The following is a 288,358-nucleotide window of genomic DNA, read 5'->3' as shown; positions in this document are numbered from 1 at the left end:
TATATCGATATATAATGCGGATATCTGCCACGGATTTCATCCTTTCATCTGCAGTAAATCGTAGTGTTTCTGCAAGTAAATCTGCTGCAAAATCCCTAGATAAGTGCTGCCCAGGTTATCATAGATCAAGTATGGACAGGAGGACGATGTAAGGGTCCATTCACACGTCCGTTTTTTCTTTCCTGATCTGTTCCGTTTTTTGCGAAACAGATCAGGACCAGATCAGGACCCATTTATTTTCAATGGGTCCTGGAAAAAATCGGACAGCACAATGTGTGCTGTCCGTTTCCGTTGTTCCGTTCCGCATGTCCGTTTAAATATAAAACATGTCCTATTATGTTCCTGAAAAATCGGATCCTGGTACAATGCAAAGTCAATGGTTCCGCAAAAAACGGAAGACATTCGGATATTTTTTTTATTTTTTTTCAAATAAATCCAAACAACTTTATTTGATTATTGAAATGTATACATGTTTCCGTTTTTTGAGGATCTGCAAAAAACGGATGACATACGGAAACATTTTCAGGAACAACGGATCCGCAAAAAACGGACCGAAATTCGGATTATAGAAAAATACTGACGTGTGAATGTAGCCTTACATGGAGACTTCACTGATGGGTTTGGTGCGACTAATCCAACGACGTGATCCGAAGGCTGGTAAATGTCTGGGTCGGGGCGCCAATAAAACGGCCTAATTAGCTGCAGAGGGGATTAGATGGCGAGCTGAAAAAAAGCCCCCCATATGTAACAATCAGAGCAGGTATTCGAGGATCCGTCAGGAGTCTCCATTGCAGATTCCGTCAAAAAGTAAAAGTACAGGTTTTTCTAATGGGAACCAGATCCCATTAGGTCCGTGGAGACCGTCCGGTGACATTTGATTTCATCATTTGATGGAAACGCCGTACTTTGTTTGGCTCCTTTAAAACAACAACGCGGCGAAGTGTCGCATGTAAGGCTGTCAACCAGAATTTTTCATTTTATTGGACAATTTAACCCAAAATCACGGACAACCAATATTTTAAATGATAAAGATTAAGAGTAATCCGAGTCTATATCTCTAAGATAAGAACTCATTACTAGCATTTAGCGCTCACAGCACACAAGCGTATTTTTGGTCCGCATCCAATCCGCATTTTTTGCAGGTCAGATGCGGACCCATTCATTTCAATGGGGCTACAAAAGATGTGCGTGTGCCGTCCGCATCCGTATGCCTGCTGACCCACAAAAAAGTAGAACATGTCCTGTACGTGTCTGTTTTACGGACAAGGATAGGACAGTTCTATGGAGGGCAGGACGTTCCCTTCCGCAAAATGCAGAACACGTGTTTTGCAAACCGCAATTTGCAGACCGCAAAACAGGCAACGGCCGTGTGTACGAGCCCTTACTGTGAGCTGTAAAATGCTAATTACTACCAAAATAATCTAGTCAAGTGCCACCAGCCTCAAAAAGGTTCCTGGACAAGTCAATTTTTTTTCCCAGGAAAAAAAAGTTGTCTATTTTTACGGACTGTCGAGAAATTTCTGGACAGTTGGAAACCCTGGTCGCATGTGGCACGGTGTAAAAGTCATGTGTGAATTGCGACCTGCAACAGAATCCATCAGGTCTGGATGAAATCTTACAATGTACCAGCGTATAGGGACGTGTCTGTAAAAAACAGGATATTACGTCTGTAAAGAATATTACTGAGACATTGGCCTCCCACCGCCTCGGTGGCAGCCCTGCTTTTAGGCCCCTTTCACACGAGCGAGTTTTCCGCGCGGGTGCAATGCGTGATGCGAACTGAATCTGGACCCATTCGTTTCAATAGGTATGTGAACATGAGCGATGTTTTTCACGCATCACCTGTGCGTTGCGTGAAAATCGCAGCCTGTTCTATATTCTGCGTTTTTCACTCAGCCCTGGCCCCATAGAAGTGAATGGGGCTGCGTGAAAAACGCATCGCATCCGCAAGCAAGTGCGGATGCAATGTGTTTTTTACTGATGGTTGCTAAGAGATGTTGTTTGTAAAGATTCCGTTTTTTATCACGCGCTTGAAAAACGCATCATTGTGCATTTCACCCGCGCAATAAAAACTGAACTGAATGCAATCGCACACAAAACTGACTGCAATTGCTTGCAAAATGGTGCGAGTTTTCCTGAACGCACACGGATCTAATCCGGATCGTTCGTGTGCAAGGGGCCTTAGGGCACCACATAAGGCGGTCCGCAGGCCGAAATCTGCGGGAACAAAATCCACACCAAACACTGGATTTCAGTGCAATAATGGCTGCAGATTGGCCTCGGATTTCTCCCTCTCTATTGCAAAGGGTGAAATCTGTGACAGAAATGCGCTGAGTACGTTGACGGGATGCACATATGCAATCCACACTTTATTCCTTGGGGGGGGGGGGGACTTTCCTGTGTGGTAGACAAGTCAGTTTAAATTGTGTTTTTGGGGTTCACTGCCATCAATAACAATGCAGCCCTCACAGACGAGTCGTTGGGGTCTGTCAGAGCTCACCGGTATCTGTCTGACCACAGATCTGGCATCGCGTTTGGCACCGTAAAAAGAAGCCATGACTCTCATGTGAAAAGAGCTCTGGAATCAGAAAATATCTTGGGGGCTGATGACCTATATGACTTTTTTTTTATTTTAATTTCCCTCAGAATTGTGTGAGAAACATAGTTTTTTTAATCAAGTCACAATTTGTGTATTTAGCCAAAATGGCGGCCCCTGTCCAATACTCGGTAACCCACTGCTAAGAATCACTTCAGTCTGAGATTTCCGGACATCGCTAACAATAAGAGATGCCATTTTAGTTGTCCTCCCATATATCAGTGATTAATTTAACATTTTTACTCAGAATTAGTGGTAAGTGGTCAATTTTATTTAATTTCTCTCTATTTGCTGTACGGTTGAATACACCCGATTATCCGCTGTGAGGAGAGGTTGACTCATTTTCTGTAAAGGGATTACTGTCCCCCTGTTTTCTTCAGAACATTTTCAACACTTATTTCTGTGAACTTTGGAAGACATTTACATTCACTGTGACTGACATTAGACTATTTTGTTCTATATGTTTTATACTTTGGGTTATAACCGCTCTATGCCACATTACACAAGGTGTTTTTGCTAATGGGTCGCATCAGAATTCTGAGGTAACAGCACTGACTTCCCGCCCAAAGTTCAAGTGACTTTCTCCGGCGCGCGCGTTTATTTTGAATCCAGCACGTCCCGTCCCGCCCCGCCGTCACGTGACCTCCCTCCCTCGTTTGAAGCCTGGGCGTGTCGCCTCGACGACTGCGCCTGCGTCTAAGGCAGTCTCTGCCGGGCAACAGCGCAGGCGCCAGTGGGCGGAGCCGGCACCGGCTCATTCGAGTGACTCGGAAGCGGCCCCTCCTAGTCAGTGGCGGCCGCCGGGATTCAGGCCCCTCCTTTTACCCGCCGCCCGTCCTCCTCCACCTCCTCAGTCCAGCACCGGAAGCTAGTGACTGGCGATATCCGGCCGGAGTGAGAGCGCTGCTGGACCGGCCTGCTCGTCCCGGGCACCTTCTCATGTGGTAACTGCCCCTCCCCCAGAGCGGTGCTGTAAGTCTCAGCATTACCTCAGCGCCCGCCTAACGGACTGTCCGGTGTGGTGACACTGAGGAAACTTGGGACTGAGGCGGCGCAGAGGGATATCCTGACTTTCCAGGACCCCCAACCTGACAGAGGAGTAACCAGAGGTCTCCAGCACCCTCACCTCACACAGGGGTCCGACACCATTCAGGAGCAACTCATACAGGACTGCGCCTCACCCTCTGGAATCGAGGACCTCACCCGGGGCACCCAACATATTCTGGGACATCCAGGGTTCACTCACAAATCTGTGTGACTGGGACCATCTGCAAGAGGCACCCATCATCTCAAACAAGGGGCACCCTCTAAGCCCCAGAATCTTCTACAAGGGGCACCCTCTAAGCCCCAGAATCTTCTACAAGGGGCACCCTCTGCACCTTTACCAGAGGGCATTTACCAGTTATTTTTTTTAGGATTTCCTTAAAGGGTTAATTACGAGCCCAACCCTGATCCCCCTCTAGAAGCTGCTGTTGCTGAGCCTTCTGTGCCCACCACCCGATCCAGAGTCCATCCAGACAAGTGACCTTCGTTACCTCCGGGACGATCTGCCCGGCACCCCTGGTATATCTGCCTGTGATAATGGACTTTTTGGGCTGCAGAACATAACATCTGGGACTTGTACCTCTAATAAAGCAGAAGGACCGCGCACCTTGTGTTTTATTCTTTGCGCGGATATATCTTTTCCAGAGGACACTTGACAATCCAAGGATCTCGTTCCGATATCGGATACACCCAGTTCCTTATTTCCATACAGCCGTATTTAATGCTCCACCATGGGCAAGGTGCTTTCCAAGATTTTCGGCAACAAGGAGATGCGGATTCTGATGCTGGGACTGGACGCGGCCGGTAAAACCACCATTCTGTACAAACTAAAGCTGGGCCAGTCGGTCACCACCATCCCCACCGTGGGGTTCAACGTGGAGACGGTCACTTACAAGAATGTTAAATTCAACGTGTGGGATGTTGGAGGCCAGGACAAGATCCGACCTCTATGGAGGCACTATTACACCGGGACCCAAGGGCTCATCTTCGTGGTGGATTGTGCCGACCGGGACCGCATTGACGAGGCTAGACAGGAACTTCATCGTATTATTAATGACAGGGAAATGAGGGACGCCATCATCCTAATATTTGCCAATAAGCAAGACCTCCCGGATGCCATGAAACCACACGAGATCCAGGAGAAACTTGGCTTGACCCGGATCAGGGATAGAAATTGGTATGTGCAGCCGTCCTGTGCGACCAGCGGGGACGGTCTCTACGAAGGACTCACGTGGTTAACCTCCAACTACAAATCCTAATGACTAGTAGAAGATCTATTACAGTTTTACGATATTGCTTCTCCGAAGAGTATATTGGAAGAAAGTGATGTCCCAGGATTATGCTGATCTAAGCGATCATCACCTTAAATTACAAAGAATGGGCTGGAATATGTTATATATGAATATATACTTTTTTTTTTTTCCCCTCTCCTTGCTTTGCTTTAGGTTTCCAACCTCAAAATTTTTTCCAAATATGAAATTCAATGTGACTTCAAAAATCGAGCTGCAAAGAAGTGGGAAATTTCTTCTCCGCTGAGCCCCAAAGTTGAGGGTTAAACGTGAAATTCTCTGCTCTTTCCTTTCTCCATTTTATGTTGTCGTTTCTGCATTCATACACAGGGTATGTCGCTAGGTTTCTCTCCACTAGTAAACTTTGCAAATTCTTCTTTAAAAATCACCCAGCGTTTTTGTCTTTTCTACCGAGACAATTATTATTTTTTTTTATAGTTCTGCTAGCTAGCATTTAACAAATTACCTCTAAATTGTTTTTCTTGAAAATATATCCTCAAATATTTAATTAACACTTAAGTGATTATGAGACCTGCAAAATCGGTTGCTGATTATCGGCAGAAAATTAAGTATTTAGTGTTAAATTTGCGGTGATGAAATGCAGGTGTTGGTGATGAGAATGTCACGACGCATGCATGAGTAAGCCGAATGCAAAAAAAAATTCTCCTAATTGATTTTGAGCAAGACCTAGCAGGAAGACTGTGGCGTTGACAAGTATTGGCGTACGACGTCTCCTTTACCTATTGTGTACTTTAATCGACAAAATGTCTGGGTTTTGTACATAGAGCTCCATTCACATGTAGCAATACTTTCAAATTATGCAAAGCACAAGTTTGTAATTCGATGCAAATTGCAAAGCTTAGACGCTTGATAATCAGCCTCCTGCCTGATTTCTGTGTTATAAGGTACTTTACTCCAAAGCGTCTGAATCTATATGCATTTATTAATAAATACACATATTATTTCTCTACCTCCTTAGTGTACAGTACACTTCTTTCCATGTCCGAGTCATGTATGGTGGGAACAGCACAGGTGTTAGAAGTCCTCAACGTGGACATTTCGATAGTTGCCTTGTCAATATCGGCCTGTGTAAAAGGGCCTCAGCTCATGAGAAATTATACAGAAAAATGGACAAGGCCCAGAGGTACTAATATCTGTGCCAAAAATCTGTTTAAATAGTGGCAATTTAGGGCAGTGGTAGGCAACCTCCGGCACTCCAGCTGTTGTGAAACTAACCCTAAGTTCACACCTGAGCGTTTTACAGCGCGTTCAAATGCGCTGTAAAACGCTCAACACATGAAAACCAATGCTTCCCTATGGGAATGGTTCTCACCTGGGCGTTTTACAGCGCGTAAGATCGCGCTGTAAAACGCCCGACGCATAATCAAGTACTTGAGCTTCTTTGGGGCGTTTTGACGCGCGTTTGTGGCCATAGGACACTGCAGTCAATCACACAAACGCGCGTTTACTAATACAAAAAACGCGCATAAAATCGCGCGTTTGAGAAACGCTCAGGTGTGAAAGCAGGGTAAAGGTTGATTTAGATGGGCCGACTAAGCGTTCCTTCCCAACGGAGACCGCGCATTTCCACGTAGCGATCTCCTTCACTGTAGAGCGATCCCTCTTCCTCATACAGAATCAAGGCTTCTCTGCACAGATGTGCTACTCAGAATCCATGATCGGTGGTGCCTGCGCAAGCGATAGGAACACTCGTTCATCGGGTGATTGGTAGCACATTTAGACAGCAAGATCGGGTCGTTTCTGATAATCCAGACTATTATTGGTGCGTCTAAATACACCCTAAAATTCCCACCATTAAGAACTCTCATAGAAATGATTGGAGCATGCTGGGAACTGTAGTTTCACAACAGGTGGAGTACCGGAGGCTGCTGATCCCCCGATCTAGGGTCTTTACAGATTGTTGTCTCTGACACGTTATTAAGTCTGGGCCACGGTGTTACCACTGATCTAGGATATTCTGGTGTCCAGGACTCATCGTCTTGAATCTGTATTTAGCGCCTTTTACTTTATTGCAGGTATCTTTATTGCATGTTCCTTTAACCCCATACTCTTACTATTAAATCATACCATGTTTCAGTGCCGCACTATAACGTGAACGTCACTGTAATGGCTGAAAAAGTTCTGTATGTCATAATGAGGGCTAACTGGCAAAAAAGCAAAACTTGATGCACTTGCTTAAGGGTACATCCACATGTTCAAGATTTTTATGCAGGTTTTTAAATGCAAAACTAGGAGTGGATAAAAACAAAAAAGCGGAGTAATTATACCTAATGTCTCCTCCTGATGATGGCTTCAATAACTGCATAAAAACCTGCCTGTGTGGCCGTCCGTCAAAGCTTTATATGGAGAGGAATCGGCCCTTTAATACGATTCCCTATTCGATGTGCATTTGTCGCCAGCACTCCTCCCCGTGTAAAAGATGTGATCAGTCAGGTGATCGTCAGGATGTTGACACGGGGCAGTGATCATGAACATATGTTAGTAGGAATGTTTTTTTTTCACCCGATCATTGGCCGATGTAACAGGTCCCTTAAAGGGGTTTTCCAGTAATAATAATATTTGATGTGATTCCTCCAGCCTGCCTCCTGCAAAAGAAGATTCATACTTACCTGCTCCACTCCGGTCCTCCGCTGTCTCCATCTTCCGGTCCCCACACTGTTTACTTCCGGCCATTGGTATGGTCACATGCACCGCCCCAGTCATGACGTGCTGCATGTGGACACATCACTGCTAAAGCCAGTCATTGGCTGGAGCGGTGCATGTGACCATGTCCATGGAAGATGGAGACAGCGGAGGATCGGAGCGGTGTGGAGCAGGTATGAATCTTCAGGAGGCAGGCTGCTTCCTGCATTACATAAAATATAATTATTGCTGGAAACCCCTTTTTTAAGGTTAACCTCTGTGAAATTTCATTGCTGCAGCTTTTCTTTGTACTGTATTTAGGTAATGGGGCGGACATCCATAGACCTTTAGAGGGTTCACCATTGTGGGAGGTTCCTACTTGTCGGAAGAGGCCCTTGACCCTAATCTAATTGCAAAGTATCTCTTTGGTGGTACCCCCAACAATCATCTGTAATTGATGGGGAAACCTGGCAGTGGGTGTTTAAATTGTCTTTTACGCCCCTACAGGAGGAATAAAGTATTACACCATGTCCATTCACATCAGTGGGTAATAGCGAGAGACACTCTTTATAATCACGGTCCTCCCTGGCCAAGAGATGAGTATTCTGAACAGCGGACCCCCTCTTATTAACTCTGAGTTCATTAATGGGGTATACGGAAATGGGTTTTCTGAACTGGACAATCATTTCGCAGCCAGGACTCGAGACAAGCGGGTTCTTGATTACCATTTATAAGCCAGGTTGGATGATGTGAGCCGGTGGACAAGGAACTGCCAGCTGTGGAAAAGCAATGGTAAAAACTGTGCATGCGCTTTATAAAGCATCATAGGCCAATATGTTTTTTGGGGATGTAGACTGCTCTAGAAACCCCTCGAATATCTAGGACTTGCAGTTTAGCTGCTCTGGTCCTGTATAACATGGAGCTGCGCTTGTATTGAGTCTCTTAGTGCGGAGATATAACGTCTTGCTTTGTCTTATTCGGGCCGGTGACCTCTCTGCGTGTCTCCCACCGTCCTGCTTGGTCTTATTGATCGGTCTTGTGTGAATTCTCAAGCTGCATGAATCAGTTTGCCTATGAACATCCTGACCCGAGATTGCTGCATGAATAGAGGAGGGCGAGGACTTTTTTTTTTTTTTGTTCCTATGTACAGTTCGTCACGCGTGACAATTCTGACTCCCTAATACCTCTCCTGCCCTCTGATGCTGAGAGCTGCTGTCAGGGCCGAGCTGTCACACCCTCCTAATGTCAGTTACGGAGAGGCCTCTGTAGTTTCCTGCTGAACTAGATGACTAATAAGAGGAGCTGCACACGCCGGTCACATTACAGACTGCATTTGGTTCTGCTTGAACCTTAATTCTTCTTAATCCAGAAGGGAAGATGACTGCCCTCGTGGGCAAACTTTAATGTTGAGGCTTTTTTTTTTTTTTTTTTTTTTTTAGTGATTTTGCTTAATGCTGTTAATGCATATTTTAATTGAGAACTAGAAACTATACTATTCTGTATGTTCATGAGAGCAAGGCCTCCTTTGCTCACATAGAATTTGAATCCCAAGAGACTGTATGGATAGTTTAGGGCAGGGTGGATTTGACTTAAATCAAACTGATTTAAATCACTAGTCAGTAAGGCTTGATTTACATCATAGTTTTCTACATAAAAACAAATTCTTGCTGGTATAAAACTTATAATTTGCAAGTAGATGAAGATTTTTAGAATAACAACTTTTCATGTTAGTTTGATTAGGTTGATTCTGTATTCATAGGTTTGTAGAAGTTAGGATTAAGGTATTTTTCTCAACTCTGTTCATGTTATAACATTTTTGCTGTGAAGAAGAGGCATGTTCAGTTTTGAGAACTGCAAAATTAAACCAAGCATCTGTGATAATATCTTGTAGGCAGAGAAACTGCCCAATAATCTTACAAAAACCTCTGGAAGAGCATGACCTTGTGAACAGTGATGGCCAGTTCGCATTGTTAGCCTGCGAACACATGCGGGCTGCCATCTTTTTTCACAAGTCCGGCGATGCACAGGTAAGCCCTTACCTGTGCCTGTGCGCGAGCCGGTCTGAAATCAAATGCGGTCAGCGGGAGCAGGCAGTTCCAAGAACAGCCCGATGAAGGCCCCCGTGGGCTGTTCTCGGAACTGCCTGCTCCCGGTGACCACATTTGATTTCAGACCGGCTCGCGCACAGGTATGGGCTTACCTGTGCATCGCCGGACTTGTGAAAAAAGAGGGCAGCCCGCATGTGTTCGCAGGCGAACAATGCGAACTGGCCATCACTGTTCACAATGTCATGCTCTTCCAGAGGTTTTTGTAAGATTATTGGGAATCGCTGATTGTGAATGAATTAATGGAATTAATTTACCCCCAAAAAAATAAACATATACAGCCTTATTCTACATGATTAAAAAACGAATCTTTATTTCATGATGGAATAACCTTTAGATGGTAATATATTTTCCTCAAAAAGCATTTTATATTAAAAAAATCAGATTTTAAATTTAAAAAAATCTGATTTTTATTTTATTTTTTTAAAATCATTGATTCTTTTTTTTATCCACCCTGGTTTAGGGTACAATCCCAAGAAGACTGTATGTATAGTTTAGTTAGACCTGCTTGTGTTGGAGCTCAAATCCTGCAGTTTTAGCTGGCAGATGCTTAGACCTCCAGCTTGTGCATCTGATTGGTCCCTGTCTGATACCTGCATGCTATTTCATGAACCTGCACTAAACGGGTCCCTGTACGAGCATCTCTGGGCCAGTTCAGTGCTAGCCTGCTGATCGGGAAGCACACAGTTACTGGCATACAAGTCATTCCTCATCTGAACTGCCATCTTTTACAAGCAGCTGCATTTAGACATGCTGATGTGTAGTTACTTTACCCCCGAGTGTCTCTGGTGCTTATAAGCAAAGTAAAAGCAGAGCAGAGATTTAAAGGGGTTGTCTCATCTGAGACACTAGGGGCATATCACAGGAAATGTGCCCATTGTCTGATAGGTGTGGGTCCCACAACTGGGACCCGCACCTATATCGAGAACGGAGTGGGCCAAAGTGATGGCTGGAGGACTCTGGTCTGGCCACGTCCAAGCGCTCTGCCCATAGAAGTGAATAGGAGCGCACAGCGCGTGACTGGCCACCGTTCCTATTCACTTCTATGGGCCTGACAGAAATAGCCAAGCCAGTGCTCTGCTATTTTTGGGGGCCCCATACAAATAAATAGAGGGTGGCTGCTAGGGCTGCAGCTAACAATTATTTGAATAATCGATTAGTTGTCGATAAGTTCATCGATTAATCGGGAAAAATGACAAAAAAAGGGGTTTATATGATTTTACTTTAAAAATTATGTTGAAAGGCCATATTAAAACAAATTGTGTAATGACACTTATGGGGGATCTGTGGATGACACACTATTATGGGGGATCTGTGGATGACACACTATTATAGGGGATCTGTGGATGGCACTGTTACGGGAAGGGGGATCTGTGGATGACACTATATATAGCATCTTATGCTATATGTGTCATCCACAGATCCCCCTCCCCATAACCGTGCACAGATCCCCCTCCCCATAACAGCCCTGGCCCCGCCGCTCACAGCAGTAGACTCAGAGTATTCCTTTGACCGGCAGTAACTTTAAATCAGCACATCTTTATTACCTTACAATGAAGCTCCAGTAACAGGCAGAGCGGGTGGCGGCGTAACGTCACTCATTCACATGATGTGCCTGCTCCGCCCACTTTATGAATGAAGAAGGTGCGTCACGTGAGTAAGTGACGTTACGCCGCAGCCCGCTCTGCCTGTTACTGGAGCTTCATTGTAAGGTAATAAAGATGTGCTGATTTAAAGTTAGTGAAAGTTACAGCCGGTTAAGGACCCCAGACATAGCGCCTGACCGCCCGGTCCCGCCCGCATGGCAACGAATCGGCCGATTATTCAATAACTGGATTCGTCAACGAATCCCGTTATCAAATATTATCGATAACTTTGATTAATCGTTGCAGCCCTAGTGGCTGCACATGCGCAGTGCGCCCTCCACCACTTTCAGGGCTCCATTTAGACTATATACAGTTGCAAGAAAAAGTATGTGAACCCTTTGGAATTATATGGATTTCTGCACAAATTGGTCATAAAATGTGATCTGATCTTCATCTAAGTCACAGCAATAGACAATGACAGTCGGCTTAAACTAATAACACACAAAGAGTTAAATGTTACCATGTTTTTATTGAACACACCATGTAAACATTCACAGTGCAGGTGGGAAAAGTATGTGAACCCTTGGATTTAATAACTGGTTGAACCTCCTTTGGCAGCAATAACTTCAACCAAACGTTCCCTGTAGTTGCAGATCAGACGTGCACAACAGTCAGGAGTAATTCTTCACCATTCCTCCTTACAGAACTGTTTCAGTTCAGAAATATTCTTGGGATGTCTGGTGGGAATCGCTTTCTTGAGGTCAGGCCACAGCATCTCCATCGGGTTGAGGTCAGGACTCTGACTGGGCCGCTCCAGAAGGCGGATTTCTTCTGTTTAAGCCTTTCTGTTGTTGATTTACTTCTAGATATGGTTTTATGTTCTTCATGTTTACTTGGTGAAATAATTATTCTTTAATGACAATTTCCTATTGCAATTTACTGTTATATATATTATTGCAGGGGGCAGTTATCTGTGTCATGTCCAAAAAGATGAGGCAGTACGATCTCTTCACATCATTACAGGGGGACATCATGAGGAGGCAGTACGATCTCTGCACATCATTACAGGGGGACATCACCATGAGGAGGCAGTACGATCTCTGCGCATCATTACAGGGGGACATCACCATGAGGAGGCAGTACGATCTCTGCGCATCATTACAGGGGACATCACCATGAGGAGGCAGTACGATCTCTTCACATCATTACAGGGGACATCACCATGAGGAGGCAGTACGATCTCTGCGCATCATTACAGGGGACATCACCATGAGGAGGCAGTACGATCTCTGCGCATCATTACAGGGGACATCACCATGAGGAGGCAGTACAATATCTGCACATCATTACAGGGGACATCACCATGAGGAGGCAGTACGATCTCTGCGCATCATTACAGGGGGACATCACCATGAGGAGGCAGTACGATCTCTTCACATCATTACAGGGGGACATCATGAGGAGGCAGTACGATCTCTGCACATCATTACAGGGGGACATCACCATGAGGAGGCAGTACGATCTCTGCGCATCATTACAGGGGGACATCACCATGAGGAGGCAGTACGATCTCTGCGCATCATTACAGGGGGACATCACCATGAGGAGGCAGTACGATCTCTGCGCATCATTACAGGGGGGCATCACCATGAGGAGGCGGTACGATCTCTGCGCATCATTACAGGGGGACATCACCATGAGGAGGCAGTACGATCTCTTCACATCATTACAGGGGGACATCATGAGGAGGCAGTACGATCTCTGCACATCATTACAGGGGACATCACCATGAGGAGGCAGTACGATCTCTGCACATCATTACAGAGGACATCACCATGAGGAGGCAGTACGATCTCTGCGCATCATTACAGGGGACATCACCATGAGGAGGCAGTATGATCTCTGCGCATCATTACAGGGGGACATCATGAGGAGGCAGTACAATCTCTGCACATCATTACAGGGGACATCACCATGAGGAGGCAGTACGATCTCTGCGCATCATTACAGGGGACATCACCATGAGGAGGCAGTACGATCTCTGCACATCATTACAGAGGACATCACCATGAGGAGGCAGTACGATCTCTGCGCATCATTACAGGGGACATCACCATGAGGAGGCAGTACGATCTCTGCACATCATTACAGGGGGACATCATGAGGAGGAAGTACGATCTCTGCACATCATTACAGGGGGACATCACCATGAGGAGGCAGTACGATCTCTTCACATCATTACAGGGGGACATCATGAGGAGGCAGTACGATCTCTGCACATCATTACAGGGAACATCACCATGAGGAGGCAGTACGATCTCTGCACATCATTACAGAGGACATCACCATGAGGAGGCAGTACGATCTCTGCGCTTCATTACAGGGGACATCACCATGAGGAGGCAGTACGATCTCTGCGCATCATTACAGGGGGACATCACCATGAGGAGGCAGTACGATCTCTGCACATCATTACAGGGGACATCACCATGAGGAGGCAGTACGATCTTTGCACATCATTACAGGGGGACATCACCATGAGGAGGCAGTACAATATCTGCACATCATTACAGGGGGACATCACCATGAGGAGGCAGTACGATCTCTGCACATCATTACAGGGGACATCACCATGAGGAGGCAGTACGATCTTTGCACATCATTACAGGGGGACATCACCATGAGGAGGCAGTACAATATCTGCACATCATTACAGGGGGACATCACCATGAGGAGGCAGTACGATCTCTGCGCATCATTACAGGGGACATCACCATGAGGAGGCAGTACGATCTCTGCGCATCATTACAGGGGGACATCACCATGAGGAGGCAGTACAATATCTGCACATCATTACAGGGGGACATCACCATGAGGAGGCAGTACAATATCTGCACATCATTACAGGGGGGCATCACCATGAGGAGGCGGTACGATCTCTGCGCATCATTACAGGGGGACATCACCATGAGGAAGCGGTACAATATCTGCACATCATTACAGGGGGACATCACCATGAGGAGGCAGTACGATCTCTGCGCATCATTACAGGGGGGCATCACCATGAGGAGGCGGTACGATCTCTGCGCATCATTACAGGGGGACATCACCATGAGGAAGCGGTACAATATCTGCACATCATTACAGGGGGACATCACCATGAGGAGGCAGTACGATCTCTGCGCATCATTACAGGGGGGCATCACCATGAGGAGGCGGTACGATCTCTGCGCATCATTACAGGGGGACATCACCATGAGGAGGCAGTACAATCTCTGCACATCATTACAGGGGGACATCACCATGAGGAGGCAGTACGATCTCTTCACATCATTACAGGGGGACATCACCATGAGGAGGCAGTACAATATCTGCACATCATTACAGGGGGACATCACCATGAGGAGGCAGTACAATATCTGCACATCATTACAGGGGGGCATCACCATGAGGAGGCGGTACGATCTCTGCGCATCATTACAGGGGGACATCACCATGAGGAAGCAGTACAATCTCTGCGCATCATTACAGGGGGACATCACCATGAGGAGGCGGTACGATCTCTGCGCATCATTACAGGGGGACATCACCATGAGGAAGCGGTACAATATCTGCACATCATTACAGGGGGACATCACCATGAGGAGGCAGTACGATCTCTGCGCATCATTACAGGGGGGCATCACCATGAGGAGGCGGTACGATCTCTGCGCATCATTACAGGGGGACATCACCATGAGGAGGCAGTACAATCTCTGCGCATCATTACAGGGGGACATCACCATGAGGAAGCGGTACAATATCTGCACATCATTACAGGGGGACATCACCATGAGGAGGCAGTACGATCTCTGCGCATCATTACAGGGGGACATCATCATGAGGAGGCAGTACGATCTCTGCGCATCATTACAGGGGGACATCACCATGAGGAGGCAGTACGATCTCTGCGCATCATTACAGGGGGACATCACCATGAGGAGGCAGTACGATCTCTGCGCATCATTACAGGGGGACATCACCATGAGGAGGCAGTACGATCTCTGCGCATCATTACAGGGGGACGTGTTTTAACATCACTTAGGCTACTTTCACACTCGCGTTTGGTGCGGATCCGCACCGATAATACAACCGCATGCATCCGTTCAGAACGTTTGTATTATCTTTAACATTGCCAAAACTGATCCGCCTTGAGCACCATTGAAAGTCAATGGGAGACAGATCCGTTTTCTGTTGTGCCATATTGTGTCAGTGAAAATGGATCCGTCCCCATTGACTTACATTGGGGGCTTGCCTCCGCATCGCCAGGCGGACACCAAAACGCTGCAAGCAGCCTCCAGAGCGGAATGGAGACAGAACGGAGGCAAACTGATGCATTCTGAGCCGATCCTTTTCCATTCAGAAGGCATTAGGGCAAAACTGATCCGTTTTGGACCGCTGAGCCCTGAACGGATCTCACAAATGGAAAGCCAAAACGCCCGTGTGAAAGTAGCCTTACACATCTAATTATCTATAATGCTGCAGGAGGATTTGGGTGTTTTCCAGATTGCGTCACCCATGTGAAATGATATCATGTTTTCTTAGACGAGAATGGGTTAAAGCACAACTACTCCAAATGTATGTAAATGTCAGATGTGGTTAATGAAATAGAGGAAGTGTTAAGTTTCTGCCTGAATGACATTCGTCACACTGTGAATTTCTCATGCATTCATTATCCTCTCCTGATATTGCTGGGGGGGGGGGGGATACATTTCCCATAATTCATACCGCGGCCTCTTCAAGCAGCTGATCTGCAGGGGTGCATGTAGTGATGTATCCTTAGGATAGGTCATCATTATAAAACACTCAGACAACCCCTTTAATATACAAATGTCTGCCTACATGTTAATAAGCAGGTAAGCCCTTGTGGCCCCTCTCTGTGGCATCTTCCTTTATCAGAATTCAAGGCATAGAAGAATTTGGGCATCAGACAGTTTAGGGTGGTTCCTCTTTGTTGGTATTTGACCTTCATAGACCTTACCCATGGAAGGAGATCAGGGCCCCATAGCCGGTCGTTAACTAGAGGCCATCGTCCATGCCATCAATGTGCACCTTCTGCAGCTCTACAGAATAATTGGTAGCCTCTAAAAAAAGCATGGAGAATGCGCTGGGCTTTTAGTTATGAGGCTTGTTGTCCTTTAAGGACTATCTACACGTCACTGGTTTTTGGAAAGTAATGGTTGTGGGTGATTTAGAGAGGGATGGAAAAGCGCTGGAGCCTTGGTCTGCTGCTGGGGCCCATAGCTGCCCTGAATGAATTTATAGACAGGGGTGCAGCACCAGGAAGGGGCAAGAGGGGGGCATCAGAAGGGTCATGAGCTCTTTTATTGTGGCAAAGGGGCTAGGTTAAGAAATTGGCATTGGGGGGGGGGGGGGCGCCGTTTCAGTTTTCACCTCAGGCAGCAGAAAGGCTAGGTGCACCCCTGTCTATATACAGCAGGCATGTCCAAAGTGCGGCCCTCCAGCTGTTGCAAAACTACAACTCCCAGCATGCCTGGATAGCTTACAGCTATTAGGGCATGCTGGGAGTTGTAGTTTTGCAACAGCTGGAGGGCCGCACTTTGGACATGCCTGATATACAGTAATAGTCTTGTACTATAACACCTTTATATCTCCCTACCTAAACCGCCTCCATATTTCATGGCCCCAAGTGATCCCACATTTAGATTTTTCACTTGATAAAGCGTCTCATAGACAACAATGACGCCAGTACTTTTCCATCTTGTCTCCGCTCTCTGAAATTCCTCCAGCTCCTGTTGTCACTCCCCTGGTTTCCAACAGCAAACAAATCCTGACCCTTCCTGTAAAACGAGTCTGGTTAAGGCGCACGTCAAGGCTGGGAAGCCGGGAATGAATCAGTGGAATCAGTGTGTGACGCCCGCTGTGGAGAAGGAGATGAATGAATGGACAGCGGACGTGATGGGAGGATGCTACAATCACAGCTACAATCACAGCTTCTTATCAGTAAATGAGGGTTATGTGGCCGTGCACAGCAGGTAATCAGACTGCAGCAAGATGGAGAATATTCCTCCAAAACCTGACAGTATGAACCTGCGTAATGCCAGGTGCCCACAGCAATCTGGCTCCCCTCCCCGGCTCCGAGTGTATTCACATGTGGCATATATTCGTTACAGAGATTTCTGCAGCTGAAAATCACTCCCTTTCATCAGAACAGAGATGCTTCGGTGCTATGCATATTTTTGCAAGCCTTCTTCAGATTAGACGTTTCAGCAAGAAATCTGCGCATATGTGAATTGTCCCCTTAGGCCTGTTTCACATGACCGATACGGATTCTCTCAGGCAGGGCCGGTGCAAGGATTTTTGCCAACACAAGCAAAGCTACATTTTGGCGCCCCCCTCACAGCTCACCTGGCCCTGGTCCCGTCTGCAGCAGCTGGCTTCTCCTCTGTGTGGTCCTGGTATCTTCTCTCTGCTTCAGACAATCGCTGGTTTGAGGACCGTATTTTTCGCCTTCTAAGAGCGCACCTAGGTTTTAGAGGAGGATAATAAGAAAAAAATATTTTCCATTACACCTCAGGTCAGACCAGCAATCAGACCCCCAATGTTAATCAGACCTCAGCTCACAGCCCCCCAATCAGACCCCCAATGTTAATCAGACCTCAGATCAGCCCCCATGTCACACTTCCCCCCTAATGTCACATTTCTTCCCCTCCTTTTTACATAATCCCCCTTGTCACATCACCCCCATGTCAGATTTCTCCCCATGTCAAATTTCACCCCCTCAATGTCACATTTCTCCCCCTCCATCCATGTCACATTTCTCCCCCTCCAAACCATGTCACATGACCCCCTTTGTGTCACACCATGATCACATCATTACCCCCAATTGTGTCACATTTCAGTCTCCCCCACATGGCACATCATCTACCCCCCCAACCGGCCCTGGCCTCATCCCCATGTCACAGACTACAGACATTGTCCCCCCTCCAATCATGTCACGGTCACCCCCCCCCCCCTTCCTCCATTTATGATTGTTGTTTGTGTAATATTTTTTTAAAAACACATTTATGCCGTGCACTCTGGCGCTAGTGCGCTCATCAGTGATCACCTACCCACCTGCCCTGCTGCTACGGCAATCTGGCTGTGTGTGAGTCAGACTCACAGACACAGTCAGTCGCCAGTCATACCCCCTGGCCTGACCCTGTGACCGTATTGCCGTGCTGCCGGGCCCGTGCCGCTCTGTGAGTGATGGCTGGGGCCGCACGGTGCACGCAGGCTGGGGCGGGCGGCCGGCGGCGCTGCGGTGCAACTCACAAGTAAGTGATTAAAAAAAATTATTTTCATTTTTCCGCCCTCCCTCAGGGTGCGCCCTAAGGCAGCCGCTTGGTCTGCCTTATGGTAACACCGGCCCTGCTCTCAGGATGCGTTCAATGCAACTCACACCATTTCTCAAGCAAGTTCGGTCAGTTTTGTCTGCGATTGCGTTCAGTGTTTCAGTTTTTTCCGCGCGGGTGCAATCAGTTTTGATGCGTTTATTAATGCGCGTGAAAAAAATGTGAAGTTTTACAAGTAACATCTCCTATCTTCCAAATGCAATATGTTTTTCATGGGAGCCCCATTCACTTCTATGGGGCCAGGGCTGCGTGAAAAATGCTGCGATTCTCGTGCAACGCAGAAATGATGTGTGAAAAAACAACTCTCATGTGCACAGACCCACTGAAATAAATGGGTCAGGATTCAGTGCGGGTGCTATGCGTTCAGTTCACGCATCGCACCCGTGCAGAAAACTCGCTCGTGTGAAAGATGCCTTATCCTCCTTTTGTAACAGCTAGTCCTCCATGACGGCTTAGGCTTCTTTCAGACCTGCAGCCGTGTGTTCCGGTCGGCACGTCCAGCAGACAATGCCAGGAATCAGCCATATTTGCGAGGAAGCAGCCAGATCTCCGTGGACCCAGTTTATATTTAATAGGACCGACGGGCATTCTAGTACCATCCGGCAGGGCCGAATCCAGAGAGCTCTAGCCTTAGTCTGTAGACCTACTCTGTTGTCTAGGCCACTTGGACAAGTAACAGATCAGGATTGCCACCCAGCTATAGGTTCCCAGTGGGTATAATGCCACTTCGTGTGGCACTAGGGATAAACAGAAGTACAGTGTGGGTCCATAGAATGGGGGTGGGTGCAACATTATAGACCGTGCCATGAAGGGAGTACTTGTCTATACAATGGTTAGATAGCTGGTACGTGTCACATCCACATGATGCCAGGAGCCAAGGTTTCCGGCAGAACATGACACTGCCACTGCCAGCTAGTGCACCTGGTGCCATGTCTTCTCCAGCTCGGTACCCATGGCTGTCCACGTGGTGTAACGTGATTCATCGGACCAGGCCGTCTTCTTCCATGGCTCCAGTTCTTATGCTCATGTGTCCATATGTCACTTTCGGCAGTAGACGGTGGTCAGCGTGGGCGCTTTGAGTGGTCTGTGGCTCCACATCCCCATACATAGAGAGTTGCAATGTCCTCTGTGTCCTGTCTCTTTTCTATCCTCACCAGCAGGAACATTTTCAGCAATTTGCTCTACAGTAGCTCCTGTGTGGGATCAGACCAGATTGGCTAGCCTTCGCTCCCAACACATAGCAATGACGCCCATGACCCTGTTGCAAAACTTTTCGGAAGAACACCCCACAAGACCGCCCATTGTGGAGATGCTCAAACCCACATCACTGCTTGTCCCTTGACACTCGGATCCTTACCCCAGCCCATTCCTCCTGCTTTATACACATCACCTTTAAGAGCGGGCTGCTCACTTACCGCCTAATATCTCTCGTGACAGGCGCCATAGTCATGGTCTCTGCGCTGCATGGACCTCTGTGAAGGCAGAGACAGTCGGTTATTACTTATGACCTCCTCTGTACATAAAGCTCCATGTGCGGCTGCAGTTTATGGGCCTCTTGGAATAGCTCTTAACCGGTAGCAGGGACATCGCTCGTACGCGGCCTCTCTGCTAAACACTTATAACTCAAGTCTCGTCTACATTGAAAGAATGCATTATTTCACCGACATAGGCCTCTTGGAAGAATGCAGCCGCTTCCTATAATGAGATACAGCTTAGTAAGTAAACATTACCTTTAAAAGGGAGGAAAATGAGCGCTGGAAGACGTATAACGTCCAGGACCAGGATGCATCTCACTCCCAGTCTCGGTATTATGAACGTATAGTCTACAGCCTCATATTATTCTTATAATATCCATATTTTTCCTAATCAGAGCTATGGCTTAAATGTGCACTTTATGATAAAATCATAGGAAACATATCAGTATTAGGGGTCATGCACACGACCGTTGGCTGCTTTGCTGGATACCAGAGGTGTACATTCCGCGTTTTGTGGAACGGAAGGGCCGGCCCCGAATAGAACCGTCCTATCCTTGTCAGTATTGCGGACAATAATAGGACATGTTCTATTTTTTTCACAGAGTCATTTCCGTTTTTTTTGCAGCCCCATTGAAGTGAATGGTTTGTCATACGCGCTGCAAAAAAATTTTACGAACACAGAAAGAAAATATGTTTCGGCAGATATTGCCCGTCTTTTATACGGGCGGACTTTATCACCACATATTTGCAGTGAGTCCACAGCAAAATTGTGGTTAAATTCACAGTTGACATGCCGTGGATTAAAAAATCTGCAACCTCAGGTCACTTTCCATGCAGATAAATAATACAGTTAAAATCTCGTCCACGTATCGCACGGTATTCCATTGCAGATTTTACCTGTGCAAAACTGCAGGTGGAATCGGCCACATTCCTGTCCAATGTGGATGGAAATCTGATTGACATCTCTGCTGCAGTTTTGCAGAAGGCACAGAAATGTTGCTTCCATGCAGGAACCACTTCAACAGCTGACGTGTCAGTTCTGTGCAGGAATGAGCGAATTGATTCCAACACATAAATTTGTCTCATTAGCAAGAGCTCTTCACCGGCGCGAAGCTGTCCCTACAGTTGAGAAAGCGCCCATCTGCCTGTTGATTGACAAGGCGACATCTTGCCCAGCCCCGACAATCTTGCGCCTGCGCCATTGTTTTCAATAGCGTTGAAAGTGCAGCGGCCCTGCTTTCGGGAGCAGCAACAGTTCATGCACCGCTACCCGGGAGTGTAGCAGCTCATGCGCAGTAGCGGAAGCAGACTATGTGCACTTGCGCAGCTGCTCAAAGCTACTCAAGATTGTCAGGGCCGGCCTGCAGAATGTAGAAGTGCATGTCAAGGGCATGCACTTCTACATTCTTAGGTACTGGCACATGAACTTGTCACGGAAGGTGTACAGGAAACTAGAAGACACAAAATGAATATACGACTCACTGGATCCAAAACTAAGGAACAAAAAGGGAGACCCCTGCATCAGACCTGGCACTCTCCCTGACTGCTCAGCCTATGCGAAAATCCCAATGGTAGATGATCGTATATCCTCGTACCTCGACTGTATAACACCTGAACACCCTATAATAGTGAGGGGACACGACCACCGGCTCCCTACACTAGATACGGAGGGAGTCAGGGTCACCTGGGATCCAGCAAACAGAAAAACACAAATGAATGCACAACACTTATCTTGTAGAAGACTGGGAAGTAGGATCAGCATGCACACACACTCCAGGAAGAAATATAAACCGCACACTGATGCACTATGTACAACTAAAGGGATGCAATCAGTACAACTACATGACAGCTGAGAGAGGCTAACGAGATGAGGAACTGAAAGCAAAACAAAGGAAGCTCAAGGAGGAGGTTCTGAAAGGCATCTGTCAGAGCTTCTCAGATGTCTGGTGGTGACAGAACTATTGCTGCTCACAAAATGGAAGCAGAGCCTCTGCGCTTGCACTGCTACTCCGAGCGGTGGCACAGGTGCGAGGTTGTCAGGGCTGGAGAGATGTCCAGCCCTGTTAACCAACAGGCAGGTGGGCGCTTCTTGACCTGTAGGGACAGCATCTTACGGGTGAAGAACTCTTGCTAATGTGACAAATCGATCCTAACGAATCCCTGGTGCCTTGTGCAGGATCCTGCTGCCGCATAGCACCGCATATGGGAAAACTAAAAGGGGTTTTGTTGAGTCACCAGTGATCGGCTGAGCAGGTGTCATCTCCCCCTGGAAACCCCTTTAAGCTCTGGTCTTTACAGTATGGGGTTTCCCTTTTCTTCATTCTTCTCCAGGTTACAGCCGATGAATCCACGATGGCTGATATACCTCTACTTCCAAAATACCGCCCCGCCACTGTTGAACAGCTATGGCGATTTTGTCGACATGCTGCAAATAAAAGGATTTCTATGACTTCACCTTATTTATTCTCTTGCCGATGAAGTGATTGTGAAAGGATTGTGAGGCAGCCAAGCTGTACCTGCCGGCAGCATTGACGAGCAGTGGTGAGTTACGATGGGTGTGTACCGCTAAAGAGCTGGAGCTGAACAATCAAGACTTTGACTATAATGACCCCATTCAGCGTAACACACCTCGACATGCCCTGCGGTGTGCTAACGCTCGGCTCTCTGGGAAGCGAAGAAGAGGCTGATCCCAGCAGACCACAGATTACAGGACAAGGGCATGACTCAGTGCAACTTATTAGCACGCCTTTGTTAAACTGCAGGCGTACAAAGGGCGTGATTACACGACTAGTCACTGTAACTTCAGCAGATTTAGAGGAATGTGACCGGTTACCCATTAACTTCAAAGCTAATATTGATTTAGGTTTTTGGGGACAGCGGTTGTATCCCTGAACCCTGGCGGTGCGCGCACGCTGGTGTATCGATTTGTTTCCCTATTGGGATATCATACTCTGCAGCTATAGGGCAGTTTTTTAAGAGAGCATTGCCTTAACTTCTTAGGCACATAGGGGTCAATTAAGAAGGTCATCTGACATAAAAATAGTTGCAAAGGGCAATTTTTAAACTATAATAACGTCTGTGCGACAATATTTTGCTGCTTAGGTGTTTTTACGCCAAGTACGATAGATGGGTGGGATGCGGGCAGAGTACGTCAAGGCTGGGGTCAAAACTCTGGCCCTGGAAAATTGATTTGTTTTTAACCTGAAAAAAAAAATTCTAAGATGGGCACACAGACTGCCATACATGCACATCATTTATGACAAGGGGCACGCCTATAGGCATATACAATGGCAGTGCAGGGAGGACAACTAAGATTGGCGTAAAAAGTTGTCTTAGTAAGTGTCCCCCATTATATAGATTCAAGTCACCATCTACATCAATGCCCACAGCCTAACTACGGAATAGCAGTGGACATTGATGTAGACAGTGTTTTTCATGCATGCAGTGTCCCTATGACAACACTGCAGCAGCATAGGATAGGAAGTGTTGTCATAGGGTAACTTCAGTGTACAGGCCCGTAAAGGTTGGCCACTTTCCTCAAATGTCTAGTGCATGGACCATTTCATCCCCCAATAGGCCAGGTACAGTAGACACACCTTTAAAGAGCACCCATAGCCAGGATCAACCGTATTCAACCAGACATGCTACATGGTAGGGTTGATCCTGCTGGTTACAACGATACCTGTCTTGTGGAAATCGGTTGCAGCGTTCCCAAGATAAAAGACTTTTTAATCTTTGTGCAAATAATGTCTTCAGTGCACTGAGGGGCGGGGCCAGCACTGGAAAGCTGAGGGTCTGGGCCCCGCCCCTCAGTGCACTGAAGATCAACCCTACTGGACACTATTGCTGATGTAATAGGGTGGATCCTGCTGCCAGGTGCTCTTTAAATACATAGTAACAACAAAAAAACAATGCATAAAGTTCTGGCCTTGTGCCCTTATTTTTAGCACAGAAGGCCTGCTTTGTTTGGTAACGCTCCCTCCTGCACTTGTGTCATTTGAGTCATCCTTGCAGAAATGAAAGATGATTTACAGGGCAAGAGCCTTTTACATGGGCCGAGTATCGGGGCAATTATGGGGAGGGCGAATGTTCTTACAAAAGCTCATTCCTCATAATTGCCCCCATGTTAAATGGGTTCTCCTGGAATTAGGAAAATGAAAATACTTAAATATTACTTTATTGTAAATATATTCCCAAATACCTTTCATTAGTTATAATGGCTCGTTTTGTCTCAGGAGTAATCATCAGGAGGAATAAAATGGCCGCCGTCCTGTTAGTACACACAAAACCTGTCCTAATCACACAGGAGGACAAGTGACTTCACAACACTGAACTAAGGAGCTGCCTCATCCTCCTTTCTGCTCTGTTTGTCAGGGATTATGATCCTGAATACAGCTGATAAGTTCTTCAGCTGAATCTCTGTATGAATGGAGTTCATGAGAAGACATGAAGTACAGAGAGGATGGACAGGCCAGACTGTGGAAATGGAGGCTGCATACAAGAGCTGCTGCTCATTACCCCCATCATCCTCTCTGTACTTCATGTCTCCTCATGCACTCCATTCATACAGAGATTCAGCTGAAGATCTTATCAACTGTGTTCAGGATCATATTCCCTGACAAGCAGAGCAGAGAGGAGGATGAGGCAGCTCTTTAGCTCAGTGCTCTGAAGTAACTTGTGTGATTAGGACAGGTTTTGTGTGTACTAATAGGACGGTGGCCATTTTATTTCTTCTAATGATCGCTCCCTAGACAAAACAAGTCATAACTAATGAAAGGTATTGGAATACATTTATAATAAATTTATATTTAAGTATTTTCAGTGATTTTATTTTCTCAATTCCCAGAGAACCCCTTTAAGGTGGCACCAATCACCCGACAAATAGGCAAACGCTTATTCGTCAGGTGATCGCATCTTTCCTTTGTAGGCAGCACGTCGCCCTGTGTAAACACGGATGTGCTGTTGACCAAAAATCTGTATAGAGATGAACAATCATAGTAGCGATCATTCATCTCCATACGGAGGAGATCATTGCTGCATGTAAATGCAGCTGAAGGAAATGGCACTGATTGGGAATAAGCAGTTTGTTCCCAATCATTGCCCTGCACATCAACCATGTAAATGGGCCCTAATGCAATCTATTGTTCCCTGTATCGGCCTGACTGCAGATATGCAGATTGCATAAATTGGGTGCACCTAGATTCTTTACCTCCGTGCTTCAGTGCATTCGTCGTCCAATGATTGTCCCGATCCTCAGCCCATGTAAAAGGGCCCTAAAAGTTTAGAACCCACCATGGTCCTCGGTGCTGTACTCTGCTTGTGTGAATCCATTAGAATAAATACAGGGTTTGGTGTAAGGGAAGGGATTAGCTGGAGACACAGGCCATCGGGTCACCCTCTCAGGTCTCCAACAGACAACTGCAGAGCAAAAAGTAGTCCCCATTGTCCCCAGAGCCAGTCAGCTGTCACTCAGCTTTTTATATAGTGCAGGGGTCTGGTGCAGCCCAGGCCTTGTGACAGGTTTACGAAGCTGAATAAACAACTTATACATTATTCCATGGCGTCCACGCTGACAGTCTTCTCCCTAGAGACGCAGACGACCCGGGGATCTCCTTCCAAGGATGGAAATGTCAGAGACCTGTCTATGATTAGGCATCAAACACCCTAATGATGCTGATTTATGGACTGTTGCCTGTTCACCGGATGGGATATACCACATGTAATACAGATACAGCCCCCCGCCGTCTGATGGTCATTACAAGTAATATGTCCGCCATATGCAGAGAAGTATGGAGCAGACAGGTACTGTCTGCAATTATCTGCCAAATTCAGGGTAAAAATGTGTGGGGCTTATGTAAGTATGGGACCCTGCAAGAGAAACAAAATGGGGCCCGGGTGCGTAATCTCACCCCCCCACCCCCCACCACCACCCCAGCGAAATGGGGCCCTGGTGCGTGATCTCACCCCCCCCAGCCTTGATTGGAGGAGTCAATGATTGTATAATGACATCGAAAAAATAAAATGCTGCAGCCCCACTTTTCCATGGGCTGTGTCTGGTATGGCAGCTTTTAAAGGGGGTTTCCGAGGTATTGAGGGTCTGTCCATAGGATAGGTCAGGTGTCGGCAACCCACGGCTCCGGAGCCGCATGCGGCTCTTTTGAACCTTTGCCGTGGCTCCGGCATGGGCGTAGGAAGCAGGGGGGACAGGTTTGGTGTTTCTGTCCGTGCCTCCGCAGGGCCAAAAAAATAGAACTTCAAGTTGAATGGGTCTCGATCCGTCCCGGCTGCCGCATGGACGTTGCCCGTGCTTTGGGGATCGCAAAATGCAGATGCACAACGTTCATGTGCAAGAGGCCTAAAAGTGGAGCTGTCTTTGCGGTGTGTAGCAACCAATCAGAGCTCAGCTTTCATTTCTTTAACAGCTCTAGATAAATGATAGCTGCGCTGTGATTGGTTGCTATGGGTGACAAAGGAAATGAGGCCTAGTGTGTGGCCCGACTGAGGGCAATGTGAGTGGAGCAGAGTATTTACAGGGTTACTAAGTTTTTTCTGCAGGTTTTCTCTCTGGTAGACAATAGAACAATGGTAGAATAATGCCCCTATTACTTTCCATTGTCCTTTCCTTTCTCATATGTGCAGGAGGTGCCTAAGAGGATAGAGGAGGAATGACTGCCAGGGTATTTCTATAGATTTCTGAGCGGTGTAATCTGGTGGAATTATCTGTAACCTTTCTCCTGTATTTGTACAGTACAGGCCTCAGGAGCTCTGATATCGGCCGCCGTGCGTCAGGGAAGGAGTTTCTCCTTGAATTTATTACATTTGTGCATGGAAGTTATAATCCAGGAATTTGTCTGTCGTGTTCCCGGAGCCTGAGGCTTCCGCACCGCTGCTGTACATATGTCGCCCACCTGGCGTTGTCCATCTCTTGCAAGAATTTGCATTTCTCTGTCGGAAAGTTGAGCAATAGATCAATAACCTCCAAATGTGCACAGTCCCCGATAAGCTGTACTGCAACCCGACCCCGGACTGGGGTGGGTGTAATACCTGGGCGACCCAGGTCAACTGGGCCCACGAATATAGTGTCTGGCGTTTTTAAAGGGATTTTGCCGTTTTTGGTTTTGTTTGCTGCTGTATTTTGCTGAATTTTTGAGGGAAAAAACTCCAGCTCCAGATGTTGCACGGAGGTGTATGGGAAATAATAAAGGGAAACGGTCTCCGGACATGTCTCTTTTAGGGCTCATGCACACAACCATTGGGTGTTTTGCGGTCTGCAAATTGCGGATCAGCAAAACACGGATACTGGCTGTGTGCATTCCACATTTTGCGGAATAGAATGGCTGGCCCCTAATAGAACAGTCCTATCTTTGTCTGTTATTCGGACAATAATAGGAAATGTTCTATTTTGTTTGCGGAGAGGCCATGCGGACATACGGACACAGAATGCACACAGAGTCAGTTTCGATTTTTTGCGGCCCCATTGAAGTGAATGGTTCCGCATACAGGCCGCAAAAAATAGAACGGAGACCAAAAAAAAATAATAACGAGCATGAGCAGCCCTTAGTAAGAACTTGCTTTCCCCATGTAAGAACAGTCCTGGAGCATATAATATGATTTTGTGCCATTCCTCTATTATTCCTTCTAGAGCAGGCATGTCCAAACTGCAGCCCTCCAGCTGTTGCAAAACTACAACTCCCAGCATTTGTAATTTTGTTGTAATTTTGTAATTTTGCAGCAGCTGGAGGGCCGCAGTTTGGAAATGCCTGTTCTAGAGGTTAGGAATGAACTGCAAGCAGTTTGGTCTAGACCAGGGATCAGGACCGTCTGGCACTCCAGCTGTTCAGAAACTACAACTCCCAGAATGCTTCATTCACTTCTGTAGGAGTTAGGCAACATGCACACAAACGTATTTTGTTTCCGTGTCCGTTCCGGTTTTTTTGTGGATAGGATGCGGACCCATTCATTTCAATGGGTCTGCAAAAAATGTGGACAGCACACCGTGTCCTGTCCGCATCAGTATGTCCGTTCCGTAGCCTGGCCCAAAAAAAAATAGAACATGTCCTATTCTTGTCCATTTTGGGCATTGTTACAATGGATCCGCAAAAATATGGCATACGGATGTCATCTTTTTTTTTTTTTATGGATCCACAATTTGCAGACCGCAAAACACATACGGTCGTGTACATTTAGCCTTAGAAGAACAGCCGAGCATGTTTGCATGCTGGGAGTTGTAGTTTCACAGCAGCTGGCGTGCTGAAGGTTGCCGATCCCTGGTCTATAGGGATGTTTCCAGTTAGGGCTGTGTCCCTGCACAAACTGACACTATCTAATCAGTGCTGCCAGTATCAGGGACTCACCCACAACCAGCAACACCCAGACTTGGAAACTGCTGGCAATTCATTCATAAACTTTTTGTAGGAATAATAGAGGAACAGCTCAACACAAAGTCATAAGAATAGATGCACCAGAACTGTTATTACATGGGGAATGCAAGTAATTACTAAAACAGGACATTTCAGGAGAGGGGAGAGCTCCTTTTTAAAAAGTGACATTTTTGTCACCCTTGAGATGCGTTTTTTGGGACAGTGACATTTCTTCACATCGCAGCATGTACTTTTTTTCCCTTCATTGCCTGGTGTTTTTCCGCCATTGACTTTCAATAGTTTTTTTCCCCATCTTTGTTTTTAATAGTGTTTTTTTTTCATACAGATAATTTTTTCCATACAGAGGAAGAAACATATAACTTATTAAAATAAATACCAGATGGTAAATTTTCCCATATTCTTCTGTACGGGACAGAAAAAGGGGCACGTTGCAAATGTAACCAAATAAAACACACGAAAACGTAATGAAAAACTTTTGAAATTCATGATGTTTTTACAAGCAAAAAAAAAATAAATGCTGAAAACATTGTGTGTGAAGGATGCTTTAAAAAGGGTTGCCCAGCGCTGGTCCCGGCTCTGTTCACTGCCAGGCAGCGGGCAGATGCTCTGTAAGCACGTGACTGCTGCAGCCCATATCCCGTATCGTGGGTGAGGCCGCCACAGTGGTCACATGACTAGTCGATGCGCCATCGCTGCCCACAAGTAACCAGAGACTGGTGGGGACGGAAGTGTCGCCGGGTGAATTTATTGTTTGATTATTTCAAAACACTTTATCTCCTCTGTTATCGCTGTATTATAAAAAGTTCTGCAGCTTTCAAATTCCTCGCCATTTAAGAGCCCTGCTTCTTGTCAGTGAATGGAAGCATTTTTATTTACTCCCAGTGGCTTGTAACATAGCATAACCATGTCCAACTTACACAGGTGCAGGGCTCGTTACAAGAGCATGTATGTTCACCTCGAGGTCAAACCGCTGCGGTTTCGTCAAAATGGTGCGGTTTTACCGAAATGCTGCCAAAGTCGCCACAAAAAACAGGATTTAATCTTGACAAATGAACAGATCCTGTCACACTGTAACGAGACGCTGTGGCATTACAAGCGACAGTTCATTGGGAAATTCAGCAATCCCGAGCAAATTCCCTGCCGTGTGAAGAGACGTCTTTCAACTCGTCAAGTCTTGGCGCTCCTATAGCAGAGGGAGTGCTGTAGCCGGGGTTATACTTTATATTTACGGTTGAATCTGTATATGATAAAAGGTTTCATGAAAGGTACCGGGTATAATACTTCACGCTAGTAAACCGTGTCTGTATAAAGCAGGATTAGGGCCGCCTGTAATAAGTGTCATTCACAGATCCTTCTTTAGCTCCTACAAGATTTAAGATCTTAAAGGGGTTGTCCCATTATAACACAGGATAGGTGATACTGTAAGGCCTCGTGTCAGTGTCACGTCCATGAAATAAGTCTACATGTTCCATCCATGAAGATGTCTGTGAAGGATCCGTGGTTGGTCCGCGTGTCCATTTTTACCATCCATAATTCACGGAAGTTGCTCAGTTGAAAATTAATTTCCAAAGAATCTTCTATTAGGTTAAATGCACAAGTTCAGGATTTATATGCTGACAATCCGCACTGAAATCCGCATGTGTTCGCAGGGAAATCCGTGCGGTCAATCCGCATCAATTGGTGCGGATTTTCGTGCGGATCTGGTGCGGAGAAGTGAATGGAGAAAATCCATTCAGAAAAAATAAAATAAATTGACATGCTGCGGATTTTAAAATCTGCAGAAAAGGTCAAAATCCGCCCCAAAAAAATCTATATCGTGTACATGAGAATTTCTAATTCTCATAGAATACAATGTACATGACCTACGGTGCGGATTTTCCGCACACAGCACCCCAGCGGTAAATCCGCACGCAATCCTGATCGTGTGCATTTACACTTAGTCTTCAGTGCAAAACAGCCGCGAGACGGCCACAGTGATTTTCATGGACCCATAGACTTCAAAGGGTGTGCTTGGTCCGCATCACGGATCTGTTGAAAAATCCATTCCAAATCCACACAAGTCATGCGGATTTTGCCGCGGTTTTGTTGTGGATTGCCACTGAGGATATGGCCACACTCGGTCGAGTTTCCAATGAAGATTTTGTCGCTGGGCATTTGTTTAATTTCAGGCCTCATGCACACGACTCCGTGTCTGATCCGCATTTTTTGGGATTGCATACGGACCAATTCATTTCTATGGATCTGTAAAAAAACGGAGAGCCCATGGATGTCATCTCTGTGCTGTCCGCGTCCGTCTGTCCGTTCCACAATGGACAATGGAAACATGTCCTATTCTTGTCCACAAAATGTGGACTATGGACCCCAAAAAAAAGAAAAAAAGAAGGATGCAGCATAGACGTCAGACGTACGTCATCTATCTTTTGCAGACCGCAAAACAGATACGGTCATGTGCGTGAGGCCTGGGCGGGGATGTGGTCTGGAATCCCGTATTCTAATGAAAGGCAGGTAGTCCCATTGATTGATCGCACCCCAATGGCTGGAGTAACCCTTTAATTATACCTCTGCAACTAAGGCCTCTTTCCCCCGTTGCCATATTGCGGAACGCATTTGCAAATCCACAACACACGGGCACTGTTCTGTGTGCATTTCGCATCACGGATGCGGACCTCTTCACTTCAATGGGTCCGCAAATCCGGAGATGCGGAATGGTGCGGAACAGAACCACGGAACGGAACCCTACGGAAGCACTACGGAGTGCTTCCGTGGGGTTTCGTCCCGTACTTCCGTTCCGCAAAAAGATAGAACATGTCCTATCTTTTTGCGGAACGGCTGGATCGCGGACCCATTCAAGTGAATGGGTCCGCGATCTGCTGCGGCTGCCCCACGGACTGTGCACACGCACATGCCCGTGGGAAAGAGGCCTTACACTACCTATCTATGTGACAGCACAGATGTGTCTGGCTTAATGCAGTCTTTTTTTTTGGTGACCTGAAACATTGAGAAATATGATATTCGCTTCTCATACGACTTTTATCTGCTTATTCTGTGGTTCGTGTGGTCGGACACATGATTCAGAGCCTGCCGACTGAGTCACGGATGTAATTACATATTCCATCTTATAGATACACCTATATCCTCCTGTCTAACCTGCGGACTAGTGGCCTGTGATGACGGCACATACAGCATTGCAGAAGAGTAAGGGTGGGTTCACATCAGCGTTATGTATTCCGTTATGGCTTTCCGTTATATCATGGTTATAACGGAAAATAACGGAAAAAAAGGGGGGTTAGTCAGCACATCCCAATGCGCAGGTGCACGCTGCCATGGCTATAAACATAGAGAAAAAAGACAAAGCAGCAGCACTATGCAAACCAGATAAAGTGCAATAATGCCATAGTCACAAAAACATTCAAGTGCACTATGGCATTATTGCACTTTATCTGGTTTGCATAGTGCTGCTGCTTTGTCTTATTTCTCGTGGAAAATAACGGAATCCATAAGACGGAAGTCAAAATGGAAGCCTTTAAGAGGCATTCCGTTTTGAGCTGTCATAATAGAAGTCTATGGGAATCATAACGGATCCGTCTGGTTCCCGTTATGCAAGACGGAAAACAGAGTCCTGTCGACAGGAAACCAGACGGATCCGTTATGATTCCCATAGACTTCTATTATGACGGAAAGCAAAACGGAATGACTTTTAAAGGCTTGCATTCCGTCATAATACGAGTCTGTGGACGGCATAATGGATCCGTTATGCTGCCTTATAAAGAATCAAAACAGAATGCCTCCTAAAGGCTTCCTTCTTTACTTCCGTCTTATGGATTCCGTTATTTTCCTAACAGGATACATAACGCTGATGTGAACCCAGCCTAAATTACACAGTGAACGCTCCCCGCTCAAGAGGTCTGCTCCTTAATTGGCAAATGCAATCTGACTAAGGGCTCGTTCACACGAACGTATTTTGCGTTCCGTATACTGTCCGTTTTCTGCGTTCTGCATACGGTCCATATACGGAATCATTCATTTCAATGGGTCCGCAAAAGATGCGGACAGCACTCTGTGTGCTGCCCGTTGCCGTATTCCGGAGATGCGGAATTGAAGCACGGAACGGAACACTACGGAAGCACTATGGAGTGCTTTCTGGGGTTCCGTGCCTCCGCACCGCAAAAAGATAGAACTTGCTCTATCTTTTTGCAGAACGGACGGATCACGGCCCCATTCAAGTGAATGGGTCTGCGATCCCCATGCGGCTGCCCCACGGACAGTGCCCGTGCATTGCAGACACGGTCGTGTGAACAAGACCTTAGAGTGGTATTCCAGATGGACCATTATAATTAAAACTGAGGTGGAAGAGGGTTACAACAACAAACCATCAGTACTCGCCAATGCCCCCTACCCTCCTCTTTACTTCCTGGACACTCCGCAAATGGCTTGGACCGCCGTACAGCCAATCACCATGCGTTCTTATCCAACCTGAAAGTGTAAAATATATAAAAATATAATAATTTGCATGTTATTTCCTGATCAGGGCGATCAGAGGATGAACAATATCCTTTTTCTTAAGCTCAATGGGTTTTCCAGTGTTTAAATACTGATACCCTTTCCTCAGGATCGGTTCAATGTCAGATCTGTGAGCGTCCAACTCCCAGAACCCCGCCGATCCAGGATTTGAAGGGTTTGGGGCCTTTTCTTAGTATTCCAGGCACACTGCCATACATTGTATAGTGGCGGTGCTTGGTACTGAAGCTCAATCGTATTCACATGGATCTGACTGAGCTGCAGAAAGGTGATATTACCGACGGAGTGGACATCAAAGACTGAGGAAGGGGCTGCAGCACCCCCCTGACTGCTGTGGTGCATTCATAAAGCTGATCAGGGGGTGATGGGAGCCAATCTCTACAAATCTGCTATTGATAACCTACCCTAGCAATGCATAGCAACTTTCTTGCTGGTGGTCCTGTGAGATTAGGGTGTGTGGCACAAGCAAAGCGTCACCGCAAATTTGTAGGGGCTGGCCCCACGCCTTTCCACTAATGTACACTCCATTCTTTCTGATCACCAGCCACATGGCACCACCACCACCCCTCCTTTTTTTGGGCTGCCATGGCTGTGTCTGACGGTGCATCCGGGGCACTGTACACAACTAGTGGCTCAGCTATTTTCAGAAGTCCCATAGTGGTGACCGGAGCGTGGCTGTACATGCACTGCTTGCTCTCCATTGACTTCAGGGTCCGTTCTGGCGATAGGAGAGGGGCCCATAATTGTCCCAGATGAGGATAACCCAAAAAAGGGGAAGGCATCGAAAAAAAGGAATCTGCTATTGCTTCCGAACTGTGGTAGAAAAGCACCAAAAGGTAAAAAAAACTTAAATAAAAATAAATACCGTAAATAAATACAAATTTAAATGAAAATAAATAAAAAAGAGAAAAAACACAAATTGTATACATTTAAAGGAAAAACATTTATAATCGGATGTTTGAAAACAAACAAAAAAATTGAAGGCTATTAATATTTTCTTCTTAACTTTCCTCCTTTGTGTTCCTTTATATTACGAAGCTGAGCTGATCTCACAATTAATTAATTTCCAAGTCTCCCGTCTCCCTCAAGGGTTCACCGAGAGAGTCTCCAGGGCCCATTATTATTAATTTACCAATTGAAGGAAATTCTTCCAGGGAATGCTGGTATTCTGGTTTTAGGCTAAGCCGGTCTTGTCGTGTATCCCAAGGCTGAGGGAGAAGAGAACGTGTCCAGCTGTCCACATTTCAGGGGGAGTTTACATGATTAAAATACTGTCATTCAGACGCTGAGCGACTGTTTAGTCTGAAAACTCCCAGAAATCAGGAATTCTAATTAGACCCCGTGAGGGTCATGTGGAAAATTTCAATCATAGGCTGAAGCTGACATGGGAAATTGTCTGATGAGCTGCTGGTGCCCTCTCAGATCCTAGTAAGCACCAGTAGAAAAAGATCACATGATCAGTCATGTAACTGGGGACATACATTGAGTGGGTTGTCTCCTCCGTGCGTGTAATTGCTCTTAATATTGGGCTACCCCCTCGCACTTTTGTCCTGCAGTTACTTCAGTTGGAACTTCATGTGACTTGTAGGCAACTTTTTCACTCCTCTTCTTGAGATTTTACCAGTCAGCAGCTGCAGGAACGACACAGGGAGCTCGCACGCGTACGTTTGCCGTCTGACCTGTGAAACCCTATGCAATGCAGAAGTCTGTGAGGAGCTCAGATCACGTAGAGAAAGACATTCTGCGTCACTCCCTGGAATATGTTGGTGCTTAGTAAGGAAAAAGCACAATGGTTCTGGTTTATTGAGTGGTTTGCACCAGTTTTCAGCATAAACTGTTCCAGAAATACAAGAAAATCGTGCCATGTACCAACACTGGGAAAAAGTTAAGGTTTCATGTGCAGCGGCCCACTGCAGAGCAGTTGTACACTGCAAAATGCAAAAAAGGGGTTAACCTTGTGTGGTATATGCATTTACTGTATTTTGCATGCATATGGTATTAATAGGCCAAATCTATGGGGCTGTATCACCCTAGCTATATAGATAGTAGGACCATTCTAGAGACAGGTTAGTTTAGTCTTGAGACAGTGTAGGAAGCACATGTCTAGTGTGAGAGCAGATAGCTTAGTCTGTCCTGGAACGGATAGCAGCCATAGCAAAGCCAGAAAGAACCAGAAAAAAACTACAAAAGCAGGCCAGAAGAAAGAGAGAGGTGCAGAGTAGAGGTTCTGTAGAGGTGAATTGCATTGCAAAAAGCTTATACTCTGCTCTACAGCCATATTGTCCAGTAGTATAAGAGCTTCTGGCCCTGGACATACTTACCCAGCAGCTTAATCACCGGCTTACAAGAAGCTACATCCCGCAGAGGACATTGGGGAGGCAAGTGCGTACCCCGTACCTGTTTGCTTCAGTACAAGTCAGCTAGAGAAGTGAAGTCTAAAGAAAATTGCTCTAAACAGACACTTTGGCCTAGTAACTACCTGTGCAGCTGTGTCACCTGGAAGACTGTGCAAAAGTGCATTTGTGTAACACCTACCAGTCCATCCATGCTGGGAACTATACTGATGTGCTTCTACTTTATCCTTCAGTGATGAACAGTTCTGCTGGTAACCTGGCCTTATTTCGTCTTGCACCTCAAAACCTTCAACATCAAGGACACCTTAACCAACACCAGGCAGGAGGACACTGAAACCAGGTGCGAGCTTCCCATCAGTGCAGGGCCCGGGGGAGGGACAGAGCGAGTGAGTACTATGAACACCATTCTTGCTACTATCACTCCTATCCTCTGCTCTCCTCTTCCTGGGTCGCTGCACATGCATTACTAGGTAAAATTTGAGAATGATGTATAAAGTGGGCCCAGTCACCATGTTTAAGACAGATTAATTATGCTGAAAGACAGAAAATGGTGCCATAGCAGGGATAGATTTCCTTTTCTGACTTTCAGACACCCCCAAGTGCATGAACTTTTCAATGAATTTGGCACAAACCACTCGAGTTGTCTCCTTTCTTGCTCAGTAGTCTTTATTCTATAGATATTCTTGTATATTTCTAACAAGAGGGCAAGTCCCCCTGCCCGAAATCCATGTGCCAGACTGTGCCAGGAAAAAGACCTTCTTCAAACTGATCCTGTCAAGATTGGGTAAAGATTGAGGGAGCTCAGTTCTTCAGGTTTTCTTTAAAAGTCTGCAACTTGCCTTCATATAAGTGAATGGGCTTCAGTACCAGACACAGCCTTACCTTCCAACCACTTTGGATCATGTGGGTCAGTCCCAGATTTCAGGCATTGTCCCCGAAAGCGCTCCACATGTCCGGATTTTACCGTATCTGCATCCTTAGGACCTACAGTTGTATACAATGGTGATGCAAGGAGCCGCTCTGCTCCACCATTCACCCTGTAACCTCTGCCGTCCGTAGGTCATTGATCCTGCGGTGCCATTAGTGATCTACTCCACAACTAGGCGATAATTTGTTGTGAAGACACTAAAAGGAAGAATTTGTGTAGGTGCAGCGACTCCGCAAGGGGCATAGCTGGGAAGAGGGGAGTGGTAGTTGTGGCACAGATAGGAGTGGTTGTCCTCCCTGGTGCAGTGAATGGAAGGTGCACCCTTTATTTCCTCTGGGCACACCCTGGTATTGAGGCTTCAGCCTGGTGTTAGGCGAGGTACCCTTGATGTTAGGTAGATGGATGCAAGGCAGATGTAGAGGCTAACCGACGGTGGAGTCAATCACCAGGCCTGTTTGGTTGCAATAAATAAAGTTTTTCTTTACTGAATAGATAATGGGAGTTGTAGTTTATATAGCAGCAATAGGAACAGTTCTGGAGTATGTTACAGAGTAGAATAGTTCTGCATAGGCAGTAGCAATGATGGTAGTAGTAGTCCTCCCTGAGTCTCACTCTAAGTTCACTTTGTAATCTTAGATTCACTTATAAATGATAAATAAATTTGCGTTGTCATCAACTAGAGTAATTTACTGCCTGAAAAAACATTTTATTTAGATAAATTCACTTAAAAATGTGGCTAACCGCCAATATACTTAGATCAGGCTGAGTGTAGGGGGGAAGGGGGGGTATAATTTCTTAATTTGTTTATACCACAGTTCCCTCCTATCACCCTGAGAATACTGCTATCCCAGGTGGGGATATGTGGAGACATACATTACCTAAGAATGTTGTATAAATAAATACCATGTATCACCACATCTCATATTTCTCCCCATCTATCATATGGGTAACAGATCAAATTTGTAGATCTAGCCTGGAGATGATTTAGAGCAGGCATGCTCAACCTGCGGCCCTCCAGCTGTTGCAAAACTACAACTCCCAGCATTCCCAGACAGTCTACAGCTATCAGCCTGCAGCAGGGCATGGTGGGAGTTGTTGTTTTACAACAGCTAGAGGGCCACAGGTTGAGCATGGCTGATTTAGAGGCTCAGTGGGTGCTATTGTCTCTGTGGCTCTTATTCAGCCTACTGCACCTCTTCCCTTATACCCCCAACACCTCCAGACAAGCACTCATGTATCCTTGTAACCCTATTGCGTCTGCTCGACGCGTTTCTATGCCCCCTGAGTTGCTACTGGCATGTCCTCAGGAGCAGAAGACAAAGTACAAGGCTATTTCCATCTGCCGCATAGAAATGAATGGGAGCAGGGGCCGCGCGTGCGCAGTGCGCTCCCATTCACTTGTATGGGAGCAGCGGGGAGCAGCACTTGGTGGTGGACCTCCAGCCACCGCTCCGTTCTCCTTGTAGGCGCGGGTCCCAGAGGTGGGACATGCACCTATCAGACAATATGCCCCCATTGTATGTGATGGGAATACCCCTTTACCTCTCTCTGCAGTTTCCAAGGCTGAGGGTTGCAGGTCCTATATCCAGATGGCCATTCTGTCTCAAAGTGTGGTGGGTGCCAAATAGTGTTTCTTGGATGAGGCTTCTCTTTGGGCCTACTTGGCAGGAGCTCACAGATGTTGGTCTTGCTTCTAGCTCTGCTCACTAGCCAGGGGGCGGGAACAGTCAATCACCCTGGAATCTCTGCTAACACTGCCAGTGATAACTGTTTGTTGCCCACACATAACCATGCGGGATACACAATGAAATGAGTCCTTTCAACATTAAATCACAGCATATAACTGTTAAAAAAAAAACTACTTTTAGCAGTGATCCGCTGGGTCATTGCATAGGGAGGCACTAAGGGGGCAATTGTACTGTATGCGGGGCAGGCATTTTTACTGTAGGGGGGCACTAAGGAAGCCTTACTACTGTGAAGGGCCACTTAGGGGCCCTGTCTGCGGGCAACATATGTGGCATCATGGAGTGGAAGGCAAATGAGGGCACTAAGGGTGTATCTACTGTGTGGAGGGCACTGAGGAGGCATCACTCATGTGAGGGGGCACTAGGATGCCTTTACTGTGTGGAGGGCACTAGGGGCATTACTCATGTGAGGGGGCACTAGGACACCTTTACTGTGTGGAGGGCACTGAGGGGGCATCACTCATGTGAGGGGCCACTAGGACACCTTTACTGTGTGGAGGGCACTAGGGGCATCACTCATGTGAGGGGGCACTAGGACACCTTTACTGTGTGGAGGGCACTGAGGGGGCATCACTCATGTGAGGGGCCACTAGGACACCTTTACTGTGTGGAGGGCACTAAGGGGGCATCACTCATGTGAGGGGGCACTAGGACACCTTTACTGTGTGGAGGGCACTAAGGGGGCATCACTCATGTGAGGGGGCACTAGGACACCTTTACTGTGTGGAGGGCACTGAGGGGACATCACTCATGTGAGGGGGCACTAGGACACTTTTACTGTGTGGAGGGCACTAAGGGGACATCACTCATGTGAGGGGCACTAGGACACCTTTACTGTGTGGAGGGCACTAAGGGGGCATCACTCATGTGAGGGGGCACTAGGACACCTTTACTGTGTGGAGGGCACTAAGGGGGCATCGCTCATGTGAGGGGGCACTAGGACACTTTTACTGTGTGAAGGGCACTGAGGGGACATCACTCATGTGAGGGGGCACTAGGACACCTTTACAGTGTGGAGGGCACTAAGGGGGCATCACTCATGTGAGGGGCCACTAGGACACCTTTACTGTGTGGAGGGCACTAGGGGCATCACTCATGTGAGGGGGCACTAGGACACCTTTACTGTGTGGAGGGCACTGAGGGGGCATCACTCATGTGAGGGGGCACTAGGACACCTTTACTGTGTGGAGGGCACTGAGGGGGCATCGCTAATGTGAGGGGGCACTAGGACACCTTTACTGTGTGGAGGGCACTAAGGGGGCATCGCTCATGTGAGGGGGCACTAGGACACTTTTACTGTGTGAAGGGCACTGAGGGGACATCACTCATGTGAGGGGGCACTAGGACACCTTTACAGTGTGGAGGGCACTGAGGGGGCATCACTCATGTGAGGGGGCACTAGGACACCTTTACAGTGTGGAGGGCACTAAGGGGGCATCGCTCATGTGAGGGGGCACTAGGACACTTTTACTGTGTGAAGGGCACTGAGGGGACATCACTCATGTGAGGGGGCACTAGGACACCTTTACAGTGTGGAGGGCACTAAGGGGGCATCACTCATGTGAGGGGGCACTAGGACACCTTTACAGTGTGGAGGGCACTAAGGGGGCATCACTCATGTGAGGGGGCACTAGGACACCTTTGCTGTGTGAAGGGCACTGAGGGGGCATCCTTGACATTGTCACTGTGGGGACACTATTACTGTGTGCCTTACAGAGGACACTATGAAAGTGTGTGGGGCACAAAGTGGCACCGTTACTGTGTATAACAGGGCTCTGGCGGTAGTGGGTATGTATGGGCAGTTATTAGGCGGGTCTAGAGAAATAACAGAAAACATCATGCTGCGCCACAAGGGTCGTCCATCCCTCTATTATTTTAAAGTTGGAAGGTGTGGACACAGCGCATGGACACAAGTGCCACTATTTCTAAAAAACATAACTGCGCCATGCTTGTCTCAGCAGGCCCCATAACAATTAATCAGCCAGTTACATCTACTACAGGGCTACAGACATACAACCGCCACATGAGGCTCGTTACTTGTAGACATTGAATTTGTCATCAGAAACGAGTCTTTGTTGCACTTCTTTGGCAGAAAATGAAGCGAGGATTTCTCCGGGAGCCGCCACACTTTGGACTCTTATCCCAGAGAACTTTGATATGGTGAAGATGAGTTCAGTCTCGTCTTAGCTGAATCACTAGATCCGGGCCAAGCGCAGAATTGTGCTGAGCTTGCGTATAAAGTCACGAGGAACGCTTCAGCTCTGCAGGGAGGCGGCCATGCCGGGGCCCAAACTACATGAGTAATCGCCAGCAGCAGCAGATCACACAGCAAATCCGCCCAGCGATGCACGAGACGGGGGAGTCGGTGACGAGTCCGACAGGAGCGGCAGTGGCAGCCATTAGTCACTTTCACTTATATATAAATATTACTTAAAGGGGTATTCCAAGGGGTGGATGGCCTAGATCTGTGGAGGTGCGACCAGTGGGACCCCCCGCTGGGACCACTGGAGATTGGCAAGTACAATGCTCAGCTAGCTTCACGTAGTCCCATTGAGTTTTGATGGAGGTGCAGTGTTCGACCACCTATCCATTCAAATGGGGGAACCGATCCCGAGGATAGATCCTCAAATGGAAGTCCCGGAAAACCCCTTTAACTGTATGTGACGTGTCACTGACATATGGTAAATGTGCTTCTTGGGAAAACCCCTTTAAAAAACCCCCAAGAGTCCCTATCTGCCATTCAGTTCAGATCCTTGGTATTATTAATGCAGAAGACGGCTATAGTTAACCCTTCAGATACCAGAGAAGATTAGCAGTCACGTTAGCGGCTGCTCATGCGCTCGGTGTCAGCCGGATAGTCCTGTCCCCCGGGGTCTAATTATAAGACGCTTATTTTAGAACCTGTTTACAACGAAGAGCCGGTGTCAGAAGCGCAGCGCAGGCTGTAATCCTGAGACGTACACGAAGAATCGTCTTTTCGCAGCCTCTCGTCATGTGGATATTACCTCAGCGGCCGTCATCATGGCGCAGTGACTGGGAAGAACGGACTGGGATTGTCTGGGATTACTGCCTATAGGCCACGCTAAGCCTCGTGTTAGCCGGTCAGCACATAGAATACAGGCTGCCAAAAACAGCAGCCGCATTCACTGCAAGGCAATAGCAGGAGCCAGCGCCGTAAAGTCGGAACTGCTGATATCACATGAGGGAATTGCCAGTTATTTATCTGTACGCTCCAGTAACCGCCATACATTTCTATATAAACGTCTCCCGTGGTATTCGGGATGGACAGGCCTTAAAACTAGGTGAAAACCAATTTAAAGAGGAGCTCTACCCTCTCCTGCCCTGTCTCTTTTAGTGACTACTTACATTCCCCATGTGATAATAATTCGGAAGCATCTATTCCTGTGACTCTTTGTCGCGTCATTTCTCTATTATTCCTACTAGAACAGGGATCAGCAACCTCCGGCTGTTCTGAAACCACAACTCCCAGTATGCTCCATTCACCTTTATAGGAGTTAGGCAGAACAGAACAGCCGAGGATGTTTGTATGCTGGGAGTTGTAGTTTCACAGCAGCTGGAGTGCCGAAGTTGGTGATCCCTGTACTAGAAGTTAAAGGGGTTATCCGACACTAAGAAATGCCCCTCCATATGCAGGGCTTATGCACTCGAACGTATTTTCTTTCCGTGTCCTTCCTGTTTTTTTTGCGGACCGTATACAGAACCATTCATTTCAATAGGTCCCCCAAAAAAACGGAAGTTACTCCCCGTGCATTCCGTTTATGTATATCCGTATTTCCATTCCGCAAAAAATTTGAACATGTCCTATTATTGTCTGCATTACGGACATAGATAGTACTGTTCTATTAGGGCTCAGCTGTTCCATTCCGCAAAATACAGAATGCACATGGACGTCATCCATATTTTTTTCGGATCCAGTTTTTGCAGACCACAAAATACATACGGTCGTGTGCATGAGCCCTAATTCTACTTACCTGGCTCCCGGCGTCGCTCCAGGTCCCCGCACTGCCGCTGCTTGTCCCCGTGCGCGGATGAAAACATCCTGTGTCGGGGGTGAGCAGCCAATGGCAGACGAGGACGAGCCTCACTGGTGTCACCCGCGATGTTAGGAAGGCTCGTCCCCATCCCCGCTTACTATTGGCTGCCCCCAAACCCCCCCGATACCAGACGTTTTCAGCCACACATGGGGAGAAGCAGCAGCGGCGGTGCAGGGATCAGGAATGGCGTAGGGAGCGGGGAGCCAAGTAAGTAGAATTAGGCCTCTTGCACACGAATGTGTGCGCCCTGCGGCCGTGCTGCGGCCCGCAATGCACGAATACCACAGATCGCTGACCCATTCACTTTAATGGGTCCGCGATCAGGCCATTCCGCAAAAAGATAGGACATGTTCTGTCTTTTTGCGGAACGGAAGTACGGGACGAAACCCCACGAAAGCACTCCGTAGTGTTCCCGTGCTTCCGTTCCGCATCTACGGATTTACGGACCCATTGAAGTGAATGGGTCCGCATCCGTGATGCGGAATGCACTCAGAACGTTGCCCGTGTATTGTGGATCTGCAAATGCGGTCCGCAATACGGCCACGGAGTGCACCCTAAGGCCTCATGCACATGACCGTTGTTCGGGTCCGCATCCGAGCCGCATTATTTGCGGCTCGGGTGCGGACCAATTCACTTCAATGGGGCCGCAAAAGATGCTGACAGCACTTCGTGTGCTGTCCGCATCCGCTGCCCTGTTCCGTGGCCCCACAAAAAAAATATAGCATGTCCTATTCTTGTCCGTTTTGCGGACAAGAATAGGCATTTCTACAATGGGCCGCCCGTTACGTTCCTCAAATTGTGGAAGGCACACTGGTGGCTTCCGTTTTTTACGGATCCGCGTGTGCATGAGGCCTTAGTGTGAAGGGCCCAGCATATGGGGGGGGGGGGCATTTGTTAGTGTTGGATAACCCCTTTAAGAATGACTTGCCGGCAGTCTGCAATAAAGGTCTATCTGGGTGTTACCACTTGGGGAGGGGGGGGGGGGGGTGTCCCTGCTCAGTCTTACATGGCAGCTCTGATTGCATAGTGAGACTGTGCAGGGACCCCCCCCCCCCCCCCATCCAAACTGGTAACACCCAGATGGACCTTTATTGCAGACTGTTGGCAATTCATTCTTAGCTTCTAATAGAGGAATAATAGAGGAATGACACAACAGAATAGTTGCTCCTGAATTGTTATCACATGGGGAATGCGAGTAGTCACTAAAACGGACATTTCAGGAGGGGGGGGGGGGGGGGGCGCTACTCTTTAAAAATGGTTGCAAACTCAATGTCACTTTAAGAAGGCTCAAAGACCTTGTGTCCCAAAAGCTTTTGTACGAGCACATCAATAATATATTGGAGAATACAGAAGAGATGGCAGGAGGAGGATGTGGTGTAACCGTTTCACTGCAGAGGATGCGTTATGGGATGCAGGTGTCAGCGATAGAGAGGAGGTTGTGTTCGTGCGGCCAGATGCAGCATCAGAGTCTTTGAAGGGATGGGGAGATAAGGGAGAATGACCCTTCATGCAAAACATGGCGGCATTCATCCAATAACAGCACCACACCTGTCCACAGGTCGTGTTTGGTATTGCAACTCAGCCCCATTCACTACAATAGAGCCAAGCTGCCATTCCTGATGCAACCCACGGACAGGTGGGGGTCATGTACAATCCTGTACACGTCCTTCGAAGGGGTACTCCGATTATACAAAGATATGATCGGGGAGGTCTGACCTCTGGGATCCCCATGAACCCGAGAATGAAGGGGACACATTGCTTACGTAGCACTACATGCCGCCACATCTGTCCACCCATCACTTACCCCAAAAAGTCTACATGCTTCTACACGTGATGTTTCTCAAACATATACCTCCATGTTTAAAGAGCAACTGTCAGCAGCATCAACCCTATTAAACCAGGTCTTCTGCCTGGTGGGGCTGATACTGCTGATTATAATGATTGTGAAAATTACTGTGAAAAAATACTTTTATTCCTAATGCAAATGAGGCCTTCAGTGCGACGAGGGGAGGGGCCAATATTGGAAAGTAGAGGAGCCGTGGTGAACTGAGAAGTTAGGCCCCACCCCTTGGTGCGCTAAAGCCCTCATTTGCATAAAGGGTAACAGGTATCATATTGATCAGTAAAATCAACCCTACCATACTACATATCAGGTTTACTGGGGTTGATCCTGCTGTCAGGCACTTTTTAATCTGTGCATGTTTTAGACAATGCACTAACTCCAATTTTGCACACCCTTTGGTTCTATCTGTTATATTCTGTAGGGTTTTTGGACTGTCATAGGTTAGATTTATAGAGTTTTGCAGTTCGACGAATAAGAACTTGTCGATTCTGTATCTAAAGTCAAATAACCTCTCACGTCTGGAATCCCTCTCGTTTCTTCCCCTTCATACTGAATCCTGATAAAGTCTGGGATAAATGATGCCGCAGTCATATTTACAGACGACGTCTCCGCTCCTCAAGACGTCATGTCTGGCCGAGGATAAATGTTCTTCATGGGCCAAACCCTTTAAATTGTATCTGCACCTTTCAACATCATAGTCTTTTTAGGTTCGATAACTTGTGCTTTCATTTTTTAGATATATCTTTATCCGTTTTTCTTATACAGAGCTCCAAACCTGCTGCAGAGAGATAGAGAAAAAATCCTGAATACTTACAGCCACCACTAGAGGGAGCTCCCGAGTATACTGTATAAAGAGCATGCAGAGGGCTCCCTCTGGTGGATACCAGTGGCAACCAGAATTTGATTGTGTCTATGCAGGGGATTCAGAGCAGGTATGGAAGCTCTAATAGGAGTTTCAACAATTCAAGGACATGCAGTGATTTATATTTTCTAGTGGACAGAATGTTAAACCTGCAATAATCCATACTGCGGCCTAGTCTTTGCACAGTTGTGTTTATTTTCAGTTTTATAGTGCACTATCTCCTTTTGCAGTGAATGAAAATGCCTTTTTCCAGTGGTAGATCAGCGCTGGTTCTCGATGCCCTTGTTCTCGGAGTCACATTCTCCAGTGTGTAATCTTCTTTGTGTGCAGATGAGTAATATTTCCTTCCTGAGGCCACATCTGGACAACTAACCACGTGGTCGCTTCAAGGCTTAATAACCTTGTGTTATGAAAAAAAAAAAGATGCAAGAAATCCTCATTGTTCCTGTAGCCTTTTGAATAATTCAATATTACATTTATGTTGTTACATTCTGTAACTATGTAGCAGTTTTACCCTTTGCAATGCAGCAGAATTGACGTCAGAATCTGCCTGCGGATTTTCACATGGGTTTGTCACCGATTTTGATATGGATCTTAGGTGGATTTTCTGTGTCCACACGGAGGATTTCAGTGTGTTTTTAGCACTGAAATCCACGTAAAAAAATGCAACAGAAGCCTCCCATTGTTTATTTATTTATTTTACGCACTTATATAGCGCTGCTATATTCCGCAGCGCTTTACAGACATTAGCGTCATACGGCGCAGATTTGTACTCCGCATTGGCGTAGGTTCACATGGAGCATGTTCTCTGCAACAAAGTCCTCCTCGTATCCCATGGCAGAGATTGTGATTTCTTTCGTGGGTTTTCACGCGGACCCGCTGTTAGTTTAGCGAAGGGTCTGTGCGGTAACTGCACCAAGAATGGACCATAGTTGAAAACAATGAGAGGTGGTTTCAGCACAGATTCTGCACAGTTTTCGGAACCTAAGAAGAGCTGAAACTTGTCTCAAACTGCACCACAGAACCGGATTTCACGGCAGCGCAAACTGCAAACCATGGCAGAAGCACAAGGGTCAGCCTCAGATCCCTGGCATGTTCCAAAAAAAAAGTATGCACAGATTTGAAATCTGCTGATGGAAAATTCTGCATAGTATGAACTATGTCTCAAATGCACATAACAAAAGAGTGGGAAACGAATGCACTTTGTGATGAGGATTTTGGCCTGGAGATCCTATTGCCTTGCAACCTTGCAAAATCTGCCATGTCTTTGCCCTTAAAATGCAATAGACTTATGTGCCCATGCAGTAAATAAAGTCCATTGTATGACTTTGTTGTCATTTATCATGTAGCAGCTAATACAAGGCACCTACTAATGTATTGTTATTGGCCATATTGCTTCCTTTGCTGGCTTCATTCATTTTTCCATCACATTATACATGGCTCATATCCAGGGGTTACGGCCACCGCTGCAGCACAGATATGAGGTGGCTGGGATGTGAGCTGCTGCGCATGAGTGCCTATGTGTACTCCCATGGTCCAGGCCACCATAGAGGCCGGTGCTTTTTCCTATAGTGTGTAAGCACGACCACCGCTGGTGAATTGCAGGATGGTCGCAACCCCCTTTCTTTCCTTTTATGAACCATTTCTGATTTTGGCTTCCAAACCTGCATGCAGAGATCTGACCGCGTGGCCGTACCCTTAATCTCCCTATGACAAGGGTCAACCTTCAAAATACAGGACATGGTGAGGACCTCAGAGCAGAGGAGCTGCAGGTACAGATACTATGACCAACTGTAAGAAGTGAGGCTGAAGGTCAGGACGATTTTGGATGAGGTGTGGTTGTGTACAGTGTCTGGACTCGGATAGTACTCCACAGGACTTTTATGCAGAAGACGAGCGGCTGTAAACCCTGGAAGCTCCGATGACTGACACAAGTCACGTTATTTCACGCGGGCCAATGCCTGGCGATAACAAACCGATCGGGGCTCACTTAAAGGGCTTTTTACACTGCTCGGTGCAGACTGTATGGGGATGAATGAGATCGAGCACCCACGTGCCGTATATTATCGGCAGGACATCCTCTGTATGCACAGTGATGATTATTGACCTTTGTAAGGGCGCCTTCACACGTGGCAGATTTTGTGGCGGAAAATTCTGTAATTGAAAATCAGTTCCATTCACCTTAAAGGGGCTTTGCAGAAATCCATGTGCTTGCTGCCCCATTTCAAATAAATGGAACTGATTTTCAGTCGCTGAATTTTCTGACACAAAATCTACCTTCATAAAAGGTCAATAAGGGCCTTGTCAGGGCCACGTGCCCGATCCTCATCTCCCAGTCCGGAGGCCCCATTAGATGGTCAGCTAGTCCCGCCATAATCAGCGTGTATGACCGTGTTACTGCCGGCGGCAGGCATCAGCCCTCTAGGAACGCGTCTGGACCCTTTTCTTTTCCTTAGGTTGAAAGATTCTGGACCCAGGAGCTTGTAGGGAAAAAATAGGAAAGGAAAAGAGAATTCAGGCCGTTTCCTTGAAGAAACAATCGGGAAAAGATAACCTATTGGCACCGCTTAAAGATCCCGTCGTGGTGAACGGCACCGGATACAAAGGACCTATATTGGTGACATGTTGCGGGTCCTCAAGCATCACCGATAGGAGTTGTCCTTCTACATTTCTGTCCATAGACCGGAATATTCAAACGATTGTAGTGGATCAATAGTCGCACGTGCACAGATTTTGGGTCATCTAACCCGTCGTTATTGTGACATGCGCCTTTGGGACATTACGCAGCAGGGGCATCGCGTTTCGTGCAGGATGTAAATGTGGTTATAATATTCATGGCAGATTGAATTTCCGTCTTGGGGGGGTTTTATTGGCACAAACTGCAGAGATTGTAAAAATAAAACTTCTCCGTCCACGATGGGAGTAGTCATGGTGAATCACGCTGTGTCTTTACTAGGAACCCGCTACTATCATCCCCAACCAGCAGATCTTTATTTAAAGGGCAAGGTGCACATTTTTTGCCCAGCTGTATGGTTCCCTTTATTCTGCAGCATGGTAAATTAGTGGGCACTTGTGTAGGTAAGTACCGAAAAAGCTGTAAGTGAGAGCATTTACAACCCACTACTTTGGGAGACAGTTTGGGGTTCTGTAAGCACCGAGGCGACCTGTCCTGATTGTATATCATGGCAACTTCATAGAGCATCCAAAGCAGATGTGGATCCCACCTTATGGATAGTTGCAGCAGGTAACCTTGTGAACATTTACAGGTGACAATGTGAAAAAGCAGAGATGCAGTGTAAAACATGGGGGAAAAGAGCAGGAACTTGATCTGGTAAGACACAGATGGATTTTAGACCACCTTACTTCCACCGGACAATGTGGCTAAGCTGGAGTGGCTGACCCCCAGACCGCAGGTCTACATCACCCGTAGTTTACATCTCATTTGTGGATTACAAGTGCGTTTTCTTTTAATTGTTAAATGTCTGGACCCGGGATCTGCAGGTAAAGCGTGCGGACTGTAGTATTCCTCCGCGGCATTATGTTTCCTGGCCACTTGACAGGTTATAATTAGGCCCATCCCTATGTTCCCCGGAGCCAGTTCAGAACATACAGTCATCGCTTATTCACACACTGGGGATAGCCAGCCAAGAGCTTCACCGGCGGCAGAACAAATATTCACAAATTTACATATAAGACCTGGCGCATTTCCCCCCCAAAATGCATCAGCTCCAACAGCCATCAGTCTAGGTACAGCGCCGTGCGTCAGGTCCGGTTATCTGCAGCGAGCAGAGCGGCGTCCAGTGACCATAATGTTACCTGTAAAGGTTTCTCTGCTGCTTGTTTTGTGACAACAGTAAAAATCATATAAAACCGCACAGTAACATTTTATGCTTTCCTGGCAGTGACAGAACCAGATGACACCACCTGGTACCAGCCATTGCCGGAATATCTCAGACCTGAACACACGTTCTTAGGGATGTTTTTATTTTAGCAAAAGTTTAGGAAGTTACAGATACTGGCCCCATCAATACCAGGTCGATCAGCTGTATGCAGAGGCCGCAGCGTTCCAAAGGCTGTGCCTGGGACTAAGCTGCAGTGATCTGCAATACTAAGCACCGCCACTAGAGCGCTGTGGCGCCTTTAGGGTCCATTCACACATCCGCAAAATGGGTCCGCATCCGTTCCGCAATTTTGCAGAACAGGTGTGGACCCATTCATTTTGGTAATGGGTCATGTGATGAGCGCAGTGGCGTCTCCCAAGTCCTCAAAGAAGAAGAAAGAAGACGAGCCGGGCTGCGCGAACAAGTGGATGAGGTGAGTTTAATTTTAAATTTACTTAGCATTTAGTAGTAAGAATGCTAATATTTTCCCTTATTACCATGTTATAAGGGGAAAAAATAATGATTGGGTCTCCATCCCGATCGTCTCCTAGCAACCGTGCGTGAAAATCGCACCGCATCCGCACTTGCATGCGAATGCTTGCGATTTTCACGCAGCCCCATTCACTTCTATGGGGCCTGCGTTAGGTGAAAAACGCACAATATAGAGCATGCTGCGATTTTCACGCAACGCACAAGTGATGCGTGAAAATCACCGCTCATGTGCACAGCCCCATAGAAATGAATGGGTCCGGATTCAGTGCGGGTGCAATGCGTTCACCTCACGCATTGCACCCGCGCGGAAAACTCGCCCGTGTGAAAGAAGCCTTAGTCAGCTGATCAGCGAGAAAGCCAGGAGCCGGACCCTGGCTGACATCGATCTGAAATTGAAGGGATCAATATTGTAAACCCGAATAACTGCTGCTCGCTTCTCCCACAGATGGCAGTTTACACGCTGTGCAGACAAAGTAAGGTTATTGCTGTGATTCTCACAAAAATTGCTGCAAAACTCTGCGGTTCTCGCCAAGTGCTTCCAAATCCTCATACACCTGCATGCTTGGCCAAGCTTGCATGTGTTCTTAATAGGGAGAGGGGGATAAGACACCAGAGACACATCAGGCAGCAGCTTATCTCCCTACTAACAAAAGGATCGGACATGTTGAACTCCAGCTGCCCGATCTTCTTTCTGCCATCAGAGAAGAGTCAGGACGTCCCCATACACATTAGACGGGGGGCTGGTCGACCATCATCTAATATGTCTGGGGGCATTACTGGGGGCAGTGAAAGGACATTACTGGGGGCAGTGAAAGGACATTACTGGGGGCAGTGGAAGGATATTACTGGGGGCAGTGGAAGGATATTACTGGGGGCAGTGGAAGGATTTTACTGGGGGCAGTGGAAGGATATTACTGGGGGCAGTGCAGGGACATCACTGGGGGAAGTGGGGGATATTACTGGGGGCAGTGGAAGGACATTACTGGAGACAGTGGAAGGACATTACTGGGGGTAGTGGAAGTACATTACTAGGGGCAGTGGAAGGACATTACTGGGGGCAGTGGGGGACATTACTGAGGGCAGTAGAAGGACATTACTGGGGCAGTGGAAGGACATTACTGGGGGCAGTGGAAGGACATTACTGAGGGCAGTAGAAGGACATTACTGGGGGCAGTGGAAGGATATTACTGGGGGCAGTGGAAGGATATTACTGGGGGCAGTGGAAGGATATTACTGGGGGCAGTGCAGGGACATCACTGGGGGAAGTGGGGGATATTACTGGGGGCAGTGGAAGGACATTACTGGAGACAGTGGAAGGACATTACTGGAGACAGTGGAAGGACATTACTGGAGACAGTGGAAGGACATTACTGGGGGCAGTGGAAGGACATTACTGAGGGCAGTAGAAGGACATTACTGGGGGCAGTGGAAGGATATTACTGGGGGCAGTGAAAGGATATTACTGGGGGCAGTGCAGGGACATCACTGGGGGAAGTGGGGGATATTACTGGGGGCAGTGGAAGGACATTACTGGAGACAGTGGAAGGACATTACTGGGGGTAGTGGAAGTACATTACTAGGGGCAGTGGAAGGACATTACTGGGGGCAGTGGGGGACATTACTGTGGACGCTATAGGGACTGGGCAGTACGGGAGTAGGGAGGGGGGGGGGCGCGATCCAAGGTTTTCCCTGGGGCCCATAGAACTCTAATTCTGGCTGGGGGCCCCACTGATCATGAGAGCTAGAGCCCTGTACCCCCTGCAGCCCTCCTGAAATTAACGGAGCAGCTGGTGGCACAAGCGTGTGGCTGCTCCATTCATTTCTATGGGAGTTCTGGAAACAGCCCAGTACAGCGCTCACCTATCTCTGGGATTCCTATAGAAATGAATGGAGCAGCCGCACACATGTGGGGGCGGCAGGGGGTACTGGGCCCCATTCTTGTGATCGGTGAGGCTCCCAGCAGTAGGACCCCCGCGGATCTAATACTTATTCCCTATCCTGTGAATAGGGGATAACGTCTAACAACCGGAGTCCCAAGCCTGTAGCTGCTCCTCTCTTCTGACCCCATGATGACACTTCCTGCCTGGGCTCCAGCTTCAGCAAGGTGCAGTTACTCCCAGGGCAGTACTGGCTGTTTACAGGCTCGAATGCAAACACTGCACATGTTTATCATGTCAGGCTGGATTACTGGTTGAACTGGTTTATAATTTCACATTCACATGTATGTATTGCAAAATTAATTGGTCACACTGTAATTCCTACCCTGCCGATCCTGAGCACGTGACATGAGTGTCCACTGAAATGAATGGGGGATGTGGAAAAAGCTGTGAACCCAGGACTGGGATCTGAGGGGGTCCGCGGTCAGCCCCCTACCGATCACACTTCTATTGTGGAAATACCACTTCAAATAACTGACTGAACTACAATACACTTCCAGCTATTTCTCTTTATAATCCATGTGTTTTGTGTTTAGCCGCTGGATTTCTATGGTTAGGGGGTAATTATTAGATCAGTGGGGGTCCTACCGCTCGGAGCAGGGTGTAACGATCGCGGTGGCAGGGGGTAAGGGGCCCGCTTCCCTCACATGTACCAGGGCCCGACACTGTCACTGTACTTCATGCAGGGCCCCGTCAGTGCGCTCTCTACAGCAGCGGTCGGTCCGGCATCTATTGGCCCCAGCGCTGCCCTACTAGTAGTATTCACAAACCAAGCGGGTGGCTGGTGCCTGAATAACAGCGGTCAGGCTCTGCCTACCCGAGTCATACGTGAATATTACTAGTAGGGCCTCGATGAGGCCTGATAGATGCCGGACAGACGCATGTGATGCTGCTGTGGCGAGCGCTCTGATGGGGCCCGGCATGAAGTACAGTGACTGTGTCGGGCCCTGTTACATGTGAATGAAGACTGGGGGAAATTACTGGGGCCAGTGTGAGAATGAACATTACTGGGGGCGGTGAGGGACATTACTGGGGGCGGTGAGGGACATTACTGGGGGCGGTGAGGGACATTACTGGGGGCCGTGAGGGACATTACTGGGGGAAGTGAGGGACATTACTGGGGGCAGTGAGGGACATTACTGGGGGAAGTGAGGGACATTACTGGGGGCCGTGAGGGACATTACTGGGGGCCGTGAGGGACATTACTGGGGGCCGTGAGGGACATTACTGGGGGCCGTGAGGGACATTACTGGGGGCCGTGAGGGACATTACTGGGGGAAGTGAGGGACATTACTGGGGGCAGTGAGGGACATTACTGGGGGCCGTGAGGGACATTACTGGGGGCCGTGAGGGACATTACTGGGGGAAGTGAGGGACATTACTGGGGGCAGTGAGGGACATTATTGTGGGCTGTGAGGGACATTACTGGGGGCCGTGAGAGACATTACTGGGGGCAGTGAGGGACATTACTGGGGGCCGTGAGGGACATTACTGGGGGAATTGAGGGACATTACTGGGGAAAGTGAGGGACATTACTGGGGGCAGTGAGGGACATTACTGGGGGAAGTGAGGGGCATTACTGGGGACCGTGAGGGACATTACTGGGGGCCGTGAGGGACATTACTGGGGGCAGTGAGGGACATTACTGGGGGCCGTGGGAGACATTACTGGGGGCAGTGAGGGACATTACTGGGGGCCGTGAGGGACATTACTGGGGGAAGTGAGGGACATTACTGGGGGCCGTGAGAGACATTACTGGGGGCAGTGAGGGACATTACTGGGGGCAGTGAGGGACATTACTGGGGGCAGTGAGGGACATTACTGGGGGAAGTGAGGGACATTACTGGGGGCCGTGAGGGACATTACTGGGGGCCGTGAGGGACATTACTGGGGGCCATGAGGGACATCACTGGGGGCAGTGAGGGACATTACTGGGGGAAGTGAGGGACATTACTGGGGGCAGTGGGGGGACTTTACTTAGGGAGTGGAAGGACATTACTGGGGGCCGTGAGGGACATTACTGGGGGCCGTGAGGGACATTACTGGGGGGCGTGAGGGACATTACTGGGGGCCGTGAGGGACATTACTGGGGGCCGTGAGGGACATTACTGGGGGCAGTGGGGGGACTTTACTTAGGCAGTGGAAGGACATCACTGGGGGAAGTGGCAGTGGGGGGACTACTGGGGCAGTGGAAGGACATTACTGAGGGCAGTGAGGGACATTACTGAGGGCAGTGGAAGGACATTACTGGGGGCAGTGGGGGGACTACTTGGAGCAGTGGAGAGACATCAATGGGGGAAGTGGGGGATATTACTGGGGGTAGTGGAAGGACATTACTGGGGGCAGTGGAAGGACATTACTGGGGGCAGTGGAAGGATATTACTGGGGGCAGTGGGGACATTACTGTGGGCGCTATAGGGACTGGGCAGTGGGGGGGGGGGCGCTATCCAAAGTTTTCCCTGGGGCCCATAGAACTCTAGTTCTGGCTGGGAGCCCCACTGATCATGAGAGCAAGAGCCCTGTACCCCCTGCAGCCCTCCTGAAATTAACGGAGCAGCTGGTGGCACAAGCGTGTGGCTGCTCCATTCATTTCTATGGGAGTTCTGGAAACAGCCCAGTACAGCGCTCACCTATCTCTGGGATTCTTATAGAAATGAATGGAGCAGCCGCACACATGTGGGGGCGGCAGGGGGTACTGGGCCCCATTCTTGTGATCGGTGAGGCTCCCAGCAGTAGGACCCCCACGGATCTAATACTTATTCCCTATCCTGTGAATAGGGGATAACGTCTAACAACCGGAGTCCAAAGCCTGTAGCTGCTCCTCTCTTCTGACCCCATGATGACACTTCCTGCCTGGGCTCAGAATGACATCTGGTGGATCTGCATCACCATGTACATCAACACAAATATACTAAGTAGTTATATACTGTATATGTGGACACATATATAATATTATATACAATTTTGTTGTCAGAGCTCATAACAGGAAGTGTTGTCATGGGGACACAGGAGCTGAGGGACGTTGAGAATGCAGAAAATAATTTATGAGGCAGAGCCTTTGATTGGGGGCTCCTGGTTTTTCTCCTTTAAGGGCATTTCTGAATTTGATATTAAAACAAAGAAACAAAGAACTGAAGTGAGAAAACATCTGCGTGACATTACATGGGATCGCTTTGGTTTATATGTTGTATGTTCCATAAACAACTCAAACTATGAGCTAAAGGTTGTAACACAGTAACACAGTAACATAGTAACACAGTAACATTCATCCATCCAGTTCTGACTATTAGGGCTCATGCACATGAAAGTTTTTTGCGTTCAGTATACTGGCCGTTTTTTTAGTTCCGTATGCGTTACTTAGGGTACTTTCACACTTGCGGCAGAGGATTCCGGCAGGCAGTTCGGTCGCCTGAACTGCCTGCCGGATCCGTCAAAATGTATGCAAATGGCATTTGTCAGACAGATCAGGATCCTGATCCGTATGACAAATGCATTGAAATGCCGGATCCGTCTCTCCGGTGTCATCCGGAAAAACGGATCCAGCATTTATTATTTTTTACTTTTTTTGCGGTCTGAGCATGCGCAGACCGCAATGCCGGATCCGTTTTGCCGGCACACTTGGAAAAAATGCCAAGTGTTCCAGAATTTTGGATGGAGATAAAACCGCAGCATGCTGCGGTATTATCTCCGTCCTGTAAAGTCAAAAAGACTGAACTGAAGACGTCCTGATGCATCCTGAGCGGATCGCTCTCCATTCAGAATGCATTAGGATAAAACTGATCAGTTCTTTTCCGGTATTGAGCCCCTAGGACGGAACTCAGTGCCGGAAAAGAATAGCGCTAGTGTGAAAGTGCCCTTATACTGAACCATTCATTTTAATGGGTCAGCAAAAGAAACTGAAGTGTCTCCGTGTGCATTCTGTTTCCGTATTTCCGTTTTTCCGTTCAAAGATAGCACATGTCCTGTTATTGCCCACAAATCATGTTCCGTGGCTCCATTCAAGTCAATGGGTCCACAAAAAAACAGAACACATACAGAATGTACTCTGTATGGCTTATGTATCCGTTCCGTTTTTGCGGAACCATCTATTGGAAATGTTATGCCCAGCCCAATTTTTTTCTATGTAATTACTGTATACTGTATATGCCATACGGAAAAACGGTACAGAAAATTAAAACGGAACCGGAAACACTACTGAAACAAAAAACGGAAAAACTGATCCGTTAAAAACGGCCCGCAAAACACTGAAAAAGCCATACGGTCGTGTGAACGAGCCTTTATCCTGCAAGGTTGATCCAGAAGAAGGTGGAAAAAAACTCATGAGGTAGAAGCCACTCTAGTAACTACAATGTGTAATATCATTACACTCCAGGCCCCTCGTCTTTTAGCAGCACAACCTCCTCTCTAAGGGCTCATGCACACAAACGTTTTTTGCGTTCCGTATACGGGCCGTATTTTGAGTCCGTATACGGTCCGTATACGGAAACATTCATTTCAATGGGTCCGCAAAACATGCGGACAGCACTCTATGTGCTGTCCGCATCCGTTGCTCCGTTCTGTGGCCCCGCAAAAAATATGAGGCATGTCCTATTCTTGTCCGTTTTGTGGACAAGAATAGGCATTTCTATAATGGGCCTCCTGTTCCGTTCCGCAAATTGCGGAAGGCACGCGGGCGGCATCCATTTTTTGCAGATTCGCAATTTGTGGACCGCAAAAAACCGCACGGTCGTGTGCATGAGCCCCTAGAGAGTTTCATAGTCTCACTGCTGTTACAGTAAAGAGTCCCACAGTCTCTCTGCTCCTACAGTAAACAATCCCATAATCTGACTGCTCTAGTAGTAAAGTCTATAGACTCACTGCTTTTACAGTAAAGAATACAATAGTTTTGTTGCTTTTTCAATAGAGTCCCAAAGTCTTAGGTCTCCTATAGTGAAGAATCCCATAGTCTCATTGCTCTTACAGTAAAGAGTCGTATTGCTTTTACAGTAGAGAGTTCCATTGTCTCTCTGGTCTTAGGCTAGTTTCTAGCGGCAGACATGTCGTAATTTTATTCTGGCCGCCTCTCGGTATGTTTGCCGTGCTTTCGATGTAACTCCGGCCCGCCCCCATTATAGTCAATGGGGCCGGAGTGTACCTCCGGCGGCATGCGTGCACTAGCGGCAGCATGGATCTGGCAGGCTGTTCACCCGCTGGAGCAGCCTGCCAGAGAAGTCTGCCGCTAGTGTGAAACTAGCCTAACAGTAGAGTCCCATAGTATCACTGCTCTTACAGTAAGGAGTACATAGTATTACTGCTCTTACAGCAAGGAGTACATAGTATCACTGCTCTTACAGCAAGGAGTACATAGTCTCACTGCTCTTACAGTAAAGAGTCCATAGTCTCACTGCTCTTACAGTACAGAGTCCATAGTCTCACCGCTCTTACAGTAAAGAGTCCATAGTCTCACTGCTCTTACAGTAAGGAGTCCATAGTCTCACTGCTCTTACAGTAAAGAGTCCATAGTCTCACTGCTCTTACAGTAAAGAGTCCATAGTCTCACTGCTCTTACAGTAAAGAGTCCATAGTCTCACCGCTCTGACAGTAAAGAGTCCATAGTCTCACCGCTCTTACAGTAAGAGTCCATAGTCTCACTGCTCTTACAGTAAAGAGTCCATAGTCTCACTGCTCTTACAGTAAAGAGTCCATAGTCTCACTGCTCTTACAGTAAAGAGTCCATAGTCTCACTGCTCTTACAGTATAGAGTCCATAGTCTCACTGCTCTTACAGTAAAGAGGTCCACAGTCTCACTGCTCTTACAGTAAAGAGTCCATAGTCTCACTGCTCTTACAGTAAAGAGTCCATAGTCTCACTGCTCTTACAGTAAAGAGTCCAATAGTCTCACTGCTCTTACAGTAAGAGGTCCATAGTCTCACTGCTCTTACAGTAAAGAGTCCATAGTCTCACTGCTCTTACAGTAAAGAGTCCATAGTCTCACTGCTCTTACAGTAAAGAGTCCAATAGTCTCACTGCTCTTACAGTAAAGAGTCCATAGTCTCACTGCTCTTACAGTAAAGAGTCCATAGTCTCACTGCTCTTACAGTAAAGAGTCCATAGTCTCACTGCTCTTACAGTAAAGAGTCCATAGTCTCACTGCTCTTACAGTAAAGAGTCAATAGTCTCACTGCTCTTACAGTAAAGAGTCCATAGTCTCACTGCTCTTACAGTAAAGAGTCCATAGTCTCACTGCTCTTACAGTAAAGAGTCCATCGTCTCACTGCTCTTACAGTAAGAGTCCAATAGTCTCACTGCTCTTACAGTAAAGAGTCCATAGTCTCACTGCTCTTACAGTAAAGAGTCCATAGTCTCACTGCTCTTACAGTAAAGAGTCCATAGTCTCCATGCTCTTACAGTAAAGAGTCCATAGTCTCACTGCTCTTACAGTAAAGAGTCCATAGTCTCACTGCTCTTACAGTAAAGAGTCCATAGTCTCACTGCTCTTACAGTACAGAGTCCATAGTCTCACTGCTCTTACAGTACAGAGTCCATAGTCCCACTGCTTTACAGTATAGAGTCCATAGTCTCACTGCTCTTACAGTAAGAGTCCATAGTCTCACTGCTCTTACAGTAAGAGTCCATAGTCTCATCTGCTCTTACAGTACAAGAGTCCATAGTCTCACTGCTCTTACAGTAAAGAGTCCATAGTCTCACTGCTCTTACAGTAAGAGTCCATAGTCTCACTGCTCTTACAGTAAAGAGTCCATAGTCTCACTGCTCTTACAGTAAGAGTCCATAGTCTCACTGCTCTTACAGTAAGAGTCCATAGTCTCACTGCTCTTACAGTATAGAGTCCATAGTCTCACTGCTCTTACAGTAAAGAGTCCATAGTCTCACTGCTCTTACAGTAAAGAGTCCATAGTCTCACTGCTCTTACAGTACAGAGTCCATAGTCTCACTGCTCTTACAGTACAGAGTCCATAGTCTCACTGCTCTTACAGTAAAGAGTCCATAGTCTCACTGCTCTTACAGTAAAGAGTCCATAGTCTCACTGCTCTTACAGTATAGAGTCCATAGTCTCACTGCTCTTACAGTAAAGAGTCCATAGTCTCACTGCTCTTACAGTAAAGAGTCCATAGTCTCACTGCTCTTACAGTATAGAGTCCATAGTCTCACTGCTCTTACAGTAAAGAGTCCATAGTCTCACTGCTCTTACAGTATAGAGTCCATAGTCTCACTGCTCTTACAGTAAAGAGTCCATAGTCTCACTGCTCTTACAGTATAGAGTCCATAGTCTCACTGCTCTTACAGTATAGAGTCCATAGTCTCACTGCTCTTACAGTAAAGAGTCCATAGTCTCACTGCTCTTACAGTATAGAGTCCATAGTCTCACTGCTCTTACAGTAAAGAGTCCATAGTCTCACTGCTCTTACAGTACAGAGTCCATAGTCTCACTGCTCTTACAGTATAGAGTCCATAGTCTCACTGCTCTTACAGTAAAGAGTCCATAGTCTCACTGCTCTTACAGTATAGAGTCCATAGTCTCACTGCTCTTACAGTATAGAGTCCATAGTCTCACTGCTCTTACAGTATAGAGTCCATAGTCTCACTGCTCTTACAGTAAAGAGTCCATAGTCTCACTGCTCTTACAGTAATAGAGTCCATAGTCTCACTGCTCTTACAGTAAAGAGTCCATAGTCTCACTGCTCTTACAGTATAGAGTCCATAGTCTCACTGCTCTTACAGTAAAGAGTCCATAGTCTCACTGCTCTTACAGTAAAGAGTCCATAGTCCTCACTGCTCTTACAGTAAGAGTCCATAGTCTCACTGCTCTTACAGTATAGAGTCCATAGTCTCACTGCTCTTACAGTAAAGAGTCCATAGTCTCACTGCTCTTACAGTATAGAGTCCATAGTCTCACTGCTCTTACAGTATAGAGTCCATAGTCTCACTGCTCTTACAGTATAGAGTCCATAGTCTCACTGCTCTTACAGTAAAGAGTCCATAGTCTCACTGCTCTTACAGTATAGAGTCCATAGTCTCACTGCTCTTACAGTATAGAGTCCATAGTCTCACTGCTCTTACAGTATAGAGTCCATAGTCTCACTGCTCTTACAGTAAGAGTCCATAGTCTCACTGCTCTTACAGTAAAGATCCATAGTCTCACTGCTCTTACAGTACAGAGTCCATAGTCTCACTGCTCTTACAGTAAAGAGTCCATAGTCTCACTGCTCTTACAGTAAAGAGTCCATAGTCTCACCTGCTCTTACAGTAAAGAGTCCATAGTCTCACTGCTCTTACAGTAAAGAGTCCATAGTCTCACTGCTCTTACAGTAAAGAGTCCATAGTCTCACTGCTCTTACAGTATAGAGTCCATAGTCTCACTGCTCTTACAGTATAGAGTCCATAGTCTCACTGCTCTTACAGTATAGAGTCCATAGTCTCACTGCTCTTACAGTAAAGAGTCCATAGTCTCACTGCTCTTACAGTACAGAGTCCATAGTCTCACTGCTCTTACAGTAAAGAGTCCATAGTCTCACCGCTCTTACAGTAAAGAGTCCAATAGTCTCACTGCTCTTACAGTATAGAGTCCATAGTCTCACTGCTCTTACAGTAAAGAGTCCATAGTCTCACGCTCTTACAGTACAGAGTCCATAGTCTCACTGCTCTTACAGTAAAGAGTCCATAGTCTCACTGCTCTTACAGTAAAGAGTCCAATAGTCTCACTGCTCTTACAGTATAGAGTCCATAGTCTCACTGCTCTTACAGTATAGAGTCCATAGTCTCACTGCTCTTACAGTAAAGAGTCCATAGTCTCACAGCTCTTACAGTACAGAGTCCATAGTCTCACTGCTCTTACAGTAAAGAGTCCATAGTCTCACTGCTCTTACAGTAAAGAGTCCATAGTCTCACTGCTCTTACAGTATAGAGTCCATAGTCTCACTGCTCTTACAGTATAGAGTCCATAGTCTCACTGCTCTTACAGTATAGAGTCCATAGTCTCACTGCTCTTACAGTATAGAGTCCATAGTCTCACTGCTCTTACAGTAAAGAATCCATAGTCTCACTGCTCTTACAGTACAGAGTCCATAGTCTCACTGCTCTTACAGTAAAGAGTCCATAGTCTCACTGCTCTTACAGTAAAGAGTCCATACTCTCACCGCTCTTACAGTACAGAGTCCATAGTCTCACTGCTCTTACAGTAAAGAGTCCATAGTCTCACTGCTCTTACAGTAAAGAGTCCATAGTCTCACTGCTCTTACAGTAAAGAGTCCAATAGTCTCACTGCTCTTACAGTAAAGAATCCTATAATCTTGCTGCCCTTATAGTAAGGCTACTTTCACACTAGCGTTTTTGCTGGATCCGGCATGGTTCAGCAAAAACACTTCCGTTACTGATAATACAACAATCTGCATCCATTATGAACAGATCCGTTTCTATTATCTGTAACATTGCCAAGACGTCATGAACACATTCGAAAGTCAATGGGAGACGGATTCGTTTTCTATTGTGGCAGAGAAAACGGATCCGTCCCCATTGACTTGCATTGGAGGTGATGCCGGATCCATCTTGCTCTACATCCCAGGACGGAACGCAAACTACAACATATTGCGGTTTGCTCTCCGGTCTGGGAACACAACTAAACGGAATGCATGTGGTCACTGAGCTTTCCTTGACTCCTGAATGTAATGTATTCCGAGCCCTGGTCAGGAGTCCGGCAGAGCTGTGGAAGATCTCATGGTGGCCATAGTGGTTGTCACACAGCTAAGGGCTAAATACTTGGGAGACTATACTGGGAATTCCTCTATAACCTGCAATGATGATGAGAGTAGTTGGTAAAATGTAATCAGTCTCATGAGCTGTCATCAGGTTTATTAACTCTTCACAGATATGAAAAGCTGCGGGTCAGAGGTTAAGTGGAGAGCTCATTCCGCTTTTATTGCGGGCGCACAGACGACTCCGCCCCCCCCCCCCCCCCCCCGCACACTTGCCCTTTGCCTCCTGTGATAAAACTCAGACATGTCCGCCCCTTTAACCTCTGGGTAACTGACTCCGCTCCCTGCCCCCCTGCTTTAGTCCAGTTTGGAGAACCTCTTCAGATATGTTCTATGGAAGTGTTCCCCAACCTGTGACTCCCAAGCTGTTGCAAAACTACAACTCCCAGCATGCCCTGACAGCCACACGCTCTTAAGATATTCTGGGAGCTGTGGTTTTGTAACAGCTGGAAGGCCAGAAATTGGGGACCATTGCCCTATGGGGTCTGAGGGGTTCAGGCCCCAATCACCTATTAACAGGAGCCACAGGAAACGGTCGTCACATTTGGTCATTGATTCCATTGGGCTTTGCGAGAAAATAATTCATTGGACGGATTCCTCGGGATCACTGGGCACCTGCAGACCATCCTTTGCGATCAGTTGATCATGAAGGGGTCTTTCAGTAAGGGTGCGTTCACATCTGCGTTCTGGTTTCCTTATGGCTTTCCGTTATAACTTACGGAATCCATAAGATGGAAGGACGGATCCGTTATGCTGCCCGTAGACTTGTATTATGACGGAATGTAAAACGGATTCCGTTTTCTTTCCGTCCTAATAGAAGTCTATCTGGAAGCATAACGGATCCGTCTGGTTTCCGTTATGCAAAACGGAGAAAAAAGTCCTGTCGACGGGACTTTGTTTTCCATCTTGCATAACGGGACCCAGACGGATCCGTTATGATTTCCCATAGACTTCTAGTAAGTCTGATCAAAACGGAATGCCTCTGAAGGCTTCCGTTTTTACTTCCATCTTATGGATTCCGTTATTTTCCGTTATAAAATGGTTAGCCATAACGGAATCCAGAACGCAGATGTGAACGCACCCTAACCTGTAAAGGAAAAGGGTGTAGACGTCTTGCAGAAATTCCAGCTATGTCTAGATCCTGGGGGAGACCCAGCAGGTGCACGGAGACTCAGGCAGCGCTTCATGGGAAAACGTATGCAAATAAGCTCTCCTCCAGAATAAGGAAACCTACTTCATGCCACCCACGCCAGAGACTCCTCCACAAGGACGGGGCACCCATGCCTGTGACGTAGTTCTGGGGGTCTAGGATGACAACCCCTGTTAGACATGGCTATCGCCCAGTTTTCCCAGGATCAGATATAGTTAATAACACTTGTAACTTGTAACAATGTTCCAGAGAGGATTCCTTCAGGATCTGTCTTTATGAGTCATTTGGGAAGGAAAGTTTCTATTCAAGGGGTTTTCCTGCAGTCAAATATTAATACCCTGTTTTTAGGATGTTTGACAGGTGAGGGTCTAACCCCTGGACGTGCACCCAGTGACAGAACGAAGGGCTGACTACATTGTAACAGCAGCTCCTGCACACGACCGTTTGCGGATCTGCAAAACACAGATACCGGCTATGTGCATTCCGCATTTTGCGCGACGGAACAGTCAGCCCCTAATAGAACAGTCCTCTGCGGACAAGAATATGACATGTTCTATTTTTTGCGGGGCAGCGGTATGGACATATGGATGCGGACAGCACACGGAGTGTTCTCCGCATCTTTTGCGGCCCCCACTGAAGTGATTGGGTTCACATCTGACCCGCAGAAAATGCGGATCGGATGCGGAACAGATATACGTCCGTGTGCATGAGCCCTCAGGCTGACTGTGCCTGGTGCTGCAGCTCAGACCCATGCAAGTCAATGTGCAGTGACCCAATGGATCACTGCTAAAGAGATAATATTGCAATGTATTGCAAAAGGACTTACCGTGAATGGTTCCTCAACCGAAATGGACTGGCCATCCTGCACCCCGCAATCTGGGCACCTCAGAAAGTGTTAATGAGAACGGAATTGTACACCTGTGGATATTTGGGAAGACTGCAAGGTGTATCTAGAGAGAGGGAAGACTACTACAACCATCATTGCTACTGCCTATATACAACCTTGGGAGAAGCCTACTGTGTGATAAACCTACTGCAGATATATGTACTGCAACTCCCATCATCTACTCAGTAAAGAGAGAGACTTTATTGGAACCAAACGGGTCTGGTCATTGACTCCACAGTTCATCCGCCGGCCGTACTCCTATTCTCATTCCTTACACCCCACCGCTCATCTAACATCAAAGGAACCCCAAGACCCAGGGTGTGCCCCGAAGGAAAGAAGGGTTGCGCCCCTCCAGTCACTGCACGCGAGGCACAGGGAGCGCTAGAGGAAGAAGGATTAGCCACCATGAGGACAGCAACCACCCTCATTGCCACTGCCACCATGCCCATCCTCTGCTGCGCCAGCCGCCACCACCGCCTCCTCTGTGGCCCAGCATGCTGCAAATGCAGTACCAATAAGCAGCAGTACCAGGCACACTCGTATGCATGGCGTTGTGCCCCTTCATTTTGGTGATTGGTAGGCGTCCTGAGGGTTGTACCACCGCCAAACATACATGGATGGTGATTAGAGATGAGCGAACCTCTGTTTTAAGTTCGGCGTCTAAAGTTCGGCTTCCGGTTAGCGGAGAATCCCGATCTGGATCCAGATATGGATTCGGCCTTCCGTTGTGGTCCGTGGTAGCGGAATTAATAATGGCCGATTATTGATTCCGCTACCACGGACCACAACGGAAGTCGGAATCCATATCCGGATCCAGATCGGGATTCTCCGCTAACCGGAAGCCGAACTTTAGACGCCGAACTTAAAACATAGGTTCGCTCATCACTAATGGTGATCTGACACTGACCCCACCCCGGATCCACAAGTTCATACGGTAACCAAACCAGGAACTGCAAACAAAATCAGTTTCCTGAAACATCTGTTGGTTTTCAGATTTCACGCACCTTCTACAAAATATTTTTTTTTTATTTCTGCTTTTGCAAAGATGTGAAATTGAGAACAAGAGCTTTGTGTAGTGTAGAAGACACACGCACATGTGTGACGGTATGTTCACATGCAGCGGTAATGTCACACCAAAAAACCGCAGTAAAAACCTCATCTACGGTAAATACACAGCTCTTAATTATTAGGTCCAAACCTCTGTGCTAACTAATTCCTGCAACCACTACTAAGGGGAGCTCTCTGCGACAATATGTAGTGATCTCCTGAGCTCCCTCTAGTGGTGGCTGTATATATCTGTATGCAGTAATCTCCTGAGCTCCCTCTAGTGGTGGCTGTATATATCTGTATGCAGTAATCTCCTGAGCTCTCTCTAGTGGTGGCTGTATATATCTGTATGCAGTAATCTCCTGAGCTCCCTCTAGTAGTGGCTGTATATATCAGTATGCAGTAATCTCCTGAGCTCCTATTAGTGGTGGCTGTATATATCTGTATATAGTAATCTCCTGAGCTCCCTCTAGTGGTGGCTGTATATATCTGTATGTAGTAATCTCCTGAGCTCCCTCTAGTGGTGGCTGTATATATCTGTATGTAGTAATCTCCTGAGCTCCCCCTAGTGGTGGCTGTATATATTTGTATGTAGTAATCTCCTGAGCTCCCTCTAGTGGTGGCTGTATATATCTGTATGTAGTAATCTCCTGAGCTCCCTCTAGTGGTGGCTGTATATATCTGTATGTAGTAATCTCCTGAGCTCCCTCTAGTTGTGGCTGTATATATCTGTATGCAGTAATCTCCTGAACTCCCTCGATTGGTAGCTGTATATATCTGTATGTAGTAATCTCCTGAGCTCCCTCTAGTGGTGGCTGTATATATCTGTATGTAGTAATCTCCTGAGCTCCCGCTAGTGGTGGCTGTATATATCTGTATGTAGTAATCTCCTGAGCTCCCTCTAGTGGTGGCTGTATATATCTGTATGTAGTAATCTCCTGAGCTCCCTCTAGTAGTGGCTGTATATATCAGTATGCAGTAATCTCCTGAGCTCCCTCTAGTGGTGGCTGTGTGTATCTGTATGTAGTAATCTCCTGAGCTCCCTCTAGTGGTGGCTGTATATATCTGTATGTAGTAATCTCCTGAGCTCCCTCTAGTGGTGGCTGTATATATCTGTATGTAGTAATCTCCTGAGCTCCCTCTAGTAGTGGCTGTATATATCAGTATGCAGTAATCTCCTGAGCTCCCTCTAGTGGTGGCTGTGTGTATCTGTATGTAGTAATCTCCTGAGCTCCCTCTAGTGGTGGCTGTATATATCTGTATGTAGTAATCTCCTGAGCTCCCTCTAGTGGTGGCTGTATATATCTGTGTGCAGTAATCTCCTGAGCTCCCTCTAGTGGTGGCTGTATATATCTGTATGTAGTAATCTCCTGAGCTCCCTCTAGTGGTGGCTGTATATATCTGTATGTAGTAATCTCCTGAGCTCCCTCTAGTGGTGGCTGTATTTATCTGTATGTAGTAATCTCCTGAGCTCCCTCTAGTGGTGGCTGTATATATCTGTATGTAGTAATCTCCTGAGCTCCCTCTAGTGGTGGCTGTATATATCTGTATGTAGTAATCTCCTAAGCTCCCTCTAGTGGTGGCTGTATATATCTGTATGCAGTAATCTCCTGAGCTCCCTCTAGTGGTGGATGTATATATCTGTATGTAGTAATCTCCTGAGCTCCCTCTAGTGGTGGCTGTATATATCTGTATGTAGTAATCTCCTGAGCTCCCTCTAGTCTATGGCTGTATATATCTGTATGTAGTAATCTCCTGAGCTCCCTCTAGTGGTGGCTGTATATATCTGTATGCAGTAATCTCCTGAGCTCCCTCTAGTGGTGGCTGTGTATATCTGTATGTAGTAATCTCCTGAGCTCCCTCTAGTGGTGGCTGTATATATCTGTATGCAGTAATCTCCTGAGCTCCCTCTAGTGGTGGCTGTATATATCTGTATGCAGTAATCTCCTGAGCTCCCTCTAGTGGTGGCTGTATATATCTGTATGCAGTACGCTTTTGAGCTCCCTCTAATGGTTACTGTATATATCTGAATTCAGTAAACCCGATGGATGTCCTTTTAACATCTGCTATGGAGGGGTCTGTGGATGTGGCATTAGTGCCTATGTGTGGCCCAAGTGACTAAGTACACTGTAAAGGTTCCTGGGACGAGCAGGTAAGAGCAGAGGCTTCCTGCATTGATCGCCCCAGTAGGAGGAGAGAAGAGTCCCTCTGTGTCCTGGATCTGATCATAGCAAATGGAAGCCAGAATCTCCCCACATAACGTGAGGTGTGTATGTCCCTCTTCGCCACCTAAACACGATGGGTTTGTAAAGATGAAAGTGCGTGCCTCCTTGTGAGAACCAGCATGCTTATGCACCTCTGTGTAACGGCAACCACCATGCAGATGCGCCTCCTCGGAGAATAAGTCGCCAGTGTCTCTGCAGCATTTGTCCGGCTGGTTTCACCCTCAGTAGAGCCTCCCTATAGGCCGCACTGCATCTCTGTGCCCTGGTAACGTGAGCCTCCAATTTGCCGCAATATCCTCAAAAAGCGGGCGGTCTGTGCGTTACTTCCGCAGCGATTCTGCAGTTATATCGCAGATCTGAACTGGGTGACTGAGTTTCTAGATTATCAGATGCAGAGTAAGTCTTCCTGAAAGTATATCTGCCCATGTTATAAACGAGTGACCTCGCCCATGGGGGGCTTTATGTTAGCGCCCGCTGTCAGTGATGCCGCCCGCTATCAGTGATCCCGCCCGCTGTCAGTGATGCCACCCGCTTGTCAGTGATGCCGCCCGCTGTCAGTGATGCCACCCGCTGTCAGTGATGCCGCCCGCTGTCAGGGATGCCGCCCGCTGTCAGTGATGCCACCCGCTGTCAGTGATGCCGCCCGCTGTCAGGGATGCCGCCCGCTGTCAGTGATGCCGCCCGCTGTCAGTGATGCCGCCCGCTGTCAGTGATGCCGCCCGCTGTCAGTGATGCCGCCCGCTGTCAGTGATGCCGCCCGCTGTCAGTGATGCTGCCCGCTGTCAGTGATGCCGCCGGCTGTCAGCTACGTCAGCAGGTAAAACAAGTTGGACAAGAAAAGCAGCTGCCGGTTCTTGTGACCCTGGGAGCGGCTCCATGTGTCACTGAGCGAAGCGAAAGTGGAAGGAGGGTCAGATGCGGTGACTGACACCCAGGATGTGACATGGGGAACTGGTCCCTTTCTGTGCTCTGAGTATAATGATGTAATATTGCTTTAAGACTTAAAGAGCAATCCTCCCGAAAATCACAAGAAACTGTAAGTCATTGCTGACAAATTCTCAGCATTATATTTAGGGTGACGTCAGCTGCGGAGATCTGTGATAGACCCATTAACACCATTAATGGCGCCATCCAGTCAGCACTGCCCCCGATTTCTGGAGTACAATAGTCATAAATTAAGAGCCGTGCGCCTTTAAAGTGATGTCCCATCTGGATATCTATGGCACATCCATAGGGTATGCCCTAAATGTCTCATAGGTGCTGATGCCTCTTCAGGAACCCGTTCCTATCTAAAAAAAAAACTAAACAGGGCCCCGCTACGGGTTTTCTCCATTCACTGCTATGGGACTTACAAAAACAGCTGAGCTATTCACTGACAGCAAGCAGAAAATAACAGAACCACAAAATGCTTTAGAATATGGGAGAAGCGTGAGAGTTTGCGGCTATGCTGCATGAATGACACTGGTCGCCTCATACATCGGACTGATGCCCCCATGAGGCGGGTACCTCGCTGCTCTACAGGGAACATTCAGATCAGTTTCTAGTTCCTCTTTCCACAGGAAGCGGCGGCCGCGCAGCGTTTGCTTCCTGTCTCTTCCTTCATAGGACTTGATGTCAGATACCAGTAAATCCTCAGTGAATGGACCTGATGTCACCCATGACCTGGAAATCATACAGAACATTTCATCTGCACTCACCTGTGTATGTGTCACAACGTATAACACGGAGAGCAACATACAACATAACACGGAGTGCAACATACAACATAACACGGAGTGTGACATACAACATAACACGCAGTGTAACATACAACATAACACAGAGAGCGACATACAACATAACACAGAGAGCAACATACAACATAACACGGAGTGCAACATACAACATAACACAGAGTGCAACATACAACATAACACGGAGAGCAACATACAACATAACACGGAGTGCAACATACAACATAACACGGAGAGCAACATACAACATAACACGGAGAGCAACATACAACATAACACGGAGAGCAACATACAACATAACGGAGAGCAACATACAACATAACACAGAGAGCAACATACAACATAACACGGAGAGCGACATACAACATAACACGCAGTGTAACATACAACATAACACAGAGAGCGACATACAACATAACACAGAGAGCAACATACAACATAACACGGAGTGCAACATACAACATAACACAGAGTGCAACATACAACATAACACGGAGAGCACATACAACATAACACTGAGTGCAACATACAACATAACACGGAGAGCAACATACAACATAACACGGAGAGCAACATACAACATAACACGGAGAGCAACATACAACATAACGGAGAGCAACATACAACATAACACAGAGAGCAACATACAACATAACACGGAGAGCGACATACAACATAACACGGAGAGCAACATACAACATAACACGGAGAGCAACATACAACATAACACGGAGAGCGACATACAACATAACACGGAGAGCAACATACAACATAACACGGAGAGCAACATACAACATAACACGGAGAGCGACATACAACATAACACGGAGAGCAACATACAACATAACACAGAGAACAACATACAACATAACACAGAGAGCAACATACAACATAACACGGAGTGCAACATACAACATAACACGGAGAGCAACATACAACATAACACGGAGTGCAACATACAACATAACACGGAGAGCAACATACAACATAACACAGAGAGCAACATACAACATAACACGGAGTGCAACATACAACATAACACAGAGTGCAACATACAACATAACACGGAGAGCAACATACAACATAACACGGAGTGCAACATACAACATAACACGGAGAGCAACATACAACATAACACGGAGAGCAACATACAACATAACACGGAGAGCAACATACAACATACGGAGAGCAACATACAACATAACACAGAGAGCAACATACAACATAACACGGAGAGCGACATACAACATAACACGGAGAGCAACATACAACATAACACGGAGAGCAACATACAACATAACACGGAGAGCGACATACAACATAACACGGAGAGGCAACATACAACATAACACGGAGAGCAACATACAACATAACACGGAGAGCGACATACAACATAACACGGAGAGCAACATACAACATAACACAGAGAACAACATACAACATAACACAGAGAGCAACATACAACATAACACGGAGTGCAACATACAACATAACACGGAGAGCAACATACAACATAACACGGAGTGCAACATACAACATAACACGGAGAGCAACATACAACATAACACCGGAGAGCAACATACAACATAACACGGAGAGCAACATACAACATAACGGAGAGCAACATACAACATAACACAGGAGAGCAACATACAACATAACACGGAGAGCGACATACACTAACACGGAGAGCAACATACAACATAACACGAGAGCAACATACAACATAACACGGAGAGCGACATACAACATAACACGGAGAGCAACATACAACATAACACGGAGAGCAACATACAACATAACACGGAGAGCGACATACAACATAACACGGAGAGCGACATACAACATAACACGGAGAGCGACATACAACATAACACGGAGAGCAACATACAACATAACGGAGAGCAACATACAACATAACACGGAGAGCAACATACAACATAACACGGAGAGCAACATACAACATAACACGGAGAGCGACATACAACATAACACGGAGAGCGACATACAACATAACACGGAGAGCAACATACAACATAACACGGAGAGCAACATACAACATAACACGGAGTGCAACATACAACATAACAGAGAGCAACATACAACATAACACGGAGAGCAACATACAACATAACACGGAGAGCAACATACAACATAACGGAGAGCAACATACAACATAACACGGAGAGCAACATACAACATAACACGGAGAGCAACATACAACATAACACGGAGTGTAACATAAAACATAACACGGAGTGTAACATGCAACATAACACGGAGAGCGACATACAACATAACACGGAGAGCAACATAACACGGAGAGCAACATACAACATAACACGGAGAGCAACATACAACATAACACGGAGTGCAACATAAAACATAACACGGAGTGTAACATACAACATAACACGGAGAGCAACATACAACATAACGGAGAGCAACATACAACATAACACGGAGTGCAACATACAACATAACACGGAGTGTAACATACAACATAACACGGAGAGCAACATACAACATAACGGAGAGCAACATACAACATAACACGGAGAGCAACATAACACGGAGAGCAACATACAACATAACGGAGAGCAACATACAACATAACACGGAGAGCAACATACAACATAACACGGAGTGCGACATACAACATAACACGGAGAGCAACATACAACATAACACGGAGTGCAACATACAACATAACACGGAGTGTAACATACAACATAACACGGAGTGTAACATGCAACATAACACGGAGAGCAACATACAACATAACACGGAGAGCAACATACAACATAACACGGAGAGCAACATAACACGGAGAGCAACATACAACATAACGGAGAGCAACATACAACATAACACGCAGTGTAACATACAACATAACACAGAGAGCGACATACAACATAACACGGAGAGCAACATACAACATAACACGGAGTGCAACATACAACATAACACGGAGTGTAACATACAACATAACACGGAGTGTAACATGCAACATAACACGGAGAGCAACATACAACATAACACGGAGTGCAACATACAACATAACACGGAGAGCAACATACAACATAACACGGAGTGTAACATACAACATAACACGGAGTGTAACATACAACATAACACGGAGAGCAACATACAACATAAAACGGAGAGCAACATACAACATAACGGAGAGCGACATACAACATAACGGAGAGCGACATACAACATAACACGGAGTGTAACATACAACATAACACGGAGTGTAACATACAACATAACACGGAGAGCAACATACAACATAAAACGGAGAGCAACATACAACATAACGGAGAGCGACATACAACATAACGGAGAGCGACATACAACATAACACGGAGTGCGACATACAACATAACACGGAGAGCGACATACAACATAACACGGAGAGCAACATACAACATAACAGAGAGCAACATACAACATAACACGGAGTGCAACATACAACATAACAGAGAGCAACATACAACATAACACGGAGAGCAACATACAACATAACACGGAGAGCAACATACAACATAACGGAGAGCAACATACAACATAACACGGAGAGCAACATACAACATAACACGGAGAGCAACATACAACATAACACGGAGTGTAACATACAACATAACACGGAGTGCAACATACAACATAACACGGAGTGTAACATACAACATAACACGGAGAGCAACATACAACATAACGGAGAGCAACATACAACATAACACGGAGAGCAACATAACACGGAGAGCAACATACAACATAACACGGAGAGCAACATACAACATAACACGGAGTGCGACATACAACATAACACGGAGAGCAACATACAACATAACACGGAGTGCAACATACAACATAACACGGAGTGTAACATACAACATAACACGGAGAGCAACATACAACATAAAACGGAGAGCAACATACAACATAACACGGAGTGTAACATGCAACATAACACGGAGTGCAACATACAACATAACACGGAGTGTAACATACAACATAACACGGAGTGTAACATACAACATAACACGGAGAGCAACATACAACATAACACGGAGAGCAACATACAACATAAAACGGAGTGTAACATGCAACATAACACGGAGAGCGACATACAACATAACACGGAGTGCAACATACAACATAACACGGAGTGCAACATACAACATAACATGGAGAGCGACATACAACATAACACGGAGAGCAACATACAACATAAAACGGAGTGTAACATGCAACATAACACGGAGTGCAACATACAACATAACACGGAGTGTAACATACAACATAACACGGAGAGCAACATACAACATAACGGAGAGCAACATACAACATAACACGGAGTGCAACATACAACATAACACGGAGTGTAACATACAACATAACACGCAGTGTAACATACAACATAACGGAGAGCAACATACAACATAACACGGAGAGCAACATACAACATAACACGGAGAGCAACACACAACATAACACGGAGTGCAACATACAACATAACACGGAGTGCAACATACAACATAACACGGAGAGCAACATACAACATAACACGGAGAGCAACATACAACATAACACGGAGTGCAACATACAACATAACACGGAGAGCAACATACAACATAACACGGAGTGCAACATACAACATAACACGGAGTGTAACATACAACATAACACGGAGAGCAACATACAACATAACACGGAGAGCAACATACAACATAAAACGGAGTGCAACATACAACATAACACGGAGAGCAACATACAACATAACACGGAGTGCAACATACAACATAACACGGAGAGCGACATACAACATAAAACGGAGAGCAACATACAACATAACGGAGAGCGACATACAACATAAAACGGAGAGCAACATACAACATAACGGAGAGCAACATACAACATAACACGGAGAGCGACATACAACATAACACGGAGTGTACTGCTTCACAAACAAGGATATATCACCCCCCCCCCCAACAAGCCAGAGCTGCATTAACAATTCAGCTGATTTCAATGGAAACAATAAACAAAATTGTGAATAGTGAGTGCAGCTCTGGAGTATAATACAGGATGTAACTCGGGATCAGTACAGGATAAGTAATGTATGTACACAGTGACTGCACCAGCAGAATAGTGAGTGCAGCTCTGGAGTATAATACAGGATGTAGCTCAGGATCAGTACAGGATAAGTAATGTATGTACACAGTGACTGCACCAGCAGAATAGTGAGTGCAGCTCTGGAGTATAATACAGGATGTAGCTCAGGATCAGTACAGGATAAGTAATGTATGTACACAGTGACTGCACCAGCAGAATAGTGAGTGCAGCTCTGGAGTATAATACAGGATGTAACTCAGGATCAGTACAGGATAAGTAATGTATGTACACAGTGACTGCACCGGCAGAATAGTGAGTGCAGCTCTGGAGTATAATACAGGATGTAACTCAGGATCAGTACAGGATAAGTAATGTATGTACACAGTGACTGCACCGGCAGAATAGTGAGTGCAGCTCTGGAGTATAATACAGGATGTAACTCAGGATCAGTACAGGATAAGTAATGTATGTACACAGTGACTGCACCGGCAGAATAGTGAGTGCAGCTCTGGAGTATAATGCAGGATGTAACTCAGGATCAGTACAGGATAAGTAATGTATGTACACAGTGACTGCACCAGCAGAATAGTGAGTGCAGCTCTGGAGTATAATGCAGGATGTAACTCAGGATCAGTACAGGATAAGTAATGTATGTACACAGTGACTGCACCAGCAGAATAGTGAGTGCAGCTCTGCAGTATAATACAGGATGTAACTCAGGATCAGTACAGGATAAGTAATGTGTGTACACAGTGACTGCAACAGCAGAATAGTGAGTGCTGCTCTGGAGTATAATACAGGATGTAACTCAGGATCAGTACAGGATAAGTAATGTATGTACACAGTGACTGCACCAGCAGAATAGTGAGTGCAGCTCTGGAGTATAATTCAGGATGTAACTCAGGATCAGTACAGGATAAGTAATGTATGTACACAGTGACTGCACCAGGAGAATAGTGAGTGCAGCTCTGGAGTATAATACAGGATGTAACTCAGGATCAGTACAGGATAAGTAATGTATGTACACAGTGACTGCACCAGCAGAATAGTGAGTGCAGCTCTGGAGTATAATGCAGGATGTAACTCAGGATCAGTACAGGATAAGTAATGTATGTACACAGTGACTGCACCAGCAGAATAGTGAGGGCAGCTCTGGAGTATAATACAGGATGTAACTCAGGATCAGTACAGGATAAGTAATGTATGTACACAGTGACTGCACCAGCAGAATAGTGAGTGCAGCTCTGGAGTATAATGCAGGACCAGTAATTGTGCACTTTGTCACTGTCTATAGGAGTTAATGAGACGTTTCTGATCTGGGAGGAGAAGGCTTCCCGTCACTGAGATGATTGTGGAGCATCTCCCTTGTCTTTGTAGTTGTCCTTTGTGACTGTCCTGGGCACACGCCCTGTCTTCTTATCCCTCTAAATCTGGTTTGATGCCCACGTCTGTAATTAAACGGTATTCTTGTCGGTGAGTCATTAATCACACATTTGATCTCACTTCCTTCTGGGCTGCGGCTCCCGATCCCTCAAAGGAGAAGTGCGAAGAACGCGTCAGTATCTCTTAAAGGGAACCCGTCACCAGATCCCCGAGGTATTATTTTATAGGCTGCGACCCCCGCCGATCATTAGTATAGGGGTCCCGAGTTTCCCCTTACTGTACGATCAGTGGCCGAGCATGCATGTAGCAGCTCCACTCAAACTCTATGGGACATAGAGACGTAAACATTCGGCCTATAGACAATGAAGCGGCAGGACCACCGACTGTGAGTCTCTGGACCCCCGTTCTGTTCATCATGGAGACCCCCAGCGTTCAGTCATTTTGCACCTTTCCTGTGGATCGGTGATAAAGTCGGATTGTGGGAATACCCCATATTGATCATCACCAGCAGCCATCCTGCTTCCTGATGGTTTCCATGTATGTCCCAGTTCTTTTTTCTTTCTTCAATGCTTCAGAATGAATGCAGTAATAAATTTTTGGGGAAACCTGAGAAGCGTGAGTTCGGGGGATGGTACCCAGCTTTCCCGGACCCCTGGCCTACATATAAACCAAGCTTTACAGCGGCGGGGGAGGGGAAGTCAATATAAGCCTGCATTACATTGCTGGAGACCGTCAGCAGCCAACCTGTGAAATCCTGGCCTCAGAGTTTGCAATACATTCAGGCAGCGCCCGTCGACCACATCCTGAGGCGCAGCGAGTCACGCTGCTTAACCTCTTCCTGTCTGATCACTTTCCTCGTACTGCATGATACACAAATCGACTTTCCCCACCTCCAATATCCCCGACTATGCGTTACTGCCAAACATGGCCGCTGTCCCTGGCCGAACCCATTCCGAAGGAGGTCACCTGGAAAACAGCAAGGAAAGGGTTAAACTGAGATGGAAGCAATGAAGACGTCGTCAGATGTGTTAATTTTCAGCCTCACGTTCGCAGATTCCGAACTTCCTAATGGTTGGGAACCAGAAATAGATTTCTATGTTTAAACTGTACGTGCCTCGCGAAAGCGAATGCTCACCGCGCCAAAAACCTCCCCCCTGCGGCTGATCTCGGCTTCAGCGGTCGTGGGGCGATACAGGAACCTAGAGTATTGTATGCGATTGCGTTGCGTTCTTCATTTTTTTTTTTCGCGCGAGTGCAATGCATTTTGCACGCGCATGAGAAAAAACTGAATGTGGTACCCAGACCCAAACCCAGACTTCTTCACTGAAGTTCGGGGTTGGGTTCGGTGTTCTGTAGATTTTATTATTTTCCCTCATAACATGGTTCTTAATACAGAATTCTTAGTAAATTAGGGATGGAGGGGTTAAAAAAAACGAAATTTCCCTGACCTCATCCACTTGTTCGCACAGCCAGCATCGTCTTCTTTCTGGACTTGGGAGAAAAGGACCTTTGGTGACGTCACTGCGCTCATCACTTGGTCCATCACTTGGTCACTTGGTCCATCACCGCAGTGACGTCATCAAAGGTCCTTTTCTCCCAAGTCCTCAAAGAAGAAGAAAGAAGACGATGCTGGCTGTGCGAACAAGTGGATGAGGTCAGGGAAATTTCGTTTTTTTTAACCCCTCCATCCCTAATTTACTAAGAATTCTGTATTAAAAATGCTGTTATTTTAAGGGAAAATAATAATGATCGGGTCTCCATCCCGATTGTCTCCTAGCAACCATGTATGAAAATCGCACCGCATCCGCACTTGCTTGCGATTTTCACGCAGACCCATTCACTTCTATGGGGCCTGCGTTGCGTGAAAAACGCACAATATAGAGCATGCTGCGATTTTCACGCGACGCACAAGTGATGCGTGAAAATCACCGCTCATGTGAACAGCCCCATAGAAATGAATGGGTCCAGATTCAGTGCGGGTGCAATGCGTGAGGTTAAAACTCGCTTGTGTGAAAGGGGCCATTAGGGCTTGTTCACACGGCTGTGCAGTGTTTTGCGGTCCGCAAAACGCGGATGCCGCCCGTGTGCCTTCCGCAATTTGCGAAACGGAACAGGAAGCCCATTATAGAAATGCCTATTCTTGTCCGCAAAACGGACAAGAATAGGACATGACTCGTAATTTTTGCCACGGAACGGATCAATGGATTCAGACAGCACACGGAGTGCTGTCCGCATCTTTTGTGGCCCCATTGAAGTGAATGGTTCCTCACCCAAGACGCAGATGCGGACCGAAACCACGGTCGTGGGAATGAGCCCTTATTGTGTACTGGTTTTAACTTATTCAGCATTTTTTACTCCATTCACAGCCAGAGCTGCTTCTAAAATTCTGCTGGTTGCCCTTGAAAACAGACTGGTGCTCGTGTACTAAGGTTATGATCACAGTTGTGGCCGCGTATCCGGAGAACAATCAGATCCCTTTCAACTATAATGCGGTCCTGCAGTATTCGGCTGCTTTCTGCATGCAACGCATTTTGTCCGGCGGGCAGCCGACGTTTGTGGCGGATCAGGCATGCGTTTTTATGACGCAGTGATTTTTACGGCAGATTCATTGTCAGTTCACGACAAAAAGATGACAACAGAGCGCGGCGCTCCACGCGTTTTTTTTAGGCTCGAGAGTGGGCGTGGTTTAGTCGAATCTCATTTGCGCCAAATGTATTAATGTTATGCATCAGTTTTAATGGTCTAAAATAAGACAACTTGGAGTCGACGTCAGCAGGGAAAAGTTTCAGAAGATGCGCCAAACCTGTCACTGCACACACCACTGCCTGGCCCGTGGGAACGCCCACACAGAACCGCGGGCCGAATATCGGCAGAATTTTGCCTTAGCAGTAAAGTGGATAAGATTTAGATTTACACAATGTTATCCACGCGCTGTGGAAAAATCCGTACAGAAGCCGCGCAGAAATTAGGATACGGTGCGAATATAATTGATTAACGTGGTTAATATGGATTTCGACCACTGCAATGTATAGCGTGAAATCCGCGGTAAAATCCATGACAAAACCCGCACTGCGGACCTTAAATGGTGGGCACCGGCCGGGTGCACTCCGTGCTACGGACCCGTTGACTTGGGTTCGCAATCCTCAAGATACGGTCAAAGATAGAACACGTCTTATCTTTTGCAAAGCAGATGCATAGATCGCGCTAACCGAGGGCTTGGTAGTGCGATCCGTGGGCTTTCGGGTGAGGGCCTCCGCTCCGCAAAAGATAAGACATGTCCTATCCTTTTCTGTATCTTGCGGATTACAAACTCATTCAAGTCAATGGGCGCGGGTCTGCCGCACAGAGTGCACACAGCCAGTACTCGTACATTGCGGTCCGCAGCACGGGCACTGAGCCCTAACTCGGATTTAGGCTAGGTCTACACGACGACAATAAGTCGCGCGACACACAGGGCACAACTACACTGCAACATATGTCGCGCGACAATTTTTATAACAATAGTCTATGGTGTCGCATCTTGAATGAGTTTTTTGCGACTGTCGTGTCGCAGTCGCAGCATGTCGCATGTCGCAGTGCGACACCATACACTACCATTATCGCGAGATATGTCGTTGTGTAGACCTAGCCTTAGCCACCCTTGGGTATATTCACATGTGCAGGTTTTGGTCAGGTTTTTTATGCAGTTTTTGAAGCCAAAAGCAGGAAAGGGTTAAATAAATGATAATATCCTTTATACTTTTCCCTTTTTATGGTCTACTCCTGATTTTGGCTTCAAAAGCGGCATTAAAAACCTGACCGAAACCTGCATGTGCGAATATAACCATAGATTAGTAAACATGGGTCATGTGACCTGAGGTTAGTTCTGTCACCTGGGCTCCCACAATGCACCTCTCTCTAGTAACGAGCTGAATTCTGAGTGCAGCTCTGGGTGGAGATGACAACATCAAGTAACTGAAGATCATCACAAGATAAGTAAAGAGAAATCACGGAATATTTTGTGTAGATTTTATTTGAGAAATGGTTACAATGTAATATTTATAATGTACAGGGAGATCTGCTGGGTAGATGGGGCCTATTTTGTGATTGTGGCTGGTGTATCCGGTGGGTTTTCAGCTCCATCATTCATTTTGTCTCTGGGACGTCATTTTCATTACCTTTGGATAATGTTGCAAATTCCGGATTTCCTTGTGTGTCACATACGTGTAGATTTCTATGGATTCTCAGTGCAAGGACTGAGCACAGAAGGAAGGTTGGAGTTTGTGTTATTTCTTCTATTGTTTCCCTTTTCAAGATCCACTTGTGTTACATTTTAATGCGTTTTGATACATTTTGTTTAAACATGGCTTCCACAGTTAAGGGTCCATTCACACGTCCGCAATTTGCGGAGCGGAATTGCAGACCCATTCATTTCTATGGGGCAGCATGATGTGCTGCCCAGACACGGAATTGCAGAACCGCACTTCCGGGTCCGCAATTCCGTTCCCGAAAATTGCAATTGCGTGTCCGTGTTTTGCGGATCCGTAAAACACTTTACGGACATGTGAATGGACCCTTAGGGTACTTTAACACTAGCATTGTTATAATCCGGCAGGCAGTTCCGTTGCCGGAACCAGAAATCCGTATGCAAACAGATATCTTTTTTTTTTCCGGATCTGTTAGACTTATTAATTAAAATACCAGATCCGCCTTTCCGGAATAACGGATCCGGTATTTAATTTCTTCACTTGGTACCGGATCCGGCATTAATACATTTCAATGGCAAGTGCGGTAGTGTTCCAGAATTTTGTCCGGTCGAATTCCGTACAAGGGACGGAACGGAAGACATCCTGATGCATACTGAACGGATTGCTTTCCATTCAGAATGCATAGGGGCAAAACAGAAGCGTTTTTTTTCCGGTATTGAGACCCTTTACCGGATTTCAATACCGGAAAAGAATAACGCTAGTGTGAAAGTGCTTTTAGCCACCAGATCACCAACCGGTGCAACGCATATACCGCTGGGGCCTGTAGGTACATGAACCACGGCATCTGAAGATCCAGGCTCTAGCGGTGGCCAAACGCGGTCCTCGCACATTGCTGCTGAATCAAAGCGTGAACACAGTCTAATTATAGCTCTCCTCAGCTGATGTTTCAGGTCCCTCCACAGCTGAGATCATAACAGAGCAGCACTGATGCAGGTTGCTTTTTTTTAAAAATGCATCAAAAATAGCAAATAGTTTGAGGGTAAGTCTACACTGCGATTTTTTTTTTCCCGCATGTGGCAGGGCAGTCATAAGTGTGTGACGCGTTTACTGTGACTGCGATACGTAAATCGATAAGAAACCAGCAGTGTTGGATTTTTTGCAATTCACATGTTGCATTTTCAGCAAACATGTGAGTTGCACTGAAACCCATTTATTCCTATCATTGCCCCGCCATACTTTATCGCTGTGTAGCCATAACTAAGGGCTCATGCACACAACAGTATTTTGCGTGCAGCATACTGGCCGTTTTTTTAGTTCAGTAGGCTGTCCGTATACTGAACCATTCATTTCAATGGTTCAGCAAAAAAAAACTGAAGTGTCTCTGTGTGCATTCCGTTTCAGTATTTCCGTATTTCCGTACCGTGAAAAGATAGAACATGTCCTATTCTTGTCCGTTTTAGGAATTGTTACAATGGGTCTGCAACAAAAAAAAAAACGGATGGCATACGGATGTCATCCGGTTTTTTGGTGCAGATCCGCAATTTGCGGACCGCAAAACGCATACGGTCGTGTGCTTGTAGCCTTATCCTGAGCTTGCTGGCTCCCAAATATAATTGTGTGAGAGCAGAGTGTGTGGTAAGATGCCCTCTGACCCATCGGGGGGGCGAGCTCGATGGGCTGTTGTCACATTTGGAAATCTGTAATAAATTGACAATTTAAAATAAAAATGCTGCTTTCGACAAAAATCAGCGCCACTTCTGTTCACGGGTTGTGTGCGGTTTTGCAGCTTAGAGTCATTCGCTTCAATATTATGGAACTGCATTACCAGACACAACCTGTGAACAAGTGTGGCGCTGTCTTAGAAGAAAGCAGACATTGGTTTTCTAATCATGGACATCCCAGTATTGAGAGTTAAACCCTGACACTGTGCCTTTCAGTCTACGGAGTAGTTTCCGCGCAGTTGGCTCTGCATTATCCCCTGTAGTTGGCTGTTACACAGTATTATGACATGGGCGGCCTCCCTGCGCTGGGGGCTTCCGGGCCCCTCCGTCACTAGGTGTGGTACATTGAGATTTCCTGTAATCGTTGTCAGCACGGGGGACGCATGGCTGCTGCGTGTAACATGTCCCAGCCGTGCCAGATGTGAGCGAGAGGATCCCCTCCACCTCCAGCGTGGCCCAGAACTTCTCACGGCTACTGCAGGGACTCCGCTCCTGTGGCACTACAAGTCACAGCATGTCTTGGTGCACCCGTCACCTCTCCTGATGTCTGTTCTAGTAACTCCTTGTGTTCCCCATTTAATAATTCTGGAGCATCCCTTCCTATGAATCTATGTTGTGTCGTTCCTCTATTATTGATACTAGAAGCTTATTATTTCATTGCCAGTACTCTGTAATATAGGTCCAGCTGGGTGCTACCAGTTAGGGGTGTGTCCCTGCACATCTGACAATGGTCTCTTTCCCACAGGCAGTATTTGGTCAGTATTTGTAAGTCAAAGTGGAACCTACAGAGACGAGGCATGAGGCTGGGTTCAGACCTGAGCGTTCTGAAACGAGCGCTCTGTATGCGCGATTGTACGGGCGTTTACAATCGCGCATACAGAGACAGGCGTGCACACATTGTCGCGCGTTCCCGAATATCTATGTGCGGGAACGCGCGACAAACGCCCAAAAAAAAGCTCAAGCACTTGTTTGAGCGTCGGGCGTTTTACAGCGCGATCGTACGCGCTGTAAAACACCCAGGTGAGAACCATTCCCGTAGGGAATCATTGGTTCTTGCCTGTTGTGCGTTTTACAGCGCGTAGGAACGCGCTGTAAAACGCTCAGGTGTGAACCCAGCCTTAGGGCTCATGCACACGAACATATTTTCTTTCCGCTTCCGCTCAGTTTTTTTTTTTTTGAGGACCATATGCAGAACCATTCACTTTAACGGGTCCGCAAAAACAATGGAAGGTACTCGTGTGCATTCCATTTCCGTTCCGCAAAAAAGTGGCGCATGTCCTATTATTGTTCGCAAATCACGGTCCGAGGCCCCATTCAAGTCAATAGGTCTGCAAAAAATACAGAACGCACACGGAACACATCCGTATATCATCCGTATTTTGCGGATCCATACTGTAGAAATGTTATGCCCAGCCCATATTGCTCATGTGTTTGGTGATTAATAAGTTACTGTTTCCGTTTCCAATCCACAAAAAACGGATCGCGTACGGAAACCATACGGATATATTTTGTGGAATAACGGAACCGAAGAGGACTTAAATCAGAGAGAAAAAAAACTCAGATACGGAACAACAGATCCGTGAAAAACTGACCACAAAACAACGGTTGTGTGCGTGAGCCCTAATACAGATATTTGTGCCGCTTCTGTGTTTTGGCCTCATGCACACGACTGTTGTTCTGGTCCGCATACGAGCCGCAGTTTTTGCGGCTTGGATGCGGACCCATTCACTTCAATGGGGCAGAAAAAGTGTGGTGTCCGCATCCGTTGCTCCGTTCTGTGGTCCGCAAAAAAAATATAACCTGTCCTATTCTTGTCCGTTTTGCGGACAAGAATAGGCAGTTATATCAATGGCTGTCCGTGTTTCGCGGGTCCGCAATCTGCGGACCACAAAACACACAACGGTCGTGTGCGTGAGGCCATTGGCTTACAAATGCTGATGCAAAAATACTGACCATGTGAAAGAGGCCATTATCAACACTGACTGTGCAGGGACACAACCCCACTGGTAACACCCTTCTGGACCTTCATTGCAGACTGCAGGCGATTCATAAACTGCTAGTAGGAATAATAGAGGCACAACATAATCATAAGAATAGATGCTCCATAATTATTACTGTGTTTTGCCATCCCTATCCATATTTCCACTATAAGGCTACGTCAGCACGACGACATTTGTCGCGCAACATTTTGCTGCACTAATGTCACGCGACAATTTTTATAATGGCAGTCTATGGTGTCGCACTGCAACATGCTGCGAATGGATTTTCTGCGACTGTTGCGTCGCAGTTGCAGCATGTTGCATGTTGTAGTGCGACACCATAGACGCGCGACAAATGTCGTCGTGTAGACGTAGCCTAAGCCTATGAATACATTGTCGGTAGTTTGCAATGGTCCAAATGGGTTATACCTATTGGGGGGGGGGAGATGTCCCTGAGATGGGCTGCACTGATTGGCTAGTCTCAGATTGTGCAGGGTCACACCCTCAACTGGTAATACCCATCTGGACCTTCATTGCAGACTGCTAGCGATTGGTCTGTAATCTTCTAGTATGAATAATAGAGGGATGGCACAATATGATGTCATAAGAATAGATACTCCAGGTTTGTTACTTCATGGGGATTGTAAATAGTTACTAAAACGGACATGTCAGGAGAGGGGACAGTTCCTCAAACAAGGGCCGGTCTGGCGGTGTTAATGCTACCCCACCTCTGACCCCCGGGACAGGAGGACTCTCTGCTTATTTGCCAACACTATATGGGCCTGTGAGAGGGGATCCCAGCTCGTGCCTTTACCACCCATTAATATAGGATGCTGCCAATCTGGGCTGGGCCCCATCTCTCCAGGGGCCCCACTGAGCTGTTCCATGGTATTGGGTAAATGGGCCACGAAAGTATCATTGTTGGGCTCCTACTACTGGGATTCCCGCCACAGTTCTGAGCAACTGAATGTCCGCTCATTGACGTCCGTGGATGACGTGCGCTCATGCTTTGCCGCTGTCTGACTAGGACTGTGAGTCAGCTCCGCTGCACTTCTATGTGTCTCCATGGTTACAGACTACAAACAACCCTAAGTGTAGTCTGATCCGGCAGCCATGTGCTGTGCATACAGAGATGTCGGCCAAACTCATAGGTGGGACTATTTAAAGTGTCGCCCTCCAGACTCGCTGCGCAGCTCCCGTCCGGACCTCCCAGCGCTGCCGGGGTCACCCAGCATTATATTGGTTTATGATGCTCTGTAACCCTTACAGTTCTGGAATGTATTAGATGGCACTGACATAAAGCTGTCAGTGTTATCCAATAGAGTTCTGAATTCTCACCGGGCCTTAGAGTTGGCCGGTTTCCTATGTTGATGACAGATCATCAGTGTCTGGTGGGGGTCCGACACCCGGGACCCCCGCTGATCAGCTGTGCCGCAGTCTCCCTGCTCACCAAGGACCATACATTGTATAGCGGCTGTGCTTGGTATCGCATTCACTTCTAGGGGGCTGAGCTGCGCCTAGGTCGTATGACCGATGAACGTGACGTCCGTGGCCTAGGAAAAGCTGAAAGAAGGCCACGGCGAGCACCGGTCACTTCTCAAATAGGTGATCGGCGGGAGTCCGCGGTGTCAGGCCCCCATCAGATACTGATGACCTGTCCTGAGGATAAGTCATCAGTATAAAAATATAGGGCTGAGCCGCCGTACCAGACGCAAACCAGGAGCAAAATATCCGTGCGTCTGGGGAATCCACACCCGTCCCTCGCTGCGTCCGCCCGCCGTAGGATAAAGAGCCGCCCTCTGATCCGGCACAATCGCGGCAGTTTATCCAGACGCAGCTCCAGGTCACGGGGATAGCGGAGGAATGCCCGCTCAGCAGAAACGTGGCGGTGCCTGCCAGCTCTGCCCGCAGCGCGTAAACCGCGTGTAGTAATGCAAAGGCCATGACCTCCAAACATCCCGATGATGCATGTTATATAGCAGGGATTAGCAACCTTCAGCACTGCAGCTGCTGTGAAACTACAACTCCCAGCATGCTCGGCTGTTCATGGAAGTGAATGGAGCATTCTGGGAGTTTAACCCTTCCCTGCTGTATTCCTGGGATAATAGGGTTGGTCCTGCTGATAGAGATGCTCTCTATGGTTGGAACTGTAAGGATTAATGACCGCTGCCATAGGGATGTGTTCTCTGTTTTACGGCCGTGAAATTACAACTCCCATCAGGAGATAATAGGAGTTGTAGTTTTGCAACAGCTGGAGAGTCATAGGGGCGGATCACTGCTACCGATTCTGGCGGCTGTAGGATTTTCTTGCTCTACACCAACAGTTTTTATCAATTGATGTTTTTTTTATTAATTTGCTTTGAGAAATGAGCATTCATTCTTGGAGCGGGCCGCACGTCGTTCTCTGGAGGTTTCCGGTGGTCGAGGATCTGGGCGGTGGGCGTTGTGGCATCTGGAGCAGGACTGAGGAGATCTGGACAAAAAAAAAACATGAAAAATGTGAAAAATTATCATGGATCATAATTGGCTAATTTTTACATTTCACCTTATTTGTCACTTTCTGTGCCCTCTTTTCCTGCGCTCAGCCGGGTGAGACGTCTTGTGTTTGCCCCGTGGTCTGTGCCGCCACAATACAGACATTGTCACCCACAGATACGAGACGTGACCGACTTCCCTGTATTATCAGCGGGAAGGAATGAGGACACAGGTGCGGAGGAGCCAACCTCTGCCCATCAGTCACCATCCAGCCAGAGGGCAGAGCTGATGAATGTGCCCGCAATGCCCCAATTTCTATGTTCTCTGCACAAACTTTCAGCGTTTCGCCCCCTTAAAGGCACATACAATCACTTTAGGATCATGGGGGGGGGGGGGGGTTCTCAGACCCTCACCATTCCTGGGAATGAAGAGGCTGCATTCCTCAGACCCTTTTGGTCACAGGCTGTGCTGGGAACTGTAGTACGGCTCCATTCATGTGTGAATACGGCGGCAAGTCCGTATTGTCCAGCATGGCTGGTGGTCAAAAAAAACCGCAACACTGTGCAGGAGACGCAACTCTGCAATACCCTGCACACTCTCCATTCCCTGGCGGGGGTGATGATCCCTGGTGAACAGAGACGGGGGTAAATGAGGACCACCTGCTTAAGTGGCATGGGGGCAAGTAATGAACGGGGCGTATGGGCACTGGTGTATACCATTATATCCGCCATGTGTCAGTGAACACTTGGAAATGTAAAAATCTCGCCATACAGGTTAGGTGATAAACATCCGATCGCTGGGGTCCACAGTCACTGGAGCGAGGTTCCTGAGCCCCCCCCCAAGAGCGGCGGTCGAGTTCCTTGCTATGGGACTGACGGGAGATAGACGAGTGCTGTACTTGTGCGGTATAAATCTATGCCTCTACCTGTATGTAGCACAGTGGTTGTATACTCCATAGCGCCCCCTATGTCTTCATCGGACCATTGCTTCCAAGGTGGAGGGAGTCTTAGAAGATCCTAAGAGGTGACATCAATGTCTCCATAGATCAGTGTATAGATAATAGCGCGGCGTGTATACTTTCTCAGTATTTTACCATTGTGTTACGGGTAATGACGCCCTGACCCGCGACACCGATTCTGTGAACGCCAGTCAGGAATCTTGCACGCAGCTCTTGAGAAATAAGTGAGGAAGGAGCGTGTTCATCAGTGCTCGGGAGAAGGTGGTAAATAATGCAGCGCTTCTTCCTCTATGGGATTTATCTGACTGGCGTGTACGTGTTATGGATTATTCATGGTCCTGGGGAGCGGAGGACGCATCATCGGGGAGAGTGATGTAACTAGAACCCGGGCCCCACTGCAAACATTTGAAGGGGCCTCACCTTCCACTCAGTCGCCTTAATGTAGACCGTAGGCCTCATGCACACGACCGTTGTTTCATTCCGTGTCCGTTGTTCCGTTTTTTGTGATTTTCTGCGGACCCATTGACTTTCAACGGGTCCGTTGAAAACTCAGCTAATGCACCGTTTGTCATCCGCGTTCGTGGTTTCAGTCCGTCCAAAAATATATAACCTGTCCTATTTTTTTCACGGAAAACGGTTCGCGGACCCATTCAAGTCAATGGATCCGTGAAAAAACGCGGAGGCACACAAGATTGTCCTCCGCGTCCGTTTTTTTTCCTATCATTTGCATGGCAAACTTGACTTAGACTTTTTTTTACTTTCCTTCATGTCTGGAGATCCTCCAAAAATAAAGGAAGACACACGGAACCAAAAACGGATCACGGAACAACGGAACCCCATTTTGCGGAACGGAACACAACAACGGTTGTGTGCATGAGCCCTTAGACTGGACCCCAAAAAAATTTCTCACGTCTGACGCACAGAGTCAGGTCATAGTGCGCTCCTACGCACGCTACGCCCCATCCTGAAGCTGCCTGGAGAATAAGACATGGGAGTGGCGAGTAATACCAGCGCCATATTCACTGCTCCCCGGGATCTGAAAATACATCCATTTGTCCTCCTCCTGGGCCCCTTCCTGAGTTTGGGCCCTGTAGCAACTGCTTCCATGGTAGCTAGGCCCAAGCTCAAGGATAGGGAGGCTCAATGCAGCAGGAAAGGGGTTGTTCCAAGATGGACACTAATAAGTGTCAGACCGCTGCTAGGACTGATCACAAGAACAGGGGTCCTGTGTCCCCCGTTACCATGAAGTGACAGTCGAGCGCGTACAATGCACCGCTCCAATCAAGCTAATGACTGAGTACGGCACCCTGCTGTCCTTGGGAGTCCCATACGCTGGAACATTGCTCCAGTTAAATGGGGGACAAGAGACCCCCCCCCCAGCGATCAGACATCTCCCTGCGCTGAGATGTTAAGAGGCGTAACCCGTGCTCCAGAAACGGACGTCTACACCAGCCTGTAGCTTCAGCTGTAACCTCCGCAGGGCGAACGGATCCTAAAGGGCGCTCAGTAATGAAAGGGCAAAGAAAGTCTTGGATCTGCACAGTAAATTAGCACTTTTAAAGGGATCCTCCGCTTTGAATAATCAGCTTTTGCTAAAAGAGCAGCCAAAGTATGGTAAGGCCTCATGCACACGGCCGTTGTTTTGGTCCGCATCCGAGCCGCAGTTTTTGCGGCTTAGATGTGGACCCATTCACCTCAATGGGGCCGCAAAAGATGCTGTCCGCATCCATTGCTCCGTTCTTTGGTCCGCCAAAAAATATATAACTTGTCCTATTCTTGTCCGCAGTTCTGCGGACTATAGGCAGTTATATTAATGGCTGTCCGTGCCATTCCGCAAATTGCGGAACCCACACGGACGCCATCCGTGTTTTGTGGATCCGCAATTTGCGGATTGCAAAACACACAACGGTCGTGTGCATGAGGCCTTAACATGTCATTTTTCCTGGTGGCCATATTTTTATTTAGTTTTTTAAGAAACAGGAAGTGATACATTGTGATACAAGGTAAATGGTTAAAATTTAACAAAAAAAAATAAAAATACACAGCGGTGCACAATATAGGATCCAGCAGCACCGGGGGTCGGACGTCTCTGAACGTCATCGTCTTGTGTCCTTATAGGAAGAGATCTCAATCTGTGCAGCGCCAGCTCCCCCCGCAGGACCGCAGCCGTCACTGCACCTCAAGAGTACAAACAGGGCCAGTGACAGCTAATATATTTAGAAATGTCAATGTTTTAAAGGGAAACTCCGCTGCAGAAGTCTTCGTAAAACATTGAGCCGGTCTGAGAACACTGCTCCAGTCACCCTGTAGTGATTTTCAGTTATTACATTTATTAGGCCCCTTTCACACGGGCGAGTATTCCGTGCGGATGCGATGCGTGAGGTGAACGCATTGCACCCGCACTGAATCCGGACCCATTCATTTCTATGGGGCTGTGCACATGAGCGGTGATTTTCACGCATCACTTGTGCGTTGCATGAAAATCGCAGCATGCTCCATATTGTGCATTTATCACAGGCCCCATAGAAGTGAATGGGGCTGCGTGAAAATTGCAAGCAAGTGCGGATGCGGTGCGATTTTCACGCACGGTTGCTAGGAGATCATCGGGATGGAGACCCGATCACTATTATTTTCCCTTATAACATGGTTATAAGGGCAAATAATAACATTCTTAATACAGAATGCATAGTACAATAGCGCTGGAGGGGTTAAAAAATAAATAAATTTAACTCACCTTAATCCACTTGATCGCGCAGCCGGCATCTCTTCTGTCTGTCTTCTGTGCTGTGCAGGAAAAGGACCTGTGGTGACGTCACTCTGGTCATCACATGATCCATCACCATGGTAAAAGATCATGTGACGGACCATGTGATGACCGGAGTGACGTCACCACAGGTCCTTTTCCTGCACACAGCACAGAAGACAGACAGAAGAGATGCCGGCTGCGCGATCAAGTGGATTAAGGTGAGTTAAATTTATTTATTTTTTAACCCCTCCAGCGCTATTGTACTATGCATTCTGTATTAAGAATGTTATTATTTGCCCTTATAACCATGTTATAAGGGAAAATAATACAATCTACACAACACCGATCCCAAGCCGGAACTTCTGTGAAGAAGTTCGGGTTTGGGTACCAAACATGCCGATTTTTCTCACGCGCGTGCAAAACGCATTACAATGTTCCCGCAACGCACCCGCACCTTTTCCCGCAACGCCCGTCTAAAAGAGGCCTTATACTTTTTCTCTTCGCTCCAGGACCCAGCGGACCTCACCTTTAATTACATAAATCTGGCGTATAGGAGAAAGTTTGTAAGACCCTTTCCGTATTAACGGCCACATGACTCTCCTCTTCTGAAAATGACACATCCTTTGCCAGGTTTTCCGCCCGGACTATGCGCAAACTCCTGAATCCACCTCGTATGTGCAGGCACCAGAGAGTAGTTTTGCTGCCGTCCCCAGTGGCAGTGACGTCTCGCCCATAGCCCGGGCCAGAAACCTGGTAAAGGACGTGACGTTGGCAGAACTAGGATTTACCCTTTTTTCTTCCAATACATGATGGTTCCATCAGGCATTTATGGCAAATCATTCTTAACCCCTTACTGCCCAGGCTAATACTGCCTGTAAGGACCAAACTTTCATTTTTTTTCAAGATGAAATTCCAAATGCCGTAACTTCTAATTGTCGCGAGCTGTACAAGGGCTCAGGTTTGCGGGATGAGTTGCGGTGTTTATTTGTATCATTTCTGGATACTTGCAACTTTTTGAACAATTTTTATTACATTTTCTGTGTGGTGGATGTACAAAAACCCCCCTGAAATTTTGCCTTTTTTTAGTTTATCTTTCTTTTTTACGTGATTCATTGTACATGATGGTTGTATCGTCTCAGTTGGTATGGATGCAACCCCTCGACTGCAGAACAGGTACTTAAAGGGGTCCTCTCACTTCAGTAAGTGGCATTTATAACGTAGAGAAGGTGGATACAAGGCACTTACTAATGTATTGTTATTATCCATATTGCTTCCTTGCTGGCTGGACTCATTTCTCCATGGTTACAGACCACCCTGCAATCCATCAGTGGTGGCCGTGCTAGCACAATATAGGAAAAAGCGTCAGCCTCTCTGGTGGCCGGGACTATGGGAGCGCACATAGGCTGGTGCTTTTTGCTATAGTGTGCAAGCACGACCACCACTGATTGCAGGGTAGTCTGTAACCATGGAAACGAGATGTGTATAATGTGATAAAACATGAATCCAGCCAGCAAAGGAAGCAATAAGGAGAATCACAATACATTAGCAAGTGTCTTGTATTAACTTTCTCTACATGATAAATGCCACTTACTGAAATGAGACAACTTGCACCCATGTGGCACCGATAGTACCGCTTTCCTCAGATAAGGAATCTCTTCTGGGCCGTAGGTGAATCATTGGAGATGAATCCACAGGGCGTACAGTGAACAGTGACGTGTGCGGCCATCTTGGATCTGCATTGGTTCCTTTCATTGACCTGTCTGATGCCGTAGGGTAGAAAAGTGGACAGTAGCCTGGTCTGGGAATCTCCTCCATCCCTTCTGTGTAAGCGCTAAGATCTCAGTCTTGGGTTAATCTCACTACAGCAAGATGTGAACGAGCGCATGCACAGAGGCGATGAGGAGAGGATGGCCGGGCCGGGGACGCTCAGGTATACCTGCGACAATCAAATGAAGCAGAGCGATAAGACCCAATATGGCTGGACGCTGCTCTAGTAAGGGTACTTTCACACTGGCGTTTTTCTTTTCCGGCATAGAGTTCCGTCACAGGGGCTCTATACCGGAAAAAAACTGATCAGTTTTATCCCCATGCATTCTGAATGGAGAGTGATCCGTTCAGTTTGCATCAGGATGTCTTCAGTTCAGTCGTTTTGACTGATCAGGCAAAAGAGAAAACCGTAGCATGCTACGGTTTTCTCTCCGGCGAAAAAAACTGAAGACATGCCTGAACGCCGGATCCGGCATTTTTTCCCATAGGAATGTATTAGCGCCGTATCCGGCATTCAGAATACCGGGATGCCGGATCCGTCGTTCCGGCATGCGCATATCGGTAAAAATGAGAAAAATGTACAAGACGGATCCGTCGGTCCGCATGACAAGCGGAGAGACGGATCCGTCTCACAAATGCTTTCAGTCAGCAGCAGATCGGCGGATCCGGCGGCCAGTTCCGACGACGGAACTGCCCGCCGGATCACACTGCCGCAAGTGTGAAAGTAGCCTTATTCCAGCGGACACGTCTCTGGTCATTGCCATATGACGCGACAGACATTACAGCTCTTGTAGTTCTAGAAAGATCCAGGATCTGTCATGGATCCGGCAGTTTAGGCGACAGGTTCACCCAGATAAATAATAAAACGGTATAAAAAGCAAAACCTTAAAGACAGATCCCAATCTCTGCATGTTATCTATGTACAGTGTTTATTTCCCAAGTACAATCCACTACACGTGGCGCGCCGGGCACATACAGACCACGTGCAGACCCCGGCGGTTGAGCTGCTTCTGTATAGTCACTAGACCAGGGGACATCGTGTGACCCTTTATCTGACAACCTGTAGATTTCCCACTTCAGATCCCTGGATGCACCTGTAGATGATGGGAGACCTCGAGGCCGCTGTGCGGTACTGCTTAGGGGTACAAGGACGGCCATACTGTGGCCTGCACCCCCCAGGACGACTCCTCGGAGGGATGTAAGAACAGTCAATAAACTGGTGACAATAAATCGTCTTCTCATCCACCCAATGTCTCCTCTGCCATCTTCTTATTGCTGATCAGCTGCCCCAGAAGTGCCAGACGTGATGCCATTCCTGCCCCAGAAGTGCCAGACATGATGCCATTCCTGCCCCAGAAGTGCCAGACGTGACGCCATTCCTGCCCCGTTTTATACACTGAGGAGGAAAAAAACAGGAAAATCATAAAATGTCCAAACCTCAGAATCTGAGATATCTACACAAAAAACAGCGCCACTTACTGCAGAAACTCATCAGGTGTTGTAGAAGTAGCACCAGAGGCCAGGTTCTTGTATAAATCTAAGGGTTAATTCATACCACGTAAATCTGTGGAAATTCCCCGACATATTCCCACACTGGGCTCCCAAGTTGGTGTGCGGTATGTGGAAAGCCCCCGCAGAACAGTGCAGGTATGTGGCGGAGGCAGAGAGGAGGGTACGGAGCCCTATGGATGCATTTGGCATGTACGCCGGGAGGTTTTCTGGCGCCGACGCTAAGGCTTCATGCGCACTGCATAGTCCATGTGTGCAGACCCTACAGGTCAGTATTACAGAGCCACGGGCGCTCCATGTGGAACCGTATATCGCCTAGAAGCAGTATTGGGGGAGGGGGACCCTGAAGCTGCCCACTACCTTATTTTCCATAAGTAAACCTTAACGGAGTTGTCCTGTATTTTCATATGAAAAGCCTATCCTCAGAATAGGCCATCAATATCAAAATGGCAGGGGTCCGACACTCGGCACCCCCAGGATCAGGTGTTTGTGCTCTGGCACATCTACATAGCTCCATTCATTGTGCAGTGCACCAAATACAATGGACTGAGCTGTGTAGTTCCAAAGCTACAAGGTACAGCACCTTGGGAAGTGGGGGTGCAGGGCGCCGGACACCCACCGATCTGATACTGACATCCACGGGATAGGTGATAAATGTTCTTTATAGGAAAACCTCCCTAAAGGGGTTGTCTCAGCCAATCCTTAAAATATTTTAAAAAAAAACAAAAAAAAACACATACCCACCCGTTTCTCCAGTGGCGTTCTCTGTGGCGCTGGTCCGGTGCTACCACTGCAGCCAATCACTGTACTCAGTGCTCTACAGCTGGGGACAGTAATTGGCTGCAGCGGTCACTGTCCATATCCAGGCTCATCACCGCTACTGAACCAGCGGACACGTGGAAGAGAGAAAAAAGGAGGAGGTTACACAAATGTTCCTAGGGTCAATGCAACCCTGGAAGAAATACGGAACCAGAGGCGCCAACAGTGATGGAATGAAGGAGAAAATGAAGGGCTGCATATAGTGAGAAAAGATGGCGACCGGGGGACAGAGAAGGCAGCTAGAAACAGTGTCAGCGCTGCTCAACACTTAGTGATCAGGTAGAGAGAAATGATGACAGTCGGAGGTCAAACGTCTCACCGGACATTCATCAACTGTCACATTTGGTGTAGGATGGATCGGGGAAAGGGCGAAGATAAAAAAGCGCCACATATTCCTATTGTTTCTATTTATATGTTGATATATTTTCATTATATTATTTATATATGATTATTAAGTGCCCTCCGAGGTGAGGTTCTGTAAGGGCCATCAACCTGCCCTTCTTTTTATTTAGTGTATAGGGAAGCATCATTGCTGCGTTCCCATTGTTGCCCATTGTGCCGTGTCACATCCGGTTGCCGGCCCCCCTTTTTGCCTTTCAAGCTGTAACGCTCGCGGTGCGTTCCATGTTGGAGCGTCACTGCTTCTTGTGGTGTCCCCCACCTCCCCCCTCTGTGAGCGCATTGGCTGTCTAGCACGCCACTTCCAGCAGGTTTTGCGGACCGCACATCGCCGGCACTCTCATAGAAAATGCCTTTTCTTATCCGCAATTGCTGGACAAGACTAGGACATGTTCTATTTTTTTTGCAGAACAGAAGTGCGGATCCGTGGATAGCACATTACGGCCCCATTGAAAATGAATGGGTCCGCACCTGTTCCGCAAAATTGCAGAACAGATGTGGGCCCATTTTGCGGACGTGTGAATGGACCCTAAAAGAAACGTAAGAAGTGGACCTGCGATATTCTGTATTCAGTGCTGCATAAAGGGGGGATCCAGGAATAAATAACTTTAAACAGGGGCCGCAGCCTCCGCTATAGGAAGATTCATACTTACCTGTTATCCGAAGCTCCGGTCCTGCTCCCATGTCTCCATCTTCTGTTTACTTCCTCTCCAGTATGGGCCCGATCATCTGCTCCATAACAGACACATCCTGAAGCCGGTTATTGGCTGCAGCGGAGCAGATGATCATGACTGTGATGGAACAAATAACCGCAGACCAGAAGATGGACGCACAAGAGGCAGTGCACAGGACTGGAGCTGCTGGGAGTAGGTAAGTATGATTCATTCCATAGCAGAGGCAGGCTGCGGGCACCTGAGAAAAGTGACTTATTCCCAGGCAATCCCTTTTAATGCCATTTTCCCATTCTGTCTGGCAGCTCTGAGACGACTGCAGGCATGCCTGGTAGTGAACGGCCTCCTCTGGTCTTCACTACTGAGCATGTGCAGCACAGTGTCAGCATTCTAACTAAAGGCCTTGGAGCAACATGAAGATAACTAGTATAAGGGACAGAGAGAGAACTGATTATCTATCGTCACTAGAACAACCAGCTTATCACTGTGTATAGTATAAGGACAGGAGAGGTGAGAGCTGATTATCATCACTAGAACACCCTGCTTATCACTGTGTATAGTATAAGGACAGGAGAGGTGAGAGCTGATTATCATCACTAGAACATCCTGCTTATCACTGTATATAGTATAAGGACAGGAGAGAACACAGCAGAGGTGAGAGCTGATTATCTATTATCACTAGAACACCCTACTTATCACTATATATAGTATAAGGACAGCAGAGAACACAGGAGAGGTGAGGACTGATTATCTATCACTAGAACACCCTACTTATCACTATATATAGTATAAGGACAGCAGAGAACACAGGAGAGGTGAGGACTGATTATCTATCACTAGAACACCCTGCTTATCACTATATATAGTATAAGGACAGCAGAGAACACAGGAGAGGTGAGGACTGATTATCTATCACTAGAACACCCTGCTTATCACTGTATATAGTATAAGGACAGCAGAGAACACAGGAGAGGTGAGAGCTGATTATCTATCATCACTAGAACACCCAGCTTATCACTGTGTATAGTATAAGGACAGGAGAGAACACAGGAGAGGTGAGAGCTGATTATCTATCATCACTAGAACACCCTGCTTATCACTGTGTATAGTAGAAGGACAGGAGAGGTGAGGACTGATTATCTATCATCACTAGAACACCCTGCTTATCACTGTGTATAGTATAAGGACAGGAGAGGACACAGGAGAGGTGAGAGCTGATTATCATCACTAGAACACCCTGCTTATCACTGTATATAGTATAAGGACAGGAGAGGTGAGAGCTGATTATCATCACTAGAACACCCTGCTTATCACTGTATATAGTATAAGGACAGGAGAGGTGAGAGCTGATTATCATCACTAGAACACCCTGCTTATCACTGTGTATAGTATAAGGCCAGGAGAGGTGAGAGCTGATTATCATCACTAGAACACCCTGCTTATCACTGTATATAGTATAAGGAGAGCAGAGAACACAGCAGAGGTGAGAGCTGATTATCTATTATCACTAGAATGCCCTGCTTATCACTGTATATAGTATAAGGACAGCAGAGAACACAGGAGAGGTAAGAACTGATTATCTATCATTACTAGAACACCCAGCTTATCACTGTGTATAGTATAAGGACAGGAGAGGTGAGAGCTGATTATCATCACTAGAACATCCTGCTTATCACTGTATATAGTATAAGGACAGGAGAGAACACAGCAGAGGTGAGAGCTGATTATCTATTATCACTAGAACACCCTGCTTATCACTGTATATAGTATAAGGACAGCAGAGAACACAGGAGAGGTGAGAGCTGATTATCTATCATCACTAGAACACCCAGCTTATCACTGTGTATAGTATAAGGACAGGAGAGAACACAGGAGAGGTGACAGCTGATTATCTATCATCACTAGAACACCCTGCTTATCACTGTGTATAGTAGAAGGACAAGTGAGGGCACAGGAGAGGTGAGGACTGATTATCATCACTAGAACACCCTGCTTATCACTGTGTATAGTATAAGGACAGGAGAGGACACAGCAGAGGTAAGAGCTGATTATCTATCATCACTAGAACGCCCTGCTTATCACAGGAGAGAACACAGGAGAGGTGAGAGCTGATTATCTATCATCACTAGAACACCCTGCTTATCACTGTGTTGGATAAATAGGGGCCTTAGATTGACAGAACATAAAATATATTTATGATTACAATTTCTAAATTCCTATAAAAGTTAATAAAATAATTACACAACAGGAATATATTTTTTAAACTGGAACCAGTACATTTCCACTGACTCTACCCAAAACTAGCTTGAACTCTGACTCCACTCCCCTGGTGAAATGAAGAACTCCCAGCCGCACTCTCGGCTACACACATGCACTGTGACGAGCAGAGCGCTAGAGCGCTGTGCGAGCACAAATAGGGCAGGAGCGGTTTTCAGCCACAGGATGCCTTTATTCACTGTTAGCAAGCAGAGATCTTGCTCAAGGTTAAAAAACATCAATAATTTTCAAGATCTATGTGGATAATCACACGTTCACGTAAATTTGAACAATCCCTTAAAGACATTAAAGGGGAGGAGCTCTCAAGGACATGCACTCACTCATTTCTTCTTGTAGATTTGCAGAATATGGATGTCCTCGCTCCGATACTCCTCGTCATGTTTGTCAATGGGAACTTCCTCGTAGTCAAAGTCTAGTTTCAGCAGCTGAAATAGGAAATGGGGACAAATTCTAAAAAACATATATCGTACCCCCACATATGCCGCAGTGCTGTCTACTGTGGGAAGGACAAGCTGCTATGAACATCCTGATCTTCCTGGTTCTTAGATGTATTAGCAGGAAAAGTAACAGAAAATGGGGAGCAAAGCAAAACAATACAGACTTGTCTTTCCAAGTCTGTGGAACAGAACAACTACATCTGTGGACACTGTAAGGGTTAATTCACATGCAGCGGATTTGCTGCAGACATTTGAGAATGGAAATCCGTTTCAGCCATTATAAATGGGCTGTTTTGCCACCACATGGATTTCTGCAGCCATCATTCAGGTCTATGCCGTGTGTTACAGCGCCCCACAGAGGTCGCCGCCCTGCTCTACAGACCTGCAGTGACACCTCTGTACTGTTATGAATTCCTTCCTATCTTCAAGCGCTTTTCCTGGCGTTATAGCCAAGAACCAGGAAGATCAGGATGCACAGAATGGCTCTGAATATTGTGATTTCTTACCTCAAAAAATGTCCGTTCTATTTGCGGATTCTTCCCGGTGGTCCTCTCCTCGTAACAGCAGAAGATACAGGTCTCGCTGCTCGCCAGGTCCCTCAGGGTCTTCAGTAATGGCTTCAAGGACTGTAATGAGGGGCAAATCGTAATTAATGGTGTGGGAAGATATATATCCTAACAGGCTGTACAGATGAGAGCCCCTCCCCCTGGACCCTTCCCTATTACAGCTATCCTATTGGGCTGTGTAGAAGAGCCCCTCCCCCTGGACCCTTCCCTATTATACAGCTATCCTATTAGGGCCATGTAGAAGAGCCCCCCCCCCTCCCCTATTACAGCTATCCTATTGGGCCATGTAGAAGAGCCTCCCCCTTCCCTATTACAGCTATCCTATTGGGCCATGTAGGAGAGCCCCTCCCCTTGGACCCTTTGCTATTACAGCTATCCTATTGGGCCATGTAGAAGAGCCCCTCCCCCTGGACCCTTCCCTATTACAGCTATCCTATTGGGCCATGTAGAAGAGACCCCCCCCCCCCCCGACCCTTCGCTATTACAGCTATCCTATTGGGCCATGTAGGAGAGCCCCTCCCCCTGGACCCTTCCCTATTACAGCTATCCTATTGGGCCATGTAGGAGAGCCCCCCCCCCTGGACCCTTCCCTATTACAGCTATCCTATTGGGCCATGTAGGAGAGCCCCTCCCCCTGGACCCTTCCCTATTACAGCTATCCTATTGGGCCATGTAGGAGAGCCCCTCCCCCTGGACGATTACCTTCCCTTAGTGTCCACTGACATATGGCGGCACAGAAAACCGCACGCTGATATATTGCCGGAACAGCAAACACCGTGCTGATATACGGAGGCACAGCACGCGCTATCCTGAAGAACGGTACAAAAGTGGCCAGGAACAGGGAGGGTTAAACAGAGAATACAGGATTAGAAAAACATGGCTGCTTTCTCCCACAGGTTGTGCCTGATACTGCAATACTGCACACAACCTGTAGACAGGTGTGGCGCTGTTCTTGGTAGAAAGGAGCCATATTTTATAAAATGGTGTTCAGGTGAATGGGGTCGACTGATTTAAACAACCCCACTGTCTGTAAAAGGAGGGTCCCCTGCTCAGGACCCCCCTCTATTAGCCAGAAACGGTGCAGGGGAAATTAATCTTCGCTGGGGGTCACTGCAGAGGGAACCCCCACATTCAGCAATTTGCCAAGGGCTATTTCCTATAGTCAGGTGTGTGGGGGCTCCTTGTTAGCAAACCGGGTGCAGCTGATTTCAGTCCGCGGTACTCATCGGCGTCTGTTCACATTGAATGGTTTTCCGGGTGCAGTAAAGAAACCACACAGTGCATGTACCACGGGAATCAGCGGCAGCCGTGTGACTACACCAGGGCATATGTGGGAGGTATACATCAGAGAAAAGTCACAAATGTGGACAGAGCCCTAGTCCCTTCCGTTAAGCTTTGTGGGGCCCCGACTAATCTGTGGGGGCCAGTGATAAAACGCACCTCTTCATAGTAAATGCAGTCCGCCATCAGGATGTAGTTGGGAGGAGAGAAATCCAAACCCTCCGCGCCCCTGAGATACAAATCCACGCATTACACATTATACTTCACCAGCGTCGGCGCCGATTCTCAGACTGCGCAAATACAAACCATTTTAATACCTTCGCTCGGCAAGACCCGGTGATGAGCGCCACGTTGCTTTCTATGTTCCTTTTCATCAGATCTTGCAAATCTTCGAGGTCGGTCACCGTGACGTTGGCTCTGAAAAACGAAAGGGGGTAAAAGTGTCACATGTGCTCCGTGCACAGCGCCCTCCCGGCTACCTGGCTGTGCAGAGAACTGCAGCCGGCCCCATGAAGCGGTGGGTGGTCAGTGCTGCTGTGAAGGTGGACGCAGAGCTAAAGCTGCACCTCCTTCATTCTCAGGACCAGCGGGGGCCCCATAATGTGATAGTATGCTGCTAGGATGGAAATACCCCTTTAAGAGGGCGTCTTCTGTCCTATTAGGACACGTGGAGATCATGGGCGCCGCAATGGATGTGACTGCCGATCCCATGTGGAGGCACCGGGTGTGTGACCCTTGGTGACGGCAGCCAATCATCGGGTCCCTTGCAATCCACCTAAGGGTCCTAACGACCAAAAAGTGGACAATCCTTTTAAAGTTGAACTCTTGTTGCTTGGCAACAAAGACTAAAGGAGAACTCCACAGCTCCCTGAGATCCGATTTACGGAGGGATCGTCTGCTCCACAGTTGCTGATACAAATCACTGTGTTACAGGATAGGGCTTTTAAATGATATGGAGGACCACAAGTCCCAGCATTTTCCCCTGGTCAGTAAACTTAGGGTCACTCGTTGTTTTCCAGGTTTGGCCACTGTGACGCCTCCTAGTGGTCCACGGCTCGTTCCTTCCGGGCGCGCACCACGATGCAGTCCTGTACCTCAAACTTAAAGGGATTGTGCAGGATTTTGATACTGATGGTCTATCCTTTTGAGACTGGTGGGGTTCCGACCCCCTGCACCCCCGATCAGATGAACGGGGCTCCAGTGCTGATCTTAAAGGCCTCGTCACAATCCTGGAGAATCCCTTTAAAGAAGTACTCTGGCCATAGCTGAGGTTCTGTGTGATGATCACTGAAGGGGTGGAGCATAAGAGAATGTGTCATGCTCCGCCCCCAGAGGAAGAACACAATCTATACTTTGAGTTACTTTCTGGCCTCTGTTGGCGCACAATGCTCACAGCATTGCAGCCCGTCACCCCGGGTCCTAAGGCTGTGTTCACACTTGCGGCAGAGTGATCCGGCAAAACGTATGGCAACTGATGGCATTTGTAAGACTGATCAGTCAGAAAAATGCATTGAAATGCCGGATCCATCTTTCCAGTGTCATCCGGCATTTATTTTATTTTTTTACCTTTTTTGGGGGTCTGCGATGGATCCGGCACTAATGCATTTTTCTATGGAAAAAAATGCCGGATCCAGCATTCAGGCAAGTGTTCCGGATTTTTGGCCGGAGATAAAACCGTAGCATGCTGCAGTATTATCTCCGTCCTGAAAAGTCAAAAAGACTGAACTGAAGACGTCCTGATTAGTGATGAGCGAACTTCTGTTTTAAGTTCGGCGTCTAAAGTTCGGCTTCCGGTTAGCGGAGAATCCCGATATGGTTCCCGATATGGATTCCGACTTCCGTTGTGGTCCGTGGTAGCGGAATCAATAATGGCCGATTATTGATTCCGCTACCACGGACCACAACGGAAGTCGGAATCCATATCGGGAACCATATCGGGATTCTCCGCTAACCGGAAGCCGAACTTTAGACGCCGAACTTAAAACAGAAGTTCGCTCATCACTAGTCCTGATGCATCCTGAGCGGATCGCTCTCCATTCAGAATACACGGGGATAAAACTGATCAGTTATTTTCCGGTATAGAGCCCCTAGGACAGAACTCAATATCGGAAAACATTGACGCAAGTGTGAAAGTGCTCTAAGGCTGTGTTCACACCGGCAGGTTTTTATATTTTACACACTTTTCTGGTGCCGCCCAGGAGATCAGCGTTAGAGGTGTCGCCACAGATGGTCAATGGGCTAATCAACGGCGTCTCCACCCGGAGCAGCGCCACTTATTTGTGCAGTGTTTTTTTTCCCCATGATGATGCAAAAAATCTGGAATCGGCTAGCAAAGCACGCTGGGACTAGTGGTGGTTTACACGTGACGTGGCACGCTGGGACTAGTGGTGGTTTACACGTGACGTGGCACGCTGGGACTAGTGGTGGTTTACACGTGACGTGGCACGCTGGGACTAGTGGTGGTTTACAGGTGACGAGGCACGCTGGGACTTGTAGTGGTTTACACGTGACGAGGCACGCTGGGACTTGTGGTGGTTTACACGTGACGAGGCACGCTGGGACTTGTGGTGGTTTACACGTGACGAGGCACGCTGGGACTTGTGGTGGTTTACACGTGACGAGGCACGCTGGGACTTGTAGTGCCGCCGGTCTCACCCGAGGGTGGCGGCCATTATGCCCACGATGCCGGTGCCGGCGCCCAGCTCCACCGCAGCTCTTCCGGTGAACAGCCCCGGCTCCGCACGTTCCCGCCGCTCCAGGAATTTGGACAGGACGATGGCCGCGTCCCACACCACGCAGCCCACGTCCCCGGAGCTCAGCTGCCGGATCTCCAGCACCGCCCCGTCCCGGCGCTCCAGCTCCCGCACGAACACTCCCGGCTCCTCCGCCATGGCTAAGAGGGGAAACTGCGCATGCGCAAATTTACACGCTGACAGCGCATGCGTGGTGTGCTGCTCGCTATGGGGTTTGCTTTACGTTTTTGTGCTGCAAAGCAGCAAACCCCCTGCCAGACCCATAATAAATAATACAGAGAGTGCTGTGTGCCCTCTGGCCAGGACCCCTAATTCCTATCCCAAAATGAGTCTAGAAGCAGTCCCCTCCAGTGAGGTGAAGGCTCCTCCTCTGTTAATGGCTGACATAACATGTATAAAGGGAAATCTGGTTCTAAACCGTTATAAGAATAAAGTGTTGGCATTTCTCCGCCGCAGTGTTACAGCAGCTGTAATGGCGGTCACCGCTTAGTCGCCTCTCAGAACATAATGTCACCCTAATGATTGTTGTAGCCGCATCTGTTGTTACCATGGAGACAATAACTAATGAATAATTACAATACTAATGATTAACACAGAGAAGCCGCGGCACAAAACGTATACCGTTATGCCCGGTGCAGGGTCTGATGGGACAGGACGGTGGTTCCGTGTTGCGCGGAGAGTCCGCCACTGGTATCTATGGTGACGTCTATGTGACATGACATATGACGCATACAATCCCAGAGCGCTGCAGCCGTTGTGAAACTACAACTCTCAGCATGCGCCATTCACTTCTATGGGAGTCCCAAGAACAGCCAAGCTAGTGTGCATAATGGGAGTTGTAGTATCAAAAGAGGTGGCAGGCCGGAGGTTGCTGACCCCTGGCATAGAATAACACTGCTTGCGTTATCGCATTATAATTCACCACGTACCGGCAAAGAAACCGTCAGCCGCCATGGAGCCCGGGCTAATGACGTAGAGGTGACAGCTGTGTGTGACTGTCCCTTCTGCGAGCAGCTGATACAAAGCAGACGGTCACATGGGGGCCACACCACCACCTGACACCAGGGATTAGGGCCCCAGATGCACAGAATGTGAACAAAACATCCCCTGAACCACAGGTCCAACCCCCTGCCCCTCACCTCCGGCCCACCAGGAATCATGAGCTTGTATCATTTTAGGAAAAAGATTGAGTAGATTTTGAACAAAGTATAAAGCACCACCCATCAAGGATAACAAATTATTTCCAACCCCCCGCTCAGCCCAAATTATTAGGGGCTGATGCACACGACCCGTGTGTCGTCAGCGGCCCCCTGACCATCACAGTGACCTATAATAGAGTTAGTGCTTATCTGATTGAGGGGCTATTGTACTGCACTCACATCATCATCACGTTGTCCTGTGAGCACAGTACTACGGAGCCGGTGTCAGATATGTACTATCATAAATCGCTAGGATGCAGTCAGCTCAGGTCAAGGGAGCCGCGGTCGGTCCGGGATCCACAGACCGTGTTTCCCAGACAGAGCACAGTCGTGTAAATCGGCCCTAACCCTCCCCATATTGGACCCCTGTCTAAGGCTAGTTGCACACTAGCGGCAGTGATCCGGCTTTGCTGGAGGTTTGTAAGGCCATGTCTGGCCCTATTCACTATAATATGGACTGGGCGGCGATCCGGCAAATATGCTGACAATCGGCCGGACGAAAACCACTGTCCTGCTGGGACAGCCTGCCAGATCGCCGCAGCCGTGCAACTAGTCTTAAAGAGGAGCTGTCATCTCTCCTGATATGTGTTTAAGTAACTACTTGCATTGTACATGTGATAGCGATTTTGGAGCATCTATACCTATGACCAGTGATGGTCAGTTCGCAGTGTTTGCCAGCGAACACATGCGGGCTCCCATCTTTAGTAAGTTAGACTCGCCCGTCCGGCGATGCACAGGTAAGCCCTTACCTGTGTCGGGAGCAGGCAGTTCCGAGAACAGCCCGATGAAGGCCCCCGGCGGCTGTTCTCGGAACTGCCTGCTCCTGGTGACTGCATTTGATTTCAGACCGGCTCCCGGCACAGGTAAGGGCTTACCTGTGCATCGCCGGACGGGTGAGTCTATCCAATCAGTACTGCCAGTGACAGGAACACTACTGGTATCGCCCTTTATTGCAGACTGCTGCCAATTCAGTCATAAACTTCTAGTAGGAATAATAGAGGAATGGCACGGAATAGAATCATAAAGAATAGATGCTCCCACAATCGTTGTTACATGGGGAATGCAAGTAGTTACTGCAACAGACCTGTCGGTGAGAGGTCTTTAGTTTTGTCCCACGTTTAACATATACGTTTTTTCGTGACAGCGCAGGACGGATACGTGAAGCGTACTCCACTTTTGTATCTTTTTTCCCCGCAAACGTGTATGTTACACTTAGGCCCTTTTTCACACAACTTGTTTTTTTTTTCCGTTTACGGGCTGTTTTTTGCATTCTGTATACGGAACCATTCATTTCAATGGTTCGGCAAAAAAATAAATAAATGGAATGTACTCCGTATGCTTTCCGTATTTCAGTTAAAAGATAGAACATATCCTATTATTGCCCATAATTAACGTTCCGTGGCTCCATTCAAGTCAATGGGTCCGCAAAAAAAAAACGGAACACATACGGAATGTACTCCGTAAGGCTACTTTCACACTAGCGTTCGATCGGATCCGTTCTGAACGGATCCGATCATAATAATGCAGACGGAGGCTCCGTTCAGTACGGATCCGTCTGCATTATTTTAGCATATAAACAGCCTAAGTGTGAAAATAGCCTCGTACGGATCCGTCCAGACTTTCAATGTAAAGTCAATGGGGGACGGATCCGCCTGAAGATTGAGCCATATTGTGGCATCTTCAAACGGATCCGTCCCCATTGACTTACATTGTAAGTCTGGACGGATCCGCACGGCCAGGCGGACACCCGAACGCTGCAAGCAGCGTTCAGCTGTCCGCCTGTCCGTGCGGAGGCGAGCGGAGGCTGAACGCCGCCAGACTGATGCAGTCTGAGCGGATCCGCTCCATTCAGACTGCATCAGGGCTGGACGGCTGCGTTCGGGTCCGCTCGTGAGCCCCTTCAAACGGAACTCACGAGCGGACCGACGAACGCTAGTGTGAAAGTAGCCTAAGTCTTCCATATCTGTTCCGTTCTTGCGGAACCATCTATTGAAAATGTTATGCCTAGCCCAATTTTTTTAATGTAATTTCTGTATATGTCGTATGGAAAAACGGAACAAAAACAAAAAACGGAGCAACAGATCTGTGAAAAATGGACCGCAAAATTCTGAAAAATCCATACAGTTGTGTGAAAGAAGCCTTAAGCCTCTGTCACACAACCGTTATTTTTTCAGTTTACGGGCCGTTTTTTGCGTTCAGTATACGGAACCATTCATTTCAACGGTTCTGCAAAAAAAAAAAAAACTGAATGTACTCCATATGCATTCAGTTTCCGTTCTGTTGAAATGGGTCCGCAAAAAAAAGAACACATGTGGAAATGCATCCGTATGTCTTATGTATCCGTTTAGTTTTTGCGGAACCATCTATTGAAAGTTTTATGCCCAGTCCAATTTTTTCTATGTAATTACTGTATATGCCATACGGAAACACAATGGAAACAAGAAAGGGAGCAACAGATCCATGAAAAACGGACCGCAAAACACTAAAAAAGCCATATGGTCGTGTGAAAGAGGCCTTGGGGTAAAAACGCGACGTGAACTTCTCCTAAATCACTGTCCAAACTGAACCATCTGCAACTGTCTGATACACTGTCTGTATTCCTCGCCATTTTTGCTGTCAGTGAATGAGAACACTCTGGTTTCCATTCAGAGACAGTAATCCTGCTGAGAAGTGGATTCAATTTGTATCTGGACAACGCTCATCAGCAGCTGCACAAATCTCCGGTTTGTTACAATGTGTCAGTCCAGGCTACAATGGTATTCACTCGTCAGCTGGGAGCAGGAGGAGCTGTGCTCACCATTACTGCCTCTGAATGGAAACCAGTGTTCTCATTCATTGAAAGCAAACTAATATCTTTAATGTGTTAGACGTGAGCACATTTTCCCAGTACACCTCAGCCACGTTACCGTTATCCTACCAAAGCTGCCGGAAACCGCGCTGCCACCTGCTAATAGAATGTCGGCGCTCCACCTCCGTTAAGTACAGACGTCTTCACTCCACGCCATGGCGCAGAACATGGCCGCTAATGGAGGATCATGTGACTGACACCTCCATCAGCAGCCTCTGATAATACTGCGCACGTACATTCGTTTCACGGAGATCAGCACTTTACAAATGAAGATGTCAACGCTGATCTCGGACTAATGTAACACATCTGAGAAAACGTTGCCGTAAGCACATAAAAGCGGAGAACCCCTTTAAACGCCCCTTCACTGAAAGAACAGGACTCGGTCACCGGGTCAGGACTACTGTCATTTATTACATCTGTTAAGAACACAGATACAAAGCACAGTAAAAGGCCACAAGACAGGAAAGAAACGTGGCTCCGTACAAACATTGCCGAACCTGATAAGTCATGTGACATCCGCCGGGTACAAAAACTGAAATAACGACTGCCGCCAAGATGGCGAAAAAAAAAAAAAAAAAAGTCGGGCTTCTCGCCACTGAATTGAAAAGATCCTCCATGTGGGTTACGTCTCCCCCCCCCCCATGCATCGCCTCCCCCCTCCCCCCCCCCCCTTAATACTTCTAGCAGATAGAAGAGTAAGACGAATCCAGAATTTAAGGCATAACTGGATAAAATACTGCGGAACCTTCACCTTGGACTGATCAGCGGAAAGCAACAATTTAACCGCTTTTCCAGAAGGGGAGGGGGAAGACACACCACGGTCACCTGATTGAAAAAGTGCACGCAGCGCTGCAGACCGCCGCCGCCCCCTACAGGCGACACAACCTCTATAGACACAGTGCAAGGACTGACTGTTTCCTACTTTCGTTCCTGTTCTTTAACCCACTGCGTGCCATACGCGATCAGTCTGTAGGGGACCTGGGAAAATATTCTGGTGTCTGGAATGAGGCGCTCTGCAGGAGGCTCGGAGCGCGGTCGTATTAGACTCTACATTCATGGCAGAGAGGTCTCGTAGGAAAAGGCAACTCATGAGAAGGATCCTGCTGAACTAAAGGAAAAGGCACATTAGAATAGTCCGCACGCTTAATGCTCGTCTGCTGCCGTCAGCCAGAGGGGGCGTCCCGTCTCCATTGCACTCCGGAGTCAGCCATACACACTAGATGAATATCATCCAGACAACCATCTAATGTGTATGGGGCTACGGAACACCTGCACCCTCGGCTGAGCTGTGCATGCATGTGTAAAGGAGGATGCAAAAAAACCCTGACTGTTGGCCCCTTGTTCGACCCCTATGGCACGTCAGCCATAACCTTAGCCATCTCCAACTGCGCGCCGCTCTAGTATCGCCTAAATGTTCCAATCCTCACCTAAAACGGGGGGAGGCGCGACCACCTTTGTTCCGTGAAAACCCATCAATGAGCTCATCAATAACTTACTAACAAAAGTAGCAGAGCTGAGTCTGTCATGGAAGAGGTTGGCCAGGATTAGAAAAACCGGGTTGCTTTATGGTGGAAACAGCGCCACCCCCTGTCCACGGGTTGGAAATGCCGGACAGGTGTGGGGGCCCTGATGCATTTGCCGATTCCCAGACGTGCATCTGTTGAAGTGTACGGATAATGTGCTAGTCAGGAATTGGCAAATGATGGGGGTGTCAGCGGACCCCTGTTCTGCAATAGATGAGGGTCCAGAGGGAAGTCCTGTGGATATAAAATAAATGCCTAAAATAGGAGTACCCCTTTAATCATAAAAAAAAACTAACGTTTTGCAGATATTTTGTGCAAGTTGGGGGGCTTCCCTTTCTTGCTATTTTTAAAATGTGCTTGCTGTCAGTGACTAGGATCATTCTTATTTACAACCGGAGAATGAAATCTTTGACAGGCCCACAGCTGGATCCAATCCCTACGATCCCCCATGCATCAGAAAGCGCCCTGTACATAAAAAAATATATATAGTTCACTGACAACAAGCAGCGATCTTGAAAATGGTTGAACGGGGACAAAGGACATTAGGAAGTTGCAATTCTTCATTATACAATAACGGAGCTTTATTCAACTAAAACCAGAATACCGTTTTCAAATGACAAACTCGGCTCTGCTACACCTCCTGTTGAGTGGATTGAGGGAAAAATTATTTGTACCCTCACAAAATGCTGCGTGCAGATATAAAACTACCTGCCCAAAAACCAAGAGGCGCCTGAGGGTCTGCAGGTACATTGGGGGCCCCACAAAGCAAAACGGGACATGCGGAATGAGGTTTCCTGCGGGGGAATCGCCGACGTTGCGTCCCGTCTGGAAATTAAAAGGCCACTTGGTGCGCGTGACGAACGTGACGTCGTATCCCTCAACGTACACATTTTCCAAATTATTTGGCCCACTGTATACACCTGGAGTGTGACCGGGCTGGCCCGCTTGAGGGCGCAGTGCAATAAAAACAAAAAAAAATTAAATTGCGAGACAAAAAGTAAATAAAATAAAAGGTGGTGGTCCCCTGAGGCAGTAACGCGCTGTTCTAGTGTCTGAAGGCCGTAGTGTGGAGGTCATTCCTGCGCTCGCCGCTTTGATCAGTAGCACTTTAGTGTAAGAGCGTCGTCATTAACCCCTCTGTGGCTGAACGTCGAGCCCAGAAGAAGGGGTTAACAGCGGAAATACAGTGCCTTATCAAAATAAATTACAAAGAAAGCTAGTAAAAGTCCCTCGCTTATCCCCGGCCGGCGCCCAGGATTCGCGGCGGCCGTAGTCATTGCGGCGTTTCTGCGTTTTCCAGCAAGGTCAGTCTGTGCAAGGGGGGATGGGAGAATTCCCTTTTGTAAGTCTTTGGTGGCAGTTTTGGGAGCTGAGGGCTGGAGTTCTGCCTCGGAGGAACGGGTGGAGCCGCGAACGGAGACAGGTTGTTGTGACTGGTGCTGAGCCCACAGCAGCGGCGCAGCACTCTGGGCGATGGGGTGCTCGGAGGGGTGTTGGGAGAGTGCGGAACAGTGCTGGCCTCCCGGAACCAATCCTGCTCTCGGTGGAGACGGCCCAGGGGTGGAGGCTGAAGATTCAAGGGGCAGTTTATGAAGTGTTCGGGAGGCCTCTGTGGGACTGGAGGTGGGGTGTCAGGAAGAGGGTCTCTAGGGGGAGGAGGCGGCGGGCTGTGCAGAGGTCCATCAAACGCTCCGGTATAAGCAGGGACTCTGGGTTGGATCTTTGGAGGTGGAGGAAGTCTGGGTGGAACGGCCGGGGGGTCCTCATCCGATCGAGACGTCCCCTGGATAATAGAGAAGTATAATCAGTATAAAGAGGTCAGGTCTGATGGGACATTACACAGCAGCCATCTTCTCTTACAATATAACACCTGCCCACCAGGGCCAATAGGGAGAGCCTCCTGTAAAGCTGTGTGCGCCCACTTACTATCATAAACTATGTTATAATGTGGCCCCGGGGCCCAGCTCTGCACCAGGTTCTTACTAGCATCATGGCTTCTGTTCATATAGACTGCATTTTTAAAGGGGTTGTCCAAATTTTTTTTTTTCCCTGTCATCTTGCCCCCCTGATGTGTATTACAAAGTACTGCGCTAAAAGGGGTTATCCAACCCTTATAATGATCCCCCCCAGTGCCCGGGCACCTCATACAGGTAATACTTACCTGCAGGTATTCGATCTCAAATCATGACCGGTAGGTGGGCCCCGAGGACAGGCGTTGAGGAAGAAAACTGCTTTAAGATGATTAAAATGACCCTACTGGACGAGCACTCCCCGGGCTACATTGGGCTTGTGATCGTAGCCCGGTTTCAACCCACAATGTACACCTGGATGCAGATGCTTACAGCGTCCGACGGTGCAGTCGCAACCCCACAGACGTCCAGTTTTAGGCTGGACAGTCTGGTTTTCAGGCTCCCTGTCCTCCATCCGGCGCAGGGCCTGGACGGACACAGGGATGGCCACCCTTTCAGTAGCTCCCGCTCAGACAGCAGCACTGCGCTGTCTAAGCGTGAGCTGCAGCACCTGACTGAGGCTTCTCTTACCCCCAGTCAGTAAATAGAGCCGCAGACATGGCTGACTGAGGGGGAGAGAAGCGCCCCAGCTGCCCCCAGCTCACCTTGCCCCCAGAAACTTCTTCCCTCTCCGCGCCCCCCCACCTGGTTTTTTTTCCCAGTGGCCACCCTAGGCGCAGAGCTCATGTTAATCATCATAAGACAATATCTGTAATAAACTTTGCGGGGGCAAGATGACAATGAAAAAATTAAATACGACTCTGATAACCCCTTTAATGGGAGCCTTCGGGCTTCCTGCAGTGAGAGCTGGTCTTGGCATCGGACACCTCCTGGAAAGTGGATTGGAGAACTTTTTCATAATTTTAGCTGCATGAAGCGACCTCTAGGGGGAGCCCTCCAGATCTGTACAGTCAGTACTGAACTCAGATGTGTGTGGGTGCATAGAATCTGCAGGGGATGCATGTCCACACGGGCCCCACAGTCCCACTGCTTTCCTCTATGGCACAATCATCATAATGGCCACGGTTTACTAACTGTAAAGATGGCGGACACTCGTCACGTGGCTCCAGCTGGATGATACATTTGGTGCAGAGACTTTTCGCAGACTCTATACCAAATATTGTTTGGTTTACTTTAAACGCTAGGATTTTTTTTTTACTGAAATTTTTCCGCATCTTAGGCCTCGCCTCTTGCCTGTAAAGCATCGCCCCATTTTTCTCCACACTCTTGTCCGACATGTTAGAAAAAAAACGGTAGAAACTAGATGCACTACATTGCGCCACTTTTTTTAGTACATATATTGGTAAATGTGGGGCAAGGATGTTAAAGCAGGAATCGGCAACCTTCGGCACTCCACCTGTTGTGAAACTACAATTCCCAGCATGCTCTATTAATTTCTATGTGAGTTCTTAGAAGAGCAGAGCAAGTATGCATGCTGGGAGTTGTAGTTACACAACAGCTGGAGTGTCGGAGGTTGCCGATCCCTGCGTCAAAGGCACGCTGTCACCAGGGTATTCACAGTAACACCGGGCACCATGTAATGATAACAGATCACTAAGTGAAAGCTGCTTCATTCTGGAGATAAAGTACTTATGCAAATGAGCAGCTAAGTGCCTTGAGGGCGGGCCCGAGCCCCTCTGTGCACCCTCCCCCCCTGCTTCCTCTGTCAGCCCCTCCCTCTTCTTCTGGATTGACAGGACCAGGAGAGATGACTATGCAGGTATCTGGTCCTGTCGATTAGGGTTGAGCGAATCGGGTTCAGATTGCTGTATCCAAACCAGATTCTTAAAATATATGGCCTCCGCGGAGGTCTTTCCGAAGTTTTAGCGGGACTTACTTCGTTTCGCCTCTGTCACCAGTCACTTTGTTTATTTGCATAAATTACTGTATCAAAATACGAAGCTGAACTCATTAACGAAGCCAAGTTCAGCTTCGTATTTTGATACAGTAATTTATGCAAATAAACAAAGTGACACGTGACAGAGGAGAGACGAAGTAAGTCCCGCGATATTCGCTGAAATGTCAGAAAGACCTCCGGAGGCCATACATTTTACAGTAGAACGGCGCCCATATTCTTAAAGTTTTTAAAAGAATCGAGTTCAGATACAGCAATCCAAACCCGATTCAGTCAACTCTACTGTCAGTCATGACTATGGCGCGGCTGGCAGAAGATGCAGGATAAGTAAGGGCGCACAGAGAGGCTAGGGCGCACAGAGAGGCTAGGGCGCACAGAGAGGCTAGGGCGCACAGAGAGGCTAGGGCGCACAGAGAGGCTAGGGCGCACAGAGAGGCTAGGGCGCACAGAGAGGCTAGGGCGCACAGAGAGGCTAGGGCGCACAGAGAGGCTAGGGCGCACAGAGAGGCTAGGGCGCACAGAGAGGCTAGGGCGCACAGAGAGGCTAGGGCGCACAGAGAGGCTAGGGCGCACAGAGAGGCTAGGGCGCACAGAGAGGCTAGGGCGCACAGAGAGGCTAGGGCGCACAGAGAGGCTAGGGCGCACAGAGAGGCTAGGGCGCACAGAGAGGCTAGGGCGCACAGAGAGGCTAGGGCGCACAGAGAGGCTAGGGCGCACAGAGAGGCTAGGGCGCACAGAGAGGCTAGGGCGCACAGAGAGGCTTGGGCGCACAGAGAGGCTAGGGCGCACAGAGAGGCTAGGGCGCACAGAGAGGCTAGGGCGCACAGAGAGGCTAGGGCGCACAGAGAGGCTAGGGCGCACAGAGAGGCTAGGGCGCACAGAGAGGCTTGGTCCCGCCCTTGATGCACCTAACTGCTCATTTATATATGGATTAAATACCTAGTGAAAGGTATTATTCCATTCAGCTCTGCGAGCCCTACAAGGCACGGTGCCTGGTGTTACTGGGAATTTTCTGCAGCGACACTCCCTTTAAAAACACATTTGCATTAGAACATCCGATATCTGGCTCTCCGCTTACATGTGCGAGCACCACGTGGCAGATAATAGCACATACCGAGAGGCTGCAAGCGTCCGGGTCAACTTTCTTACGTGGAGGCAATGGAGGAGGAAGGAGAGGCTCTTCGCTTAGCCTGTGCAGACTGTTACAAGAGCTGGAGACAGACTCTGGAGAAGACAAAGAACTGGAGGTCAGGGAGATGGAGGCTCCGAGGAAGGAGGTCTCAGTAGCGGGTTCTGCTCGAAACATATGACCCCATACAAGACAAGTGATGCATATCTAACCAATTGTGGGGGTTCCTGGGGTCAGACCCCCAGAAGATAGAAAACCCTTTGTTTGAAGTAGAGGAAATGATTTAGACGCCTGCAACGGGACAGAGACGTAAACTGCAGGTCCCTCCCAGATGTGGTCACAACGCCTGGACCCTGCAGTCCTACCATAGGTTTATGATCTGAGCTCAGCCCAGGGGACATGTCTAAGGTCAGGGTGCTGCAAGTGACAGTAGTAAATGATCTACTTACTGGAGTGTGGCAGGAACACTTGAGCAAAGATGCTGTTACTACCTGTTAGAGAGAGGAACATTCAGGGTTACACCGCAGCAGCGCGCAGAGCATCGGCGCAGCAGCGCGCAGAGCATCGGCATAGCAGCGTGCAATGAGCTCGGGGCAACAAGATGGATTAAGGTCAATGCTACCAAGTGGTGGAAAGAGGAACCATGGCTCAGTTCTGGGCTTACAGGGGTATTCCCATCTCAGTCATTCAAAGCTGAGACGATCCGACACGTAGCGGCCGCAGGAGATACGGGAAAAGCGCAGCTCGCTTAACTCCAGCCACCGCTCAGGATTTCGGACATTCATAGCAGAGATGGGAATATCTCTTTAGTTTCTCTCATCTGGCATCCAATACTTCACTGTACAACATCAATGTAATCAACTTCCTAATATACTCAATGTATAAAACTAAATGTTTTTTTTAGATCTCTGCTTGTTGTCAGTGAAAAGCAGCATTTGTATATATATATATTTTTTCACCTGTGTGTAACTTGTCATATATTCATTTACATCCCTGCACATTCTAGGTTAAGGAGTCCAGTGGGAGGTCTAGGAGAATACAGAATTAGCTGTCAATCACTGATAGGACCGCTCACTGGACTTTTAAGCCTAGAAAGAGCAGAGCTGTACAGAATAATTTCACATGAGCGTATTCGGTCTGGGAAACACTCTGTGTGAGAGCAGTATATCCGAGGTTGAACGCTGCTCCGATGACACAACCTCACAGCATTAGGGCTTGTTCACACGACCGTTGCCGTATAGCGGGTCCGCAATACACGGGGCACCGGCAATGTGCATTCCGCATCACGGATGTGGACCCATTAACTTGAACGGGTCCGCAAATCCAGAGATGCGGAACGGAGTGCTTCCGTGGGTTCCGTTCCGTGCCTCCGCACCACAAAAAGATAGCGCAAGTTCTATCTTTTTGCGGAACCGATGGATCGTGGACCCCATTCAAGTGAATGGGGTCGTAATCTGCATGCGGCAGCCCCACGGCGTGCAATTTAAAGTCCACAGCACGGGCGGACAACGGTCGTGTGAACAAGCCCATATAATGATTTATGAAGCTGTTAATTCCAGTCTGACCGCGGCTGTACTGAATTGTACTGACGGTATTACGTGAGTACAGTTCAGTAGATCCAAGGTCAGACAGGAACGCACAGCATTAAAAAAAACGCGTTTGTGTCACTGGAGCAGCATTCAGCCCGGGAAATATGGCCGTCACAGTGTGCGTTTCCCGGACTGAATACACTTGTGTGAAATCGCCCTAAATTACAAATTTTACTGAATATTTTCGCACAAACTTCAGTACATATCAGGTGCTCAGCTCCTCCTGCTCTATAACCTGCTGGCTGCCCTGCATTTTCAATGTGACAGGTTCCTTTGCACATTTTTAAATGTAAAGCGAGTCTGTTGTACTTATTGAAAAAAGCATGCCCGCCTGCTCCCTGGTGCTCTGTCCAGCACAACGGCTCGGCCTGCCTCTCTTCACTGGTCCCATCTGTAAACTTCCAGACGGACAGGGTCACATACTGCTGCAACCAATGACTGCCGCAGAGGTGACATGTCTCAGCGTTATACCTCTGCTGGGTCACGTGTATAACCACGCATGTGACCCCCGTCCATTTGGAAATGTACAGATAGGGCCTGGAAGATGTCAGCAGATGCGTATACTTTTTACAACAGGTGCAGCAGGCATGGCTTTAAATAAAAAAAGTGAAAAAACCCGGAAAGCCCCTTTAGGGTACTTGCAAACAGACGCAGATTTCAAAACAAAGTCCATGTGGATTTCTCTGGGTTTCAGCATCAGATCCCACATGTGTAACTTGCGGATTTGCTGCAGGTCTAACCTCTGCACAAACAATTAACACGCTGCAGATTTCTTAATCTTCGTCTCTCTCATACACTTTGCTGGTACTGTATTACGCTGCATGTTTCCACATGAAACTCTGCAACAGGTGCAGGTACCTTTAGGCCATCTGTATCCACATAAACCGCATAGAAATCCGCACCGTTTATTGTGGCTTTTGTTGCAGATTTTCTCTTTAACAACCCCATTGAAGTCCATGGAGGAAAACCCCTCTGTAGAAGGTGCGGAATCGCACAAACAAGTGACATGCTGCGGAGTAAAAATCCGCACAGGCAAATATACACAAGGTGTACATGAGGTTTGTCTCATTCACTTTGCCGGTACTGTAATATGCGGTGCTTCTTCTGCATGAAAATCTGCGAAAAAAGCACGCAATCGGCAATGTGTGCAGGTAGCCTTAGCCCTCTTTCACACGGGCGTCGCGTGTGAGGGCCGGATAAGATGCGGGTGCGTCGCAGGAAAATGCATGGTGATGGATCATGTGACGGACCATGTGATGAGCGCAGTGACGTCACCACAGGTCCTTTTCCTCCTGGTCATCAAACAAGAAGACACAAGAGAAGCCGGGCTGTGCGAACAAGTGGATTAAGGAGAGTTTAAAAATAAAAAAATGTTTCAACCCCTCCATCCCTATTTTACTAAGCATTCTGTATTAAGAATTATGCTATTATAACCATGTTATAAGGGATAATAATAATGATTGGGCCCCTATCCCGATTGTCTCCTAGCAACCGTGAAAATCGCACCGCATCCGCACTTGCGGATATTTGCGATTTTCACGCAGTCCCATTCACTTCTATGGGGCCTGCGTTGCGAGAAAAACGCACAATATAGAGGATGCTGTGATTTTCACACAACGCACAAGTGATGCGTGAAAATCACCGCTCATGTGCACAGCCCCATAGAAGTGAATGGGTCCGGATTTAGTGCGGGTGTAATGCGTTCACTTCATGCATTGCAAAAAAAAAATCAAAAATCACTAGCAGTTTCTATGGTGTCTTTTTTAGTGGTAGAACAAATTTTTGTGTGTAGAGGCCTAAGGGTCTAAAAACCTACCGGGAAAGTGTCCTGCACACACAGCTGTAGGGCTGTTACTAGGTCTGATGCAAACAGGAATATGTCCATTCACTGACAGCAAACATCAATCTTAAAATGGGGAAGAAATGAGATGCAAGATATATTAGAAAGTTGTGGAACTTTTTGTTTTATAAAGAAGGAGCCCTATCACAGCATGTTCACACCCGGCGTGTACCCAGCAGATTGCCTGTTACAGCAGCAGCAAAATGTTATCAAATCTATAATGGAAGTAAACCTTCGGTACGGAGGGTAATTCAGCAACGCGTCAATGGATGCTGTGGGATTCCACCACTAGAAGCACAGGGTGAATTCTGCAGCAAACCCGCAGGCAATTCTCACTGATTGTACATCCCTGTGTAGAGGAGCCGGGGCTGGTCGTGCAATGGATCACTTACCATAGGAACTGTTCAGATCAATGTCTAAAAAGACGCTGAGCTCCGAGGAGGCGGAGGCGGGAGGCGTAGACGGAGTGTTGGGTGAAATGGGTGGAGAGGTCATAGATTCGTGTTCCGATTCGGTGATTCTGCTGAAGCTGATCTTATACGGTTCCCTTTCCAGCGGGGTGGGATGTCCGCGGAGAGTGCCAGAAGATGACAGGTGCCTGCCGCTATTTGGTCGTATGCCAGGAGACTTCAATGGGTATGTTGTTTTTCGTGGCTGCAAGGAGCAGAAGTCACATAATTGAAATCCACATGTTCCAGTGCCAAGCATTTCAAGTTAAAAGGGTTTTACGAGATATTTTTACTGTATCTGATCAGTGGGGGTCGGAAACCAGGGACCTCTGCCGATCAGTGCTTTGAGAAGGCACCGTACAGTACAGCGCCATACAGTGTATAGCAGAGGTGCTTGGTATTGCAGCTGAGCCCCATTCATTTCAATGGGCCTGAGCTGCGCCAAGGCCGCAGTGCTACTGGGAGCTCCGGTGCCTTCTCAAACAGCTGATCTGCGGGGGGCCTTGGGTGTCAGACCCCAACCTATCAGATACTGATGACCTATCCAGAGGATAGGTCATCAGTAAAAATATCTTGGAAAACCCCTTTAATTCAGCCATCACCTACCCCGCTAATTAAAGTGGTATTCAGTTATCCCCTATCCTACCGCTGGGATGCCCACTGATCATGAGAACTGGGGGACCCAACCAGCTGCTCCGTCCATATCAAGGGGGCTTCACTGTTCTTGTGGTCAGTGGGGGACCCTCATTGATCTGATAGGAATACCCTATGCTATGGATAGGGGATAACTTTCTCTACCTGGAATACTACCCCTTTAAATGAAAACTCCAGGTAAAATGGACATATACACGCTGTATTATGACTAGGATGGACGGGGCGGAGCATGACAGGGATTCCCTGGAGCACTGCGCCCGGCATATCATAGTGTATAGGTTCTGTCTGAAATGTTCCTTTAACATGCACGTGTCTCTGGTGAGTTTGCATAGTAGATAACATGTGGCTGCCGTCCGTACTTACAAATCTGGGGGGCTGTTTGCAGCCTCGAGGCTCGATCTCTTGGGATTTATTAAACAAGTAGTCTGTGAAGTCTTTCTCCAAGGTATTTCCCATAGGATTCAGATTCTCGAAGAACCTCTGCAACGAGACAAGACAGTAAAATGTTATGGAAATATATTCCTGTACAGTCCACGTCCTGTGGATTTCACCCTGTGCCCTGCAAAAGTGAAAAACCTATGTCAGAATTGACATGGCCTCAGTCTTTTTCTTCCACCCTTAATGGGGTTTTTAAAAGCCACATCTACAGTTGTGTTCAAAATAATAGCAGTGTGTTTTTGTTTTAAAAAAAAAAGTGAATAAAGCTCAAAATCCTTCTAATAGCTTTTATTTCCATCCACACAGATGCATTGGGAACACTACACATTCTATTCCAAATCAAAACAGGAAGAAAAATATATCAAATTTGTGTTGTTCCTCTAAAAAATTTAAGAAAAGTGAATATTAGACTGTTCAAAAAAATGGTCAACAAATAGCAGTGTTTGTCGTCTTCTTTACAAACGCAAACATTCACTATATAAACGGAGAAATGTCTGTAGACTTCCTTTCCTCTGAATCCCGTCACTGATACTCAGTTGTATGACCGCTGTCTCTGAGACCTGCTGGACGTCTGTGCTGCTCGGAGTCACCACCTTCTGCCCCTGTGACCAGGTTCTCCAGCCCAGGATGATTGGACCACATTCCACAGTTCTTCTCCATTTCTTGGTTTTGCCTCAGAAACTGCATGTTTGATGTCACCCACAAGTTTCCTATTGGATTAAGATCCGGGGATCGGGCCGGCCGCTCCATAGTGTCAATCTTGTTGGTCTGGAACCGAGATGTTGCCCGTTTACTGGTGTGTTTGGGGTCGTTGTCTTGTTGGAGCACCCATTACAAGGGCATTTCCTCTTCAGCATAAGGCAGCATGACCTCTTCCAGTATTCTGATGGATTCAAATGGATCCATGATCCCTGGTCTGCGATAAATAGGCCCAACACCATAGTCTGAGACACATCCCCATTTCATGATGCTTGCCCACCATGCTTCGCTGTCTTCACAGTGCACTGGGGCTGAATTCAGTGTTTGGGGGTCGTCTGACAAACTGTCTCCGGCCACTAGACCCAAAAAGAACCATCTTACCTCCATCAGTCCACAGAATGTCTCTTCAGGCCGGTCAATGTGCTCTTTGGCAGATTGTAAGCTCTTCAGCACAGGTCTTGTTTCCAGCAGTGGGACTTTGCGGGGGCTTCTTGCAGATCGCTCGGCCTCACATCGGCGTCTTCTCATTGTAACAGGACTCACAGGTGACTTTACACCTTCTGTGATCTTCCAGGAGCTGATTGTTGGCCGAGTCCTTGCCATTTTGGCTATTCTTCTATCCATTCGAATGGTAGTTTTTCGCCTTCTTCCACGTCTTTCGGGTTTTAGTTGCCATTTTAAAACATTTGCGATCATTTTAGCAGAGCAGCCTATCATTTTCTGCACTTCGTTATATGTTTTCCCCTCTCCAATCAACTTTTTAATCAAGGTACGCTGTTCTTCCGAACAATATCTGTAACGACCCAATTTCAGAGAGAAATGCACTGTAACCAGCAGGTACAACATTTGCTGCCTTCCTTCCTTAAATAAGGGCAATAATTGCCACCTGTTTTTCAAAGAATGAATAACCTCACTCATTGAACTCCATCCACACTGCTATTATTTTGAACATGCCCCTTTCAATAAGTGATTGAATTACAGAGAATCAGCAGCACGCACATGTCCTGACTGTTGGGTTCCTATTACTCTACTACACCTGCTAGTAAATTAATTGCCATGGAGAAATAACATTTCTACCAAAAACAGTGATTGATCAGGTTAGTGATGTCTGACTGCTATTATTTTGGGAACACGACTGTATGTATTGTGCTGTACACGGGTATGGATTCTAAGTGTGGAATCTGCAGTGTCAGCCTCAGGCCTCATGCACACGGACATGTCCGATTTTCAAGCTTCGAAAAGCAGCTTGTGTGTGTGTATTGCATTTTTTCAATAGAAAGGCCTATTCTCATCCGCAAAAACGGACAAGAATAAGATCTGACGTGAAATTCACGAATCTGGCACACAGGGCCATGAAAATCACAGATGTGTGAACAATGCTATTGACGTGTGTGGTATCTACATTAAAGAATGGGAAGCACACTGACGGAACATCCAGTCGTGCGCCGAGCCCTCAGGCCTCCGCACCAGTTCTCCTACAGATTCGTACCCGGATGTCCGGCTCGACCCGTAAACAATAAGGCTGGTTTTGGTACTGCTGGATCTCCCCGGTGATTTCGGCCACTTTCCGTCTTTTGCTGAAGTTGATCAGTTCTTTGCCGTGTCTCTTCAGGAAGTCCGGGTTCCCTTCTTCGGTTTTCAGTATATTGGTTAAATATATTCCTGAACGAAAGATTGAGAGAAAATGTATAAAACAAGAACCAACGCGAGTCCCAGAGCAGCCGCTGATGAGGAGGAGGTATAATAATCCGGACCCGAACAGACAAGGCCTCCCCTAAATCTTGTGAAGAAGTGCTGGGTACACGCTGGTGCCAGGACAATCATATTATTCAGCTTAGCAAGTGGCATTTATCACGTAGAGAAAGTTAATACAAGGCACCTACTAATGTATATGGAAACATTTTCCACTGCTCATTTCCATGGTTATGACCACCCTGTAATCCAGAAGCGGTGGTTGCGATTGCACACTATCTATATGGAAAAGCGCTGGCTTATGCGCAGTCCCAGCCACCGGAGAGGCCGATGCTTCTGCTGAATTAAGACAACCCCTTTAAAAAGGTCCTCTGTCAGCAGATTTGTCCCTATGACACCGGCTGACCGGTTACATGTGCACTTGGCAGCTGGAGGCATCTGTGCGAGTCCCATATGTGCCCACATTGCTTAGAAAAGTGAGGTTTTAATATATGCAAATGAGCCTCTAGGAGCAACGGGGGCGTTACCATTACACCTAGACACTCAGCTCCTCTGCAACTGCCGCACCCTCTGCGCTTTGATTGACAGGACCATTGAGTGTAAACGTCATCACACCTGGCCCTGTCAAAGTGCAGAGGGTGCAGCAGTTGCAGAAAGCAGAGCCTCTAGGTGTAATGGTAACGCCCCCGTTGCTCCTAGAGGCTCATTTGCATATATTAAAACCTATTTCTCAGCAATGCGGACACATATGAACATGGGACCAACACAGATGCCTTCAGCTGCCAAGAGCTCATGTAACAGGTCAGCGGGACAAAACTGCTGACAGATGCCCTTTAAATAAACTATTGCCCTTAATATTGTGCCAAAAATAATCTTTTCTTAAAACTTTGCACTTACCTCAGTTACTCCTCCTGGACATGTATGAATAGACTGCTTTATCATAACCCTTGTCAATAAAGGCGTATCCCTACACAATGAAACTGTCAGCAATTATTGGACAGTATCGACCTACTGACAAGACGAACAGTAGAGCGCAATGTCACGTTTATTTATAGAGTTCCAGGAGGAATAAAGTAACAAAATAACGGAGAATTCTAAGAAAAGCACCTCCAGAACAGCTGGTTTTTATTAAAGGGGTTGTGCAGGCGTACTCCGCTGTCTGACATGCCATCAAGGTACCGTACACCTGTCCTACTGTAGTGAATGGGACCATGTATGATACTTGCTCGGTGTCAGACTTCTGCCCAGCTAGCAGCGACGTCTCTCCAGAACCGATGTCAGATCAGATGGGAGAGTATTCCTGCACAACCCCACAGAAAAGACATTGGATGACTGGTGAAGTGTCCGAGTCCTTCAGTTCAAGATAACGGGGGAGGGGGACTTACCAAAGAAAGGCACACACGGTGGGTTGATGGACTTGAGTTTTGCCAAGTACTTCTTAAAGTGATCCTGACTAAGCTCCACCGCTTCATCAAGTATCTTCTTCTTCCTCTCTTGTAGCGCCTGAGGAGGACACAGGTCAGGTTGGCACCGGTTCACACGGACAGGAGGTCTTCTCACCACCGTGGAGGTCAGACCCGTCACTCACCTCGAAGGTGTGATCCAGGCGATAAACGGGGACGGAGTTCACTGCGCTGACAATCTCCAAAACACCATTAAAATTATTCAGATCTTGAAAAACCTGAAGAATTTCAATAATGCGACTGAAAACGGCCACCCGCTCCTCGAAGTTCTCAGTCTCCACGAGACACCTGGTCAGGACCAAAAAAAAAAAAATGTAACATATGGCTCCAGCATAGTCCACGGCGCTGTACAGTGATCACCGGTCACTCGAGCCTCTGTCCCACATACTAAGGCCTCATTCACACTTGCGTATTTTGTTAACCGGGAGCAGGTCAACGAGACAGATAAGGCGAAACTCAGCCCATTCTACTTTCTCCCTGCAGCTTCCATTCCTGGATTTGATGCTAAAAACTGACCAAACCATGCAAGTGTGAATGAGGCCTAAAGCTGCAACAGCTGTCGACAGCCATTCCTCCCCATAGACATGATGTGGAATAACCAGCGGGCAGACACGTCTGGAGACAGCTCATCTCCTATGAGAACAAAGGATCGGGCATTCTGATCCTCCCCCCCAACCTCTGCTGGCGGGGGATCGTCAGGACACCCCAAACATAGCAGCATTTGGCTGACATCCATTTAAAAGGGGTTGTCAGGTTTCCCTGGAATCAGCCTGCATTAAAGGATTGGTCAGTACTTACATGGCAGATCCATTTTACCCAGCAAGGATCTGTTTATCCGGCTGCAGAAGTGACGTCATGTTGACACCTGACCATCTGCGGTGCACGGCCGGTGATTGGCTGCAGCGGTCAGGTGTTGCCAATGTGGCGTCACCACTGCAGGTAAACAGAGCCAGGCCGAGATGAATGGAGCTACGGTGCTGGATCTGCCAGGTAAGTACTGATCAGCCCTTTATTACAACCTGATCTCCAGGGTTGTCTGGTTCCCTCATGAAATCCGACAACCTCTTTAGAGCCAATTTGATAAGTTAGTCAATTAAGCTTGTCGGTTTTATTCTTGGGGTGAAAACACAAACATGGAGACTCCACACGAGTAGAACCTACTTTTCAAACCAGAGCGTGAGGTTTGTGGTGTGACGAATCATCTTCAGCAGGTTAGGGGAGTGAATTTCTTTGTCTTCTTTTGTCCAGACGCTGCCCACAAGTTCTGACGGCTGCACGGCCCTGAAGACAACAACCAGAAACAGGTAAAGGGTACAGAAGCCGACCGAGCCGGCTCTAGAGGGGGCCGAAGCAGCAGAGCCCACCGAGCCGGCTCTAGAGGGGGCCGAAGCAGCAGAGCCCACCGAGCCGGCTCTAGAGGGGGCCGAAGCAGCAGAGCCGAGCGAGCCGGCTCTAGAGGGGGCCGAAGCAGCAGAGCCGACTGACCCGGCTCTAGAGGGGGCCGAAGCAGCAGAGCCGAGCGAGCCGGCTCTAGAGGAAGCAGCAGAGCCGACCGACCCGGCTCTAGAGGAAGCAGCAGAGCCGACCGACCCGGCTCTAGAGGAAGCAGCAGAGCCGACCGACCCGGCTCTAGAGGAAGCAGAAGCAGCAGAGCTGAATGACCCGGCTCTAGAAGGGGCACAACGTGCAGGCGCAGCAGCATACCACTACACTGGAAGCGCCCCTTCGATCTGCTGAGCAGAGAAGGTTGGACCCCAATATATTACACAATATATTCTTCTGGAACCCCCCATTATTTCTTCTGTGTCCTGGGGTGACGGACCCCTTCAAAACCATTTCTGTACAGCTACATGGCGGCTCCAGGAAGGCGTCACTTACCTGTACAGATCAGACTCTATGAGAGTCAGCTGACGAGCGATCTCTATAGGATGCAAGGTCATCAGGTCAAAGGTCTCACACTGACCCGAGCGACTTATGTGCCACTCTATAGGCGGAGGGGGGCTCTCAAAGGTAATGTTGTGGCTGACGCCGTTCGCTTGCACTTGCTTCTTGCGCCTGATGATTTTGGCGATGGACTCCACCCATTTCTTCATGGACTTTCCTAAATAACATAAAATATCAGAATCTAACAGGGAGAGCGGATTGCCCCTCCGGTAAACCTTCCTGTCACTGATGAGGGGCTTACCTTTAACACCGGAAATGAAGGTTTCTAATCGCTCAAGGAGCTCGGGGTCTCTTTCAAAATCATAGAAATGATGTTCAACCCAATGCCGAAATACATTTAATACCCTGCAGGAGAAGGCGAAGTCAGTAGGGAGTATAAAGCACAGCGATCTATACTCATCAGCCATAACACTAACGCCACACGGGCCTGCTGCTCTGAGCCCTATGTTCCTGGTCCACACCGGGTGGAGATCCGGCCGCATTCCAGCAAATATGCTGAAAATCGGCTGGAAGAAAACCGCTGTACACAGAAGTTTTCTTCCGGCCGATTGTCGCCATATCTTCCGGAATGCGGCTGGATCTCCGCTGGTCCCCATTATAGTGAATGGGGCTGGACGGAGCCTTAGGCTACTTTCACACTTGCGTTCGGAGCGGATCCGTCTGGTATCTGCACAGACAGATCCGCTCCTATAATGCAGACGATGGTATCCGTATCCGTTCAGAACGGATCCGCCTGCATTATATATATATATATAAAAAAAAAAAAATAATCTAAGTGTAAAAGTTATTCAGACGGATCCGTCCAGACTTTGCATTGAAAGTCAATGGGGGACGGATCAGTTTGAAATTGCACCATACTGTGTCAACGTCAAACGGATCCGTCCCCATTGACTTACATTGTAGCAATCAGCGTTGTCCGCCTGCTGAGCGGAGCGGAGGCCAAACGCTGCCAGACTGAGGCATTCTGAGCGGATCCGCATCCACGCAGAATGCATTAGGGCAGTACTGATCCGTTCGAGGCCGCTTGTGAGAGCCTTCAAACGGAACTCACAAGGGGAACCCCGAACGCTAGTGTGAAAGTAGCCTTACAAACCTCGCCGGTGCTGCAGTGCGCAGAGATCCGACAGGCTGTTCCCTGCCAGAATAGCCTGCCGGATTGCCACTGCTAGCCTTGGGAAGCCAGCCAAGCGGAGATGAAGGCAAGTGCCCTCAGCTACTGCTCTGCCCGCAGCCATTGTACACAGGCTCTCAGGTTACGAGTTCCATGCGGATTTGTCACAGATTTCCCCCTGCACTTTACAACAGATGATGCCCGTAGCATATATTGACATGCAGTGGAATTTTAATCCACACCACATGCATATTTGCTGCTACAGATTAATCCGCTGCGCACGCAAATTCACAAAAGCAACTCTGCAGCACAGGCGTCCAATGTGGACGAAGAACGGGCACCAGTCCTGTGCACCTGGACTTGAATGGAATGGCACATGCACTGCTCCTCCATTCAGACTATGGGACATACGGAGAGACAGAGCAGAGTGCAGCGCTCGGTTATCTTCAGCAGCGAGCGCGCCGAACCCCTTGGAGTCCCAGGAATCACGCGCTGCGCTGATTCTGGGAAAACCCCTTTACAGTCACTGGCCGCAGATATAAGCAGAATGGGGGACCCACCTGAGTTGCACCGGCTGAACATATTCTTTCCTAAATCTTTTAAGGTTGGTGCTGATTGGCTGTTCTCCCTTCTCTATCGCGATTCGGTCGGCTTCTGTGGGCTCTGGATCCGGTATTTCAAATCTACAGAAGGAAAGCGATTGTATTAGATGTCTTTGTGCATCGCAAAATAAGATGAATCCTTCCACAGACAACATCTGAAACTGTGGGAGTACGACAGGGTCAGAGCAGATGTCCGGCTCCTATTCTGAAAATAGACCATCCCTTATAAAGGAGCGGACAACTCCATTAACTAAAGAAATGAATGAGTACAAAAAAACTCTCTTCATAGCAGTAGGAGCTCAGTTTTAGTGATACAGAGCTCCAAACCCCCTGCAGAGACATTTGGAGCTCTGCATCAATAAAACTGAGCTCAGGCTACTATGAAGATTTTTTTTTTTTTTTTGTCCATAGCCTTTAAATTATATACTTCTATCTGCCTTCAGTCACCACTAGAGGGAGCTCAGGAGATTACTGCATACAGATATATACAGCCACCACTAGAGGGAGCTCAGGAGATTACTGCATACAGATATATACAGCCACCACTAGAGGGAGCTCAGGAGATTACTACATACAGATATATACAGACACCACTAGAGGGAGCTCAGGAGATTACTACATACAGATATATACAGTCACCACTAGAGGGAGCTCAGGAGATTACTGCATACAGATCTATAAAGCCACCACTAGAGGGAGCTCAGGAGATTACTGCATACAGATATATACAGCCACCACTAGAAGGAGCTCAGGAGATTACTGCATACAGATATATACAGCCACCACTAGAGGGAGCTCAGGAGATTACTGCATACAGATATATACAGCCACCACTAGAGGGAGCTCAGGAGATTACTACATACAGATATATACAACCACCACTAGAGGGAGCTCAGGAGATTACTGCATACAGATATATACAGGCACCACTAGAGGGAGCTCAGGAGATTACTACATACAGATATATACAGCCACCACTAGAGGGAGCTCAGGAGATTACTGCATACAGATCTATAAAGCCACCACTAGAAGGAGCTCAGGAGATTACGGCATACAGATATATACAGCCACCACTAGAGGGAGCTCAGGAGATTACTACATACAGATATATACAACCACCACAAGGGGGAGCTCAGGAGATTACTACATACAGATATATACAGCCTCCACTAGAGGGAGCTCAGGAGATTACTGCATACAGATATATACAGCCACCACTAGAGGGAGGTCAGGCGATTACTGCATACAGATATATACAGCCACCACTAGAGGGAGCTCAGGAGATTACTACATACAGATTTATACAGCCACCACAAGGGGGAGCTCAGGAGATTACTACATACAGATATATACAGCCTCCACTAGAGGGAGCTCAGGAGATTACTACATACAGATATATACAGCCTCCACTAGAGGAAGCTCAGGAGATTACTGCATACAGATATATACAGCCACCACTAGAGGGAGCTCAGGAGATTACTACATACAGATATATACAGCCACCACTAGAGGGAGCTCAGGAGATTACTGCATACAGATCTATAAAGCCACCACTAGAAGGAGCTCAGGAGATTACTGCATACAGATATATACAGCCACCACTAGAGGGAGCTCAGGAGATTACTACATACAGATATATACAACCACCACAAGGGGGAGCTCAGGAGATTACTACATACAGATATATACAGCCTCCACTAGAGGGAGCTCAGGAGATTACTGCATACAGATATATACAGCCACCACTAGAGGGAGCTCAGGAGATTACTACATACAGATATATACAGCCACCACAAGGGGGAGCTCAGGAGATTACTACATACAGATATATACAGCCTCCACTAGAGGGAGCTCAGGAGATTACTACATACAGATATATACAGCCTCCACTAGAGGAAGCTCAGGAGATTACTGCATACAGATATATACAGCCACCACTAGAGGGAGCTCAGGAGATTACTACATACAGATATATACAGCCACCACTAGAGGGAGCTCAGGAGATTACTGCATACAGATATATACAGCTACCACTAGAGGGAGCTCAGGAGATTACTACATACAGATATATACAGCCACCACTAGAGGGAGCTCAGGAGATTACTACATACAGATATATACAGCCACCACTAGAGGGAGCTCAGGAGATTACTACATACAGTTTTATTACTATGTATAAAACGTATGCGGTAAGCTTCCCCTAGTGGTGGCTGAAGGCAGCTACAATATGCAGGGGATTTGGAGCTGTGTAGCAGATACCAGGTGAGATTACTCAGCACAGAAAGTTGGATCTACAGGTGGAGATTTAATCAGTGTTGGGTACAAGTTGCTGTAAAAGGTTTTCCGAAATGTGCATACTGATGACCGGAGGATAGGTAATCATGACCAGAGGATAGGTAATCAGTATCCAATCACTGGGGGTCCGACCCCCCGCCAAACAGCTGTTTAAGAGGGCACCAGTGCTCCTGTGAGCGCCACGGCCTTCTCTCAGCTCACCAAGCACAGCGCCGTAGATTGTATAGTGGCCATGTTTGGTAATGCAGCTCAGCGTCTATGGGGCTGAGCTGCGCCTGGGCTCATTCGGCATAGGGAAGGCAGCGAGAAGGCCGCAGAGCTACTTCAAACAGCTGATCGGCGGGGGTCCCTGGTGATTGGATCAAGAGCGTAGGTCATCAGTATTAACATCTCGGAAAACCCCTTTAATGTACATTTACTTGCCTTTCGATCAGCAGACTCAGCAGCTCCTGCGGCTTACAAAAAGAGCGATACGTGGTAAGAAAAGTGCGAACGAAGTTTGGATCTGGAAGAAAACAACAACATCAACAATTCACCTTCTCTAACGGTTAAATGTGATCTGTCGTGGCGGAGGAGCACCTACCTGCATACATGTGATATGTCAGCCTCTCGATGAGTTTCACCACCCGCCCCCCCTTAATGATGGGAATTCCTCCCCGACTCTGCACGTTGTCCTCAAAGACAATGTTCTCCTCGGAATCCTCTTCCACGAAGCGGTAGACGTCCGGGCTGGGCAGGCGCAGCGGCTGCTCGTTCTCCTCCTGGATGAGCACAGAGTCCAGCATCCGGTCCAGCGTGCTGCGGTACTGCAGTGAGATTAGAGCCGCCATCCAGTTGTTCTTCTCTTCCGCCGTCTTGGCGGCAAAGACAACGCTGTTCTCGTCTTTTGAGAGCAGCTCAAAGGCATGCCGGCAATCGCACGAGTCCTCCCGGTCAATGACCTGCACCTTCCTCATGATGAACTTCTCCTTCAAGCGGTACTCCGCCGTGTTGTATCCGGGGATTCGCGACTGGCCGTGATTGGTTTTGCAGCTGATCATCAGCCCGTCGAAGAGGAAGATGTGTCGTTCGTGTTTGGCCCCCACCCTGGTCAGGGAGCCCTCCATGATGAACTCATTGCAGCACTGCCCGATGTCTTTACCCTCCCAGCCGTCAATGTTCTTCTGGATTTCATTCATTTTCTTTATTGCCAGGTGTTTGCTGCGCATTTGACCGCTGTACAGGCGCCAAATGGTCTCCCTGAAAAACACGAGCGACTGATGTCATCACTGCTACATAGAAATATATATAATAGGACACAACCTCTGTTATATCTGATTCTAGGAAAGCTGGGTCATTGACCTAGTGATGATTTTTATACAGTGTGTCAATGGAATATTTGATTCGTTTACAGCATGAAAATAATATTTAATGATAAAGCTACCGTTTAATGGTTAAGATTAATAGTCTGTAAGGTGCACCAAGAAGTGGTGACTCTGTCTGAGTCTACACAGCAAAGCCAAAAAGTGAGCTGCGAAAAATCTGCAATGTTTCCACTACTGTACATTACATTTCTGTGTCTATTTTGGCCCCTCATGCACTGTTTTTTGCCTTTTTCTTTTTTCTGGATATGCTTAAAAGGAATCAGCTGTTTGCTGTGGTTCACCTGCTTTTCTTTTTCTGATCCAAAGCTCTGTTCCTGAGTTGATACTTTTTCTTAATATACAAAGTAGGCCTTTGGTGCAACAAGGCCGTCACCATTGCTCTTGTTGCACCCAAGCTCCACTCCTTTTTGTAGCCAGCGCCTCCCTCGCTGCCTTACCAATACCCATCTCTGTCAATCACAGCAGCTAGGGTGTGGCTGGCCACAGAAAGGAGTGGAGCTTGGGTGCAACAAGAGCAATGGTGACGCCTTTGTTGCACCAAATGCCTACTTTGCATGTTAAGGGAACGGAGCCTCGGATTTACAAAAGAAAAACAGCATTTTAATCAGGTGAACCACAGCTACGTGTCTATGCAAACAGATAGTGAGGTTGCTGGTGACATTCCCTTTCCAAAAATTCCCGGCCTCTTTCTTACCCCGGCCGGCGGCGCGGCGAATGCTTATTGTAAATACGTTCCATGCTACATCGGAGGTTGAGCAGAGCGGTGATGGCTTGTTTCAGGCACTCTCTGTCCTCCTGGTCTTCGCTCCGTTCTTGTAACATCTAAATATTGGGGGAAATGACGACAAATCTCATCAGCGCCTCAAACTGCCACACGGACAATTCACAAGTCAAAATAATAAAAAATACATTTCATTTTACAATTAACACAGTGTGATCTCTACAACATAAAAAACACAACAGCGACTTTACCATATACGCTGCTTGTCAATTTCTCCCAATTTTCCTAGAACTCCGCTTGCGGTCAGTAAATTAAAGGCCGTGTACACTTCTGAGGGCATTTTTAATGAATTGCATTTTACTTGTTTTGGCCTACAAATAATTTTTTTCAATTGGTCTTTATTAAAAACGTTCAGCCATGGGCTTTAAAAAATTAAATAAAAATAATAATCAGTCTGTTTGCAAGTGTTTTCTTTGAATCTCATCATCTGACAGCTCATGTGTGGCTCTTATCTCTGACCTCAAACACATATTTAAGCCACATTCTTATCAGTTTGATAGGAATTGAGCTATAATAAGTGCTTAGTGACAGCTTGCAAACAGACAACGGCTGAAGACTGATTTTTTTTTAACCCCTGTATCTCAGAAACAGCTGAACATTTTTAATAAAGACCAATAAAAAACTGATTTGTAGGCCAAAACGAGTCAAATACAGCCATAATAAAACGTACCTGAAGGTGTACATCGCCTTTAAATTCAAAAATGTAAAACTCTGCTTTAATCAGTTCCTGTGCGATAATTTTACGTTTGGCCTGTAAATGATTCCCCCTTACCTCCAATAACTCGAAATAGTGCAAACAGTGGTAAACGGGAAGCAGCATCAGACGCGGGAGGACGTATCTCACGGCTTCTTTAAAGCCCCCCGAATATGACTGCAGGAAAAAATAAAAAACACCCAGAAAATAATGGAGAATGAGAAAAACCAAATCGGGTCTAAACTGAATCTCCTATTATAAGCAGCTGGAACCAGTGAGGACAGCGCATTAACCCCTTCTGCTCTGGTGATTTGGAGTCTTCAGGAAATTTTTTCTTTTTTTTTTTCAATAAATGTTAGATCAACGGCCAAAACATTGTTTGTTTGGTTACTGACAATTTTTATGCTTTTTCTTTTTTAATCAATGCTTTTTATTTATTAATAATTTTTTTTTTTTAGGCTTGTAGTTTGATGAAAGTTTTAATCCTACGCGTTACTCTAGTGTCTTATTGACTTGGAGACTTATTTGTGTTGGAAGGGTTTCTAGGTGTAATGTATTTTTTTTATATTCTGCCCCTCGAAGGGCAGACCATTTGGGAATGTATTCTTTCCACTGTCATTTCTTTGCAGGGTCTAGATAGAGTAGTACTGGCATCCTGGCAATCAGGTTACCACCCACAGGAGCCCTAGATACAGTGGGGATCGTCTCTCCAGGGTCCCCGTCAGTCATCCGAGTAGGGCAGTTATTTTACGTGTATATATGCAATGGTGCAAGCTTTAAAGCCTATAGACCAGAATTATCATTAGCTCATGTCAAAATAATGGAGTGAAAAAGTCGCAAAGGTTTGCGCAATCGCTAAAACGGCGCAAAAATTTGCAACTTTTATTGGCTCTGCGCTATGCTCGCCAGTTTTCTGAAAGTGGGCGTGTTTTCTTATGTAAATGAATCTCTAGACAGATTTACAATTGCAACAATTTAAAAAAGTCACAAAAAATTGCGCAATTTCACTCCAGTGAGGACCATGCTGATCTTATACGACTTTTTAATAGAACATGCGACTTTTTCGTAAAGATGTGCGACTTTTGTAAAGCCGCTTACTGAAGGATAAACTGCTACCGTCAAACCACATTTATCACAGTATTAAAGGACCGATCATAAATCTGACTTTGCCAAAAGTGACTTTGGACATATGTAAAAGTGGAGCAAGATGTAAGTGTAATGATGAATCTGGCCCTATGTACACATTCGGAGGAGAGTCTCTTCTTTTTTTTTTTATGATTGCAAGTTACAAAATTTTGGCTAAAAGTTATTTTTTCAATTGGCCTTTATTACAAATATGGAGCCATTTTGTCACAAAGGGTTAACTGTTCTTCTAGCTGTGTGACTGGTACTTTCACTTTGGGCCTGTCATCTAATAACCCTTATCTCCTAACTACTAAGAGGTCATGAACACTGATCTATAATGAGTGTTTATAAGGTCAGAGATAAGGAGTCCGTCAGCTCCCCGACTGCCGGAAAAGTCAGGAAATCCAGAGGGGGCTACCAGGGCATGTCAGCTCTGTACAGAAAAAAGGACGCCATATTTTTAATAAAGACCAATTAAGAAATTATTTTTAGCTCAAAATGAGTACTATGAAAAAAATAAAAATAAAAATAATGCTCCCAAAGGTGTACCCCTGCGTCTCCTGCCATCAATGATATTAAAGGGCAAGTACAATTTGCAGTCACATTCTTGCGTGTCCATGCAATACAAAAAACACAACAACTTTTGATACGTCATACCGGATTACATTAAGGTGCGCGGAGCGGCCATTTATGAAGCACAGAGACAGGACGTTCGGGCCCCGGACACTTACAGGCACGCAGGGTAATAATGGCGGGACAACCCTCTACACTGCAAACAACAGAAGCACTCACCTGAAAGTACAGCGCAACGACCGGCTTCGCCATGAGGTTGTGGAAGTGTTCCTGGAACTGGGTGGCAAGGATGTCCTGGGATAAGGTTTCATAAGGATCAAAGGCCTGTTCCTTGGGGGGAAAAGCCGGGAGAAGGTAAGTGACCGGGGGAGGATGATCTCGTATAAATACTATTACAAGTCAGCAAAAAGCCAAAACGCACCGTGTAACCCGAGGTCCCGTTCTGTGGTCTATAATCCCTCCACATTAAACTAAGCGTAACGCAATGAGCACATCCACCTCACTCCCCACGCAGTGATCATCTATTCAGAGTAGCAGAGGACAACCATTTCTGATGACTATTTTCACTGCTTCAGAGTCCACAATGCAATTAGCAGCTGCAGGGAACTTATTGAGGACTATATTTACAGCTGCCAGAGGGGGAAGAAGATTGACCGGGGACTAAACTGCAAAAAGGGAGGAGACTTACTGTGGTCAGTGATTATGGTTGCCAGAGGGGGAAGAAGACTGACCGGGGATTAAACTGCAAAAGGAAGGTGGAGACTTACTGTGGTCTGTAATTATGGCTGTCAGAGGGGTAGAAGACTGAGCAGGAATTTACTAGGGACTCTATTTATGGCTGGCTGCCAGAGGGAGGAGGAGACTGGCTGGTGTTGATGTGATGCAGGGAGACATATAAAGTGGGAAAACAACGATAAATGTCCAGCATTGAGATGAATAAAAGTCTTCAATCTTTATTCAATAAATTTTAAAGAATACAATTCTTCACACGGACAACGGTAATGACACCAACGCGTTTCGATCTATCAGATCTTAATCATGGTAGGGGTCAAATGCAAGTCTAGTACTCTTATATACCTGGAATGAAGAAGATGGCTCCACCAACCAGGTTGGAATTGCCATTACCACACAGGCGGTTGTGATATCAGCCATTCCTTGCATTTAACCCCTGCTGTTCACAATTACACATAAAAACAATGTCATATAAAATAAAATAAATGTGTAACAGAACATCTGACTCCCAGTTAAACTTTGATGAAGCAAATCCAAACATCCACAACTCCGTATAAAAAGGAAATTGCCCTTTATAAACGGGGGTATTACATGAGCGTATATAAACATGCGTAGCTTTGGGAAATGACATTATTCCTCTGACTCGGGCAGGGCCCACTGAGGCACATCAGCATATCGGGGCCACTACACTGAATCCCATGACATTGTACAGCAATTCATCTATACCCCATACATTTTTCACAAGAGACATTCCAAAATTTAATTGTGTGTCGTATACAATGGCGAATGACCTGTCCAATCGGGTTAATAGTGATACATTGTTTTGTGCTTCATATTTAGACCGTTAGGGGCTATTGTGCTGCATTGATATAACCAATATGCCTCCCTATTATGCAGTAGATCTTTGACATTGCCGCCTCCCCGCCAGATGATTCACAAATTCTGGTATGGCAGACACGTCGCCCCGCCATATAAACAGCGGGTCATCGATGTATCTACCATACCAGAAAAGGTTATCGGAAAACGGATTTCCATGGCTTGATTCTCCCAATAGGCCATTACCAGGTTTGCCAGTGAGTGTTAGGGTTATTCGCCCTCACTGGCAAACCTGGAAATGGCCTAATGGGACGAGGTTGCAGCTTTTTGAAGCTTTTCTTTGGCTGATAAATGGCAGGACCCCCCCCCCGCCCGAAGATAAAGGGATGACTTTGCTGCCGATCATCCTGAGAGGTCAGAGGACGAATACAATAAATGCTGCAACTAAAGAGTTAATGTATGTATGGAGAGCACCTCGTCCTCACCTCCGCCAAATCTTCAAAGCAGCTTCCAACCAGCGGATGTGGACTACACTCATCCGTCATCTCCACCGTGTCCTCAATCAGACCAAGGAGCTTCACTGTTAATTCATGAATGTCCAGAATGTTACTGAAGATAATCTCTACGTCCTGTGAGGAGACACAACATGGAGGTCAGCTCCACAACACACAGAGGAGGTATATGTAAGAGATGTAGTCGGCACAGCAGCAGAATAGTGAGTGCAGCTCTGGAGTATAATGCAGGATGTAACTCAGGATCAGTACAGGATAAGTAATGTATGTACACAGTGACTGCACCAGCAGAATAGTGAGTGCAGCTCTGGAGTATAATACAGGATGTAACTCAGGATCAGTACAGGATAAGTAATGTATGTACACAGTGACTGCACCAGCAGAATAGTGAGTGCAGCTCTGGAGTATAATGCAGGATGTAACTCAGGATCAGTACAGGATAAGTAATGTATGTACACAGTGACTGCACCAGCAGAATAGTGAGCGCAGCTCTGGAGTATAATACAGGATGTAACGCAGGATCAGTACAGGATAAGTAATGTATGTACACAGTGACTGCACCAGCAGAATAGTGAGCGCAGCTCTGGAGTATAATACAGGATGTAACGCAGGATCAGTACAGGATAAGTAATGTATGTACACAGTGACTGCACCAGCAGAATAGTGAGCGCAGCTCTGGAGTATAATACAGGATGTAACGCAGGATCAGTACAGGATAAGTAATGTATGTACACAGTGACTGCACCAGCAGAATAGTGAGTGCAGCTCTGGAGTATAATACAGGATGTAACTCAGGATCAGTACAGGATAAGTAATGTATGTACACAGTGACTGCACCAGCAGAATAGTGAGTGCAGCCCTGGAGTATAATACAGGATGTAACTCAGGATCGGTACAGGATAAGTAATGTATGTGCACAGTGACTGTACCAGCAGAATAGTGAGTGCAGCTCTGGAGTATAATACAGGATGTAACTCAGGATCAGTACAGGATAAGTAATGTATGTACACAGTGACAGCACCAGCAGAATAGTGAGTGCAGCTCTGGAGTATAATACAGGATGTAACTCAGGATCGGTACAGGATAAGTAATGTATGTACACAGTGACAGCACCAGCAGAATAGTGAGTGCAGCTCTGGAGTATAATACAGAATAGAATTCAGGATCAGTACTGTAATAAGTTTGCAGAGTGGTAAATTATATGTAAAACATCATAAAAAGAACTGATTCTTAAAATGTACAGCTTAGATTGCGGCTCTAGATGAGGCCATGTGGTTGTTGGTACGAGGCGTTATCTGAACCTTGGACTCGCTGATGTCATTCAGTGACATTGAAATCCACTTTAAACAGTTTGAGCAAACACTTCTCTGTTTTTCCCTACAACTCCTTAGAAATAACTTAAAGATATGAGAAGCTGGAAGTGACTAGACCAGAAGAATAAACACTGGAGGCAGACGAGCGTGACTTTACCGGCAGCGCTCACCGCTCTTAGGGCGACAATCAGGTTGCAATCGGCAACACTGCGGAATCTGATAGTCATGAGTCACTATCCACAAAGTCATTATGTGAATGTTTAAAGGGGTCAGAAAAACATGGCTGCTTTCTTCTGGACACAGCGCCACATCTGTCCATTATTGCGGCTCAGCTCTAATCGAGTAAACTGACTAGTTCCACAGTTTTCAATCTGCCGCATGTCAGTTTACGCCACAGATTTCACTCCTTGCTTTTTAACCTTTGCAATGTGAAGGTTGAAAGCAGCGGAAGAGGGACTGCAATCCCAGCAACAATGCCGCAGCAAAAAACAGACAATGCTGAGCGTTTTTGCAGCCGTCGCTTTCACCCTGATCGGCTGCTGATTTTTACGTGTGGATGTGTCCTAAGGGCGCGCACAGGGTTAAACACACAATAACCTGGGGGAAAAAAAAATCAAAAAAAAAAAAATCACATGGAGCCTCAGGGTAAGTCCTCACGTGACTAATTTTGCTGGTTTCTATACGTCAGTCACATGTTTTTCTGGCTTTTCTTCATTTATCCCAAAGAAGCAGCAGCCAAACTCTCCACAGCCTGAAATGTCAGATAATAGGGGGGCAAGAGAGTGCCCGAAGTCCTGACGAATCCCAAACTATCAATATTCTGCTCTGGCCGCTCATTCATACATCACATCTTGCAGTGACTGGATGATGAGGCGATGTGACATCGCTAGGGCGTCTGGTGGGGCAGCAGAAGAGATCAGCGGCGCAGGCTGCAGCACATTGGCGTTATTGCTAAACAGTGTTGAGATCCGGCATGGGATCGCGAAACCACAGCAAAACGTTTCCGTTATAATAATACAACTGGCTGCATCTATTCAGAACAGATCCAGTTGTATTATATTAAAAATGACGAAACAGTGTCCGAAAAAATAAACGATCCGGCACCACTGACTTACATGGTTTTTGACGACGGGTCCGGCTTGTCCAGTTCCCATGCCTCACACAAAAACGCTGCTTGCATGAGAACGCAACAAACCGGAACGGAATGCATTCTGGAGCACGCCGTTCCGGTTTGTCCCCTTTGACAATAAATGGGGACAAAACTGAAGCTTTGTGCTGCAATTTTGAGATCCTATGACGGATCTCAAAACAGGACAGCACAACGCCGATGTGAAAGTGTTATTTTTTTGTTTTGTTTTTTTAAATAAAGGATTTGTCAAAATCTCAGAAAACCTTTTCATCTTCAACACAAAAAACACCAAAAGTCCTCGCTCTTACAAAACTGCTGATCGGCAATTTCTGAGCTCAATGTCTACAGCGACACCGTAACCAAAGCAGGAACACCATGGAGACCATTCAATACATGGCAAGTGTTAGTGACGTGATAATATCTCTGCTACCTGCAGTCTGTACACACAGCGCTTATCAGGGAAAGGCCGCCTGCCACTTATTTCCAGTCCTGCAAATCTAAAGTTTCTGATCTTTACCCCTTTTGCACACAGACTGCAGGGTATAAGAGCCATGGACAGTCTGGAATTGATAGCTATGCAATTACCAAATGTATCAAGTGAAACTGTCACTAAGGCCGACGTGAACTAGCTCTCCTGAAGCCTCCATATACATGCATGCTCGGCCAGACATGCATGTGTCCATAATGAGGAGAGGGAAAGAAGCCGCTGCTAGACCCCTCCAGACACGGAGCAATGGCTTATCTCCCTGACACCAAAAACATTGGGGAAGGTGAAACCCCGCAACCTCTGCCTTTGGGGCGAGTGTCAGGAGGTCCCCATTTATATTAGTTGGTCCCACCAAAATGGATCTAACATGTATGATGAGCTTAAATCCTAGCCACATCTCTAGCCAAAATCTTTAATCAGCAGCAAGAAATGCAGAGTTAGACATGGCGGTCCGATTGCTTGGTTAAAGGGGTCGTCTCATCTGTGACATTGGTGGCATATCACTAGGTGCAGGGCTCAGAGGTGGGACCCTCATTTATCTCTAAAAAGGGCCACGGAAACGAATGAGAGCACGCTGCGCATGTGTGGTGGTCGTTCATTCATTTCTATGGGACGGCTTGGCTATCTTCGGCAGTCCCATAGAAGTGAACGGAGCAGTGGCTGCACTTGCGCTGTGCGCACTCCTGAAAATAGCCGAGAGCGTTCACCAAAGCTATTTTTGGAACTCCAATAGAAATGAATGGAGAGAACATCACGCTGGCTCGAAGCAGTCTCATTCAGCTACGGGGGTCCGTTATATTTATAGAGATAGGTGGGCCCCACACCTACCCGACATTGGTGACATATCCTTGCGACATGCCATCAATGTCTCCGATGAGACAACCCCTTTGACCCCACAATGCCCAAAGCTGCTCCTTCGGAAACCTGCATTGTCCGCGTCAGGTTCCTTCTCAGACCTGACAACCCTTACTGATGCTGGATCTCATTCTGCCAATTCACAGCCAGAGATGCGGCTAGGATTAGTGACAGTGTCCCTTTAAACATCAGGCAATCGCACAGCTAGCAATTCCTGACTGCAGTGTAGCCGTCATGTAGTCAAGTTGAGAAAAGCAGAACTCACATTGGGCGTAAAGAGCTTTTTGTTAGCCAGGAACGCCTCCCGGAAGACCTTGATGATCAGGTTCAGCTCACGCAGATATTGTCTTTCTCCAGCAATTTCCGTCCTGACCAACTCATAATAGTTAAGTTCCCCCGTTGAGGACGGCTCCTCGTCGCAGAGCGCCACTAAGCCGATGTCGTCGTCCTGGTCGAACATGTCCATCAACACCTGGAGGGGAGGACAGGAGGCACAGTAATTCTAGATCTTTCACATATATACTTAGGATGGTTGCTTGCAAACAGGAAAGTTCCCATTCACTGACAGCAAGCACAGATAAAAATAAAATCGGAGATGTTTATATTCTAATATTCGCATTTCCTTTTCTCTAGATTTGTCACTGTCTGTACATTGCTTGTTCCCCGACGACTCATTTATAATGCGAGACGCTGCACATACCCCTGCACCTCACCCCAAATGCTGTCACTGACCTGCGTGAAAAAAACTAAATTGGAATACAAGGATCAGCGGTTGGACAGCAGTGATTTCTGCAAAGATGAAGGCTGCACTTGTGAGAGTCCAGCTATCCATCCATTTCTGAAAGGTGGAGATTTACAGGCCCATTAAACTCAATACTAGCTGAAGAAATTGGTCTTCACATATCGCCACCTAGTGGCAGCCTTGGGCAGCAGATATTGTTGGTAGTGGCAGAGCATATTATTTATAGCAGTTAGTTCCAGGCACGGCCACTACCAAAAGTGTGGCACTGTGCCTGGTAAACAACGCAGAGGATGTGCTCGCTGCAGCCCCTGCACTTAGCCGGGCGCTCGCTGCAGCCCCTGCACTTAGCCGGGCGCTCGCTGCAGCCCCTGCACTTAGCCGGGCGCTCGCTGCAGCCCCTGCACTTAGCCGGGCGCTCGCTGCAGCCCCTGCACTTAGCCGGGCGCTCGCTGCAGCCCCTGCACTTAGCCGGGCGCTCGCTGCAGCCCCTGCACTTAGCCGGGCGCTCGCTGCAGCCCCTGCACTTAGCCGGGCGCTCGCTGCAGCCCCTGCACTTAGCCGGGCGCTCGCTGCAGCCCCTGCACTTAGCCGGGCGCTCGCTGCAGCCCCTGCACTTAGCCGGGCGCTCGCTGCAGCCCCTGCACTTAGCCTGGCGCGCTGCAGCCCCTTCACTTAGCGGGCTCGCTGCAGCCCCTGCACTTAGCCGGGCGCTCGCTGCAGCCCCTGCACTTAGCCGGGCGCTCGCTGCAGCCCCTGCACTTAGCCGGGCGCTCGCTGCAGCCCCTGCACTTAGCCGGGCGCTCGCTGCAGCCCCTGCACTTAGCCGGGCGCTCGCTGCAGCCCCTGCACTTAGCCGGGCGCTCGCTGCAGCCCCTGCACTTAGCCGGGCGCTCGCTGCAGCCCCTGCACTTAGCCGGGCGCTCGCTGCAGCCCCTGCACTTAGCCGACAGTCCAACAGTTTTGGACTGTCACTGTGTGGATACCCGGTCTCACCTTATCAGCACACATAGACACTTTGATGTCCTGCTGCGAGATCTCGTAGTGTCGGATGTTAAAGACATAGTTTCCGGCTAGCTTTAAGATGTCAGCGGAGATGTACTCCAGCACCGCCACGATGTAGAGAGCGACATGGTAGTCCACCTTGTAGCCGAGCACTTCCTGATACGGAAAAGGAAAGACAATTGGGGTTGTCAGGTTGTCGCATTAAGTGCAGATCTGCCTAATCAACATTGTACAAAGTGAACTTCACTCCGACAGACATAAATCGCCAGCGGATACACGGCCATGTGGTCACCCAGCTTCCCAGGCCCCTAAAAGGTAACCTATCCTTAGTAATGCGTTATTAAAGGGGTGGTCTCATCTAAGACACTGGTGGCATATCGCTAGGTGCAGGTCCCACCTCTGGAACCCGCACCTATCTCCAGAATGGGACCCTCAAACTGAGAGGAAAGAGGCCACACATGTGCTATTCATTTCTATGGCACTGGCGAAAAAAGCAGAGCTTCGGCTTGACTATCTCCTACATATAAGTGAATGGAGCAGCGGCCGCGCTTCCGCAGTGCGCGCTCCATTAGTTTCTATGGGACTTCCGAAAATAGCCGAGCGAGTGGGACTCCCGTGCGCTTGCACGGTGTGCTCTTCTTCACTTTCGGAGGTCCGTTCAGGGGACAGGTGCATGTCCCAAAGGTGGGAACTGTACCCATCTGACACTGGTGGCATAGCTGAGCGATATGCGAAACAGTGCCACACCAGTCCATGGGTTGTGTCTGGTACTGCAGTTCAGCCCCATTCACCTCAGAGAAGCGGAGCTGCAATACCAGACGCAACCTGTGTACAGGGTGTGGTGCTATTTCTGCAAGGCAGCAGCCATGTTTTTTTAAAGCCTGTACAAGCTATTTAAAGGGGTTGTCCAGCTTTCAAACACTTTCAGGCAGCCACGACAGACCTGTGGAGGGAAGCACACTTACATGCTCCCCGCTGCTCGGTTCTGCATCGATTCTGGAAACTGACAAGCGGAGACTGGAGCGCAGTGGATTGAAGGCGCTGGAACCAAGCAGCAGAGAACAGCAGACAGGGGTTAGGGGGTATCCTGCTCAAAAGTGTTTGACAGCTGGACAACCCCTGTAAGCACATTTGCAGTTCTCTAATCTGGGAGAGTTGCCATGTGAGTTGTCCCCCCCCCAGTGCCCCTAGAATCCATACATAACGGTATTAGGTCTACCTTCAGCGAGGGGTGTATTTTATCCACAGGAAGCAGCAGGGGATTCCTTCGCTTTCGCTTTTCAATGGCGGACTGAGCATCGGCAATGGCCCACTTGTCGATCGGATGGGGGAAGGTTTTCTGCACTCGCTCCTACAAGACGGAAGGACATCGTTACAATCCAGTGGATCCCCAACCGCTCCATGCTGCCCCACGTCCTGCTCGGGGCCCCCACGTCATCCCCTACAGGTGCTGTGCCGGGGGACCAGACGACTAGGACACCACCAAGCATCCCTAGAAAAAGTAATGACCAGCGACCCATGGAAACCAAAGGAGGCCGGGGGCCTGAAAACACTCCCGCTGAGCGGGCAGCAACCATTGTGCCAGCCCATATACTATGCCTGGGACGCTGCCATCTTAATCGTCAGCTGTGTGGCGTCTGCCCAGAAAGCAATGACACAGATTCTAAAAGGGTCGTTGGGTTATAAGACCACTTTGCAGTAACAGAACGCCCCCTCCTGATCTGCTTCTTCCCTCAGAAACAGAGCCGCTCTGATCGATGGGCTGGTACTGCAGCTCCATTAGAGTGCATGGGGCTGCGCTTCGGTTGCTTTCAGTCATTTTCGCTCTCTCCCTCCCCCAAAATCTCCTCTCAAGACTCTTACACAAACTGTATGTAGGAGAAGACCCCCAAAGTGGAAGCGACCATATTGCCTGGGCAATAGGAACACTTTAAAGGGGTTCTTCTGCTCTACAGAACTGATGGTCCATCCTCAGGACATATCAGCTCTCCTACCAACCAGCAGGATGACCGGGCACATGGTGGCATCGTCGGCGTCTGGTTTTACAGCTCAGTCTGGCACCGTTCCCATCAGCTGACCGGCGACAGCACCGATCCAGACCCCCTAGATCTAATATGGATGACCCACCCGAAGTCAGGCTGTACACGAGACACCTGGCAGCTGAACGCTCTCTGCCCGAGCCGTCCACATGCGCACTCGGCCACGACGCGAGAGAAACAAGCCTGTCAGATCTCTCTGTGGACATCCAGCATGCCCGATCCTTAGCGCCCCTGAAACCTCCCATCAGGGAAGAATCGAGAGACCCCCCCCCCTCCGATCATACACATGATAAGGTCAGTCAGTCCCACTGACATTACTGGGTTCTGCGGACAGACACCCGATGTGCATCGCCAGCTTTTAGACAGGCAATCCATCTGTAGAGTCGGGGAACCCCTTTAACCTTACCTCCACATCCTGGACCGTCCTGGGCTGGGCAATGCACAATTTACTAAGAAGCTGAAGGATGAGCTCCTCGATGTAATACAAGGAGTCTTCTTTGGCGGCGAGGGTGGGGTGCACTTGTTGTAGGACCTGCGGGGGGACAGAAACATACAGGTTGTGTTAGAATACGGGAGTGGTCCAACATGGCCGGGGCTATCACCCAGCTTTCTTGGGGTCCTGATGCACCCTCCATCTTGGTCCAGATCTGCCCTCCACTAGGAAGCCGCACTGTCGGCCATATTGGTGCTCACTATTTGGTACCTGGCGTCCATTCGGTAGCCCGAGGCGCGCCTGCCCGGTGACCACAGGAAGCTGCGCTGCTCTTAGTCCGCGCCTGAGGCTTTGATAATGATAAAAAGTAGGAAACTACCCATAAAGAGAGGACTCGATTAACAGGCAAAACCAGTATGTGGGTACACGGCTGCCAGAGCAGGGTGTGTCCTCTGCACAGTCACGTCTTACCCATTGAACCAAGACAAAAATCCTCTATGTTTCTCATGCGAGCCCCGGGAGGGGAGTGACAACCAATCTGGCTGCCAGTGCAGATCCGGAGGGGGACGTCACCCATCCGTCCTAGAGTCCTGAGCGCCCGGGATGGCGAAGACCCTGAGGCGATGTTATGGCTGCCCTGTAAGGGCAGGAGGATCCGTTAAACTACTACTACCCCCATTCTTCCTTAGGTGACAGGCTCCCCTCTTTTTACCAGTCCTACATTGGAAGCCTATGGGTGACATTCTATCTAGAGAGGATACGTCGCCCATAGGCTCCACTGCAAGAAACCGCACCCCGTACAAAGACCCCCAACATCCGCCTCCCAGCGAGACGTGAACAGCGTCTTATAATGGGATCACCATTCTGTCATCATCAAACGTGACGGAGACCTCGACAAAATGCCCCCCGGACGGGTCGTGTACAGGCAGGAACGTATCGGAGAGGAGAGAGTCAGTTCATTAGGCGGGTAATTCCGATGCAATGGGTTGGGGTACTTCTTTATTACTGGACCTGGTGCGTTTGTGTATTATACAGACTGCCCGGTGAATATAATGGGGGCCATGTAATACCGCAGGAGTCAGGAAGACCCTCTGGCTGTCCCTCTGGTGGCAACTGATCATATCTGGTTCCATCAATCGGCTCAGTATCAGGGGACCCCCCCCCCCCGAAAATCTGTCGCAACTGACTGTAAAGAGGACCAATCCTCTCCCGGACACGTCTGACTAACTAAATACTTCTGTTCCTCATAAAATAACTGTTCTGGAGCGTATATCCTCATCCATTCTGCATTGTGTAATTTCCTCCATTGTTCCTCCTGGAAACATATGAATAAACTGACAACCCGGGTGTTAAGAGTTGGGGGCCGCATCAGCTCTGAGTACGCCCCCTGGTAACAACCAGTTTTACAGGAGGAATAATGGAGGGACGACACAACACAGAGTTAAATGAAAAAATGGTGCATAATTGTTGTATTATGGGGGGGATATAAGTACAACTGTCAGGAGAGCGGACGGGACTCATATAAGGGGTCTTGAGGGCATAAAAAGTGACCGCTACAGTGAAGCGTCGGCCATAGTGAGACTGTAAAGCGGATCCTATGGAGCGCACACGAAGGCTGCGGACCGCTCACGGTTTTGCTCCACTGAATAAACCCGAGTGGCACCTTCTGCGGTTGTAGTCGCGTCCCCCGCCCCCCGACATGTCCTATAAAACCGTAACTGCAGGAAGTGTGGCCCCCCCTGGAAATGAGGCAAATTCAGCGCTGCTGCTGGCGTGGAATCCGCAAAAAAAGTCCGTGTGAACAGGACTAACGAGCTCACCCCGAACCCCCTCCCCATCCAGTGCAGTATATAATCTCCAGACCCTGTATACAGCCGCCCGAGAGCCTTCCACCAGACGAGAATAGCCTGTAACCTGAGCTCCGGCTAATGGCTGCAGCGCCCAGCACTTTGGGGGTATTAATGGATTCTTGTTTGCCTCGCTCTGATCCCTCTATTCCTGCGCATGCAGCTCAGGAGCGGTCTGCAGGGTTAATAAACCGGGCGCGCTGGGGTGTACACAGGGCAGATAACACTAGTGGGGGGTACAAGCCGCAGACCCCTGATCAGCAGCATGTGGGGGGGGGTGGGGAGCACAGCTGGGGTGTACACAGGGCAGATAACACTAGTGGGGGGTACAAGCCGCAGACCCCTGATCAGCAGCATGTGGGTGGGGAGCACAGCTGGGGTGTACACAGGGCAGATAACACTAATAGGGGGGGTACAACCCGCAGACCCCTGATCAGCAGCATGTGGGGGGGGTGGGTGGGGGAGCACAACCCGCAAACCCCTGATCAGCAGCATGTGGGGGGGGGAGCACAGCTGGGGTGTACACAGGGCAGATAACACTAGTGGGGGGTACAACCCGCAGACCCCTGATCAGCAGCATGTGGGGGGGGGGGGGAGCACAGCTGGGGTGTACACAGGGCAGATAACACTAGTGGGGGGTACAACCCGCAGACCCCTGATCAGCAGCATGTGGGGGGGGGGGGGGGGAGCACAGGCGGGGTGTACACAGGGCAGATAACACTAGTAGGGGGTACAACCCGCAAACCCCTGATCAGCAGCATGTGGGGGGGGGGGGGGAGCACAGCTGGGGTGTACACAGGGCAGATAACACTAGTGGGGGGTACAACCCGCAGACCCCTGATCAGCAGCATGTGGGGGGGAGGGGAGCACAGGCGGGGTGTACACAAGGCAGATAACACTAGTAGGGGGTAGAAGCTCACCAACCCCCCATTTCTCGGCGCACATCTAGAAGGGCTCACTGCGTTGGGAGGCAGACTCCACGCTGCCCCCTATCCAATGCAATATCGCTCCATACCCAGCGAGATTCCACTACTCTGGCGGACTGTGGAGATCCGGTGACACTGGATCCACGTGACGTCACACAGCAGAAGCCGCTCCGCAGCCTTCACCTTCCGCTGACTTATCCTCTGCACAGTGTGAACTGCTGCGGATCCACAGTGGCAAAATTCTGCAATGGGTGAACCCGGCCTTAAAGGGGTTGTCCCCTCCAAGTGATGGGCTATCCTCAGCATGTGATTGGCGGGGGTCTGACACCCCCCACCCCCACTGAAGTACACAGCACAGTCCATGGTATGTAGTGAACAGAAACTACATACAATGGACAGATCGGTGGACTGTCGCTTCAGCTGATCGGTGACGGTGGGGGGGGGTCGGACCCCCATCAATCTGATGCGGATAGGCTATCAATATCCAAATACCTGGACAACCCCTCGAACCACCCTCATCAAATCTGGCAGCGTCTCACACGATTCACACACTAGGTAAAATAATAAATAAAAAGTTAAAAAACAAACAAAAAACACTGACTGCCATCATCAACGGTTCCTCTTCCACCTAAAATGGGACCATTTTAAAAGATATCGTTATAATAGGAGGTCGAGCCCCTAAATACGGAGGCTCCAACCCCCCCCCCCCCCCCCCCCCCGCATGTAACTTAAAATGAACGTCCCCTTTAAGTGCTTTTCCAATGGAATCAATCAGGAGCCCCCCCCCCCCCTCTGACTGACGCAAGATATTGTGGCCGCTATTGACCCTGGCATCTGAGGGGTTAAATGACTGATCGGAGGGATGAGCCCCGGCCAGGTGTGGGGAGAGTTCAGCTCCTGCTGTAAATGTACGGCCAACTGGTGAACCGGCTGCCATGACAGTTTGGATTTTACCCCTGCTGCTTCCTCCAGAGATAAGCAGCATCACGTGAGTCTGAGCGCTGCTTATCCCTGCCTCCCCGTGGGAATGACACAGATCACAAGATCAGCAGCCACGGACACGAAGAATAATCAGCGCCGAGTCCTGACTGTCCGTCAAAAAGGGCATGTTTCAAGATAAGCACCTAACCCATGCATGGCACCGCTTATCTTTTTTTTTTTTTTTTAAAGGGCAAAAATGCAAAAACCTGTTGGCCCCTAGTTCATAGACATCAGATCCGATCAGTCCAGGTGAAGAGATCAATCCGGTTAGATTTTTTGCCCCAGCCCCCACCATGACCTTGGGGCACCGGTAAAGGCACCATAGACGGAGAAGCGGCGCCCTGCAGGAATTTATGACAAGTAAGTGAAATGTTCCCTTTCCCAGAGCAGCGGAGCTTTGTCTACCGCCCCCTGTACACAGACGACCGCTTCTCCATACTGAGAGGGGGCCCGGAGCCCGAACCTGCAGCATGACGCCCCCTTAAAGGGGTTTTACATCCTAGTGGGCTTTGATGAGAAATCCAGCCATTGACCAGCAGCTCATACACAAGTAAATGTCAGGTGAACCTCCCAATGTCATCGGGATCGGCTGACCACGTGGGAGGAGTCACTAGACTCTCCACCGACGACAGATCTCAGGAAGGATCGGGCATGTTCATTTCCAGCATGTCCAAACCTCTGTCCCCACAGAATGGCAGCTGCTCGTCTCCCTCTCGGCCCCGGCACAATTATCGTGGAGTCACTACCAATAGTAGTCAGCCAGGTGGGCCTTGTGTTGTGTCCCTCTGTTATTCCCCCTGGAAATCTATGAATAAACTGACGAAGGGCGTCATCATTCTCCTCGTCGATGGCAGCGTGACCCCCCCCCCCCCCCCCCTCCAGAATTGAGTGGGATACAAGGATTTACTAAAATGGACAGGCCCGGAGGGGGGCACGGTTCATGGGGCCTTTTATCTGATGTGTACACCCTGGAAGCTACATACACCCCGTCTCCTCCTGCTCTGCCTGTGTACTACTTCTGGCATTCAGCTCATGAATCAGGAGGTTCAGGACGAACAATTCTGTAGCTCCACATTAGATAAAGGTCATGATATCAACTTATGCCCTTTTCACAGGATTGGTGATCGGTGGGGGGCCGACTGCTGGGGGGGGGGGGTCGACTAAAGTATGAAGGGAACAGCAGTTCAAGCACACGGGGCCCCCCGTTCTCATGAATAGAGGGGTCCCAGCGGTCAGATATTTATCTTTTACCGCTTGGACAGGGGACACACTGACATCAAGAGACAACCCCTTTAATCACACCCGCATTAGACAGCGTTCAGCCAAACACTGCCATTTCTCCCCTCCTCCGTACACATGCATGCTCGGCCAGGGCGTGGGGAATAAGCAGCTTCCAGACACCTCTGACGCCCGCTTATCTCCCCTGAGAACTAAAGGATCGAGCATGTACAAAGCCAACAGCCCAATCCTTCATTTCCCTGACACCACACACAGATGATGATCCCAAGTCATGAATCAGGCGGCGCAGGATGAGCACCGCTATAGATCCGACGTCTATGGCGTCTTTTTAAAGGAGATGTCCACCACTGTCCATATGCCCAATTAGGGAGAGTCCTCCGGCACGTCGGTGGCTCAGTGCATGCTGGGACATGTAGTTCGTCAAGCTGTGCTCGGCTGCTGTAACCCCCGGACTGCGTACACTGATAATGCAGCCGACTGTACGGGAAGACGGCGCCAGAACCAGTCGTTTAGTGGTTTCTATAAATGGACGGCAGCAGCGAGCGGGCACTGCCGAACACAAGCAAGCGGCTTCTCGTAAATCCCCAACCCGCGGCGGCTCGTCCGGGACATGGCTGACAGGTCTGATCCGTCCGCGTCACATCCATGAATAACGGCCCTGCGACATTCAGGTTGGGATCCATACTGCGAGGGTCGGGTTTGATATAGCAGCCCCCCCCCCCCCCCAAAAAAAAAAAAGTATAAACCTTTTGGGGACGCAACTGATTTTAAGATATTTTTTTTACTATTATTTCTTTCACCCCATCAGCTCACAGTCACATGGTCTTTCTTTTTTTTTTTTTTTTAGGAATTTGTCGCGTTTTCTGCTCCAACATTCACATTAAAAGAAGCTTTAAATAACCGACCCACTGAAAAATAATAAAAATTATGAAAAAAAAAAAATGCGTACGTCGACTCTCGCATGAAGCGAAACCTGTAAAAAATGCAGCAGAAATCCAAGGGTCGGGCGGATTTTCCCACATGTGAAGAGAAAAAAAAAAAAAACCGGTCCTGACAAGTGACGATGTCATGTGACCGGTCAAAAAAGCATCTTCGCGGCCATTAAGGGGTTAAAGGGTATTGCCAGTTTAGTGTAAGCAGCTTTCTAAGACTCTGCGGGACGATTTCTCACAGCTTTCAAGACATCCGATTGCTGTCGTTGAATAGGGCCATGCTCTCTTCTATCCAGAGGCTGAAGACTTGTGCAGACTTTCTCACAGCAGAGGGTTTGCGACAGTTGTATCCAGTCTAGACTGATGCACCAGCGCAGGTCAAGGCCGCGGCTGAATGTCGATACGTGTCTGACCGCCGCCTGCACCACAACTAATAAAAGAGAATGGGGTTGCGTTGCGAACCGCAAATTACAAGAATTTCCAAAACAGCCGGACTCCTGGCGCTGCGGACCCCCATCCGCTTTTATCGGGTCGAGATGCAGATGGCGGCCGGGCACGCCTCGTAGCCGCTGCCTAAATGTCTACGTCCCGGGCCATGCCGCTCAGGGGACTGTCCAGACTGGTACGATTTGGCTTTTTTGGGGTCCACAATTCTGCGCCATTCTTGCCGCCATAAATATCAGGAAGCTCGACAGGACCTCTGAATGCTGATGTGAATAGAAGCCAATATGCTGCTAGATGAGGCCGTTCCGATTCCCTGACAGCAAGCAGAATATGATGAGGTAACGATACACAGAGTGGATAAAAGATGGAGAATTTGGTAAATCATTAGGATGTGTCCTCAGTGTGAGATCAGTCGGGGCCCAACCGCGGGGCCCCGCCACTGTGCAGAAAACAGCAGCACGTCCATTCACTTTGAAAAACCTGGCAGATATCGTCCATAAACAGCGCCTCTCCACAGGCCGTGTCTGGTACTGCAGCTCGGCCCCATTCACTTCAAAGGCGCTGAGCTGCAGTACCAGACACAAGCCGCGGACTGGGGTGGCGCTGTTTCTGCAATGAATCAGCCCTTTAAGATTGTCCGATAATCCAGGATATTCGATAATCCGGCACCTGGGGTCTCCGTCTCTGATACCGCCATGCTGAGCGATTCTGACGCCATACAGCTGCACCATGGCATGGGAGTCGCACAATGTCCGGATTATCAGATGCCGGATTAAAGGAACTGAAGGAGACAGAATCAGCCCTCACACTGGATCTGACCAGTCACATGACCCGGGTTAACTCCTCCTGTCAATAATCTGCTCCCCCCCCCCCCCCAAGACGTACCCCAGCCTCACCCCCTGCCAGTCACATACACAATCTACAGAAACGTAAGGGGAGCCAGTGCTTATTCTGAAAGAACTGTCTAGGACCATGCTTGCTGTCAGTGAATGGAACTTGCCTTGATCCTAATGGAGCTTGTCCCAATAAGAACAAAAAAAATAAAACATTCAATGACAGCAAGCACAGCTCTTGCAAATAGCGAGAAACTAAAACACATGGTATATGGGGAAGCTGCATTAGTTTTCATTGCGGTACTACAAGACCTAGCATGCTCTGCCAGCTGGGACTTGTAGTCCACCACTGCATCACATATCTAAACTAGAGCAAGAAGGTCCTGTCAGCCCTGCATCAGGTTAGGCTGGGATTTGTAGTACCTCAATGAGTTTTAACAGCCAATAAGTGATAAGTCATGTTGGGAGTAGTAGTACTCCATCACCTACAGCCTGAGCCTGCATCAAGTGAAATCTAAACAGAAGTCCAATCATAGCCAACATGTGACAAGTAATGCTGGGAGCAGTAGTCCCATCCCCAGCAACTGTCAGGCCATGAGGTCATGCTGGTCCTTGTGGTTCTCCACAAGCTGACAAGAAGAATACATCTCCTCTCCTGTGAAATCTTCGCAGTGAAACCACAACTCCCAGCATGCCGTGTCAGCCTGTAACAGCCACTGGGTAGCAGGGAATTGTGGGACTTGTAGTCCCCGGGAGGCAGTCACGGAGCCTCCATCTCCCTCTCACCTTCTTCAGGGCTGGTACGAAGAGCCCCCGCCACTTCAGGCCGTTCTCCTCGCTGAAGAAGTCGTAGGTCTGCGGGGAAGGCTGCATGATCCCGGCCTCATGGGACTCCCCTCCGCCTGTAGCCCGGGCCGCACGCTCTCCAGCGGGGGGTGGGGCGCTGCTCAGTCAGGGTCCCGGGCTGCCCCCATCATGCTGGGCCTCAGGATGCCGCCGCGGCCGCCGCTGCTTGTTGTTGTGATGGGATCCGGCTTCCTCTGGGAGACTGAGTCTCAGCCCCTGCCTGCAGAGACTGCACAGCGCATGCGTGAAGCGAGAGGGCGGGGCCACGGAGAGGAGGAGGGGTGACAGAGCTGAGGAGGACAGGGACAGCTGAGGGGAAAGAGACAGCCGGGGACAGGAGAGATGAGGGGGAAAGAGACAGCCGGGGACAGGAGAGATGAGGGGGAAAGAGACAGCCGGGGACAGGAGAGATGAGGGGGGAAAGAGACAGCCGGGGACAGGAGAGCTGAGGGGGAAAAGAGACAGCCGGGGACAGGAGAGCTGAGGGGGAAAGAGACAGCCGGGGACAGGAGAGCTGAGGGGGAAAGAGACAGCCGGGGACAGGAGAGCTGAGGGGGAAAGAGACAGCCGGGGACAGGAGAGCTGAGGGGGAAAGAGACAGCCGGGGACAGGAGAGCTGAGGGGGAAAGAGACAGCCGGGGACAGGAGAGCTGAGGGGGAAAGAGACAGCCGGGGACAGGAGAGCTGAGGGGGAAAGAGACAGCCGGGGACAGGAGAGCTGAGGGGGGGGGGGGAAGAGACAGCCGGGGACAGGAGAGATGAGGGGGAAAGAGACAGCCGGGGACAGGAGAGCTGAGGGGGGAAAGAGACAGCCGGAGACAGGAGAGCTGAGGGGGGGGGAAGAGACAGCCGGGGACAGGAGAGATGAGGGGGAAAGAGACAGCCGGAGACAGGAGAGCTGAGGGGGGGAAGAGACAGCCGGGGACAGGAGAGCTGAGGGGGAGGAAGAGACAGCCGGGGACAGGAGAGATGAGGGGGAAAGAGACAGCCGGGGACAGGAGAGATGAGGGGGAAAGAGACAGCCGGGGACAGGAGAGATGAGGGGGGAAAGAGACAGCCGGGGACAGGAGAGCTGAGGGGGAAAAGAGACAGCCGGGGACAGGAGAGCTGAGGGGGAAAGAGACAGCCGGGGACAGGAGAGCTGAGGGGGAAAGAGACAGCCGGGGACAGGAGAGCTGAGGGGGAAAGAGACAGCCGGGGACAGGAGAGCTGAGGGGGAAAGAGACAGCCGGGGACAGGAGAGCTGAGGGGGAAAGAGACAGCCGGGGACAGGAGAGCTGAGGGGGAAAGAGACAGCCGGGGACAGGAGAGCTGAGGGGGAAAGAGACAGCCGGGGACAGGAGAGCTGAGGGGGGGGGGGAAGAGACAGCCGGGGACAGGAGAGATGAGGGGGAAAGAGACAGCCGGGGACAGGAGAGCTGAGGGGGGAAAGAGACAGCCGGAGACAGGAGAGCTGAGGGGGGGGGAAGAGACAGCCGGGGACAGGAGAGATGAGGGGGAAAGAGACAGCCGGAGACAGGAGAGCTGAGGGGGGGAAGAGACAGCCGGGGACAGGAGAGCTGAGGGGGAGGAAGAGACAGCCGGGGACAGGAGAGATGAGGGGGAAAGAGACAGCCGGGGACAGGAGAGCTGAGGGGGGGGAAGAGACAGCCGGGGACAGGAGAGCTGAGGGGGGGGGGAAGAGACAGCCGGGGACAGGAGAGCTGAGGGGGGGAAGAGACAGCCGGGGACAGGAGAGCTGAGGGGGGGAAGAGACAGCCGGGGACAGGAGAGCTGAGGGGGGGAAGAGACAGCCGGGGACAGGAGAGCTGAGGGGGGGAAGAGACAGCCGGGGACAGGAGAGCTGAGGAGGGGAAGAGACAGCCGGGGACAGGAGAGATGAGGGGGAAAGAGACAGCCGGAGACAGGAGAGATGAGGGGGAAAGAGACAGCCGGGGACAGGAGAGCTGAGGGGGGAAAGAGACAGCCGGAGACAGGAGAGCTGAGGGGGGGGGGGAAGAGACAGCCGGGGACAGGAGAGCTGAGGGGGAAAGAGACAGCCGGGGACAGGAGAGCTGAGGGGGAAAGAGACAGCCGGGGACAGGAGAGCTGAGGGGGAAAGAGACAGCCGGGGACAGGAGAGCTGAGGGGGAAAGAGACAGCCGGGGACAGGAGAGCTGAGGGGGAAAGAGACAGCCGGGGACAGGAGAGCTGAGGGGGAAAGAGACAGCCGGGGACAGGAGAGCTGAGGGGGGAAAGAGACAGCCGGGGACAGGAGAGCTGAGGGGGAAAGAGACAGCCGGGGACAGGAGAGCTGAGGGGGAAAGAGGACAGCCGGGGACAGGAGAGCTGAGGGGGAAGAGACAGCCGGGGACAGGAGAGCTGAGGGGGAAAGAGACAGCCGGGGACAGGAGAGCTGAGGGGGAAAGAGACAGCCGGGGACAGGAGAGCTGAGGGGGGAAAGAGACAGCCGGGACAGGAGAGCTGAGGGGGGAAAGAGACAGCCGGGACAGGAGAGCTGAGGAGGAGAGGGACAGCCGGGCACAGGAGAGCTGAGGGACAGCCAGTGGAGCAGGAGAGCTGAGGAGGAGAGGGACAGCCGGGCACAGGAGAGCTGAGGGATAGCCGGGGACAGGAGAGCTGAGGAGGAGAGGGACAGCCGGGACAGGAGAGCTGAGGAGGAGAGGGACAGCCGGGGACAGGAGAGATGAGGGGGAAAGAGACAGCCGGGGACAGGAGAGCTGAGGGGGGAAAGAGACAGCCGGAGACAGGAGAGCTGAGGGGGGGGGGAAGAGACAGCCGGGGACAGGAGAGCTGAGGGGGAAAGAGACAGCCGGGGACAGGAGAGCTGAGGGGGAAAGAGACAGCCGGGGACAGGAGAGCTGAGGGGGAAAGAGACAGCCGGGGACAGGAGAGCTGAGGGGGAAAGAGACAGCCGGGGACAGGAGAGCTGAGGGGGAAAGAGACAGCCGGGGACAGGAGAGCTGAGGGGGAAAGAGACAGCCGGGGACAGGAGAGCTGAGGGGGAAAGAGACAGCCGGGGACAGGAGAGCTGAGGGGGAAAGAGACAGCCGGGGACAGGAGAGCTGAGGGGGAAAGAGACAGCCGGGGACAGGAGAGCTGAGGGGGAAAGAGACAGCCGGGGACAGGAGAGCTGAGGGGGGAAAGAGACAGCCGGGACAGGAGAGCTGAGGGGGGAAAGAGACAGCCGGGACAGGAGAGCTGAGGAGGAGAGGGACAGCCGGGCACAGGAGAGCTGAGGGACAGCCGGGGACAGGAGAGCTGAGGAGGAGAGGGACAGCCGGGCACAGGAGAGCTGAGGGACAGCCGGGGACAGGAGAGCTGAGGAGGAGAGGGACAGCCGGGGACAGGAGAGCTGAGGAGGAGAGGGACAGCCGGGGACAGGAGAGCTGAGGAGAGGGACAGCCGGGGACTGGAGAGCTGAGGAGGAGAGGGACAGCCGGGGACAGGAGAGCTGAGGGGAGAGTAGAGTGACAGCTGGGACAGGAGAGCTGAGGAGGAGAAAGGCAAAGCCGTGTGGAGGAGTTGACCCTCAAATTAAAGGGGTCTTCTACTTCAAGAAGTTAAGGAGGCTCCTTTAATTAGAGTTGTCTGAAATCCATAAATTTTTAACTATTAAGGCCTCATGCACATGACCGGGTCTGTTTTGTGGTCCACAAAATACGGATACCCTCCGTGTGCAATCAGGAACATATGGATGCGGACAGCTAATGGCGCGCAGTTATTGTTTTTTTGCAAATCCGTAGAAAGGAATGAAAAAAAAAGTGCAAAATAAAACCCTCTCCCATACACTCGCCCCAGGAACGCCCGTCCAGTCTGATCATTAGTCCGACGTCCGCGGTAACATTACACCATTTGACGTCTATAAGGTCTGGTTACACTAATGCTACTTTCACACTTGCGGCAGAGGATTCCATCAGGCAGTTCAGTCGCCAGAACTGCCTGCCGGCAATCCGGACGCAACGGATGGCATTTGTCAGACCAGATCCGTCTTTTCTCTGGTGTCATCCGGGAAAACAGATCCGGTATTTATTTTATTTTTTTGCATTTTTAAAAGGTCTGCGCATGTGCAGACCGGAAACTGGATCCGTTTTGCCGGAACACTTAATGCTCAGCTCATAACCTAAAAGGTTTTTTTCTCCCAGGCTATGAGCTGAGCGCTGCGATTGGCCAGCGCTACAGCCTGGGAGAAGGAGACGCCGGCAGGTTCAACTGGGTGGAGCCGAACATATGAAGATACCGGAGGCTATACCGGAGAACGGAGCGGCGCCCGGGGATAACAGTAAGTGCAGGGGGATCCCTGGGCGCCGCTCTCCATGTCTGTATAGTTAGTTTAGATGTTTTATTCTAGTGAAAGGTCCTCTTTAATGCCGTATCCGGCACTAATACATTTCAGTGTTAAATTAATGCCGGATCTGGCAAGTTTTCAGTATTTTTGGCCAGAGAGAAAACTGCAGCATGCTGCAGTATTATGTCCGGCCAAAAAACGTAAGAGGGACTGAACTGATGCATCCTGAACGGATTGCTCTCCATTCAAAATGCATTAGGATAAAACTGATCCGTTTTTTTCCGGTATTGAGCCCCTAGGACGGAACTTGTAGTGCGACTGATTGATTTTAACTATTGAACCACAACTGCCGTCTGAATGGATGCAATCTCGGACTGCAGCGGTCATTCAATAGTTAAACTCAATCAATCAGTCGCACTACAAGAAGTCACAGTGTAGCCGAGGCCTAACTATGGATGCAACATCCAATAGGTGGTCACAGCAGACCAGGGGGTAAAGAAGACGCGGTTCAGCTGGACCTATGGCGATCCGTGTTCTCCTAACCCGCGCGCAGTCCGAGTCTCACAGGACGCAGCATACTCGGACCTCAGTCTTGTCACATGAACAGTCCATAAGCCTGTGGCGGGTTTACAGGATTTTTTTATTCTTAGCGCCAGAAGCACCGGCCGACCCCGCTGTGTCCTGAGGCACTGGTATCCGTCCTAGAAATATACGACGCCAGTGTGAACAGAGACCTTTTTATAGACATGTTTAAAAACAGTCCAGATCCCAAACAACCCGGGGGGTGGCTATAGGGGCGCAGAGGCCACACCCGGGCCTGGAGCTTCCTGCTGATCAGTACCATCACAGGTGCAGATCTGGTGCAGTGTACACTGAGATAAGATTATTGTATAATAAAAATTACCTGCATCTTTCTAAGGCTCTGTTCACACTTCCACTTCTGCTTGGAAAAATTGCACATTATTCCTCCTGTCAAACTGACGCGCCCCCCCCCCCTATTATGTCAATAGCATCGGCCCTGCACCAATAATAAGGGATCCACCGTTTTCATTTATCTGCTTCCACTGATAAAATTTGAAATATTGAAGGAAGTGTGAACAGAGCCAAGATACAACGGAGGAGATTTAGCAAAACCGGTCCAAGGGCGAAGCATCGGCATCACCCCCAGTGACCCGCAGGGCCACATCCATTGCCAGGATGCAGTTTTCCCTTGCACTGGTTATGATAAATGCTACTCACCGTTTGCAATCAGTGAACAGGAAGATTCTTCTTCACAGCCAAAGCCCGAAAACCTGACTGGCAGGCATCAGGTCCCTCATTTGAAGTGACATTAATGTACGTGCCCTCCCTCCGTCAAACAGCTTTGATGTTGCAGTTGCTTATGACCGCGGCATGTAAGGCGTTATCACTTTATTGGTCGGTCACAGTGCCCAATGCACCAGGAGACCCTTCAACAGCCGTTGTAAGAACAGTATACAGCTGTAATTAACGGTGATTTCCCATCAAATACATTTATGTCTGATCACTGGGGGCGGCCCCTGCCGAGACGCCCACTAATGACTACAATGGGAGGTCCAGGGTGGGTTTTTTTTAATCAGATTTCACCTTATTCATTGCAAAAGGTGAAATTCACAGCAGAATGAAGAGACCCGGGTGATAGAAGGAGACACGATCCGAGTCCAGGTGTCGGCAGAGGCGCCTCATCCGGGGCGAACGCCTCCATTCTGGTTCTATACAGTAAATCGGACTCGTTCTGCTCAGGAGGATTCACACGGGCCAAGCAGGAGAGGCGGCCGAGCTTCTGAACGAGGAGCGGGACATTCAGGGACAGCCGGTCCACAGTCACAGACGAGGCTCCGTCAGAGGCTGAACCGCTCTTCCACTTCAGAGGCGATCACCTCCGCGATGGCCAAGGAGGAGGTCGCGGCTGGGGATGGGGCGTTCCTCACATGTAGAACACGGCTCCCGATGTCTCCAATACCTCCGTCAAAGACAAAATCATCTACTAGGTTACCGTCCCTATCCAGGGCCTGAGCCCGGACTCCAGAGGGTCCCCTAGATGAGAAAGGGTCACAGGGGGTTAGTCATGAACAAAATGAAAGGACGATTGTTAGGATAGGCAATAAATATCAGATCCGTGAGGATCTGACCCTCAGCACCCCCGCCGGTCAGGTGCCTGAAGGGGCCACAGCCTGTTAGGACCTTAAGAGGAGAGAATAGATTTGTCTCATCAAGAGTTCTTCACCTGCGAGGGGCCGCCCCCGCTGCCTGGAGGGGCCGCCCCCGCTGCCTGGCCTCGACAATGTGGCATCTATGCTGCAGCTCGTCTTTCCACTTCCAGAGCAGTGGCTATGCTTGTGCCTCTGATTGGAACAGTGGCGCAGCTGCGAGATTGTCAGGGCCCAATGAGATGTCAGCCAAGCAGCAGGTGGCACTTCTTCAGCAGTGGGGACACCCCCCATCCCCCAGGTGAAAAACTCTTGTGGATGAGACAAATCAATTTTCCTATCTCTACCGGGCACAGCTCTGTATTTCTCAATCCCAACGATACTGCATGACTGATATCGTCTCATGTGCAGCTCCAGGTATAAGGCTTCCTAGATTGTGCACGACTTCTATGGAGTCAGTGGTAAACTGTGCGAATATTACACTGCATCAGAAGCCCCTCTGCTAGGACTGTACGTACTGTGGGTATAAGCCCTGTGCATCAGAAGCCCCTCTGCTAGGACTGTACGTACTGTGGGTATAAGCCCTGTGCATCAGAAGCCCCTCTGCTAGGACTGTACGTACTGTGGGTATAAGCCCTGTGCATCAGAAGCCCCTCTGCTAGGACTGTACGTACTGTGGGTATAAGCCCTGTGCATCAGAAGCCCCTCTGCTAGGACTGTACGTACTGTGGGTATAAGCCCTGTGCATCAGAAGCCCCTCTGCTAGGACTGTACGTACTGTGGGTATAAGCCCTGTGCATCAGAAGCCCCTCTGCTAGGACTGTACGTACTGTGGGTATAAGCCCTGTGCATCAGAAGCCCCTCTGCTAGGACTGTACGTACTGTGGGTATAAGCCCTGTGCATCAGAAGCCCCTCTGCTAGGACTGTACGTACTGTGGGTATAAGCCCTGTGCATCAGAAGCCCCTCTGCTAGGACTGTACGTACTGTGGGTATAAGCCCTGTGCATCAGAAGCCCCTCTGCTAGGACTGTACGTACTGTGGGTATAAGCCCTGTGCATCAGAAGCCCCTCTACTAGGACTGTACGTACTGTGGGTATAAGCCCTGTGCATCAGAAGCCCCTCTGCTAGGACTGTACGTACTGTGGGTATAAGCCCTGTGCATCAGAAGCCCCTCTGCTAGGACTGTACGTACTGTGGGTATAAGCCCTGTGCATCAGAAGCCCCTCTGCTAGGACTGTACGTACTGTGGGTATAAGCCCTGTGCATCAGAAGCCCCTCTGCTAGGACTGTACGTACTGTGGGTATAAGCCCTGTGCATCAGAAGCCCCTCTGCTAGGACTGTACGTACTGTGGGTATAAGCCCTGTGCATCAGAAGCCCCTCTGCTAGGACTGTACGTACTGTGGGTATAAGCCCTGTGCATCAGAAGCCCCTCTGCTAGGACTGTACGTACTGTGGGTATAAGCCCTGTGCATCAGAAGCCCCTCTGCTAGGACTGTACGTGCTGTGGGTATAAGCCCTGTGCATCAGAAGCCCCTCTGCTAGGACTGTACGTACTGTGGGTATAAGCCCTGTGCATCAGAAGCCCCTCTGCTAGGACTGTACGTACTGTGGGTATAAGCCCTGTGCATCAGAAGCCCCTCTGCTAGGACTGTACGTACTGTGGGTATAAGCCCTGTGCATCAGAAGCCCCTCTGCTAGGACTGTACGTACTGTGGGTATAAGCCCTGTGCATCAGAAGCCCCTCTGCTAGGACTGTACGTACTGTGGGTATAAGCCCTGTGCATCAGAAGCCCCTCTGCTAGGACTGTACGTACTGTGGGTATAAGCCCTGTGCATCAGAAGCCCCTCTGCTAGGACTGTACGTACTGTGGGTACAAACCATGTTGCAAGTTATTGGAAATCCCTATGAAGAATTATTTTCCATACAGTGCTACCTGAAGGTATGGCCACCTGCTCTCCTGGTTATTCACATATCACTTCATGAGTGTTTTCTTGACACCCTGAACATGCTATAGAAACAGCCCATGCAGCTGCCCTTAGAGATATAGAGGCCAGCCTCCATGGATCCCTTTCATTTTGCTATTGGGTGACAGCTCCCCTTGCAGGACTCAACTAATCAGTGTGGGGAATTGTAAATTTTTTTTATAATATAATATATATATATATATATATATATATTATATATATATATATATATTATAAATGATATATTTATGATTAAAAAAAAACATACAAACTGATGTGTAAGAGAGAAGGAAAATCTTTGGGCATCACTAAATAGTGATGACTGGTTTAGTCCCTGGACCGTCAAGGTATGGACCGGCCCCATGTAGCAGAAACTGAAAACCACAATCGCATTCGGTGGCCACAGATTTCTATCATTTTAATGGCCGCTCAGCCGCACTTACCCACAAAGTCATATGGCAATCAACAAGCAAGTGAGCACGGTTTTTGGTTGCTTCTATGTGGGACCGTACAGTTATCTGCAAGGACCAGTTGCCCCATTATATATATTTTTTATTCCAGCACATATGGGGCTCACCTGAGGAGGTCATTAATAGACAGCTCCGGGATGAACTTCTGCAATTCCTTCAGCTGCGCTCGCAGAAACACCGCTCGGTACATCTCCCCCATCCCATAAACCAGATTCTTCAGAACCAGTTTACGAAGGCCACTGAAATATTAGAAAAACCATAAGTAACTACAACACGGAGGATGGAAGAACAGCCCCACAAAGGTGCTCGGCTGGAGTCGCTCAATAATTGTTACTCCGGGGAACGGCGATAGGAATATGAAGGGCGGCGACGCATCGTGAGCACAGAGGGGAGACCTCACACCACTACGGTATCCATATCACAGAGCTCTACCTGTACGTAACGGCTTCTCCAAAATCTCTGGCATTAAAATCACACAGTCTGTAGCCTTCTCTTTTAAAAGCCAACACGGCATTTGGACCAAGCCAAACATTCCCGTCCATGCGTGGCGTAAAGTGAACTCCGAGAAACGGGAAGCGTGGATCTGGAACCTACAGCCCAATACGGAGAGACGAGTAAATACCTTACTACTTGCATCAGCTACTAGAGAGGAGTCCGGCTACTTTCAAACTCGCGTCATGGACGGATCCATTCAAATACAACAGTCTGAACGGATCCGCTTGTATTATCTGTAACATAGCCAAGACGGATCCATCTTGAACACCACTGAAAGTCAATGGAGGATGGATCCATTTTCTGTTGTGCCAGTGAAAACGGATCCATCCCCATTGACTTACATTGTGTGTCAGAACGGATCTGTTTGGCTCATTTCGTCAGACGGACAACAAAACGCTGCAGGCGGCCTCCAGAGCGGAATGGAGACTGAACTGATGCATTCTGAGCCGATCCTTTTCCATTTAGAATGCATTAGAATGCAAACTGATCCGTTTTGGACCGCTTAGCCCTGAACGGATCTCACAAACGGAAAGCCAAAACGCCAGTGTGAAAGTAGCCTTAGATGTAACGGAGGTCTGCAGAACGAAAAAGGAAACAATACGCTGCATGCTAGAAAAAACAACAACAACAAAAAAAACGGAATGCTTCTCAGTGCTGCTTCAGATGCGACTAGAGAAGAGCATATCATTCAAATCAAGACATTTTCCTGCTGAAAGCTACTTAACATTTTAGTTTGAATTGAAATGTAAACTTCTGTTCGAATCATCAAAAGGTCCACCAACCAGCGATGAAAGGGTTAACGATGATACCTACTGGGTAAATGTTCCCTTTAACCAGATAGCACTTTTCTGGCTTCAGCACCAAGTAATCTCCCCGGAAAGGAACGATGCGAGGTTCTGAGCTACATCCGCTGATCTGGGACAATCGGTCTGAGAAGAGACCAGCACAGGTCAGCACGTACTTACAGTAAACGGCTTCTCCCTGGAACGGAGAGAGATCATTAATGGGCGACACAGCTAAAGCCTCTGGACAAGGAGCTCTGCTGCAGCAACGCAACGTGTGCCTCATCAGGCTGGGGCTACAAGGCGACTTTGGTCGGGACCACGACGCATCATGAAAGGACACGGTGCCGCAACCTTCAAGCTTATCACAGTGCAACAGCTGCAAGAAGTCCAAACCCGATGCATTTGCGCCAATATGCAAAATTGCATCTCGGCCCCATTCACTTTCATTATGCTGCGATGTTCAGTACAATAGTCTTGCAATGCTGAAGAGTAACCCCTGCCGAAAAAACACTGCCCCCCCCCCCCATTACATTATTATGAATAGAAGTAGTACTCCAGTATGCGACTGCCTGGTGGGGCCCCAATACTGAGCTGCACCAATTCAGATTCTAAGGCGATTCATAGTTCTAAATAATTGATTGACAGCAGGGGGGGCTCAGGACCGTACACTTTCAATAGCAGCTATTTCTTCTGACCGCCCTATACACATGCCCCCCCAACTGTGCTGAGCATGCACGTGTCCTCAATGGAGAGGGGAACAAAAGGATCAGGCATGCAGAAATTCAATAGTAGAAATCATTCCCATTTACCATATGCAGAGATTAGGGGAACCCCCCACCCCCCCCAGAAACACTATTCAACATCAGTAAGATTTGAAATTACCTTTGTGTTCCTGATTACAACCGGATATTCCAGGCCTAAGGGAAACAGAAGAAAAAAGTTTTCCCCATGCCGCAAATTAGATTTTACTCGTCATCATTTGTCTTATTTGCAGTGGAATTTTGCACTTCAGGCATCGCCATATTGAAGCGGGCCAGCACCCCCCCCCCCCCCCCAACTTCACCAGACCTGTGTAGGGAATCGTACTCACCCGATCCCAGCTGCTGGATTCCGGCTCCTGCACTCGTGGCCGATAGCGGTGACGTGTGCTCCAGGTGTCATGTCACTGGATAACGTGACGCATCGGGCACATGTCATCGTCGTGGCCAGTCACTGGCTGCCGTGGCTACATGATCCATGACGTGGGGAGATTGGCAACCTGTGGAGGCGAAGATGCCAGAGCCCAGCGGTGAGAATAAGGTAGGTATGATTCCCACCGTAGGTCTGACCATAATGGGGGGGGGGGGGGTCTGCTTGAAAGCCTCCCCGGGGTGATCAACCCCTTTAAAAGGAAAATCATGGCCACTGTCATGAAATATAGCATTACATGGCTCGGGACCCCCTCTATGAGGTCATATACTGAAGCCACGCGTTACGGGCGGGTGATAAACGTTATTTGTGGGAAAGGCCCTTAAAATCTAAATTCTGAATAACACAAGAACAGGACCCTACGCAGAACGTCAGACTAAGGCCTCATGCACACGACCGTTGTGTGTTTTGCGGTCCGCAAAACACCGATGGCAACCGTGTGCGTTCCGTAATTTGCAGAACAGCGCGGACAGCCATTAATATAACTGCCTATTCTTGCCCGCAAAACAGACAAGAATAGGACAGGTTATATTTTTTTTGCAGACCACGGAACGGAGCAACGGATGCAGACAGCACACGGAGTGCTGTCCGCATCTTTTGCGGCCCCACTGAAGTGAATAGGTACCAAAACAACGGTCATGTACATGAAGCCTAAGGATTCAGCAGTAACCCACCTTGCTCTGATCCTGCTGGGCTCTCATTCACCATGTTTATATCAGACACTTCAAATCCTGTAAGGACGCTTCCTCCGGCATCACGGAAATCATTGCTGTAGGATTGAGCTATCTGCCGGTAATCTACTATTCCTGTGCATGGAGAGTCCAGCGCCATTATACCCTGCAATGTAAAGAATGATACAGGAAAAGCTGTCAATTACTCCAAGAGCGGGGCCGGGGGAAGCGGGACTCACAGTCCCTCTCCGTGGACGGGGGCCAGGGGAAGCGAGACTCACAGTCCCTCTCCGTGGACGGGGGCCAGGGGAAGCGAGACTCACAGTCCCTCTCCGTGGACGGGGGCCAGGGAAGCGAGACTCACAGTCCCTCTCCGTGGACGGGGGCCAGGGGAAGCGAGACTCACAGTCCCTCTCCGTGGACGGGGGCCAGGGGAAGCGGGACTCACAGTCCCTCTCCGTGGACGGGGGCCAGGGGAAGCGAGACTCACAGTCCCTCTCCGTGGACGGGGCCAGGGGAAGCGAGACTCACAGTCCCTCTCAGTGGACGGGGGCCAGGGGAAGCGAGACTCACAGTCCCTCTCCGTGGACGGGGGCCAGGGAAGCGAGACTCACAGTCCCTCTCCGTGGACGGGGGCCAGGGGAAGCGAGACTCACAGTCCCTCTCCGTGGACGGGGGCCAGGGGAAGCGAGACTCACAGTCCCTATCCGTGGACGGGGGCCAGGGGAAGCGGGACTCACAGTCCCTCTCCGTGGACGGGGGCCAGGGGAAGCGAGACTCACAGTCCCTCTCCGTGGACGGGGGCCAGGGGAAGCGAGACTCACAGTCCCTCTCCGTGGACGGGGGCCAGGGGAAGCGGGACTCACAGTCCCTCTCCGTGGACGGGGGCCAGGGGAAGCGAGACTCACAGTCCCTCTCCGTGGACGGGGGCCAGGGGAAGCGAGACTCACAGTCCCTCTCCGTGGACGGGGGCCAGGGGAAGCGAGACTCACAGTCCCTCTCCGTGGACGGGGGCCAGGGGAAGCGGGACTCACAGTCCCTCTCCGTGGACGGGGGCCAGGGGAAGCGAGACTCACAGTCCCTCTCCGTGGACGGGGGCCAGGGGAAGCGAGACTCACAGTCCCTCTCCGTGGACGGGGGCCAGGGGAAGCGAGACTCACAGGCTCTCTCCGTGGACGGGGGCCAGGGGAAGCGGGACTCACAGGCTCTCTCCGTGAGCGGGGCCAGGGGAAGCAGGATTCACCGTCTATCTCTTTGACACGTCAGGAGAGGCGACAGGTCCTCTTCAAATTAAAGGTGTTTAAAATCGGTTTACTTTCACGCAGCCGATCACATGGCGTCTACCTACGCGACTACTGCAGCCAATCACAGGCCTCAGCGTTCTTGTCTGTCTATACGGCATAAAGCCAACTGAGGCCAGTGACAGGCTGCAGAGATCACGTGATCAGCTGCATGCAAGTAAACAAAGACAGGCCGGGAGGCAGACCACCCCTCTACAAATCCAGAGGGAATACATGCCGCCCCCCCCCCCCACATACCTTGCAGTAGGGCTCTTTCTCCCTGATTTCTTTAGCACTGATGATTCGGAGACCTGGCACATTGTTCTGCAGCCCTCTCTCATACAAGGGCTTGTAATCTTGGGATCTCCTGGTGCTGTACCGCTACTATCAGCTGCAAGGAATAAAAACACACTGTCACCACTGACACCAGGATATAGCGCGTACGCTCCTCTACGCCTCCACTGCTCCAGGGCTGTATACCTTGCCACACTGCTTGTATGGGATTCTTTTAAGGTCGCAGTATCCATAGAGAAGGGCGGCCCCTCGCACACACAGCCTGGCTTTCAGAGACCCTGGAGTGTAGTATATTCCACTGTGAATCACTCCGCTGTTGTGGCCACTTTGATGGGAAGCTACAAGACACAAGGAGAAGCTGGGCTCTATGGCGATTCAGCAAAGCACCACATGCAAACATTTCCCTGCCATGTGGGGACTTCAGACAGGACTAGAGAGGCCCGTTCAGGCAGAAACTGGTGCAGCCAATCATAGCATTGCACGGTGGACGCAATATGACATCACTATACGGTACTGTAAACGTACGGCTGTTGCCGTCCACTGCAGCGAGTATTGAGGCCGTGTTCAGACTCTGCAGATCGGATACATCTTTCCAGTGTAGATTTACAGCACAATGCTTGACTTCTGCAAAACCCCATTCACACACACAAAAAATAAAAATTCTGCACAGGTTTCAGATGCAGATTGTCACCATGGATGTTACTCTTGAAAATGCAGCAAATCCGTTGAGAGAAAACCCTGCCACGTGCAAGGCCACCAACATTAGACAGGTTTCTCCCTAAATCTTCTCTCTTTAACGGTACATTCATATGGGGCATAATCTAGGGCGTGAAAATCTGCAAAAAATCCTTAGGATTCAAATACAGCCGTTTTCATCCTTTCGCATTGCAAGATCTGAACTGCGGACTTTCTTCCACGTTGCTGGCACTGTTGTGGCAAACCCACGGCGTGGAGGGCCCCTCCGTGGACATCCCCTCAGAGAATCGGCACTGGGATCGGAGCAGTCCATTGTGTGAGCAAACACTGGCACCAACCGTCAGTAAACTCACCAATCTCCTTCTCTTTTTCCAAAATGGCAAACTGGAGGTTGGGATGACTGAGGACGAGCTGCCGAGCCGACGCCAGTCCCACGATTCCTCCCCCGACAATGACAACATCGTAGGTGCTGAAAGAGAAATAAAAGAGGGCAATCAGCCGCTTTACAGTCACCACATGTCCAGGAAGATGAGATACGTGGAGATGTTTGACAGGTTCATCGCACTGGAGAGTCACAGCGATAAAGGTGGACATGTTTTTTAGAAGATAGCCGTCATGTATGTCTCCCGATCTCCTCCATACACAGGCACCGTCAGCATGGCTGAGCATTCATGTATGCATCCTGAATGGGGACAAGAGAGCGAGGCCTGTATCAGAGCAGACGAGGCTGGCGAAGCGTTCCGTCCCGACAATCGCCTGCTCGTCAGTGAAGGAGACCGCTGCTATTACATGCAGCGATCTCCTCCACGGTATAGAGAGCAGGGATCGAAGCTCATCAAGAGAATGCCAAGAGTGTGCAAAGCAGTAATCAAAGCAAAAGGTGGCTACTTTGAAGAACCTAGAATATGATATATTTTCAGTTGTTTCACACTTTTTTGTTATGTATATAATTCCACATGTGTTAATTCATAGTTTTGATGCCTTCAGTGTGAATCTACAATTATCATAGTCATGAAAATAAAGAAAACTCTTTGAATGAGAAGGTGTCCAAACTTTTGGTCTGTACTGTATACCAGGACTTGCGGGAGGTGAGAGATTCCCCTTAAATCTTACTTTCTGCTGCCACATACACAAGGACCGACTTTTGTTCGCTCGAAATCATAACATGCAACTAAAAAATCCAGAGGCGTTTATCTGCATAGATTCCGGCGTCACGCCCGTCTGTAATCCACATAACGCGGCGAAGATTAATTTGTCAGCAACAAGAAGGGTCAAAATCCGGGTTTAATATATCAGAGGTCAACTAGCGAAAACTGAAGGCAGTAAAGCGAGACGCTGACATTAAAGGGGACACGAGCTCGGCGGTTTCCTATCCGCTCATGTCACAGACCCTATTAGAAGTCAGTGGAGTCCGGATTCGGCAGTGAATCAAAAACCGCCTGGACCACCAGAGCTTCAGCGCAGGAACAGTGACGGTTTTGTATTTCTGTAAATGGTTCTGGCTCCTGGAGAACCCCTTTAAAGGGCTCTTCCCACAAAGAACCTATATCCCCAATCCGCAGGTGTCTGCACCCGTGTCCCTCCAGATCCTTGCACGGCCGCCGCGGATCAAAACATTCGGCGATGGAGGGGGCAGCCAATAGCAGGCCACGACGGTGACCAGCCTCCTTCGCATCGCGGGTGACATTAAGGAGGCTGGGAGATGCCGCGGAGGCAAAGTATCTGGAGGGACGTGGGTGCCGGGGAGCGGTAAGTAGCGTCTATAGGAGGGTCCATTATAGGGATTGGATATTGATGATCTATATCTGACTCCCGGCTCCCCGCTGATCAGGCCTCCTCCTAACCTCCACGAGCAGCTCCTCTCCTCAGTTTCGCGGGCCGGACGCGCTCGTTTCTTTTTTCCGTCTGCGCTGTGTGAACTACGGCACAGACTTCAGCTGAGAAGCACCAGGAGGCGGCACATACAGGATTTGTACTAAAACTGGCCGTGTGAACAGGTCCTCATCTCAACCTGCTGCGGAAATCTGCAAAACTGGACGGAAAAGCCTCTGCGTATCCACCGCGTGTGAACATAACCGAGGATTAAATAAATAAAGATATAAAAAAAAATATAAAAATAAAATAAAAAATATTACAAGGGATGGTCGAGCTCTTAAAGGGGTCTTCCAGAATCCCACAAAACTGGGTGGAATGTCATAAACTACATTAACCAGTTACATGCCGGGCTGCTTTGCCAAACTATAATCCCGTCTCTGACAAGGCATGCTGGGACTTGTAGTTCCACAACACTACACAGAACCGCGCGTTACCTGTGACAGCGGACCCCATATCCATGCAGCCTGGGGCCCCCCAACCCCAGCTGTAAGGCTCTAGTGGCCCTCGCGCAGCACAGCCCCGCCATCCCCCCGGAGTCGCTGCTCCCTACGGATTCCGTCAGCCAATCACAATGCGCCTCCAATAACACAGGAACTTCCCCAGCCAATGAGAAATGCGTATTCTGAGCCAATCACAGGATTCTATAGAGATAAACACAGACGGCGAGCTCTCAACCAATAAGAATAGGGCTGGGAGGCTTCTCTGACCAATGAGGGGAAAGCAGGAAGAAAAGGTCAGCTAGTGAGAGCGCAGGGACAGAGGTTAAAGGGCAGTGGGCGTGGCGATCCGCAGAACACATGACAGAGACGCCTGGAGGTAAGATTGGAGCCGGAGGCTGGTGGTGGCCGCTCGTGTCCGCGGAGCTGTGTGGACTTTCGTGAAAACCAGTGCCCTGAGCAACCAATCAGGAAGCTGCTCTCATTTTCTAAAAGCCTGTAAAGATGAGAGCTGGAGTCTGATTGGCTGTTCTGCAAAACTGCGTAAATTTCCCCTTGCACTGTGTAGATCGTGTCCCAGATCTGACTACTTTATGAAATCCCCTTGTACTGACAACTGCTAATTACAGGAAGCTAAAGATCGCTGAAAGTTGCTTCAGGGAGGTGCTCAAAACTTGCAGACTTATGCCAACCCCTTAAAAGACAGGCCACCCTCCCAAAATCCACATTTTTGTGCCCTGTAATGCTTAACACCCCCCCCTACGCGGCGCCCCCATAACACCCCCCCCCCCCTACGCGGCGCCCCCATAACACCCCCCCTCCACGGCGCCCCCATGACAGCCCCCCTCCGCGGCGCCCCCATAACAGCCCCCCTCCGCAGCGCCCCCATAATAGCCCCCCCATAACGTGCCCCCATAACACCACCCCTCCACGGCGCCCCCATAACACCCCCCCTCCGCAGCGCCCCCATAACGTGCCCCCATAACACCCCCCCTCCGCGGTGCCCCCATAACACCCCCCCTCCGCGGTGCCCCCATAACACCCCCCCTCCGTGGCGCCCCCATAACACCCCCCTCCGTGGCGCCCCCATAACAGCCCCCTCATAACACCCCCCCCTCCACGGCGCCCCCATAATAGCCCCCCCATAACACCACCCCCACGGCACCCCTATAACACCCTCCCTCCGTGGTGTCCCCATAACAGACCCACTCAACGGTGCCCCCATAACAACCCCCCTCCATGGTGCCCCATAACGGTGCCATCCGCGGCGCCCCCATAACACCCTCCCTCCGCGGCGCCCCCTCCGTGGTGCCCCCATAACAGCCCCCCTCCGTGGTGCCCCCATAACAGCCCCCCTCCATGGTGCCCCATAACGGTGCCATCCGTGACGCCCCCCATAACGATGCCCTCTGTGGCGCCCCCCATAATGGTGACATCCACGGCGCCTCCCATAACGGTGACATCACGGAGCCCCTTCAAGCAGCGAATCTGCAGGGGTGCAAGAGTCATACTGCTGCCGCCGCTGCCGACCTGAAATGTGAGAACCTGGATAATCCAGTGTTTTACGTTGTGAGAAGCGTCGAGCTGCAATTCTAACATTTCCATCCTCAGTGTCTTATTTGACATTTTCCAAACCCTCTTCTTGGCCACAAGGTGGCGCTGTGATCCCATACACTGTGCGTGCAGCGTGCTCAGTAGTGTCATCAGTGGTGCTGAGCTGCAGTACCGGCCACAGCCACACGCACATGGGTGGTGCTCTATCTATTGGTGTCCAGGGAGCACCATGGCCTCCTGGTTCTGCTGATTATTGGGCTTCTAGGGGTTAGATCCCACAGGTCACAACTCCCAGCATGGTACGATGTGTTGGGAGTTGTTGTCCACTGTTCTAGACTGATGATGTTGTCTTTCTCCAGGTTGATCACTATGATATTCCCTCGGTTTGTGGCGCAGCGTCTCCCTCCCCCGTCTGGGCGCAGGCACTTCTGGGGGTGGCTGAACGCCGTATTCAACAGGTGAGACGAATCATACTCATTAACCCTTACATCACCAATACTGTTCTGTGAATTAAAGGGTGTGTCCAGGGGGAGGGGGGTGTCTTTTTTAAGAAACGGCTCAGAGGGGTTCTGAAGCTCCCCAGATCCGTGCTGGTCTCTGCGTCCTGGTCCTGTCTTAATACACACAGGAAATGCCACCGTCGAGTGACAGCCATCTCCTGGAGTGGGAAGGCAGAGACCAGTAGGGACCCCTAAGCATCGGAACAGAAGTGAAGGGGGATTGGTGAGTACTGCGTATTTTATCTTATTTTAACCCACTCTGGGCCATTAGCTAAAAAAATCTTTTCTTCCTGGACAACTCCTTTAAATGCAGGATCGGTTCTCTGTCCTTACATTCTGGATCATCTGCTGTGCCATTCCTGTAATATTCCCACTAGTAGTTTGCAATAAAGGTCTAGATGGGTGTTACCTTTGGGGGGGGGGGGGGGTGTCCCTGCAGTCTGACACTGGCAGCAATGACTAGATAGTATCAGACTCTGCAGGGACCCCCCCCCCCCCCCCCCCCCAACTGGTAACATCCATCTGGACCTTCATTGCAGACTGCTGGCAATTAATTCATAAACTTCTAGTAGGAATAATAAAAGATGCCACATCACAGAATCGGAAGAACTGATGCTCCAGAATTGTTATTACACAGGGAATGCAAGTAGAGTTCCCCTTTAAGACATTTGTGTTGCCCCAGGGTGGAGTTCAGCTCGCTCTATCCTTGGAGGCGCGTTCTCTTGTGCTCAACTCTGCACAGAGGGCATCCTGGTGGTCAGAGCACCCCCCCCCATGGTCTGATATTTATCACCTATGTTCTGAGGGGGCGGAGCATGACGGCTCCACTCTGTAGTGTCCTGTCAATCCCTGTGTCATGCTCCGCCCCTGCACTAGGCATAACACAATGTATGCGTTTGGCCTGGGGTATTTCGGCGCAGTCCCTTCCTATCATATTCCTACTGTAATCTGATGAGCGAGGAAATTCTTAGAAGACGGAATCATTACCCGCGGGCGGCACGCCCTTGGCGGGGCCTTTGTTCGGTCTTGCTGAAGCATGGAGGCAGATGGCAGCTTGTGGCACTGTAGATGAGTCGTGTGATAAGCCGCAGTCTCGCCCTTCCATACGTGATCTGACGCTCAGAGCGAGATACAATACGGTTATTGTGGCGGCTCAGGCGTAGGTCACCCTGCGATCCTTTATCTGGAGTCACTCAGCTCTGGAGACAGCTGCACCTGGTCTGTGTCTTCAGAGCAATAAGACACCGGGGGCCTCTTATCTGGAGCGCGCAGGTAATCAAATCTGAGCCTGCGATCACTCAACTTAATCCGGGAGACGAGCAACAGCAGCAAAACAAGCGGTATCCAGGGGGCTCCCGACCTCACAGCATCTCTAGCCGCCAGCAGCTGTCTGCCAGCCTAACCCCCTGATTATCTAATGTTTGTGGGGGCCTCCCGACTCTCCCTCGATAGCACGACAGGAGAGAGAAGGTCAGACATGTTGGATCCCATCACGCCCGATCCTTCTGTTCTCAGGGAGAGTAGAAAATGTGTGTGCTCAGAATACATGCATGCTCGGCCGAGCATTAATGCATATGAAGGGGGGGGGGGGCAGGAGAGAGAGCTGCCAGCAGAACCAGCCCCGTGGCCATCAGGTATCTTGTGTATGGCCAGTTTATTGCTGGTTAGGCTGACCATTATCCCTGCCGCCCCCTCCCCCACCATACACATGCACACTTGGCTCAGATGTTGACCAGTGATGCCTTATTCCCATGTCTTGCATGATTTTGGTAAGTAGTCATTGTTTATGGTAAGTACTTTATATGCCGCACAGGACCCGTCTGTGTGTGGTCCACCTCCTGCCAGGAGCTCACGCCTGCTTCTACCCCCCCTACAGGGTTGATTACGAGCGCATTAAGGAAGTTGGCCCTGACCGCGCGGCATCAGAATGGCTTCTGCGCTGCGGCGCTAAAGTACGTTACAAGGGATTCGAGAAGTGGCAGCACGATTACAACGGACTCCCCACCGGGCCCCTGGGAAGATACAAGATTCAGGGCATCGACGCCACAGAGTCCTGCATCATGTACCGAGGATTCGACTACCTGGGTGAGGACGGGATGTGTGATGTAAGAAAAACTCTGATGTCATCACGTGAAGACACAGATCCAGTAGTGACAATCACTGTTGTAGTCGGGGGGGGCCACACACCTTCAGGGGCTACAGAGCGACTGCTCATTAGGACTCCCACATGCATGCGTGTGCTGCTGCCAGACCCTTCTCATCTCCAGTCAGAAGAAAGGATTGGGCATGCTGAAATCCATCCTGTTGTGGGAGATCCAGTACGCCCCAATACACACGAGATAGGCGCCCGGCCCCATCCGAATCGTCCGCCACAGAAACGTTACGGAGCACTTCCGTGGCATTTCGCTCCGTGCCCCCACACCACAAAACACTACAACATGCTCTATATATTTTTTTTCTGCAGTGTGGACAAATCGCAGACCCATTCAAGTTGAATGGATCTGCATCTGTCGGCGCCGGCCACGTGGACTGAGGAGGTCGGGGTGTTGTTGGGGAGCCTAAAAAATATCCTGGGAAGTTGGGGGTCAAACGCTTCTGGTTCTTTTTTAGACGGTCTGGAGCATCTTGAGGAGATCAAGCTGTGTAAGTGCATGTACATCGAGGACGCCTGTCTGGAGAGAATAAGCAAGATAAAGAACCTACAGGAGAGCCTGCAAAGACTGGAGATCATCACCTGCGGCAACGTGAGCGACAAAGGAGTCATATCGCTGCACTCCTTGAGGTGGGTCACTAGCGCAGCGGGTTGCAGGACCAGGCATTTGTAGATGGGTTCGGGTGCGATATACTGTGAGGTCGCAATTCACATCTTAGCTATTAATAGAGTAGTTCCCCTTTAAATAGGACCCGTGCACATTGTCCCTGCGGGCAGGCCTTCTTGTCGCCTCCAGGTGGCGCTGTTGTTGTTGTTGTTGTTTTACTGCCAGTATCTCATATAAATACATTCCAGCGTGATACTGAAAAAGAGCTTTATTTTAGAAAAATGCTGAGTTGTACAGATAAAATAGACTTTAATAATGACAAGTGATGACATCACAGGGTTGCTTGCTGCAGATGACATCACAAGCGGCGTCCTTGTGCCTTCACCGTATTAACGTGATCTCTGTGATTTCCAGGAATCTGCAGTACTTATTTTTGAGTGATCTGCCAGCGATCAAGCAAAGGGAAGCGACGATGCAGCTGCTGCAGAATTCCAACCCTTCGCTGCAAGTCGAACTAGATCTGGATTAAGCGTTTTCTGGACTTTTTTTTTTTTTTTTTCTTGCATTTCCAAGAATTCACGGAGAGCGCCATTTTTTAGTATAGAGGTATTTGCAAAAGCTTGCAGGTAGAGGGAGCAGCACTGCTTTGGCGGCGAGCACATGGATTTCTGCAAACTTCATTTATATGACTGGAGCGGTCGAAGAATTTTCTGCAACAGTGTCTGCTGCGTGTGCATGAAACCTAACGCTCCTTATTATCCGGGAGGGTGTCATCGAGGGATGAGCGAATCCACTTCGGACGACGCAGCCAAAGCCGATTTGCATAAAACTTTTTGTTCTGATACTGCACGGAGCTCCTGCCACTTGGAACTGAAATGTTTTTTTTTTTTTTTTACAGTAGAAATTAATTTATGAAGTTATTACGCAAAGTCTCTCAAGATTTCGCGTAGCAATAACCTCGGCTCATCGGAGCCAATACATTCTAATACTGTATGGAGCTCCTGCTCCGTACAGTATTAGAACAATGTTTCATCCGAAGTTGATTCGCTCATCCCTACTGTCAACATTAATTACAGTCGATATGTCATAGTTGCTTAACAGGTGCAGGTCACACCTCTGGGATCCACATCTCTCTTGTGGGGCCCTTTCTTGCAGGAGGTGGTCGCACATGCGCTGCTTCCTCCACTTCTATGGGAGTAATGAAAATGGCCGAGTAAGCATTTCGGAGCTCCAGTAGAAGAGAGGTGGGTCCCGCACGTATCGGACACGTATGGCATATCCTGGGAGTAACGCGGCCACTAGACAGTGTATGGACCGAGGTTGCACGCTGTGCCGACAGGACACTATATTCAGACAAGTTTTAAATGCAATGTTTGTCATGATTCGCGCATTAAACATGAGTTCTCATAAAACACTTCTGCTCCTTCAGAGTCGTTCTCCGCGTGGCGAGGCTCCTGAACACCTTGTGAGGATTTAGCAAAGTCCAGCGGTTTTGACGCCAGTCTTTCAAATCTCCTGCGCTGTCGGAGGGTGTGACTAATTCATGACAGGGCTCGGAGTTGCCGTAGATTTGTCTTTATTTGCACCTGAAAATGGCACAAATGAAGATAAATGTGGCGGACCCACTGTCCCCACCATGCCCCCTTTTTAGAGAGTGGTGAGGGTGGCACAGATACAGCACTTGCGCATTAATTTGTTGCAAGTGGCGTTTACAAAAATGTCACCAAAAGAGAGGTGCAAAGAGATGCTAGAACTTTGTTCTTGTGATCGTTGGGGTCCCAGAGTTACCAGTGATACCACTACGCTATAGACCTTTGGTTCCCTCTCCAAAGACGGGGACCGGAGGTGCAGTGAAGACAGGCTGGGAAACGGAAATGAGCGGCAGGGAGCAGGCAAGTATGGATTTCTTCACGGGTCCCACTGGCTGGAGGATTAAAAACACATCCTGGACAACCCCTTTAAGCTTATATTATTTGACTGCAAAGATGTCCCCATTCAGGAGAGCGGGACTATAGCCAGAGCCGTCTGAGAGCTCGTGTGATGATTTTACACTGAATGGACTAAGCAGCCTGCAATGTATGAGACGTTCACAGCTGCAGGAGACACTTTTTAATAAAATATACATGCATTTCAGTAAAGTAAAGGCCACTGATAAGCAACATGTAAGAGATTCCAGTATCTTTCCTCTACAGGGTCCTCAGGCGTCTTGTTTACTGGAAGACAACGCGTCAGCTGCAGATATATTCAGGTTGATGCCCAGGAGACCCCTGTACATCACAGATCCTGAGGGTCTCCCTGCAGCTAATTGTCTGGGGGCGGGGGGTTTCTCCCATAGGAGACCGTCTTGTATGAACGATACACACTGCTGATGCTTTCTAACACGGATCTAGAGATTGCAGCCCTCTCTTGGGGCGACCCATGGTCATCTCAAACCACTGCTAACATATAGGTGTATACGTGTGATTGATGCAGGTTTCACCTCTGGGATCCGCACCTGTCTTGAGAACAGGAGCGCACAGACCCTCCCAAAGAGTGATAGGCGGTGAGTGTGTGTGTGGCGGTACAACTGTCAAACCGTAACATAAGGCGAGCTCGGGGAGGACAGAAAACTCCTGTGAGCAGAAGGGCCTGACCACTACTCTATTCACTTCTGTGGGAAAAATAGCACTAGTTGAGGCATGGCCAACCTGCGGCTCTCCAGCTGTTGTAAAACTACAACTCCCACCATGCCCTGCTGTAGGCAGTCTGGGCATGCTGGGAGTTGTAGTTTTGCAACAGCTGGAGAGCCTCAGGTTGGCCATCCCTGCACTATTTGGTTAAGGTGGGACAACCCCTTATTGTTAGAGGGGTCCCAACGATCGTCTGTAGACTATGGGGGGGGATAGAGCAGCAAGTGTGTAAATGAAGCTACACGCTGAAATGACGAATCTAATGGTGGTCCGTAAGGCCACGTTGCAGCATGTAACCCCCAGTGACAGCTGCTGCAAATAATCCCAACATGACTGGATTTTTGGCCGCAGCTTTGTCATCCCAGATCACAATGCGAGTTGCATGCAGTCAGACTATTTTTGGTCGTGCGCCTTTTCCTGCGGCACCAATGACACAAGTTGGTTTGAAGGAAGACGTAATTGCGGGACGCTGTACGGCTCAAATACACCTTTTTATTAACACAGAAATATCCAGTAAAAATATATATATTGTGTACAGAGTTCATGACATTTACATACATTGTATATCTGTGTCTCGTCCCCAATGTGTGGACCGTCGTCATTTTTACTATACAGCCCCAAGAGCGTCCAATTGTTTTGTTTTACGCTTAATTTGTAACGCGGTGAAATGCGATTCCAGCAGCGGTTTAATGAATGATGAAAATCGCCTCTGGATAACTTAATGCCCAACGAATGAAGGTCAGAACATGGCGGAGTAATCCGGCTTCTCAGGACGCTGGCAGGGCAGACGTTCACTACGTCTTATCTCACCATCAGGACTTCTCAATTAACCCCTTGCTTGCTAATCAGGAAGAAGGGCGATTGTGGCAGGAAGCCTCGGCACCGCTTTCTAAGGTCATTGTGCAAAAAAAAAATACAACATGCCCAATCCTGCATGGGGATATAGAAGCATCTGTGTGAACGAGCGCAGGATGGCGACGCATGCGATTATCACTGACGACCTCTATAATCAGCTTATTACGACTTAGACGCTGGAGAGTGCGTTGTCTAAGGCCGTCCTTAGTTTTGCCATTTGGAAGCGGACTTTATGTAACTAGTTGGGCCGGGTAAGTAGATCTGGAGATTACAGCCCCTGGTGCTGCCATTACGATGCATGCTGGCCTGGCACAGCTTCATCCCTATAGTACCATGTTACCCGCTGCACAGCTGCCCGTCCATTTGATCGGGGTCACGTTCTAGTACATTTATTCTCTATCAGCCCGTAATAAGACAACATAGCAGCTGGCAGGGGGTCCCAGAGCCAGAAGCGTTGCAATCATCTCACACGGGGTGGATGTTTGTTTAGGAAGCCCGTACACAGAGCAGTGGTGCGGTGCACGGCCGAGAAACGGGATGCAAATTTGCACGCACCACTACCACAAATTGCCATAATTGCTCAATGTGGTTTTTGGCCTTGTGGCTTGTACGGGTGAAGCCGACTGAATCCATGCGTCATCTGTACAAGCCGATTCAAGACCCTCATCTCAATACCGCAGAAAACTAGTACAACCACCATTAGGCGAACTCGTCAGCTCTCTGGCGGTGTCTGTAGGGCCTTATTCACACGTCCGCTCCCGTAACCCCGTCTGTGAAAAGACAGCCAGTGCTTGATCCATGAAGCATCCGATTTTTGCATGTGCACTGCTCGGCTGAAAAGAGCGTTTCCAGAGCGCTCCTGAGCCACGGTCAGTGGGAAAACATGGAAGCGTTAATAAGCTAGGGATGAGGAGCGAATCTATTTGTCTCATTAGCACGATCTCTTCAGCTGTGAGAGGCTGTCCCCATGGGTGAAGAAGCGCACACCTGCCTGTTAATTGACAGGGCCGAACATGTAGCCTACCCGTGACAATCTGGATCCTGCAGCGCTGCTCCAAATTCAGCTTAAGAAGCAGCGACTGCGCATGCGCAAATACATTTCTAGGTCACAGGTGATGAACTCTTACTAATGAGACAAGCCAACATTAAAATCAATGGATACGTGTGCTATCCAAGGAGAACACGGACAGCAAACATCTGTAATTTGCTGACATGTGAATAAGTCCTTACTTGACATTTGTGATCTTTTCTTAAAACTGTACATTGTGCTGTTCCTCTATTATTCCTCCTACAAATGTATAAATAAATTAACTAATGGTTGTCACCAGCTGGGGGTGTGGCCTGCAGACGTTCAGAGTCCAATCAGTGCTGACTTTGTAGGGACACACCCTGACACAGTGATGCCCAGAATTTATTCATACATATTCAGGAGGAATAACAAAGGAACGGCACAAAGCATTTATGAGAAAAGTTGCTCCAGAATTGATATTTCATGGTGATTACAAGAATTTACTACGGCAGACGCGCCAGGAGCGGTGACGGCAGACGCGCCAGGAGCGGTGACGGCTCCTCTTTAGGCAACTTGCAGGTTTCGATTTCTGACAACTTGTGCGTCGTGGTCCAGAAAACTTGAAGGTCACCACATTCACTTCCATTATGTTGTGATGTGCCACATTCAGAGTTGCCACAACCAAGATTATTATTATATTTTTTTATCAGTAGAAGTTATAGGATCGTGTTCCTATAGGACTGCATCTGTGGGAGAAAAAAATTCTCCGAATTTTTCTATGAAGATCTCTGAATGTCGTAGATAAAGCCCTGAAAGATGGGGGTATTCTATAGCACGACCCACATTGTGTAATGGCATTTTTTTAATACCCACTTCACTACAACACTGGGGTGGGGGAATGTACAAAATCCTTAAATTCGCAACACCCTCGCCAATTTTTAAAAACACACCTATGAGTGTGCTGGAGAACTGTTGTACGTTATGCCAGAAGTCTACGTCAGATCCTTGCTGGAGTGGAGAGATTTCATGTTATGGCGCACAGATCCCCTAAAGGGACTTGACTATTTTAGGCGTCAAACAGTCGCAAGTCCCCTTTTCTACCTTGCCACGTGACAATATTTAGTCGCGCGCCCGGTTTTACGCCATGTCCGCCAGTTCGGTGAGGCCGTGGCGTGACCCTGGCAGATTTAGTAACAATTACGCCTCAAAACAAGAGTAAATATTAGTGAAAAACTACTCAGGCAAGGGGCTGACGCAGTTTTCATGCCAGACGAAAGGACTTCCTCAGATGCGTCATAAATTAGACGAATCAAACGGCAGCACGAAAGGGGAAACTAAGACCGGCGTAAAAAGCCGCTTTTAGCAAATGTGCCCTTATGTGTTGCGAATGGCGAGCGGGGAGAAATCCACTAACAGACACCGCTCAGGATCCGGTAATTTGAAATCCGGATACACATTAGACGGTCGGCCGGTCCCTCTGGCTTTTGTCGGACATTTATCAGCTTGAAATGTGCTAGCGGCCAGAACGCTCAGAAAATGGCACTTCTGAAAGCGCTGTAAATGTAAAAAAAATGTAGATTATTATAATCATTTAAGGCATCTGTGCCCAGTGCAGCCTACTCGTAATAAGAGAATGAAACTGGCGATGAGTGGGCAGAGCTGAGCGGGCATGAGGATGGTAGTCTGGACCCCCATAGGACTCTAGGGATGCTGGTTCGCTGCTTGCGGCCTGCACACTGCTGCGGCTGGAGACATGGCTGCCAGGTAATGCACGTGATATTGGTATGTGATGCTATATGGGTAATGGAATATGGAGCAGCAGCTTGCAGTGAATTGCTCGCAGCGCCATAGTGGGAGATACAATCACACCTGCCCTCGGCCTCAGCGTGCAGTTTATTAGCATTTAAACGGCCGGATCCTATAAATGACTTTCAAAGGCCATGCCTGCTGTTTACCGGAATACGTGCCGCCTCTCATTTACCCCCACAAATTCCTGACGTTCTGTTCCAGGAGCAATAAATATTTAACCAGTCTCTTTCTGCCGCTTAGATGTTGGGGAAGCGGTAGTTGAATTTTCGGGTGTTGTAATATTTCTTGCTCTCCAGGGCTGGTAAGAGGTTGCTGTTGGTGAGCTGCGGCAGGTGCTGGAGCTGCAAGAGAGGGGGACGCCAGTTACACAACGGCAGCCGAACTATGCACCGACGACATTTAACCCCTTAATGACCTGGCCTGTCTGGGCTTTCATTATGCAGTTATTCTGTTTTTGTCTTTGCTTTTCAGCAGCCAAAACTTTTTACCACTACTGTAGCTGTGCGAGGCCTCGTCTTATGTGGAAACATTTTTTGGCTTTCATGTAATAATATGCGCAATTAAATGTATTTTATACTAAGTAATTATTTAAAATAATTAATAATTATTATTTAAAATAATTTTTTTTACTATTAAAGAGAACATGCCAGCAGGATCAACCCTAGTACATTAGACATACTGCCTGCAAATTCAAACGACCCCCGTCTGGTAAAAATTGGTTGCAGCGTTCCCAAAAACATTTCTTTCTTTATGCAAATGAGAGCTTCAGTGCACCAAGGGGCGGGGCCTGGCCTTTCAGTGCACCTCAGGTTTCCAGTGCTGGCCACACCCCCTCAGCGCACTGAAGCCCTCTTTTTTTTTAGAGAACGCCACAACTAATTTTCACATCACAGGTATCATTTTAAGGCTCCATTCACACGTCCGTGATCTATTGCGGGTCCGCAACACACCAGCCCGGCACCCCCATAGAAATGCCTATTCTTGTCCGCAAGCTGCGGACAAGAATAGGACATGTTCTATCTTTTGCGGAGCTGCGGACCCGAAGATCGGGGCCGCGCTCCGCAATTGCGGATGCAGACAGCACACTGTGTGCTGTCCGCATCCATTCCGTCCCCATAGAGAATGAATGGGTCCGCACCCGTTCCGCAAAATTGCGGAATGGATGCGGACGTGTGAATGGAGCCTAAATCAGCAAGATCAACCCTAGCAGGCAGCCTGTCTGGTGTAAAAGGGTCAATCCTGCTGACAGGTCCTCTTTAACGGATTACTGACTGAATCAAACGGGCATACTGAGACACCCGAGTTCAGAATCTGTGAATGTAGCTGAAGGATCATTGCCAAGCAAACCAAAGTATTTATGAAGTTACTCAACTTTTTACGACTCAATGTAATTCATGAATGTTTAAACTTCATCTTCTAATGTAGATGCTGTTTATAGAATGGACACAGGAGCTTACAATCTAAAAGGGAAAAGCGGGCTCTTCAGCCTCGCTGGTAAAACATACCCCGGGGAAGTACTTTCTGTTTAATCTGGTCTGCTTTCTGCTGACTTTCTCTGGATCTTTTGCAGCATCTGCCTCTTCACGGATGCTGTCAAAGTAGGGGTGCTCCAGAAGCTGCTGGCACGTCAGTCTCTCGGAGGGGTCCATGTGCAGGCAGCCCTGTGTGTGCAGATACAGGTCAGGAGGGTGGACACATCTCTGTGGATCATTATCCAGGAAAACCATTGTAAGTGGAGCCCACCGGAGTGATCACTGCATTGATGGTGACTGGGATTGTTTTCAGTACAAAGGAAATCTGGTCTAAATTTTACTGGAGAAGCTTGAAGGCTATGAACACGTTTGACATGGGAAAAAGATTTTCACAGATGTCAGTGGTGACCTCGGGTAACTCCGAGCACTCAGTTTCAGGCTGCCCTGATATCCTGTTTACAACCCGCTCTCATGTGGACATGTCCTCCCAGTAATACATGCTACCGTCTTCCCCATACCTAGTGTGTGCTTTTTTTTCTACCTACAGTCTGTGTGATCTACAGTAAGAGAAGGGAAGGGGAGAGCAGAGAGAGTTGTCAGAAACAGGAGCAGAGCTCTGACTGATGTACATCAGATTCAGCAGCTAGGTGAAGGATTTACACACACTCTATAGGAGCAAATGGTAAGCAATTTTTATATGAAGACTAAAAAGTTTATTTTTGCATTTTGGAAGCAAATGAACAATAAAAAATGTCAGTGCAAAAGCATCTATAGCCTTTAAAGATTGTAGAGAGTTGTTCAGAACTGCGGAAATACAAGGTGTAAATCAATCTGATTGTACAAAGATATCTGCACATACAGCGACCATGTTGTGATATCTACAATTAAGCTGGCTATACAAAATTAGATGGCAGCCATTTATCCCCATACACAGACATGCTCAGTTCTCTATAGGAAGACCGAAATAAGCCGCTGCAAGAACAAAAGGATCGGCCATGTGGAAATACAACAGCCCGATCCTTATCTCCCCCGACTGCAGCCATTGAGAGAGAGTCGAATGGTCCCCAAATACAGTAGGTGGTTTGGCACTCACATGGAAATTGGTGGGTGCAGCGGACAAGCATTTAAAGTGGTGGCCAGCTTTATCCGTATGGGGCTAATCACGCTCATTTTTATCACATATCCAAAGAACCAGGGGGGGGGGGGGGTAATCATTGTTTTTGTAGCATGTAATTAATTCACTTTCACCCGTGTGGCCAACTATATATTCAGTTGCATCAAAAAAAGAACTGCTGTTTTACCTTCATTAGTCCGAAGGCCTGAGAGGAGATATTTGGAAATCTGTGTTCCAGGGGCTCCTGCAAATCAAAAGGACACATAATAAATTGCACATTGCTGGTGGAGCCCAATCTGAGTGACGGCGACTATGAGGAGAGGAGCGCACAGAGCTCAGCGCTATATCATTCTATTATATATGCATCAAGCTGTGCACCTAATAAGTTAGACAATGTTGATCTTTTATAATATTTAATACTTTCTATTCTCCGTCCAAAACTGGCGCTGCAGTCCTGGTTTAATGCGTGTTGCAAAAACGAAATCGCTCATTACTTCCTGCAACAGCAAGATGCCGACGTATCAAACGCATTTTTGGTCACACAACTTATTTTTTTATGCACTTATATAGCGCTACTATATTCTGCAGCGCTTTATAGACATTAGCATTAAGCTGGGGCTCATAATCACGACCGTAGTTTTTGCGGCTTGGATGCGGACCCATTCACTTTAATGTAGCCGCAAAAGATGCGGACAGCACTCCGTGTGTTGTCAGCATCCGTTGCTCCATTCCATGGTCCGCAAAAAAAAAATATATAACCTGTCCTATTCTTATCAGTTTTGCGGACAAGAATAGACAGTTATATTAATGGTTGTCCGTGCCGTTCCGCAAATTGCAGACTGCAAAACACACAATGGTCGTGTGCATGTAGCCCAAATCTTAAGGTTCCCCTCATCACAGACTATTCTTCTGGCTGTTAGGCTAGGGCTATACAGCGTTCAGGGGCGTAGCTACAGGGGGTGCAGAGGTAGCAGTTGCTACCGGGCCCAAAGACCCTTGTGCTGCATAAGAAGACACACAAAGCACTGAGGGAAGGGGGGCCCAAGCCTAACTCTTGCACCAGGGCCCATGAGCCTTTAGCTACGCCCCTGACAGCGTTGCTGTTGTAACACAAATTAATGGGGTTGCAGAGTAAAATAAAAATAAAAAAATCGGCACTGCTGAATTTTTTGCAACTCGCACTGTGATCCTATTTGTTTCTATTGGATCACCACTACTCTGCAACCTGGCTGCGACATCGTCACTGTGTAGCCCTAGCCTTAAAGGCCATCTGTCAGCAGATTTGTACCTATGACACCTCTTGAATGTGCACTTGGCAGCTGAAGACATCTGTGTTGGTCCCATGTTCATATGTGCCCGGATTGCTGAGAAAAATGACATTTTAATACATGCAAATGAGCCTCTAGGAGCAACGGGGGCGGTGCCGTTACTCCTAGAGTCTCTGCTCCATCTGCAACTCCCTCTGTACTATGAATGACAGGACCAGGCAGGCATAGTCACGCCCTTTAAGATCACATAATTTCATATTGGTATTTTGCTCCCTTATATGACATTTACTTACCGTGTTTTCGGGGTCCGGTATGCTGACTCCACTGAAGAACTGGTTTGTACTGAAAACCTGTTGATGTCGAGGGATCAGATCACCTACATGGATAAGAAAGTGAGCAATAGGCGTTACCAAAGGGCGGCAGCTGGTCGGTGGTGTCACCCTGACATGGTTCACCTCGCTTACCTAAACATTTCCTAATCAGGTACAGCTGATCCACGTCAGACTTGCCAGGCCAAAGAGGAATTCCAGATAGAAGCTCAGCAAAGACACAGCCAATGGCCCAGACGTCCACGGGGGGCCCGTACTGCGTGTCTCCTACCAGAAGCTCGGGGGCACGGTACCACCGGGTAGCCACGTAGTCTGTGTAGTAGTCGGAGGGCCCAGCTGTTCAGGCCAAGACATAGAATAAGCCCAGGCTTGCAGAATATTAAGAAGTAATAATAATGCAGATTGGAGGGCACTCAATTATCCAGATGGGGGTGCACCTCTTCTATAGGTGGCGGTTATTTTATATTTTGCTTGCAGAATATGGTCAGAGGATATAAAGCGCGTGTACTCACTCAGTATTCTGGCAAATCCAAAGTCGCAGAGCTTGATGACGGAGTGCTTGGTGATGAGGATGTTCTCCGGCTTGACGTCCCGGTGAATACACTGGTGACATACAAGGTTTGTCAGCTTAACGTCAGTCTTGTGGCTTTATTTGGCTGATGTTCCCTACATCTGCACCCGCTAAGCCCAGATTATGACGGGTAATAGGGGGAGGGGCACCGTATGCAAATAAGGAAGCCACAGCCCTCTCAGCCAATTAGAATTGGCGTGAGTGCGTACTCGTTCTGTCTAAGAATACGCAGCAATGATGCACAAAAATATTCCACGAATGGCTCCAGCAGTTGTTTAAAGGGGTATTCCGGTAACATGTCATATGTCCACTGTTCATGAGAACAGGGGTCCCGTGTCCCCCATCTAAATGCAGCGATGGTTCAGCATGCACACAGTCCGTCCATCTGAAGTCAGCCGAGTACAGCGCTCAGACATCGTCGGCAGTTCCACAGACTCAGATTGGGAATTTAAACCAAGCAACTAAGGGGTTAAACATGGGACGAAAAAGCTCAGAGAACAATTTGCTTAAAAAAACAAAACGTGAATGATCAGAGAGGGAGACGAGATCTACCTAGAAATGCTAATGGTGGCTAGATTTGGCTCCAGCGGGCCTGTGGGTGTGAAAAGTGCAGGACAACCCTGACATTATATCTGCCCCGGAGGGGTGCGAAAGGATTTGGAAGGAAGATAAGAGCTGGTAATGGACATGTGAAGGACGCCAGTGTCAGTCACACAATACACAGATACTAGGGGCAGAGCGACTGCCGCACTTAAAGGGAAACTCCAGTAAAACCGGGTTCTCTGATGCAATTATTCATTAGGGAATTATCTTTGACCTCCATGGCAGCCGTCAGCCTGCAGAACAGCACGTGGCCGCAACCTGCATGAGAATCCATCACTCCCATCATTATTATACCACAGTCCAGGGAGTCCGTCCTTTTACTCACGTTGTGCTTGTGGCAGAAATTGACGGCTTGCAGCGTCTGCCAGGTGATGCTTTTAACAAGGTGTTCGGGGACCCTGCAAAACATGAAATGGCGGCAAATGTCAGACGTGCGAAAACCAAAACTTTCTATAATGTGAGAGAATCAACAGGTACGTCCACACCGGACACAATCTGCTGCCGATTTTCTGCAATATTATGTGACCCAAAATCGAAGATGGGCTACATGCGGATTATGCAGCCGATTTCTTGCATATTCCAGTCTATGCATCGCGGACGGTGAAAGCAGCAAAAACTGCACAGAAATCTGCAGCATATAGACATTTCTCAGTGTATTCCACGCAGATTCTATATCCGACAAGTGGAGGAGATCTCAGCGCGTTTAACACCCATAACATCACTGCTTCTGCTGTAAAGCGCTGCGGATAATGAACCCGCAAGTCCATGACAAAGATCCCGTATAAGCCCTGTGTGAACATGATGTGAATGGGGACCACGGAAATCATGTGGCTCAAACTGCAAGCACCTTGTGTAGATCTACGGTCTAGCCCTGAGATTATATAGATGATAGATATGAGATAGATAGATAATAAATAGATGATATAGATAATAGATACATAGATAGATGATATAGATATGAGATAGATGATATAGATATAGATAGGAGATAGATTATAGATAAATGATATAGATGGATCTTTCCTGTGAGATTTGGTGCTCAGCCCCAGTATAAGAATTCGGCACAGACACATCAGAATATATAAATGACTATAAAATGGTAAACTGGACCCCAACAGCGAGGACGTACAATGGCCGTTCCGGCGCAGACTGTATTAACCCATTCCTGACCCGAAGCCACTCGATGAATTGCGCTGCCACAGAAACAGACAAAAGGATGAGTTGAAGTGAATTCCTTTCCCCGTCATAAACCCGGGAATCTACAAGGATGCGTTGTAAAGCGGCTGTCAATTCAAGGCTGCCCCATAAAGGCACACTGGGCCCCATTCACCAAAGACCCCCACTATGAAGTTAACCTCTTACATCCCAGGTTATGACCAACTATTACTGCAATTTAATAAAACAGACATAAAGGCAAAAGTTGTGTTTGCTTATAAATTTCCATAATGCAGACAATATCGACCACAGTAACCACAAAAAGCCCCTTATTTATTTTATGGACATATTCCGCAGCGCTGTACCGACATCATCGCTCGCTGTCCTCAGTGGAGCTCACAATCTAAGGTCCCTATGAATCTGTCTTTGGAGTGTGGGAGGAAACCCACGCAAACCCTTACACCAAGTAACCGTATTAATACAGCAATAATAGAGTGTATGCAGAAAACCCCTCATATCGGGGGCCACGTCAGGTCCTCCCAGTCTCATAACTGCACTGCAGACTGAATGCCCTGCACCTTAATGTATCGGGACCCCATACACTTGTATATCAGATACAGAAGACAGAACCGGTGAGAGCACCCATGCTGACCCCCGTCCACTGCCGAATATACCTACAATAGGTATGTGAACATCAGAACTGGACAATGGAAGAATCCGTCCTGGTCTGATGAATCGCGTTACATCATGTGGACGGCTGGGTGGGTGTGCGCACTTACCTGGAGAAGAGATGGCACCAGGTACACTATCATAAGAAGGCGGCCTGTCTGATGAATCACGTGGACGGCAGGGTGCATGTGTGGCACTTACCTGGAGAAGAGATGGCACCTTGTGCACTATGGTAAGAAGGCGGCCTGGTCGGATGAATCACGTTACATCATGTGGACGGCTGGGTGGGTGTGCGCACTTACCTGGAGAAGAGATGGCACCAGGTACACTATGGTAAGAAGACAAGCCGGCAGGGCAGTGTGATGCTCTGGACAATGATCTGCTGGAGACCTTGGCTCCTGGCCTCATGTGGATGCGACACAAACCACCTACCGAACCATTGTACAGACAAGTACTCCCTTCATGGCAGCGGTGCCCCCTAAAGGCCCTCTTTCAGAAGAATAGGGGGCTGTTCACATCTCGAATGGATTTTCTGCGACTGTTGCGTCGCAATCGCAGCATGTTGCATGTTGCAGTACGACACCATAGACTGCCATTATAAAAATTGTCGCGCGACATTAGTGCAACAAATGTCGTCGTGTAGACCTAGCCTAATTGGGCAAACATAATTCAAAAGGGCATACTTTTGAATCCATTTGTCAATCTGTACTTTTTTTAGTTTTTTTTGCTGGATTGAATAACGTAGCATACTACTCTTTTCGGTCCTACAAAATATTTTTATTTTTTTACATTAAAATAGGAGACATTACGTTCCCATCCATGAGTAAACGTATCTGCTTTTATCCAGACACTTCCTCCTTCCTTTGATACACTTCAAATCTTTATTAAAAAAATAAAATAAAATAGAAAGGTTTAAGAAAAAAAATGGGTAAATTTTTGGTTAAAATTATTGAAAAATTTATGCACATCAGTGAAACGTATACATAAAAAAATAAATATATATTTTTTTTTTGCTCTCTCTAAACATATCCGTTTGTCATTCAGCAAAAACGAGGCGTGAACAGGCCCTAATGCTCGGCCGCCCTGCAAAAACTGCTAGGAATGGGAATGACAACAAAGAGGAAAGATGGTGACTTGTCTCCATCCGACCGTGATCTGTGGGATCCATGGAGGCCGCACCGAAGACCTTACTGGATCGGATACCACAGACACCTCGGAGGTCAGGGGGAGGCCATGCTTTGATGCGTCAGTGCCATGTGTTTGGAAGGCACGGTAATGCAGGCGACGTTGGCAGGCATGCCCAATTCATATACAGGAGGGGGGGTGTTGCAATCGTCTGATATGACCCGAGGAGGGTTCTGCAGAATTTCCCCCTCCTTATGAAACCTTTGTTTGTTTTGGCGACTGTTCCTCATATATAAGATTAGTGCAGATTGCTTAGCAGAGTAACAAGCACTTAACCTGCACTTAGGAGTCTGGTATCTGCGTACTACAAAGGGCTTTCTGGCGTTCTCCTTCTTATCAGAAAGCTGCGCGTCTTAGATGTGAAGGAGCAAGATAATCTCATAAGAATGGCATCGGACAACGATAAACCACTTGCAATATGCATCTTGTGGGAAAACATGTAATTAACGTGCTGGGAGTCAGTGTCCGCATTGTAGCTGTGCATTAGAAATGACGAGCGCACCGCCGTCCTCACTGAGCCACCGACGTCCCTGGAAAGCAGATCGCCCCCTTATCCGTTACCCTCATGGAGCGACTACCTGACAATATTCTTGTTATCACTCAAAGGTTTATTTTCTTGTAGCTTATAATCACTTTGGAATTAATGGAAATCATCTTCCATACACTGACCTCCTTAAAAAGCAGAGTTGCAGTATAAAGCATGGGGAGGGACAAGGCAGGTGTCTGACACTCTAATAAGGGTATATATTAACGAGGCACTGAAAGGCCTCAGGTCCATGAATAAGTTATGGCTTGTGGAAAATTGAAAAAAAGCAGAGCTGCAGTGTAAAGCATGAGAAGTGGAGGGGCAGTGCAGCAGTTTGAGCCTCCAATGAGACAGGAGATTGATGATGAGACATGGTTTCCAGACTCCAGATCAAATACCTATAATTAAAGGAGTTTTCAGAGATTTTGATACTGATGATTTATCCTCTGGATAGGTCATCAGTATCTGACTGGCGGGGGTCCGACACCCAGGACCCCCACCGATCAGCTGTTTGAGAAGGCACTGGCTCTCCATGCTCCCCAAGCACAGTGCCGTACACTGTATAGCGGCTATGCCTGGTATTGCACTCAGCTACACAACGTACGGCGCTGGCCTTGGTAAGCTGCGAGAAGGCCTCGGTGCTCACAGGATCGCCGCTGATCGCTGAGGGTCCCAGGTGTCGGGACCCCCACCGATCAGATACTGATAACCTATCCTGAGGACAGGTCATCAGCATCAAAATCTAGTATAACCCCTTTAATAAGACCTCAGATCAGTCCCCTAACACTAATTAGACCCCAGACCACACACCAGACCACCACCTCAAGTACTCCTGTAAAATTAATCAGCCCCTGGACCACACTCCTAAAATGAATCAGGTTCCGATCCCCAACTAGACTGCTAATATTAAACCAGACCCCAGATCAATCCCCTTTCATTAATCAGATCTCAGACCCTTAAAAATAATCAGACCTTAGAACAGACCCCTAAAATGAATGAGACCCCAGAGTAGATCATGAAATTAGATCGGACCCCGGACCCCTGGTTCTCTTCCATGTGCTGCCCCACGCCCCCGGCGGTAGTTCTGAGACAGACCTGCTGTCAATCATGCATTGGATGAGACACTTTCTTCCAATGTGCGGGGTCCGGTCGCTGCTACCCCGCGGTTTCCCAGTTGAAAGCGCTAATCCCATCACAGGCGCTTACACATCTAAGTTGGTGTTATCGATAAGCAGGGAATCGACGCCAAAGAAATGGAATAAACGGTACAAACTGAATATGCGTCGGCTGCTGAATTGCTGGAGGTTCTTCACTTATTATATTGCAACATTAGGACACAGATTACAACAGAATCTGGAGTGCAGCTTTGTATGTGATTGGAGGAAAGTTACAGAACAAGACCTCGTTCACACGACTGTATGCGCTTTGCAGTCTGCTAACTGGCCGTGTGCATCCCGCACTATTGTGACAATGTCTATTCCTCTCCACACAACGGACAATAGGACACGTTCTACCTTCTTTGCAGAATGGTCATACGGACAGCACAGAGGACATCCATCTGCTTCTCTGCATGTTTTGTGGCACCACAGAAATTACATAGTCCGCGTTCAAACAAATGCGGATGTGTAAGGATTGCACATTTGTTTGATATCCGAAACGCGCAGACGTCAGCGCAATCTTTCTGCATTGTGTCACTTTTTGGTACGCTTTTATGGGAAGCTGCATTTTCGTGTTTTATTTTGGACACGGACCGAATATATACGGTCGTGTGCATGAGGCCTAAGGGGAAAAAAAAAAAAAAAAAAAGAAGTACTAACCCTAATAATGATCCCAACCAATCAATAGATCGGTATTTCTCAACTTAAGGGTTAAAGCCACAAACCTCAAGAATGTCAAGTAAATCCTTAAAACAGGAGGCTAAACAGGATTTTAGGTCTGTGCTTTATTCCCCGGTGGAGAAGGCGTGTCGCTCCCCGACTCCTCATCGTACCCATCAATTAGCCTCATACCGGATGGCGACACTAGGGACGAGCCGCTGTTTACACGAGGCTTCGATTCATCAGGAAACGCGCGCCCTTCATCTAATACGCGACCTGCTCGGGAGATTTATCAAATATTGCCATAGCACCAAGTCACTGTGCCGGAGTCCGGCCAATAAATTAAAACGAAGTATCGTTTGCACAATGATAAAAGCAAACAGAAGGTTGAACAGTGACAACCAGGACGGCCAATACCTTTTTATGTAACCAGGGGAGTGTCACAGGGTGTCAGGGCAGGAATCACACCGGCCGCTGAATGTGCAGAGTCTTAGGCGATTTCTCCCTTTGCCATTTGCTTGAGTTGCAGTCCTGTCATCCAATCCGGTTGTATCTTCCTGGGAAAGCTGGGTGATAACCTTTAGGCTAGGTCTACACGACGACATTTGTCGCGCGACATTTTGTTGCACCAATGTCGCGCGACAATTTTTATAATGGCAGTCTATGGTGTCGCACTGCAACATGCGACATGTTGCGACTGCGACGCGACAGTCGCAGAAAAATCCATCTTGAATGGATTTTCTGTGACTGTCGCATCGCAATCGCAGCATGTCGCATGTTGCAGTACGACACCATAGACTGCCATTATAAAAATTGTCGCGCGACATTGGTGCAACAAAATGTCGCGCGACAAATGTCGTCGTGTAGACCTAGCCTAAAGGTTATCACCCAGCTTTCCCAGGAAGATACAACCGGATTGGATGACAGGACTGCAACTCAAGCAAATGGCAAAGGGAGAAATCGCCTAAGACTCTGCACATTCAGCGGCCGGTGTGATTCCTGCCCTGACACCCTGTGACACTCCCCTGGTTACATAAAAAGGTATTGGCCGTCCTGGTTGTCACTGTTCTTTAAACAATTTTTTATAATGGCAGTCTATGGTGTCGTACTGCAACATGCGACATGCTGCGATTGCGATGCGACAGTCACAGAAAATCCATTCAAGATGGATTTTTCTGCGACTGTCGCGTCGCAGTCGCAACATGTCGCATGTTGCAGTGCGACACCATAGACTGCCATTATAAAAATTGTCGCGCGACATTGGTGCAACAAAATGTCGCGCGACAACTGTTGCGCTCTGTCGCGCGACAAATGTCGTCGTGTAGACCTAGCCTTAGGCCACCTGCACCCATTGCAGATTATGTGCATTTTTTTCTCTGCGCTGTTTCTTGTGAGGAAAAACTGCGCCGTAATACAAGCAGCAAAGTGTATGACATTTTACAAAAGTCCTGTGCACTTTGCTTTTTCGTTCCGTGTGGAAATCCACAGCGTGTCAATTCTGTGTGCAGATTTTACCCGGTTTAATAGAAGGGTGAGAGCTGCAGAAAAACCGCAAGTAACACATACATTTTTTTGTGCAGAAACGCACAGAAATCTGTTTGGGATTTCTGCAAGACAGGTAGCCTTATGGCTGCCATTGTATCTACCACAGCTCTGGACCGCCACCATACAAGTACAGTGGAAGTCCGAAGGGAATATATAGAGCGGGATCAGGGACTGTGCACGCTCCATACACAGTGCCGCTGAGAGGTGACGCCCGCCTGCAGCTGAGAGGCGACGCCCGCCTGCAGCAGACAGACTCGAGTGAACTCTGGTCCCGGGTACTAACCTCTCAGATGTCGCAGTTAATAGAGGGAAGGGGCTCTCTCTGTTCCCAACTGCATCCTTCTCCATGAACTCAATGGCAGGGTGCCAAGCAACTGTCATTGTAGCCAAGGACTAGTGAAAGCCTCCAGGGCCCTACCATCTTAGTACTCCCATTATACCCTGCTGGAGGCTGGGTGTAATATGAATAAGGGTAAAACCACAATGCACAGAAGTACTGCCGTGTATCGTGCAAGCAATTAAGGGTACTTTCACACTAGCGTTATTCTTTTCTATTATTGAAATCCGGTAAAGGGTCTCAATACCGGAAAAAAACGCTTCCGTTTTGTCCTAAGGAATTCTGAATGGAAAGCAATCCGTTCAGTATGTATCAGGATGTCTTCCGTTCCATCCCTTGTACGGTATTTGACTGGACAAAATACCGCAATTTGCAGACCGCAAAACACATAACGGTCGTGTGCATGAGGCCTTACCGATAGCAAATATGTAGAAGAGCGAACACGTTACATTAAAATAGGAAACAACTAATGAAAGGTCGAGTCCGGTAAAGCATTTTAGGTGCACGTCATCTCTGCACGCTGGTCACCTTTCTAAAGCCTCGCTCAGCGATTCCCGGTAAACATATTCCACCTTCATGTAGTTAAATAGTTAAAAATTAAACTGATCTTTCAGGTAAAATCTAAACTGTACAAAAGGGTCCTGAGACTAAATAGAGAAAAATCAGACACAGCGTCCGAGCAGGATAACACGAGGACGACAAGAACAGTGGAGCACAATATACGGACACAGACGGGGACGTAAAAAAAAAAAAACATCTTACAGCATTTGTGGGATATTTCTAACCCCGAAAACTGGAATATCTTTAATGCAGCTAAACATTTTGGGGGTCATTTACTATCAGACATCCACCTATATTAGGTGTATTTCAGGAACAGATTGCGGCGCAAAGGTTATTTGTGCCACAATCTGCAACTTTTTCCCCCATTCACGCCAGGTCTTAAAAAGTGGGTGTGGCGGGAACGGGGACGGCCGGTCTCATTTACCATTTTCTACGCCTGTTTTAGGCGTAGAAAATGGTCAAAATGCGAGACAACAAGGAAGCCGTCTTACATTTAGAATCAGTGGTGGATACGCCAAAGTTATGTAGAGGCCGGCACCTCTACATAACTTCTGCAGATCCACCGCCACCGCCTAAAACGCTGGTCTTAAACGACCCCCTATATTTCCACGTATGAGGCCTCTACAAATTGTTTCAACGTGGTTGGCATTGAAAAAGTAAGACAAAACAGTAAGGAGATGATAACACATCTAGAGGCCACCTTAATGCCAGCGTTCTGGGAGATTATGTTTTGTTACAAGGGAACAGTCAAGAGGGACATAAAGTGAATGGGAAAAAAATCTGCAGGAGTTACATACAGATTTACTGCAGAGTTCGACCTATGCATTGCAAAGGGTTAAACGCGCTTTGAAAATCTGAAAATACTGGAGGCATCAGGACCTTACGTCACATGATCACAGTGGGAGTGCAGGTCCTGCAGCATCCAGTGAAGGGCAAGTGTTTTTCCGCAAGTGCATGTTTTTTTTTTTACTGTCGGCACTATAATGGGGGGCACAAAGGAGAGCATAATTTATACTGGGGGGAACAAAGGGGGGCATCATTCATACTGGGGGATATTATCTAGACTGAGTCCACTGCAGGGGTTGGGGGTTTAAAAAAATAAATAAAAATTCATCCATTTTTTAAAAGCAGCTAAAATTGATACAAAACGAATGTAAAATGGCTATTAAAAACCGTGCGAGTGTATGTACCATAGAGGCCCAGACAAAAAGGGACTGCTATTGGGCCTTTATTATCCCTGCTATATGTACACGCCTGTAGTTTATGAACTGCGGTATTATATGACGCTTCTGCTCGTCAGTGTTTTCTAGCGTATACCGCTGTCAGTACAATCAATATACACCCAGTTTATAAGTGATGTCACTGACGATCTTATTCTGCACTTACCCTCGTGGATGTCGATCCAGTTCATGGAGGACGGTGTGGTCACAATATTCAAAGACTAAATGTAATTTCCTCTTCCGCCTAAAAACCTCCAGGAGGTTGACGAGGTTGGGGTGCTTTAATTGCTGCAAACAGAAAAAAAAAAAAAATACATATTATAATGGGATCCACATCAAAAAATGGAAGAACAAGGGGAGATTTACTAAGCTAAATACACCGAAAATGGTCTCAATTTGGGACAAAAAAAAACTGGACGTGGCTTAGAAAAAGGTCCCTGCCTAAAATGTGGCAAAATTACTCCGAAACTTTGGTGCAAAATTTGGGTGTCAAGTAATAATAATATCATTTGTAAAGCGCTTTTCTCCCATAGCAAGACGAACATGTCTAGCAAAGTGCGCCAAACCTATCACACATCGCATCTCTGTGATAAATGTGGTGCTTTTCCCCCAGTTTTAGAAATAACGATAAATCCCCCTCCAATGACATTACACTTAAGAAATTGTCAAAAATCAAACATCTGCAGAACACGTGTTGTTGTCCTCGATCGTCCCGTTATATGGTAACCAAATCCGGTTAATATTTTGCATAGTTTTTCCGTGTGAGTGAAATTCTGGACCAATCACACCGCACGTCACGTTGCTTTCAACCAATCACAAGGGAGCCGAAAGCAACGTGAAAGGGGCGGGATTTCTTGCTGACGGACTCTATAGGTTTAGCCCTTTATGGGCAGCTTACTGACATCTTTCTCTTGACGGATACCCTAGATCATGGATGCACAAGGACCCAAAACTTTTTGTCGACAGGCCAAATGTTGGCAGCTTCCCAGTCTGCTTTTCTCCTTTTCTAAATATCCTATGTGACCTGTCACACATTAATTATCATGGATTTACTTGTCCCGTGCCCCGGAGACAATGTCATGGCATTAGTTAATGCCGCTAAGATCAAAACACAAACACGGCCATTGAGGCCCGGGCTTTCCTGGTTGCTCACAGGACACACACAAACAGGATTCCTCTCGGTCCCTGCACACGGCGCCCGGCAGGTATTGTTGGTTACAAGTCAGCGTTTACTAAATATTTGTTTTTGGCCGCTGTGTATAGGGAGGATCAGAGCAGCTTAGCTACACAAACACGCCGCCAGATAGTGGCCGGCATTCCTATGTGCAATAAACAGAGGTTGTTACTATTGACCGAGAGCCGGAGGACACTCCTCTTGCAGGTCTCCACATGCTTCACTGATAAGACGCCCGCTATATGGCGGCGTGGGATGAGGACAGAAATCTTGTGAAAATTTTACGAGTGGTACCAATGCCTATAAATTCCAACAGATGGGACAGTCCTGCTGCGATGGCTATGTCGTCCGTTATTTTTTACTTCCTTTCCCAAAGCAGAAAGGTTTATTTAAAAGGGGTTCTCCACCATATGTTAGGGCTTTATTACACAGGTGGCTCAGTGGTTAAGGCTACTTTCACATTAGCGTTTTCAATTCCGCTATTGAGATCAGTCAGAGGATCTCAATACTGGAAGAAAACGCTTCCGTTTTGTCCCCATTCATTGTCAATGAGGACAAAACTGAACTGAACGAAACGGAGTCACCAGAATGCATTCCGTTCCATTTGGTTGCGCTCCCATCGCGGACAGAATAACGCTGTCCGCGATGTGGTGCGGAGAAAAAACGGATCCGTCCTGACACACAATGTAAGTCAATTGGGACGGATGCGTTTTCTCTGACAATAGAAAACGGATCCGTCCTCCATTGACTTTCACAGATCCGTCATGGCTATAGAAGACGTAATACAACCGGAGCCGTTCATGACGGATGCATGCGGTGGTATTATTGTAACGGAAGCGTTTTTGCAGATCCATGACGGATCCGCAAAAAACGCTAATGTGAAAGTAGCCCAAACACTGGTGCCTTGTAGCGCTGTGGTCCTGACTTCAAATCTGATCAGGAACAGCATCTGCATGGAGTTTGTATGTTCTTCCCATATTTGCATGCGTTTCCTCCCAGACTCCAAAAATATACTCTGGGAGCAACGGGGGCGTTACCGTTACACCTAGTGGCTCTGCTCTCTCTGCACTTTGATTGACAGGAGCAGGCAGTGAAAACATAATCATGCCTGGTTCTGTCAATCAAAGTGAAGAGAGCGCGGCAGTTCCAGAGAGAGCAGAGCCTCCAGGTGTAACGGTAACGCCCCCGTTGCTCCTAGAGGCTCATTTGCATATATTAAAACTTCATTTTTCGCAGTAATGCAGACACATATGAACATGCGACCAACAGATGCCTTCAGCTGCCAAGCGCACATGTAACAGGTCAGCCGGCGTCATAGGGACAAACCTGCTGACAGAGGCCCTTTAAATCTAAGCAGTAAGTGTTCAACTTCCCTGCAGCGCCACCACAGGAGAAATGATAAATTACACAGTGTCCATTCACATCAGTGTGTTGTCTGTGTCATGTAGGACAGGACGGTTCCTCCAGACAGAGACGCTCTTTGTAACTGCTCTACACTAAAGAGGTCAGGATCCCAAATCGCCCCCCCCCCCCACCCCCGGAAATCTAGAAGATGTGTCACCGACTGCCCACAGCCTGCACCAACCACAACATGTGTGGGTCATTGGGGCACTATAATGACAATCACAATGGGATACTCCGGTTTTCACTGGCGTTGAGACTGGCGCACGAGTATTAATATTTCTATAATATTTCTACACGCAAAATATAAGAAGAAAAACACATTGGGCTCATTTACAAACATTTTTACACCAGTTTATGGTGTAAATAAAGCCCAATACCCCTTTTTGTGACTTTTTAAACGCCCATGCGCCAATATTTTGCTGACCAGGTATTTTTTAACGCCGTCCAGGACTTTGGCTCCGGCAAATTTACTATCATTTACGCCTGAAAACAAACGACTCCAGTCAGGGGCACAGACTGCTGGAGGTGAGGAACTAAGGCTACTTTCACACTTGCGTTCGGAGCGGATCCGTCTGGTATATGCACAGACGGATCCGCACCTATAATGCAAACGCTTAGATCCGTTCAGAACGGATCCGTTTGCATTACCATGAACAAAAAAAAATTATATATTTTTTGGGTTTTGTTCATGATAGTGCAAACGGATCCGTTTTGACTTTACATTGAAAGTCAATGGGGGACGGATCCGTTTGAAAATTGAGCCATACTGTGTCAACTTCAAACGGATCCGTCCCCATTGACTTACATTGTAAGTCTGGACGGATCCGTTTGCCTCCGCACAGCCAGGCGGACACCCGAACGCTGCAAGCAGCATTCAGGTGTCCGCCTGCTGAGCGGAGCGGAGGACAGACTGTGCCAGACTGATGCATTCTGAGCGGATCCGCATCCACTCAGAATGCATTGGGGCTGTACGGATCCGTTCGGGCCGCTTGTGAGAGCCTTCAAACGGAACTCACAAGCGGAGCCCCGAACGCAAGTGTGAAAGTAGCCTAAGACCACCATAAAAAGCCAGTCTTTGTAAATGATCCCCACTGATTACAATCCGCTAACCTAAGGAGGTGGCACTAATGATTACTGCAGAAATCCCCAAGGTGTTCATTACTGTTCCAGATAAGTGCATTTGCACAGCTGAGCAGCAAAATATCTTATAATCCGATTGGGAAAGACTCTGGGGGAATAGCCGGGTATGAACTAACTGCTTCATGAAGAACCGCAGATGCTTGCAAGGCTGCGCTGGTCCCCGGGGAATTGGTAATCGCACAGCCACACGTTTAATGCAGATGGTGAAGACACAGATTCCTCTTGAACTGGAAAAAAAAACCTATTAACAACTGGCTGCACAACTGTGGAAAACTCTTGCATCATTTGCTGGGTTCCTGCCGCTGGACTGAAAGCAGAGGGTACTTCTCCCTGCCTTTCTCATCCTCAGTATAAGGGTCCATTCACACGTCCGTATGCGTTTTGCGGACCGCACATTGCTTGCCTTTTCTTGTGCGTAATTGCGTACAAGAATAGGACATGTTCTGAAGTGCGGATCCGGACAGCACACTCTGGCCCCATTGAAAATGAATGGGTCCGCACCTGTTCCGCAAAATTGTGGAATGGATGCAGACCCATTTTGCGGACGTGTGAATGGACCCTAACAAGAAGCACAAAGCACGATGGGATATTGCAAGTTCAAGAGGAGTAAATACAAAGTGTAGGACTAGAAGTGGCGTCCGATCGAGAAAACGGCCTAAAACTGTGCAGCGGTGCGTTAAACTGGTTGTGAATTGCTTGCTTATTGTTAATGAATGCGCCGTTACCTGCTACAACGGAACAGCCATTATTATTAGGCAAACAACTGGCAATCTAGTGCAACGAGTAATAGAAAACAGCTAGGGCCTGTGTGTCTTGACCGTCCGCCACTTCTAGTTCTGCCCTCCGTATGCAAAGGAGGCAGCTGCTCCAGGGTCCTAAGAGGGGGCACCCGACAGGCTCGTCATGTTCCCTTCTCCCAGGTGTGTTGTACAGCTGCACGGGGCTCCACTTCTCCTAAAGGCAAGGCATCTTTTGCAAACATTTTCTTGTGGGTCACTTCATTTTTCTGTCTTAGGGCTCATGCACACGGCCGTAGCTGCTTTTGTGGATCTGCGAAACAGAGATACCGGCCGTATGCAAAACGGAACATCCTGCCCTCGGTTTGTCCGTAAAACGGACAAGAATTGGACATGTTCTATCTTTTGTGAGGCGGAACGGATTGAAGGGTAACTGGGCCGCATCTGACCCCAAAAAAATGGATTTATTTCAGTGGATTGTGTCGCAGATTTCACCTTGTATATTTCAAAATCTGCGGCGTGCTTGGTTTTCCGCACTGAATTTTTCCACATGTGTCATAGTGTCAACTTCTGCGGATTTATGTGAACAATTAGAAGAATACGTCCAGGTGCGGATCATGCTGCAAATCATCGCAGGATTCCACAGCAAAATCCGCACGTGTTAGGTACACGTCTTGCTGCGGGCTCAGATTGGATTTCACCCTATTTATTGCAAGGGGAGAAATTCTGCCTCCTATCACTAGAATGAGCATACTGCAGATGGAAAGCCCCCGGCACGCTATGATTTCCATGTGGAATATTCCCGGAACACAAGGATGGGGTTTTGAGAGCCCCATTCACTTGTTTAGTTCTGCAAATTGCTGCAGCTTTGCGCTGTGGAATCCACATTTTCTATACATGTCTGAATATGAGGAAAGGAGGGGATTTCTTATCTATTGCTATAGATCCTGCTCTGATCTATGTATCACCCCCTATGAAGCAATATAAAGATACAGCAGAATGCACGAAATGTCAATATCTGATAGCAACGCAGCTAAGAGATTCAGGGGATACAGAAGTCTAATCCGCCCCATGTGAACCATGCACTAGACCAGGCATGGCCAACCTGAGGCTCTCCAGCTGTTGCAAAACTACAACTCCCAGCATGCTCAGACTGCCTACAGCTATCAGCCTGCAGCAGGGCATGGTGGGAGTTGTAGTTTGACAACAGCTGGAGAGCCGCAGGTTGGCCATGCCTGCACTAGACCATGGGAAGGAATAAAATGTTGGTTTTCTCGGTGTAATGAGATGAAAGCTAACTGGTTGTTTATCCCATTAGAAGTGCATCGTCCGCAGAATTCTTTCCTCATATGACTGTATCTGCGCCCCGGACAGGTACCTTAAGCATGCGGATCTCCCGTAAGGCGATTTTCTTAATCACTGGGTCATCTTCTGACTCTAAGAACTTCTTTATTGCCACGATCTGCCCGGTGTCCCTATTCCTGCATTTAAAGACGACTCCATAGGAACCTTCTCCTATTTTACCGATCTTCTCGTACTTCTCCATGAGTCTAGACCTTCGAATGAAATCCTGCGAGGCTCAGTCGTGGGCATAAGAGGCAAATCTACGGAGGCACAAGTGGCTGCGACTTCCCTCGGGCGGCACCTGGAAACAGAACAAAGGATCCGGTTTGGTCTTAATCTATTCTGAATAGCCGATGCACAAATAGATGGAGCATGATATAAGAGGGTAATTTATGTCACTCTATTCACTGCCAGCCATTGTCAGACTGAATAGCCAAAGAAATGGAGAAAATACAAAGGAGTGCAGCAATACACGAGAAAACGACTGATCAACGCGATACTAATCAGACATAAAACATAAAATTCATTCCTTTATTTCAACACATTTTCTATGTATTTTATTACAGTTTTAAAGGGGTTTTCCATGACTTTGATACTGATGTCCAAGGCTCGCCAACTCTCCATCAGCTGATAGAAGGGGCTGTGGCGCTTGTCATAGCAACGTGGCCCCTTCAATACGGACAGTGCCGTACACTTCATAGTGGCCATACCTGGTACTGCAGCTTAGTCCCATTCACTTGAGAGCGGCCACGCCAAGCACAGCCACATACAGAGGTTGCAACGGGCGCTGCAACCTCTTCAATGAGACGATTGCAGGGGGTGCATATAGACAGAGCTTGACCATTCTGATATTGATGGCCTCTGCTTTTAGACCCCCTAAAATCAAATAATTATCACCTTTCCTCTGGATAGGTGATCACTTTCTTATTGTTGGACAACCCGGACATAGAGGTGGAAATTTCTTCCCAGTCACAAAAACAACTTTGCACTTCGGCTAGGGCTACACGGCAACTCTGTGCAACACCAAGATCGCGAGGTCGCACTCCGGCACGGCAAATAATCACTGTGAATGTGGCCACATTGCAGTACTCAGCAGCATGCAACTGTGACAGCACATTTGCAAAAAAAAAAGGCGCCGGATTTTTGGTCACATGTTTATGACAGGACACACGACACTGTGCAGCCCCAGCCTAAAGTGGTGTTCGAGTAATAGCCAGTTATCCCCTATTGTCAGGCTACGCGATAATGCTGGGACCCCCTCAAATCAGGAGAAAGACGGTCCCATGTCTTCTGTGTGAACAGAGTGTGCATCCGTGAACACTGCTCTATTCAAAGGTTGGACACAAGACCCCAATTCTTGAGATCGGCGGCAGTCGGAACCCACCCAATCTAACAGCTTTCCCCTGTTCAGTGCATGGAGGATAAACTGTTACCAGAATAAGGGCTCGTTCACACAACCGTATGAAGCCCGTGCTGTGGACCGCAAATTGCGGTACACAATGCAAGGGCACCGTCCGTGGGGCAGCCGCATGGGGATTGCATACCCATTCACTTGAATGGGTCCACGAGCCATCCGTTCCGCAAAAAGATAGAGCAAGTTCTATCTTTTTGCGGTGCGGAGGCACAGAACGGAACCCTAGAAAGCACTCCATAGTGTTCCATTCTGCATCGTTACGCATCTACGGATTTGCGCACCACTGAAGTGAATGGGTCCGCATCCATGATGCAGAATGCACATGAAACGGTGCCCATGTATTGGGGAGCCCAAGGGCTCGTTCACACAAACGTGTATAAGCTGTTTTTTGCGTTCCGTATACGAAACCATTCATTTCAATGGTTCTGCAAAAAAAAAAGAATGTACTTTGTATGCGTTCCGTTTCCGTATTTCCGTTCAGTTCAAAGATAGAACATGTCCTATTATTGCCCGCAAATCACGTTCTGTGGCTCCATTCAAGTCAACGGGTCCGCAAAAAAAAAAAAAAAAAAAAAACGAATCACATACAGAATGTACTCCGTATGTCTTCCATATCCGTTCCGTTTTTGCATAACCATCTATTGAAAATTTTATGCCCAGCCCAATTTTTTCTATGTAATTACTGTATATGCCATACGGAAAAACGGAACGGAACCACTACTGAAACAAAAAAAATGGAAAAACTGATCCATTAAAAACGGTCCGCAAAACACTGAAAAAGCCATACGGTCGTGTGAACGAGCCCTAACCCTGTTGTTTTAATGGTGCTTTTCCCTATAAAGATGTCAAAATGATTTTATGAATGGCAAGAGCTCCAGCTTGCTGCTTTTATGAAAGACTAAAATAAAATAAAAATAAACACACCTAATTAACAAAAATGGCAGTAGCAAAGAAAAACAAGAAAAACAAAAAACACTTGTGTGTCCTGCTTTTCATATTTGCCATAAACCTTTAGCTAATATCTGGAGCAAAATGCGAAACAATGGAAGCAGCACAGTGGCGTAATAAAAAAAAAAAAATATAATAAAAATAAATAAATAATCACAAAAAGGAGCAAAATGCCGATGCAAAAACTGCCTCTAAAACCACAGAAGTGCAGAAAAGCAGCAGCAGCAATAACCCTACCACGTGTGAATGCCGCCTTGTCCAGGGCATGGTTGGTGAGACGTTGCAGCCGCTGGCTCAGGATCTCATGGCCACCACTTTCTGCGGGGCAGACCTCGGCATCCAGAGTCGGATCTTTTTTCCCCGAGTTATTGGCTCATTGTCAAAGTGTGAAGCTGAGGTGTAATTTAATGCTTCAGAACAAACAGAGGCCTCGAGGCTCATGCAAACTGCAGACCATCCGGCTCCAGCAGTGACATGAGACGCTCCATCTCTGGTGAACCGATACGCCCCGACTTTGTACACCGCGCCTCCAGTTTCCTCTCTCGCTTTCATCTCCTTTTATTTTACTTTTATAATCTCTGTCTGAAACGCGCCGGTGACTACCAGCCACAGCAGATGTGGATCCTGCACACAGGCGCGCGCTGCAATTACCAGAAGTCATTCGGTTATTTTCTTACATGTTTTTGTTATTTTAGTTGAACTTTTGAAGATGTTTTAAGCGAACCAGAACTGGACGAAACCCGGAAGCCAAGACGCTTTTGATGCCTGTTTAGTTTTTTTATTACTATCCAAAAAATATATATGATTCAAACTTTGTTGTTTTTTTTTTTTTTTTTTGCTGAAATATTCTCTCGTGATTTTTGAGCACAAAACCCCAGTAGCAGATGTTGCATGGATGTCTATGGGATTTTTGGGTTAGGCCTGATGCACACGGCCGTTGTGTGCATCCGCGGCCGTTGTTCCGTTTTTTTCCGTGGACCCATTGACTTTCAATGGGTCCGTGGAAAAATCGGAAAATGCTCCGTTTGGCATCCGCGTCCGTGATCCGTGTTTCCAGTCCGTGAAAAAAATATGACCTGTGCAGTGTGTATTGGTGGTTTTTAATAGTGTTTTTATTATTCCTTTTACACAGCTGTACAAAGGAAGTAATATTACAGGGGGCACATACTTTCCTATTAAAATTTTTTTTTAAACCACCAGGCACACTAAAAGCAAAAAATGCTAGGTGCTATAATACCTAAAAAATGCTGGTTAAAACATTACAAAGATAGCGGATCAAGTCAGTCATATTTTGAGCGATTTTTTTGCCCCCCCCCCCCCCCCCAAAAAATTAATAAGAGAAAATAATTAAAAAAAATCCAAGGTCCAAAACGGTGTGAAGGAGCCCTTATAGATCCTGCATCTGTCCCAGTCCACGGCAGCTGATCAGGTGCCGCTGCACAAACCCAAGTCCAGTTCCTTGGACGTACAGGAGCTCCGGGAATCAACATTGAAGCGAGAAGATGTCTGAAACCGGCCTCACCGCGGACTTAACAGACTAAGGGTCCATTCACACGTCCGCAATATCAGGAACAGGTGCGGACCCATTCATTCTCTATGGGGCCAGAAGAGATGCGAAGATCACACATAGAACATGTCCTATTCTTGTCCGCAATCGACCGTATGGCTTTTTCAGTGTATTGCGGGCCATTTTTAACGGATCCGTTTTTACATTTTTTGTTTCAGTAGTGTTTCCGGTTCCATTCCGTTTTTCCATATGGCATATACAGTAATTACATAGAAAAAATTGGGCTAGGCATAAAATTTTCCATAGATGGTTCAGCAAAAACGGAACAGATACGGAAGACATATGGAGTACATTCCATATGTGTTGCGGTTTTTTTTGCGGACCCATTGACTTGAATGGAGCCACGGAACAGGATTTGCAGGCAATAATAGGACATGTAGATTAGATACCTAGTAATATAGAGGCTCACCCGTCCGTTAATAAGGGTATATTCAATAAGATACCGATCCAAAAAAGGCAAAGAGGATAACAGAGTGGATAAAAAAGTGTTAAATAAAAATAGGGAACAAAGATAGATATAAAATATAAATATATATAAATATATATATATATATATATATATATATATATATATAATATATATATATATATATATATATATATATATATATATATATATATATATAGATATAAAATAAAAATATATATAAAAAAAAAATACATACAGGTGAAACTCAAAAAATTAAAAAATCGTGCAAAAGTCCATTTATTTCAGCAATGTAAATTAAAATGAATTGCATTAATGCAGCTTAAAATTAGAATTTTATGAAAAGGTTCAATATTCTGGGCTCAAAGTGTCACGCTCTAGTCAGCTAATTAATCCATACCCCCTGAGCAAAGGGGACCCGAGATTGTCACTTTGGGGTTTCATAAGCTGTAGCCAAAATCATCCAAATTATACCAAATAAAGGCTTGAAATATCTCGCTTTGCCTGTAATGAGTCTCATGTGTTAGTTTCACCTTTTAAGTTCCATTACTGAAATAAATGAACTTTGCACAATTTTTAAAATTTTCAAGATTAGGCCTCTTTCACACTACCGTTTTTTTTTTCCGTTTTGCGGTCCGTTTTTTGCGTTCCGTATACGGTCCGTATACGGAACCATTCATTTCAATGGTTCCGCAAAAAAACGGAATGTGTTCCGTATGCATTCCGTTTCCGTATTTCCGTTTTTCCGTTCCGTTGAAAAGATAGAACATGTCCTATATTTGGCCGCAAATCACAGTCCGTGGCTCCATTCAAGTCAATGGGTCCGCAAAAAAAACGGAACACAAACGGAAATGCATCCGTATGTCTTCCGTATCCGTTCCGTTTTTTGCGGAACCATCAATTGAAAATGTTATGCCCAGCCCAATTTTTTCTATGTAATTACTGTATACTGTATATGCCATACGGAAAAACGGAACGGAACAACGGAACGGAAACGGAACCAAAAAACGGAACAACGGATCCGTGAAAAACGGAACGCAAAACACTGAATTCAACATACTGTAGTGTGAAAGAGGCCTTAACCTGTAGATATAGTCATACGGTTACATCACTGTATATGTCACTCTATATTCTAATAACAATTGAAAGGGTATTGTCCCAGGGGCTTGTCAAGTCGTAAAAAATAGTTCATCAATGTTCATATAAATAGTGGTTAAATGGTTAAAAAAAGTTAGCAATGGTTAAAAGGTAAAAGGGATGGTAGGTGTCCACGTGGAGTTATTTCCTACTAAAGTGCAATTTTATGTTCCATTTGATACAATGGATGGTATACAGTGGATATAAAAAGTCTACACACCCCTGTTAAAATGTCAGGTTTCTGTGATGTAAAAAAATGAGACAAAGATAAATCATTTCAGAACTTTTTCCACCTTTAATGTGACCTATAAACTGTACAACTCAATTGAAAAACAAACTGAAATCTCTTAGGTGGAGGGAAGAAAACAAAACAAAAACTAAAATAATGTGGTTGCATAAGTGTGCACACCCTCTTATAACTGGGGATGTAGCTGTGGTCAGAATTAAGCAATCACATTCACAATCCTGTTAAGGGTCCATTCACACGTCCGTGGTGTGTTGCGGATCCGCAACACACCTGGCCGGCACCCCCTATAGAAATGCCTATTCTTGTCCGCAGCTGCGGGCAAGAGTAGGACATGTTCTATCTTTTGCGGAGCTGCAGACCGGAAGTTCGGGGCCGCACTCCACAAATGCGGAAGTGGAGAGCACATAGTGTGCTCTATGCTTCACGTCCGGGCCCATAGAGAATAAATTGGTCCGCACCCGTTCCGCAAAATTGCAGAACTTTTGCGGACGTGTGAATGGGGCCTAAATAGGAGTCAGCATACACCGGCCATCATGTAAAGTGCCTCTGATTAACCCCAAATAAAAGTTCTGCTGCTCTCGTTGGTCTTTCCTGAAATGTTCTTAGTGGCATCCCACAGCAGAAGCCATGGTCCACAGAGAGCTTCCAAAGCATCAGAGGAATCTCATTGTTAGAAGGTATCAGTCAGGAGAAGGGGACAAAAGAATTTCCAAGCCATTAGATCTACCATGGAACACAGTGGAGATCGTCACCATCAAGTGGAGGAAATATGGTCCAACAGTGACATCACCAAGAACTGGACGTCCCTCCAAAACGGATGAGAAGACGAGAAGAAAAAACTGGTCTGGGAGGCGACCAAGAGGCCGACAGCGAAATTAAAGGAGCTGCAGGAATATCTGGCAAGTCCTGGCTGTGTGGTACATGTGACAACAATCTCCCGTATTCTTCATATGTCTGGGCTATGGGGTAGAGTGGTAAGACGAAAGCCTTTTCTTACCAAGAAAAACCTCCAAGCCAGGCTACATTCTGCAAAAACACATCTGAAGTCTCCCAAAAGCATGTGGGAAAAGGTGTTATGGTCTGATGAAACCAAGGTGGAACTTTTTGGCCATAATTCCAAAAGATATGTTCTTCTTCAGATGGAACTGGGGCCTTAGTTAAGCTGGAGGGAATTCTGAACAGTCCCAAATACCGGTCAATATTGGCCCAAAACCTTCCGGCTTCTGCTAGAAAGCTGAACATGAAGAAGAACTTCATCTTCCAGCATGACAACGACCTAAAGCATACATCCAATCTACAAAGGAATGGCTTCACCAGAAGAAGATTACAGTTTTGGAATGGCCCAGCCAGAGCCCAGACCTGAATCCGATTGTCAATCTGTGGGGTGATCTGAAGAGGGCCGTGCCCAGGAGATGCCCTCGCAATCTGACAGATTTGGAGGGTTTTTGCAAAGAATAGTGGGCAAATCTTGCCAAGTCAAAATGTGCCATGCTGATAGACTCACCCAAAAAGACTGAGTACTGTAATAAAATCAAAAGGTGCTTCAACAAAGTATTAGTTTAAGGCTGGGTTCAGACCTGAGCGTTTTACAGCGCGTACGATCGCGCTGTAAAACGCCCGACGCCCCAAGAAGTACATGAGCTTCTTTGGGGCGTCTTGTTGCGCGTTCCCGTACATAGACTTTAGCGGGAACGCGCGACAATGGGCGTTCGCTTGTCTCTGTATGCGCGATTGCAAACGCCCGTACAATCGCGCATACAGAGCGTACGTTCAAGTACGCTCAGGTCTGAACCCAGCGTAAGGGTGTGCACACTTATGCAACCATATTATTTTATTTTTATATTTTTTTCTTCCCTCTACTGAAAAGATTTCAGTTTGTTCTTCAATTGAGTCGTACAGTTTATAGGTCACATTAAAAAGGTGGAAAAAGTTCTGAAATGATTTATCTTTGTCTCTTTTTTTTTTTTAACGGGGGTGTGTAGACTTTCTATATCCACTGTATATAGTCGATGTTACTTGCTATTACTTCCAAGTATCGCTCACTTACCCCTCACTGTTATTCAGGGTTAGTAGGTTTAGTGCCCACCGCTACTCCGTGGCATCCCACAAGTGTAGCTGGGTACACTCCTCTCTCCTGGAGAATCGAGGGTCACCGGACATGTTCTACCTTTGAACAGAAAAACGGAAATGGAATGCATACGAAGTACATTCCTTTTTTTTTGCGGATCCATATATGGACCGTATACGAAACTCAAAAAACGGCCCGTATATGGAACGTAAAAAAAGTTTGTGTGAACGAGCCCTAAGGCTACTTTCACACTTGTGTTTTGGGTGGATCCGTCATGGATCTGCAAAAACGGATCTGTTACAATAAAACAACCGCATGCATCCGTCATAAACGGATCAGTTTGTATTATCTGTAACATAGCCAAGACGGATCCGTCATGAACTCCATTGAAAGTCAATGTGGGACGGATCCGTTTCTATCGTGCCAGATTGTGTCAGAGAAAACAGATCCGTCCCCATTGACTTGTGTGCCAGGACGGATCTGTTTGGTTCAGTTTCGTCAAGCGGACAGCAAAACGCTGCGGGCAGCCTCCAGAGCGGAATTGAGACGGAACGGAGGCAAACTGATGCATTCTGAGCGGATCCTTTGCCATTCAGAATGCATTAGGGCAAAACTGATCAGTTTTGGACCGCTGAGCCCTGAACGGATCTCACAAACGGAAAGCCAAAACGCCAGTGTGAAAGAAGCCTTAAAACCTGCCAAACTTATGTATAGGCTGTGAATACTAATGACAGAAGACATCCAGCCTGATACAGGGGCAGCCGGCACTATATCCTGCCCTACGGAGCAGCCGGCACTATATCCTGCCCTACGGAGCAGCCGGCACTATATCCTGCCCTACGGAGCAGCCGGCACTATATCCTGCCCTACGGAGCAGCCGGCACTATATCCTGCCCTACGGGGCAGCCGGCACTATATCCTGCCCTACGGGGCAGCCGGCACTATATCCTGCCCTACGGGGCAGCCGGCACTATATCCTGCCCTACGGGGCAGCCGGCACTATATCCTGCCCTACGGAGCAGCCGGCACTATATCCTGCCCTATGGGGCAGCCGGCACTATATCCTGCCCTACGGAGCAGCCGGCACTATATCCTGCCCTACGGGGCAGCCGGCACTATATCCTGCCCTACGGGGCAGCCGGCACTATATCCTGCCCTACGGGGCAGCCGGCACTATATCCTGCCCTACGGGGCAGCCGGCACTATATCCTGCCCTACGGAGCAGCCGGCACTATATCCTGCCCTACGGGGGCAATGGATTCCTGACAGGAGAGTGACAGGAGAATGCCAGTGGCAGCAGAGGAGTGCGGCCTAAGTATATCTGCAAAACTGAATAGGCATTTAAAAAGCGAAATAAAAAAAAAATAAAAAAATTTAAATGTTCTTAAAAATGAATATATAATGTTGGCCACTAAGCTTAGGATCATAAGCCCCGTCAGAGTGAAGAGAGGCTGCAGGTTTTCATCCTTGTATAAATGTACTACGGCAAAGCCCTGAAGTCGGATAAGTACATGGGTGATTACAGGTGCGCTTCACAACCCCGACGGCAATGGATTTGGCTTTGAAGCCAGGACACTTGTCCGACATCAGACGCACGGTGACAGCTCCTGCCAAGCAACCAGATCTCTGCTATTCCGCCTCCGTCACCGGCTCCTGTCAACACGGCCGTATTATATCGTCTCCGCAGTACAAAGGGAGACTGGAAGGAACGCAGAGGACTGGACTCCTCCTCGGCCACTAATCCTACAACGTAAAGATCTGACAGAACAAGACTACAATCTTTAGGGCTCCCTAGGGATTGTGTCCATTAACCCATATGCCGAGAAAAGTATTCCGATGCCATGAATCGGACATTTCAAGAGAAGCATTACTGCAATATAATGTACATCCAAGAAAAATAGTCAGTTTTTATGCTTGATACATTTTCCTCTCCGGCAGCGCCCCCTGCTGTTTAGCCCTCTGGTCCACCGTCTCCTGCATCCAGTGGTGGACACACATGCTCAGTAGCTTCCCTTCTCTCTTCCTCCTCTTAGTGCTGGTGAAGCGACCCAGACCCATACTATCCCTAATCTCATTGAGGTAACCGCTATATCTCTCTCTAGACAGCGGAGAAGGCAACTGGGGCATTACATATGTGGTGTTCATTTTAGAACTGCTGGGACGGTGCCTGGCGGACTATTTTCTGTGCAGGGGAGGAAAGGGTTAGTAAGAGCTGAGCGCTCCTGGCAGATGCAGGTGCTTGACTGTCAGATGTGAGGAGCTGCTGCCCCCCACAGAAAGTGAACCGTCCACAGCGAAGAATGACTGAACGAAACAAGACCAGTTACTCCGTGTGCATTCTGTTTCCGCATGTCCATATTTCCGTTCCTCAAAAAAATAGAACACGTCCTATTATTGTCTACATTACTGACAAGGATAGTACTATTCTATTAGGGGCCGGCTGTTCCGCTCCGCTAAATACGGAATGCACACGGACGTCATCCGTATTTTTTGCGGATCCGTTTTTTGTGGACATGCAAATATATACGGTCGTGTGCAGGAGCCCTAATGCTGAGTTTTCATGCTGTGGTTTTTGTGCATATTTGGAGCTCCCAGGGAAAAAGAAAAAAAGGTACCAAAAAAAAATTATAATAAAATAAAGCAGAATTATCGCTGTGTTAGCAGCTGAAGAGTCTTCGAGTGGTTTAACTGCATATATGAAACTGCACCACAGCATCGTGTGAATGTGAGGCTACATTTACACCACTGTATATATTTTGCGGTCCGTGCGCATCTTGCACTTTGAGGGTCCCGATATAAAAATTCTTATTCTTGTTCCCAAAACCGGCAAGTATAGGACTCGTTTGATAATTTGCAGCACGGCCACTCGGAGGCGGACAGCACAGATGACATCCGTGTGCTGTCCGCATTTTCCGGGGTCTCACAGAAATTAATAGGTCCACGTGTAATCTGCACGCATGTATAAATTCAGCTTTAAGGGCTTACGCACGCGACCGTTGCCCGTTTTGTGGTCTGCAAATTACGAATCCGCAAAACATGGATACCAGCCGTGTGCACTCCGCATTTTGCGGAAAGGAATGTCTAGGCCATAATAGAACAGCCCCATCCTTGTCCGTAATGCGGTCAAGAATAGGACATGTTTGATTTTTTTTTGTGGGTGGAACGGAAATACGGATGCGGACAGCACACAGTATGCGGTCGGCGTCTTTTGTGGCCTCATTGAAGTGATAAATGGGGTTGGGGTGAATGTGTCACTGGACAGCAGGGCTTTCTGCACCGATATAGCTATGATAACATTACTCCGGGTGAGAGCAGCTCTGCAGTAACCAGCTGTGTAGACCCTGCGCTTATTTCCGGCTCCGGAGCCACTACAGCTGATCGGGGGGGATGTTGGGAGTCCTTTCTTTCTCAGTGATCTGAACCCATTTCTCATTGCCCTCTTCTCCCACCCTCCCCATAGCAGTTGTTTCCCTGGTAGTTATGACCATAACTCAATGTCTGGCTGGAGACCCAGATCTTCAGCCCAGGACGCGACCTGGATCACGGCGAGGACCATACCCAAAGTAATCAAACTTCTTCACGGACTACTGACCGTTCGGCTAACATCCCAGAAGAGCATTCATTAGATTCTGCATCTTACCAACGGCGTCTCATCCCATTCTGCGTGTACGTGATAACCGGAAATCCGCGCTTTATCAGTCTCACAAAGCATCATTCATCATCGTCTGCCAAGCCCAAAACCGGTCGATGAATATAAAACTGGACGACGTCCAACCCGGTCTGTACAGAAGGTGCGGCCCATGGAAAACGCTCATCTCTTATCTGCAGGATGTATGACCACCGGAGGCTCAGTGATCACTAGAACGGAGGTCCCGAGCCCCCCAGTCCAGAAGAGCGGCTGTCATGCAGGCTCCCTGTATGGAACTGAAGAAGATAGCCGAGCACTGTACGCTGCCCTGTCAGTCCTACAGACTTTGAATGGAAATGCACATGCATGACCACTGAATGGAGCAGAGGTCGAGCATGTGCAGTGCTGCTGGAAATACTCTACGGCAATCACATAGACATAGAGAATAAGCTTGAGCTGCCCCCCCCCCCCCCCCCGCATTCATTTCAGGGGGAAAAGGATGTGGGGTACGGGGCTCCTGTTCGTATGACCAGTGGGGGTCCCAGCAGCTGAGCCCCCACCGATCATAACAGTTATTCCCTATCCTGTGGGGATAACTTGATATAAACTGAATACCCCTTTAAGTCAAGATTACTGTATCCTCTAGGCTAGTGGTCCCTAGCCTTTGGGAGACTACAACTCCCAGTATGCCCATAGTTTCCCCGCAGCCAGATAGCCGCTGCTCTATGTGCTAGACCTGACACATAGCATACAACAGTTACAATAGAATAAATATAACCAATAATAACAAAATATGAAAACATGAAAAATAAGATACAAAATAAAACAGTTATTAATATGAGAAATGATGAGACCTGGTGACACGTCCCATTACAGCGACTCCGGCCATTAATCTCTCACTGCCTTTATTTTTTATAATTTCATTTATATTCCAAAAAATTCACAATTACAATTGTCAAAGAGAATAATTCACGTAGATACAACATAGTAATATAAAAATGTCAACAAAATCTCTCACCGATTCCTTCACGCAAAGCTCCAAAACCTCAGCTGTGAGTACAAGAAATGGTTCACTAATGCTAAATACAAGACGTGTCCGACCCAAGGGAACGTCAATTTTTAACAGATTCTATTTATTCCTAACTGCTGCTGCCTACGTCAGTAAATTTACTTACAGGGAAAAACTGCCAAGAACCAATCATCAGAAATAATGAACAAAACCTTCCGGCTACGATCACACAATATAGACACGAGGTAAGCACCGAGTACACTGCACATACACTGAGGATACAAGCACCGAGTACACTGCACATACACTGAGGATACAAGCACAGAGTACACTGCACCTACACTGAGGATACAAGCACAGAGTACACTGCACATACACTGAGGATACAAGCACAGAGTACACTGCACATACACTGAGGATACAAGCACCGAGTACACTGAGGATACAAGCACAGAGTACACTGCACATACACTGAGGATACAAGCACCGAGTACACTGAGGATACAAGCACAGAGTACACTGCACATACACTGAGGATATAAGAGCAGAGTACACTGCACATACACTGAGGATACAAGCACAGAGTACACTGCACATACACTGAGGATACAAGCGCCGAGTACACTGCACATACACTGAGGATACAAGCGCCGAGTACACTGCACATACACTGAGGATACAAGCGCAGAGTACACTGCACATACACTGAGGATACAAGCGCAGAGTACACTGCACATACACTGAGGATACAAGCGCAGAGTACACTGCACATACACTGAGGATACAAGCGCAGAGTACACTGCACATACACTGAGGATACAAGCGCAGAGTACACTGCACATACACTGAGGATACAAGCGCAGAGTACACTGCACATACACTGAGGATATAAGAGCAGAGTACACTGCACATACACTGAGGATATAAGAGCAGAGTACACTGCACATACACTGAGGATACAAGCACAGAGTACACTGCACATACACTGAGGATACAAGCACAGAGTACACTGCACATACACTGAGGATACAAGCGCCGAGTACACTACACATACACTGAGGATATAAGAGCAGAGTACACTGCACATACACTGAGGATACAAGCACCGAGTACACTGCACATACACTGAGGATACAAGCACAGAGTACACTGCACATACACTGAGGATACAAGCACCGAGTACACTGCACATACACTGAGGATACAAGCACAGAGTACACTGCACATACACTGAGGATATAAGCGCCGAGTACACTGCACATACACAGAGGATACAAGCACCGAGTACACTGCACATACACTGAGGATATAAGAGCAGAGTACACTGCACATACACTGAGGATACAAGCACCGAGTACACTGCACATACACTGAGGATACAAGCACAGAGTACACTGCACATACACTGAGGATACAAGCACCGAGTACACTGCACATACACTGAGGATACAAGCACAGAGTACACTGCACATACACTGAGGATACAAGCACAGAGTACACTGCACATACACTGAGGATATAAGAGCAGAGTACACTACACATACACTGAGGATATAAGAGCAGAGTACACTACACATACACTGAGGATATAAGAGCAGAGTACACTGCACATACACTGAGGATACAAGCGCAGAGTACACTGCACATACACTGAGGATACAAGCACAGAGTACACTGCACATACACTGAGGATATAAGAGCAGAGTACACTGCACCTACACTGAGGATACAAGCGCCGAGTACACTGCACATACACTGAGGATACAAGCACAGAGTACACTGCACATACACTGAGGATACAAGCGCAGAGTACACTGCACATACACTGAGGATACAAGCACAGAGTACACTGCACATACACTGAGGATACAAGCACAGAGTACACTGCACATACACTGAGGATATAAGCGCCGAGTACACTGCACATACACTGAGGATACAAGCACAGAGTACACTGCACATACACTGAGGATACAAGCACAGAGTACACTGCACATACACTGAGGATATAAGCGCCGAGTACACTGCACATTAGCTTGTCGGAAAGTCAAGGTGTAATAATACGCTGCTCCTGTTGTGGCGGATAGCACCAGCAGTGTACTCGTAGGTCTTCCCAGTGAGGGGCACTTACCTGCACACACAGGACAGCGGTGTACTCGGCGTGCGCTTTAGAGTCCTTTACTGAACTCCCCGCTCACTGACAGCTGCAGTACTCCGCACGGTCCGTCTCCATGGCAACACAAGCCCCGCCCTCTGCCGACTCTACCAATCGGCTGTCTCTGTTTCTCTCCCGCCACAGGGGAAACATTCCGCAGTTTTCGGCTGCTGCTTGTCCCTCAGAATACAACCTGCTGAGGTGATGAAGGCGCCTCACGGGACTGGGTGCCGCAGGGGGCTGTCACTGTGTATGGAGGGGGTCTCTAAAATCCTTCATTTTATAAAAAAAAATTTATAAAAATTTGAAAATAAATTACCTCAGAATTAGTCGTTTTATTGCCTCCAGCTTCCTGTAGTTATAGTCTTCCAGGATCTTCCATCCACGCAGCCAGGGCACAGTCGCCTGTCATCACTATGGTCCAAGGGTTTGTCAGAAAATGGCCAAATCTTGAACATCCCCTTTAATTAATTTTATATTGATTAATAAAAATGGACAAAACTATAAAGTGCCAGAGCTGAATGCTGTCCTGTCTGTGATTCAGAGCGTCTGCCGCCTGGACATGATGGCCGCCAGGGTTGCCAACCAGAAATTCTCTTTTTCCTGGACAACTTATCCAGAAATCACGGGCAGCTGCCATTTTTTACGGACATGTTGTAAAACAATAATGAATGATAAGTAATACATGTCTACAGCTCAATATACTGATAACACCTCATTACCAGCATTTAGGCCTCCTGCACACGACCGTATGGCTTTTTCAGTGTTTTGCGGTCCGTTTTTTACAGATTAGTTGTTCCGTTTTTTGTTTCCGTTGTGTTTCTGTTCCGTTTTTCCATATGGCATATACATTATACAGTAATTGCATAGATAAAATTGGGCTGGGCATAACATTTTCAATAGATGGTTACGCAAAAAACGGAACGGAAACGGAAGACATACGGATGCATTTCCGATGGGTTCCGTTTTTTTGCGGACGCATTGACTTGAATGGAGCCACGGAACGTGATTTGCGGGCAATAATAGGACATGTTCTATCTTTAAACGGAACGGAAATACGGAAACGGAATGCATATGGAGTACATTCATTTTTTTTTGCGGAACCATTGAAATGAATGGTTCCGTATACGGAACGCAAAAACGGCCAGTAAACGGGGGAAAAAAACGGTTGTGTGCAGGGGGCCTTACTGTGAGCTGTGAAATGATGATAATTACCACCAAAATATTCAAAAAAAAGTACCACCAGCCTTAAAAAATATATATCCTGGACACATTTTTTTTCTCAAGAAGACAGGAAAAAATGTGTCTATTTTTACGGACTGTCCAGAAATTTCTGGACGGTTGGCAACCCTGATGGCCGCCATAGTTACCACCTCTGTAGAGCAGAATGAGAAAATGCATTGTGTGGGGATTCGCTCTGCAGTAAGGCTGGGTTCAGACCTGAGCGTTCTGAAACGAGCGCTCTGTATGCGCGATTGTACGGGCGTTTACAATCGCGCATACAGAGACAGGCGTGCACACATTGTCGCGCGTTCCTGAATATCTATGTGCGGGAACGCGCGACAAACGCCCAAAAAAAAGCTCAAGCACTTGTTTGAGCGTCGGGCGTTTTACAGCGCGATCGTACGCGCTGTAAAACGCCCAGGTGAGAACCATTCCCATAGGGAAGCATTGGTTCTTGCCTGTTGTGCGTTTTACAGCGCGTAGGAACGCGCTGTAAAACGCTCAGGTGTGAACCCAGCCTTAGGATTAGCGGGTGCAGCACAGAGGCAAAGTACAAGTTCTTGGTTTAAAACATCAGTGTTTATTCACACGTGAAAGCAAAACAAAAACGCAAGTTGCTTGGTGATCGTTCACACACATGAAAAGTTCATATACAAAACGGTCACCATTTCTCCTGGGTGTTACTTCACACCCTGTTGGAAGTTCTGCCTTGTCAAGTCCACAGGCAGGCGTTAAGCGGCCTGTTCGCCCTCACAGGGGTCTGAGCCCTCCAGCGTGGATCCCAACACAGGCCTCAGATCATAGCACACAGACCTCCTGAGCTCCACTGTCAGACGGAGGTAATCCTCTTCACCTGGCAGTGCTGGCTGTTTTTTTTTTTATGCCTGGCAAAACCCGGCCTGGAACATGGGGAGTAGTCACCCACCCAGCACTTTGACTACTCCCAGTAAGAGCTGTCCCAGATCAGCTATTACAGCCATACTAAGTATCAATGTGTCAAACAGCAACCGCTGCTGACACATAAAAACCAGCTCTTACTTCACCGAGGACAGGAACCTTGGCAACACGTACCCTATCATCCACGATGATTCCTTGTACCTTCTTACAATTAGTACTAAAGATGCTATAAAAAAAATGCTATAGACACTGGCACCCAGAGCAAAAAAAAAAAGAACAATGAAGGTCTATGGGACAAAAATGCCAAAAAAAGAGGGAAACACCAGACTCCAAAATCACACCTCAAGCGAGAATAAACACCCATACACTTCCGTGTAACATCCTCATCTGGGGTTTTTATTTTAGTTAAAATTTTCTTGTAAGCCACAAAACTGTGTGATGCCGGACTCAGCAGCCTGACTTTTAGACGTGGCGCATTCTGATATTGCCTCATGCACATGACCGTATGTATTTTGCAGTCCGCAAAAAACGGATGACGTCCGTGTGCATTCCGTATTATGCGGAACGGAACAGCTGGCCCCTAATAGAACCGCGCTATCCTTGTCCGTAATGCAGACAATAATAGGACATGTTCTGTTTTTTTGCAGAACGGAAATACGGACATACGGAAACGGAATGCCCATGGAGTAACTTCAGGTTTTTTTGCGGACCCATTGAAAAGAATGGTTCCATATACGGTCCGGAAAAAAACCTGGAACAGACACGGAAAGAAAATACGTTTGTGTGCATGAAGCCTAAGGGTCCATTCACACGTCCGTTGTTTCTTTCCTGATCTGTTCCGTTTTTTGCTGAACAGATCTGGACCCATTCATTTTCAAAGGGCACAATGTCAGATTTTTTTTCAGGACTTATTGAAAATGAATGGGTCCAGATCTGTTCAGCAAAAAACGGAACAGATCAGGAAAGAAACAACGGACGTGTGAATAGACCCTAAGTCTTCCCATTCACGGAAGAGATTATCTTTCCGCAGTCAGCGGAGTGGTCACTTATTAAAACAATAAAGCACTTTCTCGTAGACTAAGTGAAATGATTAACAGACGTCTCCCTGCCCTGAATAGAGAGCGAGTGGTCGAGCCACGAGCAATACGAGAAATCCCCTTAACATTAAAGGGCATCTGTCAGCAGTTTTGTCCCTATGACGCCGGCTGACCTGTTCCATGTGCGCTCGGCGGCTGAAGGCATCTGTGTTGGTCCCATGTTCATATGTGCCCGCATTGCCGAGAAAGATGATGTTTTAATATATGCAAATGAGCCTCTAGGAGCAACGGAGGCGTTACCGTTACACCTAGAGGCTCTGCTCTCTCTGCACTTTGATTGACAAGATCAGATGTGATGATGTTTACACTGCCTGTCAATCAATGTGCAGAGAGAGCAGATCCTCTAGGTGTAACAGTAACGCCCCCGTTGCTCCTAGAGGCTCATTTGCATACATTAAAACATAATTTTTCTCAGCAATGCGGCCGCATATGACCATGGGACCAACACAGGTGTCTTCAGCCGCCAAGCGCACATGTAACAGGTCAGCCGGCGTCATAGGGACAAAACTGCTGACAGATGCCCTTTAAACTTAACCAGTTCAAGCTCCAGTACATATACGTCCTTTAAAACTTTTCAGCCATTTCTTAAAGGAACACTCCAGATACAAGGGGCGGAGCATGACACCGAGGCTCTCTTTGAATCTATCATGCTCTTACAAAGTTGTTCTCTGGCTCACAGCAGGGGGGGGGTCTCCAGTGAGGACCCCGCTATATGACGTCCATAGGTCTCAATGGGTCATATGGGTAAGGGTTATCGTCATGAGACACCATCCAATGTACCCCACAACCAATATCACCACCACAGGGGTGACGTGGATTTATCATTACCTGTAACGGCGGCCATATTGTCCCCCTAGCTTTCCCAGACTTCATTTCCATATTATCCGCTGACCATCATGTCTGTGGCCGCCCTGGACTTTTTATGGTTCTTTACGCTTTTATGGCCCGTGGAGCCTTAATTGTAAAATCTGATTATTATTTTTGCCTCCGCCCGTATACCGCCAATTACCTGAAAAACTCGTCATTAGTTAGCGGCAGCCACATCTCTTGTTCACAGATTGCAGAGAGGAAATTACTCCAATTACCTCTACGACTCCGTCTCCTGGAGCTTCACTAATAAGGGGACAAATCCCCGGCGTCTGGCTGTATAGGAAGCGATTACTGATGTTTACCAGGAGCCTGTCCCTATGGTGACCACAAACAGCGGCAGAATGAGGTCATGATCCGCCATATACTCCTTATATTCTCGGCGCGGGGACATAGTCATGTTCGGGCTGCACCGTCAGGGTCTCCAGCCACGGACGGTTCTGCGCCAGGGCGACACCAAACAGGTGACCACTATGCGACCCGACATCACCCCGGATGGATCTGTAGGCCGCATCGTTAGATGGAACGTAAAGGATTCATTACAGTTCACTGACCTCATCTATATTAACCACTTAAGGACCACAGGTTTATACCCCCCTCGTGACCAGGACCTTTTTTTACAAATCGGCACTTCACAATTTTAACGGTTTATTGCTCGTCATGCAACTTGGCACCCAAATGAATTTTACCTCCTTTTCTTCTCACAAATACAGCTTTCTTTTGGTGGTATTTGATTGCTGCTAAGATTTTTAGTTTTTCCGATATTAATCAAAATAGGCCGCAATTTTCTCAAAAAAAAAGTGTATTTTTAACTTTCTCTGGTTAAATCGTTCAAATATAATTACATTTCTATACAAGTTTGTGTCAGAATTTATTGTGCTACATGTCTTTGATAAAAAAAAAATCCAATAAGTGTATATTTATTGGTTTGCGCAAAAGTTATAGCGTTTATAAACCATGGTACAAAAATGTGAATTTCCGCATTTTGAAGCAGCTCTGACTTTCTGAGCACTGGGTGTGGTCACTAGGTGCTTTATCTTACCTGTGGTTTCCTGGCTGGAGTCAGTGGTACTCTAGAGCAGTGTTCCCCAACCAGTGTGCCTCCAGCTGTTACAAAACTACAACTCCCAGCATGCCCGCACAGCCAAATGCTGTGAGTTGTAGTTTTGCAACAGCTGGAGGCACACTGGTTGGGAAACACTGCTCTAGAGTCTAGACATGGTGTGTGCTGGAGTTAAGCTCCTGGTCTTGATATTCCATCTGTCCAGTGAGGGCCACCCTTGTGGTCATCAATGTTATCCCATTGTCCCCTTCCCTTCCTGTCCCTATTTGTATGGAGTGGGTTATGTTCAGGGTGTCCTGGGTCCCTGTGTGGTCTGTGCTGTGTCCTTTTAGGTTGGTGTGGACACCAGCACTTGTGCACGGGTTCCAGTCAGTGTATCTGTGGCAGGTAAGTGTGTTATGGGTGTCGCTTACCTGCCATCTCCATATGCTGTATGTATTCCCCTCTCCTTGCTGCCTGGCCTCAGATAGAGACTCATGTTCCTCCGTGTTGTGGATGAACAGGTCGTCTCTCCCCTGCTCCTAAGTGAGGGATTTCCAGGGCGACTCAGGATATTAGGTATCCAGTGTATGAGCTGTCCCACCATCGGGGTCCGCTCATACATTGAGGAGTCAGGGAGAGGATTAGGGACGCGGTAGGAGGTGACCTGCTCCCTTATTACTCCTTTTTGGCCAGGCTGATCCCATTTACCCTTTGACATCACACGGTGGGGCGTTTCCCCCACTCCCCGCTGTGACAGTACGACCCTGTCACCAGTTGGACCACTTCTGGTAGGTACAAACCACTGCATCCTGGGTGCACCCTACAGGATCGGGCGTTCTGGAGATGTTTGACCCAGTCGTCTACACATCGGCCCTGGTCACTCAATTCCTTTTGGTTACCCATTTTTCCTGCTTCCAACAAATCAGCGCACTGTTCACTTGCTCGCCAATATCACCCCCCCCCCCCCCTCATCATTGTCACCCGATATTTCACGTCACCTTTTAATCCTACAGGTGATACCCTATAACGACAATGGAATACTCAACAGTAGCTATAAAACAAGGCTTGTTCTCCGGTAGCTGCTGGTCCACATGGTTTATTCTCTACAACCATAGGAAGGGAACATTGTATGCTGGATGGAGACAGTAGTAGCTGCAAGCAAAGTACGCCCCCTGCTGGCTGAAGGGAAAAAAACCGACCCACAAAAAGCAAAGACCTCATCAAGGTCATATAGAGGTTTGGTAACCCGCAGGTTACTAATAATAATTCATAGTATAGAAAAAGCCCAGCTGCTGCAGACCCTCTTCAAGGTGAGGAAGTAAGAAATTGGGTTTGATCACTAAATAATTGCCTTCTCTTATGGGGTGTGTATTGTAAGGTATGGGGCAGTATGAACCTCTGAGGGGAAAAAAAAAGGTGTCATGGCCGCCACTATAAATACATACAAACTGTATATCAGTACTAGCGGGAGATTTATCAAAATTGGAACGTGGCTGCACCATTTGTTCTTTGCAGCAAGGGGTTGTCCCATATTCCAACACCCGGTTAGAGTTAAAGGGTCACTGAGTTTTGGGAAAAGTTTAACGCGTCATAGACATATGGATCGGCGGGGGTCTGAGCGCTGAGACCGCCAATAGATCGCGAGATTGAGTAGAGAGACATGCTTGCATATTGCGCTCTCCTCACTGCAGAAGATTTGCCCATAGACTTTCTGTAATACAGGCGATTCCCTCTCCTCGTTCTAGGGATCAGTGGGGCTCTCCGTGCTTAAACCAAAACCTTCGATAGATCTCTGACATATCAAGTTTTCCCAAAATTCTGTGACCCTGTAATAGATGGGAGGGGTACTCCGTTCAGGATCCTCTTGCTTTGGAGGACCAGTCCTAACCTGTGTTACACTGTCAACATATTGATGTGAATGGACTTTGTGTAACGCTTAAGTTCTCCTGCGGTGGCGCTGCAGGCAAATTCAACACCTACTATCTGCTTTCCCCAGAGATCACCGACTGGTGCGGATCCCTGTAAAGTGACACTTTGTGATTGGCTTCTTGTCAAAAGGGCCCTTCTAGCATGCGGAGCCCCCCTTTAATAAATCACTACCCATTATTTACATAAATGTCAACAGTGCAATACGAGTCCAGCAGAGATCGGCACATCCAGCCGAGGCCCGGCTTTAGAAGAAATCAACACCACACAAAATATTAGCAAGGTTTATTTCAGTTTTCTCAAATCTCAATACACGTATGCAAGAGGAACACCGGAGAGATTACAGACGGGAAGCCTTTGGTAATTTCTTGTGTTCACATCAGAGAAAATAAAAAAATAATAATCCAATTCCTTATAAAGTAACAGCCGGCAACGTACTTGAAAAAAAATAAAAAAAGCCCACACAGAGGATACAAATGGCTCCTTTGGTACAAGCGCTGTGTGCGGCTGGAGAACGGATCGCGGCCTCCACACGAGGTGGAAGCGCGGCCATGGAGGCACCGACGCCACATTGCCAGAAACGGCAGCAAGGAACACTTTGGCCTCAAGTATTAATGCTAAGATCATTCCTAAAACAGGAGCTACGCAGGGATTAGAAGAGTCAATGATAAATATACAGAGAGGTCGACCCTGGAAGATAGATCCTTATTATAATACATAACCCGAGGATTCCGGATTCCTCGCTGATCTCGCACGTAATGGCTTCCGTCCGTATAGGTATAATGAGAAGGCACTAAAACGGAGTACGCATTAAAAGTTCCGCTATACAAAAGTTAAAAATACAATCTGCTGCAAAGACCAAGCAGATAAAGGAGCACTCGAGCGCAGGCGATTAATAAATAGGAAGACAATGCTCTAATTTACAGAAGGCAGATCTGGTTCTATAGACATGACCTGTAGTGTCGCTCACTGGGGCCGCTGCGAGAATACAGCACCTCCGCCAGGATAGCACCGGGGGTGGAGCGTTATATGCTATACCGTAGACTGTAATCACAGTTGGCAAGTAAAAAGTTGGCACCAGAGCCTCCATCTATACATCCACCCCCCCGAGGTGCTTCATCATGGCAGAAGATCAGAAAGAAGAGAGTCACAGCGAAGGCGGACTGGACAGTACGTATGTAACAGCAGGAAATCGCTTTATGGCAATAGCACTGGAGACTACAACTCCCACCAGACTAGGAGTGATCGTTTCCCAACAGACCAAAGTTTTATACAGTTAGAGAATCCAAAAGGAAGCAGGAAGGCAACCGGGACCGGTATGATCGACCGCCAAACCATAAAGGGATTGTTTCACCTGAGAAATTGGTGGCATATCTCTAGGACAGGTGCAGGTCTCAGAGGTGGGACCCACACCTATGTAAAAAAGGGCCCCCGATAGTGAAGGAGAGCGCACTGTGCATGTATAGCGTGCCCTCTACTCATTCCTATGGGCGTTCAGAAAAAAGCCAAGCAAAGTCCCATAGAAATGAATAGAGAGCATACTGCGCAAGCGCAGCCAACGCTCCATTCACTTCTATAGGACTGCCGGAAATAGCTGAGCCAGCACTTGACTTTTTTCGGAAGTCCTATAAAAATGAATGGAGGGCTGCCTGGCATGTGCAGATGCTCTCTGCTCACTTCGGGGGTCCCATTCTGGAGATGTGGGTATCCAGAGGTGAGACTCCCTCCTATCTGACATTGGTGGCAGATCAGATGAGACAAAATGGTGCATCTCCCTCAAGACAATGTAATATAGAGGAATAAGGGTCATTTGCAATGTAAAAAAAAAAAACTTAAAGTGGTTTCTGGGTGTCAAAGATGAAGGGGACCTCTGACAAGAAGCACAATGCAGGACGCGGGAGCACTGTGGCCCCTTCATTTTCTATGCAGGCACAGCACCATTATACAAGTATGGCTGTGTCCGGTACTGCAGCTCAGTACCATGCACAAACGGACGGCCTGTGTAAAGAATGAAGGGGCCCCCTCACCCTGCCTGACCGGGGGTGACCCAGAGACCAAACCCACACACAATATTTGACTCCCAGATACCCCTTTAAGCTTCAGTCACAGCTCCTTTTGGACTCTAGCTTTTAAGGGTCTGTCACAAATGACATGGAGTGATTTTCAGCGCAGCAGTTGCCGGTTATGAACACTTCAGGCATGGCCGCACGTGGCGTAAATGCTGAGGATTTTAACATAAGGCAATTGTGTGCGGAAAATCCTCAGCAATTTACTGGAACAGCAAAGTGGAGGAGATTTAAACTCTGCAGCGTAAATTATCAGGTTACACACACTGCAGATTTCATGGGGTAAAACCCACTGCAAACCCGCATGGAAATCTGCTGCAAAAATTCTGCTCCCCCTCCATGGCCGTACCCTAAAAGTCAGAGGGCCCCTGCTCTAGGAACCCATATCAAATTCCTATCATTGTACTGCCGATGAAACAACCAGGGGAAGCATACGACGAGACTGCACTGAGACTCCATCCATAGGTTGCATCTCCACTCATCTAAAATGGTGCGTCGATGTCCATACACATAAATGCCAACAGTCTACTCATGTAGCGTAAGTGGCGCTGCGGTTAAAGCTACAGATTACGCAGAAAAATCCAACCCGATTTCCTACATTCACTCAGGAAAAGGAAGAAAAAAAAAAGAGAACACATCAAGGCACCCCTATATTCTGGGAAAGAGACGGCAGTCCTCGGTCTCCCTCCACCCCCTTCCACCGATCCTTAAGGGGCCATACGTCACAGCTTTTTATTAAGCAACCAAATAAAAAACCAACACCACATAGTGGTGAAAGGAGATCTCGCTGTTTCCAGCAGCACAAACAAAAAGGTTAAAAACAAGAAAAACTACCAAATAATACAGATATGATCAAAAAAAATACAAGTCGCAATACAACTTCCGAGAGTCCCGAACAGGAGGAGTTTATGATGGAAATGAAATTCCTATGTCGTTGGCATCATGCAAAGTGCCTAGTAGCTGTTCTCGTGCCCGGCCAAGATGTACAGGTTGCTGTGAGCCGTTAGGTTTGAGGTCGGCCGGCTTTCCAAGACGACGACCCTGCAAGGAGATGGAGACGCTGTCAGTCCAGGTGAGCACATTGGGAATTTTGCTTTATAATAATAGCTGGAGGCAGTCAGCAGGCTGGTTGAAGAATATACACAAGAAAATACAGCAAAGTGACAAAACCTTACTGAATGGGTGACAACCTTTGCATGGTCTATGCTATTAGTCGTCATACACCCACCCCCCCCCCTCCCTTTTACATTTAATTGTAAATTCTTGCAGCAAAGTCTATTTCCAATAAACAGAGAATATAAAATGCGTTCTCCCCGACAACAGGAAAACACATTCACAGCCCTAAGATAATGCACTGATTGACAGGGCGAGAGGACTATCCAGGAACCTGCTCCTGTCAGTCAAGAAGAAGAGGGAGGGGCTGGCAGAGGAACCAGGAGGAGCAAGGGTGCACAGAGTGGCTTGGGCCCGCCCTCAGTGCACTTAACTGTTCATTTGCATATGGATTAAAAGTGCTTTTGTCTGCAGAATGAAGCAGCGGATCGCTACGTTAAAGGTATCATTACATTCAGCTGACCTACAAGGAATGGTACCTGGTGTGACAGGGAATTCAGGGGACAAACTCCCTTTAAGAGATCCACTTGAAGCATAAACAGACAATATGTAAAAAACGGGGTTCTCTTTTGGAAGTTGGGATGACTGACGTCTGATAGATCCCACAGTGAATTGTACATGTAGCTACAATATTACCTGTCTGATCCCAGCAGGCGGAAGACCCTGGATTCATCAGATATCTCTTGTGTAACCTACAAAAAAGAAAGAATATAATAAAATAAACCCTGTGGCACTCGCCATATATTCACTATCCTTTATTCAGCGACAGGAGAGATGTGTACAGGCAGGCGGCGGACGTTTTCCGTGTTCCCGCTCTTCCGCAGGGCCTGCCTTCGCTACCCGAGAGCAGCATATAGTGTAGTGACAGACCGGCTGTCACTTCTGAGCTGGCAGTCCGTACTTTTAGAATACTGACATGACAAACCCCGCAGCGCGTGCTAGTGCTGCGAGGGAGACGAGTCCGATGAGGCTCCCTGCCCCCAGACTGTTGGTGACATGTTTCTTTCCCGTTGTGCATAGGTTCCCTTTAACTAGATTTCCACATTAGCCCGGGCAATACCATCAGAATTAGGGAAGGGGGCTGTAAACCCCAATATAGGCCCCTGCTGTCTATCTACTGAGATCTTCATTAAATGCTGTGTCATTCTGCAGGGAACGGAGACATTCTGTACAGCGCTGTGGAAACTGTCGGCGCCATATTCGGGTACTTTCACACTAGTGTTTGTGATCCGGCAGGCAGTTTCATCATCAGAGCTGTTTGCCGGATCCGCCGATCAGTGTGATAACGGACAGCATTTGTAGACGGATCCGGGTGCGGATCTGTCTACAAATGCATTGCAAGAACAGATCCGTCTCGCAGTCTTTTTCACAGTTTTCCCGGTCAGCGCATGCGGATCCGTCCTTCAGTTGTTTTGCAATGGCGGATCCGGCACTAATGCAAGTCAATGGGAATTAATGCCCGCGACTGATCAGGCATTTTGGACGGACATAATACCGCAGCATGCTGCGGTATTATGTCCGGCCAAAACCCCTGACAGTGACTGAACGGAAGGCATACTGATGCAAACGGAACGGATTTCTATCCTTTCAGAATGCATTGGGATATGCCTGGTCAGTTATTTTCCGGCATAGAGCCCTTTTGACGGAACTCTATGCCGGAAAAGAATAACGCAAGTGTGAAAGTACCCTAAGCAATCAGGGGCCGACACACCCGCAGAAGTGGGCCTATGTACAAGAGCAGTATATGAGCCTTGCAGTGTTTCAGGTCCTGTGTGGGATAGGATAGGTCATCGCTAAAAACATTTTGGAACTCCCCTCTAAGAAGGCAGGGGGCCCCCTTCCGCACAGGTTGCATCGATGGTATGTCCGACTCTGGAAGAGACTCAAATAAATTAAATATAACAAGATTCATGCTAATGCTGCAGATCAAATAAAAAGTCCTCACCTCGTTGGATTTAAAGTTTTTTCCCTGCATGCCGTGCTTCCAGAAAGCTAACACACTGTCCTGCAGGCAGACTGGAAGAAGAAAAGGGAATATACGAAAATGATTAGATTATAGCGCGCGCCACTGACCTGCGATTGTGGTGGCCAGTCCATATTTAACACTCACCCACAGACTCGACCAGAAACTTGAAGCTCAGCTCAGAGGCCAGCTTTTTACTGGATTTAAGTTTTCCCTGAAGGTTGACTATTTTTACATATTCTGGTATAGAAAAAAAAAAAAAAAGCCATCGGTCAGGTATATAATGTCTGTATACAGTGCACCGCTATGTGCACAGTCACTAATGTATCTGCTGTCCACAATCCGAGAGATGACTTACGGTCAAGGCAGACTAGGACAGTATCCCTCTCCAGCTGCGTCACGTGTATGGCATCGATCTGGTGATCTTCTGCTGAGAGAAAGAAAGACACGGAGTACGTCAAAACGCCCCAGAGATGGACGACTTTTTATAATAAAATACCATAATGAGGTCAGAGTATATTACAGGCAGGGTTAGATCTGCGAGTGGAAAGTTATATACCGTAGCGTCCCACTGATCTCAAGCTCAATTGGGGGATAATATTAGGAACACTGACATCAATGAGATTTAAAGGGGTTGGCCCATCTTATACATTGGGGGGGGGCATATGCTAGGATATGCCCCAGTGTCTGAAGGGTGTGGGTCCTTTAAAACGAAGAGCCCGTAAAGTGAAAGAGGGCGCACAGCGCATGCGAGGCCGCCCTCCATTCATTTCTAATGGAGTGACGAAATTAGCTGAGCAGCAGGCTCGGCTATTTTCGGAAGTCCCATTGAAATTAATTGGAAGCACACCATGCAAGCGTGGCCACCACTCCATTCAATTCTATAGGGCTGACGGAAATAGATGACCCCTTTAACAAGGATGCCACGTAAGGGTTCATGCACACAACCGTTGGGTGTTTTGTAGTCCGTAAAACATAGGATACCTACCATGTGCAGTCTGCATTTTGAGGAGTGGAAGGGCCGGCCCCTAAAAGAACAGTCCTATCCTTGTCCGTAATGCGGACAATAAAAGGACACGTTTTCTTTTGGGTGAAACGGTCATGTGGACATACTGGCACGGAATGCACACGGAGTCATTTCCGTTTTTTTGCGGCCCCTTTGAATGAATGGTTCCACATACGGGCTGCATAAAAAATCATGGACACAGAAAAAAAAATAATGTTTGTGTGCATGAGCTCCAACAGCGTTTTCTCCTCTTAGCAGAGGGATATACCAGACCTAACCCCGGCTATCATATACCCACATGCACTGTAGCAGCTTTCAGGGTGGGGGTCACCACCAATCCCTGATGCCACATCTGCTCATGGTGCGAGGGTCAGTTAGTGGAGGGTTACCTGTGCCAGTCTTTGTAAACCAGGAGGAGGCTGAGCTCAGGTTTATGGTCTCAAACTGTACCACCTGATTGGGTTCCACACCTTTGCTGACCGCCACACACACCATTGGGTACTCCTGCTCCGGTATTACCAACATTTCAAAGACCTTTAACGGACAGGGAAGGGGAAAGTCGAAATGCTGGAAAACAAAAAGGTGAAGCCATTGAGCATTAAAATACAATGGTCCCAAACGTTTAACCTACACTTAGGACTGATCCTGAATGAATGATCATTGGCAGTGCCAAGCAGCAGAATGAAGGCGCTGTGGTGCTTCTTCTCAGCTGTGCCCGACACCCCCATCCATGCACAAATGGCTGGTTGTCCATTCCAGTGCACAGGTCAGAGCGGTGCTGCGCAGCATTACGAGCCGCAGCCATGTCCGGTACTGCAGAGGATGTGGAGCTCCGATGGGTTTACCTGCCCCTTTATTCTGCTGATTGGTTGGGATCCCACCAATCATACTTTGATGATCCTTCCTAATGCTGGACCCCAAACAAGTGACAGATTATTAATTATCTCACATTGAACAACAGTAAATACTATGCAAGATTAGCAATAACCAGAGGAGACATGCAGCCGGACAGCCCAAATTAAAATGACTGGAAAAACAGGTTACATGACATCTGTCATCCATTTCTTCCAGTCTTGTGAAATTCTGGATTATCAGGCATTCAGAGGTTGCATCACAGGAAAGGTGGGTGGGTTTGTATAAAAAATATACACCCATAATTACAGACGTGGACAAAATTGTTGGTACCCTTTGGTCAATGAAAGAAAAAGTCACAATGGTCACAGAAATAACTTTAATCTGACAAAAGTAATAATAAATTAAAATTCTATAAATGTTAACCAATGAAAGTCAGACATTGTTTTTCAACCATGCTTCAACAGAATTATGTAAAAAAATAAACTCATGAAACAGGCATGGACAAAAATGATGGTACCCCTAGAAAACACAGAACATAATGTGACCAAAGGGACATGTTAATTCAAGGTGTGTCCACTAATTAGCATCACAGGTGTCTACAACCTTGTAATCAGCCATTGGGCCTATATATATGGCTCCAGGTAATCACTGTGTTGTTTGGTGATATGGTGTGTACCACACTCGACATGGACCAGAGGAAGCAAAGGAAAGAGCTGTCTCAAGAGATCAGAAAGAAAATTATAGACAAGCATGTTAAAGGTAAAGGCTATAAGACCATCTCCAAGCAACTAGATGTTCCTGTGAGTACAGTTGCACATATTATTCATAAGTTTAAGATCCATGGGACTGTAGCCAACCTCCCTGGACGTGGCCGCAGGAGGAAAATTGATGACAAATCTAAGAGACGGATAATCCGAATGGTAACAAAAGAGCCTAGAAAGACTTCTAAAGAGATTCAAGGTGAACTTCATGCTCAAGGAACATCAGTGTCAGATCGCACCATCCGTCGTTGTTTGAGCCAAAGTGGACTACATGGGAGACGACCAAGGAGGACACCATTGTTGAAAACGAATCATAAAAAAGCAAGACTGGAATATGCCAAACTACACGTTGACAAGCCACAAAGCTTCTGGGAGAATGTCCTGTGGACAGATGAGACAAAAATCGAAGTTTTTGCCAAGGCACATCAGCTGTATGTTCACAGACGAAAAAATGAAGCATATCAAGAAAAGAACACTGTCCCTACTGTGAAACATGGAGGAGGCTCTGTTATGTTCTGGGGCTGCTTTGCTGCGTCTGGCACAGGGTGTCTTGAATCTGTGCAGGGTACAATGAAATCTCAAGACTATCAAGGAATTCTAGAGAGAAATGTACTAGCCAGTGTCAGAAAGCTTGGTCTCAGTCGCAGGTCATGGGTCTTGCAACAGGACAATGACCCAAAACACACCGCTAAAAACACCCAAGAATGGCTAAGAGGAAAAAATTGGACTATTCTAAAGTGGCCTTCTATGAGCCCTGACCTCAATCCTATTGAGCATCTTTGGAAGGAGCTGAAACATGCAGTCTGGAAAAGGCACCCTTCAAACCGGACACAACTGGAGCAGTTTGCTCATGAGGAGTGGGCCAAAATACCTGCTGAGAGGTGCAGATGTCTCATTGACAGTTACAGGAAGCGTTTGATTGCAGTGATTGCCTCAAAAGGTTGCGCAACAAAATATTAAGTTAGGGGTACCATCATTTTTGTCCATGCCTGTTTCATGAGTTTATTTTTTTACATAATTCTGTTGAAGCATGGTTGAAAAACAATGTCTGACTTTCATTGGTTAACATTTATAGAATTTTAATTTATTATTACTTTTGTCAGATTAAAGTTATTTCTGTGACCATTGTGACTTTTTCTTTCATTGACCAAAGGGTACCAACAATTTTGTCCACGTCTGTATGTGGCCGGTTCACCAGTTATTTTGGTAGGGACAAACCAGTGCATACTGGGAACACCCCACAAGACCCATGCGGACCCAGCAGCAATCACTAACACACGGCAGCAGGTAATACAATCAGATACAAACCCGTATCAGCATAAACTTCTGCATGGGTTCATACCACTGCAGCAGCACTATGCCCGATGGCAGCGCCCCGCACAGATACTTGTGTCCTGTATATGGGTTTCTTACTGTATGGAGAGAAAACAAGAAGTCACTATTGTCTGCCCTCAAATGTAACGCCCTGTAATCTGCTCATTATGGAGGGACCCTTCTAAAAAATATGCTCCGTACAAACCAGCAAAATTCATTAATAAATGAGCCTTGGTTTACACTGGCATTTTATGATGCATTAAATGATGAACTCTGATGCCAGGGGCAGTCGGACACGGTTTCCCAGACTGGCTTTGCACAATGCCGCTCACAGGAGACTTTATTATTACCGTCTGATGACAAGGTGCTGACATGCAGAATTAATTACTTTGCTGTTCACTGCCCTATTGGGCATTAAATAGAGAGCGACTGGAGCCAAGGGGTTTTCCATTAAATTTAGCCGTAGAAGGAAGATAAAGAGGAGAAACTGCCTCAGCAATTCTTGTGTCCTTTCAGCTGCTGGACACACTCACCAATACAGCACTTGTGGCAGCCCTTTGTGTCCGGGATCTTTGCAGTCAGGGAAAACTTCCTAAAAAAAAAAAAAATATGGAAATTTCAACAATTATAGACCCTTTACTTAATTATTATGTATTAACAGTCCACGAGATTTACTCCTTCACTTTACTACATATTGGATTGTATGACGAAAAGAAAGAAAGAAAGAAAGAAAGAAAGAAAGAAAGAAGAAAGAAAGAAAGAAGAAAGAAAGAAAGAAAGAAAGAAAGAAAGAAAGAAAGAAAGAAAGAAAGAAAGAAAGAAAGAAGAAAGAAAGAAAGAAAGAAAGAAGAAAGAAGAAAGAAAGAAAGAAAGAAATAGGGGAAGGAAGGAAGAAAGTAAGGGGGGGAAGGAAGGAAGGAAGGAAGGAAGGAAGGAAGGAAGGAGATTAAAAATAAATGAGGAAGAGAGGAAAAGGAAAAAAAGAGCTGGAAAGAAAAAAGACAGGAAGGAAGAATAGAAAGCAGTTTTTTTTACAAGGTTCTCTCGTTACCTGGGTAATATTCTATCTGGAAAGCGATGCGTTTGGATATGTGCGGCCAGTCCAGGCTTTTTGGCTTGTTCAAAGAGACCAATTAGATTGTGTGAATAAAGCTGTAAAGTTTTACCTAAAAGAAAAAACAAATACAACCTCTATAAAAATGCTGTTTTGATAGGAAAGTGGTGTCTAATGCCCAAACAATGGTTTATTTATATGTTCATTTTGCTATGAAAGTTCAGCATTTGCCATTTCTAGGAAACATTACTATTGTCCACGGTCCATAAGCGCTGGCACCGCGGGTCATGTTCACTGGAATAACATTTTAAGGAATCTCGCTCTAGAAACTGCAGAATCCGAATTAAAAGAACCTTTCTGGGTAACGCTGACTTCTGTTGTAAAACCTGTTTTCTCAGCCGACTTATTCGGACCTCCTGCGTCAGGTAACAGCAGCCATAGTTCCCAATGAGGTTTGTTATTCTTATCCCTCAACAGCATTTGATTAAACATTCCTCCGCATACACTTACCTTCTGCAGAATCATCCAGTGATAGACAGGATCATAGAAAAAAGGAAAAACACAGAAAATAAGTCACATATATCCTAATCAAAGGTTTTAGAGACAGAACAAAACAGCTGATGACCCCCATTCTGGAGACGGGCGCAGGTTCTAGATGCCTCTACACCCATACCTCTATATACTTTATTTGTGCAAATGGAGTTCATAGAGGGAGATCCCCCATCAAGCAGCTTTTACCCTAAGCCACCCATATTATGACTGCAGTTCCCAACCTTCTGCAGTTCTACTGAATTGGGTTCTATGGACTTGCAGCCATAATACGGACACTGCTGCAAAACCAGCTCTCACTATGGCCCGTCTGCAATCAACTAGCCACAAGGATGCCATCAATAAACGAAATTAATTAAATTAACGGGAGCCCGTCCCCTAGTAGTACTCAGCTCAGTAAATGTTCCTACAATGATAGATGTGTAAAAATAATGAATGTCCGGCCTGGGATCTGGTGCATTATGGACGGTGGCAGCTGCAGGGCGTCTGAAGACCATCCAGCACAATAAATGCTGCTCATCACACCGCAGGCCGATCGTCGCAAGGAGCGGAGCCAAAGCGCAATGTTCTCAAGTCATTTATTAGCTTCTCCTGTCCTCGTGGTAGTGTGTAAATGTCACATTCTGCATGTGAATGAGCACGCTGGAGCTCTGCCATCGGACTCCGACGTGCCCTTTGTTCTCGGCATATACCAAGCCCTCCCCCCTGCAGTGACAATATAACCCTGGTACCGCCAGCCGGATCCCCGCCTCGTCCGCTGCATTCAACACTAAGGTGATAAACCTACTGGGTTGCCATTTTGTCTGCTAGGAGAACTGCAGTAAGAAGAGAAAATAGTTATAGGAAGAATGGGTATTTGGCCTCCATTTGCCAGGCTTTGAAGCCCCAAAACTACTGCTCCTTATCAGATATGAAGAGGCTACAGCCGGCCATACACCTTACACATCTGTCAGCCAAATGCCATCGCCACCCCCATGGACGACCACTCAGCTTGGCCGAGCGTGCACGCGTCCTGAATGCGGAGAGGGCAGAAAGCCTCTGATAAACAGCCCCGTACTCTTCAGCCACCAGTTGCAGTGAGAAGAAAACGGATAAAGCAGCTGAAATACACCATGCCTGATCCTCTTCTCCCTGGGAGGATGTCCAGAAGAGTTTGTGCTCCCAGTCTCACCACTAGCTCACATTTCTCTAGATACCTTCACAGACAGACGCAGCAGAGCTACGCTGCAAGGATAAGAGAGCGGAGTTAGCCACTCCACATAAATCACTAGATCATGATAGGTCTTCCATAGGATTACAGGTAAACTTGCTGGGTTGTGCAGGAATAGTCCCCTGGCTGATCTGCAGAGCAGGATAGTGCCGAACATTCAGGAGTCCTGATCTGTACAGAATACCTGCTGGGGGTCAGATGACTGACGAAGCCACTGTCCCCCCCACCGTGCAGTGGTGTCCTTCCATATAGACGGAGCAGGAGGTTCAGCTCTGCTGCATCTGCATGCTTGAGTATTAGCCGTCCCTTACAAGTGTTTCCCTTTAGATGCACAATCAGGTTTGCCACCAACACAAGGAGCGCTGTGGTCTCTTTTGCTTATGTGCAGGCAAAAGGAAGTAGCAAACAGCAATGCTGCAAATAGCTATCCGCTGCGGCTGATCAATATACATGGTCAAAAACTGAAGTATACAATGGAAAATCATGGTGGAAAATCTAAAGCAATATCTGCAGGACCTACCTGACAATGACATGAGGGTGTTATTGATCACATACAGCCACGTGCACTTCCGAGGAAATAGCTGAAAAATAAAAGGGATAGGGTGAGGGTCTCATAACACCGGCGGACCCCAATACCATCAGTACATCAGTGATCGTACCTGCTCCATCGTGGCTTCATGTAGTTCATTAAGATTTAGCGTGTAGATCCCATCCTCGGTGCCAAAGATCAGGTACTGGTCTGATGAGAGGAAAGGTCTTCAGTTATTAGACTGCTGTATAGGACACCTGATACTGTCTAAAACTCTGTGTGTGTGTGTGTGTGTGCGTGTACAGATTTGGATGATTTGATTGTTAATTTGCTTCCTAAATACAAAATTCGGCACCTTTCTAATTCATCTTCATTAAAAAGGTCATACCATTTTATTCCTGCAAGGTCTGTGTAATCGCTTCACCGAGCTGCCGACGAATGTGACACAAACACAGCGGCTTTCTCTGCTCCCCCCCCCTTCCTCGCAGTGTTAGGGCGGATTCACACGACCATCCGGGAAACGGGTTCCGTGTGTCAGCCACCGTTCCACTGACCTGAACTGGCTGCATCAGTGATTTAAGGTGCAGTCAGTTCCTGTTCCTACCTGAACGCGGGTCTATTGTACTGCGCTCACATGATGGTCGTCATCGATAGTACTGAACACCATGGTTTGCCATAGATGGCTGCATTAGAGTTCTCTGGAAGCTGGAGAGCCTCTACTGCCATCTTGCATAGTGAGGAGACATACAGGACCAGCAGCAGGTGTCATGGTTTGGGCCACTTTAGCTACCATGCCTGTTCTTGTCTAGGATTCACAGATGGAGCTCAATATCCAGATCTCTCCCTCATCGAGAATGTCTGTGACTGGATGGGGCGACGGATCTCCCCCCCTGTACAGCAGCCAACAACCACCTTGTCTGAACTATGGCTCCAAAATGGAAGAGCTTGGAATGACCAAAAGAAGACATCCAGCCTCTGTATGACTGCCACCACAGGAGGACATCTAGCATCTGTATGACCGCCACCACAGGAGGACATCCAGCCTCTGTACGACCGCCGCCACAGGAGGATATCCAGCCTCTGTACGACCTCCGCCACAGGAGGATATCCAGCCTCTGTACGACCTCCGCCACAGGAGGATATCCAGCCTCTGTACGACCTCCGCCACAGGAGGATATCCAGCCTCTGTACGACCACCGCCACAGGATATCCAGCATCTGTATGACGGCTACCACAGGAGGATATCCAGCCTCTGTACGACCACCGCCACAGGAGGATATCCAGCCTCTGTACGACCACCGCCACAGGATATCCAGCATCTGTATGACGGCTACCACAGGAGGATATCCAGCATGTGTATGACCGCCGCCACAGGATATCCAGCATCTGTATGACTGCCACCACAGGAGGATACCCAGCATCTGTATGACCATTGCCACAGGATATCCAGCATCTGTATGACTGCCACCACAGGAGGATACCCAGCATCTGTATGACCATTGCCACAGGATATCCAGCATCTGTATGACGGCTGCCACAGGAGGATATCCAGCATGTGTATGACCGCCGCCACAGGATATCCAGCATCTGTATGACTGCCACCACAGGAGGATACCCAGCATCTGTATGACTGCCACCACAGGAGGATACCCAGCATCTGTATGACTGATAACATGCTAGAGTGGCAGCAAGGAGAGAAGCTGCCCAGTATCAAATGTGACTTCCACATATACCCTGCTGAAGAACCCAAAAATGGTCACCACCTCTCGTGAGCAGTGACCGAGCACCATGAGCAGTTTATACTGTATCGGTCTCAGCTCAATCACATTATGTTTTCCAGGTGTTTTCACATTTTTCAGTGCAATGTGTGAACTTATTGCCTTCACGGGGGAAAATACAAGGAAACTAGGTGTAAAAAGTTATGTGGGTGATTTAATGCGGGCAGTTCTAGAAGTAGCTCCTTACAGAACGCCTGTGCGCAGTACCTTTGGTGTCCGGGTGTATCCAGGATGTTGCACAATTTATCTTTAAAGGACAACCATCAAAGACTTTGGAGAAACAGGCTCCCATCTAAAAAAAAGACAAAACAGATGAACAAAATGAAAACCTGTCTGGGACCAAAGAGACGCCTCAAACAGCAGCTCTCAGTCCGGAGGAGCAGACACGTCCACGTACTCCCACAGACGGTCCAAAGGCATCACTGGGTGGTAACGCTTCATATTCCAGCTGTGGGACCCCCCTCTCCTCACCACGCAGCCATAGGGGGTACTACTAATGGACAGGGGGTGTCAAACATTACAAAAACTTCCAGAAAATCATGAGGTCTCACGACATGACTGGGGAGGGGTGCATTTTTCTAGTAGGTGGCCCAAGTACCACCACTTACCAGCACTTTGGGAGTGGGTGGTAATCCGTTTATCGTAGGTTTCTAGAAGAGAAAACGGGGAATGAGAATTTCAGAGGCATCAAATGCAAAAACATAGATTTAGTGGGGACTACGCTTTGTATGTTCTTCGCAAAGTTTTTATTTTTTTACAAAATCCTGACCACTAGGGGGCAGCTGTGTGACAGGGATTACTGCTGCCTGTACACAGCGACATCTGACCAGCCTCCTCCGTGTGGATGTGAGCCTAGAAATACCGAACACTTACTGGAAAATCCTTCTTGTCCTTCTTTTGCTGAAGTTGGGGTTTTGAGCCGTCTCCGGTTGGACTTCCTAATCTGATAGGACTGTCTCCATTCCCTGCAAGGAGAGGGGTTGTCCGATTAGAACGCTGAATATAAGCATCAAATTAAAGGGGTTCTCCAGTTTCAAAAACATCTGTGAACTTTGGCTCTGTTCACACCTGCGGGTATCTCTGCCATTACTGTATTTCAGTGATACATGGGGATTTATTTTTGTGCCATTTTTATATTATTTTTTTATATACTCTGGGGGAAAAAAAAAAAAAAGTCTGATATTCACATTTTTTAAAGCACAAAGTGCAACAAAAATATATTTTTAAATTATGCCTCCTTTTTCCTTTACAGTCATTTTGATATAGGGGACATAGTTTACAGTGGACGGGCGCAGGGCTAGAAGCTGTCTTGTGCTAGCGTTCCTCTTTTATTAGAATTATATATTTTTCCTGTACTGGAGCTGACATATTAGCCCCAGTTACCAGAGGAATACAGCCTAGCGACATGCGCTCCAACATCTCAGATGATTGAAACTGGACGACCCCTTCCCCGCCCCAAAAATGTGACCGACATAAGCGGAAAAGTGGGTGATCTCTGGTATCTGCATGACAATGGCAGATAAAGCATGCACACAATGATGAGTACCAGAGGGCGGACAGAACAGGTTAGTAAGGAAAACCGCCTAATATCAGCCCGTGTGCATCTGTAGAATACACCTGGAAGGCCACAAAGCAGTCAGCAAGGAGTGGTGTGGGAGAAGACCCCTTCTGTGAGATGGCTGATGGGGGAATGCACAGCACTGAAATGGGGTTCATTGCAAATAGGTGAAATGTACATTGTGACCCTCTCATATCTCGTGTGTTATAATGGAAGGTGAAACCTGAGGATGAGTAGTATGAGATGGAGGGCATGCCTGCACACTTCCATGTGGTGAACCTGCTCCTTCCTTGAAGCTACAGAAGGTTGGATGAGGTCTGGTGCAGCCAAGCGGGTAAGGGTCTTTCCACGCTGCATTTTGCCCTATATGGATGACTCCGCCGTATATAAAAAAAACAAAAAACTGGATGCCTCTTTGTGGCATAGTGCCGTCTGCTGGCACTGTTCCATACAGTAAAAGATATACTGACAGATACAAAGGCCAAGAGCGTCCTTGGACACTGTATGGACATCATAGAGGTGGGTCCCACAATCATCCCATGTACTACATGGATGAATGGCTATGCAAGCTCAGCAGCAGCTTCAAAGGGAACCCATCGGTGGTTTGAGACAACCCATCTGTGGTATTGCAGCTTAGGCCCATTTACCTGAAAGGGGCTGCACTGAAATTTTGCAAGGGCCATGACTAAGGGGCTAGGGTAGGCGAAGGGGGTAATGGAGAATTCCTGAGGAGATGTGTTCATGAAATTGTGAGGAGCCCCAAATGCAGAGTAGAGTAGTCTGTGCTCTGCTGCCATCTTCCCAGAGACCACCGTCCTCCCGGGTGTAAATCCTGACTCCCATATCAGCACAAAATATACTCATCCTTCAACTATCTGATCACACATGATCCAAAACAAGGGGAAACTAAGCAGTAAGATGCCTGCAGAAGAACATTGTTCCCGCTGGTTGCAGCAGGTGCTGGGTCCATGTGTACGGACCTCTCCTGCCACGATCGGAAACGAAGCAGTAAGATGCCTGCAAGAGAACGTGGTACCCACCGGTTGCACCAGGTGCTGGGTTCATGTGTACGGACCACTGCTGCCACCACATGGAGTGCGACGTGGAGGAAATGCAGAATGAGGGCGAGGAGAGCGATATTAAGCATGTAGTTATACTCATTATCGGTTGAGCTCATTTTCAGCCAGCCGTGTAATGATGTGTTAACCCTTTTTTGCAGGGCTGCAGTGGAGTTTCCATCCTCCCTGCCTCTGCTTTGTGTTATTTACCCAACTGATAGAATTTACAGCGGTACAATCCAGGGGAGCTGATGCTGCTAGGGAGGACATGATTATGAGGGGGAGCCGTATGGCGACCACAACCTGGGGAGCTTTGCCTCCGGTAAGCTCGGTTATCTGGCTGATGTTTGATTGTGTTGGACCTCTCGTCCTCGGCCATGCTTTCATCCGGGCAGCTGTTCATTCTCTGTGGCTGTTGGCATAAAAGACCTGATTAGTGCATTGCCAGATATGCCAGAATGATAGCGATATCTCTGCGGGCAAGGAGAAGGAAGAAATGAAAAAATAAATATTTTTTTAGAAGGGGTCGACCCATCTTAAAAATTAGGGCACATCACCAGGTTATGCCATAAATGTCAGATAGGTTCCAGTCCCACCTCTGAGACCCGCTTCTATCCCCCGACCCCCATTCACTGCTATGGGAGTTCTAAAAATAGCCAGGCGCTGGCTCACCAATATCCGGCAATCACACACCTATCTGACGTCTGTGGCATATACTAGTGATATGACAAATATGTGGAGATGGAACATCCCGTTTAAAGGAAAGAAAGTAAACAAAAAGGAATGGAAGAAGGAAATAAGGTAGCGGAGTGGAACGGAACAGGAAAAAAATAAAAGGAAAGAAAGGAGGAAGAAAAAAGGAAATAAGAAAAGAAGATAGAAAAGAAAGTAGGACAGCAAAAAAGGAACAGAAAGAAAGTAAGAAAAAAAGAAAGGAAAAGAAAGAAAAAGAAAAAAAAAGAAAAAAAGAAAGGAAAAGAAAAAAAGAAAAAAAAAGAAAAAAAGAAAGGAAAAGAAAGAAAAAGAAAAAAAAAGAAAAAAGAAAGGAAAAGAAAGAAAAAGAAAAAAAAAGAAAGAAAGAAAGGTCATGAAAGGTTAAAAAAAAAAAAAAAAAAATGTAAAGTAAAGGAGGATGGAAGCAGGAAAATAAAAATCGAGAGGGAAGAAAGCAGAAGGGGAAGAAGACAACCCAGGCCTTTGCACCGCTCTCCATTAGTCCAGAGCGGCTATGCATAGAAGTCTTGTCTATATAGATTTCTATTTCACCCACAGATGAATAATCTCATTACTGTACCTTGGGGGGCAGCGGTGGAGGAACAGCTCGTTTCATGGTGGAACTGCAATAAAAGAGGGGAAATGGGATATGCCATCTGAATAAACTGGACATGCAGAATCTAAGGAAAGGATAAAGATGAAAAGCCATAAAAAGGAAGCTGTGGATAAAGAATTAGAAATATTCTTACTCGTGGTTTGCTCCATTTGCAAAAGGATTCCAGTTGATGCCCTGCAAAAATATACATGATTGAATGAATAATTTAATGAAATGTAATATAATTAATATATACACACAACCACAGCACTCAGATAGGGACATAAAGCTGGTGACAGATTCTCTTTAATTAATCCAACTAGTGAAATAAATATAGAACAATTCCCAGATCTGCCAGCAGGTGTCGCCAGCAGCGCAGTGATCTGCAGAGTGAGAAGAGGGTTGAGGCAGGGAACACGTGTATAGAAAGCGCTAACCTACAAATACCGGAGAGGAATGGAATATCACGAATTATAAGGGACTCACCACTTCATTGGCCTCGGTCTCCTTCCTGAGTGGAGGCTCAAACTGCAGCTTGTCAACTGGAACAGAAAGACGCGGTTAACACGATGGACCAGTCACAATAAAATCACAGAGCGGAGATACGAATCTTATCATATTAAAGAGGACCTCTCCTGACAGGCCTGTTTTAACAGCTTCATGCATTCCCCATGTGATAACAGTTCTGCAGCCTCTATTCTTATGTCTGTATGTTGTGCCGTTCCTCTGTTATTCCTACTAGAAGCTATGAATGAATTGCTAGCAGTCTGCAGTAAGGGTACAGAGGGGGGTAACCAGTTGGGGGGGTGTCCCTGCACAGTCTGAAAATGGCAGCACTGATTGGATAGAGTCAGACTGTGCAGGGACACACCCCTGACTGGTTACCGCCCACCTGTACCCTTACTGCAGACTGCTAGCAATTCATTCATAGCTTCTAGTAGAAATAACAGAGGAACGGCACAACATAGAGCCATAAGAATAGAGGCTCCAGAATGGTTATTACATGGGGAATGCATGAAGCTATTAAAACAGGCCTGTCAGGAGAGGGGAGAGGTCCTCTTTAAACCCACAAGCAGCTGCTGAAAAGTCTAAATCCCCACTTTTTGGGGGAGATCGATGCAGGGGAATGACCCATCGCCGACACCAGGTACAACGGAAGCTACTTCTTCTCTATAGCAGGTGTCATTATAGCCGGCAAATCGATGGAGAGGACACAAGGACAGGGACAGATTTTCATTACTAATATATTATTATAAAGAGGAAACTGATGTTTTCACTTCACTTTCATGGCCGTTACAGTCACCCCTGACTAATACTAACTCTATTTAGGGAATTGCAATGGTGAGATACATACGGACACCGCAGGATCCGTTTCATCCTTTTGGCCCTGAAGGCAGGTTAGGCAGCAGAGGGCGGAGAGCTTTACAATGGGGTAATTTGCAGAAATCAGATCCAGTGTGATAACCAGATCATTTAGGGTATATATTAGATGTAAGGTTAATGGGCGCTACTGCCTGCGCTTAGGGTGACGGCACGCGGGTACAGGTTTACACACAGATTTCCATGCTTTTCTACACCGAAAACTGTATGCGTTATTTTGGTGCAGATTTGATGCCGTTTTGAAGCCTTGCATCACAAAAGAACCACTGACAGAGCTGATCAGCCGTGGAATTCAGAATCCACACGGCAGGTCAATTTCTGCATGGAACAAAGCAAAATGTACATGCGATTTGTGAAATCTCAAACACCTCTCTAGTACTGTATTATGCTACGGTTTTTCTACACAAGAATCTGCGCAGAAAAACCGCATGTAATCCGCAGGTAACCAAAACGGCTCTCCCAACCGAGGGTCCGCATTGTGTGTGCGAGGGACCTGGCACCAATTAGTTATCACCTGTCCAAACACTATAAAGGGGTCCAAGCTCCGGGTTCCTTCTCACTGCAAAGTTAGACTGTGGTCGGGCATGCTCTAGCGGACTGACAGACATACTTTTCCATCTCCGTCAGACCCACGGACACTGAACGGAGGAACAGCTATGCACATGCTCGACCACTAACTTCTCCTCACTGCAGGGACACTTGGGGGCCCCTTCATAGTGATCAGTGGGGGCCCCAGCGATCGAGCATTTATCACCAATCCAACTATTGCAAAGCGACTCCCAGCTGAGATGCTGGGTGTTGTAGTTTTGCAATAGCTGTGGACATTTTAACCTTAGGGTTCACAAATTATTTAGTACTAAAAACAAAACAAAAAAACCTGTCCGCTCACAGTTCAGCTCGGACACCGTCCTCTCCGCTCTCTTGTTTGTAGACTTGATGGTATGGCGCCCAGCGGGTATCGGCTGAAAGATACTGCAAATCATTACTCGTCCGCACAACAGACGTCTCACAAACTGAAAGGATCAGCGATGCCCGGTTACCCACCTCAAGATCATCATCATCAGGCTCGATATAATGGTGGTGGTGGTCCGGATTGTTGACCCTATCCAAGAGTTCTAACGCCATTAATCTGGAGAGACCTCCTTGAGCCACGAAAGTATGCTGAAACGCAAGAAGAAGATTATCCATGACGGCACCAGGGACGCACACAGAAATCACAGGTTGTTGGTCCAAAATTATTTGGAGTAACTTTTATAGTATATCTACCCAGGAGTGACAAGATTTTCAGACTTGATAAATGATAAATTCAGTCTGCATGCAGCCTCCACTAGGGGGCGCCAACAACAGACAGGACTGAACTCAATTAGGGCTGTGCAAATCTACATGCAATAAGCACCCCCTAGTGGTAGCTGCAGGTAGTTGCTAAGATAGTGTATGGAAGCAGCTCTGTGACGCACCCACCATGGGTTTTCATGCCCAAGTGTCATGCAAGATTTCTTGCAGAACGATGCCATTTTAATAGGTGCGTCTAAGAAAAAGTAAAGTAAAATACAGATTTGTGGTGATGGCAGCCACTGAAATGAAAGTGATCTGCAAAACCGATGCCACGGGTCCTTACAAGAGCACACCATCGGTCCACCCCCCCTCTCCCCGATATCATGAATTCAGCTCTGCAGCCGCTTTGTGTTAGCACCCGTCGGGGGGGCTTAATTCACGAGACCATTAATAAGTATACAGGGCTCTGAGCGGGCACTTACCGTCAGCAGTCGCTCCGCAGTCGGCCGTTTCTTTGGGTTCTTGGTGAGAGAGACTTTGATGAAGTTGTGAAACACCGGAGTCCTGCACAGGACAGAACACAAGGAAGTCCTCAATCCTAGGTCCACACTCAGGGCTCCCCGTGCTATACCCTCCCTCCACGGCTACAGAAACAATGGGGCAGATGTCTCACTACTCTGCTGAATTCATATACCTGCTGCGCTTTCCTGAGGTCCACAGTGTGAATGGAGGCCTATGGATAAGATTAAGGCACATGCCAGCCCCAGTGCACTAACTTACTGCACAGATACCATACACTGGGTGCAGTGTACGATTACTGAACCCCCCGTTATTATCACAATGGATATATTATCTACTAGTCACCTGAACCCCATGGGAATGGAGACCTGTAACCGCTATGGCTGGTCGGACACACGGGGCACTTACCATTTCAGCTTCTCTTTTAGCTTTGGAGGCTGGAAGTTGCTCTTTGACATTAGGAACAAAGCTCTAAAAAGGGAAAAAACATGGAAATAATAAATATCTATTCACTTCCTTGCAATGGATCTCTTAGTGCACATACAAGTGCAGGTTATCAGGGTCGCATACACCCTTTATTGGGGGACACTGAGGCAATGGGGTCTCTCCAATCACATGCAGCTTTCTTCCCAAGACGAATGAGCATTTATGTTACGGTTGTCTGGGTGCGAGCAGAGAAGCCCACCAGGCTGACTGCAAAGTTTTATAGGGTTGATCCTGCTAATATGTGCTCTTTAACCAGGAGCAATGATCTTACATGAAGTTATAACCACAAACCTCATCGGATGCAGGTCAAACAATGGCGGCTGCAGCTCTGCCAGTTCTATTGAGGTGATGCCGACGGCCCAGATATCGCACAGCTGGTTGTAGCCTCCATTCTTTTCCACCGCCGCCACCTCTGGCGCCATCCTGGAACAGAGTGGCACAGGGTTATATCCTTGCTTCAGGCAGGGCCCGTATATACAAGCATACAACACGTCATCTCATTACCAGTATGGCGTCCCAATGAACGACTTCCTCTTGGCGATAGGTCGCCGTTATCTTTGCTGCCACCCCGAAGTCCGCTGCAAGAGAAAAAATAAATAAAATCGGGGAGTAAAATCCTGAAGACAAAGATGACCCGGCCCCGTATAGAACACAAGAAACGAGACTGTACCTAGTTTGACATCTCCATTGTCTGTGAGGAGTATGTTGGCGCCCTGCAAGAGACGGACATCCTGGGCATTAGAGGAATGGGCACCTATAGGGGCGTGACTCCATGACATCACACCGACACCCTCCTTACCTTGATATCTCTGTGCATTTTGCCCTTGCTGTGCAGATACGCCAGACCCTGCATGAAGACGGTGGAAAGGAAAACGCAGACATGAGGAGAGGAGATCCCCGGCAGTGAACGGTGCGCATTACTTAGAGCGTTTGACGCAACTTTTATAATGATTTTTGGCTGCAGGAAAATCACGCCCCCTATATTTCCGAAATTGGGGATGCAAACAGCCTTCTAAACTTTGCAACAAGATCCACCTAGGTCAAGCAAGGAACCAATGCGGCTCATTCACAGTCATGCCGAGATTTTACAGCAGGTCACAGCGATTATGCAAATGAGATGGCAAGGTGACGTATTACGTATTCTTTATGCAATTGAGCGCTTCAGTGCACCAATGGGAAAATTAAAGTGCACTGAGAGGCTAGGCCCTGCCCCTAAGTGCAATGAAGCTCTCATTTTTGCACAACCGATTATCACAAACAAGAATTCTTTTAAATCGACCCCATCAGGCTGTATGCCTGGATTAATAGGGTTGATCCTGCTGGCAGGACAATGGCTGAAGTACCTTTAGTAATAAAGCATCATCGGGAAGCAGAGGTCGCCAAATTTAAAAAGCCCCGATCCACTGGACCAAGGTTCCTAACTGGCACATGGCGGCATCACTGTACGGCACAATGGGGAAGATTTATCACAACTAGTGCCAGGGAAAAATGGAGAAGCTGCTCACAGCAATACGTGGTCAGACACAGCACACGGCGGACACTGCTAACACGCCATGTAATGCACAGGCAATCGTTCAATGGGTCGGTGTTAGGAAAGAACTAAAAACCCACATCCTCATTCTACTCAGGATTTTATGATGATCGCTTTACTACAGGAGATGATCATCCGTCGTGGAGGACCGAGCCGCAAGGATCTGAGATATCCTGGCTCTCTGGTCTCCGCTCAGCAGACTCCTGCGCTGTGGAGTCATCCATTTTGTTTGCATTGTTAAGAGATGGTTGTCAGAGAAGACGCGTCCTGCGGAGGAGGGCCACAGAGGGCGACCAGTCCACGCCTGCTGGCCGCAACCTTCTCTACGGGTAACGGCCTCACGTCTTTACCTGTAAGGTTTCCCGGCACATGTAGGCAATTTGGTTTTCGGAGAGCGGTCCGGTGACTGCAAGGAGAGAAAGAACAGATCAGCTCACGGTCACACGTAGAACTAGGGATAAGGTCTGACAACCGCCATCATATCCTGATGGGAGCGCCGACAGGGAGAGGTTAACCCCTTCAATACCAGGGACTTTTCCCTCCTAAAATACAATGATTATCCTTGCCCCCCCCCCAAAGGCAGACTGACTTCCCTACATACACAACAGATAACAATTACCCCAAATCCAGTGGGACAGTAGGAGAACTGAGGGGTGTTATTATGACCGGGGAATATTACAACGCCATTACTTTCCGCTGTCCAGTACAGGGAAAAAAAAAATGGAGGCTACAACCAGCTGTGCGAATAAGGTTGTGAAACCGCTGACAGCTTAAGGACTAGAGAACAAGTGTAAGTTAGGCCTCTGTTCACATCCGCACTGCAGCCTCCATCGCAGAGGGCACACCATGACGGAAACGCAGGAACCGGACGCCATGGTGTCCATCACAAGACAGACCCTTCTCTGTCGTCCTTTTAGTTTCTCTGATCCGATGATCCAGCAGAAATACGGAAACGCTGCTGCAGATGTGAACAGAGACAATGACAGTCTCCTCGTGCTATAGGACTGTGCCTTACCGTGATATATGTCCTGGAGGGACCCTCCACCGCAATACTCCATGCAGATCCACAGCTTCTCCCGGCTTCAAGATACAGAAAGGAAGACGCGTTAATGGAGGTTTCCAGCAGGAGACTGGTGAACTGAAACATGAGGGCGATGGCGACGGGCGTACTAATCCATATGGGAGGTGGAGGAAGCAGATCCGTTACACACAACCCCTCCACAACATGTGCTCGGGTGTAAGGACATCACAATGTAAGAGGTCAGCTGCGGGAAAACGTACACCGATCAGCCATAACATTACAACCACGTGATACCACCAGGTCCTCTTCAGGCATGGACTCCGCCAGACCTCTGAGGTGTCCTGTGGTATCTCGCAGCAGATCCTGTAAGTGGTTCAGTGCGGCCTCCACGGAGAACGACCGTACACTTGTTTTCTTCCCTTAGGACACCTCCACACATGGGAGAAATTAAATAGCGCGTCATTGAGGTTTGTGGTCTTAGCTGTGGGTTTCACCCTTTCAAACGAAAGGTTGAGATCTGCGGCAAGAGCGCATCAACTCCGCACCAAAAAACGCTGTCAGACATTGCAGATTGTGGAGCAGAAACGCATACAAATCTGCACGGGAATTTGTGCGGTTCTTACGTGTGTTCACCCGCATCCGTGTGCAGGTGACCTCAGTGCACCCGGTGCCATCTCTTCGCACACGCCCGGCCGTCCACATGATGTAAGGCGATTCCTCAGACCAGGCCGCCTTCTTCCACGGCTCCAGTTCTGATGTCCTCTGCAGTCACTTTCGGTAGTGGACAGGGCACAGCGCGGGCGCTCTGACCGCTCTGCGGCTGCACATCCCCACGCACCACGAGCTGCGACGCCCTCAGTGTCTTGACACCTATCGCCAGCGGTAACGTTGTCAGAAATTTACTGTACGGTAAGTCTTCTGTGGGATCGGACCTGACAGGCTAGCCATGACCCCGTCACTGGTACTGACCCCTACATACTGGGAACAACCCACAGGACCGGCTGTTCTGCGGATGTTCTGACCCAGTCTACACGTCACAGCTCGACCCTTGGCAGTCACTCGTATCCTTATGCTTCCAACACATCAAACCGACTGTTCTTTTGCTTTCTAACATCTCCCCCAATGGACGTCATTGTCACCAGATAACCAGTGCTAGTCACTTCACCGTCAGTGGTTTTAATGTTATGGCTGATCAGGGCGACCTTCCGGAATCAGAAACCGTCACAATCCTTCCCACTCCCATCCCTATTCAAAAGGAACTCTCCATGTAATATAGTGTTATAGCTACTGCGGGGCCTGAGGGGGCGGAGCATGACACAGGGGCTCTTTAAATCATGCTCCGCCCCTCCAGGCCCTGGATGAGGCATAACAAAGTCTTCCTTCCTACGAAGCCAGACATGGCGGGACATAGCTGTGGGGAGGAATAACGGCACCTGCCCCGTACCAGAGATAGCTGCCGAAGTACGCCACGATGTTGATGTGTTTGCATTCCTTCACCATGTAGATTTCTTGCTGAATTAGAGAGAAGTCATCACCTGCAAATCAAGAGGAAACGGAAAGTCAGCGGCGTAGAATACATACGGTAACAGCACCACAGAGCGCCATGCAAAACCTTCCCAAAGTGTGAAAGTGGAGCTGCCCTTTAAAAATACACACGACTGAAGAAACGCCCTGGAAGGTCACGTCTGGGTTTGTCCTAAGGTCACCGCTAAACCGCCGCAACAGAAAACACGCATGTGAATAAAGCCGTACAGAAGGGCTGATGATTAACGCCGGCCATACACATTACAGGGCTGCAGCTTGTGGCCCCACAGCTATTGCAAAACTACAACCTCTATCATGACCTGTCGGGGCATGATGGGAGTTGTAGTTTTGCAACAGCTTGAGAGCCACAGGCTGCAGAACAGTGCTGCAGGCCAATTCGGCTGACACCCCTTGCCCCCATACACATGCATGCTTAGCTCAGATAAGCATGCATGTGTTCTCAATGGGGAGAAGGGAATCTACCTGGCGGCAGCGACCGGCCGTACCGAAAACCAACTGCCTTATATCCGCTCTCAGTGAAGCAAATTAGACGGTCGGCCGCTCCTGTGGGAATCGGTGGGCTCGGGGGACATTTATCTGATGTTTATGGCTTCACTTCTCATATTTGCTGCTAAATGCAGGGGTGTCCACGAGTTCTTAAGCCGGCCATAAGTTTAGGCTGCTGACAGCTCCCCCATACACATGCATGCTTAGTACGGCTGAGCATGCATCTGTTCCGAATACAGAGAGAGGAGAAAGATGCTGCTGATGTCACTGACATTTACGGGTATATTCACACGGTGGCAGATTTGATGCAGACATTTCTGTGACCGCAATCCATTCCGGACATAAGAACAGAGACGTTTGTGCAGCGCCCGGATTTCTGCAAGTCCCATTCAGATCAATGGAACAGTCGCAAGAAATGGCTGCAACAAGTCTGCTGTGTGTGAACCCAGTCCTGCAGAAGAACTTCCTCTGCTAAATTATGGGGGGTGGGGAACTTATCCCAAATTTCCACTCTGTGATAATATGGGGCACAGTTCATATTTTCTTCAACCAGTGTCGCCCCCTGCTGAGCCGGGTCTTAACACACTTCCCGCACAGCAAAGTAGTTTGTTTTTTCATTATTTTTTTTGTCTTTTTGGGACCCCACAGGCTCTACATTCCCACCATAACTCCACATAACACAGGAGAAAGTGTGTAATATACTTATAGGGGTCCTTTAAGGGTAAGTGGCATTTATCATGTAGAGAAAGATAATACAAGGCACTTACTAATGTATTGTTATTACCCATATTGCTTCCTCTGCTGGCCGGATTCATTTTCCCATCACATTATACACTGCTAGTTTCCATGGTTACAGACCACCCTGCAATCCATCAGTGGTGGCCGTGCTTGCACACTATAGGGAAAAAGCGTCAGTCTCTCTGGTGGCCAGGACCATGGGAGCGCACATAGGCCGGTGCTTTTTCCTATAGTGTGCAAGCACAACCACCACTGATGGATTGCAGGGTGGTCGTAACCATGGAAACGAGCAGTGTATAATGTGATGGGAAAATGAATCCGGCCAGCAGAGGAAGCAATATGGGTAATAACAATACATTAGTAAGTGCCTTGTATTAACTTTCTCTACATGATAAATGCCAGTTACTGAAGTGAGAGGACCCCTTTAACTTTCCAAAGTTGCGTGAATCAGTCTCTTGGGAACCCAGTTACGTGACGCTCCTCTTCTGATACTGCTATGTCCTTTACCAGGTTTCTGGCCTGGGCTATGGACGGGACGTCAATTCCTATGTGGACGGGGCCAGAACTATTCCTCTCCCTGCGAATGCGCAGATGAGGTGGTTTCAGAAGTTGGCACATGCGCCAGGGAGAGGAGTAGTTCTAGTTCAAGCCGGAAACCTGGTGAAGGACATGACCTAAGCAGAAGATGGATTTTCAGAACGACTTTGACATGGTAATTATATTACACAGTTTCTCCGGTTTGTTATGTGTAATAAAATGAATTCCAGAAAACCCCTTTAATTCCATTTATTCACTGGTCTGATAAACTGGGCTCTTTTTCATCAGAACCAGCGCCAGCTCTGTTCTTGAGCAGGGCTCGGTATGGCAGATACACTTCTAGTAAATGAGACCGAGCTGTGATGTTATATACGTCCACACGCCGATCACCAGCAACGCCTTCATTGCAAAATATTATATTTCCAAGGAGTGCAGGTTTGAAACGCGCTGCAGACATCTACAATGTACACAGGAACTTTGTGCAGCTTTTGTCACATGTCTTTGGTCCGGCTGGTGTCTTGGATGAAGTATGCGAGTCGTCTGCCAAGTATCGCTGCGCACAACGGAGAAAAAAGGAGGGATCCTTCAGCCACAACCTGCAGACGTTTTAAACTTCCTTATCTACAGAAGAAAACAGTGATCTCCTGATACTCCACCTACAGCACAGGCTGCACGTGGCACATGGACACGGATCAGTACATACGTCACAGGAGGCCTGGACTGCTCCATAGGAGCAGGAGATGCCCCCTTAAAAACAGGATTTCTGGGACTGTCAAAAACTTTGAAAAACGTGGGAATGATCTTAAAAATCAATCAATTCCCGCCATTCTAGTGTCCTCGGTCCGGTGGTCCCAGCAGTCTTTGTTTCTGGGGCTGCAGGGATGATGTCACCGACTACTTCATGTGACCGTGGCAGCAATCATTTGCAGCAGTTGATTATGTCATCTCTGCAGCATCAGAAACAAAAACTGCTGATACCGCTGGAAGAGGGAGGGCGCAGCGCCGCCGCTGAAAGAGGGAGGGCGCAGCGCCGCCGCTGAAAGAGGGAGGGCGCAGCGCCGCCGCTGAAAGAGGGAGGGCGCAGCGCCGCCGCTGAAAGAGGGAGGGCGCAGCGCCGCCGCTGAAAGAGGGAGGGCGCAGCGCCGCCGCTGAAAGAGGGAGGGCGCAGCGCCGCCGCTGAAAGAGGGAGGGCGCAGCGCCGCCGCTGAAAGAGGGAGGGCGCAGCGCCGCCGCTGAAAGAGGGAGGGCGCAGCGCCGCCGCTGAAAGAGGGAGGGCGCAGCGCCGCCGCTGAAAGAGGGAGGGCGCAGCGCCGCCGCTGAAAGAGGGAGGGCGCAGCGCCGCCGCTGAAAGAGGGAGGGCGCAGCGCCGCCGCTGAAAGAGGGAGGGCGCAGCGCCGCCGCTGAAAGAGGGAGGGCGCAGCGCCGCCGCTGAAAGAGGGAGGGCGCAGCGCCGCCGCTGAAAGAGGGAGGGCGCAGCGCCGCCGCTGAAAGAGGGAGGGCGCAGCGCCGCCGCTGAAAGAGGGAGGGCGCAGCGCCGCCGCTGAAAGAGGGAGGGCGCAGCGCCGCCGCTGAAAGAGGGAGGGCGCAGCGCCGCCGCTGAAAGAGGGAGGGCGCAGCGCCGCCGCTGAAAGAGGGAGGGCGCAGCGCCGCCGCTGAAAGAGGGAGGGCGCAGCGCCGCCGCTGAAAGAGGGAGGGCGCAGCGCCGCCGCTGAAAGAGGGAGGGCGCAGCGCCGCCGCTGAAAGAGGGAGGGCGCAGCGCCGCCGCTGAAAGAGGGAGGGCGCAGCGCCGCCGCTGAAAGAGGGAGGGCGCAGCGCCGCCGCTGAAAGAGGGAGGGCGCAGCGCCGCCGCTGAAAGAGGGAGGGCGCAGCGCCGCCGCTGAAAGAGGGAGGGCGCAGCGCCGCCGCTGAAAGAGGGAGGGCGCAGCGCCGCCGCTGAAAGAGGGAGGGCGCAGCGCCGCCGCTGAAAGAGGGAGGGCGCAGCGCCGCCGCTGAAAGAGGGAGGGCGCAGCGCCGCCGCTGAAAGAGGGAGGGCGCAGCGCCGCCGCTGAAAGAGGGAGGGCGCAGCGCCGCCGCTGAAAGAGGGAGGGCGCAGCGCCGCCGCTGAAAGAGGGAGGGCGCAGCGCCGCCGCTGAAAGAGGGAGGGCGCAGCGCCGCCGCTGAAAGAGGGAGGGCGCAGCGCCGCCGCTGAAAGAGGGAGGGCGCAGCGCCGCCGCTGAAAGAGGGAGGGCGCAGAGTAATCACTAGGAGAGCGCAGAGTAATCACCTTCTCTTTTACTAGGTGCGGGTCGAGTGTCAGTCACCTGTTGGCTAATTATGTTTGTGCTTCAGGCGCCCTCATGAATATGGACATTGGAAAATTCCGGTTTTCAGCAGAGTCTCCCTTTAAGCCTGGACTTTCCAGAGCACGTGGCGTTCTATGAACACAAGGTGCACCTGTACAATGCAAATACCTGAGCGCCAGTCCTAGTAACCTCTATCCTACTGGTAATTGAGGGGCACATTTTCAATAATCACTCATGGGGGCTGTATCTTCGAGTCTCCGGCACGCTGCTGTACATCCACCCAGGACATGACTATCAAGCCTCGTGCCAAAAATACATTCGCTCTTCCCCGCAGAGCCGGTGCCGGCAGCATGTGCCTACAAGTAGCATGCCTTCACTGCAAGCAAAAAAAAACACTACCTGTCAAGACTCAATTCCCTTTGCAATGCAGCTCTACGAGGAGGACAAGCTGGGGCGTGCAAAGGAATGACTTGTTTACAGAAGTCCTGTCACCGGGTCCGACGCCCAAGTGCGCTGCGATCTTCTGGGGAGGAGATGCTTCACCTGCTATTCCAGGACAACGCCAGGGAGCGGCATGGTCGATGGGAACGCAGCATAAAAAAATAAAGTGACAAATGCTGCAAAGGAATGCAACCACGGCTCAGACGCCGATGACTCCGGGGTCTATTGAGGTTTCTAGGTTTTAAAGAACAAGGAGCAAAAATGCTAAAAATCTGCACAGAATGGAAGTCATTTTGAGGAAGTGAAGAGAACAATGAATCAGCGGGAGGGAAACCTTTGCACACAGAGGAGAGCAAGGAGGGCCGGGAGCCTGCGGAGAAACACACGGCCGACATATGGCTGCAGTCCGGATGCTCAATCAGCAGGGGGAGGGGGATGCAGATGGGAGAACTGGGAGATCTCCTAAATGATTACCATAGAGGGATCTGGTCCTGCCACCAATACCGGGTGTTCATGAATGTCAGTTTATTGACGGCGTCCAGGGAGAAAAATCGCAATTTTTTTAAATTTCTTAAAGTGGATCCGTGACGTTGAACACACAGTCCTATAGGATATAGAGCAGGAGGAGCCGGATACATCAGTAAAACGTAACCGAAATCTGTGCTCTCTGTGGACTTAGGAGTCCAGGGGGAGGAGTCGCTGACTGAAGACACTGCCTACTGGACTCCTAAGCCTGGAATGAGCAGGGATTTAGATCACATAGGGTCCTCCAACTCCCTGCGTCCGGGCCTGCGCAGATGGCAGCAGCGCTGCGTTTCAGGACGTGCTTGGTCACATGACCCTCTGCCTGCAGCCATTTAATGGACGGTATGCCCCTCTGAACAGGACAGGAGGGTGTCCATGGCTTCAATAATTTTAGAAGATGACACCGAAGTGAAGTTGCATTAGAAAGTGCAGTATAATGCTCAGGTACACACACGTGACATATTTAACGGGGTCTTCCGGGGCCCACAGGCTCTACAAACCCACCTTATTACACAAAACTTGTAGGAGAAAGTTTGTAATATACTTACCACTTGAAAATGGCATGTATCGGCATCTCGGGAACGCAGTCACGTGACCGCTCCTCTTCTGAAAATCCTTCATCCACCGAAGTCACCGTCTTTACCGGGTTTCCGGCACGGACTATGGACGTGACGCGTGGTGGACGCGGCCAGAACTATTCCTCTCCATGGCGCATGCACAAACCTCTGAATCCACCTCATCTGCGAATGCGCCAAGGAGAGGAATAGTTCTGGCCTCGTCCACAGTCCAGGCCGGAAACCTGGTAAAGTAGGCGACTTCGGCTGGAATGTCAGAAGAGAAGCGTCACATGACCAGGTCCACGAAAAGACGATCCACGAAACTTTGGAACAGCAAGTACACGCTTTCTCCTACAGGTAAGTTATGTCCAATTAGGGTGGTCACAGGGACCTGCGAGGAAACCCTTTTAAATTCGAGCTGCATACCGCATTACTGCTTGCAGACGCACTAGCCCGGGAGCTCCTTTACTTTTAGGCGAGGTGCCCGTAACTTCTAAACTAAGCAAAAAAATAAAAAATAAAATAAATAAAATAAAAAATCGGTGGAAAACGAATCAGATGCACTTGGCTCAACAGTCAACACTTTAAAACAGCACTCGGCACGTGCACGAGACCTTACACCAGAAAACCGCCATATTTGGGTGAATAATACTCTCAGCTAGTGCCAAATGACAAACTCCACTCTGCTACTGCTGCATGTTAGGCCCAGAGATGAGGAGGATAGGAAAGCGGCAGCAGGGATATGAGAAAAGCCCCCGTGCCAGTGCGGTCACCCTCATGATGTGCACGGGTTACACGAAACCAGTGACCTCATGGCGATACCGGCTCACACGTCTGCATCACCCGGGATCCTCCCTGTATAGAGTTACACACACAAGTCCTGGAAAACAAAAGCGACTCCGGGAGTCGTACGCGGCTCAGAAATCCTCAGGTGTCACCTGAGGGAGTGGAGGCTGAGGACACGGCAGCACGACGCAGCCGCCGGGACGCCTGCCATGAGGTTTGATCACCTGCAAGAGCAAAGAACATGGCGGAGAACTGCCGGCGCTCTGCACTTCTCACACTGACATAAAGCCACAGAGACGACGCAGAGGTGGGAGCTGAACGACCCCGGGGGTCAGGGTGGGGTCCCACCACGCCATCGCTCGACGATTGGTGGGGATCATTCACAGCGTTTACTTGCTTTTAGGCACCTCTGGGAGCCGCTCATCTCCCGAAGGATTGAGCATGATGAAATGTAATATGCCCGATCCTTATCCCCCCCCCCATAGGCACTAAATGGTTCATCCAATATGTAAGACCACCTTCACTTAGCAGCACCATGGGGTCACTGATGCGTGGCATGCTAGGAGATGTTTCTGCATCTTTGGAGTGCAAACTACATCTCCCAATAGAATACAAACAGACACTGCTCTAGCAGGGGAGGGGGGGATGTGAAGTCAGAGTTGACAGCCAGCCGGCAGAATCTTGAGGCAGCTCTGGGTGTGAATAGAGTCTAAAACACAATGTAAAACAAGCAGAAAAACCCATTGAGACCATGATCTGTCTTCCCCTAAGGCCTCTTGCACACGAACGTTCCGTTTTTTGCGTTCCGTGTTCGGAACCATTGATTTAAATGGATCCGCAAAAAGAACGGAAGGTACTCCGTATGCCTTCTGTTTCCGTATTTCCGTTCAAAGATAGAACATGTCCTATTATTGTCCGCATAACAGACAAGGATAGTACTGTTCTATCAGGGGCCAGCTGTTCTGTAAAAAACGGAATGCACACGGACATCATCCGTATTTTTTGCGGATCTGTTTTTTGCGGACCGCAAAATACTGAAAAAGCCATACGGTTGTGTGCAAGAGGCCTAAGTCGAAGACAACTTCAGATCACCAAGTATCTTTGCTATGATCTGTGCTTTTTACTTTGCTCTTCCTGTTCTCTTGTAAAACCACTGAAGCGAGCGCTTGGTACCCCCCCCCCCCCCTCCATCGACCACGTGGGAACACAAACATCATCTGCCTTCACTAAACCTAATGAGGGTTCCTTCTACACAGCGTTGAGGCCCGAATTTCATTTTTCTTGACCTATGCCAGTGATGGCTAACCTCCGGCACTACGACTCCCAGCATGCTCCATTCATTTCTATGGAGTTCTGAGAGCAAGCAAGTGTAAATCTTGGGAGTCGTAGTTTTACCACAGCTGGAGGTCCGCCATCACAGGCCTATGCAAATCGCTGATTAAAGCAGTGGACACAATGGGTGCTGCCATATCTGCAGCGAATTTTAGCAAAGGGTGACACCCACGGTCAAAAGACACCGACTTCCTTGCAACAGGCATGCTGCAGATCCGGTGCTGTAGACTCCAGCGCTGCACATCCGCAGCATTTACAGTAGCAACAAAGTGGAGGAGATTTTACTAAATCTAAACCAAAGGCTGCAAAAAAAAATTCAAAATAAAACGAACTGCATTATCTATGCATAAATAAAACAAACAAAAAACAGCCTCAGGAGTCGGCAGCGATCACGGACTCATTACATCAGACTCTGGCAGGCGGCCACCCAGGCCAGGACACAATAGTCATGTGAGACGGTTTCAGCGGTGTACGTTCTGCACCTGTCGTGGTTTCCGGATATTAATTATTGATTCACTAAACTGACATCAAAAAGTCATAATAATACTTCACCGCATTCACCTCGCTCCTAGGGCAAAACCACTGATGACAAACATATAGCTAGGGTTGTCGCCATACCAAAATTTTGATTTGATTTCGATACCATAAAAAAAAAAAAAAAAAGTATTGATAGTCGATACCATGCGGAAAAAAAAACACCAAAAAAGCTGCGTGCATTACGCATTTTATGGAAAGTCCGGCCCATAATCGAACAGTCTGATCCTATTTTTGGGGGCAGATTACCATGGACGACCATGACTTTTACAACTCTCACAACCCCTTTAATGGAAGATGATGATGTAAGCCAGGCATGCTCAACCTGCGGCCCTCCAGCTGTAGCAAAACTACAACTCCCATCATTCCCGGACAGCCTACAGAAGGGCACGGTGGGAGTTGTAGTTTTACAACAGCTGGAGGGCCGCAGATTGAGCATCCCTGATGTAAGCAATGAAACGGTCTGTTCTAGGATAACATTACAGAATCGCCTGAAAATCATCCACAAAATAAAAAAAAATTTAAACTTAATAAGTTTAAAATTCTAAAAATAAATTAGTAAATATTAAAATGCTAAATTAAGAGAAGTATAAAAACGTATTGCTCAGGAAAATAAAACACTGCAAAAGTCAAGTCTGGTCCAACAAATAAAAAAGATTTTGCACATCAGGATGCATCCGTTCCGTTGCGGTTGTGTGAAATGGAAACGGAAAAAAACGTCACTAAATACATTTAAAGTCTAGGCTCCTAAAAAAACGGATCCGTCACCATTGACTTACATTGTTTTCAGTGCCAGATACGTTTTTATGACCGGACACAAAACCGCATCTCTCAGCGGTTGCGTGTCCAGTCGCAAAACGGAGTGCAGCCGGAACGGAAGACATCCTGATGCATCCTGAACGGATCTCTTTCCATTCAGAATACATGAGGACTTAACAGCAAAGTTTTTTTTTTCCCCCCGGTATTGAGATCCTCTGCCGGATCTCAATACCGGAAAACAACAACAACGCAAGTGTGACAGTAGACATGAAGCTGAAGAGCCGGTCACATCTGTCCCGGAAATCCATGGAAAACCAAGCACGTGTTACACGCAGATTTTATTGTGGATTTGCCGCAGATTTCATTCTTTCCATTGCAAAGGGTGAAATCCGCGCCATTCCCAACAGAACGAGCGTGTGGAGTTTCTCCGGAACATGTGGACACAGTCTCGGAAACCCCATCCACGGCTATCGCACTGTACATGAACTCGGATTTGCAAATCTGTCAAGTCTGAAGTCGGCCCAACAAATCCTGCAGATAGAACTCACCAGGCTCCAGCTTAATGATCTTCACCGCAGCGAGCTCGCCCGTCTGTAGGTTCCTGGCCTGGAAGAAAACAAGGGACGTCTCAGTTACAAGGAATTTTGCAGGTTCCCTAATAAATGGCGCACCTTACAGGTTACCCATTGCCCTGCCAGCAGAGCGTTCAGAATGGGTGAGCAGCTGCAGGATCGCACCCTCACGGTGCCTGTGAGACTGCACGGTATGAGAGGGCAGCAGCAGGGATGAGACTGCTCAGGACTCACGGTGTCTGTGAGACTGCACGGTATGAGAGGGCAGCAGCAGGGATGGACTGCTCAGGACTCACGGTGTCTGTGAGACTGCACGGTATGAGAGGGCAGCAGCAGGGATCGGACTGCTCAGGACTCACGGTGCCTGTGAGACTGCACGGTATGAGAGGGCAGCAGCAGGGATGGACTGCTCAGGACTCACTGTGTCTGTGAGACTGCACGGTATGTGAGGGCAGCAGCAGGGATGGGACTGCTCAGGACTCACGGTGCCTGTGAGACTGCACGGTATGTGAGGGCAGCAGCAGGGATGGGACTGCTCAGGACTCACTGTGTCTGGGAGACTGCACGGTATGTGAGGGCAGCAGCAGGGATGGGACTGCTCAGGACTCACTGTGTCTGGGAGACTGCACGGTATGAGAGGGCAGCAGCAGGGATGGGACTGCTCAGGACTCACGGTGTCTGTGAGACTGCACGGTATGAGAGGGCAGCAGCAGGGATGGGACTGCTCAGGACTCACTGTGTCTGTGAGACTGCACGGTATGTGAGGGCAGCAGCAGGGATGGGACTGCTCAGGACTCACTGTGTCTGGGAGACTGCACGGTATGTGAGGGCAGCAGCAGGGATGGGACTGCTCAGGACTCACTGTGTCTGGGAGACTGCACGGTATGAGAGGGCAGCAGCAGGGATGGGACTGCTCAGGACTCACGGTGCCTGTGAGACTGCACGGTATGTGAGGGCAGCAGCAGGGATGGGACTGCTCAGGACTCACTGTGTCTGGGAGACTGCACGGTATGTGAGGGCAGCAGCAGGGATGGGACTGCTCAGGACTCACGGTGCCTGTGAGACTGCACGGTATGTGAGGGCAGCAGCAGGGATGGGACTGCTCAGGACTCACGGTGCCTGTGAGACTGCACGGTATGTGAGGGCAGCAGCAGGGATGGGACTGCTCAGGACTCACGGTGTCTGTGAGACTGCACGGTATGTGAGGGCAGCAGCAGGGATGGGACTGCTCAGGACTCACGGTGCCTGTGAGACTGCACGGTATGAGAGGGCAGCAGCAGGGATGGACTGCTCAGGACTCACTGTGTCTGTGAGACTGCACGGTATGTGAGGGCAGCAGCAGGGATGGGACTGCTCAGGACTCACGGTGCCTGTGAGACTGCACGGTATGTGAGGGCAGCAGCAGGGATGGGACTGCTCAGGACTCACTGTGTCTGGGAGACTGCACGGTATGTGAGGGCAGCAGCAGGGATGGGACTGCTCAGGACTCACTGTGTCTGGGAGACTGCACGGTATGAGAGGGCAGCAGCAGGGATGGGACTGCTCAGGACTCACGGTGTCTGTGAGACTGCACGGTATGAGAGGGCAGCAGCAGGGATGGGACTGCTCAGGACTCACTGTGTCTGTGAGACTGCACGGTATGTGAGGGCAGCAGCAGGGATGGGACTGCTCAGGACTCACTGTGTCTGGGAGACTGCACGGTATGTGAGGGCAGCAGCAGGGATGGGACTGCTCAGGACTCACTGTGTCTGGGAGACTGCACGGTATGAGAGGGCAGCAGCAGGGATGGGACTGCTCAGGACTCACGGTGCCTGTGAGACTGCACGGTATGTGAGGGCAGCAGCAGGGATGGGACTGCTCAGGACTCACTGTGTCTGGGAGACTGCACGGTATGTGAGGGCAGCAGCAGGGATGGGACTGCTCAGGACTCACGGTGCCTGTGAGACTGCACGGTATGTGAGGGCAGCAGCAGGGATGGGACTGCTCAGGACTCACGGTGCCTGTGAGACTGCACGGTATGTGAGGGCAGCAGCAGGGATGGGACTGCTCAGGACTCACGGTGTCTGTGAGACTGCACGGTATGTGAGGGCAGCAGCAGGGATGGGACTGCTCAGGACTCACGGTGCCTGTGAGACTGCACGGTATGAGAGGGCAGCAGCAGGGATGGACTGCTCAGGACTCACTGTGTCTGTGAGACTGCACGGTATGTGAGGGCAGCAGCAGGGATGGGACTGCTCAGGACTCACGGTGCCTGTGAGACTGCACGGTATGTGAGGGCAGCAGCAGGGATGAGACTGCTCAGGACTCACGGTGCCGCTCTTACATTACACCAGGATTAGCGGGAGGAACAAGGGGCATTTACAGAGACCACCAGAAGGAAGGAAAGGGGCGGCTGCGCTGCACTGCACCCCGCCAGGTGGGATGGGGCGAGGAGCAAAGGACGAATAAACGCCTCGGACACAGGACTCTTACCCTGGGTTCACACCTGAGCGTTTCTGAGACGCGCGTTTTACGCGCGTATTTGTCGCGCGTTTTTTGCAATAGTAAACGCGTGTTTGACGCGCATTTGTGTGATGGAATGCAGTGTTGTCCAATGAGTCTATGGGACAAACGCCCCAAAAAAAGCTCAAGAACTTGTTTATGCGTCGGGCGTTTTACAGCGCGTTCAAACGCGCTGTAAAACGCTTAAGTGTGAACCAGGGCCATAGGGAAGCATTGGTTTTCACGTGTTGAGCGTTTTACAGCGCGTTTGAACGCGCTGTAAAACGCTCAAGTGTGAACCAGGGCTTAAGGAACTGGCGCTGGTGCAGTAAACACACGTCAGGCTGTGCAGGCAATACTGTGACAGTATATACTGAATATATGAAGGTTAACACCTTAGCTGCTGGAACAGATCACCTTCCCCCATGAGCAAGGATGCAACTGCAAACCACACGAGAGAGAGCGGGAGTCGGACAATTTCATTTCCATCATGTCTGTTCCTGTTTTATGACAGACTGCGCAAATACACGTGGGCAACAGGAAAATGCTGGGACACCTACACAATGTGGGCTAGTAAGGAGGAAGCAGCTGAACATCTGATAGCCGCTGAACCGACACGACATACGCGTAACGTGTGCAACACAAAGCGCTGTAGGTTATGTACAGAATGGCGCTGTGCATGGACGTCCTGTGTCGGCAGTGGGCACTTACCACGTGTAACAGAAGAGCTGCCAGCGCATACATGGACCCGCAGGACCTCATTCACCCAATGCAGTGTTCTTTTGGTCTCAGTCAGGCCGGTATCTTTCAGGGATACCATTTTTTACGGCATTATTTCGCACAGCACAGTTTCGCCCGGAGTGCACCTTCCGTCCGGGAAATCTGCATTCCGAAGGATGCCACGTAATGAAACTCTACTGTATATCTAGCAGAATATATCACAATGCCGATGACGAGCACATTGCTGCAGAGTAATGGGTGCCCGATACCCAGGACAAAAAAACACTTGCCTGAATGCCGGATCCGTTTTGCCGGATGAAACCGGAAAGACAGTTTCGGCATTTCAATGCATTTTTAAGACTGAACAGGATCCTGATCAGTCTTACAAATGCCATTACTAACTTTTCAGCATCTTCCATAGGAGGATGCGGCCACACAGGACGTAACGTGCGGCAGGAAAACCTGTGACGAGGCCACGCGAGTTACAGCTTTCGCCATTTGAAGGAGATCCTCAGCACAAAATTGATCCGAACCTTTTTCAGCGAGTAGATGAGATTTCCCAACATGCTGCTGCTACTCTAAGGCCTCTTTCACACGAGCGTGTCCGGATGCGTCCCGGTGCATTGCAGCAAACCCGCGCGAGTAGGTACGCAATTGCAGTCAGTTTTGACTGCGATTGCGTTCCGTTGTTCAGTTTTTATCGCGCGGGTGCAATGTGTTTTGCACGCCCGTGATAAAAAAAAAATAACTGTGGTACCCAGACCCGAACTTCTTCCCAGAAGTTCAGGTTTGGGTTCAAGGTTCTGTAGATTGTAAAAGAATAGCATTCTGAATACAGAATGCATAGTACAATAGCGCTGGAGGGGTTAAAAAAATAAAAATAAAAAATTTATAAAAAAAATTTAACTCACCTAATCCACTTGTTCGCGCAGCCCGGCATCTCTTCCGAAAAGGACCTTTGATGATGTCACTACGCTCATCACATGATCCATCACCATGGTGATGGATCATGTGAATGACCATGTGATGAGCGCAGTGAAGTCATCAAAGGTCCTTTTCCTCACAGATGAAGACAGAAGAGAAGCTGGGCTGCGCGAACAAGTGGATTAAGGCGAGTTAAATTATTTTTTATTTTTTTTTAACCCCTCCAGCCCTATTGTACTATGCATTCTGTATTGAGAATGCTATTATTTTCCCTTATAACCATGTTATAAGGGAAAATAATAATGATCGGGTCCCCATACCGATCGTCACCTAGCAATCGTGCGTGAAAATCGCGCTGCATCCGCACTTGCTTGCGATTTTCACGCAGCCCCATTCATTTCTAGGTCGCCTGCGTTACGTGAAAAACGCACAAAGAGGAGCATGCTGTGATTTTCACACAACGCACAAGTGATGCGTGAAAATCACCGCTCATGTGCACAGCCCCATAGAAATGAATAGGTCCGGATTCAGTGCGGGTGCAATGCGGTCACCTCACGCATCGCATCGAGAGAACATGTCCTATTATTGCCCATATTTGCGGACAAGAATAGGCATTTCCATCATGGAGAAGGATGTTCCAAACCACAAAATGAGGAAGGCGCAGGGCCAGAATGCATGTTTTGCAGGACCGCAAAAAAGGTCATGTGAATAATCCCTAAGGATACGACCACACGGCGCGGTCGTCATGCGGTCATGCTGCAGTTGGGGAACGAATGCGGTAACCCCATATATAATCAAGCTTTGTGGCTGCATTTCTTGATCGCGATTGTTTATGTACAGTTGAGAATTTTGCCGGTCAGAATAACCGCATCACAACCTCGCTGTGCGGTCGCACCTTTACACACTTGCTTGCTAGCCCCCAGCATCTCCGTCCCACGTGTAACGACCACACGTGACGGATACGCTTTGGATTTTCAGCAGCGGAACAGCATGCAGGAAATCAAAGCAAAATCTGCACCGACTGCCGTTCCAGCAGGTACACGGTGGACTGTTCTCCGATTTTTCAGGACCGTAACGAAGGAGGACCCAGCAGAGCGTCCACAGAAGACCCGGCTCAGTAATTCAGCGCACAGATGCAGGCGGCCGTAAGGAGGGGGTCACTGAAACTTCAGCTGGTGCTCGGCCTGTCCCAGGAGCCGACTCTGGTATTTGGCCTTTAGTGGAATCTCAGCTGCTTATGGATTAGGGTAAGGGAACGGATCCTGCAGGGATATTACCGACGTAATGTAATATTCCTGCCATATCAGACATCACCAGAGCGGTGGGGTATAGACGTGGGGGCGAGCAAGTTATTATAGTAAACCTGGCCGCAGGGGTGAAGGGATTAGGATAGTCTTCTATAGCGGGGCCTCGTACGTGCGCACTCTGCTGCAGGCACCAGCTAGGAGTTTAATAGGCGACATCGATGGGTTAAGCAGGGATGCGGCCTTACGCTGTACGGTAGTTTTCATACAGGAACGAGTGCCAGGTCTGCCTATGCAAGTACCAGTCCGTGTCCCCGTCAGAGGGTTATGGGAGGCGACTGCTTCATTGTCACCAGGACAGGGAGCCGTGTGTTCCTCACAAATGGGGCCCTGTCACTGCACATTCTGCACACGGGCCCCGCTCCATGAATGCACAAAGAATCTGCCTTTATTATTATCACATGAGATTCCTAAGGTCTAACCGTTCACAGATGTGCGGCTCCTCCACCGAGCCCACAGACAAGTGCTGCAGAGCTGCAATCCGCGAGTCGTCCCGTGACATCGGCTACATGCACACGAACGTTGTTTGTTTCCGTGTCCGTTCTGTTTTTTTTTTTTTGCGGATAGGATGCGGTCACATTCATTTCAATGGGTACGCAATAAAAGCGGACAGCACGCCGTGTGCCGTCTGCATCAGTATGTCCGTTCCGTAGCCCCTCAAAAAATATAGAACATGTCCTATTCTTGTCCGTTTTAGGCATAGTTCCACAAAAAAAAACTGAAAAAATACGGTCGTGTGCATGTAGCCATATACTGATCCTGGTCAACTACCTGCGCGGCAACCGGAGCCATTCCAGAACCAGCCTTGCTATGCCAGGTTACATCGCCATCTGCCCCCCCACCTACAGACAGTGCCAACGCCACACATAGGTGGACGTGTTTTTTTCTCACTTTGCCCTCGCCATTTTGGAAACTGTGCACAGGGCTTAGCGGGAGGGCCGTGCCCCCCCCATGACCCGACAATTACTCCAGAAACTGGCATAAAGTATAGTGTGAATCTTCAACAGCTGGCATAGATTTGCTTTTCTGGTGCAGGGACTGCCAGAGGAGGCAGCACATTTTTCAAGAGGCCCCCTATGTGTTTCCATGGTAACAGACAACAAGCAAACCCTCCGTAGTCTGGTCCTGTACACATTGTCCTTTTTTTTTTTTCCCCCGTTCTCTACTTTTGGCAAACTGAAGAAAATATAGGGCTGGTAAACTGCGGGACTACACGGCACAGAATTTGCTGTCTGTTACCGTGGAGACGCATAAGTCTGCATAGGGGCTGTAGCAATAAAACAACAGGACAAAGGTTAATGGAGACTTACAACAAGAGAGGATTTTGCAGGGTTCGATACCATTATGAGTGAGATCAGAAGCTGGCATGCTCCCTATCTGAGCTCCGTCTGCAGCGATTACTGAGAGCCGTGAAGCCCCAGGAGCAGGGAGGCGAGTGCTGGCGTGTGCGGGGCGTATTTCTAGCAGGCGTCCCCCTTAATCCATGACTAATTAAATAGAGAACAGCTCGCTGTGAGCGCACGGCCTGTAAAATCTGCCAAATCTCTGCAAACCATTCAAAACAACTGGGTCACAAAACGACACCTTTTCCAAACGTCTGCGTTCCAGCTCCGCGGCTCCGGTCCCTGCCAGCCCAGACGCGTGACGTCCTGTCTACACGCATGTGACGGCTGCCGACCACTCCGTGGCCTCAGCAGCAACGTGTGCATGAACGGCTCGTCATAACTGAGGCCACATGCATGTAAACATCCCATTACCGGTCCAGCGGGGACGGGAGCCGCGGCAGTACATGGAAAAGGATTGCATGGACGTTTTACTGGGTTTTGGACAACACCTTTACCTTTCTAATATACCTACCTCATTTTACAGTGTCCCACTATTTTTAAGATCTCTGCTTGCTGCTGGCGATTATGGAGTGTATAATCTAGTCTGTAGTCTAAGGGGCTCTCTATAGGATCCTCATAGATTACGACCCCACGCGGGGCCCGATCCTGCCATGCACTGAGCTGAAGCAGTCAATTCAGACCTGGCAGATTATTTTTTTTGCAGCTGTTCCATTCTTCTGAGCAAAAATCCACAAGTGTGCAAGCAAAGCAACCCAAGTCAGATGAACAGAACTGCTACGTGTGACTTCTGTCCATTCAAGATCCGAGCCTGACACATTGTAGCAACACCCCGAAGACAAGAGACGTATCAGTACATGTATCGTGTATACTGGGGACACTGTAGCAGTTCTGAAAGGGATAGTTTTAGGATTCCACTCACTGACAGCAAGCAGATAACTGTACTATGGCAAGAAATTGAAACTAATTATATTAAAAAACTGCAGAATGTTCCCTAGAACACCAATGGAAAACCCATTTATTACAGGGTACCAATGGTCGTGCCGTTCCTCCTGATTTCTGATGAACTAAAACTGCGTGATCTCAGCATTGCTCAGGCTACAAAAACATTAAAAAAAAAAAAAAAAAAAAACACAACAACAACAACAACAACATGAACTGTACTGCTAAACCAGCCAGGCGTGATCTCCATGAAATCTCAGGACAAGTCACGACTGCGATACTTCTGAAAACACAACACGTCTGGAAGGAGAAATGAGATCCACAGACCGCGGAGAATCCCCCGGGGGTTGTAGCATCACTTCTTGTGTGGGCGAGGGGCCTACGGGGACATCACCGGCTGCTAATTCAGTCATTTAGGGTCCATTTACTTACAGGTTTGGAGCGTGCACTGGCAGACACGAATCCAACAGATCCACAGGCCCGCACAACCAAGACGGGCTGAAGAAGGCGCTTTTGGATGTTCTATGTCGGCTTACTTTGGGCTTCGCTGTACAGAGCAGCACAGTCTGCCATTCTATACGTAGTCCGAAGTAAAAAAAACAAAACAAAAAACAAAACAAAAAAAAAAAAAAAACACAGAACACTACAGCAAAGAATGTTGTTTTTTTTTGTTTTGTTTTTTATACAGTCCTGATCAAAAGTTTAAGACCACTTGAAAAATGGCAAAAAATCCTATTTAGCACGGCGGGATCTCAACAAGGTTCCAAGTGGAGCTTCAACATGCAACAAGAAGAAATGGGAGGGAGACAAAACATTTTTTGAGCATTCAATTTAATGAAAACATCGAATAAACTGAAACAGGCTGTTTTTCAGCTGATCAAGGACCACCTGCCTTTAAGAGGCCAAATCTGTGCAGAGATGTGGATTCATTGTCACTTTCTGTCAGGTAGTCACACGTTGTGATGGCAAAGGCAAAAAAACTCTCCCTTTTTGAACGTGGTCGGGTTGTTGAACTGCATAAGCAGGGTCTCTCACAGCGCGCCATCGCTGCTGAGGGGGGACGCAGTAAGACAGTCATTTGGAATTTCTTAAATGATCCTGAGGGTTATGGAACAAAGTCAAGTGGAAGACCCAAAAAAATTTCATCAGGATCCAATTGGCTGTCCGTCAAGACACTGGACGATCCTCGACCCAAATTAAGGCCCTTACTCGTGCTGACTGCAGCCCGATAACCATCAGACGGCATCTGAGACTGAAGGGCTTCAAAAACAAAAAACGTCTTCAAAGACCTCGTCTCCTTGAACGCCACAGAACTGCTCGTTTGGACTTTGCAAGAGAGCACCAAACATGGGACATTCAAAGGTGGAAGAAAGTTTTATTCTCTGATGAGAAAAAATGTAACCTTGATGGTCCTGATGGTTTCCAACGTTACTGGCATGACAAGCGGATCCCACCTGAGATGTTTTCTACGCGCCACAGTGGAGGGGGCGCCATAATGGTCTGGGGTGCTTTTTCAGTGGAACAATGGAGCTTCAGGAAGTGCAGGGCGTCAAACGGCCGCTGGCTATGTCCAGATGTCGCAGAGAGCATTCCTCATGACTGAGGCCCTCGTCTGTGTGGTAACAGGACAACGCTACAGGACACAATGCCCGCAGGACAAGGGACTTCTTCCAGGAGAGTAACATCACTCTTTTGGCCCATCCTGCGTGTTCCCCTGATCTAAATCCAATTGAGAACCTTTGGGGATGGATGGCAAGGGACATTTACAAAAATGGACAACAGTTCCAGACAGTAGATGGCCTTCGTGCGGCCGTCTTCACCACTTGGAGAAATGTCCCCACTCACCTCATGGAAACGCTTGCATCAAGCATGCCGAAACAATAACGGTCGGAGCTACTCATTACTGAGGTCATGTTTGGAGGTTGGATTTCTGTTTTGGGGGGGTTTAGTTTTTTGGGGGAGGTGTGGTCCTAAACCTGATCAGCTGAAAAACAGCCCGTTTCAGTTTATTCGTTGTTTTCATTAAATTGAATGCTCAAAAAATGTTTAGTCTCACTCCCATTTCTTCTTGTTGCATGTTGAAGCTCCACTTGGAACCTTGTTAAGATCCAGCCATGCTAAATAGGAGTTTTTTGCAATTTTTTTAAGTGGTCATAAACTTTTGATCAGGACTGTATGAGAACCTATGGCACAAAGTAAACCTCCAACATACGCTGCAAACACAGTGTGAATACACCCTAAGGGGACACTCGCTGATTTTTTGCTGAACTTTTGCCCCATATAGACATACCCCTAGGGTTATTTTGTTCTCTCGTAGCAGTCATGGTGCTGGGGGTGTGGAGCGGCGGTGACCGAGCAGTGGGCGTAGAGCAGTGATGCAGCCGCGGTGACAGAGCAGGGGGAGGGGGCCGTGGTGTAGTGACAGCATAGGGAAGAAGAAATGACAGAGCTGGAGGGGTGGAGCAATGAAAGGTTCTGTCGCGTCTCCAGCTCGGGGGGTGGAGCAATGAAAGGTTCTGTCGCGTCTCCAGCTCGGGGGGTGGAGCAATGAAAGGTTCTGTCGCGTCTCCAGCTCGGGGGAGGGGTGGAGCAGTGACAGCCGTTACAGAGCCAGGGGCATTGATAGAACTCTCAACTCTGCCAGCATCCCTCAGAGGTCCCCCGTTCTGCAGGTGTTGTCAAACTGGGAAGGTGAGGGGGGTCCTTTTCATGCCACATCAGCAGCTAATTTGCCTAAACCACCTAGAGGTACGGGTAGTGATGTGCTAAGAGCAAGAGTGTGCACTAAACTAATTGCTGTGATCACATTAAGGCCTCGTTCAGACCAGGCAGTGCATTCCGGCCCGATTCTGTCCAGAATGCACCGCACCGCGGCCGTCTAACTATATTGTGGGGCAGAAGGGGGCGTAGTGGTCTGTTGAAGTGATTGGCACAATAACCATGCCCAACGGCTGCACAGGATCGCAAGGCACATTATGCCTGCGGTCCAGTCCAAACAAAATGCTGCAAAGCAGCGTCGTGACCGGACATCAGGCATAATTGTGCCTTGCAATCCCGTGCATCCGATCGCCTGCGGCTGTGGCTACGGTGCCATTCACTTCAATAGATCGTCACGCCCCCTCCTGCCCCACAACATAGTGAGCCGGCCGCCATGTAGTGCATTCTGGACAGAATCATCTGGTGTGAACGAGGACTAAACTTCGAGTCATTTCACACCACAAAGACTGGAACGCAAGCCAGACGCCTCCCTGCATAAGGAAGCGCGGCGGTGCGTGGAAATATGGTTTGGATTTAAAATTATTTTTTCTATCAGGACAAGTAGATCGAGCCCCCGCTTTAGTCCTTCGCCAAGTAGTTTTTGTTTTTTTTCACACCCCTACTGTGTGAATAAAGCAAGTTGAAGTTTTGCGACTTTCTAATTTTTAGTATTCATATGGATTTTAAAAAAATAAAAAAAATGGGAGAAAAACCACGAGATAAGGCGACTCCTGCCCTGCACCAGGCTTCATATATCCAGTATGGAAGGGAAGAAGATATGGATCCCAGGGAGCTAACGAACTGGCTGCAATCAACCATGCCCATCACCAGCGTCGCCGTCAGAAGCCTATAGGTCCATAGGGGACCCCCGTGTGCCCCAGCGTAGCAGTCAGAAGCCTATAGGTCCATAGGAGACCCACGCGTGCCCCAGCATCGCCATCAGAAGCGTATTGGTCCATAGGGGACCTTCGTGAGCCGCAGGTTTCATAATACGGTATACACATACTGTACATCTGGCGTGTATTCTAGATGCATTTTTGGATGAGATCTGAAGGTTTGCAGCGAGGGCTCCTTAAAAGGGTAAATCACAGACTGATAATTCTGGTAAAAAAAAAAAAAAAAAAAAAAAAAAAAAAAAGGGATGGCCGCCAGTGAGAAATGCAAAATGCAGATGCCCTGCGGGTATCGGCGCTGCTGTAGGCAGAAGGGATTATGACATTTTATGCTTCTCTGAACTCATTACTCAGACGCTGCGGTATTATCTACAACCAACTCTGTATGAATGGACGTCCCACAGCGAGACCAGGAACATTAACACATACATGTGTGTAGGGTGTCTGTATAAATGTCTGTGTGCACACATATATATATATATATATATATATATATATATATATATATATATATATATATATATATGGTAGACCGTATTAGTGGACGCAGTATAGACGCAACAAGTTCTTTGGATCAAACAGTTCAGTGTTTAATTCACACTTTAGACAAGTGATAAAACAAGCAGTCATAACCAAACAAAAAGTCACCTTGCGGTGTTGGTGGTAATTCCCACCATGCGGCAATTCTGCCTCAGAGTCCTTGCTGATAGCAGCACCAACCTGTTTTCACACCAAACAGGTAGCAAGCCTTCATCCAGACACAAGACCCCCAGATCCTAACACAGAGACCTGGCTTCTGAGCCCAGCTGCCTATTTAAGGACAGCCAGGTGCTGCCAAAACCCAGACCGGTATTTAAAATCCGGTCCGGTATTTGACCTCACCTGGCTGTAAATCAGCCCAGCAACACACGCTGGGAGGAAAATACCTGTTTTCCCAGACCAAACCTCTAACTGTGTCACAGTATATACACACACGTGTGTGTAGTGTACACAAGAATGTGAGTGCACTATGTATGCATCACTGAATGTGTGTGTATTGTGTATGTATCCGCAAATCCAAATGGTTACCATTTCTCCTTGTGCAGAACACTTAAGTAAAGGATATAGGGGGAAGAAAAGAAAAGAAAAAAAAAAAAGTTTTATTTGGGTGTTACCAGTTGGGGGGGGGTTGTCCCTGCCAGCACTGAATGGATAGCGTCAGGCTATGCAGGGCCACCTCCACCCCCAAAACTAATATCACCCAGATGGACCTTTATTGCAGACTGCTGGCAATTTATTCACACACTTCTGGTAGGAATTAGGGTTGGGCGATATCAAAAATAGTCAGACGATATTAAGAAGTTTATCGCGATAAATACCCGTTTAAAAGAAAAAACACAAGGAGACGTTACATACAGTATGGGGGCAGCAGCCCCAAGGAGCCATTACATACAGTAAGGGGGCAGCAGCCACAAGGTGCCATTACATACAGTAAGGGGGCAGCAGCCACAAGGTGCCCCCCCCCCCCCCCCAATGTCTTATGGCCACCTGTGTGACTGTGACCTGCCACCACCATACAGTAATTCCTTCTTGTTGGTCATGTCCTGGGGAGGGACTCCTGATGGCTGCTATTTCAGTGTGCAGTGCGGAGCAGGCAGTGGGCCAAGCCAGTTGGACAGAAGACATATAATCGGGGTAATCTGATCGGCAGAGACATTACACCTTTAATAGTTGCCCGTCCGGCAGCTATGATATATCGGGTCTCTTCTCTCCGCAGGCGTGAATTCTGTGGGGGTCGGAGTCGGACGGAGTGTGGGACTAAGTTCTTCTGACTGACTTTCCCGCCACTCGCTGCTGTACTGCGCTGCTCAGCCTGGGCGTCACCCGATTCAGACGTTAGACGTCGGAGACTGCACCATGGGAGCAAGCGGGGAGGAGCCTGGTCGGCCGCTGCGGGAAGCAATTGGTGGATAATGATGCCGGGGCGGGCGGCCGCAGTTTTTGAAGCGATGAAGTCACAAAATACCACGGTAATTAGGAAACAGCGATATCGCCATTTTTTAATACCGCTGTATATCGTGAACACCGGTATATCGCCCAACTCTAGTAGGAATAATAGTGGAACTAAACTGATAAGGGGCCCGGAGGGTCTTAGTTATGAAGAAAGATTAAAAGAATTGAATGTATTTAGTCTTGAGACGAGACGTCTAAGGCTGCTTTCACACTAGCGTTCGCTGGTCCGCTCGTGAGCTCCGTTTGAAGGAGCTCACGAGCGGACCCGAACGCAGCCGTCCAGCCCTGATGCAGTCTGAATGGAGCGGATCCGCTCAGACTGCATCAGTCTGGCGGCGTTCAGCCTCCGCTCCGCTCGCCTCCGCACGGACAGGCGGACAGCTGAACGCTGCTTGCAGCGTTCGGGTGTCCGCCTGGCCGTTCGGAGGCGTGCGGATCCGTGCGGATCCGTCCAGACTTTCAATGTAAGTCAATGGGGACGGATCCATTTGAAGATGCCACAATGTGGCTCAATCTTCAGGCGGATCCGTCCCCCATTGACTTTACATTGAAAGTCTGGACGGATCCGTACGAGGCTATTTTCACACTTAGCTGTTCTATGCTAAAAATAATGCAGACGGATCCGTTCTGAACGCTAGTGTGAAAGTAGCCTAAGGGGGGACAGGATTAACCTATACAAATATATAAATGGGCCGCACAAAAAATATGGTGAAAAACAGTTCCATGTAAAATGCGCTCAAAAGACAAGATGGCGCTGCCTCCGACTGGAGAAGAAAAAGTCCAGTCTCCAGAAGCGTCAAAGCTTCTTTACTGTAAGAGCTGTGAATCTGTGGAATAGACGTCCTCAGGACGTGGTCACAGCAAGAATCAGGGACGGGTTCAAAAAGAGTTTAGATGAATTCTTAAAAGGTAAAAAACATTAATGCTTATGGAAACGTGTAGAAATCTGAGTCTCACTTCCTTCTGGGATTCGCGTCCCGACCGATCCTTTCATTGAACTTGATGGACGTACGTTTTGTTTTTCAACCGTATTAACTGTGTAACGGCACAACATAGAGTCATGAGAACAGAGGCTCCAGAGCGGAGAGTCACTAAACAGACGTGTCAGGAGAGCTCCTCATCTCAGCCGCCAGGATTAAGGAAGGCGACGATCATCTCCTAACACCGTTTTGGAGATTGTGTGACGACACTTGCAGGAAGAAATTCCAGTCATATTTTGGAAACAGGTGCCTGCACCAGGAAACGTGGCCCGTGCCATCCTCCCCGCAGCGACCACAACAAACGTGTTCACGGAAGTGGAAAACAAGACAAAAACTGATCGGACGTCGCAGTCTGGTCACCGAGACTCCACAAGAACGAGGAGCGAACAGCCGGGCGCGGCGACTGCGGCATCTGCATGCAGGGGTTCGACAAAATAATCATGTAATGTTTGTCAAAGGTGCTGTGATGTGAAACGCGACCCACTGCGAAATATGTCGGATTTTGTGTCGCATGCTGCGCGTGACTTTTGCTTTATTGACTTTAAAGCAAGTTGCACGCGATACACCGAGATTGTGTTTCCACAGCAAAATCACAGTTCTAAAATAGACCTACCCATTGTCATTTCTACAAAAACCTAAAAGAACCGAGCAAACCACAAAAAACACTGCATGTCCTGAGGCCAAGTATAAACACCCCCCCCCTCCAATGGACTCCACATAACCCCTGAACCTGTCCCGAGGCACCAGCAGCAAGTCCCGTAAGTTGTGATATGGATCCTCCATGGACTGGATGCACATCAATGAGACTTGGGCGCCCACGACCCGTCTCCAGTTGCCCACTTCTGGTAGGCACTAATCATTACAATAGCTGCGCCTGCCCGATCAGCTGCCGGACCCCTGCTGGCGCATTAACCCTTGCACCCTGACGGGTCCACGTGTCCATCGGGTCCCTGCACTGCTGTGACGGGGACCGGATGGCTTGGACGGCAGCCCGATTCCTACCTTAGGTATTGTGTCGGCCATCCGTGACAGCCTGTGAGATCCGGCCCCCCGTATTACACTGTGCAATACACTTACAGCCAATGCATTACAGTACAGAAGTATTGTAATGCATTGTAAAGGGGTGAGAAGTTGAAGTCCCAGAGTGGGACAAAAAAATTAAGTTAAAAAAAATAAAAAATGTAAAAAAAAAAAAATTGTCTTACAATTTTTTTTTGAAAGTGTTAAGTAAGAAAAGCTAAAGTCCTTTTCACAAAATAAAGTTAAAAATAGGGAAAGAGAGAAAAGTAGACATATTAGGTATCACCGCATCCATATCGACCGGCTCTATAAAAATATCCCATGATCCACCCCGCCAGGTGAATGCGGTAAAAAAAAAAAAAAAAGTGTGCCAAAACAGCCAGTTTCTCACCTTGCCTCACAAAAAGTGTAACACCAAGTGATCAAAAAGGCGTATTTAGCCCAAAATGGTACTAAACAGTCATCTCATCCCACAAAATAAATAAAAAATATATATGAGACCCTACCTCAGACAGACAATCGGCCAAAAAAAAATAATTTAAAAAACATGGCTCTCAGAAAACAAGATTTTATTCTGTTCAAAAATGCTTTCACTGTGTAAAACTTAACACAAAAAATAAAAAGAATAGACACATTGGGTATCACCGCGTCCATAACAACCTGCTCTATGAAAATATCACATGAGATGGCCCCTCAGGTGAATGCTATTATAAAAAAAAAAAAAAAAAAAAAAAAAAAAAAAAAAAAAACACACACTACGCCAAAACAGCCATTTTGTCACCTTGCCTCACAAAAAGTGTATAACACCAAGCGATCAAAAAGTCTTATGTACCCCAAAATGGTACCAATCAAAACGTCATCTCATCCCGCAAAAAACGAGCCCCCACATAAGACAATCACTTAAAAAATATAAACCAATGGCGCCCATAAACCAATCCATCAAAATCTGCGCTGCAAAAGCCATATGGCGCTCCTTCCGTTCTGAGTCCTGCCATGTGCCCCCACAGCAGTTTACCACCACATATGGGGTGTTGCTGTATTCAGGAAATAATGGGTAACAAATTATGGGGTGCTTTTTCTCCTGTTACCCCTTGTGAAAATTTGGGGCTAAAGCAAAATTTTTGGGGAAGAAATGAAACCAAAGTTAGAGACAAGGCACCAAAGTCAGAGACAAGCCCCTTCAAAATACAGTCCATGGGGTGATCAGCTGACTGCCAGGGGTGCCGAGAGTGGCCCAGGGGGCGACCCAACCAGCAGCGGCCGCTAGTAATGCAGCATTACATGGCGGACAGTCAGATGAATGGCGTCTATGTACCACAAGTATGGAGAGCGTCCATCAGCCTCTGGTAAGGAGCCGCTGTCCACTCTTGGTCATAGATGGGGGTCTCAAAGTGCAGGACCCTCCCCAAATAGGGCATACAGACAGGTTGGCCATGAGCAATATGCGGATCTTACAGATCTGAACTTCGACCAATTTCAACCAAGAAGTCACATGATGATTACGCCTGTGGGTGCGAGATCTGACCCCATCTCCACTGGGGAAGGGGCACTATTCAACGTACGCCGCTTTTCAGATATTATTCATCATGGTTCCTGTGCAAACAGAAATCATGATGTCAGTGTGAGCAGCGCCCAACAGCAGGCACCTCACCTCCACAAACACAGGCATCTGGGGGAACAAGACCCCAGCTATATGGAATATAAACTTTTTTTCCGGCCCATGTATCTCGCCCCCAACCATAACGTTCATTCCACCCCTCAGCTGGCCGGTGTCCATGTAGGAATCCAGTAGAAGACATTAACGCCTGGAAAAATAAGGCTTCACCTTCAATTTAAAAAACCCCTCCTGACAGAAGCCAGCGGCGACATCACTGGCGGAGGGGCGCGCGTGGAAGGATGTGCGAGGCCGGAGCCCGATAGGGTTAAAGGGAGGGTGGCGGGGCACGGCTCCTTCTCCCCTGTGTAATTATCAAACCAAACTTGTTTGACAACGCCAAAAATAATAAGTGGGATCGAGGTGCCAAGAAACTTGTCAGCCGCAGCGCTCTCCTCCAAGGCTTCCTCACATCTGCTTTCTCCATCAGAGGTATTCGCCGCAGGAAAGAATGTGATAATTGGCCGGTGGATCTTCCTCTCATCGACCGGCGCAGACGCAGGAACACTAGGACGATCGGTAGCTAGAGATAAACATGGTGGAAAGACCCGGAGCATGCAAAGCAGCAACTGGGGGGGTCACCTATATTAGGAGGATCTGCATCACTCAGCCTATAACTGCATAGAGATTCCCAGCAGCATCGCCCGACATAAGAGGGACCTATAGCACCAGGGTGTAACTGCAGGTATAGCAGTAAGGTGCAGATGCACGAGGCCAGTGTCACAGGAGCGTATTCAGAACACACCACGGATCTACTGAACGGACTACAGTCTAGTAGACTTGCGGTGAGACAGGAATTCACAGCATCATAAATCATCATCATGCTGCGAGTTCAATTCAGAGAAGCACTGTACAGTCTAGGAAATCGATCTCCCACAGCGAGGGTTTTCCAGACTGTATACACTTGCGTGAAGATGGCCCTACTGCGAGTTCCTGTGCACCGCAACCCCATGCGCCAAGGCGCCCCTGCGTGCACCGCAACCCCATGCGCCAAGGCGCCCCTGCGTGCACCGCAACCCCATGCGCCAAGGCGCCCCTGCGTGCACCGCAACCCCATGCGCCAAGGCGCCCATGTGTGCACCGCTTCCCCATGCGCCACTGCGTGCACCGCTACCCCATGCGCCACTGCGTGCACCGCAACCCCATGCGCCAAGGCACCACTGCATGCACCGCAACCCTATGCGACAAGGCGCCACTGCGTGCACCGCAACCCCATGCGCCAAGGCGTGCAAGAAAATAAAAAACTGCACTGTGATACCACTGTGTGAAACTACAACTCCCAGGATGCTCCTTTCAGTTCTATAGGAGTTCAGAGGGCATCCGAGCAAGTGTGCATGCTGAGAGTTATGGACCCCCCCCCCCCCCCCCATGAAGTAGGATTGGGCATGTTGGATTTCAATGACCACTGAATATAAACTGCAGAGTTGTCCTCACCATGCAGGGGCTTATTCCCAAATCTCTATGGAAGACACGGTCACGTGTAGTGGAGCTGAAAATGCACGTACATTGCCGACCTTAATTACAATCTTATCAGCTTTCTTAGCAGTGCCAAAGGGGCTCATGAGTGCGACAGAGACCTGTCTGAAATCCCAGACTCCTACACATCAGAAGATGACCGCACCTCCCTGTAATGATGGCCGTCTATATCACACAAGTGGTCAGGTTCCTGTGCCGCTTCCACACTGGGAGGAAATGAGCAGGAACTGGGATTCTTTAAGAAATTATTTACTGTGGAAGAAAATAAAAAAAAAAAAAATAAAAAAAAAAAAACTTCCTCTGAAAACTACAATAGATTCGGGCCAAATTGCTAAAGTATACACGCGCACGCGTCATACATGCACATTCATGTATCACGTAGAGGGCCAGCGCAGAGGTGCTCCGAATCAATGGAAGGTTCCAATGCTCGGCGTCGATTATACATCTATATGAGGGAAATTTGACTTTAACCTTCATTTCGCTCCGATATCATTACCCAATTCCTCTGTTTGCAGTCAGTGAATGGAAACATTCTTGCTTGCAACAAGAGACTGAAATCCTGTACAGACAAAGTTTGATACAGTTGTATCCAATTCAGAAAATTAATTCTACAAATTTGCCACAATGTATCAGCGCAGGTAAAACCCAACAGCCTCAAGTCAGACTGTTTCTCTTTCTGACTGGATACCACTGTAGCAAACCCTCAGCTGTAAGGGTGCACTCACATAGCATTTAGCACGTACACTGGGAAAGCTCGCACAATTCTGTTAGGGCTCGTTCAGACAGCCGTATGCCATCTGCAAAAATGCGGATCCGTTTTTTTTTTGCGGATTACATGCTGACCCATTTACTTCTATTGGGCCCTTTTCTATTCCACGGTTCCGCAAAACAAATAAAACATGTCCTATACTTGTCCGTGAAAATCAGGACATGGCCCCATTTAAGTTTTGGGTCCGCAAAAATACTGAATGCTATCCGTTTTTTTGCGGATCCGGACAGCATACGGCCGTCTGAATGAGCCCTCACAGAAAGGTGAGCAGAGGCACAAAGCATTATCAATCATGATAATGCCGTGCGCTTCTCTAGTCCAGACCGCACAATCCCTCTATCCCACGGACCGCGATTCCCTCAAGGGTCACGCTCCTGTGAAAGAGCCCTCAGGGTCCAGGCACACAGGGCCGTGGATGTTGCTGCGAATCCAGTGCAGATTTGTGGCAGATTTCACCCTCTGCAGTACAAAGGGGGTGATCCACAGAGAAGATCTGCAGCATCGATTGGCATGCACAAGATTTCTAATCTGCAAATCTGTAGCAGGTTTTAATTTTTCTCACAGAACGTGGATGAGATTTCTTGACACCCAAATCCACGGCGGAAAATCAGCAGCATGTGCATCCGGTGTGAACGCCCCAGACACCTCAAGCGCATGCTGCATTATAAAGTAGAAGAGATTCTAGAACCCTCATCTACACGTCAATCGCATCTGCGGATTTCACCCTTTTACAATTGCGCACGGTTAAATCAAATTCCTCACATAAGACATGCAGATTCTGCTGCAGACATGCTGTGAAATCCGAGGGGTCAGCCTCTGGTCCATGCCACTGTACCAGGACTACACCAAAACTACCACTCCCAGCAGGTCCTGGTATGCATGGCATTGTAAATTCACCAACTGGAGATCAATGGGGGCATGAACATATACCAGGGCAGCAAGCCTTAAGTGGTAGCAAAATTGCAGCAAAACCATGTGCTGCGGTGAAAGAGGAGACATCTGATGTGCCGGGTGCAATCTAATGCTGATCCTATAGGTGGCGATAGAAACGGCATCCCAGTAAGTAGCCTGCAGCAAACCACCCAGCTCCAGCACCATGCTGGGCAAGATCGACGATGTGACAATGCCCGCCTGGACTTTGCTCCAGCAGCTGGCACCTCTCTGGACGCGCCAGGGTCCCCATCATCACTGGAGAGGTCGCCCTGCACGGCAGTGAAATACATTCTTTGGGAACGTGCCTTTACAATATGTCCCAGAGAAAAGAAAAACCCCTTGTGCATTTCACAAATTCCTCAGAAATGCATGCGGATTCTGTCAGGGATTCAGCACCCCGCCATATTGAAAGGGGCGAGGCTAGCGGCGAAGGACCACAGAAAGAAAAAAAATACGCAGCATATAATTCCCCGTTCAGAATTTTTATTTTTTTGCAGCGTGTAGAGGAGATTAGTGGAATTCTCATCCGCTCGGTGGCCGCTACGGATTTTCTACCTGCAATTCTAAAACAGGAATCCTGCAGTGCATCCGATACGTCTGGGCAGGCCGCGGTCGGCGAGGCGTGCTGTTTTTTTAACGACTGGAGTCAATGTTGCTTGTCAATAGGATAAGTCAGAGTCTTCCAAACATTGTATGTTGAGAAGATTTCCGCAAAGTGTACACAAAGTCTTCACACCCCTTCACTTTTACATTTTGTTATGTTGCTCCTTGTACTAAAATGAAAAAAAAAAAAATACAATACAACCCCCCCCCCCCCCCCCCCCCCCATTTACACTCAATATCCCATCATGAGAACGGCAAAACTGAATTTTAGTAAATCTGCAAACATTTAAAAAAAAATTAAAAAATAAAATAAAATTTGGCCTGGACAAATATTCAGGCCCTTTACGGTGACACCTGACATTAAGGCTGGGTTCAGACCTGAGCGTCCTGACCTGAGCGCTGTGTATGCGCGATTCTCCAGCGACTCACATACGTGGCTCCGGTAGTATGCGAACGCCCATTGTCACGCGTTCCCAGAAGTCTATGTACGGGAACGCGCGACAAGATGCCCCAAAGAAGCTCCTGAACTTCTTGGGGCGTCGGGCGTTTTACAGCAAAACATTTCTGATGCACTGAAAGTTCCCAGAAGCACAGTGGCTCCAGAATTCTTACATGGAAGAACAACATCCAGGACTCTTCCTAGAGCTGCCGCCCCCCAAACTGAGTAATCGGGGAGAAGGACTAAGAACCCAATGGTCACTCTGGCTGAGCTCCAAAACGTCCTGTGTGCAGATGGGAGAAACTTCCAGAAGGTCGACCATCACTGCAGCCTCCACCAATCTGGGCTTTATGGCAGAGCGGCCAGAAAGAAGACTCTCCTCAGTAAAGACACATGAAAGCCGCCTGAAGTTTGTAGAAAAGCATCTAAAAGGATCCTCCAACAGTGGGAAACAAGACTCTCTGCTCTGATGGAACCAAGATGGAACTTTGTGGCCTCAATTCTAAGCGTCTTGTCTGGGGGCAACCAGGCGCCGCTCATCATCTGCCCGATACCATCCCTACATTGAAGCATGGTGGTGGCAGCATCATGTCTGGGGGAAACCAGGCACTGCTCATCACCCCCCCCCCCCCCAATACCATCCCTATAGTGAAGCATGGTGGTGGCAGCATCATGCTGGGGGACATGGATACTGGTCAGGGTGGAGGGAAAGCAAAGTACAGAGATATTCTTAATTAATGAGAACCTGATCCAGAGCTCTGGACCTCAGACTGGGCCAGAGGTTCACCTTCCAAGAAGACAGTGACTCTGAGCACACGGCCAGGACAACACAGGAGCGGCTTAGGGACAACTCTGGGAATGTCCTTGATGGGTCCAGCCAGAGCCCTGAACCCAATGGAGCATCTCTGGAGAGACCTGGAAACGGCTGTCCACCGACTGCCCCCGTCCAACCTGACAGAGCTGGAGAGGATCTGCAGATGAGAACGGCCGAAAATCCCTAAATCCAGGTGTAAACCTTGTGGCCTCATCTCCAAGAAGACTGGAGGCTGGAATCACTGCCAAAGGGGCTTCGACTAAGTCCTGAGTAAGGCCACGACCGTTGTTGTGTTCCGTTCAGCAAAATGGGGTTTCGTTGTTCCGTGATCCGTTTCCGTGTATCTTCCTTTATTTTTGGAGGATCTCCAGACATGAAGGAATGTAAAAAAGTCAAGTTTGCCATGCAAATGATAGGAAAAAAAACTGACGCAGACGACAATATTGTGTGCCTCCGCGTTTTTTCACGGATCCATTTACTTGAATGGGTCCGCAAACCGTTTTCCGTGATAAAAATAGGACAGGTTATATTTTTTTGACAGACTGAAACCACGGATAACGGACACGGATGACAAACGGTGCATTAGCAGAGTTTTCAACGGACCCATTGAAAGTCAATGGGTCCGCAGAAAATCACGAAAAACGGAACAACGGACATGGAATGAAACAACGGTCGTGTGCATGAGGCCTAAAGAAGGGGCTGAAGACTTATGTCGCGAGTAAAAGGGACTGAAGACTTGTGTCAATGTGAAATTAGGGGGGGATTGAAGACAGAATGAGGGGGGACTTATTGCACAAGGAGCGAGAGAACAAAATGTGAGGAAAGTGACAGGGGGTGAAGACTTTCCCAATGCCGGAGCATCGCATACACAGCAGCTCAGGGGTCTGTACTACACTTCCTGTCGGGAGCGGGAGAACGCCAACCCTCTTCTATCCTGTCCCGATTCCTGACTGTAGGGCCCATCTTGCGGCCTCCGCGATTCCGGCACTGTATTACGCTGCAGATTTTCCACATGCAAATCCCTGACGTGAAATCCGCAGTGTGTTCGCCGTGTCTTGACGTGACCTGCGCTGACGAGGTGTGCCGCGGCTTCTTCTACCTGATCGTCCCTCATCCACAGAGCACACAGCTTTTCCCGGACATGTCTAACTAGTTTTTAACTCTTCAGGTGCCGGAGGACGTGCGCCGTGTCTGCGAGGCCTGCGCATTCCAGCTCAGCAGCAGACATTACTAACACCAGATATCAGGGAGCGAGCAGCGCCCCGGGGGCGACGACTCTGCGCATTTCACTACGGATCTGTTCACATGGTGACATCAAGTCGCGGCCGCCGTTCTGCTGTGACATCACCAGGAGCTGAGAATTTTTATGGTCATTGCTGCAATAAACCGAATTGTCTGCACCGTGTGAATAAGCCCTAAAACCCTTTCATTCACGGATCGTTTGTGCAGAAAGAAGCCCCATGGCAGCCGTCAACCCACTACTACTGCCCCCACCGTATGGCATGCTGGGGACTACAACTCCCAGCATATCTACAGCCAACTACGCGTCTTCTCACAGCAGTGGAGCGCTTCTGCTTGCCGCAAAATAACAGGGAAATGGTCATAATGCGGTTTTCTCCGGTTTAAAAAGGGTCTCTCACCGCCATAACAGATGCTGGGTGGGCGCCACTGCCTTGGGTACATGAAAAGGGCTCCACTCCTACATGGGCCCCTCTTCTAGTGATCAAGGAGGGTCCCTAATCAAGGCCCCCCATATTAGATCAGGGCACTGTGTATGGCCTTCTCCACCTTGTGGCTCTCCAGCTGCAACTCCCAACAACTGTCAGGGCCTGCTGGGAGTTGTAGTACTACAGTAACCGTTACAGACTATGGTCTATAGGTATACACAGGACACACATGCCTCCAGCCTCACCTTATAGACGTCCCCGTAGGTGCCGCTGCCGACCCTCTGGATGAGCTCGAAGTCCTGCTGCGGGTTCTTGCGGAGGATGTCGGCGCTGTGCCGGCCGAGCTCCATGCTCGGGGCTGTAAACTGTAGAGGCCGGGGTCTCAGAGCTCCGCAGCGGCACCGGGGAGCTGGGCACTGGGGGCAACCGGGCGCGGGGCCATGTCCTGGGGAGAGCACAGACAATAAGGCGGAATGAAGGAGCTGAGCGGCTTGTACCGCCCGGACACAGGGGAGGAGGAGACGCCAGAGCCCGCCTCCCCCCGGGGCCTACCCCGCCGCTGCCTCACCCACAGCCGGAGAGAGGCCTGCGCCGCACTGGCCGGGGGTCTCCTCCTATAGACACACGGGCCGGGGGTCTCCTCCTATACACACACAGGCCGGGGGTCTCCTCCTATACATACACGGGCTGGGGGTCTCCTCCTATACACACACGGGCCGGGGGTCTCCTCCTATACACACACGGGCCGGGGGTCTCCTCCTATACACACACGGGCCGGGGGTCTCCTCCTATACACACACGGGCCGGGGGTCTACTCCTATAGATACACGGCCGGGGGTCTCCCCCTATAGTACACAGGCCGGGGGTCTCCTCCTATACACACACTGGCCGGGGGTCTCCTCCTATACACACGGGCCGGGGGTCTCCTCCTATACATACACGGGCTGGGGGGTCTCCTCCTATACACACACGGGCCGGGGGTCTCCTCCTATAGATACACGGCCGGGGGTCTCCCCCTATAGTACACAGGCCGGGGGTCTCCTCCTATACACACACTGGCCGGGGGTCTCCTCCTATACACACGGGCCGGGGGTCTCCTCCTATACATACACGGGCCCGGGGGTCTTCTCCTATAGACACACTGGCCGGGGTGCTCCTCCTATACATACACGGGCCCGGGGGTCTTCTATAGACACACTGGCCGGGGTGCTCCTCCTATACATACACGGGCTGGGGGTCTCCTCCTATACACACACGGGCCGGGGGTCTCCTCCTATAGATACACGGCCGGGGGTCTCCCCCTATAGTACACAGGCCGGGGGTCTCCCCTTATAGTACACAGGCCAGGGGTCTCCTCCTATAGACACACGGGCCGGGGGTCTCTTCCTATAGACACACGGGCCGGGGGTCTCCTCCTATAGATACACGGCCGGGGGTCTCCCCCTATAGTACACAGGCCGGGGGTCTCCCCTTATAGACACACGGGCCGGGGGTCTCCTCCTATAGACACACGGGCCGGGGGTCTCCTCCTATAGACACACGGCCGGGGGTCTCCCCTTATAGACACACGGGCCGGGGGTCTCCTATAGACACACGGGCCGGGGGTCTCCTCCTATAGACACACGGGCCGGGGGTCTCCTCCTATAGACACACGGGCCGGGGGTCTCCTCCTATAGACACACGGGCCGGGGGTCTCCTCCTATAGACACACGGGCCGGGGGTCTCCCCCTATAGATACACGGCCGGGGGTCTCCCCCTATAGTACACAGGCCGGGGGTCTCCCCCTATAGTACACAGGCCGGGGGTCTCCCCTTATAGACACACGGGCCGGGGGTCTACTCCTATAGACACACGGGCCAGGGGTCTCCCCCTATACATACACGGGCCGGGGGTCTCCTCCTATAGATACTCGGCCGGGGGTCTCCCCTTATAGTACACAGGCCGGGGTCTCCCCCTATAGATACACTGGCCGGGGGTCTTCTCCTATAGATACACTGGCCGGGGGTCTCCCTCTATACAAACACGGGACGGGGTCTCCCCCTATATATACACGGGCTGGGGGTCTCCCCCTATACATACACGGGCCGGGGTCTCCCCCTATACGTACACGGGCCGGGGTCTCCCCCTATATGTACACGGGCCGGGGGTCTCCCCCAATACATACACGGCCCGGGGGCTTACCTCAGGAGCTAGCACTCTGTTCACACTGAGAGGAAAAGCAGCGATAATGCCTCCAATACAGGCAATAAATGGCGTAAAGCCCTCGCCCCCCGATATCTGACACCCCATTACTGTACTGAAGGTCAGGTGACCATGAAATGGCAGACAGCCTAATGATAGAATCGTTAGGGGCGGCGTGATACCTGACTACGACTACAGTGTCCATGCAAGCCTAACCTGAGTCAGATCCACGCAGATAGGTGAGCGCTGCTGATTTTGACGTCCGCTGGTGATTCTTCACAGAGAAGCCACGGATTACAGAAGGGTTAATCCACCACAAAAATCCCAGTTCAGCTGAGGATTTCTGACACAGATTTTCACGGCGGCTTTGCCCTTAGACTCAGACAGGTTAATGGCTTAATACGGGAGGGGGGGGATCTTTAGCTTCTCTCATTCGGCCGCTGTCCGCGCCATCAGGGGTCATTCAGATGAGTGTCAGGAAGCCGTCCATGTCCCAGCTGGTGCCCGGGGCTCAGTTTGGTAATGGAAAATTGGTCCGTAACTGGTGCATGCTGGAAAATCGCTCAATGTGAACTGCCGCGTTATTCCTATTTGGAGATTGATGGTCCGATAGGGCCGCTACCAGCTCAAGAACAGCCCCGTTATGAATAGAGAGTGCGCTGCGCATGCGTTCTCCGTTCACTGTAACATGGCAGTCCCAGAGCGGTGGCTACACACACGTGGCGTTCTGTCCACGGTGCCCCGTTCATCAGAGTGCACCTATCCGCTACCATTGGTGCCAAAACTAGCGCCGCCAACAGAGGTGGAACAGGAGAGGATACAAGAAAACCGCCGGAGCCACGATATGCAGCCCAATGAACCGCTGTAAGAACGTGGCCTTGTCAACAGGGATAGCATAGCCTAAGGACAGGCCACCATTGTATAATCAGTCTGACCTCCGGGACCCCTGCCAGTCAGCACAGTGAAGGGGCCACGCCGCTTGCAGTCTCCCACGGTACGGGTAATTCCGCTGGGGCCCGCACCACACTGTGGATAAAACCCAGGTGGCCACACGTGGACACGACAATATACAGGGGCAGACTGGGAATTTAATGTGTCCCTGGATAAAAAACTTAAATGTTGTAGGCGGGGCAACATAAGTGGGTGGGGCCTGCAATACTATAGTGCAGCACAAGTTACCGCGCCTGCAGAACCAAATACCACAGTGCAGCACAAAATACCCCAAACCCCCACTGCGGCATTTAAGTGTATCAGCATCCGGAGGACAGAAATACAGTTGACTGTAGGAGGCCACTCTACGTATCTGATGTTCCTACAATTAAAGGGGCTCTCCGGGCTTTTAATATTGATGACCTATCCTCAGGGTAGTTCATCATTATCAGATCTGTGGGGGTCCGACTGCCGCTGATATCAGCTGTACGCCGTCTAAGGAAGAGGGACGGGAGACGACACATGTGCACTGCGCGCGCCTTCCCTTCATACAGCTGATCGGCGGGGGTGCCGGGTGTTGGACCCCCGCCAATCTGATATTGATATCCTGAGGATAGGTCATCAATATTAAACCCTTTTAATTAATGCAGTGTACGTGGGCATCGGCCCACCGGGAAACTTCCCTGTAGGATCTAGGGCCAGTCTACCCCTCACAGCATAGGCCCCCCACCCTTAAAGGGGTTGTCCTATTACACAGGACAGGGATCAGCAAGCTGTTCTGAAACTACAACTCCCAGAATGCTCCCATGCACTTCTAAGAGCAGCCAAGCAAGTGTGCATGCTGGGAGTTGTAGTTGCACAGCAGCTGGAGTGCAGAAGGTTGCTGACCCCCAGGACAGGGGATAAGTGTCGGACCAGCAGGGGTCTGACCGCTGGGGCCTCCACAAGAACAGGTTCCTGTGAATGGGGTGGGGGAGAAGTTTGTGCGTTGCGGCTCCATCTCTCTGGGACTGCAGGAGAAAGCCTGGCGCCTGTACTCGACCACCTCTGCCAGTCTGATAGAGCGGAATGGCGCGGTGGTGGACATGCCTGTAATCTGTCGCTCCATCATGGCGGCCATCATTCAGTGCGCTGAGGTATTTTGTCCAGTATTTCTCTCCGTCATCCTTCAGAACCAGCCCAATTTCATGGCAAGGTTCTAATTTTCTTCCTCCTCGTCTTCCAAAAACCATAACTTTTTTTAATGGACATAGCTGTACGACGGCTTTTTGTGTTTTTTTTTTTATTGCTCCATCTGTTCCATATAATGCATTGATAAACTAAAAAAACATAATTGACAGTTGAAAGAGGAAAAAACCCCACAGAATTCTGCCATTATTTTCTTGCCCACTAATATCATGGCCGCAAGGCAACGCGGAGAAAGTCACGCTCGCTGGTGACGTCACCACGCCGCCAAGTTGTGTTAGTGTCGATGACTAACCCGCTCACGTGACACGTTTTCCATCCTCTGAACATCACGAGTTGTCTGTTCTTATTTACAATAGCAATAAAGCTGCTAGATAAAAAAAAAAAAGGCAACTATGACACGCCCAGTTTTACCTCACGAGTTGTCCTGTTTAGCTGCTGCGTAACTGGTCGCTAGAGGGCGCCTTAACACCTGCAGGGGGGGGCTAGGGGAATCTGAGGCAAAGCCACATAGACGGCGCTGGTTTACAATGGAATGTTTATGTCGCCACCTGGTGGTCAAACTGAGGTATTGTAGCGCTACTTTCAATAAAGTGGGAGGGGGTGCACTGTACTGAGACCCCCCAAGTGTATGGTTAGAAATGGGGGGCAGAGCACTACTACCCTTTATATATAAATATATATAAGGTCTATGACTGTAGCGCATCCAGCTACTAATAAATCGCAGTTCACACTTGCAGCGTGAACGCTGTTTTCCGTAGGCACAATCTGTTTAGTATTTTATTTTTTTACTATATGTATTTGCAGAGGAATCCACACCGGGAATCCAAGGCTAACCCTCAGATTTCAGCCATGGCTTTACCGTTTTCACCGCTTCAGACCCATCCGTGGATTTATCCCTATTTAATGGGGCCACGTGTGACCAGCGGCAAATTTTACGTGCTCTTTTTTTATTTCTAATCTGTATGTTGAAAAATCTGCCGAGAATTTTGCCTCCAAATCCGCACTCTAATTAAACTGGTTCACCGCAGTTCGAGTTGTGCAGAATCTTTGCACAACGTGTGGATGAAAAAATAATTAAAAAATCTTGTCCAATTTGCAGCAGATGGAAAATGCGGCAGGATTTTATTCCGGGTAATGAAAACCCGTAGGGTATACGTCCCGCGTAGTTGTGCCCTTATAAGCCAGCCAGGCATCCTCAAACTGCGGCCCTCCAGCTGTTGTAAAACTACAACTCCCAGCATGCCCGAACAGCCTACAGCAGGGCATGGTGGGAGTTGTAGTTTTACAACAGCTGGAGGGCCTCAGTTTGAGGATGCCTGGGCCAGACTAATGCCTCCTTCACCGACCGCACACGCACTCGTTCATTGTAATGTCTGTATTCACACATCCATGTTTTAGCACAGAAGCATGCTCTATTGTCCATGTTCATGGATCCATTATGCCCATTATAGTCCATCCGCGTTTCATCCGTGTTTCACGGACCTTTAGGAGGAAATGGTGTTGCAGTGAAACACGGATGACACACCGAGAGTAAAAAAAACGGACCAAACACAGATCCTTCACGGATGAATCACTGACCATCTTATCACGGATTTTCATCACGGACGTGTGACTGAGGCGTTAGGCGGGGGCTACACCCGGATCTTAAGCTGAATGAGTTTGCAGAACGCTGCTGGATTTATTTATACTATTTTTGGGGTTATGGCAGCTTGAAAGCCACGCTGCGTCCCCGCTCAGTTCAGTGGCGGTCTTTAGTCGTGCGATGTGTGTCGTCCCCAAAAACGCTGTGTAGCCCCAGCCTAAAGGTGACCATGCACAAAATGAAAGATTTTAGCCAAAACAATTGTGCGCCGGGTGAAGTATCACAACGGACGAGCGTTTCAGCCGACCACAGACTGTGAGACAAGCATCCAGCGCTCCGTCAGATCAAATTACGCTTTGTTCCATCTACAAATTAAAGCAATACAACAGCAGTTCATCCTATCCCTACGCATTTTGAGCTCTTGTTCACAGCAAGGTTTGTTATGAAATGTTTCTGCCTTAGGGCTCTTTCACACTTGCGTTGTTCTGTTCCGGCATAGAGTTCCGTCGTCGGGGCTCTATGCCGGAAGAATCCTGATCAGGATTATCCCAATCCATTCTGAATGGAGTGAAATCCGTTCAGGATGCATCAGGATGTCTTCAGTTCCGGAACAGAGCGTTTTTTTGGCCGTAGAAAATACCGCAGCATGCTGCGCTTTTTGCTCCGGCCAAAAATCCTGAACACTTGCCGCAAGGCCGGATCCGGAATTAATGCCCATTGAAAGGCATTGATCCGGATCCGGCCTTAAGCTAAACGTCGTTTTGGCGCATTGCCGGATACGACGTTTAGCTTTTTCTGAATGGTTACCATGGCTGCCGGGACGCTAAAGTCCTGGCAGCCATGGTAAAGGGGAGCGGGGAGCAGCATACTTACCGTCCGTGCGGCTCCCAGGGCCTCCAGAGTGACGTCAGGGCGCCCCACGCGAATGGATGACGTGATCGCATGGCACGTCATCCATGCACATGGGGCGCTCCGACGTCATTCTGGAGCGCCCTGGGAGCCGCGCGGACTGTAAGTATACCGCTCCCCGCTCCTACTATGGCAACCAGGACTTTAATAGCGTCCTGGCTGCCATAGTAACACTGAACGCATTTTGAAGACGGATCCGTCTTGAAATGCTTTCAGTTCACTTGCGTTTTTCCGGATCCGGCGTGTAATTCCGGCAAGTGGAGTACACACCGGATCCGGACAACGCAAGTGTGAAAGAGGCCTAAAACAACACTGAACCACAAATGTATCTAAGGGCACTTTCACACTAGCGTTTTTCTTTTCCGGCGCTAAGTTCCGTCCTAGGGGCTCAATACCGGAAAAGAACCGATCAGGCATTGAAAAATTTGAAAAAAAAATAAATGCAGGAGCAGTTTTTCAGGAAGACACCGGAAAGATGGATGCGGCAAGATGGATCAGGATCCTGATCGATCTAACAAATGCCATCAGTTTGCATACGTTTTGACGGATCCGGCAGCCAGTTCCGGCAACGGAACTGCCTGCCCGATTCCTCTGCCGCAAGTGTGAAATTACCCTAAGTCTACTTTCACACTCGCGATTGGTGCGGATCAGTCATGGATCTGCACAGACGGATTCGTTCAGATAATACAACCGCATGCATCCGTTCAGAACGATCCGTTTGTATTATCTTTACAATAGCCAAGACGGATCCGTCTTGAACACCATTGAAAGTCAATGGGGGACGGATCCTTTTCTATTGTGCCAGATTGTGTCATAGAAAACGGATCCGTCCCCATTGACTTACATGGTGTGCCAGGACGGATCTGTTTGGCTCAGTTTCGTCAAGCGGACAGCAAAATGCTGCGGGCAGCCTCCAGAGCGGAACGGAGACTGATCGGAGGCAAACTGATGCATTCTGAGCGGATCCTTTGCCATTCAGAATGCATTAGGGCAAAACTGATCCGTTTTGGACCGCAGAGCCCTGAACGGCTCTCACAAACGGAAACGCGTAGAGAAAGGATGAACTACTGTATTGTTTTTTAACTAAGATGGAGTAAAACATAATGTGATTTATGGAGCGTTGGGTCTTTTTCGGATTTAATGGTCAGTGGTCCGCGGCCTATGTATGCTGTGGAGGCTACGGATATCACATAGTGGAGCGAAGGTGGGGAACGCCGGTTTGTCCTTTTTGACAATAACAGACTGTGGGGGAGATTTATCAAACTGGTGTAGAGTAGAACTGGCTTAGTCGCCGATAGCAACCAATCAGATTCCACCTTTCATTTTCCAAAGCAGTTGTAAGTAATGAAAGGTGGAGTCTGGTTGGTTGCTATCGGCGACTAAGCCAGTTCTACTCTACACCAGTTTGATAAATCTCTCCGTGTGTTTACAGTTTTTTGGTAGTCGGGATCCATAAGATTGTTTTCCCGGTGCCATAAAACACATGAACAGTATGGGCCAAACTGCGCAATGGCTGCAACACCGTGAAGATCGCCCACCAGACAATCTAAGGGTACTTTCACACTTGCGTTTTTCTTTTCCGGCATAGAGTTCCGTCACAGGGGCTCTATACCGGAAAATAACTGATCAGGCATATCCCCATGCATTCTGAATGGAGAGTAATCCGTTCAGTTTGCATCAGGATGTCTTCAGTTCAGTCGTTTTGACTGATCAGGCAAAAGAGAAAACCGCAGCATGCTACGGTTTTATCTCCGGCGAAAAAAACTGAAGACTTGCCTGAATGCCGGATCCGGCATTTTTTTCCATAGGAATGTATTAGTGCCGGATCCGGCATTCAAAATACCGGAATACCGGATCCGTCATTCCGGTCTGCGCATGCGCAGACCTTTAAAAATGAAAAAAAAAAAAAAAAACGGATCCGTTTTGCCTGATGACACCGGAAAAACGGATCCGGTATTGCAATGCATTTTTCTGACTGATCAGGCATTTTTCTGACTGATCAGGCATTTTTCTGACTGATCAGGATCCTGATCAGTCTGAAAAATGCCTGATCAGTCAGAAAAAATGACATCCGTTTGCATACAGTTTGCCTGATCAGGCAGGCAGTTCAGGCAACGGAACTGCCTGCCGGAATCAAACAACGCAAGTGTGAAAGTACCCTAATGTGAACGCAACCTAAAAACGACAACAAATTGTTGCAGAAAAATCCATTGGAGAATCCGCCACATCCTCTGCGCAGTCACGTGCAGATCTGACGTGGACTTTGTTGCAGACTATGCTCACACGGCAGATTTCTCCAACCAATCACCAACAGAAATCTGAGGCTGGATTTCTGCCGTGGATTTTCAGGTGCACGCCACGCTGATCCGCACGCAGGGCTTAGTCTAATCCCAGTGCGGAAAATTGGCGCAGCACAAACCACCATGCAGATTCCAAATTGAAGTCCATCTGTCAGCAGGTTTGTCCCTATGACACCTGTGCGCTCGGCAGCCGAAGGCATCTGTGTGGGTCCCATGTTCATATGTGCCCGCATTGATGTTTTATTATATGCAAATGAGCCTCTAGGAGCAACGGGGGCGTTGCCGTTACACCTAGAGGCTCCGCTCTCTTTGCAACTGCCGCACTCTCTGCAATTTGATTGACAGGGCGAGGAGTGATGGCGTTTTCACTGTCTGCTCCTGATGCCCTTTAAATCAGTTCTGCTGCCATGGTAAGGCCTCATGCACACAACAGTATTTTTTCACGGTCCGCAAAACGGGGTTCCGTTGTTCCGTGATCCGTGTCCGTTTTTTCTTCCGTGTGTCTTCCGTGATTTTTGGAGGATCACTAGGCTTGATGGAAAGTTTAAAACAAAATCGTTTTGGTGTCCGCCTGGCCGTGCGGAGCCATATGGATCTGTCCTGACTTACAATGCAAGTCAATGGGGACGGATCCGTTTGACGTGTATATTCTAACTTGAAGCGTCCCCATCACTATGGGAACGCCTCTGTGTTAGAATATACTGTCGGATCTGAGTTTTCACGAAGTGAAAACTCAGCTCTGAAAAAGCTGTGCTAAAGTAGACTACGGACACAGATCAGGGACGCGGATGGCAATCTTGTGTGCCTCCGTGTTTTTTCACGGACCCATTGACTTGAATGGGTCCGCGAACTGTTGTCTGTCAAAAAAATAGGACAGGTATTTTTTTGACGGACAGGAAACACGGATCACGGACGCAGATGACGGACGAGTTTTCAACGGACCCATTGAAAGTCAATGGGTCCACAGAAAATCATGGAAAATGGAACAACGGACACGGATGCACGCAACAGTCGTGTGCATGAGGCCTAAGTGCGGATTTCAGTGCAGAAAATGCACCAAAATCTTATTAAAAACAAACAAAAAAACTGCATGAATATGCACAAAGTGTGAAATCCGTGGTGGAAGATGGCATCAGGGGGGGTCAGCTGCTGTGCGGATTTTTTTCTGCATCAAGTGCATAAGATTTTCTGTTCCCGTAAAACCTTGAGTTTTTTTCGCCCGTAATTGCATGGTGGAAAATCTGCAGCATATTCGCCCCGTGCGGCGTACCCTGAGGCCTCATCCACACACACCGGCTCCAGATCAATCACAGGGGCTCCGCCTGGAGGACAGATCTGCGGCAGCGACAGACGCTTTTCTCTGATGGTTGCTTACTTTAAGACCTAATGTTACACCAGAATTGTGCTGCAAAATGGTGCATATTAGACCACGCCCCTTTTCTGCTAAGCTCCACCCCATGCCAAGCAATAAAAAAACGGACGTTTGAATGGAGCCTTGGAGGAAGAGAAAAACAATAAAAAGATTCAAAATGCCCTTTGCTTTTAAAAAAATGCCATCTAATTAAGGCCTCATGCACAC

At 48.2% G+C, this 288,358-nt stretch overlaps 7 protein-coding genes across 13 annotated transcripts; 2 read left to right on the top strand and 5 right to left on the bottom strand.

The window, feature by feature from the left end:
- The first annotated feature begins 3,972 nt into the window (after window positions 1-3,972).
- ARF6 (ADP ribosylation factor 6) lies at window positions 3,973-5,899 on the top strand. The gene has a single exon (XM_044272163.1). The coding sequence runs from the start codon at window positions 4,372-4,374 to the stop codon at window positions 4,897-4,899; it is 528 nt and encodes a 175-aa protein (XP_044128098.1). The 5' UTR covers window positions 3,973-4,371; the 3' UTR covers window positions 4,900-5,899.
- Window positions 5,900-91,165: 85,266 nt separating this feature from the next.
- On the bottom strand, window positions 91,166-101,122 carry VCPKMT (valosin containing protein lysine methyltransferase). Of its 2 annotated transcripts, XM_044272801.1 has the most exons (7): window positions 100,870-101,122; window positions 98,521-98,631; window positions 98,374-98,443; window positions 96,874-96,993; window positions 96,251-96,355; window positions 91,603-91,651; window positions 91,166-91,570 (listed from the first exon to the last, which is right to left on the bottom strand). In XM_044272801.1, the coding sequence occupies exons 1-5, from the start codon at window positions 101,103-101,105 to the stop codon at window positions 96,251-96,253; spliced, it is 642 nt and encodes a 213-aa protein (XP_044128736.1). In that variant the 5' UTR covers window positions 101,106-101,122; the 3' UTR covers window positions 91,166-91,570; window positions 91,603-91,651. The 2 variants fall into 2 exon arrangements, with proteins under 2 accessions (XP_044128736.1, XP_044128734.1); XM_044272799.1 differs by having other exon boundaries at window positions 91,166-91,651.
- Window positions 101,123-105,405: 4,283 nt separating this feature from the next.
- On the bottom strand, window positions 105,406-149,185 carry SOS2 (SOS Ras/Rho guanine nucleotide exchange factor 2). 2 transcript variants are annotated; one of them, XM_044272797.1, is made up of 23 exons: window positions 148,892-149,185; window positions 140,877-141,002; window positions 139,651-139,782; window positions 138,423-138,587; window positions 136,953-137,159; window positions 132,877-133,020; window positions 131,063-131,173; window positions 129,224-129,322; window positions 128,365-128,492; window positions 126,890-127,545; window positions 126,730-126,811; window positions 123,970-124,092; window positions 122,540-122,643; window positions 122,233-122,455; window positions 121,516-121,635; window positions 120,480-120,642; window positions 120,277-120,394; window positions 118,689-118,861; window positions 116,426-116,542; window positions 115,352-115,613; window positions 111,980-112,021; window positions 111,480-111,625; window positions 105,406-108,320 (listed from the first exon to the last, which is right to left on the bottom strand). In XM_044272797.1, the coding sequence occupies exons 1-23, from the start codon at window positions 148,976-148,978 to the stop codon at window positions 107,811-107,813; spliced, it is 4,038 nt and encodes a 1,345-aa protein (XP_044128732.1). In that variant the 5' UTR covers window positions 148,979-149,185; the 3' UTR covers window positions 105,406-107,810. The 2 variants fall into 2 exon arrangements, with proteins under 2 accessions (XP_044128732.1, XP_044128733.1); XM_044272798.1 differs by having other exon boundaries at window positions 111,516-111,625.
- A 5,450-nt stretch (window positions 149,186-154,635) lies between these two features.
- On the bottom strand, window positions 154,636-165,721 carry L2HGDH (L-2-hydroxyglutarate dehydrogenase). The gene is given in 11 exon segments (XM_044272480.1): window positions 154,636-155,294; window positions 157,954-158,085; window positions 158,279-158,436; window positions 159,155-159,322; window positions 160,009-160,043; window positions 160,989-161,151; window positions 162,524-162,610; window positions 162,612-162,656; window positions 162,746-162,897; window positions 163,609-163,724; window positions 165,565-165,721. Coding segments are annotated over 11 exon segments (1,344 nt in total). The 5' UTR covers window positions 165,657-165,721; the 3' UTR covers window positions 154,636-155,098.
- A 164-nt stretch (window positions 165,722-165,885) lies between these two features.
- On the top strand, window positions 165,886-172,541 carry DMAC2L (distal membrane arm assembly component 2 like). 2 transcript variants are annotated; one of them, XM_044271958.1, is made up of 5 exons: window positions 165,886-165,946; window positions 167,481-167,579; window positions 169,498-169,706; window positions 170,232-170,403; window positions 170,795-172,541. In XM_044271958.1, the coding sequence occupies exons 2-5, from the start codon at window positions 167,491-167,493 to the stop codon at window positions 170,907-170,909; spliced, it is 585 nt and encodes a 194-aa protein (XP_044127893.1). In that variant the 5' UTR covers window positions 165,886-165,946; window positions 167,481-167,490; the 3' UTR covers window positions 170,910-172,541. The 2 variants fall into 2 exon arrangements, with proteins under 2 accessions (XP_044127893.1, XP_044127894.1); XM_044271959.1 differs by lacking the exon at window positions 165,886-165,946 and adding an exon at window positions 165,981-166,065.
- Window positions 172,542-173,521: 980 nt separating this feature from the next.
- Window positions 173,522-211,564, bottom strand: CDKL1 (cyclin dependent kinase like 1). 4 transcript variants are annotated; one of them, XM_044272463.1, is made up of 10 exons: window positions 211,475-211,564; window positions 196,928-197,197; window positions 191,261-191,382; window positions 182,405-182,477; window positions 181,418-181,508; window positions 181,041-181,241; window positions 180,870-180,952; window positions 179,496-179,552; window positions 178,228-178,383; window positions 173,522-177,063 (listed from the first exon to the last, which is right to left on the bottom strand). In XM_044272463.1, exons 2-10 carry the CDS (start codon window positions 197,093-197,095, stop codon window positions 176,959-176,961), a joined length of 1,056 nt encoding a protein of 351 aa, XP_044128398.1. In that variant the 5' UTR covers window positions 197,096-197,197; window positions 211,475-211,564; the 3' UTR covers window positions 173,522-176,958. The 4 variants fall into 4 exon arrangements, with proteins under 4 accessions (XP_044128398.1, XP_044128397.1, XP_044128400.1 ...); XM_044272462.1 differs by having other exon boundaries at window positions 196,928-197,194; window positions 211,470-211,525; XM_044272465.1 differs by lacking the exon at window positions 211,475-211,564 and adding an exon at window positions 209,348-209,384 and having other exon boundaries at window positions 196,928-197,194.
- Window positions 211,565-218,819: 7,255 nt separating this feature from the next.
- Window positions 218,820-278,209, bottom strand: MAP4K5 (mitogen-activated protein kinase kinase kinase kinase 5). Its single transcript, XM_044272673.1, is given in 33 exon segments — window positions 218,820-221,656; window positions 222,365-222,420; window positions 223,674-223,744; window positions 223,839-223,931; window positions 224,050-224,118; window positions 225,087-225,264; window positions 227,622-227,725; window positions 228,161-228,219; window positions 228,679-228,793; window positions 229,455-229,457; window positions 230,961-231,021; window positions 231,100-231,179; window positions 232,955-233,039; window positions 233,356-233,397; window positions 233,621-233,712; window positions 235,574-235,775; window positions 236,658-236,700; window positions 236,827-236,867; window positions 237,159-237,214; window positions 238,942-239,014; window positions 239,097-239,213; window positions 239,810-239,891; window positions 240,255-240,317; window positions 240,624-240,755; window positions 240,837-240,874; window positions 240,876-240,910; window positions 241,003-241,045; window positions 241,132-241,179; window positions 242,214-242,269; window positions 242,879-242,943; window positions 244,329-244,419; window positions 253,955-254,012; window positions 277,935-278,209. Coding segments are annotated over 33 exon segments (2,544 nt in total). The 5' UTR covers window positions 278,040-278,209; the 3' UTR covers window positions 218,820-221,568.
- Window positions 278,210-288,358: the final 10,149 nt, after the last annotated feature.

Source organism: Bufo gargarizans, chromosome 11, assembly GCF_014858855.1.
Source record: "Bufo gargarizans isolate SCDJY-AF-19 chromosome 11, ASM1485885v1, whole genome shotgun sequence".
Taxonomy (NCBI): domain Eukaryota; kingdom Metazoa; phylum Chordata; class Amphibia; order Anura; family Bufonidae; genus Bufo; species Bufo gargarizans.
This window is presented reverse-complemented; position numbering and strand designations above follow the sequence as displayed.

Bases quoted from the DNA above. Each gene is read 5' to 3' on its own strand.
- DMAC2L (XM_044271958.1), top strand. From the start codon at position 167,491: ATGATATTCCCTCGGTTTGTGGCGCAGCGTCTCCCTCCCCCGTCTGGG. The intron at 167,580-169,497 runs GTGAGACGAATC...CCCCCCCTACAG, and splicing joins CTGAACGCCGTATTCAACAG to GGTTGATTACGAGCGCATTA. The intron at 170,404-170,794 runs GTGGGTCACTAG...TGTGATTTCCAG, and splicing joins ATATCGCTGCACTCCTTGAG to GAATCTGCAGTACTTATTTT.
- CDKL1 (XM_044272463.1), bottom strand. From the start codon at position 197,095: ATGGAGAAGTACGAGAAGATCGGTAAAATAGGAGAAGGTTCCTATGGA. The intron at 191,383-196,927 runs GTACCTGTCCGG...TTCTGTTTGCAG, and splicing joins GGGAGATCCGCATGCTTAAG to CAATTAAAGCACCCCAACCT. The intron at 181,509-182,404 runs GTGAGTAAAAGG...GTATGTCACCAG, and splicing joins ATTTCTGCCACAAGCACAAC to TGTATTCACCGGGACGTCAA.
- SOS2 (XM_044272797.1), bottom strand. From the start codon at position 148,978: ATGCAGCCTTCCCCGCAGACCTACGACTTCTTCAGCGAGGAGAACGGC. The intron at 122,456-122,539 runs GTAAGCCCCTCA...TATGTTATTTAG, and splicing joins CTTCATTTCCGGTGTTAAAG to GAAAGTCCATGAAGAAATGG. The intron at 118,862-120,276 runs GTAAGTCCCCCT...TCTTTCGTTCAG, and splicing joins ACCGTGTGTGCCTTTCTTTG to GAATATATTTAACCAATATA.
- VCPKMT (XM_044272799.1), bottom strand. From the start codon at position 101,105: ATGGCGGAGGAGCCGGGAGTGTTCGTGCGGGAGCTGGAGCGCCGGGAC. The intron at 98,632-100,869 runs GTGAGACCGGCG...TTCGTTTTTCAG, and splicing joins ATAATGGCCGCCACCCTCGG to AGCCAACGTCACGGTGACCG. The intron at 96,994-98,373 runs GTGCGTTTTATC...CCCTCATTACAG, and splicing joins ACTGCATTTACTATGAAGAG to TCCTTGAAGCCATTACTGAA.
- ARF6 (XM_044272163.1), top strand. From the start codon at position 4,372: ATGGGCAAGGTGCTTTCCAAGATTTTCGGCAACAAGGAGATGCGGATT.